At 38.1% G+C, this 288,358-nt stretch overlaps 9 protein-coding genes across 27 annotated transcripts; 5 read left to right on the top strand and 4 right to left on the bottom strand.

Annotated features, from left to right (window-relative positions):
* Window positions 1–29,944: 29,944 nt before the first annotated feature.
* cul9 (cullin 9) lies at window positions 29,945–74,506 on the top strand. Of its 9 annotated transcripts, none has more exons than XM_079854627.1 (43): window positions 29,945–30,139; window positions 30,922–30,958; window positions 32,053–32,715; window positions 37,400–37,554; window positions 39,388–39,984; window positions 41,296–41,437; window positions 41,555–41,745; window positions 42,658–43,057; window positions 46,788–46,980; window positions 47,848–48,049; window positions 49,453–49,643; window positions 49,729–49,928; window positions 50,114–50,351; window positions 50,937–51,042; window positions 51,120–51,347; window positions 51,645–51,735; window positions 52,511–52,682; window positions 53,256–53,361; window positions 53,447–53,542; window positions 53,652–53,827; window positions 53,919–54,052; window positions 55,019–55,204; window positions 55,411–55,437; window positions 56,566–56,696; window positions 57,000–57,182; window positions 58,280–58,437; window positions 58,685–58,883; window positions 60,200–60,371; window positions 61,126–61,271; window positions 61,363–61,492; window positions 62,074–62,276; window positions 63,419–63,678; window positions 65,631–66,003; window positions 67,166–67,306; window positions 67,545–67,709; window positions 68,825–68,988; window positions 69,674–69,767; window positions 71,502–71,576; window positions 71,667–71,777; window positions 71,880–71,997; window positions 73,260–73,393; window positions 73,504–73,595; window positions 73,669–74,506. In XM_079854627.1, exons 1-43 carry the CDS (start codon window positions 29,975–29,977, stop codon window positions 73,880–73,882), a joined length of 7,959 nt encoding a protein of 2,652 aa, XP_079710753.1. In that variant the 5' UTR covers window positions 29,945–29,974; the 3' UTR covers window positions 73,883–74,506. The 9 variants fall into 9 exon arrangements, with proteins under 9 accessions (XP_079710753.1, XP_079710751.1, XP_079710750.1 ...); XM_079854625.1 differs by having other exon boundaries at window positions 55,408–55,437; XM_079854626.1 differs by having other exon boundaries at window positions 29,946–30,139; window positions 49,732–49,928; window positions 55,408–55,437.
* Window positions 74,507–78,621: 4,115 nt separating this feature from the next.
* LOC307149799 (tubulin alpha-1B chain-like) lies at window positions 78,622–81,396 on the bottom strand. Its single transcript, XM_079856366.1, has 4 exons — window positions 81,371–81,396; window positions 81,058–81,277; window positions 80,802–80,950; window positions 78,622–79,633 (listed from the first exon to the last, which is right to left on the bottom strand). Exons 1-4 carry the CDS (start codon window positions 81,371–81,373, stop codon window positions 78,656–78,658), a joined length of 1,350 nt encoding a protein of 449 aa, XP_079712492.1. The 5' UTR covers window positions 81,374–81,396; the 3' UTR covers window positions 78,622–78,655.
* A 5,397-nt stretch (window positions 81,397–86,793) lies between these two features.
* LOC307149417 (tubulin alpha-1B chain-like) lies at window positions 86,794–89,254 on the bottom strand. The gene is made up of 4 exons (XM_079855718.1): window positions 89,178–89,254; window positions 88,865–89,084; window positions 88,601–88,749; window positions 86,794–87,791 (listed from the first exon to the last, which is right to left on the bottom strand). The coding sequence occupies exons 1-4, from the start codon at window positions 89,178–89,180 to the stop codon at window positions 86,814–86,816; spliced, it is 1,350 nt and encodes a 449-aa protein (XP_079711844.1). The 5' UTR covers window positions 89,181–89,254; the 3' UTR covers window positions 86,794–86,813.
* Window positions 89,255–92,324: 3,070 nt separating this feature from the next.
* LOC307149573 (uncharacterized protein) lies at window positions 92,325–130,562 on the top strand. 2 transcript variants are annotated; one of them, XM_079855947.1, is made up of 19 exons: window positions 92,325–93,290; window positions 104,426–104,527; window positions 104,623–104,759; window positions 104,854–104,896; window positions 105,483–105,608; window positions 105,716–105,814; window positions 109,650–109,871; window positions 112,542–112,679; window positions 112,790–112,879; window positions 112,999–113,121; window positions 114,929–115,156; window positions 118,702–118,839; window positions 119,062–119,166; window positions 121,326–121,420; window positions 123,151–123,877; window positions 123,958–124,404; window positions 125,029–127,131; window positions 127,396–127,486; window positions 129,189–130,562. In XM_079855947.1, the coding sequence occupies exons 1-19, from the start codon at window positions 92,628–92,630 to the stop codon at window positions 129,806–129,808; spliced, it is 6,297 nt and encodes a 2,098-aa protein (XP_079712073.1). In that variant the 5' UTR covers window positions 92,325–92,627; the 3' UTR covers window positions 129,809–130,562. The 2 variants fall into 2 exon arrangements, with proteins under 2 accessions (XP_079712073.1, XP_079712072.1); XM_079855946.1 differs by having other exon boundaries at window positions 114,926–115,156.
* Window positions 130,563–140,530: 9,968 nt separating this feature from the next.
* Window positions 140,531–165,792, top strand: znf318 (zinc finger protein 318). Of its 4 annotated transcripts, XR_013819577.1 has the most exons (13): window positions 140,531–140,956; window positions 141,436–141,551; window positions 145,963–146,608; window positions 148,034–149,315; window positions 155,768–155,865; window positions 156,058–156,157; window positions 156,247–156,539; window positions 161,099–161,290; window positions 161,404–161,491; window positions 161,807–161,925; window positions 162,042–165,079; window positions 165,195–165,400; window positions 165,504–165,792. XR_013819577.1 is itself a non-coding variant. In XM_079855865.1 (12 exons), exons 1-11 carry the CDS (start codon window positions 140,738–140,740, stop codon window positions 165,063–165,065), a joined length of 6,177 nt encoding a protein of 2,058 aa, XP_079711991.1. In that variant the 5' UTR covers window positions 140,531–140,737; the 3' UTR covers window positions 165,066–165,079; window positions 165,195–165,792. The 4 variants fall into 4 exon arrangements, 2 of the variants coding, with proteins under 2 accessions (XP_079711991.1, XP_079711990.1); XR_013819578.1 differs by having other exon boundaries at window positions 162,042–165,400; XM_079855865.1 differs by having other exon boundaries at window positions 165,195–165,792.
* A 1,890-nt stretch (window positions 165,793–167,682) lies between these two features.
* On the top strand, window positions 167,683–221,639 carry ppp2r5d (protein phosphatase 2, regulatory subunit B', delta). Of its 2 annotated transcripts, XM_079855851.1 has the most exons (18): window positions 167,683–167,834; window positions 168,626–168,709; window positions 172,888–173,059; window positions 196,886–197,085; window positions 200,973–201,083; window positions 202,526–202,618; window positions 207,421–207,551; window positions 207,717–207,776; window positions 207,891–207,999; window positions 210,985–211,038; window positions 211,197–211,367; window positions 214,024–214,151; window positions 214,296–214,397; window positions 214,529–214,588; window positions 214,766–214,838; window positions 216,100–216,141; window positions 217,661–217,771; window positions 218,963–221,639. In XM_079855851.1, the coding sequence occupies exons 1-18, from the start codon at window positions 167,808–167,810 to the stop codon at window positions 219,098–219,100; spliced, it is 1,866 nt and encodes a 621-aa protein (XP_079711977.1). In that variant the 5' UTR covers window positions 167,683–167,807; the 3' UTR covers window positions 219,101–221,639. The 2 variants fall into 2 exon arrangements, with proteins under 2 accessions (XP_079711977.1, XP_079711976.1); XM_079855850.1 differs by lacking the exon at window positions 214,529–214,588 and having other exon boundaries at window positions 167,688–167,834.
* On the bottom strand, window positions 221,281–223,740 carry mea1 (male-enhanced antigen 1). Of its 4 annotated transcripts, none has more exons than XM_079855862.1 (4): window positions 223,614–223,740; window positions 223,139–223,424; window positions 222,910–223,015; window positions 221,281–222,005 (listed from the first exon to the last, which is right to left on the bottom strand). In XM_079855862.1, the coding sequence occupies exons 2-4, from the start codon at window positions 223,415–223,417 to the stop codon at window positions 221,842–221,844; spliced, it is 549 nt and encodes a 182-aa protein (XP_079711988.1). In that variant the 5' UTR covers window positions 223,418–223,424; window positions 223,614–223,740; the 3' UTR covers window positions 221,281–221,841. The 4 variants fall into 4 exon arrangements, with proteins under 4 accessions (XP_079711988.1, XP_079711987.1, XP_079711986.1 ...); XM_079855861.1 differs by having other exon boundaries at window positions 223,139–223,427; window positions 223,542–223,726; XM_079855860.1 differs by having other exon boundaries at window positions 223,542–223,726.
* Window positions 223,741–224,960: 1,220 nt separating this feature from the next.
* Window positions 224,961–232,122, top strand: dnph1 (2'-deoxynucleoside 5'-phosphate N-hydrolase 1). Its single transcript, XM_079855863.1, has 4 exons — window positions 224,961–225,260; window positions 226,953–227,024; window positions 227,961–228,071; window positions 231,987–232,122. Exons 1-4 carry the CDS (start codon window positions 225,125–225,127, stop codon window positions 232,103–232,105), a joined length of 438 nt encoding a protein of 145 aa, XP_079711989.1. The 5' UTR covers window positions 224,961–225,124; the 3' UTR covers window positions 232,106–232,122.
* A 3,335-nt stretch (window positions 232,123–235,457) lies between these two features.
* dlk2 (delta-like 2 homolog) lies at window positions 235,458–273,623 on the bottom strand. 3 transcript variants are annotated; one of them, XM_079855855.1, is made up of 6 exons: window positions 273,502–273,623; window positions 258,797–258,879; window positions 241,500–241,596; window positions 241,048–241,178; window positions 240,829–240,973; window positions 235,458–236,801 (listed from the first exon to the last, which is right to left on the bottom strand). In XM_079855855.1, the coding sequence occupies exons 2-6, from the start codon at window positions 258,864–258,866 to the stop codon at window positions 236,069–236,071; spliced, it is 1,176 nt and encodes a 391-aa protein (XP_079711981.1). In that variant the 5' UTR covers window positions 258,867–258,879; window positions 273,502–273,623; the 3' UTR covers window positions 235,458–236,068. The 3 variants fall into 3 exon arrangements, with proteins under 3 accessions (XP_079711981.1, XP_079711979.1, XP_079711980.1); XM_079855853.1 differs by lacking the exon at window positions 273,502–273,623 and adding an exon at window positions 264,282–264,504; XM_079855854.1 differs by lacking the exon at window positions 273,502–273,623 and adding an exon at window positions 264,303–264,504.
* Between the last annotated feature and the right edge of the window lie 14,735 nt (window positions 273,624–288,358).

Raw genomic sequence — 288,358 nt, 5'->3', positions numbered from 1 at the left:
CGAGGAGGGCGGGCTTTAGCATATCATTAACTGCTGTGAAGCAGGGGAGTCTCAAGAGAAGCTAGGTTATTCTGGTATATTTTTCTGTTGATATGAAAAATCGGGTACATTCAGCAATATAGAAATTCATTACATGGCTTGGTTGAATTCTAATGTAGAATGCGGTCTGTTATTTCTTGATAACAGACCGCTTCTAAGGATTACTGTTGTGGCAAACATTCTCATTAAACAATCATCACTGCGTAAGAGACACTCTGAATCAAATGATCATTCAAAAAGTATTTTATTCTTGCAAGAATAGGCCCAGTTGCCGCACAGCAGTGACACAAGGTACTCTGTGAAGCAAGTGCAACAGGGAAGGATGGACAGACCAGTCTTTTATATCTCTTTCTCAAGGTTTCTGCTTACAGGCTTTCTTATCCATAGATGGGAAGGTTTCTTAGCTAGTAATCTGATTTTATGCTGAGTTTATGCTGAGCTTACGCTTACAGCTCCCTGGTCCTAAATCGGACCACCTCTGACATTAGGGGTCAGAGGTCCTATGTCCAGCTGCCCCCTGCATGTCTCACTTACTTCACTCAGTGTAGGACACACATAGATAGTTCAGCAAAATATCATTTCAATGTCTTACTGCAAATTAATGAAAATCAATACTATAAATCAATGAAAATCAAGATTTTCCATTACAATTACACACCGTTGCCATGAAAAACAGAGCGTTGCTATGGACGCAGGATTCTAACCGTAGAGACGGAACAGACTATTAGGACTATTAGACTATTACTATTACGGACTATTTTCTTTAGCGGAAGCAATACAATCGTTTTTAAATCAATAAACTCCTTTTTAAATCAATATTTTGTGTCAAATTATTTATTTATTTGGTAGGTAGCCATGTAATAAGCGGGATGATGTAAAAAAAATCATATACCCATTAAAGAAATAATCAGTAGCCTACCGGTATCGTTAAAATTGTAACAAAAAGTATCTGTATCTTATCGAATTTTAAAAAGTTTGGTATCACACATCTTCTCGAATTGAACGGTATGTTGACCAATCAGAGGTCATGGGACCAGAAATGAAAAAAAAAATCATTACACATTGAGATCAAATTATGTGCAAACCAGTAAATAAAAGGAATAAAAATAAAAATAAAAGATTATAGGGATGATGTTATATAAAATATAAAATAATATTAAATCATATGGAGTTGGAGTGGTTTTTAAAAAATCTGTTTATAACAGATTTATTTTCCCTTTAAATTTGTCCAGTTATTTGCTTTGTCGAGTTGTGTGCCTCAATCCTAAAAGGCTGAGACAAATGAAAATGTAATTGTTTAATGCTTTCTACATCAATGCTTTGCATATTTGGCACGTGTTTAAACAACATTAACCCTCATAAGGTCTTCGTTTCCGGTTTACAAATCTGGTCTTTGGGGTCTATATGACCCCAACAATTGATAGAGAAATTGGACAAAAAATATACATTTTTAATTATACAAATAATATATGTTTTTTTTTTTGTTTACTTCTCATCTATTCATTAATGCTGTGTTTTGGGGGATATGAAGTACTTTTTTACCTATTTATTGCAAAATTCCTCAACTACACCATTAGCATACATATGAAATATAGTTTTTTTATGAAAAAAAACACATTAATGATGATCAAATTTAACTATGAGTTGTTTCTGGATATTGATCTAGGTGTTAGATGCATAATTCTGCCATCTGCTGGTTAGATGTTTTTTTGTAGCTAATATAGTTTTAGCCACAAAGTGTAATTACCATATACTTCCAGCAGAGGCCCCATAGAGATCCATTCATTTTTCTGGATGTGACTTGACTTAATGCTCTTATAATAGCTTTTTTATGAATTACATATTTAAACATTGACAAAATACTGATTTAATGTATTTTAAAAAGTTTAGAATTTTTTTTGTTGTTGTTTGAGGTCTTTTGAAGTGTCTTATTATTGCAATAATGCTATATAAATTTGCAATAATATCTTTATTGTTTGTCTCTCTGTGTGTATTTGATCTGTGTGTAGTCATGTTCTTTCCACGTTGCATTTGTGCTCTCATACCATACCTTCATTTATGTGTGAAATTTTTTAGATTTATGCAGAAATTATTGATTTTATTTCACAATTTCAGTAAAAATGCTCTCTATTGCAGTCACACCCTTTCTCTGTCTATGTGTGTATTTGTGTCTGTGTCTGTGTGGGCGCATATGTGTCTGTGATAATGTTCATTCCACATTACATTAGTGCTCTAGTACCAGGCCTTCATTTATGTGTGAGAATTTTCAGATTTATGCTGGAATTATTGATTTTATTTGTCAATTTCTATAAAAATGCTTTCTTTTGGAGTCAGACCTGTGTGTGTGTTTGTGTGCGCGAACATGTGTGTGTGCAAGTGGTCATGTTTGTTCCACATTTCATTTGTGCTCTAGTACCAGGACTTCATTGTGGTATTGAAATTTTCAGATTTATTCTGGATTTATATATTTTTTTTGACAAATGAAAAATAAAAAACATTTTTTCTTCGATTTTCCCATTCATTTCAATGTGGGGTCATATTGACCCCAAGGGACAGATTTGTGACTTTTTTTTTTACATACCTTTAGAACGACCGAATCAAGCCCAGTTTTTTTCTGTGTGTATAGATAGATAATGTAGGAAAAGTCACCAAATTTTATTCCACTGAGATGAAGGGAACCATTTTTTTTTATTAAAGAAAAGTCGCTTGGGGTCATATAGACCCCAAGGACCAATTGACTTAGTATAGTATAGTTTTAGTGTTTTTGTTTTAGGGGTAGAGAATGAAAAGATACAGTATATGTACTCCTGATTTCACATACTGGTTTTCTAATATAGTACTGAAGAATGTAAGCTCTCCTCATATGCCTTTGATTTATAAAGCATAAATAGTCTAATATAAGGCCATATAGGTTATCTTTGTGAAGTTTAGTCTTTTTTATAAATATAAAATCGGTAACTGCTTTAATTGACATTAAATAGATTGCTGAAAAACAGAACGGGTCTGTATTAGCAATAGAAATGGATTGTTTATCTGAAGTGAGGGGTAATTGCTTGTGCAAAAATCACTGCACTGATGCTGGATGTTAGGGGTTGCTCATAATCTTTTTCCAAATTTTTTGTAGGAGCAATACAATAGTAATAAACACACGTCTTATCAAACACAACTAATGAAAATGATTTTGAAGGAAAAGTTGATTCAGCATAAAGTTGGAATTTAGATCCCCTGTAGAAAATAGTTTTGCAAATTTGTTTAAAGCAAATATTTAAAACCTTTCTAAATTTGAGATAAATACAGAGCTGAGGCTCTGAACTGTATAGCTGCAATTTTAGTAGCACAGTATTAAGCAAGATAGGTTTCAGCTCTTGAGTCTCTGACAGTTAATAAAACTGAACTGATCTGCTCTAAAATGGACCACTGCAGGTTTGGCGTTGTTTTGGCTAACTTTAGTCACTGTCAATTGCAACAGTGCCATCTAGTGTTTAAAAATTAGAAGACAAATTGATATGTAGATGCAACTTAATTCAATATTAAAACGCATTGTAGGGTCAATCACTGTTTATGACTCTTTTTGGCATTGTGGCACTTATGTGATAGTATGACAAAAAAAAAATTTAATTCAATGCCATGAGAACAAGAGGTATTACATATTCACATTTTCACATTGGCATTAGCTGCCAGGAAATTAAATTAAATAAATAAATAAACAAAATAGAAAAACAAAATATCCAGTGCTTTCAAAGCATTACATGTTTTCAGCGCTTTTTTGTTTGTTCCAAAAGATTTACAGATAATTTAAAGTCATTTTTAAATTGTGAAAAATTTGTTTTGCATTGAGCCCACTTCTTTTTATGTAAAATAAATAACTGTATATTTATATTGCTCTAATACTCTATGCTCTTTATATTCCAAAATTTAATTCTCAGTATAAAAAAGCACATCAAATACAAAAATGTATATCAAACACTTCAGTTTTCTACTAATAAAGGTTTCTAAATCTTTCCAAAATAATCTTGAGTAGATAGAGTGAAAAAAACAGATGCAAAATTGTTTATTATTTATAGTGCACAAAATTCACAGGTATATGAAATATTAAGCTTAAATCTTTCCAAAACATGCTTAGCCGGATTAAATATGTGAAGTTTTTGTAAGACACTTCCTTGATTTTGTTATTAACACTATTTCCATGCATTGACCCAAGATATATTACCAAATAAAAAAGACCAAAAGAAACTTGCTGCAGGAAAAGACAGAACAAAGAGCATTTCTAATATCCTTATTGCTACATTTTTGTTTTAAAACATTAACATTATCAATGAAAATGTTACCACAAAGATCATCCATGTTGACTTTAAGAGTAACATCACACTCTTTGGAATCGCATCAAGAACAATAGCAAACTCTCTTGGTTTAACTGGTAATTGAAATTTTAATATGATTACAAATATCCATTGGAATTAACAAATTGTTTTACTAATATAATCCCTTCATTGAACCAAGTATGTGTAGGATTACAAATTTATTAAGTGTTTAATTTAGGTTTCAACATTAAAAGTTAAGACTTTGATTTTAGTAGGGTCAGTTTCTAGCTAGAGACTCCGGCCAGTCCTGTTTTCTCTATTGTGTTTTAAATGAGTCAGATCACTGAGATTCTCACCTTTCGGAGCCCAAATGGCTTTCGGAGCCCCTGGCCCAGACGTTGAATCGTTTGGTTGATTGGATTAGCTGTAGGGGAGACTTTCACCTTTTGTCTTTAATGGCTCTGGGATGGCTCTTGGAACCGGAGTTCCTGGCCAGTATCAGCATTTGAATAGTTTCGCTGATTCAGTTGGACTGGTAGTGCTCTCAGAGTAGGTACATGTGTTCCTACTTCATTTGCATTTCTCTTTGTTCAGAGTCTCCGCCTCTATGTAATCCCTCCCCCTTGGAATGTATATAACTACAATGCATACTGTATTAGATTTAGACTGTTGGAAGAACTGCAGCAACGCAACGCGAAGTTCTCAATAAAGAATAACTTCTGTTTGAACGCGATCCCAACGTCTCCTGGTCTTGCTTCGATGAAGGAAAAAGTTCCCTACATATGATTTCCATGCTAGCATGGCTTGTCTGTGAAAATTTAACAGGAAATTTGTCAACAAAAAAATTGCATTTCAACAAAAAGTCTATGCCTCCAAGAGTATTAAATATATCATTAGGAAATACGTTTCAAAGACTTTCTCTATTCTTCAAAAACTCAATCAACCATTTAATTTTGAAGGTATCATTAAGTGTACTATAATCTAATACCTCAACTACCCCCTATTAAAAAAATATATATATATATATATATTTTTTCCCTCCATATAAAGTCATAAAAAAATCTTGTCTAAGTCCTTAATATATTATATGACAATAGACTCTATGCACAAACGCTGCTTACATGTTTCCGGTAGAATCTCAGCCAGCAACTTCACTATATCGTAATTGTACTAGCGGCAAAGCTCTTTAACGTATTGCAATCAAAAAATAATTATGCAAGTCTAGATAAGTATTGTTATAAATATAAAAATATATAACATGTCATTCTAGCTATTGCTACCTGAAATTTTATATATTAACAGTGGAAGACGGTAGTTTCACCAAACATTACTGTCTCGTTATGCGAAAGGGGCTATTACTCACCTTATTCTAGTAGAATATCTACTTCGTATCAGCACAATGACCTTAATAAAAGCATGGGCAAAGTATTGAAGAGTAAATACTACTAGTGACAGAATTCATTTATCCCTGTACGTTTTATACCCTTGGCTATTCCTCAGTGCATTCACACTCTTTATGGATCTTCCTTGGGTTCCACCTTGGCTCCTCCCTCCCTCGGCTCCACCTGGGGCCATCGTCCTTACAGCCTCGCCTTGGTCAGTTGTGGCTCTGCCTGCACCATGGACTTCTGGTTTACACCCTCCACCCATTCAGCTCCACCGGGCTCTACCTTCCCACTGGCTCCGCATCAGTCCTCTGGCACCCTTATTTACAGTAGTTTAATGTAGTACTGACACTAAAACTCTGAAAACTTGAATTTTTTTCTCACACAGCAAATTTTATTTGGGTGAACTATACACAATAAATGTTGTCACTATCCACAATATTGTTGCATTTTTGTATTGCAATATATTGTGACATGAGATTGTTACACCCCTACTCACTGGTCATGTGACACTGTCGAATGCGCTGGTCATGTGACACTGGTCACATGGTCATGGGACACTGGTCATGTGACACTGGTCGAATGCACATGCTTCGCGTCTGAACGAGTTGTTGTCTTTGGAGCTCCATCGATTTGATTTATAATTCTTGATTTTCTTTTTAAACTCACTTACAACGAACATTTTCTACTTTTCCTCACCTCATAGCTACAACGCGGACTGTTGAGCAGACGCGTCTCAAGCCTATTAGTGATCTAACATCGGATACTCTTATAGGTTACTCCTGTGGATCACGGCTGAACGCGTCTTCTCAACACTCATTTACAAACAAACATTTTTTCGCCTATCATGCGTCTACTCTACACCCGTACCACTAAAAAGACGGATTATATCCAAGACTTCAGTCATAAATTAGTATTAATATTGATAGCATCACTGGTAGTGTCATTGCTAACTTACTGTCCATCTGTTAAAATGGCAAATATATCAGATGTAAGTAGTCTACCTTTTGGTGCAGGTGAGGACACATTTGAGCTGCACGCGGTGCAGTCTGAGCTGGAAGCTGTTGAGAAACAGATCCACGACCTTTTAGTGAGGCAAGCCGAGCTAAGAGACCGGCGTTTAGCTCTTGAAACATCACACGACGATGCACACAAATCAGTGATTAACGTTACTAACCCGCTGACTCCGACCTCGTCTACTCCGTGCGTTTCTCAGCATCGGTCCCGAGCGCCGAGGTCACGATCAGCCATGGTCTCGTTTACTCCGGCTCCAACACGCCACCACGAAGCCTGGATGTTTCCGCAGCGGAAGACGCGAGTCAGGTCTAGACCAAGACTCTCTCCGACCCTCCCCGTTTTCGAGATATCCACCCAAAACCGCTTCTCCCCTCTTCGCGAAACGGAACGTGATGCTGTGATCATCGGCGATTCCATCGTTCGGCACGTACACACTACGTTAGGTAAAAGTAAGGTGCACAGTCACTGCTTTCCTGGTGCTCCTGTTTCTGAAATCGCTGCTCGCGTTCCCGAGATTCTGAACGGTGACGAGCGCGTCGGAACTGTGGTCCTGCACGCGGGAGTGAACGACATCAGGCTGCGCCAGACGGAGGTTCTGAAGAAAGACTTCAGGAATCTGATCGATACGGTACGCAGCACATCGCCTGAAACAACGATCATTGTGTCAGGACCGCTTCCCACGTACCGACTAGGACATGAAAAGTTTAGTAGACTATTCGCGCTAAATGAATGGTTAATGTCATGGTGCAATGAGCAGAAACTGCTCTTTGTAAATAATTGGAATCTGTTTTAGGAGCGTCCTAGGCTTTTCCGTGCTGATGGCTTACACACCCAAGCAGATTCGGAGCGGATCTTCTGTCGGATAACATCTCCAAAATGTTAAATACCTTTTGACTAGTAACCAAAAGTCCAATTCATAGTCTCTGCTGCACCAATTTAACTGATATAAATACTAGTGTAGAACATTGCATTGAAACTGTGTCTATTCCTCGTTTAGTGAGATCAAATAATAAATCTACTGCAGGATCTAGGAAAAATCTAATTGTTATTAAAACAGAAAATGTTGCTATTAGTAAACAAAAACAATTTCTAAAGCTAGGTATTCTAAACATTAGATCACTCACACCTAAGGCAGTTATTGTAAATGAAATAGTCACAGATAATAGCTTCGATGTACTTTGCCTTACTGAAACCTGGCTTAAACCAAATGATTATTTCGGTCTAAATGAGTCTACTCCATCTGGATACTCCTATAAGCATGAGCCCCGTCTGATTGGTCGTGGCGGCGGTGTTGCAACAATCTATAGAGATATTCTTAATGTTACTCAGAAAACGGGTTATAAGTTTATTTCATTTGAAGTACTTGTACTAAATGTTACGCTCTTAGATGTTAGAAAAACATCCCTATTATCTCTAGCCTTGGCTACCGTATATAGACCGCCTGGGCCTTACGCTGATTTCCTAAAAGAGTTTGCAGATTTTTCTCTCAGACCTATTAGTCAATGTCGATAAAGCATTAATTGTTGGAGATTTTAACATACACGTAGATAATCCAAATGATGCGTTAGGGGCTGCGTTTACAGATTTATTAAACTCCTTTGGGGTCAAGCAAAACGTTACCGGACCAACTCATCGTTTTAATCATACACTCGATTTAATTATATCACATGGAACCGATCCAACCGATATAGATATCATTCCACAAAGTGATGATGTCACTGACCATTACATGGTAACTTGCATATTACGTACTCCTGTAATATGTCATGCTGCGCCGCGTTATCGATTAGGCAGAACAATCCTTCCATCCACCATAGATAATTTTTCAAATAGCTTATTTGATCTGTCTTAGCTGCTCAGTGAATCCAAACAAACAGATGAACTAGAGGAATTAACTAGCACTATGAGCACCATTCTCTCTGGAAAATTGGATATTGTTGCACCCATTAGATTAAAAAAGGTCAGAGAGAAAATTAAAGCACCATGGTACAACAATACTACGCATGTTCTAAAGAGAGAAACCCGTAATTTAGAGTGTAAATGGAAACAAACTAATTTAGAGGTCTTTAGAATCGCATTGAAAGACAGTATGTCACGTTATAAAAAGGCCCTAAAAGCAGCCAGGGCTGAGCACCTCCGCAAACTAATAGAAAACAACCAAAACAATCCTAGGTTTTTATTTAACACCGTGGCTAGACTAACAAATAAACAGATGTCACCTGAACAAAATATTTCGTTACAGTTTAGTAGTAATGATTTCATGAAGTTCTTCACTGAGAAAATAGAAAATATCAGAACCACAATTGTAAACGTTCAATCCTCAATCGCGCCTTATAATTCAGCCTCAATTATCACCCCGCAAGAACAATTACAGTGCTTTACAACTATAGAACAAAAAGAGTTAAATAAACTTATCACTTCATCTAAAACAACAACATGTTTATTAGATCCTATACCCACTAAACTACTGAAAGAAGTGTTACCTATAGTGGAAGAGCCTCTCCTCAATATTATTAACTCATCTTTATCTTTAGGTCATGTTCCAAGAACATTTAAACTGGCAGTTATAAAACCTCTCATTAAGAAACCACAATTAGATCATAATAACCTAGCAAATTATAGACCCATTTCAAATCTTCCTTTTATGTCTAAAATACTAGAAAAAGTTGTATCCGCCCAACTGGGCTCTTTCTTGAAAGAAAATGACATCTATTAAAAGTTTCAGTCTGGATTCAGACCGCATCATGGCACTGAAACTGCGCTCGTTAAAATCACAAATGATTTACTATTAGCTTCTGACCAAGGCTGTATCTCAATACTAGTTTTACTTGATCTTAGTGCTGCGTTCGATACTATAGATCACACAATACTCTTAGATCGACTACAAAATTATACTGGTGTTCAAGGACAAGCATTAAGCTGGTTCAGATCATACTTATCTGACCGCTACCATTTTGTGTATTTAAATGGTGAAAAATCGATCATAACTCCAGTAAAATATGGAGTGCCGCAGGGATCTGTGTTAGGTCCTCTATTATTCTCAATATATATGATGCCACTTGGAAATATTATAAGGAAACATGGAATTAGTTTCCATTGTTAATTACAAGGTATTGCTACTGACTTATAAAGCCCTAAACGGCTTAGCTCCAGTCTATTTAACGGATCTTCTATCGCCCTATAATCCATCGCGCTCTTTAAGATCACTAAATTCGAGGCTTTTGGTCATACCTAGGATATCCAGATCCACCAAAGGAGGGAGAGCATTTTCACATTTAGCTCCAAAACTCTGGAATAGCCTTCCTGATACTGTTCGTTGCTCAGACTCGCTCTCCCAGTTTAAAACTAGATTAAAGACGCATCTCTTCAGCCAGGCATTCATATAATATTCTTAATCTTACAGTTTAAACTACAATCCGGCCTCTAGTTCATGAACGCCAGAGGAGAACTGGCCCCCGACTGAGCCTGGGTTCTCCCAAGGTTTTTTTTTTTTCTCCATTTGGTCACCTGATGGAGTTTTTTCGGTTCCTTGCCACTGTTGCCTTTGGCTTGCTCAGTTGGGGATAATTTGGGAATATTTAATTTAATTTTATCAATCAATAAATCTCACTAGAAACAAACCTTGTTGTATTATTTTAATTTAATACTGTGAAGCTGCTTTGATACAATCTGGATATCACTTGTGTTTTGAACTGTATGCTGCGTGTGTGCAAAGTGAATTGGATGAGAATGGCACCACTAGCACTAGCATGGCTAATCCTGTTTGGCCAAGTCGTCCAGAGCTCCGCGGACGGGTTAACCAGCGGCAGTGGCCTCCTAATGTATAGCCGGACCGAGCTACTGGGACTGCGGGACAGCGGAGTGCTACTGCCGCCTGATCTGCTACACGAGGTGCCTGGGGAGCTACGACAACATCATGGACCGGGCCTCCGTCGAGGCAGGAAGGCCAGGAAACGGGGTAGGAGAGGCGGCCTTAGACAGCGCATCCGAAGAGCTGCCAAGCTGCCGCTACCACCAATGCTTCTCTGCAATCCACAATCCTTAAAAAAGGATGATCTGCGTCAACAGGTTGGAGCCTGCTATGAATATCGTGAGTCTGGTTTAATGGCTTTCACAGAAACCTGGTTCAGCGACAAAGTGCCAGACAATTTTATTCAAATTGAGGGTTTCTCCAACCCTACGGTTAGACAGAGATGCGAACTCGGGCAAGACACGCGGGGGTGGGGTGTGTATGTATATTAAGGACAGTTGGTGTCGTAACTTTGCAGTGAGAGACAAAATATGCAACCCCAACCTGGAGCTGTTATGTGTTACCTTGCGGCCACATTATCTGCCTAGAGAATTTACCAACATATTTGTGTGCGTTGTGTACGTTCCACCAAGTGGAAACGCCAGCATGGCAGCTAAGGCAATTACAGACTGTGTCCATCGCCATCTACAGAACAAACCTGATGCCCCTATGCTGATACTTGCCGATTTTAATCATTGCAGCTTGGATAAAACTTTACCCGGATTTCATCAATATGTTGAATGTAACACTAGAAACAACAATATACTTGATAAATGCTATGGCAACATCAAGAACGCTTACACAGCCAGAGCCAGACCCCCCCTGAATAACTCTGATCATAATGTTATTCAGCTGCTACCCACATATCGCTCAGTTTTTAAGTCCAGCAAACCGCAAATCCAGTCTGTGAAAGTATGGTCTAGTGATAAAAAGGAGGAGCTGAAGGGATGCTTTCTCTGCACAGACTGGAATATCTTTTTTAAGGATGCAGATATTGACAGTGCTACGGAATCAATTACAGCCTATATTTCTTTCTGTATCGACTCTGTCATACCTCAGAAAACGGTTAAACGGTATCCTAATAACAAACCCTATATCAAAAAAGGTATTAAGGATTGTATTAACAGGAAGAAATTAGCTTTCAGATCTGTGAACAAAGCAGAAGTCCGAGCTGCTCAAAAAGACCTTAATTTGCAAATGAGAGCAGCCCGGCAGCAGTACAAGGAGCGGGCAGAGCAAGAGCTGTCAGACTCAAACACAAAGTCACTTTGGGACTCTATCAGAAAAATGACTAATATGGACACTAAGAAGAAGTCCCTGTTTGCCCATAATGAAATTGCAAAGGCAAATGAATTGAATACTTTTTATATGCGTTTTAATTCAGATAATACCAGGGAATGTGTTGCGGTGCTAGAAAATGTATTTTGTAATGTTGATTTGGATAGAATTGTAATTGAACCACACACTCTTATTAAGGTGTTTAAAAATATACAAACAACTAAAGCAACAGGCCCGGACAACCTGTATGCTTTTCTTTTAAAAACTTTTGCAGAAGAACTGTCACCAGCCTGGCATAAATTATTTCAGCTTTCTATAGATACATGCACAGTACCAAAACTCTGGAAAAAATCTATCATTATTCCAGTACCCAAAAAAGCATGCCCCCAGGAGAATAATGACTATCGGCCAGTGGCCATTACTTCCAATGTTTTTAAATCTTTAGAGAGGCTAATGATAGAGAAACTCCACACAGATGTGGAAAAAAACTTAGATAAATACCAATTCGCTTATACAAAAAAAACGTAGCACAAGTGATGCTATATCAACAATAATGCACCTGACTTTGAAGCACCTTGAAAGTCCTGTTGCATATGCTAGACTGCTTTTTGTTGATTTTAGCTCTGCCTTTAACTCAATCCAGCCAGACATCATCCTTAGGAAATTAGCTCAGTTAAAAGTAAATCCTTTTTTAATCAGATGTTATCACTCCTTTTTGTCGAACAGGCCACAGCAGGTGAAGTTTAATTCCTCGCTGTCTGATACAGTGATGTGTAGCACTGGCACCCCCCAAGGGTGTGTCAGTTCTCCTCTCCTGTTTACACTGTACACCAATGATTTTATCAGCTCTGAGCCAAACCAATATATAATAAAATTCTCGGATGATACTGTCCTTCTCAGTTTGCTTACTAAAGAAAGCAACACAAACATTCACCAATTTGCTGTGGACAAGTTTGTCAATTGGTGTGATTCACACCAACTTCATATCAACACAAGCAAAACTGTGGAAATGTTGGTAGACCCCAAATCAGTTGGAGATCAGAGCCCTGTGGCCATTCATGGTCATGACATCAGGCAGGTGACATCCTTTAAATATCTAGGAGTGTTTATTGATAATGACCTGAGTTGGCGCACACATGTTACAAATGTCTGTGCCAGAATCCATCAGCGCCTCTATTAAAATATTATGTTAATCTTCTATAGAGCAACAATAGAGTCCATTCTTCGGTATGGTATCACCAGCTGGTTTGGAAATTTGACAGTTAAATCAAAAACTCAGATTTTTAATCTGGTCAAGACGGCAGGCAAAATTATGGGTACTCCAGCACCCCTCAACCCGCAGGAGCTTTTTGACCAGACAACAATCAGACAGGCTAAGACCATTACATCTGATAACTTTCATGTGTTGTTTTTGAACAAAACATTTTTGTTGAGCTTTTGAACTCAGGATTGAGGTATAGGGTTCCTCTGTGTAAATACAACAGGTATAAGCGCTCATTTGTTCCTCTCCCAATTAAGCTTATAAATGATAAGCGATGAACGTGTGATCATGAATTTATTAATGTACTGTATATCTGTGATTAAATGTTATGTATAGACATGACATGATATTACTTTTCCACAAGCAGTTTTTAGTAATGGTGATTTGCAATTTGCACAGCTCTTTGAGTAGCCTTAATGTTTTATTTATTTTTTGTACTGTATATCTGTGATGGAATGTTATGTTTGGACATGATATGATATTACCTTTGCACAAGGCAGATTTTTTGAAAATGGTGATTTGCAATTTGCACAGCTCTTTGAGTAGCCTTTAATGACTTTTTTGTCTACAATACAAACCTGTATCTGTTTTTGTCTTTGTTGTAAAACTTTTTGTAGCAATTTCCCTATATCCAAAACGAATTTCTCCTTGGGGAGACAAATAAAGATACTTTGACTTTGACTTTGAATCTGTATTGTGAAAAGCGCTATATAAATCAACTTGACTTGACTTGACTTGACTGTCAAAAGTGAAACTATTTCAACAGACTCCATTTTGTTACAGGAGGATTGTGAACAACGATAGGAGAGAAAATGTGAATAATGTGAATCAGTTTGAGAACATCAGATCAGTTTAATCTTGCTGTCCAGAGACTGAATGGATTTATGAACTGAATGAAGTTTGTGTCTGATGTTCTTCATTGTTGAGACAGACGTAGGTTTGAACCAATTCATTTCTGGATTCATTCTCATGCATTATTTAAAGGGGTCATGAACTGCATTGTTTTATGGTTTCATAATGTTTCCTGGGGTGCACTTATAATGGTAGTATGATTTTTACATCAAAATTGTCATTTACAAATAAAAGGCATTTTTCCTATCCTGATTTTAGCCTCTGATTTGATCGCTCTGTTTTAAAGGGATAGTTCGGAGTAAAATCAACCTAGGGTCCTTTGCACCATGACCTCGAGCCAAATACCCCCCCCCCCCCCCCCCCCCATTTTTTCAGGAGTGTTAACAACTTAGTGTTGCAAGCTGGTACTATCAACAAAATATTAGTGCATTCCTGGAACTGGGCGTTGTTACACTACATCCTTATGCATCGCTTTCTGCCAGGACTTTTACATGCTTTTCCCAAACCCCTGAAGTGACGTCAACGTCCGGGTTAGCAGTAGCATGAGCCGTCAGGCAAGTGTTATTTAAATAAACTCCTGATGTACTTACAAACTATCCAATGCCTCGTTTTATGAGTAATTGTACTACTGTATAAGTTTGGTACCATTCTGGGCATTATTAGTGGGGTAATTTACGAGATACATACTTGGATCCGTTAGCGCCTGCACTAAGCCATCCGGCTGATTTCGCTAAATAAGCTCTAACATTAATAATGTTCAACCAAGGGAAAAAAGGCTTCTGGGGGGGCGTTTGGCTCGAGGTCATGGTGCAAAGGACCCTAGGTTGATTTTACTCCGAACCATCCCTTTAAGGGGCATGTCTGCTGTGAGACTTCTGTGATTGACTAACATCTTTGCAGATGAAATTGCTAGTATTACACGTGGAGCTCTTAAAACTTTAAGCACGTTTTTACTATTACAGCTCTCAAGGTTTACTAATCGTGAAAAGTGTTGATAATAGCATTATATTTCGATCTATAGCATTATATTCCAACGCTATCTCACGACCAATTCGTACGAATTCGTACGAGTGATAAAAGGTGGCTAATTCGTACGAATTCGTACGACCTCACTCTTACGAATTGCCTTGAGATCAGGCTGTATATTCAGGTCGTGGCATGAAAGGCTGCAGTGGATGAGCATTGTAGCCGATCACAGACATGTTGGGCCCTACTTTAACGATCTAAGCACATGGTCTAAAGAGTACGGTGCAAGAGCACTTAGGGTGTGTCCGAATCCACTTTTGCTAGTTTAACTATGGGAAAAATGGTCAGCGTGTCCGGCACATGGTCTAAAAGGGTTGTCCCTATTCTCTTAATGAGTAATGGCTGTGTTTTGGATGTAACATGCAAAAAACAATCAGAGTGTAATTTCCCAATACCTTTAAAAGCCAGTTGCGCAATTTAAATGGCGGAATTTACAAGTGGAAAGACTGAGCGCGTCTCCAGAGAGCAAATGGATCTGCTTGTGCGTGAGGTTAAAGCGCAAGCAAACCATCTACGGGACAAGCCGGATTCCACCATATCTGTATGTACACCATATTAATCTTTTACATTGTAATCCTTTTATTTTTAATATTTGGCTAGTTTGTGTGATGCTGCTTACTGTCTTCCCTGTGTGTATAATAAGCAGAATGTACGCGCGTTGTGGACCCGCCTATAGGCGCATATTACTAACGAGCTCTTTAAATAACAAAAAAAATACTGCGCCATTGACTTTAGACCAGGTTTCAGATGGTCAATGGCGCAGTCTATTTCAGTTGCCTCAAAATAGCAACACGCCAACAATACGCCTGAACACACCTCGTTTTCAGATCAGACGCCTATGGTCGCACAAATGGGCGCAAATGCATTTGCTATTTAAACAATGTGGCACAGGACGTGAAAATGATAACTGCGTTGGGCTGAAACTAGCAAAAAACACTTGTCGCGCCTGGCGCTGCATTGCACCGGGTGTATGATAGGGCCCGTTGAGTGCATGAATGCAGTGATCTCCTCATGCAACTTGATTTCTGCACACTAACGAATGCTTTCATCATAACTAACAGTGCAAACACAATGTAAATAAGAGATTAGTTTATTATAACGGAAGTTTTGGTGAGACTCCAGAACTCAGTCACAGATAAACTTGCACTGTTTGATTGACAGCTTCTCCAGCGATTGTAAAGGGAGCGTTCTTTGATCGCTTTCTATAAATAATTAGGGGCCAAAGTTGCAACGATGAAGAGGCTATATCTTTCACCTAACTATGATGTCATAAATAGGTCCATTCCAAAAGCTGTTTTTAGACTAACAATGAAGTTTTCAGTTCTGAAGCTTACAGGATATTTTTATAGTATGATGACCTCTTATATGTCAAAATCTGATTTCTCAGTTCATGACCCCTTTAATATTCAATTGCATGAGTAAATATCCTTCACAATCTATTGCAATGTCAGTCTGTTTTGATGTTTTATTCTCTGTAGTTAGTTTTTTGGCTGCTGGCTTTTTTATTTGTGTAGTCATAAATAGAATCATACACTCAGGATTCCTTGATTAGCAGTTTCTTAAAACTTTGAACAGTGAGTTGAACTGACAAAAGCATCTTTGTTGTATTTCACTCAGTAAATGAATGATAGTTTCTGTTAATAATTTTAGTCTTCTGTAGATTAGAGAAGAATTCACAATCATGCTGAAACTGGTAAAGCATACTGAAGGCATACATATTTTTATTGAATGTTTAGTTTTGTATCTATAATGTTGTTGTGAGACATTTCAAGAGGACATCAAGATCTTGAATTTTGAATTTAAAAAATTGTGAATCTTCAATTAGTGAGTACTGTCAAAGAAAACAAATGTGTTCGAATTTTAAAGACTCTGTGTGCGGCCCTTATGCTTTGTTTTGCTAATGTTTCAGGCTCCTTTTAGGGAATGGTTCTGAAAGCAATGCCATGGAAAAAGTGACACTGTGGCATGGCATGATTTTTTACAAACAAACGTGTTTGAATTTTAAAGACTCTCTGTGTACGACCCTCATTACGCTTTGTTTGCTAATGTTTCAGGCTCCTTTTAGGGAAAGGTTCTAAAAGCAATGCCTTTGAACAGTGAGTGTTTGATTTTCACTTGGTAAATTATAGTTTCTGTTAATAATTTTAGTTTTCTGTAGATTAGTGTATTTAGCAAAGAATTCACAGTCATGCTGAAAATGATAAAGCATACTGAAGTACGATGAGAGAAATCCAGAGAAGCTCCTGAAGTCCAATAGAGACGTGATTATGAAACTTGCTGAACTGGTGTTCAAACAGCTGATGAAGGGCAATGTGATATTCTATGAGGAGGACCTGATTGAAAGTGGCATAGATGTCACTGATGCCTCAGTGTATTCTGGGATTTACACTGAGATCTTTAAGGAGGAATCTGTGATTCATCAGAGGAAAGTCTACTGCTTCATTCATCTGAGCTTTCAGGAGTTTCTAGCTGCTTTATATCTGTTTTACTGCCATTTTTTCAAGAACAAGAAATCACTGCAGTTCTTTCTGAAGAAAAGATATCAGCGCTACAGTCGGAAAAAACTCTTTGTATGAGTTATTAAAAGCAGCAGTTTCTGAATCCTTACAGAGTGAAAATGGACACCTGGATATTTTCCTGCGATTCCTGCTGGGCATCTCATTGGAGTCCAATCAGAGACGAAGAAGATCTTCTGACACACACAGTGCACAAATCGGAGACCATCATGAAAATCACACATTACATTAATAACAAAATTAAGGATGATGATTGTCTCTCAGCGGACAGAAGCATCAATATGTTCCTCTGTCTGCTGGAAATGAACGATCAGTCTCTGTACAGAGAGATTCAGCAGTTTATGAATTCAGAATATCACTCAGTGAATCGACTCTCTCCGTCTCACTGCTCCACATTAGCCTACATGCTTCAGATATCAGAGCAGGTGCTGGATGAGTTTGATCTGAAGAAATACAACACATCAGATGAGGGTAGAAGGAGACTGATACCAGCTGTGCTGAACTTCAGAAAAGCTCTGTGAGTATTAATTTATGTGATTGGAGATTAAACTGAATGTGTCTGTTTTGTAATAATACAGTACAATTCCTCTGTCAAATCATATTTCTCACCTCTCTCTTGTTTTGATTTAAAAAAAAAAAGATTTTTCATACCTTGTACTTTGAAAATCAGTGTTGCAATCCATTACAGGCCTTGGGTGCTTTTCACGCAGCGGAAAGATTTGAACAGAAAACAAATATTTTAAACAACCATCTCCTCTATATTGAACCGTTTTTATTTCTGGTTTATAGTCTTGCTGACTGTAATCTCACTGATCAGTGCTGTGAAAGTTTGTCTTCATCTCTACAATCATCAAACTCACTGAGAGAACTGGACCTAAGTAACAATGACCTGCAGGATTCAGGAGTGAAGCTGCTCTCTGATGGACTGAAGAGTTCACATTGTCAACTTCACATACTGAGGTAAGAAAAACAGTTACAAGAATCTGATCACTCCTGTGTGTTGTTGGAAACTTTCTTTATTCCTCCATCGAAGCATAAACCAGGAGATGTTGGGATCACGTTCAAACAGAAGTTATTCTTTATTGAGAACTTCGCTGTACATTGCTGCAGTCATCCAACAAATCTGACTCAGGGAACGTTCTCTTACAATTTATATATATTTAGGGGCAGGGACCAAAACTTTGTGATGAGACAGGTTTAGGAACCTGTTCTAGACTGAGAGTGTTGCCACTCCTAATCCACTCAACATATCTATTCAAATGCTGAGACTCGAGTACAGGACTGGCAGTACTCTCTTGCTAAAACACAAGCTCCAAGAGTTTCAGTAAAACAGGACTGGCCGGAGTCTTTTGCTAGAAACTCTGATAGTCATCACCTTAATATGCTAAATTCAATGTAAATCTAAATTAAACATTTAATAAATTTGTTATTCCACAATGTGAATCAGTTTTAGATGATCTCCAGTGCCAGAAAATGTGATGTGTGTGTGTGTGTGTGTGTGTGTGTGTGTGTGTGTGTGTGTGTGTGTGTGTGTGTGTGTGTGTTTTGTAGATTATCTGGCTGTATGGTGACAGAGGAAGGCTGTTGTTTTCTGGCTTCATCTCTGAGTTCAAACCCTTCACACCTGAGAGAGCTGGATCTGAGCTACAATCACCCAGGACAATCATTGGTCAAGCTGCTCTCTGATCCAAACTATAGACTGGATAAACTCAAGTATGTTTAATTCTTCCAGTCATCCCGTCCTGTGATTGGACGTGTGTGCTATAGATCTTATGTGCCAGAGAAACAAGCACGCAAACATCTTTAAAATTGTGTTTTCTAAACTTTCTAAATCAAAAGAAATGATGTTTGACCTCATGATACTGAATAAAGCAGATCAGCTCAACAGGAAGAAATTTCCTGCAGTTAGTAGACGAATATCAGTTATTGATTAAAACACTTGCACAAATTAAATGAAAGGATGTAGTGAAGCTGTGGCTAAAAGTCATCATTCACATGTTCATTTTAAACCAAAATATTTAGTTTTCACGTTTTTAATTAAAAATTTCACATTTTTATTTTATTTTTTTATTTTATTTTATATTTATTTATAATAAAATGTAACATGAGTATTTAGTGATTAAAATCTTCATTCTCCTCTTTTTTTATAGTGTGGATCATGGAGGACAGTTTAGGATTACAAAAGGACAACGGAAATGTAACACACACACACACACACACACACACCTTAATTGCTGGGGTTTTTTGTATTATAAATGTTATAATCTCTCCTTGTTTTCAGATGCATGTCATCTCACACTGGATTTAAACACTGTAAACACTCATCTCGCTCTGTCTGAGAGGAACAGGAAAGTGACACATGTGGAAGAGAAGCAGTTGTATCCTGATCATCCAGAGAGATTTAATAAGTGTAATCAGGTTCTGTGTAGAGAGGGTCTGTCTGGACGCTGTTACTGGGAGTCTGAATGGAGCGGGAGGGAGGTTTATGTATCAGTGACATATAAAGGAATCAACAGGAAAGGATTGACCAATGGCTGTGTGTTTGGATACAATGAAAAGTCCTGGAGTCTGAACTGTGCTGAAACTAATGATGGTTTCACTGTCAAACACAATGATAAGATCACAGTAATATCTGTCCCTTCACGTCATTCTAACAGAGTAGGAGTGTATCTGAACTGGTCGGCCGGCACTCTGTCCTTCTACAGCGTCTCTGACACACACACACTCTCGCACATACACAGTTTTAACAGCACATTCACTGAACCCCTCTATGCTGGATTTGGGGTTTATTCTGGTAGTTCAGTGTCTCTGTGTGAATTTAAACAGCTTTCTGTGAGAAACAACTGAGACACAGTTGAGTGAAAGAAACACACTCGCATTATCTCACACTGCTGTAAACTCTTTCTCTTTTGTAATCATAATTTTGGTGTGTGTATATAGAAACACACACATGTTGACTTGTCAAAATGAGACACACCATAGACTTCTCTTGTGTTTCTATAAAGACATTTGAATGCGGCTAAAAGTAGTTTTGTCTTTCTGAGTCTCTAAGCACCACCTGGAGGAAAATTTAGTTTCTCGCTCACAGGAAACTGTTCTTAGCAACCAATTTTCTAGCTCTTCTGGCCTCGTTCGACCTCACAAGAAAACAAACCCTGCGAGATCAAACCTTGCTCTGCCTTGATAATATATGTCCTCTCATCTCCAGTCCAGTATGTGCAACACCTTCCAGCCCCTCGTTCACAGATGCTCTTCACAACATTAGAGCCAAAGTCAGAGCTGCTGAGATGAAATAGCTCAAGACAAAAGACCAAACTGACCTGAGCAAGTATCAGTATTTCTCCTCTAGTGTTTCTGTTGCCAAGGTCTCTTACTACCAGAACAAAATCAGCTCCTGAGACACTGGGAAACTATTCACATCATTCTCTCTACTCTATCATCCTCCACCGTTACAGCTGTTACAGCACTTACCCACAGCCAACCTCCCCCCGTACACTTTCCACTCTTCTCTTCCTTCTCTCCCCTCATGGATAACGGTGTCTCCTACAACCTGTCCCTTAGAACCAATCGCTGTCCCACCTACTACATGAGATCTCAACAACACTGTTATACTCTACGGCTGTACGCACTGTGCGTACCATGAGAGGGTGCTAATTAATGGCGTTTGTATTTCTTTTTTACATAATTTTTCAAATGATTATTAATCTATGTGTACACTCATGACATTGTGAAAACAAGAGAAAGTGAGAATAAATAAAGATGTGCATTTGTGTGTTGTAAAGTCGAATGTGTGCATGTGAGTGCATGGGCAGGGGATGGGTGAAAAGAAATCTGATTGGCTAGTGTGGGGATATAATTTTAATAGACACTGTAATTACAATTAACCATTTGTGTTTTTTCTCTTCTAACCAAGTTAAAAGATAAGTAATGTAAGTCAGCTGCCTAATATATTTAAACAGTCAGGGGTAATTCCCTGTATTGTCTTTAAATGATTTGTTTTAGTGGTCACCTCTAAGGCTGTGTAAGATCAAACACTTTTAAGGACTGTCAGCACCTTTAAGGACTGCCCACTGAATGCCTATAAGATACCATGTAAAGTTTCCTTAGTCAGACTTGATGACTGCGGCTACCGACAGCTCGTGTTCTCAATAAAGAATTCTGCTGAGGATACAACCGAGTCTCCTGGTCTTCACTTCAGAGTTTCCTACACTAGTTTGGTTTTGCCGCTTTTTGTACACACAAAAAATGACATTAGAGATAGTTTATCTTTAAAACCAGGCTCAAAATGAGTAAACACTCTCTAAAGCAGCTTCACTTAATTGTAACATTTACAAAAAGGCATAAAACTATGGAGTAGGGATGGAGAAATGAAGCCTCTTAAATCTTTGAAGCTTTCCTCTGATTGTTTCGGGCAAAGATTCGAAGGATAAAGAGTGTCAAAAACAGTGCCATCTTATGGCAGGTAAAATTTACAGCAGGCATGATTTTATAATCAATATGTTATGATAAATTGCATCATGATATTTTTACCATACTTTTGTGTAAAGACTGCACAAATTCTCCATGCCACGCATTACCACATGCAAATGGAGATAAGATGGAACAAAGACTTTCTCCAGGTCATCTTTGATTAGTCACCTCAACAAATGGGTATGAACTGATAGGACCTTTAATAGTGTCTGATTAGTTCAGATCTTTGCTCAATCTCATTGAGACAACATTCTCCTGTCTCCTTCCGGCAACTACATCTTCATGTTAATTTCTTTGGATTCAATGTGGACCACACCAAGAACCCAAACGAACGCTTCAGCGCACTCCAGGCAAAATCATCAAGAATCTCCTGCATCTGGACTTTTTCAGCAACCGAAGTCAATGCAAGTACCTGTTCACAGCCTTTAGATGCGTTTGTAAGTTATTGTGCCCCTTTAAGGTGACCCTGATTCTCTGATGTTTCTCGTAGGTTGTGGTTAACTGAGTGTAATCTTGCCATTCTCTTTTCTTCTCTCTCTCTTTCTTCACTTTTCTTTACTTTCTTGATTCTGTACAATCTCTGTTTAGTTGTGTGTGTAGCCTACTCTAGTTTCATTTATTAAACCATTATATCGCCGCTTTATTGTCTCTGTGTTTGCCACATATCGAAGTCACTTAAACATCTTGATGTAGCGATACATATGCTATTACCCTGCTAGAACTTTATTTACTTTAGTTGGAAAAAGTTATTCTTTCTTGGCCAGGAAGATAATAATATAGATTATAATATAGATAATATATTTCCTAGAATTAAAGGTGCTCTAAGCGATGTCACACGTTTTTTAGGCCAAAACATTTTTTGTCACATACAGCCAGTGTTGGGCAAGTTACTTTAAAAATGTAATTAGTTATAGTTACTAGTTACTTCTCACAAAATGTAACTGAGTTAGTAACTGAGTTACATCATTACAAAAGTAACTAATTACCAGGGAAAGTAACTATTGCGTTACTTAAAAAAAAAAAGTTAAATGAATTAAATGGACACTAAATAGAATAAATTATTATTATAAAATATTGTACACTAATTCACACTATTTTAATGTTAATTTGGTGTGGGACATTGTCAGAGACACCTATTACCTTAAATATTAAAATGTTATCTTTACTATGGAACAACAAAACAATAGAAGGTTTAGAACTTTTAATATTTATTGCACAGTCAACAACTGGCCAAGAAATAAGTCTAAAAATAAATGATGCTTCTTAAGAAATGTACCAAAAATAAATAAACAGTAATAAAAAATATACATACACATACACTCTTTGTAGTGCAAATTAAAATGATCAAACTCACACACCTTCACAACTAGCCTACTTGAAGTATTTTCTTCCTCACGAAAGTAAGCAGTTTAACAAAATGTGCTCTCAATATAATACTGAACAATGTACCAAAATAAACAATAATAATAAAATATAATTTTGGGGGGGTTTATTTCTATAACCTACAGAGAACTTCACCATCAGAGTCAGAGGTTATTTAAGCCAAATTCTAGTCGTGTTTGCCGCACGTGTTCACAACTGGTCATGTGTTCTGGGAACGTTCTCTGCAGGTTATTTTGGAGTTTTGTTTCATATGTAAACTAATTAAAACTTTGCAGATGATACCAATATGCTACAGATATTATTCAAATGCTGAAGTGTGTAATTTATTTATAAACAAACTATATTATGCTCGAACACATTCGGTCTCTGTCGCGCACTTCCGAGCGCGCTCTCCAACATACACACCGGTCTCTCTCGGACACATCGGTCTCTCGCGCGCACTTTCGAGCGCGCTCTCCAACGGTCTCTCTCGCGCACTTTCAAGGGCGCTCGCGGCGTTCGCCTCGCTTTTGTTCGCCTTGCTCTCGCCTTGACTCGCCATGACTGCCGGTCTGCCGCACATAATTAATTTTAAAAAGTAACGGACAACGCACCATATGGTACCGGTAACGGAGTTCATTTATTTAAAAAGTAATGCGTTACAGTATTAGTTACTGTCAAAAGTATCTGAGTTACAGTAACGCGTTACTGCCCAACACTGCATACAGCAAACATCTCCTCTAGCTGCCTGTCCCCTGAACGTCTCTGTAGGCAGCCCAGGCTCCACAAACAGCAACAAAAACTGAGCTAACCCGCACCACAAAACATAACAAACTGTTCCAGCCAATAACCGACAAGAAGGATTTGGGGGGTTAGTGCGCAGATGAGGAGGAGGGAGGGTCTAGCTAGCCTCCGTTTTGTTTGACAATACTTCGAAACGTCAATAAGAAGTGAGGTCACCCAACATCACTTAGAGCACCTTTAACCCTCTGGGCTTCTTCATAATTGGGTCACACTTATAGCTTCCTCCCGCCCGAAAACGGGCGAAGCCTTAAAATTGTACTTAACTTTGTCCTAGGATAACCAATCAAATATTGTTTTGTTCTATAATGTTTTCTGATTATTATATATAATTTTTAGAATTTTTTATGATACTTTGCATTAATTATTTAATTTTTATGAGCTATTTTTTCCATTAGAATTAATATATATATTTTTATTTTATTTATTTTATTTTATTTTTCAATAAATGCAACATTTCACATCAAATTAGAGTGCAGGCCTAAAAAAAAAAAATATTTCAAGTGAGAAGAGCGCCACCTAGTGGCTTCAAAATTTATTAATTTGTGTCATGTCCTATAACCGCCCATAGGCGGCCTATAGCTTTTTTATTTATTTATTTATTTGATTTATTCCCATTCGGAAAGAAAACAATTTATTACTAATCAACCACTGAATGGAACACACATTATATATCATTTTAAAGCTTAGAATCTCAGCTTTTTAATGCTTCTAATTAAATGTATTAATTCCTAACGAGTGCTGAGTAATCCCTCTAAAACCAAGTGTACCGCCAGCAGGCGCCACCTAGCTGCGAAAATATTTATTACCATATTTTTCAAAAATCTTGCCTTGATAAACACAAAGTTGATGTCATTTGAAAGCTTAGAGTCTGAACTTTACAGTGAATGTATCCACTTTGAAAAACTCTTAAGTATTGCTGAGTTATTTGCTGATACATAGAATTTCTCTTTTTTTCATAATCTATAAAATAATGTACTGCAATGTGTCAAAAACATCATACAGCTCATGAAACATTCTCAGATAATTGAAAATGGCACTTCATTTTTTACAGCATATTATTACAATTAAAATGAGCCCAAAATTAACATAATCTATTGCTTTTATGACAAGATATTCTTCATGGAGAAAAAATTGCCCATGAGGGGGTGTGAAAGACTGTACAAAAAGGCTATCTCTTTTCAAAATGCTGTAATTTTGGATTCCTTTATCCAAAAATTATTATTATTTTATCCAGATGCAGCTAACATGTAGGGGGACTTCACTAAAAAAGAATTTTCCTCCTACCTTATTTCCTTCCTGAGTTATTCCATGACAAATATGAAAGATATGCAAAATCATAATAAAAATTATATATATATATTGTCTTTTATCCACCGTTTCTTGGCGGGACAATGTCCAAATGTAATGTAATTTATATGTTCAAAAAATTTAAAAAGAGTTCTTTCAAACGATACCTACCTTTTGACTCTCCTTGCTATAGTTTTGGAGTTATTATGATTATATAATTTTTATATAGTTTGGGGCAAAATTTGCTGTTTCAGTCTTACCAGTTCATTTCTCTGTGTGTGTTTGTGTGTGTGGGTGTGTGTGTGGGGGGGGGGAGGGTGTCTTTTTTGCACTCTTGATGTTTTAGAGTGTCACCCCTTCATTGCTGTACACTTTTTTTCAGCACAGTGGCTGATCTGTAGCTTGTACCACCAAAAGTTTCTCTGAGTTTTCCTATTTTTTCGTATTTCCCATTCATTTCCTATGTCGCCCGTTTTCGGGCGGGAGGAAGCTAAGTGTGACTTTTTTTTTTACGACCCTTTAACATATCAGAATCATCTCCTTGATTTTTTTGTGTGTTCATATAGGTAATAAAAGAAAAGTCACCAAGTTTCACCCCCATCCGATGAAGCAAAAAAATTAAACAATTCGAAACGTTCAAGTTTTCGCCCGTTTTCGGGCGAAGAAGCCCAGAGGGTTAATAATCGATCATGCTTTCTGTTCATTGGATGAACTGATTAAATAATTGTACTATTAATTCTGCTACAGTCAATTCTAAAAATAATTAAAATATTTATAATTAGTTAAAATCCGTTAAAATTAATTATATATATATAATTATATATATATTGAGCTAATTTGCTACAAGTTCTTACCAGAAACAGGAAGTATGAACACATCAGCCCAGTTTTTTTCAAAACTGCACTGGCTCCCTATTAAACATCGTATACATTTTTAAATATTACTGATTACATACAAAGCACTAAATGGTTTAGCTCCGCAGTACTTGAGCGAGCTCTTAACGCATTATAGTCCTTCACGTCTATTGCGATCTCAAAGTTCCGGCCAGTTGATAATACCTAGAATATCAAAATCGACTGCTGGCGGTAGATCCTTCTTCTATTTAGCACCAAAACTTTGGAACAGTCTTCCTAACATTGTCCGGGAAGCAGACACACTCTGTCAGTTTAAATCTAGACTAAAAACACATCTCTTTGACCTACATAACACATTATAAACTTCTATAATTCAGTGTTAAGATGCATAGATGAGGGTCAGCTGGAGTCCCATAAATCCTGATGTACTCGTTACATCATAAGAAGGATGGCGTCTACGCTAATATTAGTCTCTCTGCTTATCTTGAGTTTTACCGCAGTCCGCCGGATACAGGCCGTATCCTGATCTGATGAAGGACCTGTGCCTGGACACGACGACAACGCAGTCCTGAAGTGCCAACTAGTCTCTCCCCTGTGAAGGCCTCCCTTCCCTTTACCTCTGTACAGATAAAACGTTGTCAAAATAATTACAGTTCACATGGCTAGTGCGGAAGCGATAAATAATTATGTATTATACATTTTTAAGGTCAGACAAGTAATTTGTTGAGGTCAATTTGAAAAGAAAGACTACACGCCTGCGCACATACAGTATATATTCAAACGCGCATAGACTAAACACGTAATACGTATGTAATATGCGTCAGCGTTTTCACAGGTCTGCATTTTTGAAGTGTGCACAGAGATAACCTTTTTTTTTTTTTATCAAGGCTTGCACCTTGGAACCTATTTCAAGGTTTGCGTTCTCGAGCCACAAGGCACTGTTTTGTGCAAATGAGTGGGCCAGAGTATGTGTGGGCCAGAGTATACAGACGGTGTCGTGTAAGCGGCCCTTAAGTTAATAACTAATGATCTTTGCAAAGGAAGTGAATCAATCAAAACTAACTTTAGCTGGACAATAACTTTATCCTAGAGCTGCTGTAAAGCCAAACAATCTCTGTTACTTTAATTTCCTATTATCACTGTAAAGCTGCTTTGAAACAATCTATATTGTTAAAAGTGCTATATAAATGAAGGTGACTTGACTTGACTTGACTTGGGTTCAAACATTCCGACACGCAAAGTGAAGCATCAACGTGACTGGAAAGAATAGGCTCGTATGAGAGATGCGGGGAGGAATGAAAAAAGCCCAGACAACACGGACAGTTCTCTCTTCTCGTAGTGGATCAGACTATAGCGAGATCAAAGGCGGATATCTCGGGATTCACACTCGTGCACAGTGTTGCTAACAAACTGGTTGTAATTTAAGTTCTGTTGCTTTTATATGAAAATAAATGTGATGAACAAGACACCAAAAGTACTTGTTGTTTCATTTTTATAAATATGACAACAATCACATATCCTATAGAGAGATAGCACTCTCAGACAGATTAGGAATATTCACACATAATTTATACACATAAAAACATGATATTAGATATAAAATATGAAATCAGATATGATATATGATATAAAAATTAAAATTAGCCCTATGATTTACTCACCCTCAAGTCATCCTAAGTGTATATGACATTCTTCTTTCAGACGAATACAATCGGACTTATATTAAAAAATGTAAATGCCCTGGCTCTTCCAAGCTTTATAATGGCAGTGAATGGTTGTTTCTGTTTTGAAGTCCATAAAAGTGCATCTATCCATGATAAAAGTGCTCCACACTGCTCCGGGGGGTTAATAAAGGCCTTCTGAAGCGAAGCGATGAGTTTGTGTAAGAAATATATTCATATTTAACACGTTACAAAGTAAAATTCTAGCTTCCGGCCAAACGAACATACCTTCGCCTAAAGCGCAACTTACGCAACTAATGACGTCAGAATTAGCGTAGTGCGTCATGGCATAGTACGTAAATATCAGCCGTACGTCGCATTTCTCGCATAAGTTGCTTTAGGCTTAAGTCGAATTCGTATGTTCGTTTGGCCGGAAGCTAGTTATTTTACTTTATAAAGTTTAAATAAGAATATTTGTCTTACACAAACTCATCGCTTTGCTTCAGAAGGCCTTTATTAACCCCCCGGAGCAGTGTGGAGCACTTTTATGATGGATAAATGCACTTTTATGGACTTTAAAACAGAAACAACCATTCACTGCCATGATAAAGCTTGGAAGAGCCAGGACATTTTTTAATATACCTCCAATTGTATTCGTCTGAAAGAAGTATGTTATATACACCTAGGATGATTTGAGGGTGATCATAGTCCAGTCATTTTAAGCCAAAATGGGGGTCAACCTTGAACAAATTGCAACAGAAACAAACTCAACTGATTTTGTATCCTCAATATGTCCTGAGTAAGGGAAAAAAAGCCCCGGAGAATCCCATTAGGGGAAAGTTTCGAAAAAGACCCAAATATAGCCTATTCATACGCCTTATTATTTTTCTCATGTGAATATAGGGTACAAATTTTAACCTTTAGATATCACTATGAAAATGACTGAGTTGATTACTTGCATCAAGACAAACAAAAAATGTATTACAAGTTTTTTTTAATTGTTTGTTAACATGGACAAACGGTGCATAATCTAATTACGTTTGTGCTAATTTGCATAAATACCACAACAGATCTAAACATTGGGTCTAGCCAGGAGAAAATGTCTTGTTGAATCTTGTTGACACACAACAGTAAAATACTTAATGTTAAGGTCTGAATGGAACTCATTTAGGCTACCCATGAGCATTAATACATAAAGGAAGGAAGAAGTACTTTAGAAACCAGCATTTATTCATTATTATTGCAGAGATGGGGTCCGTGGGACTGTTTCTGGGGGACGAGTCTGAGGGAAGAACAGGAGACAATGGTAAGAAGAATGCAGAAGACAAAAGGTTGGCAAAATAAAAAGTGAACCCCCAGAAACTGTCCCACGGACCCCATCCCTGCAACAATAATTAATAAAGGCTGGTTTCTAAAGTATTTCTTCCTTCCTTTATGTATTAATGCTCATGGGTAGCCTAAATAGGTTCCATTCAGACCTTCACATTAAGTCTTTTACTGTTATGTGTCAACAAGATTCAACAAGACATTTTCACCTGGCTTTATCCAATGTTTAGATCTGTTGTGGTATTTATGCAATTAGCACATACGTAATTAGACTATGCACCGTTTGTCCATGTTAACAAACAATTAAAAAAAAAAATGTAATACATTTTTTGTTTGTCTTGATGCAAGTAATCAACTCAGTAATTTTCATGGTGATATCTAAAGGTTAAAAATTTTACCCTATATTCACGTAAGAAAAATAATAAGGCGTATGAGTAGCCTATATTTGGGTCTTTTTTGAAACTTTCCCAAAATGGGATTCTTCGGGGCTTTTTTTTCCCCTTACTCAGGACATATTGAGGATACAAAATCAGTTGAGTTTGCTGCTGTTGCAATGTGTTCAACCTTTTTTCATAAAATGACTGGACTATTAATCATGGGCTAATTTTCATTTTTGAGTGAACTATGCCTTTAACACATATAAAGTCTTTGGTATTTCCTCTGCGGCCACTCCTGTAGTTCCTCCGTGCCGGCAGGTGGCAGTAACGCGTTGCGGCACTCAAACGTTGGCGCATACGCGAGCTGAATGCATACGTTCCACAGGAAGCAGCGCTGGACTGGACTACACTTAACTATACAACAGGCAGCAAAAACGACTTCAGGCTGGGCAACGATACGCTACCACGGAGAAGAAAACTCCATCCACCCAGGGGGAAAGTCGAGAAGGAGAGGAGGCCCTGCAACACCGGAGGTGAGCCAAAGCGCAGTTTTGGCGCTCAATGAGGGCTTTTTATGTCTTTTTAACCCAGAGGCCGCACTGACAGCTAGTTGAAGCATATGTATCCTGCTAGCGACGCGACGCAACTAACCAGAACGCTCTAATTATAACGCACGGAGCTAATTCGTGCTTCTTACACACTATACAGCTTAGTTGTTAACACGCGTTTCAGTTTGACGCGTCACGTTTCGGTTTGACGCGCCGCGTCACGTTGCCTACTTTGCCATGTTGACGTTAGCGCTAATGCGCACTTGTTCGGCGCAGCTCGTTGGTTTTACCGCATCACAGAAGAAAAAGCAGCGCGGCTTGAAGGGTTTAAACTCCTTTAGATGAACACAAAGCACTTTGTGTGTTAGTAAAACCTCCGGGGACAAACACACATGAAGACATCAGGCCCGTGTGACGCTATTTAGCAACATCGCTAGCGCACTGACAGCAGCTGTGAGAGGTAATGTGACGTTGTGTAGATAAATATGTGTTTCTTCTGAAACTTTGAACTTTGTTTGCGCAGAACAATGGTTGATGCTTTGTTAACGTTAGCGAATTTTAGGGTGACATATCCCTTGCCTTTAATATAACGCTTCTGGTTATGGAATCTGGACGTATTGAAAGTGAAACATCCCAACCTTTTAGCTCTGTCCTGTGTAACTTACTGTAGCTTGAAATCTTCAGGTCTAAAAGGGATAGTTCACCCAAAAGTGAGTGTATGATGAAACATGTCTTTCAATTAAAATATCTTTATTTGTGTTTCGAAGATGAACGAAACTCTTATGGGTTTGGCAAGATATGAGGGTGAGTAAATGATTATAGAAATTTCAATTTAGAGAGAAATATTCCTTTAATATGACACTGGATCATGGATGATGTATTACAGAAACATCCCAACGCCTTAGTCCCGTCTCATCTACCTTGAAAATGTTGCGTTAGTTCATCTAAAAATAAGTAGATCATCATTTACTGACCCTCATGTCGTTCCAAACTCTTTGGGAAAACAAATGAAGATATTCAATGAAACCTGAGAGATTTTTGTCCCTCCATTTTGAAGTCCATTCCACTAAAATTTCAAAACGTTTATAAAGTAATAGAGAACACTCGCATGTCAAGCAATTGCGAGCTTCTGTTTTCCATATTTGATGTGCTCTATGTATGTGCATGCATAGATCAATGTTTATATTGGAATAAAAGCCTAAAATAAATCTTTTTCATCACATAAAGGAAGTGAGACTTTGATTAAATCGATCTATTCGCTTCTTTTACAATCTGTTTTTGAAGCGTCAACGTTTTGGGTAAATGGACAGAAATCTCTCAGATTTCACTAAAAATACCTTTATTTGTGGTTCAAAGATGAACAAAAGTCTCATAATTAATGACAGAATTTTCATTTTTGGGTGAACTAACCCTTTAAAGGATCACCCAGAAATGAAACTATAAAATAAAAGCTTAAATTCAATCTGTTCCTCATATAAATCGATCGTGTCTCTTCAGAAATTTCGCCTAAACTGCTCAATTCATATGGGTTAGTTTTACGAAAGTTCTCTTTATGAACTTTTTGAAGCGTCAGAGTGGTAGTTGCGTAGCTGTCAATGGAGGGTCAGAAATCTCTCAGATTTCATTAAAAAGATCTTCATTTGTGTTCTGAAGATGAACGAAAGTCTTACAGGTTTGGAACGACACGAGGGTCAGTGATGAATCTCAGAATTCTCATTTTTAGATGAACTAACCCTTTAACTTATAGGATCGGATGTTTATGTAATACAACGATTTTACTTATTTAAAATTTATTTCTAAAGTGCTCTTCATCATTAAGGTTGGACATGACAATAATAACTATACATATTAAATCGCTGTTATTAATTTTTTTTTTTTTTTTTTTTTTCAATTCTCAGCTACCATGGTGGGTGAGCGCCGCAACGGCAACCTTCTGATCCAGCTGGGCCCGAAGCTGCAGGCTTACCCAGAGGAGCTGATCCGCCAGAGGAGGACTCAAGACGGGCAGACGGAGTATCTGATTCGCTGGAGTCTCCTGGCCGTGGAGGACAGCAGCGGTTCAGGCGGCAGCAATGAGGCTAGCGGCGGCGGCAGCAGTAGTTCAGGCGTCGGCGGCTCCAATGGCTCCACTTCAGGAGAAAGCAAGACTGAGAGCATCCTCATGTGGATGTCCACTGAAGACGTGTACGCCAACTGCCCCACTCTGCTAGGCAAGCGCAAGGCCGACTCCCAGAGGCCTTTGCTGGAGGAAGAGGAGCGGCCCAGTGGCCAGTTCCCCACAGATGTCACCTTTGATGAGGGAGAACTGTCGGACATGAAAGACGACGTGAAGAATCTCGTCCGCCGAGCCCGGAAGCAAATGGCCAAGAACAGCGACTTCGGGATAAGCATCACGCACACCATCCACGTGTTGAGCGCGTACGCTAGTATCGGCTCTCTGGTGGGAGTCTTCAAGGAGACCGGTGCTCTCGACCTGCTCATGGAACTGCTCTGCAACAAGGAGCGACAGACCAGACGCAGCGCCGGCAAGATGTTGCGAGCCCTGGCTTCTCACGATGCGGGTGAGTCCCACGTTCTGTGGTCTGGTTTCTGTATTTAACTCTATATTACATTTGGCAGTCTCTAAATGATCTCATCTCTATTGGCTATCACCTTTTGCTGCGCCTGAGGAACCATTTTGGAGTTGCTGTTTCCAGCGGTTTAAAGTAAAACTCTCACTTCCTATGGTATTTCCCCTTGAATGAAAAGTAACACTTTCCTTAAACTACTGGTGAAACTTACTATTGTACTCGATTAAGTTTAATCGATTTTATTTTAAATAGCCTTGGAATTAGGAATAACTTTTTCTTAATATTGTATTTGTCTAATATTGCATTGTTTGCTTAATTTTTGCATTACACCCATCACATTTTTCAGTAAACAAACTTTCAATATTTTTTTACATTTTATTTTACAGTTGTGTGTATGTTATAAACAAAGCAAGTGTGCATTTGTTCAATATTGACTTGAAGCAAACTCTATTCCAAACAAAGACGGTTGTTTGCGAAAAAGCAGCGTTTCCTTGTCTAGTTTAATTTATTCAGGAAATTTGTTTACATTGCAGTTTATGTGCATGTCTTCTTTCTCAAATGCTCAATATGGATTATACAATGGAAATAGATCTCTGTAATCACATTTATAAATTAGCATCTCTAAATTATGCAAAAACGTTTTGAAACGGACTAATAATAAAAAGTGCTTATGAATTTTTATGATGTAAATAATTAGTCTGTGCAATAATACCTGTTATTCTTGTAGCATTTAAGATCAAATAGTTAGTAACACTGGATTTTAAGCATGTAAAATAAACATATACAAATATTTTTGATTTAAATGAAGATAACAAAAACAGGATATGAGGTCTTGCTCCTTGGTTTGAATAAATAATATAAGTATAAAATAAAAATATTACCACGGAGTAAAATCGTAAGTACGTTCATAGTCAGTGTTAAATAAACTTTATTTAATTGAATTCATTTGACTTACATTCTTTTTTTTCTTTCTTGTATTGATGCAAAACTGCCAAAACAAGGAGTGTCCCCCATGTTTGATTCCAAGCCAAGAGGTCAATATGTCTTTTCGCTCTACGGGTTTGAAACATTTGCATGTGTTGCTCTCCCGCACTCATGTGCATATGGATTGTATTGAATGTTGCGCAAAGCCTAAGGTGAACCCTTAAGTAAAGACTCTGTATTGACTTTAGACCACAGCAGAAGTGATGAAGCCACAGATTGCCGTCAGTGTGTGAGATATTGGGTATTGTGAGTCATCAGTGAAGGGCAGAGACAGTTGGCTGTGTCACAGCGCTCTCTGCATTCCCTGTCGGCAGTGTCTAAAAGGACCCTACAGGGCTAGATGAGATGAATCTGTATTTTTCTGCATGGGTTCGATTGAACTCTTTTGTCATGCTCAAACATTTTGAGAAAGCTTCTGTTTTAGAGCTATGTCTAAAAGTAGAACCCAAAACTAGTGATGTTAATAAATTAGGCTATACAACTTAGAGTGGCAAAGTCTGATGTTGTTTTTACTATGATTTTTTTAATAATTCCTTTTTTGAAAGGGGAAATGTTGTAATGGACCCCTTGTGAAAGGGGGCTTTCCAGTTCCTCCTCTCATTCCGTTCACTCTTATTCACAGGATATACTTATTCATCTCTAGTTCCTCTGAATAGGGTGAGGCATTTGTGTGATTCACTGCTCCACAAGGAGGAGACCACAGGCATGTGGCTCTGGCTCATGTTAAGCCGGGTTCTCCCTGTACATGTGATCAGTAACACAATATTCATGAGATATTAGCCATATTTGTATATGTATAGGTTCCTCTGTATATGTGTGTGTGTATTCCCTAGTATATTTCCTGTCTGTCATTGATTGGAAAAAAGGTTGTCCCACCCCAGAATCCAGGATAGTGGTTGAGCAAGAATTTGGATTGCCAGACCCGTCAAATAAACAGAGCAATGTTTAGATAGCGCTGTTTTTTACACACTACAGTTTCCTAATGATAGGATATAGTACTAGTTACTATAGTAGTACTATGCTATTAGTACTATACTATACTATATACTATATTACTATGACTAGTGGCCCACATTATTTCTTGTACAGAGTAGAATTTTAAGGCAGTAGCGGTAATACAGTGCTCTGTTTTATACACTACTGAAGCTTTGCAGACTTAAGCAGAACTTACATGAAGGTGCTTTGACTCTGTTTTTGCAGAAAGGGGTTTCTGAGAAGAGTGAATCAGCACAATAGTTGCTGCTCAGTTGTTTTGCTGTGGGTGAGATGTGGATGTTTTTCTGTTATTTGTCTGACTAATATGTTTTGCGTATAATACCTATCTTTTATCCAGTTACTTAACACCAGTCAAACCTCTTGAAGAAATGTTAATATTTAGTATTAGAAAAGACTATATTTACTATTTACTTGGGGTGTGACGAGACATTTATCTCACGAGACAAGACGAGACACGAGATTGAGTTCACGAGAACGAGACGAGATTTTGCACTATTTTATTGAAATCCCCGATGACAAAATTCATGACTGGAAAAATATTTTGCAGGTGCATTTTGAAATGTTTTAACTAACCATCTTGTGATGAATGTCATTTCGGTATGAATTATCAAATGCATTGAAAAACGACAATATACAAGCACTGTAAAAGCTTTTGCCGCAAACTCAACTGACTGGCTTTTCTTCTGAATGATTTCTGTATGTTTGTCTAAATAAGTCTCTCAGAAAGTCTTAAAATGACTGGTTTGATGTTATAATCTGTGTGTATTCATTTTCTCAAACATTTATTCACTTTAGCATGTAAGTTGTATGTGGGATTGTCCCGCATTATAAGTGTGAGACCTGTGGGAATGATTAAAATTATGCGCAATAACCGCGCCGAAATTCGAGCCCTGACACACTGCACAACAGTGGTAAAAAAAAAAAAAAGTAAGGCCTTTTTTCAAGTTCACCCATCAGATGAAACAGCCGGGGGTGGGCGATATACGAACGGACATGATTAAATAGTAGAAATTTGTTAACCGGTAGAGATTTTGGAATTTGGACTATCGTCTCTATCACGGTTACGCTCATGTGACATTGAAATGCTGCACGATCACGAAAGCTTAACGTTTACAAGTGATTTTTAAACCATTGAAGCGCAATTAGCTGTGAAAGAGAACTTATTTCACTATGTGTGTGTGTGCTGTCAGAGATGCTGTTTCTCAGCGCTGTCTGAGAGACGTGCACATGAAGCCGCTGCTCAAAGCGCGAGAGAACTGAACTGAGTGCTTTTTGCCGTCTAATTGGGCTTGAACGGTTAAATTCACATACCTATGTGTCAAAATGACCATGTATTTGCAAGTAAACAGTCATTTAGGCTATGTCTTACGTAATTAGTTGAGAAAGAACTGAGAAATTGATAGAGAACAACGCACAAGTATATTGGATCCGTGCTGCTGAACTTAAAGTGACAGTGTCCAAATTTACCTGCTGTCATTATTAATGCTAATCAAACAACAAAAAAGAAAGTTTCTCACTGCTCTTAACAATCACTTTGGTTAATTGTAATAAGAATAAATGTATATTTAATTTACACAGTTAAGAGACTATGCATTGTTTTTTATACATTTGATTAGGCTACTTTATAGTCTACATTTTATGTAGCCTAGCCCTAGTATTTCTTATTGTAAGGGCTTGAGTTTTTTTAGGTAGGTCTATTTAATTTAGCTCTGTTTACTTGTCTTCAATAAGATTGAGAGTTTTTTAGGCTAGTATTGTTTTTCTTTAAATTATATTGAAAATGGTGATAAGAATTATGAAATTTCAATGGTATAAAAATTTTGATATCATAACCTTAAAGTAAAAAAATATATACGATTTGGTCATATCGCCCACCCCTAAGCCCGACCATGTGTAAATCAAATATTCAAGCTTTATCCTTTTTTTCCATGAAAATATGAAAGATCTCTTTTTTTGCCTCTTTGTTTTTAAATGGAGAAAACAATGGTTAAAAATGACTCAGTGTCCCAGACTAAAGTGTCACACACATTTTGTTTTTCTTCAAACACACTGAAATTGCTTTCTTTTGTTTTTGGCACTTTATTCTCTTGATGTGCATTTTTAGATTTGCAAAAAAGTTTCTGTGAATTGCCTCTGATTGTTACAGGCTTATGATTGTTCCATTTGGCATATGGTGCTTTAAACTCCATTGCTTTTGATATGTTGTTGATTATTAATGAGATCACTTACACTATAACAATAAGAATGAAAGTTCAGTAGTTAGTTTGAGACCTTCTTTAAGAAACTCGGTTGCCAAATTAAAACCGGATTACTATCATTGTGATGTTTCATATACTACATAAAGTAGGAGAGAGGCCGCACTATGCATAAATAATTATTCGCAAATAAAAGTATATTTATGCATAGTGCGGCCTCTCTCCTACTTTATGCATTCTAATTATCCAGGCCAGCACTCTTAAAGTTTAATAATATATGCATTGAGTGAAGCCTTCTCCTATCCTCACTTACTTGATATTTCATATACTCTAATGGGTATTCAGGGATTTGATTCCCAGAGAATGATTGCATTTATAAAATGTATACTTGTTATGCAGTGTTAGTCGCTTTGGATAAAAGTGTCTGCCAAATGTGTAATAAGTAAATAAAGACATTGTTGTGTGCATTGTTGATAAGGATGCTATTGTTTGACTTTCAGGGAGTCGTGCCTATGTGCTCCTGTCCCTCAGCCAGCAGGATGGCATCGAGCAGCACATGGACTTTGATAACCGCTACACCCTGCTGGAGCTTTTTGCAGAAACCACCTCCTCTGAGGAGCATGGCATCTCCTTTGAGGGCATCCATCTTCCCCAGGTGCTCATCTTCCTTTCCACTCTCGTCTGAAATATTTCCAAAACCCAGTCAGGTATCTCGTTGTCTGCTGTCTACGTGGACAACTTCCTTGTCAGGCAGCATCCTAACCGAAATTGATTCATCATTGGCAGCAACTCGTGCGACATGAAATAGCGCTACTTCCATAAAGTGCACGGGATGCAACACACAATTGATTGCAATGGATGCTTTGAGGGAACCTTGCATTTTCCATCAAAGTAAAAGTTTGATCGTTTAACATTTGAGAATTAAGAAATGAACATTAGTATTGTAACTTTACAGTTGTAATGTAAAATGAAATTACTATTATACAAATTCTCTAAATACTATATTATATTTTATTTAAATATTTTTTCAGAAGGGGTGTAAAGGTTCAAATTACTCACGGTTTTAGGGTCACGGTTTCGGTACGGTTCAGTATCCTTACTTGTGGGTCATTGACATTTTTTTTCCCTTTTTTTTTCTGGGTCTATATATTAATTTAAAAATACATAAAAAAATAGCAATTCATGCATACATTGATTACAAACATGAGGTGTATTTTTGAAAATGATACAATTTACTAGGGATGCAACAATACAGTTAGCCCACGGTTCAATACATACCTCGGTTTTTTAACCACGGTTTTCGGTTCGGTTCGGTTCTGACACATAATAGTGTTTTTTTGTTATTCTGTGCTTAGGCAATAGGAACAGTAAGAGGTTAAGGAGAAAAAAATAAAAACGATTTATTGCAATACTCCTTTATTTTACTTAAAAGCTAAGCAAAGTCCACTAGTTCTTAGTGTATTGTATAATATACAATTAACACTGACATCTCTTTACCTCAGAGCGTCCGTTAACTGAATGTCACCTGAAAATCCGATAACATCAGCAATTTTCATTCAAGCAGCTGATTTCTGTGAATGAATGTAAAACTAAATGTATATTGCAGCACAGGGTGAAGTCAGTATATACATTAACGACGATTTGAGACAAATAAATGTACATTTAATGTAAAACTATATAGATGGCATTCTGTGGCGCGGCAGGATTTTGAACACGGTCCTGAGCCGAAAGGCGCCGACGGTGTGTGTAGCGCTACGTACACTCATAGAGAATAATGTTTTCGAATTTAAAAGACGTGGCGCTGCGCGTCCGGTGTGCGACCCCTTTAAATTGACCATTTCAAATAAACATATTTGTGCCTTCAGACAGTGATATTGGGTGATGGCGCCGCAGATGTGCAGTCATGTTGGAAGTGTCTCCGTTTGAGTAGGCTACACGTGTAAAACAATGCTTGCACACAGTTATTTTTATTGTTTACCGTTTTTTTTTCCTCGGCACTATACTCAACGGCAAAACCGAAATGTCCCCACACCACGGATTTGAAAGACGCCGGCGCTTCCTCGTACTGTAGCCTCACTTCACCGCCGCTCGCCATGTTAAAGTGTGGAATGATGGTTAAGCGCCCCCTAAATTTAGAGCATATTGAATATTTACTCGCGGGGAATTTCCTTATCAGCTTGTAGACTTACAGGCACACACAAACAGTCAATTCGGAGAGAAATAAAACGCACATAAATTATTTAAACGTAAAACCGAAAAAACCGCAATTCACAAGCGCGTATTGAACCGTGGATGTCGTACCGAACGGTTCAATATTATATTGAGAATTGTGGCATCCCTACAATTTACTGATATTATAATGAGGGAAAAGGCCTCAGTGGAATCAAATTAAAAGGAAAAATCTGTATCTTGGAAACTCGTTAGTTCTCATTGACCCTGTACCAATGTTTGTGTGTAACAATGTAACACTTGGGTTTGTCTATTTTAGATTCCTGGCAAGCTGCTCTTCTCTCTGGTGAAGCGTTACTTGTGCGTCACATCATTGATGGACAAGCTCAACACTGCAGGGGTGGATTCCTCCTCTGAGCGCCAGGAGGTCGGCCCCTCCTCCTCCTCATCTTCCTCCTCCACGGCAGCCTACCAATCAGAGCATGCGCGTGTGCAGCGGGAGTTCGAGTTCACCATGGCCATGGCCAACCTCATCTCAGAGCTGGTGCGTGTCATGGGCTGGGACCGCAACCGGCAGCTGCCCTTCACCTCCATGAGCTCAAGCCGAGGGCTGGAGGAAATCAGTAATGAAATCCAGAAACACCCCATCCGCTCCATCTTTCAGCCACGCTTCTCCGCTTCGCCCTCCATCATGGTCACTACAGCAATGGCTGCGGTCACGCCACCAAAGAAGAAGAAAACCACAAATGGTTTCAAGACACGTTCTGACTTCACTTCACGTTCAGCATACGTGGAGTATGTGCAGGACAATCTGAAGAGTGGCATGATGGTCCGTATGCTGGAGGACTATGAGGAGGTCAGTGCCGGGGATGAAGGAGAGTTTCGCTACAGTAATGACGGCTCACCGCCGGTCCAGGTTAGTGCTGTGTGAAAGCATGAAGCTCAATATCAGACACTTCATGTTTAACTCTTGTTTTCCTTTATATAGTTTAATGTTGAAAATGGTTCTATGAGTTTCACTAAAATTAGAACTGTGCATTATTAGGAGCTGTTCACACAGAACATGTTTTTGCATTTCACTATGGTACTTTTCCGTTGTTTTTATCATTTGCATTAAGACCGGTGGTTCTCAACCAGTTTGAACCAGCGTCCTATTCATAATTTTAGGTCCACCATCAAATAAAATGTGGGCTATCTGTATTCCTCGGATACCAATGTTGATTATTATTCTGTTTATAATAATTATAATTAATAATAATTATAATTAAATATATATAATATGATAAAAAAGCATGACTGGACAGATGGAATATCATTATCATTTGTCTCCCATGTATTATCATATTGTTTCCCCAATAGAAATTATATTTATGCATGTTAAACAAATAAAGCCATAAAATTTAAGTCAAACTTTAATTAGATTGCCTATCACACACAGCAGACAATCAGCAAACAGTATGCATTATTATGAATGATTCCTATAGAAAACAAAAGCAAGATAAATAAGAGAAGGATTTACCTTAAATCTCTGGTTTGTTTAATCTGGACGCCAAGATGCATTTGCAAGTCCAGTTCAAACTGGCAGGTTTTACACCCCTCTGTGTCTCATTTCCAAGGCCTCTCCCCCTGGAGGCCACATTTGTCAGCCGCATATGTTTTCGAGGTTGTCTTATTTCACAAAACAAACCATTATAAAAATCACTCTTCTTCCTTGTGAGTCGTAACGAAGTTCGAGTCGTTTTCTTTTTTAGTTTGAAATGTAAAGGCCCTTTCATACTGAGCGCGATTAAACGGCGCGACTTTAAGGCAACAACTCTCATAAAAAAATTTCTAAACACTCAAATAATGACAAAAAAATATAGTTTTCAGGCTGGACCAGCGAATGTGCGTGTGCAGTCCTAAGCGCATGCTCTCAGTCAATATCTAATCAACCCTGTATTAATGCTTGAACTTCCACATTCATGAAGCTCAAGTTCAACCATTCAACCCTGGTACCGAAGTTAACGTAACTTGCGCAAAAAATAGAGCAAGGCATGAGTTGCAAAAACTGCAAACCTCATAAAATTTATAGAAAATAAAAACGCTCATATAATATTTACCTTTTAGTCTGCCATCAGCATTATCTGATGTTGAAGCACCTCCTTTTACTGTCCATTTGCTTAGGCTAAAAAGGGCCTGAATTGCTTTTTTATTTTGTTTGAATCCTGTCATGTTTTGGCTTTTGCAGGTGTACTGGAACTCCCTCTCCAGGACCTACTGGGTTCACTGGCATATGATTGAAATTCTGGGTAACGGCAGTGGAGGACCGGCTGAGAAAGAGACGCAGGAAAAGGCCTCCTCCCTCACGGAGACACTCAAACTCACTACAGGTAAGACAGAAGTCAAGGACTCTCACACTCCGCCACATGTTTGTGTTTGCTTTATATGTGTATCCATCTCTTTATACGAGACCATAGTGTTCTCTTCTGTGTTTCTGAACGTGGCAGTGAGTCAGACGTTCTTCTCAAAGCCCCCCGGTGGACTGTACTCATTGCCTTACCTGATGGAGGGCTCTCAGAACGACACCAGCACCCTGAGCCGTGCTGAATGGTGGGAAGTGCTCTTTTTCATCAAGAAGCTGGAACCCAAGCAGCAGCAAGAGATCAACAGCATCCTGCGACAGAGCCTTGATGAACCGGTACTCACTCCCTCTCCTCTGCTCTGCTCTTCACACAGGGTAGAATAGGCTAGTTTTAAGGAGCTGTGAGTGTGTTTACTTGTACTCTGGGTCTAAAATTAAAGTAAATTTACCAGCCATGCTGTTCATAGTCTTTGTAAAAATAAATACAGTACCCTGAGCGTCCCCCTACAAAGGTTTAGGATTTAGAAAATGTTAAAACAAAGACAAATCATCCAAAATGTGAATTTCATGAAGCCTCTCAAAATAATGTCTGGGTCATATTTACCCTTAAATCAAAAGATATAATACATCTATTTTTTTGTGTGTTGTGGTATCTATAATGAAAATTGTCATAAAGCAGCAGTTCTCATTACTGTAATGCAAGCCAACCTCATTTGATTTTTTTAAAAAACAAAGTTTTATTCTAATATGTATTTAGCAAGGACATATTCAATTAATCATAAGTGAAAGACATTTATAATGTTACAAAAATTTAAATTTCAAATAAATGCTGTTCTATTGAACTTTAAAAAAAGTATGCTTTACACAAAAAATAGTGCAACTGTCTTCAACATGGATAATAAGAGATGTTTCCTAAGCAGAAAATCATCATAGAAAAGTTATTTTGAATTATAATATTTACATTGAGTGTTTTTACTATATTTTTGATTAAACAAATGCAGCCTTGGAGAGCGTAAGACTTTTCAGAACATTACAAAATCTTGCCAACCCTAAACGTTTGAACATTACTGTATATTGCATAAATTAATTGTATTATGCATCTGTGTTATCCTTATTTTGTAATTTGGCCATTGGCCACTACCTAGATATCACTATTGGCTATATATAAAATGTTTAAAATTAATTAGGCAATGACTCTAATTCCCTTGTTTCATGCTTTCTCTTCGGCTTGTTCTTGGTATCTGTTAGATGGTAGAGCTTGATGATTCGACTCTCATCCAGCTGTCCCTCACGGGTGAGGTGGCGAGGAAGGTCCTCCACTACCTGAAACAGAGTTTGCAGGCCTCCTGTCTGGGTGACCTGCTCTGCTCCCACACTTTCATCAAGCACTACCTGAGCTGTGGAGGTGCCGGCCTTGAGGATGAGGAAATGCTGATGGACGGCTCGCTTGGAGGACAAGGAGCTTCGTCATCTTCATCGTTATCTTCGGCCACATTATCCTCCTCTTCAGCTTCTTCCTGCATCATGGGCTCTGTGTCCAAGAAAGCTAAGAAAGAGATCCCAGCAGACACAGGCAGTGAGACAGAGAGTGAACTTCCCAGTGAAGATGACACAAAGTATCCCGATGACCTGGAGGAGAAGATGAAAGGCAAGTCTTTGTTTCAAGCCTTTTGGTGTTGCTTTGTTATGGATGTGACTGTTAGTGGAACCTCTCTTTTTTTTTTCATGATGATGAATGTCTGTGAATAGAATATTTGAATATGACAGTATAAACGTGTCCTACTATGGAAATATACCGTTTATGCTGTAGTAGATAGATTTGCCTAAGGCAAACTAAGACTTGCATGGCTCAATGCTTAGGATTTTTATCTATTGGCCAAGTCGAACCAGTGGTTCATATTTTTACTTGCCCTGCCAAAAAAAACATTTATATAAAATTATTTTCATTGTTTTTGACACATGTAACTGTACTCTAATAAATTACGATGGCAAAAGTTAGATGCCAGTGAAATTTCACAATTCTTTGATTCCAGTTTCAATAATGCAACAAAAAATACTAGCCTAACTAAATAAAGTTCAAACATTATTAAACACTCAGTAATAAAATTAGAACAAAAAACAAACAAATTATAACTAATAGTACAAGTAAGGACAATAGAACAAAGATACAAATGAAAAATGTTGCTTAAATCTTTTCAGATTGGTCTAACAGTAGTAGTAAGAAATGCTACAGAAGAAATGCTTTAGGTAAGAAATTGTACAGAAATTGAATAAAGTAATAAAATAGTTTTCACTGTATAAATCAAATATACAATAATCATTATTAAAACTACAAAAGTTATTTAGTCAAGAGTAGTAAGTGACTTTTCTCTGTCTTTTGTTGTTTGATTAAAAGGGACCTATTATGCCCCTTTTTTACCAAATGTAATAAGTCTCAGGTGTCTCCAGAATGTTTCTGTGAAGTTTCAGCTCTAAATACCCACAGCTCATTTATTATAACTATTATAACATCTTGTAAAAGCACTCATTTTTGAGTGGAAGTAAAAACATGCTTGTTTCATCCATGTATCTTTAAATGCAAATGAGCTGCTGCTTCCCGCCCCGGGTCTCCAGAAGCCTTTACATCTCGTGCCTCAGATACTCAATCAAAACCAAACAGACGTTTTAGTTTTTGGCAATCATCTCTAAGTTCTCTTTCACGTGTTATTGCGCTTAAACTGTCAAAAACACACAAAGTTCACATAAACAGTCGGTTATGTCTGTGAATGTAAACAACAAGTAAAGAAATCACATGTGTATATTAGATCTGTGTATTAAAGTGACAGTAGAGTAATATGCAGTACCTACTGCTGTATATGCTCTTAATATGAATATGAAACAAAACAAAATCACTCACTGCTCTTGATTGAATCACTTTAATAGCTTTAATAAGAATACATTTCTTACTTGAATGCTGCTGTTAAATGCTCTGGCGAGGAGATAAACATGGTGGACTGTGTACAGCTCACTGAGGGGTGTATGCTAATAGGAAAGAGTCCGTCAGCAGTCGTGAGCCTAAGCATTTGTGTCGTCACATTGCATAGAAACTGCAAGCGGCTTATTCTGAGACATTGCTTATTATTTATGGGGATGTAAAAAAAGGAGTGGGTGAATTTTGCATGATAGGTCCCCTTTAACGTTGATGACAGAGACAGCAGCAGGTTTATTAGGCTGCTGTCACTTTAAGACCTAATGCACGGATCCAAAATATTGAAGCGCAACCCATTTTATCCCAGCTGTTTATATTCCAATAAGACAAACTGTGTTCACAAGGATACTCGCCAAGACGTTCATTTTGACAATTTTGTGAGTTATATGCATATGATGCAAAAGATGACTCAATTCGTCCTCGTGCTGCCTGATAGATGGTTTTCCCAATCGGGCCAGTGACCATTCCATCTGTTACACCAAACTGTGATCCATCGAATTATGTGACCGCACTGTTGTCACCCTTGCCCTAATCCCAACACTAACCCTAATCCTACCATCACAACATGACGTGCTCTGAAGGCCAAGTATGGTAACCTATACTCTGAATTTGACTTCTTCGTTTAACCCATCCAAGTTAAGAGCATTAGGAGCAGGGAGTAGTGAACACACACACAAACTGTGGACACACACCCAGAGCCCATGGAGCGATTGGGGGTTCGGTGTCTTGCTTAAGGGCACCTCGGTCGTGGGTATTGAGGGTGAAAGAGAGCACTGTTCATTCTGACCTTCGGATTACAAGTCTGACTCTCTATCCATTGCCCCATGACTACAGTGCCTGTTATACGTATACGGTCACATAATTCGTACGTCCTTATTATTGGGCCCTGATTTGTCATTTAGACGCATGCATCTTGATCAATGCTTAAATTAGCACATGCTGTGTAACAATTCCTAAAAATTCAAATTCAGCAGAGGATATTTTTTAAGAATTGACACATCTTAACGAATAGGAGAATTATGTAGGTCCAATGTACCTGACCAATTCATCATCTTGCTCTTGAACGGACAAATTCACACACATTTAATTTAGGTTTTGTTTTAAGTGATCAAACAGTTGAGAAAGAAAACACAGTATGTGTCAGTAAATTGGATCCATGCATTGTCTTAAAGTGGCAGCAGCCTAACACTGTGTCCAACCATACGCGATGCGATAAGATTCCAGCGACAAATAATTTGTCTGTCCACACTAGATGCGACGCGACTGCGAGATGCGTCAAAATCATTCAAAACCCACAGCCAATCAGAACAGCGTGTGGGCGGAGTCTCGCTGCAAGTGCACAGCACCAGAGAATCTTGACGGCAATCACAAGAAAATGATTAAGTAGGCTACATAATCAAATTCACAAATATTACACCATTTAAACATACTAAAAATACTTAAGCTACTGAATTACTAAAACAATCTTTGTCAAAGAATACACTTGTTTGTTCACAGTTTGAACATTCCTTTTTCCATTTGTTTAATTTCAAGATCTGAGGTGAATTATCCATTGTTGCTTTTACAGCTACAAAGCTCGAGCACTAAATGATATTCAAAGTCACATTACACGCTTTTAACATTAAATAAAGCACATAAACAATACCTGAGATTATCATTGCCACACTTTGTGTTTGTTGTTCCAGCGCGACGTCGCAGAAAAATAGAAACCGTTTTTTAAATAGAATCATCTAAAATAGTCGCCGTCGCGGCTGGTTAGGGCAAAAACTCTGATTAACATGGAAAAGATACATTTTATCGTGCGTTGTGCCGCCGCGTCGTGTGTAGTTAGGACACGGTGTAATAATCCGTGCTGTTGTTTTCGTTTTTAATGTTAATCAAACAACAAAGGACAAAGAAGAAATAATTTACTGCTCTTGACTGAATAACTTTTGTAACTTTAATAAGGATTAATCTTTAATTAATTTATACAATGAAGACATGTTGTCTTATTTCACATTTGATTACTTTACCTAAAAACGACTGTTAGACCTACTTGAAAAACATTCCTGAATAGCAATGTTTATTATTTCATTTGTAAATTGTGCTTTTGCTTGTAATTTGATTGTTTGTTCTTATTTTATTACTGATTGTTTACTTGTCTTTAATAATGTTTTATAGGCCTATTTATTTTTGTTAGGCTAGTAATTTTAGCTGTGGCATTGAAATTGGAAAAGAGAATTGTGAATTTTCAGTGGTATCTTAAATGTTGGTGGCATTACTGCCTGATTTTGCAAAAACAGCTTCATAGCTTCTTATCCAGCTCATCTAAGTTTCTTTGTCAAATAATTAATTGGGTAAAAATAGTGCTCAGTATATGTACATTTCTCCCTCTAAACAAGTATTTTTGTTGTGTTGCTGTTCACTGCAGTGTTCAACAGTCCAAAGGTGCAGGGTAAGAAGAGCTGTCTGGAGAAGATGGGGGAGGTGGTGGACATCATGAAGAAGAGCAGCTCTGACTCTGGACTGCAGCTGGCGGGCATGAAATTCATCATTAAGACACTCGAGGAGGAGGGACCTCAGGAGAGAAGCACCCTCAGATCAGACTCGGCACAAACTATCCGGTGGGACTTACAAACCAGAAATACCACTACTCTCAGATCTGTTTTTTTAAATGTATTTTTATTTAATGACTTTAAACTCTTTCTCACAGCACCTTGTATAATATTACAACATAATCCTATACATATTATATTAAATTTTACCATTCATCAAAATTCTTTTTGAGGATAGCACAGCATTACCTAATGAGCTCATGTTTGGAAAGTAATGAGTAGTTTTACTATTGCATTGTAACCGACCACTCGTAGATCACTCCATTTGTTATCCATGAACTGGACCCTTTTCACATTTCCAGGGTTCTCAGAAGCAGAAGTCGTCATAGTTGGGTGAACTTCTATAGCATTGAACAGGAAGCTATACAAATACAATTTTACGTTCCCATTTGCTCCAGTAGCAAAAGGAAAAAATCCATAATAATGATTCCACCTTTACAAATACCATTGTGGTATTGTTAATTTTTTTTCATTGTATTTTAATGCGTAATATAACACTTTTTATTTTATTTTATTTTTTAAAGGTTACACTTTATTTTCAGCTGTCCTCCTTATTACAGTGTAATTATACATTTAAGTACTGAGTATTATTCATTAAGTACATGTACTTACTATAGGGTGAGAAGTAGGGTTCGGTTTAGAGCTAGTTTCATGTATAATTTACGTGTGTGTAATTTACTGTTATTGCTACAGTAACAACATATAACGTGTGACAAGGACACTGTAAAATAAAGCGTTATAATTTTTTTTGGAAAAGGGTAGATTGTCTACATGCAATGCGTAATAAATTACGTTCCATAAACCGTAATGAAAGTTACATTTATTATTAGTTTAGATCACAAAAAGTTTTAAAATAGCTACTTTTTCTTTTTCCAGTGACAAAGTCTTAAAGATGTTGGTAGAGATGATTGGCAGTCAGCCCAAGCAGAACGCTGTGATTGCGCTGCTGCTGACCCGCAGTCTGATGCTGAAATACGAGTGGAGGGTCTCCTTCGCCACAGAGGGCGGTGTGAAAGCCATCCTGTGCTGCATGCAGGAGTATCCGGCCTGTATACACGTGCAGCAGATCGCACTGGCGGTGAGTGGGGATTCTTGTGACGTGTTTATGGCTTTAAGGACATGAGTTATGTTCTTGCTGTGAGAATTTCTTTGTTCATGCAGGCTTTTAGAACTGTGTGTTGACAATAATGAATTATTAATAATGCGCCTCAATGTTTTTGAAAAAGAAACATCTGAAGGAATATGATTGGTTCAAATCATTAATGTTTTAAATCAAATCATTGCTGTTGGAGCTGATGCTGAAAACTCAGGTAAACTGAAAAACTCTGGTAAAGTGAAGCGCTTTGCTAGTGGGTTAATAAACTAGATGCATCTTATATGAGATTATTAAGATATAAAGTAAAAGTAATATTACAACTTAATATTACAACTGCAAAAAAGTACGCAGATGCGCATGTGAACTTGACGTGCTAAGCGTGTAACTCCCGTTGTGGATGTGCTCTTCCCGTGACAGGCAACTAAAGCACAAAGAATTTAAAACATTCTATTACAATAGTGTTCTCATTATAGTGTTATTCATATGGCAGATTTGTCTTGCACTTCTTGCACTTAACTATTTACATGATAAAAAGTGTTTGCCTGTGTTTTATATTTGTTTTCTTTTAATGTTTTTTTTTTTTTTTTTTTTTTTTTTTTTTTCTCCAATTAAAAAATCTGATTCTGAATAAGAAGACTGGTCAACCCCTCACCCCTAGGAAAAAAAAAAAACTTCTTTCTGGAATATAAGTTGCAGTTTTTTAATCATCTGAAACATGCTGCTATAATGCATTTAATGTCGTGCACACATTTGAATTTGTTAAAAAATGTGAGCGGTAGTTTTAGTTTCACTTTAAAGGAATAGTTCACTCAAAAATGGAAAATTAATCCATCCTAGGTGTACACACATTCATGAGAGTTGAGTTCCAGCAGAAGGGTGACCTCTCTGACCTGACGTGTGATGTACATGTAGCGTAAACTTGGGTGAGGATTGACGAACGCGTAAGCACAGAGGATGGAGCAAAACAAAATGTCTGTTACGAATTAGAAATCTTAAAAGAGAACTTTTAAAGAAAAATGTCGGCAGATTTCTATATAATTGAAGATGAGCTACATCATAGGCCACCCTTCCACTGGAACTCGACTCTCTCGATAGTGCTTATAATGTTTGTAAATGCTTCATTTTTATTTCTGAATGTAATAATAAAATGTGACTTATGCACCTATGCTACTTAACTTTTTTTGGGGAAATATTAATAACGGATTTCTTAAGGAACCAGAACCGTTGAGTGGAATCGGAGCCAGAATAATTACTTTCCTTACAATCCTCTTATCTATTTAGCAGAGTCTTTTTGAGGCACATACAGTACACTGCAAATATACCTTTATGGATACAGAAGTATTGAAACTTCGGAGTGATGACGAATATACATTTTTCTCTCCCAGACTCTGAAGGTCATCACAGGTGCCAGTAAACATGACCCCCGCAGTGTGGGTGCATGTCTACCCCTTTCTGAGTCTGGCACTCAGATGATGCTGGAGATTTTTGCAAGCATAGGCTCTGCTACACCGGAAGGTTCCAAAGGTCTCCTGTGTGCCATCCCTTCTGCCATTGACCTCATGCTCGGCACAACGGGGTAAGAGGTTTGAAATTCTGTTTTAGATGTAGCATGACTGACTGAATTGACTGAATTCACGTTAATTTTTCTACTGTGATTTAAGCAGCTGTGGTTTGTCTGTGCGGAATGGGCTGCTGGTCATCATCATGCTGATTTCCAGCCACAAGAGTCTGGCGGAGCAACTAGTCGCCTGCAATGTCAGTGCCACGCTGAAGAAGTGCCTTTCTGCTCAGAATCATCACAGCATGCTAGCCATCATCGCCCTCAACCACATCTCCATGGTCCACAAACTGGAGAAAAAAGGTATCATCATGCATTATTGCAACTGCTTGCTAAATTTAATTGCTTTTGAAAAATCCCAAACCCTGTGATTACCACGGCCGTGTAATAAGCAGTATGTTAATAAAACAAAAACATTGCCTCTTGACTTGGGATACAAATGTTTGTACCTCGTTTTGAATAACATGCAGCATTGTTTGCCTCTGTAGAGTCTCAAGAAGAGCATGACTTTAAAGATACAGAGCTAAAGATGTTGGTGGTGAGTCTGAAGGAAATGCCGGCCACCAAAGAGGTAATACTGACCCTGGAGCAGCTGCTCTGCGACGACGCCTCCCAGCTGGAGGAAGAGAGAAATGAGGTAACTCGCAGCAGAGACACCTTCCAGGACCTCATCCGCCTCCTGGACCAGCACAGAGCGGATCGGGCGGTTCAGCTTTCCATCCTTAGGTGAGCTTTAAAGGTCTTAAACATAAGTAGGTTATAAATAACAGATATTTCAAGCTACTTTGAGGTGGTTGCACTCACAAAAAAACTTGTCTCGGTCATATTTGACCCTAAAATCAAAGATTTTTTATTAAAAATAATTTTTAAAATAAATATATTTTAAATATTTTGCAAAATATCCTAAATAGTGTTTGTCCAATGTGAACGTAAACAGTTGAGAAAGAAAACACGTGTAACAGTATACTGGATCTGTGCTTAGATCTTAAAGTGACAGCAGCCTAATAAACCTACTGACGTCTGTGTGCTTAATGTTAATCAAACAACTGCAAAGGACAAAGAAAATCACTCATTGATCTTGACTGAGTAACTTTTGTAACTTTAAGGATTAATCTATATTTTATAAAAACAATGCAGTGTTTTTGTACATTTGATTACATTATATTTCGATTTCTGTTCATCTGTTATTTCTGCTATTGTTTATATGTTCTTATTTTATTACTGACTGTTTACTTGTCTTTGTATTGTTCTTGATTGTAGTAGTGATATTGCTTTATTTGCCAGTGATAGTAACTCTTTTATATTTCACAGGATTTTGAACAAGTTCTTGGATAACTACCAGGAGGATCTGTTGCCGTGGCATGAGAGTATTGAGCCTTGCCTGTCATCTATGACCGCCTTTGTCAGTGACAGAGAGGTACTTTTCTTACTTAAGCTTTATAAGATCATGATTTCATAATGCTAGTATTTCATTGCGCTTTTTTCCGCATTCAGGTCGTACAGCAGTTCATCCGCTTCTTGTATCGACTTGCCTCTTTGAATAAAGACTATGCTGTTGTGATGTGTCGGCTGGGCACCAAAGAGGCTCTTCTCAAAGCCCTGGACAAACACAGCACCAGCCTCCTCATGGTCACAGAGCTGCGAGACCTGATCACTGACTGTGAGAAGTATGCCAGCCTCTACAAGAAAATGACCACCAGTGTGTTGGCGGGGTGCATACAGGTATAAAGTAGGCCTATTCAAAATTTGATTTTTGCAAAATGTACTAGTTAGTGAATTGCCTGAACAACCAGTCTACCGATTAGACTAAGGAATCCCTATATAATTCCGCTGGTTTACCTGACCTCAAACAGACTTGTTCCTTATGTTAGAAGGCATTTACATAAACAGCATGTTATTACATGGTCAATTCCTAAAACATAATGATGACATGTTTAATGGTTTGTTAGACTATCAGTGTAAATAATAGACATTTGTCTGAGGTTCCTTTAATTACATACTCCATATCTGCATCTTTAGATGGTCCTTGGTCAGATTGAAGAGCATCGTCGCAGCCATCAGCCCATCAATATTCCCTTCTTTGATGTGTTCCTGCGGAACTTGTGCCAAGGTTTGTTCATAAAACATTTGCTGATGTAAAGTGTAGTCATTAAAGGAACCAATAGTTCACCAAAAATGAAAATCATTTATTCACTCATTTACTCACTCTCATGTCTTTCTGAACTTACCTTTTTTTTTTTTTGTCTCCATGAAACACAAGTTAGGCAGAAAGTCAGAGCTGTGTTTTTTTTTATACATGTGACCTGTTTTTATAGTAAGAAAAAAGTGGGCATTAATTTTGTAAAAGCATATTATAGATCTTATTGAAAGATTAATCCATCCAATCTTTTTTTTTTAATAAACATTTTTTTTAAACTCGATTGTCCGGTAAAAAAAAAAAAGACTGCTCTCTTATGTCGGACTTCAATCATCAATCAATCTCAAAGCCTAATCAACAACCAATGGGTAGAACCAAGCCTACTTTTTTTTCTGTAATCTGTTACACACTGATGTATGTCATAATATAGGAGAAAACATCTGTTGATATTTCCGTTTTATCATGAATTACAAGTTTTCTAAAAATCTGAATGTAACTTTGTGTGAGAAATCACATCCACATTGTTGTATAGAAAAGAAATGATCTGACATTTTGCCTAAAATCTGTTTTTGGACATAAATTTTGATATTGTGGAAACAATGATTTTCTTCTTGGCTGATTATATTGATTTAAAAAAAAATAGTCAGTTGCTTAAGAAAAACCATGCTATGTTATTAGTTCCAGTTTAGGTATAACTATCACAGTTCCCTAGGATTTAGTTGAGTTGGTGTGATGTTTTTTTTTTCAGGCTCCAGTGTGGAACTGAAAGAGGACAAATGCTGGGAGAAGGTGGAGGTCTCCTCTAATCACCATCGGGCTAACAAGCTGACAGACAAAAACCCCAAAACCTACTGGGAATCTAACGGCTGTACTGGCTCCCACTTTATCAACATTTACATGCATAAAGGGGTGGTCATCAGGTATGCTGGCTTAGCTTCTCTTCATTTCAGTGTCATTTTCATGCAAAAATGCCACCAAAATTAATAAAATGCCCCAAATTTAAGATAAAGTGGCAACAAAATTTCCCTATGTGATTTTTATGAATTAATTTATATATTATAATGTTATATATTAATAGTATATGATTTAGCTAAGCAGTAATCACACAAGAGTAATGTTTTTCCTAAATATCAAGCAACATGTAATATTGATTTTATACAACAGTTCAATAAACAAGAAGTTGATATTAATTGACATTTTTTTAATGTATTGGTTGAATGAGTGATTTAGATTTTTATTATTCAAAATATTATATTTAAAACCTTTATCTCACAACATTATTTATAACAGCTCCGTAGTGTCTTATACTAATTGAATGTATTGATTAAATTGAAAGTGACACGTTTAATATGGTGAGACAATTTTGCCCTTACAGAGATTCAAATAAATTGCATCTGTAAATCAGTTTAAGGGGGCAAGAATTGCCCCTAAATGGAAACATTAATTTCTGTCACTGGAACTGATAAAAAAAATTAAATTTTCTTCATTCACAGGCAATTGACCGTGCTTGTAGCCAGTGAGGACTCGAGTTACATGCCAGCTCGTATTGTAGTTCTAGGAGGAGATGATCCCACAAACATCAATACTGAACTCAACACTGTGAGAAAGCCCTTCTCATTCATCTTACAGCTGATGATTGCACACTGCACATTAAGATGATACTTTTTTTGTGTGTGTTAAACAGGTAAACGTGGCACCCTCCGCCAGCCATGTGGTTTTGCTGGAGAATATGACTCGTTTCTGGCCCATCATTCAGATCAGAGTCAAAAGATGTCAACAGGTCAGACATATTGAGTGAATTGTGACAGAACTTGCCTGAAATTAAACATAAAGCCTGAGATACTCTTTATTCCACCTCTCTTACAAATTGTTTTCCTTCATGTCAACAGGGTGGCATTGATACACGAGTGCATGGGTTTGAGGTTCTGGGACCAAAGCCCACTTTCTGGCCGGTGTTTAAGGAGCAGCTGTGCTGTCGCACTTATCTCTTCTATACTACAAAAGCTCACACCTGGTGCCAGGAGATCCTGGAGGACAAGAACCAGCTGCTGCAGCTCTTTAACAAGTAAGATCTGCTGCCATAGTTATTTCATTTATAGAGCAGAACGTTATATGAAAACCTCTGATATTTATGTGCATCTCTCTCTGGGCTTCAGGTTAAACAGTGCCCTGAAACATGAGCAGATGTTTGCTGACCGCTTCCTTCCTGACGCTGAGGCCGCAGAGGCTTTAGGCCGAACCTGCTGGGAAGCTCTCATAACCCCCATCGTACAGAGCATCACCATCTCAGGTAAACGGCAGTTACCTGACCAATGTCTGCTGCTATTTTCTTCTGGCCAAGTGCTGCCCACTAATGGATATATAAAAAAGCGACAAACCACTGTTTTTGTTTTGTTTTTCCAGGGAAGGGTTATTGTGAAATATATCATACCACAATAATATATTGACACTGAAAAAAAGTTTCATTTTCAAATGTGCTTGATCAATCTGGTATCTCCAGATATGTGTAATATAAACTGTAGGTGGTCCATGTTATTTTCAAGTGTGATTTGGGTTAAAGGGGACCTCTTATGGCATTTTACAAAGTCTTGATTTTATTTTTAGGGTCTACTAGAATAGGTTTTCATAGGCTATGAAAGTAGTCTATGAAGTTCGTCTACTAGAATAGGCTTGAATGTTAAAAAAATACATTTTTTCACCATATTTTACATTGTTGCAGCATTGTTGTCTTTATGAAGCCCTTTTTCCGAAAAGAGTAATGTGCTATGATTGGTCGGCTGTTAGCGTGTCATTGGTCAACCATTTTGAGCATGTTTCGGAAATGTCTCTTCAGGGTTCATACAAAGTGCTTGAAGTACTTGAATTTGAGTTTTTGAAATTTAAGTCCTGGAAAACCCTTGAAAACAGCCATATAAATGAAAAGGTACTTGAAAAGTGCTTGAATTATTGAAAGACAAAATATGTGAAATTACTCAACCGGGCCTCATCGCTTTTTTTGGCATATCCCTTGGGTGGGAATTATTCTAATGAGTAATATTGTGACGTGTTTGTTCCCAGAAGAAAGTTCAATGCTACAATGGATGCGTTTCAGGGAGTTCAGGAACTGTGACAATCATATAGAGAATAATTTGTACTTTTGTAACTTTCCAGACCTTTTTCCATGCTCAAACAGTACCCTTACACTCTAAAGAAAGTTGATAATGTAAAAAAGTATAATAGGACCCCTTTAAACTTCTTATATTCTTCTTTATAACAGAGACTTCTACTCTCAGCCCTCTGTCTTGGTTGATGAATGAGTATTTAGAGAACGCTGAATCCTCCAAGAGGTGTAAGAGCTCAGCCTCCATCTTCAACTCTCGTGTGCGGCGTCTCACTCATTTGCTTGTTCATGTGGACACCAGCACAGTTGATACAGAAGAGCTCAAACCTCCCATCAAATCCAGTGAGTGGCTTCAAAACTACAATAGTTCCTTCTAGAGACTGGAGTGCCACTACTGTGGGTTACTTTTATGTGTGTGAGACATATTTGTATATTCGGTGGTCCTGTTTTGTAAGTCTTTTCTGGTAATCCAGAATTTAAACCACCTTCTGTAGATTGTGTTGAATGAAAGCTTCTCTATTTCAAGGTATTTTTCTTGTTTTCAGAAGGTATCAACAGAAGCCGAGATTTAAAGAGTAAGTAATAGTGTAGGAGCTAATGTTATTTCTTTTTTTCTTTGACTTCATTTTATGTATTTTGCAGCACCCCATCCATCTGCTCAGCTCAACTTAAAACTAACCATGATGAAATGCCTTTTATTTATTTATTTCTATTTAGTTCTGCTTTCTTTTTTATTTGTTTTGTTTTTTAATTCCTCTGGCTTCTTAAATTTGCTGCACAATTTGCTAACGATAATCCACTCAAAATTGTAACAAATATTGTGATTCTCAGTTTGAACTGCAATATGAAAAACATCTCATGTATTTGTTGCTTGGATTTCAAGATATGAAGGGAAAAAAGCATGAACTATATTGAAACTTTTCATGGTCACGTGTTGTCAAATACTGCAAATGACCAATTTCCGTTGATCTCCAAAATGAGTCATGTTTTCCCCACATTCTGCTGCCAGTCTTGTTACAAGAACCAAACTCAGACCTCAAAATTCAACCCAGTGAAAATTTACAATGCAAAACACTTTTACTGAAATCCTTTTTCTATTTTTATGTTCCCGTTATTCCAAATCAATGACATGCAGTCAACTCCTCCTTTTCTGTGGTCCAGTAACATTAGATTTGTAGTTTGTAAAGCAAAACAAACTTTCCACCTCCCCAGCTAGATAAGAAGCGAGCAGATTTGAGAGCTGCTTTGAGACAACGTAGCCTATCATCATTCTTTGAAAATGTGTATTAGACAAAAAAATGCTGCACGTTCACTTTGAAGTGTGCAGCACATGCAAACTAAAGGTTTAATTAAACATCAGTCTTTTGCATTTTGTAAAATCACACACCCATATTACATGACTCATTTTGGAGATAAACTGGAATTGGTCATTTGCAGTATTTGAACACACGTGACCATGAAAAGCTGCGGTTTCAATATAGTTCATGCTTTAATTCGTCTTGATATCCAAGCAACAAATACATGAGATGTTTTTCATATTGCAGTTCAAATTGAGAATCACAATATCTGTGATTGTGCAACCCGAATTGCTGGCAGATTGCATTTGCTGATGTTTGGTTGGTAGCCATTTTATATGAGTGAACATTCTTTTGACATTTGCAGTAACTTGTCAAGAGTATTTATGTGCTTTTATTGTGTTACAGATGGTAAAGAGGGAAAGAATAAGGAAACAAATGTTGTAAGCACAACTTCATCCACTACCAAACCAAAAGTGAAGAATACTAGCAGCATCGCAGGCATTGCTCTGTGCTGGCAGGGTGTCGTTCAGCGACAGGTTAGACATTTATTTTAACTTTGGCAAAATGTGTTAAAAGGAGCTACTGCCATTTTAGTTGGTAGATGAAAGAATAATGAAAGTAGTCAGAAAACCTGAACAAGCAAGTGATTAATCCTGCAAAAATGTGTGGAATTTACTGCCGAGGCCTACGGCACAAACTACACGTACATGTTTCGGGTTACTTGAATAAAAAGATGTTGATGATTATCTGCGTATCTAAACCTAAAATGAACTGTACAAATGCAAATCATGCCTATCAATTCCTATAATTCTGGTGGACTTTTGTTTGGCTCTTTCCAGGTAAAGTGTTTCCTAGATTCGACATGCAGCCTCTCTGACTTCGTAGAGCGCTACAGGGGAATGTTCCTCCGGCTGAAGAATGCGATGGAGGAACTGTTTGGCCAGCACACGGCCTTTGTGCTTGCTCTCCGCCAGGGCTTTTCTGCTGCCTTGCTCCAGCTCTCCATTCTCACCGCTATGCATGTGAGTCAACAAGGGAATACTTGATGAATACTAAAAAAAATTGTTTATAAATTTTGTTTATGTTAATCTTATTTAAAATGTATCTAAATGTATTATTTTAAATGTAAATGTATTTTTTTTTATATTCATATTTTATACAGTACTGGTCAAAAGTTTAAGTACTATTTGTAATGTTTTTGAAAGAAGTCTCTTATGCTCATCAGGCTTCCATTTATTTGATCAAAAATACTGAAAAAATGGTTATTGTGAAATATTATTACTAATGTAATAAAACATAAAATAATGGTTTACTATTTTAATACACTAAAATATAATTTATTTCTTTGATGAAAAGCTGATTTTTCAGCAGCTTTACTCCAGTCTTCAGTGTCGTATGATCCTTCAGAAATCATTATAATATGCTGATTTATCATCAATGTTGGAAACAGTTGTGCTACTTTGAACTTTTTATTCAAAGAATCCTGAAAAAAATACTATTTTTTGTAACAATATACACTACCGTTCAAAAGTTTGGGGTCAGTGATTTCTTTTTCTTTTTTTTAAAGAAATTTATATTTTTATTCAGCAAGGATGTTAAATTAGTAGAAAAGTGATATTTTGTTTCTATTTTGAATTAATTCTGTTCTTTTGAACTTTTTATTCATCAATGAATCCTGACAAAAGTATCTCAGTTTCCAAAAAATATATTAAGCAGCACAACTGTTTCCAACATTGATAATAACCGACTATCAAATCAGCATATTAGAAAAGTTTTTTTGGTGTATCATGTGACACTGAAGTAATGGCTGATGAATATTCAGCTTTGCATCTCAGAAATAAATTATATTTTAAAGTTCATTAAAATAGTATATTTCACAATTTTACTTTTTTTTTTTTTTTTTCTCTCTATTTTTGATCAAATAAATGCAGGCGTGATGAACATAAGAACTTATTTCAGAAACATTAAAATAGAAATGTTTCCAAGCTTTTGGCCTGTACTGTAATACATTTAATATTTTTATGTTAGACTATTTTTGGACCATTTAAGATGTTTTTCATTGTAATGAGAGTTTGAATTTCTTGTCATTTAATTTATTTATTCAATAACTTCCTTGAAGGTAAGTGAACGGTTTGCGCAGTACATCGACAAGATGATCCAGGAAAGTGGAGGGGACTCTGGGAATGTGGACACCTTGAACCAGCTTCAGCAGTTTATGGAGCCCATGCTGTTCCTTTCCGGTCTGGAGCTGGCCAACACCTTCGAGCATTTTTACAGGTGTGAGAACAGCTGCTGCTAACTAGGGCTGAGCGGTATTGTTTTAACAATAATCTAATATTCTTCTACATTTTTATAATATTTGCTATATTAATTGTTTTACCCCCCAGTCAGCTGAATTATTTTATCTTCCAAACAGCCATTGTTGACCAGTAGATTAAATATCAAGGCTCAAGAAAATTTCTCTGGGAAAATGCAGGTTCTGTTCACTACGTTTTTTGATCGACATTTGTTCCTCTGTGTTCAGGTACTATCTGGGTGATCGGTTGTTGGGTCAGGGGAAGGTGTGGTTGGAGACCGCCGTGGTTGAGCATATCGGTACCTGCTTTCCAAACCGGTTTCCACAGCAGATGCTGACCAACCTCAGTGAATCTGAGGAGCTTCAACAGGAGTTTCATCTTTACCGTCTACAGCAGCTGGACAAAAACCTGGAGGACTTTGAGGAGGTGACTTATAAAACAATCTTATGCAAGAGCGAGAAAATGGCAAAAATGTATCGCTGGCTAAGGATATATATATATATATATATATATAAAAAAAATTTTTTTTTGGCTCGCATGTGACTCTGATCTGTTTTTCTCATGACAGTGTGAACAGCACAAACCACATGGAATCTGATATTTTCAATTCCGATTTGTGCCACTTTCCACATATGTGGTCCTGAATCTGATATAAGTCGGATGTTTTGCAATGCGACCGCAGTGTGAAGAGTCATATCAAAATTAATGCTACTTTTATGTCACTCCAGATCACACAGATCACAGTCACAATTCTGTGCTCATGGGAGTCACTTTAAAGATTTTACATACCTTACATCATCAGTGAAGGACAGTAATGTGTCAGAGCTCATAAGTATTACAGTGACAGCTCTATAAAACACGAGGGCTTGTATCATAAATCTTTAAACTATTTTTTGCATCCTCGTCTTAGTTTTTTTTATATTGCCTGCGCTAAAATTCGCTGGCAACATAAATTTTAGCATGAGGCCAAGAGACTTTCTTATAGTATGTTTCCACCACAAAATAAAAAAAGGCAACTGCGACTTTTTAATCTCACAATTCTGAACATTTTTCCAGTAGTTGCAAGTTTATATACCGCAGTTCTGACTTTTCTGTCAGACTTGGGAGATATAAAGTCACAATCGTGAGGAAAAAAGTCATAATTGTGGCTGCTTTTTTTGTATTTATTCCATTGTGGAAACAAGCTACCATGCTTTTCACTCCTGTCCTGAAGACCCCCCCCCACCACTGAACACCCAATTCACATCTTGCAGTCTCTACTAATGAGTTGAATCAGACATGTTAAGGCCAATTCACACTGAACCGACAGACGCAGATCAACACTGGATTACAGCACGTCACTTCTCAGATATTTTCAAATTCTGATTCACCATGATCAATCAGCAAAAACAAGCTCCAAAAGACCCCAACAGGGGGTGATCAGACACGCTGATCTGGCAAAACCCGGCGTAGTGTCTGTTGCCATCTGACGGTGCAGTGTGAATTGGCCTTTAGATGAGGTAGACATCCATAATGTGAAGTGGTGGGGGGGTGAGATTTTATTCAATCCTGATAAAAGTTCACCTGCCTGTAGCTTTCTAGTACATCCTGAAGACGTTATCTTGTTAAGGTGTGTTTGATTAGCGTTGGAGCTAAACAGGAGAGTGGCCCTCGGGGACTGGAGATGCCCATCCCTGTTGTAGAATCACTTGGTCCTTTTAAATGATAATAGTGCTTTTTGTTGTTCATCATGTTTTGATCAGATGATGGATGAAGACGTGTCTGAACCCGAGGAAGAGAGTGACGTGAAAGTGTTGGTGTTGTCCCCACGTTGCTGGGTTGTGTCAGCTCCTTGCTACCTCGAGGACCCCAGCAAACACTTCCCTGCTCAACTCTGCAATTACCTGGCTGAGTTCACAGAGTTTTACTCCAACGGTTAGTTGAAATTCCACTGTACTGATACGCAGGGTTTGAAATTAACACCCGCCAACCTGACAAATGCGGGTAAAAATCAACTGTGGCGGGTAACGCTGTCAAATCACTAGCCAATTTGGCGTGTTATTATGTTTACTCACTTTTCTGGGGAAGTTCGTGTAAGCCAAATCTGTGCAGATTTAGCGCAAATACTCAACTCGTGAGTCATGATATATTATACAGCGTATTGCGCAGAATCTGTGCCTATCTGGATTACTTAAACATGCCCGTCACTACTCAACAAATAACGGCACGCTTGTTCATTTGCATTGAAGCAATAGCGTAGATTAAAAAGCATTTGGTTAACAGAAAGAAATGGCTATTTTCCAACATCCTACTTGTACTGTATTGATCTGTTCACCTTTTTAGTGAAAAGGATGAGAATGAAAGAGGAAGGGAGGAAATTGCTGGATGACAGGATTTTGTTTGAACAAGAAATGAATGTATGAAACCTATATTATTTATTTATTATTTATTATAATTCAGAACTTTTACCATTACAAATATTTATTTATTTATTTATTTATTTATTCAATTTGTAATGGTAAAAGTTCTGAATGGCCGGTAACTTAAACATTTAGTAGCCAAATTGGCCGGTGGGTGAAAAAGTTCATTTCAAACCCTGCTGATATGTAATCTCTTGCAATTCAGGCATTTAATCTGGTGATTTTGTTGTAGTTTGAATGTTCATCTGTATGCGTTCTCTCTCCTGCAGGTCAGCGCATGTACAGCTTGACCCACAGTAAGCCCCGCCGGCTGCAGTGGACGTGGCTCGGTCATGCTGAGCTTCAGTTCGGCTCCTGCACTCTCTACGTCTCAACACTGCAGATGTACATCCTGCTACAGTTCAACCAACATGAGGTATTCTTTCAAGATCAATGCATACCTGGGTGTGATATGAATCTTAATATGAGCTTGCTTCAGAAGTGTTCACTTCTTTGCTGTTCTGCAGGATGTGAGTGTGGAGATGCTGCAACAGGCCACGGGTCTCTCACCCGCTATGCTGAGCCATGCCCTCAAACCTCTCACTGCAGAGGAGGGTGTTCTCACGCACACCGACTGCAGCGAGGACCCCATGAAAGGTGAGGAGAACTCATAATAACAAAATGAGAAGACACATCCAATAAAAATCCTCCTTGATTTTGAAATACGATTCTTAAATAAGTTTCTTCTTCTCACTTAGGATACAATAGGGGAAGTATTTTAAGAATCATATTCACTACTGGTCTAAATTTTAGAATAATTAAGTTTTTTTTTTTTTTTATCAAAAATATTTATTGTGAAATATTGTTTAAAAGTATTGTGAAATACTTTTAAAAATAACTTTTCTATTTGAATTAATTTTCAAATGTAACTTATTCCTGTGATGGCAAATTCAATTTGAAGCTCAAAATTATAAATAATCAATAATAGTTAGTCTTCAAATCAGCATAATGATTTCTGAAGCCTCATGTGACACTGAAGACTGGAGTGATGATGCTGAAAATTCAACTGACTATATTAAAATAGAAAACAGTAATTTTAAATTGCAATTGTACGTAATCATAATAATATTGCGGTTTTACTGTATTTTTGATCGCTGAATTGAGTCACTGTTTTGAATTCTGAATGAACAAAAACACTTTTGAATTGAATTGAAAAAGCGCTGTGATGGTCTTTTCAGGGGTCCTGAGATTGAACAAGAAGTCCCTCTCGCAGAACTCAGACAAACACGGTTACCATTACCTGCTTCCCAGGCAGACCTACCTGAATGTGGATGAAGATGCTGCGCTCACACTAGAGAGGAAGAGGAACTACGTCTACTGTCTCATTGTGCAGATCATGAAGAATGAGAAGGAGATGCATATTGACAATTTGGTGTTTAAGGTAAAGTATGGATCTTCAAAAGAGTGCATGACCTATAGGCTGCCCTTTGGTTAATAAAAAACAATACTCACAAACCTGTTAAGATCATGTCCAGATCATAGTTCATGGCAAAATCAATAGAGATTGTTTAGCTTGAGACCTATTTTAGTACTCGTGGAATCCAGTCATAAAAACTGAATTGACTGTACAACCTGGAATTTGTCAAATGTTGCTGAACAAATAAAAAGCATGTCAGTACACTTAATCAAATCGCGATATGGAGTGTCTATAGTTCTGCGGCTCTGTATGAATGAATGGTGCAGACGCGCGGTTTATTTTACAACACAACACACACACACACTGAAGCACGTGTGACGCTCGCTGTGTTTTCAGCCTCCGCCGCCTTACTATATGAAAACATGAATGCATGAACTTCATCTCCAGAGCCACTCTGAGAATCACTTTTTTACCATTTCATTTGAGAAAAAATCATATCATAAACTAAGAAACTCAAAGGTCTTCACCGCAACCCATCAAAATAAAGGTTTAGTTTAACTTGCCAGAAATATATTACTGTTGTACAGTAAATCCAATAAAAAAAAAAAAAAAATGAATCCAAAAAAAATTTAAACGTATACTCTAAAAAATGCTGGGTTGTTTTAACCCAAATTTGGGTCAAATATGGACAGACCCAGCTGTTTAACCCAATGTTTGGTCCATATTTAACCTTCAATTGGGTTAAAACAACCCAGCATTTTTTAGTGTAATTTGGAAGAAAATTAAACATTTCATAGGGACCTAATTTTGGTTTGTATTATTATTATTATTATTATTATTATTATTACTGTAATGTAAAAAAATAATCTCATTACTATAATGCAAGAAGAAAAGAAAATATTCAAATAGAAAAGTATTTACATAATGATAGCATTTGTTGTAGAGCTTTTGATGCTGATTTAACTGATTTTTACACAAAAAAGTAATTTTCACGAAAATTGTCAATTTAGATCTATATTCTTATATCAATATTCTTGAAAGCAGACTGTTGTTTTTAATATAATCTTTTGATTTAACAATTATGAACAAATATGATCATTGAAACACCTGACACATGTAACTGAAGATGAGAGTGTGCTCTTTGCGTGTCCCTTGTGCTGTTGCAGGTGTTGGACAGGTGTCAGAAGCAGGAGGCGGATCGCACTCGCTCCTCGGTTCGCTTCAGCTGCAGCACGACTGACGTGCTGTCCTGCATCATGCATGTCCTCAACAAAGGCTACCTTCGACGCAACGAGGAAAGCCCACACATCGTGGAGTTCTTGATGGAGGACCCGACCACACCTAGAAAGGGCCAGGCGCAGTTCTCCTTTAAGATCGACGGGAAAAAAAGCTCTGCAACCAGCGGCGGCAGCAATGCCGACACCAGGTGTGCTGATGACCCTTAACCCTTGAACCCTAGACCCGCGTGCAAGAAAGGAGGCGAAGAACGTGGCTTTCATTGAAGTTTTTCCCCTCCCTTCTCAGGGCTTTTCTTTTTCTGAAACGAGAGATGCACTGATGCCAAACAGTTGCTCTCGTCGGGCGAGTAGCTTGTCTGTCCGGTTACTTTTGTTTGTTTTTGTAAGCTCTTCAAATTTCCTGTGTGTGCTGCTCCATTCCAAAACCTAGTGAGCTGCCTACCTAGACGCACGTGCTCATGATGCTATTTAGGAAGATGTGCAGCATGAATAACAATGTTTTGTCGTTAACTAACATCAAACACTGTTGGAATCAGTTGTGTGTTGAGTGTCTCATGCAGAGAGCTATTTGTGGGGTATGTGGAGCCGCTGCCCATGTAGAGCATTCAAATCATTCAAGAGGTTATATGTGCCATAGATGGTAGACAGCAAGGCAGCTCACTAGTTCTCAGATCAGTCTGTGTGAGGCAGGATTTTCACGTTGGCACAGGAAGTGTTTTGCTGCTTGTCTTTACTTTAACTGTTTTGATCTGATTTAACTTCTGCAGTTGCACTAACTATGACCTACGCAAGGACAGATCTAGTCCATTCCTCATGGGTCAGTGCGAATGTTGGCGACGGCCAATGGAATGCCTTAAGAGATGCTCTTTTTCTTATTTTAAATAGCACTAACATTTGTGATCATCAGTGGATTGAAGGCAGCTCATTTCCTGCCTGTGCCGTAGTTGAAGGGTTAGTGCATTCAGTCATTTACCCATTAGACTTTCCTTTGTCTTCGGAACACAAATGAAGATTTTTTTTTTTTTACATTATATTATATTTTAATCTCCCTCCATTGAAAGTCCATGTAACTAAAACTTTCATGTATTCAGTAAAAGTTCAGAATAACATAATAAAAGGAAGTGATATTAATTGAGTGGTTTAATCCAAATCTTCTGAAGATTTAGGCGTTTATTCACATATAAACATTGATCAATGCACATCAACTATGGTCAATTGCAGCTGAACTGTACTTGAGTGACGATATACAAACCTCATTGGTTGTTGCGTGTCAAACGAGCGTTTGAGCACATGTATAAAGGACTAAATTAAATCTGTGTTTTGAAGATGAACAAAAGTCTTATGGCTTTGGAATAACATCCGAGTAAATGATGACAGAACTTTCTTTTTGGAAAACGTTTTGGGTAAACTAAACCTAAAGAATTTGTTCTTTCTTTTTGTCCACTTTTTTTTTAAATAACAATCAAATACTTATGTTTCAGCACAGAATTTTAGCATAGGTATGCTAGATATGTTGAAAAAGGTGATTTAAGGCATTTATGTTTAATACATAAAAAAAATAAAGATATTTTAAATTTTCAATCATGTTTGTTGCTCATTTATTCTATGTAAAAAAAATAATGAATCATTTTATTTAGCTGTATGAATCAGTATTTTGTAATTCACACATTCATACTTGTCTAAAAGAGGTTTTTATCCCTAAATTTATTCAGGATGTGTCAGTTTGACACATTTTAAAGCTGATATTTCATACAAATTTTATGATTTTATATCAATACAGAGAAATCATTCTGTTGGTACCTTATTAAAAACTGATGAACATCAGGAAGTTCAAATCTATATTTGATGAGGATAAATGTTGTAGCTTTTATGTGGTAATAAATGTTAATGAGCAAGTCCACATGGAACAGCACTGCAGCTTTCCACAGACTTGGAAAACTAGTAATTCTTTCAGCTACCAATGAAAGTGTAGTGCTATTAATGTTTCCATGTGTAAATGTGGAAAGGTCTGCAGATTCTGTCTGGGCCTGCTGTTAAGAATCAGAATGCTCTTCCCTGAGAAGCTCATGTGTCTCAAGTCCATATAATGACGTTTTATGTGTGTGTGTGTGTGTGTGTGTGTGTGTATCTCCCTCTGCAGCCTGGGAGGCCTCATAGTTCCCCCGCAGCACCCGGAGGACGGCGTGCTGGAGGCGGTGCTGTTCTCCATGGGTCGCACGATGACTCAGGACGAGGTGAAGCAGCTGATGCAGCGCACCGTCCAGCAGGTGGCCGGAACCCTGAGCCTGGATTTGGACCGGGCCGAGCATCTTCTCATACATTGCAAATGGAACGTGGACTTGTTGATCCAGCGCTACACTGACGATCCAGACGCCCTGGTCCTGGCTGCCGGCCTCAAGATCCGCAACCCCCAGCCGGCCCCGGGCCCTGTGGCCCAATGCCCCGTGTGCCTTTCCCAGTCCAAAGAGAGTGACCCCCCTCCCATGCTCTGCTGCATGCATTACTGCTGCAGGGTGAGTGTGCGGTTCTTCTCAGAATACACTACCATACAAAAGTTTGGGAGCAGTATGATATTTTTTTTTTCAAATAAATGCTGCTTTAATAATTTTCTTTTCATGAAAAAAAAACAATTTAAAGAATCAAAATAGCAAAATAGCATGTTAGAATGATTTCTGAAGGATCATGTGACTGAAGACTGCTGAAAATTCAGCTTTGTATCACAGGTATAAATTGCATTTTAAAATATATTCAAAATAAAAAAAAGCTGTAAAAAAAAAGCCATTTTAAATAGTGGTGCTAGTATGACATCAGAACCCGGAAGTCTAATTCACTGCTGGTTCCGTTGAGATTTTCCTATCGGTTTTATAGTGTTTATTTATGTCTAAAATAAAGCCTGAGGTAAACAGAACTTGATACTTTGACATTTTGTTATACAACGTACACTGCATACACTCGCACCCCAAGTCTTATCAAGTTACTTATTAAAAACGTATGTTTTTAAAAATTAACATAACTGCTTCTAAATTCGCATTTTCGCTATGTTGTGCGTGCGATATATGTTGTAGAACAAAACGTCATAGTATAGTCAACTTGTGTTTACCACAGGCTTTATTTTAGACATAAATCAAAAAAACCCATAGGAAAATCTTGAAGGAACCAGCGACTAATTAGTCTGGGTTCTGATGTCATACCTGCACCACTCTATTGTAATAATATTTTAGAATATTTTGGTTTAACCCCTATTTTTAATCAAATAAATGCAGTCTTGGTAAGCATAAGAGACGACTTTCAAAAACCATTCAGTTCTTACCAACCCCAAACTTTTGAATGATTTCCAGTGCCTATATTTTACGTAAAGCTATGATTTTCTAGATGCGATTGCTAGTCAGATGCAGGGAGTGTTAGAGGGAGGAATATTCTCATTTTCTGAAGCATTTAGTTTTGTGGATCACAAATACTTTAGTCAGTTTTCATGGAAGAAAAAGACATGTTCATGTGAATAAATTCAATTTAGTCATTTTTGGGGAGATAGACCATATTCAGTAGATGACGTTCATTAATATGTCAGCATAGCTCATGTGTATTGGTCAATACCCTAATATCTTTTGCTACATGTGACACTATGCTGAACTGCGTTTACAGTTGTGTTGTCATGCCATCTCTGTTTCCCATCAGTCGTGCTGGCAGGAGTACCTCAGTGCTCGCATCGAACAGAATCTGGTCATGAACTGCGACTGTCCCATCACAGACTGTCGGGCTCAGCCGACCTCCAAGTTCTTCAACAACATCCTCACTGATAAGGACACCATTGCCAAAGTATGTGCAGGGTCAACAGACACACACCACACACACAGACACAGACACAATTCTCTCTCACACACACCACACTCTCTCACACACACACACAGACACACACACACACACACACACACACACACACACACACACACACACACACACACACACACACACACACACACACTCACACAGACACACACACACTCAGTGTGTTGAGAGACCTGAGAATGAGTTTGTCTCGTGTGTTCTCCTGCAGTACGACAGTGCTCTTCTGCGAGGCTTCGTGGAGAGCTGCTCCAACCTGACCTGGTGCACCAACCCTCAGGGCTGTGACCAGATCCTGTGCAAGGAGAACATCGGTGGCGTGGGAACCTGCTCCAAGTGCTGCTGGTCTTCCTGTTTCAGCTGTAACTTCCCAGAGGTGATCTGCCTAACTCCTGCTACAGTCTTTCATGAGTACTGTCAAAAAGTGACTGATGTAGAGAAATGTGCTGAGAACATGTGCTGGTCATATTTCAACTGAAAATAAATAAATGCATTTTGAGTAATTATATAAATTCAGCTTTAGATCAATAAATTACATTTTAAAATATATTAAAATAGAAAACCTTAAATTCCAATACTAGTTCACAGTATTACAGTTTTTACCTTATTTTTGATCAAATAAATGCCTTTGTGAGCATAAAAGTTGAATTGTTCCAAACTTTTGACTAGTAATATTTTAGGACCATTAAGATGGTTTGCATTGCATTGCGACAATGAAGCTTAATTACAAATTGTTTTTAGATCATGGTAGTATTTGTTTTTTGCCTTTTAAGTTATGCTGATTTAAATAAGAAAACTAAATATTGTATCGTTGTTTTGTACGCTTTTTGCAGTAATTATTTTACTGTAATACAGTAAAAAAAAAAAATGTTATGGCTTTTGCTGCCTCTGTAAAAGATCACTCTCCAAATCTTTGGTTTTGATCCCTGAAGATAGACTATTATCAGAGATATAAAGCTGAGTTATATATAACTGAGAGTTATATAATTATTATATAGCTGAGAGTACTCTAATCCAAGTCAATAAATGTTATGTACTCCCAATATTGTTTATCAACATTTGGCCCCAACCTATATTGTGAAAACAAGAGACCTCAGTTCATCACGTTTACTCATATGATGGTAGCACAAAGCGGAGAGCACAGTTCATCATCACGTGTCAGCACGAGATTATCTCATGGTTTTTCTTAATGGCAACTCAACTTATGTGAGAACATCCCATTCTCTTATAGGCCTCTACACACACATTTGACTATAATAGTAGAATAACTTGTTAACGTAAATGGCTATATTCACATTGATCATATGATTAATTTTATATTCGGTTTAATAAAAAATCTTCCACAGTTAATAATGGAAATGATGAGGAGGTTACATGGGTATTGTGAGAAACACCCAATAAGCTTTAAAAGTAAGCCCTGGTTTTATGAAATGAGTGAGATTAACACCTGTGCTTGTGCTCACGCCTCAATCTCTCTTGTTCAACCATCAGGCGCACTACCCAGCCAGCTGCAGTCACATGTCCCAATGGATGGATGATGGAGGCTATTATGAGGGAATGAGTATGGAAGCACAGAGTAAACATCTGGCCAAACTTATATCCAAGCGATGCCCCAGCTGCCAGGCTCAGATTGAGAAGAATGAGGGTTGCCTACAGTAAGTGTGCATCACTACTGCTATAGAATGCTTAAAGATGTCTAATTGCTTTGTTCACTTTTTTGAACTAAACTGTTTTTTGTTATACCTTTGTTTTGTTTATAATGAAATCGTCATATCAGAGAATTAGGAATGCACCGATATTCAGATTTGGGTCGATACCGATAAATCTTAATATTTAAAAGCCAATAACCGATATATTGGCCGATAAATCTAAACCCAAATTTTTATATCATTTTTGAGAGCCTGATTACAAAAGCAAAAGCCTCACCATTAATATCCATGTCCCAAGTACATAATTATAATGATGTTCTCACTATAATTTTATGTAGCCTATATGACAGATTTGTGATGCACTAAACTGTATTTTCCTCTTTTTTTTTTTTTAAGTGATTCCAATCATATTTCAAGCAATTCAAAACCATCATGTTGAACAGTGCAAGTCTCTCAGCAAAAGGAAAAATCCAATTATTTATCGGCTTTAATATATTGCCCAAATTTTCTTATCGGGCCGATTAACGATAACATTAAAATTGAACATATATCGCCTGATACCGATATGGTGGCCGATATATTGTGCATCCCTACAGAGAATGTGTATTATCTAGTGTTTGTTTTAAATTGAAGAACTATGCAACAGTTAACTTTAATACTGAATTTCTACTTTATATTTATCTCCATGTAGTATGACATGTGCCAAATGTAATCATGGATTTTGCTGGAGATGTCTGAAGCCATGGAAGCCAACACATAAAGATTATTATAACTGCTCAGCCATGGTAAGTATCTTCAAAAGACGGATTGCAATATGATCTTGTAGATGTACCTGTGAAATGAGGTTGCAGATAAACCAGTCTTGTCCCTCTGAGTTAAGTTAAAATACTTACGGCCAGGTGAAACATTATGTAAGGGATAATGTACGTCCGGTGGTTCTCTCAAAATAACCCCCGACAGGGTGATGAGGAGTTAATCAGCCTGAAGAGGGCTATTTTGAGGGAACAACCGGCTGGATGTACATTATCCCGCTTATTACACGGGTACTCGCCACATAAGTAAATAATTAGACACGAAATATTGATCTGAGTTGAAATATTCTATTAGGTCCTTAAACGCAAAGCTTCCGCGGAGAGAGCAGTTGCAGCGGCAAGTTCAAACTAGACAGACATTTAAGTGATACGGTATACAGTCATACCACTTATTACACAGCATTTCCCCACATAAATAATTATGGGGATAAGATAGATTGATTTCAGATTAAACTGTTTTAAATTCATACCTGTTTGTATCTCATAATCCAACAGTGTACAAAACAATAGTCACAAAATGGCAGCCTCTGCGTTTGTATGAAACGAGAGAGCGAGTCCACGATACTGGATGTCATAATTAAATAACTGTACACAAAATATTGATTAGACTGAGTTTTAATACTTTATTTACTCACCAAATACAAAACTTCCACAAAGAAACTGTTCCTAGCAGGCGTATGGCACTGCTGACTTCAGTAACCCAGATGAGCCCGCATTATGGCGCGATTGACCAATCAGAATCAAGTATTCTACAGAGCCATGTAAAAATTATATATATACACTTGAAACATTAAAATTTATTTTGAAGAATTTTGGTAAATAAAACTGTTTTTGTTGCCATTGACTTCCATTGTATGAACAAAAAAATACTGAGACGTTTCTCAAATTATCTTAAATCATACAGTAAATCATACAGGTTTGAAACAATATGAGGGTGAGGAAATGATGATGGAATATTCATTTTGGGGTGAACTAACTCTTTAATACCCATTTAAAAGCCACTAATCTCATGGCATTATTTATGTAATTGTAATTGCAGTGTAGATGCATTCACGCCAGCTCTGAGCTGCAATAAACAGTCTGTAAATACCAATGCAGATGCAACTTCAAAACAATCATGGCCATTGTGCAGTCTGACAACATCTCATCTGACAGCAGATACTGAATCAGGACAACTCTAAACTGCGTCTGACCAAAGTCAACCGCTTTCGCACACGTCTTTCAAAATAAGTCTTGCATCAGAAAAGCATTTACAATTACCGTACGTTTTTTGTTGTTGTTTCTTTTTTGGCTACACAACTTACTTGCAACGATTGAGAAACACTGTTTTAAAGCAAGGAGTAAATTAGTTAAAATAATCAAGTAGTTTCCCACAATTGTATTCACTAAATGAACACAAGAATGATGTGTTGTGCAACATAAATGCATAGTAAAAAAAGAAAACAGCAATATTTATCCACCTATATTTATTTAAAATGAAGCCATGCAAAAGGCCACACAAGACTTCTATAAACATTTAGATTTCTGTAAGAGTTTTGTGCAGATTTATTGAAGACAGCTTAAAATGATTTTCAAAAAACACTAATCAAACTTACCAACCCTAACAGTCATTTAACATCAGAGGCACTGATTTGAGATATTTGCATATTGTAAATATTCAGACTTCTTGCCTAAACGTTCTCTATACCTCTTAATGTGCAATCACAGGTGAGTAAAGCTGCAAGGCAAGAGAAGAAGTTCCAAGACTACAACGAGAGATGCACATTTCATAACCAAGCCAAGGTTTGTTTGAGCCATTCGTCACATTCATTACGGACTTCTGAAATTCTATACAAGTTGAGTTTGTAAGTATCTGTCTGTTGCTTTCTGCAGGACTTTGCAATCAACCTGGAGAACAAGGTGTTTTCTATAAATGAAGCTTTACAGATGAAGTCTTTGACGTTTGTGATAGACGCCTGTAAGATTCTTGCTCAAGCTCGAAAGGTGGGAATCTTAATGGCTTTCATGGTTTTTTTTTTTTTTTTTTCAATCTTTTCAGTTGTTTTCTTTATGCTTATGGTTGTATTTGTGTAATTTGTCTGGTAGGTGCTGGCGTACTCGTGTGTGTACAGCTATTACAACCAGGACACTGAGAAGATGGATGTGATGGAGCAGCAGACAGAAGCTCTGGACCTTCATACTAACGCCCTGCAGATCCTGCTGGGTGAGTGTTACTCTAACAATCAGGCAGTCTGTATTGGTTTTGAATAATGATGGGAATTTTTGGGAAAGACAATTGTTAAAAAAACAAACACTTTCAAAACATTAGAATTAGTGCTGGGCAACGATTAATCGTAATTAATCGCATCCAAAATAAAAGTTTGTGTTTTCATAAAAAATATTTATACACAGTACACACATGTATATATTTAAGAAATATTTGAATGTATATACTGTGTATTTGTATTTGTGTGTGTGTGTGTGTATGTGTATATATATGTACACACACACACACACACATACATATACATAATGTATATAAATAACACATTTTTCTTAAATATATACATGCATATGTGTGTAGTTATATATGCTAAATAATTATACACAGTACACACACATATATTATGTAAACACAAACTTTTATTTTGGATGCGATTAATCGTTGCCCAGCACTAATTGGTTATGGAAGTGTTTTTCCCATTCATATTCTTCAAATACCTCATGAGATTAAGTTAATATTTCAATAATTTAATGACACATTGGCATGTTCACGGTTCTCCGTCAGTTAATGGTGACATGATATGCAAGTAAATAGTTAAAATATCGGTGACACCTTATTTTAAGGTGATATGTCGTTACTGCATGTTCTTGCTATAGTAATAACAGTAAATTATGCATAATTACAAGTAACCTAACCATAACTCTATAGTAAGTACAAGTAGTTAATTAATATTGCTCAGTACTTAAGTACAATGTAACTGCGTCACCATTCAGTCTTTTTTGATTTTGTAGCTTGACTTTAAAATGGACTCAAACCTCTTTTTAGTCGTGATCGTGTCTCTCCACATTAATTCACCAAATCAAATTTAATAACAATTATTATTATTTAAATTCTAATTATGAAAATGAAGACAGAAATAGATGACTGTTTGTAGTAATTGTATTGTACTGTAAAATGTATATTTTATCATTTTATTTACACAAGTTACAATACTAATATTCATGTTTATTTGTGCTTCACTTTCACACGTTCAAATCCTTGAGTTGTAAATATTCAAAATGCTTTTATTTTGCCGAAACACTTATGAAATGCTGTAAACTTCTGTCCACAAAAAAATGTTGGAAATGATACTCATGTGTAAATTAAGTAAACTCAAAGCCATGCATATGCTGCGAACCGAGATCCCTGCGAACCCTGCTCTAATTCAGTTATGTTTCATGATTCTGATGCATTGATAAAAGTGTTTGTGGTTTTGTTTTCAGAGGAGACCCTGCTGCAATGCACCGATCTTGCATCCTGTGTCCGACTCCTGAAACCGGAACACCTTAACACTGGCCTAGAGCTGATCCGCCGAATTCAGGAACGTCTAGTGGCCATCCTCCAGCACTCCACTCAGGTAAATCTACTCCTGCAGAATTCTCACTTGCGCACTTTTTATAGGCTTAAACATGAACTTGTTTATTAAAAGCCTTCAAAGCAACACATTTGACCATCTCCGATTGGCAGGACTTCCGTGTGGGGTATCAGTCCAAGACCGGGTCAGACCAGGAGACGGCACAGGCCTCTAATCTGGCTAACAACACAGATGCCAACAAAGAGTGAGCCACCACACATTTACAGAGAAGCGCCACTGACGCATGCAGATTTCTTTACACTTGTTTATTATTTCAGGTCCAAATCTGAAGGAGGCTCTGAGTCCGCTGACTCCGACAACAACAACAACGAAGACCCCGGCGACGAGGCCGAGGAGGATGACGAGTATGACGATGAATACGTTCCAGAATGGCACGAGGATTACGACGAGGAAGACATAGACGACGACGACTTCTTTTCTGATGACGATGAATCTGAAAACTTAGAGAGGGACTTCAGCCCTTTTGACTAAATGAGAGTGACACACAATGCTTACATAATGCCTACTAATATAAAAGTAGACACTACAAATACCACACCCATGTAAGAAAGAAAAAAGCGACTATTTGTTATGGGAATCCAGAGTTTTGAGTATGTTCCTCTGTAGCATGGTCTTTGCTTCGCATTTAGCACCTACTTTGAGCCCTAGCATAAATTGGTTGTTACACCAAAAGTGGTATATCACGTTTATTTAGGTTTATGCTACAGTTTCTTTATCTTCTGAAATTGTAACGTCGTTCATGGCTGATGAGGGTACTCCACTAAGTTCATTGAAGGATCTTAACTATTGATGTTATATTGTAGAGGTGATAATTTTTTGAAACTGTTCATAGTTTTGTTAACAAATTCAATTTTTTCGGTAAAAAAAAATGAAAAAGAAGGGATTAAGAAAGCAGGTTTTTTTTTTTTTTTTTTATCTGGTCAAAGGTGTCGGCATTGTGTATTTAGTTTGAATACCAAAAGTTCTTGCCTTTATTCTATTTTAAATTTCTTTTTGAATGCCTTCATATTTGACATTAAGTTGGTTGATCACCATTTGAATGATTGTAAGCATTTGAATTTGATAATATTTGCAAAGATTTTGAGAAGAGAAAAACATCAGCATCCGTGTTTAAGGGCTGCATGAAAAATGACTAGTTTCTCAGACGAGAGTCCATGAACAAGGATGGTGCTTTAACTACCTGCTGATTGTGTCGAGCACCGGAGCCCTACAAACTCGAAAAGTTCCTTCAGCCTGTCTCATTAAGATGCAGTAATGGCAATAAATATTTAAAAGTATTGTAGCTCGTCGCATTATTTGCTAAGCAAAACATACCTTAATCGCTTTCAGTTTTTCATCAAAAAAAAAAAAAAAAAAGTTTTAATTCTTTGGACATGTTTATGTTCACTTGTATAGAGATGGAGATATAAAATATCTTCCGAAGTCCAATTTTGAATTGAGATAGACCTATATATTCATATACTGTCCATCTTCTGAAATGTTTTCTCTGTTAAACTTAAAGTTACTCAACTTCAGCTCACAAAATAAATGCTTTTCTTCAAATTGAGTGTAGTGGGTTTTTTATTTTTTATTTTTTATTTTTTTCATTGTTTTTTGCATGCAATACAGTGTGTAAAGAAAAGCTCCCAAACATCTTTAAGTTGAGAGGATGGGATCTTGGAAAAAACTGACCTTAGTTTTGTTGCACTCCATTAAATTGTCTTTAGGCCAGAAAGCATGCTTGGTGAAAGTCCCCTACAACTAGCTCAGTTTTGAAACCATCTCAAGTCCCCTGCATTTTGATCCGGGGGCATTAGCGCAGGATCTGTACCAGCACTGAAACTAAGATGGAGCAAGAGGTCTGTAATACCTGGAGAAAGCTGTCCTTCAGTTTCCATTCTTCTCGATGCCCGTTGTTCTGCTGCCGCAGGGCCCTCAGAAGTGCAAGATTTAGGCTACAAAGAAGTCCAACATATTTGCCATATGTACTCCTTTCTGCTGCAAAGTAGTTTTGAGCCAATTACCCAAACTGTAAATGTCATGTGACTAATCACTGTGAAATGTATGTGTGTCCTAGTTTGTGTACTTATGCACTTTTCTATGCTGTTTTGTAGTATAAATAGTGCGAGTAGTGTGTTGTTCACATTGAGAATTCCCAAATCCACTTCAGTTTTCAAATGATGCACTTAATTTATTAGACAACTCAATGGCAAAATGTGCCCCAATTTACCTGAATAAAAAAAAAAAACAAGGGCCTGTCCCAGTACCCACACTTGTGGTTTTTGCACTTGAGCACTTTTCTACTTGAATGACATATTTCCTGTATTTGACCCAAGTATTCAAGTGGACACTCCTTAAATTAAACTTTAAAATGTCTGTTCAGTCCTTAGTATCAAACGCAGTTTAATTGTGGTGATTCTAATTTAGTAAAAAATCAAAAAATTTCCAACACAAGTTATATAGGCCTAATATATAATTAATTTAACCTACACAGGAAAGTTTTCCTACATATGTCGCCAAAACGGGGCACATAAGTTCCTGAACGTAATGAATTATGGGATATGACATACCGCTCTGAAGTAGGGTGACCACCCGTCCCGCGTAGCGCGTGCGCGCACAGCGTTTGAAGCCCAATTCATGCGTCCCGCAAATTGAGACCGTGTCACGCATAATCTATGCTTGCTCAAAAAAAAGTTGGTCGCTCTATATCCTCGAGCCCCAAGCAGACAAACGAACATTACTTGACATTTCAGCACGCTATTGTTGCCACACCCACCCTCAGTTGAACTGCTGACTAGGTTGTTGTCAACTTTTTCGTTGTTGTCATGACAGCGCACGCACGCGCATACCAGACACACTGGGAAGGAAGGAACTTTTAGATGCGCGCTTTCCAATTCGAAAAATTCGAGAAAGAGACTGAGAGGCACCGTCATCATCAATTAAAAAGAGAAGGTGTGGGTACAAGAAAGACTGGGAAAATGAATATTTGTGGCTGAAAGGTGTTGAGGAGGATACCGAGAGGGCTTTTTGTGACCTTTGCAAAACGTCCTTCTCAATCGGACATGGAGGGGAATACAATGTCAATCGTATTTTTTTTAAATACTTTTTTTTTTTTACTGTTCCTGTGGTGTTGAGCAACTACAATTCCTGTTAATCCTATAATTTTATATTATAATTTATTTAAAGTGAATAAATTGTAATGAAAAATAAATCAAATTAAATAGTAAATCTTAAGTGGAAGTACATCTGTCAATTCATTGAATGTTCAAAATATTATGAATCTTTATTTAGAAAAAAAATACACATTGGTTGGCCTATTCATGAGCATACATCAGCAATTAGGCTACTCATGTTTAGGGGAATAGGGCATTATTACCATGTAAGGTGGTATGTGCTAGAAATGGGTAAACCACTATCAGTGAGTCTGCCCGTGGGGTGGGGGCACCGCCGCGCCAGGCAGTGTCCCACATTGTCCCTCAGAAACATACCCCTTGTCCCCCCTTGGGCTTATTAGCAGGTGGTCACCCTACTCTGAAGTAGGGATGGGTGATGATGTGATACCAATACTTTTTGTTAAGATTTTACCGATACTGATTGTGATTTTCCAAAATAATGTCCATTTTTAGAAAAAAATAAAAAATAAAATCATTACACTTAAAGGCAAATCACTACATACTGGCCATTAATTAAGATTCATCACAAAAGCATATCGGGCTATGAAGACAGGCAGCAGATATAGATGAATTGTCACTCACCTGTAATGAAACCAATTAATGTCATCGTTTCAAAGTGGGACCCGCCTTCTGAATGAGTCTGAAGAGATATGGTACAAAACTGCAGCTGACTGACTGTATTGACTAGTCATCATTGAGTTATGGTGGCGCCGAAACGAAAACACATTCTCTGGGCGCTGCTAAGCTAAAGCTTCCTAGGTGTGTGAGTTATCTATTTTAGAGTGATTTATTGTATTCTAAAAAATAAAATAAACTTCTGTCATTCAGCGTCACAATGAATGACACTGCATCGGGAACGTTTGAATTTAAAGTCAAAGGGCAATGTTTCAAAAAATGTTTACTGTCTGTGTATCTTCTATAATCTGCTGATGTTTACATTACTGCTCTAACATTTCATTTCAGTTTTCAAATCATACTGTTATATTTACTGAATAAATGAGCAAATAAATTGATGAATACATTTTATGAAGACATTAACTTTTCTTTCTACATAGTCTTTTCCCCTTACACTAGCAGTTTATTTGTGCATATAGTGCATATATCATTTGCATTTTCTTATAACACTTCTTACAAAATGTCTACATCACGACATTTTGAGATACAATATATAAGAATATTTCTCGAATTAAAAATATGTTCAAAATGTCTTTTACATAAATTTACAGGGAGGCATCTGGGATGGCCAAGCTAAAAGACAATACATGTCCTTTAGATGGAGATGTTTTCCCAAATAAGGACTGAGTCCACAAGTCAAGTTTGTGAATGACATGAATATAAGATGTTATGACTGAGAAGCAATAACAGTGTATGCATGTTGCATAAGAAGAGTGATCAATAAATCCATGCCCTGTCTGTGAAATCAGGCTTAGACTTACTAAAGAGGTAATGAAATGGTGACTTGTAATGGAGTCAATTTCACTGGAAGGCATCTGTACTGTTACTTATGTTTTCAGGTACCCTTACACAGGGGTTAAATTGGGATTGCACACCCCTGTAAACACTTAATATGAAGCAGATTTACTCAGTGAGATGAAGAGATTCAAACACTTGGCCTCTTGCAATTTGTGGAATGGACTAAATGTTTCAAGATGGCACCTGGCCCTGACAATGATACTGCAGCACTTGAGCCATTTAATGTTCTTTGCCCCCATACTATAGTATCCAGCAAGCTTCACTGATCCAAGTTACCCTTTCCCCCCCCTCTTCCAGCATTGGAAATTTAAGGTAGATAAACTTTAAATTTGAACATTTTTTGGAATGGGTTCACAAAGGCTTTTTTTTTTTTAAGTGGTTAGAAACCATAAGTAACTGACTATTACATTTAATCAAACCCAATAATTTGGCATGCATGAACCCCATGCCACTGAAATGTGACTTCAGCTGAACTGTGGCTCCATTATGTTTCCAAAATGCCCAAGGACACAAACAACCACATGTAAACGAGGTCATGAAGGCAAAACTAGTCATAGAAGCAACAAGTTTTCTAATGCTCTCAAGTTTATTTACTCCATTACAAATACATTTATCATCTTCAATATTCTTCATCCTCCTCTCCACAATCCTCCGTGGAATCGGCACCAACCTCCTCATAGTCTTTCTCCAGGGCAGCCATGTCTTCCCGAGCCTCCGAGAACTCGCCTTCCTCCATCCCTTCACCCACGTACCAGTGAACAAAAGCCCTCTTTGCATACATAAGGTCAAACTTGTGGTCCAGGCGTCCCCATGCCTCTGCGATGGCGGTGGTGTTGCTTAGCATGCACACGGCTCTCTGCACTTTGGACAGATCCCCTCCTGGCACAACGGTGGGCGGCTGGTAGTTGATGCCCACCTTAAACCCTGTAGGACACCAGTCTACAAACTGGATGGAGCGCCGAGTCTTGATGTTGGCTATGGCGGCGTTGACATCTTTCGGAACCACGTCACCACGGTACAGCAAACAGCAGGCCATGTATTTTCCACGGCGAGGGTCACACTTCACCATCTGGTTTGCTGGCTCGAAGCAGGCATTGGTGATCTCCGGTACGGAGAGTTGCTCATGATAGGCCTTTTCGGCTGAAATGATAGGGGCGTAGGTGACCAGTGGAAAGTGAATGCGAGGGTACGGGACCAAGTTGGTCTGGAACTCCGTGAGGTCAACATTTAGGGCACCGTCAAAGCGCAGTGACGCAGTAATGGAGGACACAATCTGGGCGATGAGCCGGTTCAGGTTAGTGTATGAGGGACGCTCGATATCGAGGTTTCGCTTGCAGATGTCGAAGATGGCTTCGTTATCCACCATGAAAGAACAGTCCGAGTGTTCGAGAGTGGTGTGGGTCGTAAGAATCGAGTTGTAGGGCTCGACCACAGCCGTGCTGACTTGCGGGGCAGGATATACAGAAAACTCCAACTTTGACTTTTTACCGTAATCGACAGATAGTCGCTCCATTAGCAGAGAAGTGAAACCAGAGCCGGTTCCACCACCAAAACTGTGGAAGATCAGGAACCCTTGCAGACCGGTGCACTGGTCCGCCTAGAGAGGAATCAGAGGGAAAAGAGGTGGGTATTCAAATACAGTAATCTTTCAGAGGTCTTTAAGGGTCACCACACACACTTAACTGTTTCAAAAGAGGGGTGTTCAAAATAAATGCCAGAGAACTTCTCAGTGAACCGTTCTTAAAACATGCATTTTCCTAAGAGTGAAGAACATTAAAGGGTAACTAACAAAAAGACCCTAGGTTGCATTTTGGTGAATCTACTCGAGGCAAACTTTCGTTTAAAAGCATAATTGGAATGGAAACGCCACTTAAGTTTGACCATATTTTCGTTTTAGGTTAAATGCCTTGTGAATGGGGCACTTATGATAGCATCAAAAATTGCCATTTTTAAAACACTAAGGTTCGACACATGAAACTTTGCTCGAAGTATCACTAAGGGCTCTACACATGAACTCGAGCATTGAGAACATGGTGTACAAAGAGTTTACTAAAAAAGAACAACTCCTGTGTTCTGGAGTTTCCAACAAACTGTGTTTCCGTCCGCCAGCATTTTGTCAGTCAAAAATAGTCGATCTCCGTAACAGGGAGGAGAGTAAAGATGGAAAGCTCCTAAAGCTTACTTCAATATAAATTCACAAATAGTTTGTTGTTTTCTCATTAGTGAATCAATATTGACCTTGTATTTGAAAGAGGACCCTCATAAGAGGCAATACTAAAATTCAGAGTTAGTTCATTCGCATTCGGAAATCGACTATTTTTGACTGTCAAAATCCCGGTGGACACAGCTACAGTGAGTTCTTCAAAATCTCTCTTTTTAGTAAACCGTGTAAACAATGTCCTCAATGCTCGAGTTCATGTGTAGAGTGATACTTTGAGCAAAGTTTCATGTTGTATCGAGCCTCCTTAGTGTTTTAAAAATAGTGATTTGATGCCATCATAAGTGCCCCATTCACAAGGCATTTAACCTAAAAAGATGATATGGTCAAACTTAAGTGACCATTCTAAGTGACCACTCCCTTCCATTCTAATTATGCTTTTAAACGAAAGTTTGCCTCGGGTAGATTAACAAAGAACCTTGGTTGCATTTTGGCAAGAGTTACCCTTTAAAAGAAACTTTTGTGCAATGGCAATACACAGACATTAGTATCTGCAGTTCCATGAACAACCTTTAAAGAACCTCAAAACTGAAGAGTGAAAACTCACCATTTTGCGCATCCGGTCCAGCACAGAGTCTACGATCTCCTTGCCAATGGTATAGTGACCACGAGCATAATTATTGGCGGCATCCTCCTTGCCACTGATGAGCTGCTCAGGGTGGTACAGCTGTCGATAGTGTCCGTTGCGGATCTCATCTGCATTTCAAACAAAAGAGATAAGGATATAAGCTACACTGGATGTACAGCAACAAGAGTTTTGAAAAGAAATAAGATTAAGAAGCCTGAATGGAGTTCAGTCTCACCAACAACTGTCGGCTCCAGGTCAATGAACACTGCACGAGGAACATGCTTCCCAGCACCCGTTTCACTGAAGAAAGTGCCAAAAGAGGAGTCTGCCAATATGCTGCCATCTCCAACAATGGTCCCATCTGGCTGGAAGCCGTGCTCCAAGCAATACAACTCCCAGCAAGAGTTACCCATCTGGATACCTGCTTGACCAATGTGTATGGAAATGCACTCCCTCTGGTTTGCCCAAAACAAGCAAACACACAACATTCAGACAGTGAAGAGGTTAAGCAGTAACAATAAAGTGAAGGTAACAAGCAATAATCTCACCATTATGCTCGAGTATCACAGCAAGTAAGAATTAATTCTGAGCCTTTAAACCCTGGAAATATAAAACACACTCTTAATACAAACTAAGCTACAAGAAGTTATTAACCGTCCCCTTTCTAAAAGAAACCTCCTCACCTTCACAGTTACACCAAACCACCCACCTGATCTTCATTTATATTCGTCTCAAATTAGGGCGTGGCTCTTAATGAACCCTACCTGAGATAATGCTAACAAGGTCATTCCCAGCAAACACATTTACCTGGCAACTTCTGTGGCACGTTGCATTTCTGCTATGGTAATGTCGCTGTCTACATTTTCGCAACATTTAACAACATATACTTTACGTATCTTTTTTTAATGCTAGATAGGCCTATAGATATGGAGTGGAGGTGGACATTTTAAAGGCAGACTAACAGGTCTTTGAGGGTCAGAATTCTAGCTGATAGACAGGTGTTCAAATACTTATTTGCAGCTGTATCATACAAATAAATAGTTAAAAAATCATATATTGTGATTTCTGGATTTTTTTTTTTTAGATTATGTCTCTCACAGTGGACATGCACCTACGATGACAATTTCAGACCCCTCCATGATTTCCAAGTGGGAGAACTTGCAAAATAGCAGGGTGTTCAAATACTTATTTTCCTCACTGTAAGCTTTTTTTTTTTCCTTTACTCCTACCACAATAAAACTTTACATAGTAAAAGTATACATGAAAAGTAACTTTTTTTGTATTACAAGTTTCTTTTGAAATGAATTTGAATATGCACATGAGCGCCACACTTATTGAATATGTCCTAATTTGCATAGGCAGAAACACCATTCATATGTATGACAAATACATCGGCCCAATCTTCATCCAATCATCCTACTACCAATGGGTGATGGCAATGCTGCTTTTAGACTGGCCTCTAACCTGAAAACTGCCTGGCTTGGTAGTACCTGCCATGGGTATAACCCCCGCCGGTATAGTCTTCAGGGCCACGGAGGCACACAAGCCTCCCCACCACAACAATAGCAACAACAGGGGAGGTTTCTTTTTGGTGTTTTTTAGGTTTTTTTTTAGTTTTTTTTTTTAGTTTTTCTTTAACTAACCTAGATATTGCTGTTGCTAGCTTCTCATAACACTGCAAAGCTACTTTACAAACGGTGGAAGTCTGATGTGTGGCCCGCCTGGTCTGAAATACTTGCTAACTACAAAAAGAGAAGCAGTTGTGGTGTCTGGCTAAATTATTTTAAAGAGCTGGAATGTCTGGAAAGTGTGTCTATCTGGTTTTTCATCTGTCTTCTGTGTGAGAGTGAATCGTTTAGTTGGTAAGAATGACTTCTGCCTGTAATCTCGTAATCTTACCAACAATACCAATCATTTGTAAATCCACCAGCCCAAAATTTAATCTCACCACGTTACTAATGACTAAGATGGCTATTCTTTCTTCTGATGTTATCTGTGGGGGAATGTCATTAGGTAAGGCTTGCTCGCAAAAAAAAAAAAAAAAGAATTTAAAAAGCAACTGGAGGCAAGATTGTGCAATCGATTCTTAAGGTCAATATAAGTCTTTTTGTGGCAAGTAACCCAGGTAAGTGTGGCAAGTGACTGTTTATGCATAGGTTAACTTACTGAATGGACATGAATGTGTTAGTTATTTGGCCCCTGTATTTTCTACTTGTGACTTTATGGTTTCTTGGCCATAAGTCAATTAGGCCTAGTGTTGAGCTCATTTACATATTTAAAATAGATTTTTTAAAGAAACTTGTAAAACAAAAATGTTACTTTTCACGTACACTTTCACTGTGTGAGGTTTGATTGTGATAGGAGTAAAGGAAAAAATAAGTCCATTAGTGTATTTTGGGCATATTCGATAAGTATATTGCTCATTTGCATATTCAAATTCATTTTCAAAGAAACTTCTAATACAAAATGTTTTACTTTTCTTGTAGACTTTCATTGTGTAAAGTTTTATTGTGGTAGGAGTAAAGGAAGAAATTAAGCCTATTAAGCCTATTTTGGGTAGCCTATATTCGATTAGTGTATAGCTCATTTGCATATTAAAATTCATTTTCAAAGAAACTTGTAATACAAAATTTTTTACTTTTCATGGGTACTTTCATTGTGTAAAGTTTCATTTTGATAGGAGTAAAGGAAAAAAATAGCTCCATTGGGATATATTGTTGCCTGGCCTTATTGGCACACATCTCGGATTGATGAGAATTTAACATATTTCCTCAACTAGGATTTCTTAGGACTTTTAGTATGTTGTTCTGGACACCTCATAGAAATGATCTAAGCTGAAAAAAAATATTTTACAATTAGTTCTATTTTTGGCTCCAAAATGAGTTACTTTGCCTGGGCTACTAGGTGTGAGTTGTCATCTATTTTAGAGTGATTGTATTGTATTCTAAAAAATTAAATAAACTTGTTCTGTCATTCAGCGTCACAATGAATGACACTGCATCGGGAGCTGACTTGAATAATACTAAAGTAAAAGTAAAAGACATTTGAATTTAAAGTCAAAGGGCAATGTTTCAAAAAATGTTTACTGTCTGTGTATCTTCTATAATCTGCTGATGTTTACATTACTGCTCTAACATTTCATTTCAGTTTTCAAATCATACTGTTATATTTACTGAATAAATTAGCATATTTTATGAAGACATTAACTTTTCTTTCTACAGTCTTTTTAATTTCCACTAGCAGTTGATTTGTACATAGGCCTATAGGGCACATTTCATTTGCATTTTCTTATAACACTTACAAAATGCCTACAGTAAGACATTGTGATACTATATATATATATATATAAAGAATATTTCTCAAATTAAAAATATTTGTTCAAAATGTCTTATAAATGTACAGGGAGGCATCTGGGATGGCCAAGCTAAAAGATAATATATGTCCTTTAGATGGAGGTGGTTTCGCAAATAAGGACCGAGTCCACAAGTCAAGTTTGTGCATAACATTAATATAAGATGTTATGACTGAGAGGCAATAACAGTGTATGCATGTTACATCATAAGAAAAATTATCAATAAATCCAAGCCCTGTCTGTGAAATCAGGCTTAGACTTACTAAAGAGGTAATGAAATGGTGACTTGTAATGGAGTCAATTGCACTGGGAGGCATCTGTACTGTTACAGTTTTCAGGTACCCTTACACAGGGGTTAAATTGGGATTTAACCCCTTACACCCCTGTAAACACTTAATATGAAGCAGATTTACTCAGTGAGATCATAGACTGTAAAAAAAGATGGACGACGCCCCTTTGCTCTCTTCCATTGATGAGAACTGAAGCCGCCAGTGTCCCGATATGGCGCTGACATATTGGAACTTGAGTCTGCGCAGTAGCGATCTCGGGACCAGACCTGCGCAGTAGTGAGCAGGAAGTAAAGCCGCGAAATCAACGCTCCGCCCTCACTCTCGCCGAATGCACTCAGGGAGAGTGGATTCTGCACACTTTTTTAAAAATTGATTGCAGTACGACGAGAAGCTTATTAAAACAAAGTAAATACAATCTCCTCAGTCTTCTGAAGATCCCGAAAAAATGTCCGTTGGTGCTTCAGTGACTACTTCGCTCAGAGAACCTGTCAATCACAGCTGTCAATCATGACGTTACACCACCGCATCACGTAACTAATAGGGGTGTAAATATTAATCGATTTGTATCGATGCATCGATTATACAGCCGACGATTCGATGCATCGATGCGTCCGCGAGAGTATCGATTAATGTGTTTATTTTGCCGCCCGTCTATTTTCAGCATTTGCTCCGACATATGCGTACAACCTACTAAGCTGCGGGTGGCGCTAACCTCATTATTGTCTTCTTCACACCGCTTCACACGCGTTACTTACGTTTCACAGTCTATCTATGTTCACACACATTGTTGAGTCTGACATGGATCCGTCAGAGCGAGCTGGAAATGACAGTGAAATGTTACACACTCCAGTCGGCGTCAAGTCATGGGTGTGGATGTATTTTGGCTTCAGGAAAACAGATGGAGCGTTTGTCTGATTGCGCCCGTTTCACACATACTCCGTTTGCGTATGCGGTGCATATTTTTTTCAGTACCCATGTTAACAGGTCAGAGCTTTCACACTGCACGCGGTTGCGGTCCGTTTATCCGTTCCAGTTGCGGTGCACAGCAGTGCAGAGATCGTTTCCGCACCGAGTCTATTTCTGCTGTGCTGCACGCGCTGAATTAAAGTGACAGCACATGTTTCGTGGTCAAAATGAACACAGATTGACATGAAAATGTAGTAATTTCACCATAAATGCGTTTAATTAAATAAATTGTAGTAATGTCACCATAAATGTATTTAATTTAATTCTACTATTTTTCACAGTCATCTTTTTTACTGTAAGACCGGGGTAAAGCAAGGAAAACTACAATTTACCTCAACAAGGTGACATAATGAACAACACTCATTCGTGGAGGTGGAAAAACAATTTCTTTGTTACATGCAATTGTATTCTGTATTCTCAATAAAAGGCAAATTATTTATTATTTTTGTTGATTTATTTGAAACTTAATAGATAATGTAAAAATCTAGTATTGAATCGTATTGAATCGAATCGAATCGTATCGCAGGGAATTCTGAAGTATCGAAAATAATCGAATCGTTGGCTTAAGAAATCGGTATCGTATCGAATCGTCATGTAGGCTCCGATTTACACCCCTAGTAACTAACTAAAAACCAACTTATTTTTGAAACAGACACTTGAACTTACATCAGCGTGATAAAAACGACAGCAAATAAAAGAAACTACCTTTGGAAAAAAGATATTTTAAGTGTATTTTAATTGTTTAGTTGGTCTCACGTTGCGTTGAATAACACGGGGAGGCGGGGCTTATGACCTATAATAGGACCAGTCACCGGGGGGCGATCGAGACATTTTGGCTTCACTTTTCAGGGCTTGTGCGGCATGCTTGATTGAGATGAAGAGATTCAAACACTTGGCCTCTTGCAATTTGTGGAATGGACTAAATGTTTCAAGATGGCACCTGGCCCTGACAATGATACTGCAGCACTTGAGCCATTTAATGTTCTTTGCCCCCATACTATAGTATCCAGCAAGCGTCGCTGATCCAAGTTACATACCCTTTTCCCCCCTCTTCCAGCATTGGAAATTTAAGGTAGATAAACTTTAAATTGAGCATTTTTTTTTCTTTTTTTTCGAATGGGTTCACAAAGGCTTTTTTTAAGTGGTTAGAAACCATAAAGAAGCTGATGGTTACATTTAATCAAACCCGATAATTTGGCATGCATGAACCCCACGCCATTATGAAATGTGACTTCAACTCAACTGTGGCTCAATTGTTCCCTAAATGCCCAAGGACACAAACAACCACATGTAAACGAGGTCATGAAGGCAAAACTAGTCATAGAAGCAACAAGTTTTCTAATGCTCTCAAAATTTACTCAGTTACAAATACATTTATCATCTTCAATATTCTTCATCCTCCTCTCCACAATCCTCCGTGGAATCGGCACCAACCTCCTCATAGTCTTTTTCCAGGGCAGCCATGTCTTCCCGAGCCTCCGAGAACTCGCCTTCCTCCATCCCTTCACCCACGTACCAGTGAACAAAAGCCCTCTTTGCGTACATCAGGTCAAACTTGTGGTCCAGGCGTCCCCATGCCTCTGCGATGGCGGTGGTGTTGCTTAGCATGCACACAGCTCTCTGCACTTTGGACAGATCCCCTCCTGGCACAACGGTGGGCGGCTGGTAGTTGATGCCCACCTTAAACCCTGTAGGACACCAGTCTACAAACTGGATGGAGCGCCGAGTCTTGATGTTGGCTATTGCGGCGTTGACATCTTTCGGAACCACGTCACCACGGTACAGCAAACAGCAGGCCATGTATTTTCCACGGCGAGGGTCACACTTCACCATCTGGTTTGCTGGCTCGAAGCAGGCATTGGTGATCTCCGGTACGGAGAGTTGCTCATGGTAGGCCTTCTCAGCTGAAATGATAGGGGCGTAGGTGACCAGTGGAAAGTGAATGCGAGGGTACGGGACCAGGTTGGTCTGGAACTCCGTGAGGTCAACGTTTAGGGCGCCGTCAAAGCGCAGTGACGCAGTAATGGAGGACACAATCTGGGCGATGAGCCGGTTCAGGTTAGTGTATGAGGGACGCTCGATATCGAGGTTTCGCTTGCAGATGTCGAAGATGGCTTCGTTATCCACCATGAAAGAACAGTCCGAGTGCTCGAGAGTGGTGTGGGTCGTAAGAATCGAGTTGTAGGGCTCAACCACAGCCGTGCTGACTTGCGGGGCAGGATATACAGAAAACTCCAACTTTGACTTTTTACCGTAATCGACAGATAGTCGCTCCATTAGCAGAGAAGTGAAACCAGAGCCGGTTCCACCACCAAAACTGTGGAAGATCAGGAACCCTTGCAGACCGGTGCACTGGTCCGCCTAGAGAGGAATCAGAGGGAAAAGAGGTGGGTATTCAAATACAGTAATCTTGCAGAGGTCTTTAAGGGTCACCAGACACTGAAGCGTTTCAAAAGAGGGGTGTTCAAAATAAAAATGCCAAAGAACCACCATTTTGGGTTCCCAAAGAACTTTTCAGTGAAAAGTTTTTCTGAAGTGGGATCCAATCAGAGAAGTCAGCGTTAAGATCAAGAGCAGCGCTCATCGTGAATGGTCACTTATCGCATGTTTTGCCTTTGGATTTATTAAATTAATATTATAGTTTAAGCAATTTTATTGCACTAAAGTATAGCAAGAGTAGGAAAAGTCTCATGCCGTTTGGATGAAAGAAACTTCATGAATAAAGCCCAGATTTTACAGTGGGAAACCGTGTTGAATTGCTACGGCATTATATTATGTAAACTGCATTTATGACAAACAAAGAACTACACAGATGCATGTATATCATAATCAATAAATGCACACGTTGTCCTCTGCTTCTGTTCTGACGCTGAGGAAATAGTGGGAGGAGTCGGGTTGATATGACTTTTAATCAATGACATATGAGGCGATCACGAATTAGTGTAGTTAATAGCAAATTTTTAGGGGGGCTGGGTGGAAATTTAGGGGGGGTTAAAGCCCTACTAAAGTTAACAAGCATCATCATTAGCTGATGTTTTATCTAAACTCTGACTGCTAGGGTATGGCAACTGCCATACGCAAACACCGCCCCAGTGTGATGGCAATACACAGACATTAGTATCTGCAGTTCCATGAACAACTTTTAAAGAACCTCAAAACTGAAAACTCACCATTTTGCGCATCCGGTCGAGCACAGAGTCTACGATCTCCTTGCCAATGGTATAGTGACCACGAGCATAATTATTGGCGGCATCCTCCTTGCCACTGATGAGCTGCTCAGGGTGGTACAGCTGTCGATAGTGTCCGTTGCGGATCTCATCTGCATTTCAAACAAAAGAGATAAGGATATAAGCTACACTGGATGTACAGCAACACTGGATGTACAGTTTTTAAAAGAAATAAGATTAAGAAGCCTGAATGGAGTTCAGTCTCACCAACAACTGTCGGCTCCAGGTCAATGAACACTGCACGAGGAACGTGCTTCCCAGCACCCGTTTCACTGAAGAAAGTGCCAAAAGAGGAGTCTGCCAATATGCTGCCATCTCCAACAATGGTCCCATCTGGCTGGAAGCCGTGCTCCAAGCAATACAACTCCCAGCAAGAGTTACCCATCTGGATACCTGCTTGACCAATGTGTATGGAAATGCACTCCCTCTGGTTTGCCCAAAACAAGCAAACACACAACATTCAGACAGTAAAGAGGTTAAGTAGTAACAATAAAGTGAAGGTAACAAGCAATAATCTCACCATTATGCTCGAGTATCACAGCAAGTAGGAATTAATTCTGAGCCTTTAAACCCTGGAAATATAAAACACACTCTTAATACAAACTAAGCTACAAGAAGTTATTAACCGTCCCCTTTCTAAAAGAAACTTCCTCACCTTCACAGCTACACCAAACCACCCACCTGATCTTCATTTATATTCGTCTCACATTAGGGCGTGGCTCTTAATGAACCCTACCTGAGATAATGCTAACAAGGTCATTCCCAGCAAACACATTTACCTGGCAACTTCTGTGGCATGCTGGTAATGTCGCTGTCTACATGCTCTCAACATTTAACAACGTATACTTTACGTATATATTTTTTTAATGCTATAGATATAGGCCTATAGATATGCCCCATTTAGCATTTTATGTTTTAAGTTAATTTTTAATTAGTCAGATATTAGATAATTATATACTTTTTAAATATTGTTTATCCTTATTATTTAACGTAATGGGGCTATCTGTAAATCATTACATTGTAAAAAAAAAAACATTATAATAAAATATAAATAGAATAAAATATATATATATATAATCAACACCTGCAAGTGTACACTTTGAAGAGTAAAAATGACAGAAGGTTACGTTAATTCAACTATATTATATGGTAATCAAATTGTGCTTCCAAACGTCATACATTTGTGGATGAAGAAAAAAACTAAATAAACGAATATACAAATTTATTTTAAGTATAATAAATAAAACTTAAAAGATGCTAGGGCCTAGAACTACTTCATTATATTTAAACTTAATTTTTTAAGGTTGGAGATACTATCACCCCATATATGGTATCATTTTAAATCTTAAAATCTCATCTTTACACAGAACATAATGACATTTGTGTATATGGAACACAAAGTATATAAAGCTTAAAAATACAATTGTCACAAAATCGCTCCTCCCCCAAATAGCGATGCAGAAATATAAATATGAATATGTGTTTATTATGTATTTCACAAAACAGAAAAGTCATATATCAAAAGAAAGCTCTCATTCTCAGGAATGTGACTGTGTAGTTTGTTTTATTGATTTAACATCATTCAAATTATCTTCAAAATAATCGCGCAGTGAAATATGATTTCTGTGAAAAAAAACAAAAAACGTCTCATTTCTACATCGATTACAGGTGCTCTAAGCTAAAAGCAGCCACAAACTCTAAAAGAAATGTATCATAGAAAATAATCATTAGATCATAATGATGACACTTAATATATACGATGCTACCCGATAGTCAGCACATGTACCATGGCATTTACATGCAGGACTACGCATCACTGATTTAAATATAAATATCACTATACTTATCAGGGTCCAAGCACCATACGGTGACACAGTGGCCTTGTCTCTCAAAAATTATACAAGTCTTATAAATACACATCTCTTTAGCTAAGCATTCACATAATACATCTCATAACCTTGTTACTGTTTATCAATCTAATTACATCTGTCTTTTGCCTTACCCTTATAAAAAGGCTTAAATGTAACAAACTTTTGTCAATCATGTAACTTAGTGTAATTATCGATTTTCTCTGAAACAATATGAGTCTTTTAGCTATAGCTATAATTTTTAAGTAACTTGGCCAAAATAGGTCTTCTTGTTTCAAAGGACAAGCCATATCACTTCCAAACCTTCCTTTAATTATTCCAAGTTTGTCCCACTCACTTGCCAGACCAGAGTTGCTTGTCTGCTAGTGCTAGTAATACATTTACTGATTGGGACACTTTTTGCCATTGAGATGAATTGGAAAAAGTGTCCCAATCAACCTGAATTCAACCTACACATTGCATTCTTTTTAATTATTTGTCCTTATGACTAAATGTTTCCTTTCCCTTGTATAATAGATAGATATATATAGCGCAGGTAAGTGTGTCACTTACAGTATATATGAGCTAGTCTCAATCTCCTGGTATATCTAAACCTATTAGCCTACAAAAAACTGAAGAAGACACTGATTTCATAGAGTCATTTTGGTGGATTCTGCATGTCACCATATGGAGTTCTGGAGGAGAACATTTTAAAGAAAAAATATTTAAACTATATTTAAAATGAATATTCGTAATTAATTCTTAATATTAAACTAAATTAAATTTTTTAAAGCTTATTTAAACCATATAAATATATGATTGCAAATTTCCCACCGAGTTGAAAATCGTTAAAATACGACAGATGTTTTCTTTAGTAGACGGTTATGTCTTAAGTCTGAACATAGTTTATGCCAATATGCTTTTTTTTTTTTGCTGCTTCCATTCTCCTGATTGCTATTATTTAATTTCTTCGTTAAAAATACATCCAGGGAAGATTGAATAGGCCCGTTTCTCTTCATTTTTACTCAGTATCTGATAGCTAATCAAAAAGACCATAGACTGAGATGTCTCAATTTCTAAGTGTTAAAATGAACTGCAACCTAGTCTTAAATTTGTCATCTCTTACTTCATACAAATGAATTTGACTTTTCTAAAAGGAAAATGTATGTTATCGATTTGTTTCTATTATTAGGAAAATTTAATATTCATCAAACTAAATGGAGTAAATCAAAACCCAACTTTGCTCATTTTAAAGCAGCCTTTAAAATGTATTTTGAGTCTGTAAAGTTTTTAAAAAATCGAAAAGCCCAAAGATCTGTATCTCTGCTAAATTAATTTAATTATATTTGTGATGCCCTTTATCTTTTGTTTGTTTCTTTTCTTCTTTTTTTCTAAATTATTGTTGTTTCAAGTTATACTTACCAAATGTGAAAATGTGTAAAAGAACTTGATATCAAATTCTGTAATTTTGAAAATTCAATAAAAAAATAAAAAAGACCATAGACTGAAAAAGAAGACGCGCACACTCTCCACACAATTATTTTTATAAAAATACTTTTGCAAGAATGTATACATGCATGTATTCATTTAAAATCTGCCATTGTGTTTTCGACGTTAAAATGATGCAACCTCAAAACGTTAAAATGATGTTTCCTCATGCAACCGTCAAGTATTTATAAATAACATTCATTTGATTAATCCATTGATTCAAAATCGACAGATCCGATGAGCTGCGTCAGAAGATCCTTTTTGTGTGTGTACTTTTTTTATTTTACGCCATCTTTTGTGCGCTCTTATTTTGAATCCGTTGCGTCACATCCGCCGGCCATTTGTATCGTTTCTATGCGTGTGTTGTGTTTTTGGAGAAGTGAGTCCGTGCGTGCAGTCAGTGGACCGTTGAGCGTTAGTTTACGTCAGAGTGAGCTGCTCATAGCTGAAGTCAAATGTATTAAAACAGTTTTATTATTTTAATTTTGTTGCGCTGATGCGACGTGAACAGTATTACATCTGCATGGTTGTGTGCGCGAACTAACGTGTTAGTGACACGGTTCGTCTTGCCCGCTAGCGGCTCACCGAGCAACTTGTGGCTGTTGTGTACATCACTAGCCGCCAACCGTTGGAAAATGGGGAAAAACCGCAAGCGTTTGAAAGGAAAGGGGAATGTTCCGGCTATGGGACCTCGACCACAGCACGGCATGGCAGCGCCAGCACCTCCTCCACCCAGACCACCTCCTCCTCACGGCGGGTTTCGCGGTCCTGCTCCTGTCCGCCCGATGGGCCCACCTGGACAGAGGTTCCCTGGGCCACATCGCGACTTCGGGCCCCAAAACCCCAGAATGATGATGATGGACAACATGGAAGGGGACAGACGGTTTATGCATGAAACACAGGGATTCATGATGCACGATGAGCCTTTCCACCCGATGGACTTTCCCGACAGGCATGAGTTCCACCACCAGGCTTTTGACGGTCCTGATCCGCGTTTCCAGCATCACTCAGAGTTTGGGAACCGACCACCAGGACCGCGGTTCTACCGTCCAGAGCTTGACTGTGCACCGCGGTTCCGTTCCCCGGAGTTCTGCGAACGACCTCCGGACTTCTGCCCGCCTGAGTTTGATGATCGACGTCCTGATTTCTGCCCGCCTGAGTTTATGGGAAGACCCTCGAACTTCCACCCGTCTGAATATGAAGGCGGACCAGGTTTCCACGGGATGAACCCTGGATTCGACCAAATGGAGCAGTATGGTCCAAGAGACCCTCATTTTGTGCCACAGATGGATGTACATGTAAGTTTTTGGGGTCCTCATTTGTCATCTGATGTTTTGTACTGTCACGCTGACCAGTCACTTCGCAATAACGTTAACCAAGTGTTTGGATTTAGGCATGGAATAGTAGTCCAGTCATTTTATGAAAAAAGGTTGAACAAATTGCAACAGAAGCAAACTCAACTGATTTTGTATCCTCAAAGGGGGAAAAAAGCCCCAAAGAATCCCATTAGGGGAAAGTTTCGAAAAAGACCCAAATATAGTCTACTCATACGCCTATTCATACTTTTTCTCACGTGAATATAGGGCACATTTTTTAACCTTTAGATCACCATGAAAATTACTGAGTTGATTACTTGCATCAAGACAAACAAAAAATGTATTACAAGTTTTTTTTAATTGTTTGTTAACATGGACAAACGGTGCATAATCTAATTATGTATGTGCCAATTTGCATAAATACCACAACAGATCTAAACATTGGGTCTAGCCAGGTGAAAATGTCTTGTTGACACATAACAGTAAAAGACTTAATGTTTCTGAGGGAAGAACAGGAGACAATGGTAAGGAGAATGCAGAAGACAAAAGGTAGGTAAAATAAAAAGTGAACCCCCAGAAACAGTCCCACGGACCCCATCCCTGCAATAATAATTAATAAATGCTGGTTTCTAAAGTACTTCTTCCTTCCTTAATGTATTAATGCTCATGGGTAGCCTAAATAGGTTCCATTCAGATTTTAACATTTGTATTTTACTGTTATGTGTCAACAAGATTCAACAAGACATTTTCACCTGGCTATATCCAATGTTTAGATCTGTTGTGGTATTTATGCAAATTAGCACATACGTAATTAGGTTTGTCCATGTTAACAAACAATTAAACAAAAACTTGTAATACATTTTTTGTTTGTTTTGATGTAAGTAATCAGCTCAGTAATTTTCATGGTGATATCTAAAGGTTAAAAATCTTAACCTATTCACGTGAGAAAAATAATGAATCGGCGTATGAGTAGGCTATATTTGGGTCTTTTTCGAAACTTTCCCCTAATGGGATTCTTCAGGACTTTTTTTTCCCTTACTCAGGACATATTGAGGATACAAAATCAGTTGAGTTTGCTTCCGTTGCAATTTGTTCAACGTTGACCCCCATTTGGGTTTAAAATGACTGGACTATAGGATTCGGATTGTGATCGAATCTTAAAGGACAATTCCGGTATTTAACACCTTGAGTCTATTTTGTAGTTTGTTTTGGATGAACAAGAGTGGTGGACAAAGAAATTTTGACAATGGTTCACCAAAAAATGTAAATGTCGTCATCATTTACTAACCCTCAATTCTTCTGAACACAAAAGAAGATATTTTGAAGAATATGGGGAACCAAACAGTTGGCGGGCCCCATTGACTTTCATAGTTTGGAAAAAAAAATACTTTGAAAGTCAAGGGGATCCGTGACATTCTTCAAAATATCATCTTTTGTGTTCAGAAGAAATAAATTCATACAGGTTTGGGACAACTTGAGGGTGAGTAAATGACAATTTTCATTTTTGCGTGAACTAACCCTTAAACGATTACGTTTTTCATCGATTCCCACAAAGCTACTGAATGACTTTAGAAAGAGTTTTACATAATAGTTATATAGACCAGGGCAGGGGTTTTCAATCTTTTTTTTATGCCACGACCCCCAAATATGATCATCCTCATGCAATGGACTCTCAATCTATAATTTAAAATGCAGCAGCTAGCCTATAATCAAGTATAGAAAAGTCAATATTATAAATACGTTGATTAGCCTACATTACATTGTATTTGTATGTTACTTACAATGTATTATTACAGTGATGAAATGTTTTCTATGTTGACACAAATCTTGGATGTCCATGTCCTAACTGCTGGGATAATCACACAACACGCACGACACGTCCAATTCGCGAACTAATGACTCCTTTGAACCGATTCATTTTAATGAATGGTTAAAACAACTGATCTTTCCAACACTGAACTCAGGAGACGTCTGAATCGGTGTATAACTAATCAGTAACACTTTACAATAAGGTTCTATTTATTACATAAATTATATAAAAAGTACAGTTTGCTTACTCAAGCTTAAGCTTTAAAATAAATAAAACCACTTGTTTTGTTTTTTTAAAAGCATATGACTACATTTTTCCACACAGTGCTATCAAGAATCGGTTAGAGAATCGTTAAAGAATTGGATCAATAATCAGAATCGTCAGTGGCATTATTATTGATAAAATCTTATCAATTCCCATCCCTATGTGAAGACAGTAAAATTATAATCAAACATTAAAGAACATACATGTTTTTTTAATAGATTTTTTTTAAGAGTTAAAAGATTAAAACATTTTGCTAACATTAGCCTAGGTCTTATTGTGTCACTGTCAGTCTTTTTACATCAGTGCAAAACTAGGGTATGCAGATTAATTATTATTATTATACATCATTCATCAGCATGCATTGATTAATCCCATGGCATGTAGTAAAAAAAAAAGTTAGTCTGCACCCCCAAGCGCCCTAATGAAACCCCTTGATATAGACTATTGATGAAGAAAAATTATAGTCAAGTTGGATCAGAGAGTGTAAAAGTATGAAGAAGTAGGATTTTTTTAATTAAAAAGTTTGGAGATGAAGAATGGAACTTTCTGCTAATAATGTCATGTGCTTTTGGGTCCATTATGATTGGTAGAGCTGGATAAGATGAGCTGCCTGCTTTGAACTATCACAGTATGATATTTGAAAAAGAGAGCTTAAATTTGGGATGAAGTTGAGGCCCTGTTTACACCTAGTATTAAGATGCGTTTCGGTCGATCGGATCACAAGTGGACGACACTAAATACAGGTATAAATGTGGTCTGAAACATTTTGAGCTTGTCCACTTTCGACCGGATTGCTTTTGTTGTGTAAACGCTAGGGGTGGAACGGTACACAGAAGTCACGGTTCGGTTCGTACCTCGGTTCACGGTTCGGTACGAGTTTGGTACAATGGAGGAAAAAGCAAAACAAAAATGCAGAAGGCAATTTTTTTTTTTATTGTGCATGTCTCAGGCTGTACCACCAAAGGAAAATAAATCTCTTAAGCCTTGTATTTTTTAAATAGGTTTTATTAATAAAGTAAAGGCATAGAACCTGTTTATTTGTAGTGCATTGACAATTGTTTTATATAATTAGTTTATTCATTAAATTAATAAAAAGACCATGATATGTTTGGTAATTGTACCTGAATGAATTTAAAATTAATTTGCTACATTTCAGATCAATATATTTGTTTTCCTTAAAATTTTAATTAACACTAACTTTATTCTCATCTTAATTATAAATCATTTATTTCTGTATAAAATAATACTTCCATTAAAAACACATTTGATTTTCTTTCAATGTAGAATGAGTAACTTAAAAATAAACAGATTTGTGCTCTGTTTGAGGACAAGAAATGAAAACCAATGCAATATGATGAATGTCTAAAAGATGGCACCAACAGACTGTTTTTGAATGGGGTTGGATAAATATTTTTTGCTTTTTAACAGTGTGTGTGTGTGTGTGTGTGTGAGAGAGAGAGAGATTTTGGTTGGGTGACAGTTGTAGGTTACAGTTTGACGAGTTTACAGTTTGACAAAAGCACAATGTTGTTTTATATTGCGAGTGTACACAATTATAAGTAAACACTTTGCAGTTTGAATGATGTCCTGTATGAACAAAATGACTGAGTATGTTTATGTTTCCACTGTTCGATCGCGCCCGTGCCTCTCCCTTTCACACACACACACACACACATAGGCCTGTCGCGATAGTCGATAAGTCAATTAATCGCACGATAAAAAAAAAATGAGCTCGATAATTTTTACGGCCACGATAATTCCATTTGCATGCTTGTTTGTTTTCCTCGTCTCTCTCTCTCTACCAAAGAGACTGGATGACCACTCTCGCACGGTCCTGAAGGGGGTCGCACACCGGACGCGCAGCGCAGCTCAGCGCCGTGCCGCGCAGCGCCACGTCTTTTAAATTCGAACACATATGAGTGTACACACACCGGCGGCGCCTTTCGGCGTCTGTCCGCGGCGCCCAGCAACGGCTCAGGACCGTGTTCAAAATCCTGCCGCGCCACAGAGCGCCATTTAAATAGTTTTATATTAAATTTACATTTATGTGTCTCAAATCGTAGTTAATGTACATATGGACTTAACCCTGTGCTGCAATATACATTTAGTTTTATATTTATTTACAGAAATCAGAAAATTGCTGATGTTATAGGATTTTCAGGTGACAGTTGTCCTAGACGTGGCGCGGCGCGGCGCTGAGCTGCGCGTCCGGTGTGCGACCCACTTAAGAGTCCATTGTTTTCATTGTTTTTGGTTGTTTTGTTAATTTTTTTGGATATTTAAAATGTTTTCCGTTTTCAATGTTTAATATTCTTTAGAAATAAAAGTTTATAGATCGTTGAAAAGGTGTACCTGCATTATTATGCCATTATAATTATATTAAATGAAAATGGTCTCAGAACGACAATATTATCGTTTATCGCGATAATTTCTTGGACAATTTATCGTCCAGCAAAATTTGTTATCGTGACAGGCCTACACACACACGTTCGATCGCGCCCGCACCTCTCCCTGTCTCTCTCTCTCACACACACACATAGGCCTGTCACGATAACAAATTTTGCTGGACGATAAATTGTCCAAGAAATTATTGCGATAATGATAATATTGTCGTTCGAGACCATTTTCATCGAATATAATGATAATGGCATAATAATGCAGGTACACCTTTTCAAAGATCTATAAACTTTTATTTCTTAAGAATATTAAACATTGAAAACGGAAAACATTTTAAATATCCACAAAAAAAATGAACAAAACAACCAAAAACTATAAAAGCAATGGACTCTCAGTGTCTGTTAACAAAAAAAATCACTTGAATAAATACCAAGAACAAAAAATAAAATGGATGTAAACAAAATTGCACTTCAAAAAATATTAAACATTAGGCTCAGACATAAATAGTGATACATTCTTTGTAAACAATTTAAACAATTTTGTAAACAATTAAAAAAAAAACAAAAAAAACCTCAACAGGCCATATCACACCATTTTGCACTGTCCTCCTGTTACTTTGTCGACTAAACAAACGCCCGAGTGATTGTGTACTGTCGGGAAGACTGAGACGCACTTTATTGCGTGTATATGCTACACACTGAAAATACTTGGTTGGGATTAGGGGCATGCGTATTACACGCCATAAAGTGCGTCTCATATGCACGCAAAAACTATTTTTGGCGTATAAATGGCACGAGAAATAACATTCGTGGTATAGATACGCATTTTCATGAGATCGGGCTCGCTTTCGCGTTTGGCTTTGAAACCAATTCCATCTTTTTCTTTTTTTTCCCCTCCAACTCACAACTAGCGTCTTTTCACTCTCCCGGCAGTCGCCGCAAGCAGTCCCGCCGGCGCTTTCCCATACAAAGACCATGTGACTGACAAGCGTCGCGGCGCCGCCTCCCCACACAAAGACCATGCAACTGACGAGGGTTAAGGAACAGAGAGTGGTCATCCAGTCTATTTGGTAGAGCGAGAGAGAGACGCGGAAAACAAACAAGCATGCAAATGGAATTATCGCGGCCGGAAAAATTATCGAGCTCATTTTTTTTATCGTGCGATTAATTGATTTATTGACTATCGCGACAGGCCTACACACACACACACACATAACATAATCCAGCATTGCAATCTTGACATCGCAGTCTGTTCATTATAGCCACAGAGCTAACAGAAAATGGGCAAAGAGGCAGGGCATGAGTGGAGCTGAGGAGCCTGGCTATCTGACGTGATCGAGTTAGCTCAGGCTGGGGAGGTAATGCTATAACGTTATGCTACTGACAGTACCAAGTCTGCAACTGCACAGGGCCTCGCGCTAAAGTGACAGTTGATGATGTAAAGCCAATTAAAAGTTCCTATTTTTGCCCAGGGCAAACAGTTTTGGATATGTATGACACATGGGCTGCTTTTGTTGGAAAGCTGACAATTTTTTCAAGCGACATTGCCACCTCCACTTTCCGCTACTTCAGACACTTAAGGGAGCTGTCCACGGAGCACAGCATCATCTTCATATGTGAGAATATCTGCTCACAGATATATGTTGATCCGAAGACTGTCAGCAAAGCCAATGCAATCTTCCTGAGACAGCAAAACTTATCTGGTACAGATATCCAGCAGGTGAAGATGCAAGTCCCGTGATCATGCCTTGCGGCTGTTTCCAGCTGTTTCCGTAGCTCTGCAAACTTCGTCACCCACAGTGTTGAAGTCTTCAGCTCAATCAGCTCCATTTCCACGTTCTGTATATCCAGCCAATCCATCAGAGCTAAATCCAGTTCATGTCCATCAAAGCTATTGGGTTTAATCAAGAATGAGAACATGGGCTCATACTTCTGAAATTCCCGAAATCTTGTTGTAAACTCCGACTCAAGCCCGCTGATGTATTTGCATATTTCAACGGTGCTGGTGCGCTGATGCTGTGCTCCGTGGACAGCTCCCTTAAATGTCTGAAGTAGCGGAAAGTGGAGGTGGCAATGTCGCTTGAAAAAATTGTCAGCTTTCCAACTAAAGCAGCCCATGTGTCATACATGTCCAAAACTGTTTGCCCTGCACCTTGCAGGTGGAGATTTAGCTCGTTGAGGTGTCCCGTAATGTCCGTGAGAAACATAAGTTTCACAACCAGTGAACTACACTAACCTTTTCCACTGGTGGCACTTGCGCTACGAACTTTTTCAGTTACTGGCGCAAAACATGATTTGGTCACACAAATTATTTATAGTAAAATGTACTTTTTATTTTACTTGCCATCTTTTAAACCACATGCCTTCTTGTTTTCTTTAACATTGGTTGGGATAGATTTACTGCAATAGAAAATACAGTACACAACTGTCTCTACACTTCGCGTGCTTCATACTGTCATTGTGAAGCTTCAATGATTCGTGTTTGAATTGTTTTGACGCAGTTACAAATTTGGACAGTCCTGCAATTGAAGGCCCACAGAATTTACAGTACACACAGTGCATTGCTCCATCTTGGTACCTTAACCACTGGTATTCTTCGAGCCACTGGTGTCAAAATTCATATGTCCGTATAGGGGTGTAACGGTTCACAAAATTCATGGTTCGGTTAGATACGATACACTTGTGTCACGGTTCGGTACGTTTTTGATACAGCAAAAAGAAAGAAATGCCAGAGAAATTTCCGCCTTGAAAAAGTCTTGGCCTTTTTCAGCCAGGAAGGCCTTTATAGCATCAAAGCACCTTACAAACCGCTCCAAAACTTTCCCGCAGCTTAGCCACCTGACTGCTGTGTGGAGAGGGATATCTTTGTATGCGCAGTTAATTTCCTCGAGCAGAGATGTGAACTGTCGATAACTGAGATGTGAACTGTTAGAGCAGATCGCTTAACTATGAAGTTAACAACTTTCACCACTGTAGCCATGACCTCATTAAGATCTGAATTTGACATTTTTGCACAAAGATTTTCTTGGTGTATTATGCAGTGAAGTTTCATGATGGGGTGACCAACTTGATCCTCGATTAATGTGACTGCTCCCCGCTGTTTCCCGACCATGGCGGGGGCACCATCTGTTGTCACTGCAAAAATCTTGCTAATGTCAATCCCTCGCTCCTCAAAATGATCCAGAAAAACTCTGGCTATGTCCTCACCTTTTGTTGTTTCAGGCATTGGCTTTAAGCAACATAGTTCCTCTCTTACAGTCACATCACCGTATCTTGCCACGACTGCCAAACGTGGTATGTCATTTACATCCACACTCTCATCAAGTGCAATGCTAAATACCATGGCTTCTTTCAAACCGCCTGTCTGCTGCGCTCTTACGTTTTCTGCCATTTCTTCGGTTCGTCGTTCAACACTTCTGGCAGATATGGGAATGCCTTTTATTCTTGATTTTATTGTCTCTTTGTTTGGTAAGCCATAAAACAAAACATCTGAGCTACAGATGAAAGCCTCCTTTATATATTCGCCATCAGTGAATGGCTTTCCCCGTTTTGCAATGCAATTAGCAATGTGATAGCTTGCTTCGGTAGCATGAGCTTTGGCCGTGGCGAAGACTTAAAGTGTGTTAGCTTGCTTCCCATACCTGGACACGGCACGTTTGATCGATTCAACCTTGTCTGCCACATCCTTGAATGTTTTCTCTTGCTTGGTCTCAAAGTGGCGTTTAACACGCGATGTTCGGCAAACAACATTTTCAAGACATAATGTGCACACAGCACGGTCCTTCTGAAACACAAAACCCCACTCGTCTGTCCATGAGGGCTGGAATGCCCGAACATTAACTTTAATTTTCTTAGCTAGCGGGCCTGCCATTGCCGACATACCGCTATCAAGCCCGCTCTGCCAGCAGCGTTACTATAGTAACGCGTCAGCCTACTAGCCAATCAGAGCAGAGGCAGAGTAGGGTGGGACTCATAGATATACACAGGTTGCGCAACTGTGAACGTTGTCATTTGGCATGCGGATGAGAGAGTGCTTCAGCGTTTCAACCATGATTTCAACCCATTAATAACTCTTGAACACATATTGCCATCGTGCCATTGGTTAAGGTACCACGTGCCCAAGGTTGCTGACGCTTGGGTTAAACCATAGATATATTGCCTATGAAGTTCAAGTAAATGCGCTAGAAAATCCACGCTCATTCAAGGATGTGCATTTATTGCATGACGGAGAAAGCGCCGACACCTGCAGGATTTCATCTGACGGTACATAAGCATATTATAATCTATCTGTTCCGTGAGAGCAGAACGAATGAGCCTTTATTGACGTTTTTAAATCTGAAAACTCCAAAAAGCAACGAAATTGTCAGACATCCATTAGTGCATGTTCACAGAGGAAAACAACTGAAATACAGCGCTGGTTGTTCTCTCGAATGATACTCAACGACAACGACGGAATCCTAAGACGTGGGCGAAGTAATGGGTGTATTAAATTGTATGAAATAATCCCGAAAAAAAGCACAAAACTCTGCAGAGATGGCAAGTTCAGCAGCTAACATTTGCTGAGGTGAAGTGACGGCAAACGGCTAGCATTGACATCAGCGGCAATCCACCTGTCACTCAAGTGGCCACACCCTTAATTATGCAGAACTTTAAATATTAATCAACTAAACGGATGAGTTATAAAAAAATTCACCCCCCTCACAGTTGTTATGAAGGGCAAATTTAGCTGTATAGACCAAAGCCACATAGAGATCCAGGCTGTAAACATGTTTTTTTCTGCTGTAAAGTTGGTAATTTTAACATGGGGGAGATGCAGATTTGACTCACTTGTGCAGCCAGCCTCAAGCGGCCAGTCAATGAGTTGCAGTTTAACTCACTTCCGTGTTGGTTTCAAGAGAGAGACGGGGAGGTTGCCGCTTGGTCTAAACTTTATGGGAAGCGCGATAGCCAGACGGGATTTAAACTTTTGCCCTGTCCAAATATCCAAGTTTGTGGTCTTTGCACTTGACCACTTGTCTTCTTAGGCTGGCCCAGACACTTGAAGAAAAAAAAAATGCAAGTGTTTTTTTTCCCAATACTTTGCATTTTAAAATAAACTTCTAAATGTCTGTTCAGTAGTCGCTATGTAACATTTAAAATTGTGATGCTTCTTATTAAGTGATAGAAAGCAGTTGCAAATGTTGTACAAAATACACACACCCTTCTCATATTTGCACCAATAAAATGTGCAACACTTTGTTTTACTACCAAATTATATGTAATATCTAATTATGATTAAATTTACAGTGAAATGTTTTCTTCGCGATTTTGGGGCACGCGAGTTCCCGAACATAATGCATGATGGGATACGCTTAGCCGAAGCGGTATTCGAGAGAGTGTGGGTTTAGTGTGCATTAAGGGCACTGCACTTCGTACATGAATTTGTTCTTAACATTGTTCTGATGTTAGTGAATTTGGAGTAGTCTAAATGAGCGGCCGTGTGCATGAGGTTAGTCATTTGCATAAAACACACCCAAACCATCTCCACATAAGGGCTTTCTGCACTGCTGCTGCTGTTTGCAGACCAGTTCTCACAATAAACTCCTTTTATACAGACCTCTACCTATCCAGCTGTACACATGCGTATATCTGCGTTATTCAGAGAAACCTCGCAGCTGAAGCTATAGCGCAGCTTTAACTTTATATGATGGAAATGGAATGTATTTAATTGTATTATGATATAATCTTATATATGGATTATATAATACAATTAATGCAACATACTTCAATTCAATATAATTATAGTCGTGTTAGGATGAAAGATAACAACGCCATTAGAAGGCCGTGGCGTACAGAGTAGGCTAAGTGCTTTTTGTGTACGTGTGGTTTCAGTTGTTCCTATATTTCTTCGTACATTTAGAATACATTTTATCACAAAATTTTTGATGAATCGTGATTTGTTCTTAAAATCGACTGTACGCACATTTCATGCTCAAATGTGTGCGTATGCATGCTTGGTGAATGAGACCGAATGTTCTCTCACAATTCCTGATTTCTAACACACACTCACAGTGTTCGGCTGGTCTTAGATATTGTTCATATGCAAATTGCGTGAGCTTATTTCATCCAGTAGATTAAAGATCTGAAAAGGCCCATAGACCCTGCCCTCGAAGAAATCAGGACAGAAGTGTTTGAAAGTGGACAAAAGAGTCGGATTAAAACACCAGATGTAAATGGGAATGTCTCCCTCGTCTACTTGTGATCAGATCGACCAAAACGCATCTTAAACACCAGGTGTAAACAGGGCCTGAAGTTGCAATAGTCTTTTCTTCCCTATTGTGTGACGTATATCAGAATGAAACAAACAGAAAAAACATAGGGCGGGACTTTATTTTGTCCATCAGGATTTGATTGGATTATTGGTGGTTGTTTGCTATCGCTGTGATGTCAAATGATTGACAGGTTGCCCCGGCCCGTGCCAGTATGCAAGTGGGAAGGGAAGTTATTTTGATTAAAGCTTATGCAGGACACATTAATTTTTAAGATATAATGCTGGCCATGGATTAATCATTTTTAATAAATACGGCAATATTTCATTAAAAACAGTTGTCAATTTTATTTTAATGTAAAATGAAGCAAATATTATTATTTTTTTTCATGTAATTAAGGGCAATCATGCATTTGGAGAGAGAGGAGGGTTTGCTGGACCTCCACTAGATTTCCGAGGCCCAGGTCCAGTTCAGCCACAACCTGAGGCGTTCAATGCCACTGTAAGTTCACAATTGTATTTAATTCAGTACTAAATGTTTGCTCTTCTATAAGCTTGTAGATCTGCAGCGCAATGTCTGATGTGCTTTTAATTTAGAGCATACCTCTCCCTGGAAATGCCTGTCCACCCCAACCTCCGAAGAAAAAAGATCAGCCGGCACCAAAAGACACAAAGACAGAACCTTCCAAATCGATGGCATCAAAGATATCAGCATTCAAGAATATCTCTGCAAAGTAATTTATAGCCATGCTTTTTTTTTGCTGGAAAATCAATAGTGGTTCTGAGAAAGGAGAGGTTGTTGAAGTAAACTCTGTGTTTTCATTTCAGCACTCCTCGTGGACGCTCATTGGGAATCATTTCATTTATTGGTGTAAGTATTAAAAATATTGTAAATTATATTAGTAGATTATTAATAATGAATAATGTGTTGAACATGTCAGTGTGTGCTAAACAAATGTGATGCTAAACCGTGACGTAATAAAAGATTTCTCTGTTCATCATCAGTTTTTGACCTAACCAACTATGACAGACATATGCAACATAAAACACTTTTTGTATTATAGTAGAGTGGTTTAATTTTAGTTAGAATATCATTGTGCATGATGTTAATAGCCATAATGGAAGCAATGCATAATTTACCTATAAGTTAAGGGAAACAAGAACATTCAAACTATTAACTCTGTAACTAAAAAAGTGTATTCCATGACAAAGATTGTATCTGATTGGTAAATTGCTTGTCGCTGGAATCTTTGCTGACCAATCAAAAGCCAGGACTGGAATTAACTATTTTAGAAATTTTTTTTCAATCCAATATTTTCCGAGTTAACATTTAAAACCATATTACCATTTGTGCTACATTTTTATTTAAATGAGTGATTTTTTTTTCTTTGCTTGAAAATCTGAATGCTTTCTGAGTATCAAACATTTTGATAACACTGTTTTTGATTTCTCCTCAGAATAATTGTGGTTTCATTGAACGGGAGGATTTGAAGAAATTTTCTTTTGTATTTGATGCCTTTTTTGGAAACCGAGCTAACTTGGTGCCTGGGGTTAAAGTGCATTTCACAGTAGTGAAAAATCTGGTATGTGTTTATATATGTGCTAAAATCCCAGAATTCTTTTAAATCATTTTTACGTATTGAAGATGGTTTTGTACTAATTGTTGTGCTTTAACTTCTTGTTATGTCAGGGAAAAGAATGTGCTGTTGACGTGAAAGTGGCACCAGGAGGAACAGATGACATTGACAGTACGGTGTATGAAGGCGTAGTTCTCACAGTCCTTCCTGATGTGAGTAAAAGTCAAATTAGTACGTTTTTGAGTGGAAGGAAAAACATGCTGTTTTCGCGCATGTATCTTTAAATGCAAATGAGCTGCTGCTCCCCACACCCCCGTATCCAGAAGAGGGCGGAGCCTTTACAGCTCGTGCCTCAGATACTCTGACAAAGACTAACAAAACATCTGTATGGTTTTGATTATCATTTCTATCGCGGAGACGCTCACGTGACATTGCAGTTCTTCATCATCATGAAAGTTTATTATCTGCATGTGTTTTAAAGCCACATCAGTCTAAACTTCTGATATATGGTTTTCTGAGCACGCACATCCGAAGCATCCGCACAGAAAGCTGGATGTCAGACGGAGCGTCCCTTGAATATTAAACCAAGTTCTCTTTCACATGTTATTGTGCTTAAACTGTCAAAAACACGCAAAGTTCACATAAACAGTTGGTTATATCTGTGAACTTAAACAGCAAATGAAGAAATCGCATGTGTACATTAGATCTGTGAATTAAAGTGACAGCGTACTGCAACCTACTGCTATACATGCTGTTAATTAAGAATCAAACAACTAAAGAAAAACAGAAAATCACTCACTGCTCTTGATTTAATAACTTTAGTTGCTGGTAACACTTTACAATAAGGTTCATTAGTTAACTACCTTAGTTAACATGAACTAAGAATGAACAATTCTTCAGCATTTATTAACCTTTGTTAATATTAATTTCAACATTTACTTATACATTATTAAAATCAAAGTTTGGATTTATTAACATTAATCCAGTGTGAACTAACATGCACAAACAATGAACAGCTGTATTTTTATTAACTAATGTTAACAAAGATTAATAAATACTGTAGCAAATGTATTTCTCATTGTTAGTTCATATTAGTTAAAGGTGCCATAGAATGCATTAAATTGTTCTCTGATATCTACATAGAAGGTATGTGGCTTTGGTAAGGGCAAAAATTCTCTAGATACGGTTTTACATGTCCATTTAAAACCCTAGGATTTGTCCGTAGAATGAAATGGGCTGTTATTACCTTATATGGAAGGGTAATGAATAATAATGTTGAGCTCTGCTCGGCTGTTTCACAGATTTGTACGCAGGAGCTGTGATGTACTCTGAAATACAAACGTGCAAAATAATCATACTTCAGTTCTCAAACAAAAAAACATTTAACAAATTGACTAGATGCATTGTCAAATGACAATAGTTTCAACTTAAGTGGTGGAGAAGGTCACGTTAGCTAGAAGGAGCGAGTGAGCTATTTGTAAGCAACCAAACTAACTAGTTAGCTCCTGAGTTTGTGTTGTTGATGAAATATAGGCTATATTATAATACTATCTGACAAAAGGGATTGACATAGATGTATCCATAGTTGTTTTTTGTAGATTTATTTGACAAGACAGGCCGGAAATAATATTAACCTCCGTGTAAATTGGTCATCACACTATTGTTATATATATGCTCTGCTTTAAACTGAAGCCTGATCCCGGCCTGTAGTACCCGAGATCGTTTGACCTGACCTGAAGCCGAAATCCGTTGCTGTTGAGATGTACCTGTAGGCTATTCTTGCTGCCATAAGCCAACACAGCTTTGTAAGACCTACACTGCACATTCCTGCTGAGCTATTTATTGGTTGAAACTACAAGATCATATCGTACAAGGTTTAAAACATTTAAATACACACATCGAGTGGTGTAGGATTCAGACAGATGTACAATTTAGTTGCACCCTTCCCCCTGCTTAATATTCAACAAGTTAATGATTAATTGATTGTTCATTTTAACAGCCATCGATTATGGGAATTTGTAAATTGACATCGCTAGTACAGGTAGATCTGTCAAATTAAAGTTTTTTTTCTGATGCTCTCTAGAGTGAGTATGTCCCTCTTAACGTTCAGTTAAGGTAGGAAAGAACAACTACTTGTCAAGCTATTTGACATGGGGTTTTAATCTCACTATTCAATATTAATCCACTTGTGTACAGAGAATAGAAATATGAGAGCTTTTCAGGGGGGGGGGGAGAGAGAGTGCTGAGCGTTGAGGGAGTTCTGCAGGTGTGTGTGTGTGTGTGTGTGTGTGTGTGTGTGTGTGTGTGTGTGTGTGTGTGTGTGTGTGTGTGTGTGAATAGAAATATGATAGTTTTTCAGGGGAGGAAGTGATAGAGTGCTGAGCGTTGAGGGAGATCTGCAGGTGTGTGTGTGTGTGTGTGTGTGTGTGTGTCGGCCTTGAGTGATAAGCAGAAACAGTGAGTGGGAACACTGAGCTGCCTCCACACACTATCACAACAACTTCAGGGACAAAATGACTTTTGCAAATACATTCATCAATGCACATATTCAAGTATTCCTCATATCAACTCTCATCACCTCATATACAATCTTTTTTAATCATGTATTAACATAATTATGTATTAAACATAAATGAACGTGTTTTTGTTTTCCGCTTGTGCGTGGGTGGGTGACTGCTGCTGTCCTTGGTGAGTTGGATAAGAAAAGGATTGAGAATGTCTGAAGGTCTCAATTCTTGAACATGCACTGGAGGTCCATCAAGGCCAGATAGTCGCGTGCACACTAGGGTTGTTATAGTTTTAGAAATGTCACTAGTTTAAATGTAATTTTATTTATCATATACATCTGTCCATGACGACATACACTATACTTAAAGGTCCCATATTGTACACCTTTCTGGAGTTTTATTTTAGGTTTTGATGTCCTTAAGAATACATATTTGCAGTATAAGTACCAAAAACCATCTCAATATATTTTTACAGCTCCTTTCTCAGGACCTCTTCCAAGAACAGATCAATTTTTAAGACTTTTGTTCATCTTCGAAACACAAATGAGGATATCTTCATATATAGTTTGTCCCTCCATTGAAAGTCTATTCACCCAAAACGCCAAACGAGATTGGAAGATAAATCCATATCAATTGAGCAGTCCATATCAATTTGTCTGAAGAGACAGATTTAATTTAGGCTTTTATTCACTTTCAGTGGAGTGACAGAAATCTCTCAGATTTCATTAAAAATATCTTCTTTTGGGTTTCGTAGATCAACACAAGTCTCAATAGGCTTTAAATGACATGGGTGAGTAATTGATGACAGAAATTTAATTTTTGAGTGAACAAACCCTTTAAATAGCATAACAATTAAATTACAGAAACACATTTGTGATTCCGAGGCATGGTCTTTAAGCTTCAGATAGTCAGCTCTGGAAAACTAGTCACTAATCATTATTATTTTGATATCATCAATTTCATGTTTACCTGCACCTAAACATCACAAACTGGTGGGTGGCTTCACTTGCGAATCTGATCACCCCTATCTTTCTAATGGGGCAGATGTACAGTAGTCAGAAGTCAGGCTTGGGAGATCTCTTTCTCTATTTTTGTATGTAATGTAGCACATTGAGTCTGTGGTGGAGATTATCTTTTAATGCAGTGGTTCTCAAACGTTTTTGGACACGTCCCCCTTTAAACCTTTCAAAAAATCTGGTGCCCCCCAAGCCCCACCCCATCTGTGAGTGACTACCAAATCATTTCACATAAAATTGTAAAAACTGAAAGACTTTTTTTTAAACAAAAAATGAAAATATTTCAGTGATGCTTTGGATGAACAGGATAATCAGTGGCTGCATTGAGCTTTTTTGACAGCATCCAACCACTATTCATGCATTCAAACCCTGTTTTAATGTGTTTTCTGTTCTTCTGCAGTACCTGTGCACCCACCTCACACTTTGAGAACCACTACTTTAATGTGTCTTGGTAACAATATCCTGTTGTATAGAGTTGTACTAAGTGAAGCATTAAAAATCTCTTTGTTTATGTATTTAATCAGGGCAATGTCAAGGAGGCTAATCCTGGCCGCATCAGGACCATTATCTCTACGGATCCCATTAAACTGCCCTTCGGCAAAGCGGACACCGATATAACTCTGCTACTCTATGATCGTGTGGAGTTCCAGTTGCTGACAAATGTTATTACCAATGAACAAAGAGCCACAAACATCAAACCAAAAACACCAGACACTTTTCAGCTCACCAAAGAAATCAGGGAGACTGTAAGTATCCCATCATCCACCGACCTTTTTTCTTGGTTTGTCTTTGAAAGTTTAGAACTGTTGAAGTATATGCTCGTCGTACGCTTGTAACTGCTCATTCCTTTTATTTATTTATTTTTTTTATATATATTTTTTATTGAAGGAAGAACAAAGTGATGTATCACATACATAAAGAGTTTAACAATACTCCTTGTTTTTTTACAATTTTTCCCCTTTCCCACAACCCACCCACTGAACAGAGAGAAATAAATAAATAAAATAATATAATAATACAACATATAAACAATATAAAAAATATATATATAAAAAAAAAAAATCCTAAGTTCTTATATTACAAACAGTGAGAAAATAATTGACAACATTGTTAGCCAACTGTGTCGGATTACGTCATCCGATCCAATGTGCACAAGCCTTTTAATAATAATTGGTTTTAGTTTGGGGGGAGAGTTGCATCCTTTTCAAAATAAGAAATCATTGGGGTCCATACTGAATAAAAACGTTTGGTGGATCCTCGAAGAGAATATTTAATTTTCTCCAGTTTCAAAAACAGCATCACATCACTAAGCCAGAGTGAAACTAAGGGTGGTTTACTTGACTTCCAATCAAGTAATATTCTTCTACGAGCCAAAAGACATGCAAAAGCGCATGCGTCCTGACACTTTTTGGACATGACCACATCTTGTTCAGGTACTCCAAAGACAGCCATCTCAAAACTAGGCCTGATATCCTTAACATATGCCTCAGACAAAATTTTAAATATAGCTGTCCAGTAATCCAGCTGTCTGGGACAAGTCCAAAACATATGAGCAAGGTCTGCTTTAGCAGAGCGACAACGTTCACATGTATCAGCCACATTTGCGTATATCTTAGACAGCCTAACCTTGCTGTAATGAAGTCTGTGGAGGACCTTGAACTGGATTAAACCCAAGCGAGTACAGGAGGTTGTTCCATTCACTCTAGATAATGCATTATTCCAGGTTTCCTCTGAAATATCCTCTGCCAAATCTTTTGTCCACTCTGCACGGATTTTATCTAGATTAATATTTTTTATTGACATTAGAATATTATATATATTAGAAATTATACCTTTCAAATGTAAGGGAATGTTTAAAATTGCATCCAATTCTGTACTGGGAGGAATGGATGGATCATTCCTTTTATTTTATTCAGAAAAATCCGTATTGAATTAAATGAGCATTGTATCTGTAAGATTCTTAAAAATGTTCGACTTAACTACTGAACCTGCAGCGCCGGCAGCCCCAGATTATTGTTTACATTCACTGCACGTTCAATCATCACACTCTTACTTTATCTGGACTAACTGTGTATCAGAAAGATATAATACTCCAGCTTCCATATTTGACCACTGTTTATTTGGTTGCAGTGACATTCATTTCTTAATTAATGTCAGGAGTGCAAAATAATCAATCGGTAACATGATATTTTTAATAGAATAAAAACATGCACTCATATTCAGTCACGTCTGCTGCGGTTTCTGTTTATTTGTTTATTTGTTCATGCAGCTGCACTGAACGGCAGCTATTAGGGCTCTTAGTCCAAAGTGCGCATATTTGGAGAAATATTGATTTATTCTCATGTTAACCAAAAATATTTTGTCTCACAGAATATAATTTCTATCAATTTCCCACTGTGTTTTGCAACCTGAAGAGCTGAAAGAGCATTCAAAGCATGCTCTGTCTCTCTTGTTTCGGGTTTTGTGTGAGTTATAACTCAGTGAGCGCTCGTTCGGTCTAGAGTTGTCAATCATATTACGTGACCATAATTCCTGTCCTTCTGAATGATGATGTCCTGTACACTTGTGTGTGATTTTTATGCCATTCGGGGTATTTTTATGTCAATAAAGGATGTTTACATTATGAGTAGATGTAGTGCTTAGCTTCTTCATATTCGTCTTCTCATGGGAACATAGCAGAATAAATGCTGTTCTTTTGAACTTTCTATTCACAAAGAATCCTGGAAAAATTTATAACAGTTTCCAAATTATTAAGCAGTAAAAATAGTTTTAACATGCGTTTATGGTACCCCCCCCCCCCCCCAGTAGTCTGAGAACAGCAGTCTGAGAACGGCCACCCACAAGCTTGACTTACCAAAAATAAAATTATAATTCATAATAAATTGACACCAAATCAGCATATTAGAATGATTTCTGAAGGATCATGTGACACTGAAGACTGGCGTAATGATGCTGAAAATTCAACTTTGCGCCATTTCACCTTATGTATGAATAAATAAATGCATTGGACTTTTTTTTTCTTCAAAAAACATTAAAAAAGCTTATACTATAAAGGAATTTTAAGGCCTATACCATATATTCCAAACCCTTTGTCCAACAGGACAAGTATCATCCTGCACCTTTGTGCTAGACATGAATGATCCTAAATCATGCGGCTTGAGGACGTGTCGTGTGTGTGATTTTACTTTTTTAAATGGGTCAGGCTTAACATTTTAGCCTAGCAGAGAATGGGCAAAATGTGATTTAATGTATTTTTACTTTGAAGGAGAGAACCAAGACATATCTAGAAGTCACAGTATTAAAGAGACTTTGGTGTCAGCCTGGTTAACACCTAGAACACCCTACCCTGGATTTTGCACAGACAAGCACTACTTTTCTTCTGAGAACATAATATATTTATTATTATTTTATCACAGGGTGTGGTCATGAGCAAGAGCGAAGGAACCCTGACCATCATGACAGAGAAACATGATAACCTGACGGCTTCTGCGGCTGACCATTTATCAGATGATGAGTTGAATGTCATGGATGAAGTGGAGCTCACTGTTTTGACTGTGAGTAAAATTATTAGGCTCTTTTATTTTCACCAGTACAACTCTGTATCTTTGGCTTTGTTGTTGACTGATTGTATTCGATGCTTCATAACAAATGCTGTGTGTTGAAGGTGAATGACACCAAGAAGGCCACCAGACTCAAAAAGCTGCCTGAGGGCTCTGTGACCTTTAATCAACAAGCAAAAGGCAATGAAGACAAGGTAGTTTAGACTAACAAAAGGACTTGTTCATTCATAGTTGTCCTGTTGTAGATAACTTTATAAATGTTTTGTGCTCATTAAAACTTCCAGTTTCTTCTAAATCACATCTCTATCTGCAGTGGAAGCCTGTGACCATGGAGGCTGGTTCTAAAGAGTCAGGCTCCTTCGATGTAAGCAGTGAGAGATACGAGGGGACGATTGCCAAAATCGCCCCAAAGAAAAGCCCAACCCAAGAAAATGAGGTAGGCTTTTCACAATCCCACAACCTGAACACAAGAAACTGCAGTAGTATCTTGATATGTTTAAACTTGTTCTGGAGTATGAATTGGATAAGGAATAACTTAAGACTGTAATGTTATTTAATCACATTTTAAACGTTAAATCTCTAAAGATCCATGAATAGGTGATAGATTTGTGTTTCTGTTTGTAATGTAAGGTTGACATTTGTACTGTAGCCCCACATTCACAAATAGATCTAGTTGTTGTTTGAGAACATCTGATTGGAGATTGGAGTAAACTTCTGCTCTACGTCTACATATTGTGGTGGAAATTCACCTGTAAATTAAAATCAGGCCATTCAAAGGTAAAAAAAAAAAAAAAAAACAGTTGCGCTCGCACACACACTTTCCTGACACAGAGCCTTAAAATTCCTTTATTTAACAACATGATTTTAGTGTGACTGTCCAAATGAATCAAATTTAGCGATGACATTACCTTGACTTGATGAGTAGCTAGCTGTCAACATTGTTACCTAGCTGTTGCTGATACCTAAGTACCTGCAGAGTGAAAAGTCACGAAACACAACCGTGGTCGAATAATTTGTCAGAATTAAATAAATGAGAAAGAAGGTATTCTTTAATGAATTAATCTCTTTATAATGTTCGGGTAGTGGCGCTACATGCACACGATCATCGTCTTAAAAGTGCTTGGACAGGAGAGTTAGATATTAGAGATAAGAACAATACATACAATAAATACACTCATTGATGTGTTTATTCTTGATGTGAGTTTTTAATGAATTATAGTTCTATAGTTATTAAAACCATGTATATTTATATAATGTATATTTATTGTATCAATATAACATCAATTAAACTACAAAGCTGTCACAGAGGTATGCATTACAAAATAAATGTACTATGGCTGCTGTCTATTTCTAAAGAGCTTTATGTGGGATAAATGTACAGTATGTGACAAAGTTGTTTGTGTTTAGAGTCGACTCCCCATCATAAGTTTACAAGATTTATTCAAACATACATATTGAAGAACAGGTTTGGTAAAAATACAATTTAGCAAAATGCTCCTCTCTAGAGTTCATTTGTCTAGCTGACTAACGAGTTTATAGACATTTAATGGCTTTTCTGAGGTAAATGAAAGATTACGTGCCATTGTTTACAAGCTATTTTATTGACTTCTCTCCGCTGTTGAAACAATGATTGACCGATTATATGAGACATACGGATCTTTCAACATACCTTCTGTTGTTCATTCATATTTATTTCCTGCTGTAACTAGTAGTAAAGCGCTGGTGCTTCGCTTGGCAGCGATCTGTCGCGCCACATTAAAGAGTGCCAGAATGGTATTTATTGTTTGAAATTGACAGAATTTGAAAGCTGAGACTTTGTTTCATATCAGAAGTAATAAAGCACAAAGCTCATTGCAATTTAGGATGTGTGCTACAAAGCTGTAATCTCTTTACCTAATGCAAAGTTAACAGAATAATCATGCTTATAATAATGTAAAATCAGTGGTATTGATTGAATACACAAAGAAAAATAATATTTACTGTACAATAAGCTGTAGAGTTTTATTTCATTTTTTTTGGCTTCCAGAAATGCATGGAAAAAAAAAACATGCTGTTTGTCACCCTAGTGAGAACATAAGAGGGTTTTTTGGAAAGTCCCCTTGTGCTCTGCAGGTTGCATTGAAAAGATGCATGGATCATAATTATTTATAGAACCAGTGTGGAAGGGTTTTAATGTCATCTTTTAGTTTTTTTTTTTTTATAGCCGTTGTGTTCCAATTATTTCCTTTCTTTTTTTTTAGCAGATGGACAAGCAAGAGCCCACTTTGGGTCTTCTGGTCTCCACAGTGGAGGGCACTGAGAAACGGTTATCTTTTAGATCAGGTGACGTGATCACAAAGGCCACCATGATGATCGGTGACAAGGTCCAGTTCAACATTTCCACCAACAGCTTAACCAAGGAGGAGTGGGCTATCAATGTAGAGATCCTGCCAGAAACTTTCCAGACAGACTCTGAAGAGCAACGAAAGATAGTGAGTGTTTTTCTGTTGTTTTCATGGTGATTTGGCCCGCTCACGTAAGATGTTGAGTCTATACAATATTTAGGTAGTTGTTTTGAAGTAGGCACAAGAGTTCGATTCGCAGCTGCACCATATCTTGGCCTTATATGCATGGTGCATCTAGCTGTCAAAGATGAAAGTAGCACCGTTGCACCATTGGTCATAATAATAGGACATTATAGTTATAGGCAAAGACATGTCAGTGATTGATAGCAAACAAGAGTGTAGGGAATGCACCAAAATTAAGATCATAATAACTTTTTTAACTAAGCTTTGCTTGGAGTAAATATCAGTTCTACGAAAGATACAATTATTTTCCAAGCTATTATAGCAGTGGTTCTCAAACTTTTTGACTTGAAAGCCCCACATTGTCCAACATGACATTCAAAGGCTTCCCAATATTAGGTTATATATTTCTGCTGACCTCCTGTAAGTTTGCTGATGCTCCCTGGTTAAGAACCACTGCATTATAGTAAAGCTGAAAGTACACTTCGGTTTTTATGTGTGCGATAGGGTGTGCATACAGTGTTCCTTCTGTGCACAGCCCGATTTTTTTGAACAGCTTGCACATGTACATTTAATTTTTTTGGTGCTAATTAGTATGTCCACAAGGTGGCAACACTGGCCCGGGCTGTTGCTTCATGAACGAAAAAAAAAAAAAAAACCGTTGAAGATGGAATAACAAAGTACAGAGCCTCGCACATAACATGCGCGACATTGAGAATTCATTCCCATGATTCATTAATTTGTTCACTTGTTATAGTTAAATCGTGGCCTTGTTGAACTAATTTGTTCCCTCGTTTTTGATTTAATTAAAACAAGGGAACAAATTATTACAAGGTAACCACGGTTTAGCAAAGCGATAGCACAAATTATTATATTGTAAGCATGATTTACCTAACGAGGGAAAGAATTAGTAAAATATGCTGACATATTGGTAAGTCGTAGGAGCGAATTCTTAATCCATGTTCACGATATAATTTTTATCCCCCGCTTGTCATTTGCGGGGCTCCGTATAAAAGTACTCAAGGCTGCAACAATAGACGCCCGCCTTAGCGAGTGCTTGGTATGGCTTGGCTATTACGAAGATACCAGTCTCAATGTGAACATGGTTAATAATAATTAGTTATATGTATATAGCGCTGTACTTGCACACAAAGCACTTTTCAGAGAGAGGGAATCTGAGTTATAATACACAGACTGATGAAGCTAATCATAGTTATTAGGACATCGTTGATTATAGAGGTCCATAATAGAATTTGACCTGGGATACACCTCTACCCACCTCAAAAAACACCCTGGGATTATTTTTTTAAAATGATTGTAGAGTCTTTGTTTGCTTTAACATCTCAGGCATATCAGGGTACGTTTACACGACAACGGTATGCTTAAAACGGAGACGTTTTCCGTGGACATCAGTGTGTTTTTACAATGTTTTGATATGAGCAATGTCATGTCACCTTTATTTCTATAGCGCTTTATCCAATACAGATTGTTTCAAAGCAGCTTTACTGTGATAACAGGAAAATCATTCAATGATGCAAACAGTTCATTTCGTCTGTACAGCAGCTCTAAAAGAAAATAGTGTCATTGTTCAGCTGAAGTCAGATCAGTGTTGATTCAGTTCTGCTGTCAAGATCAATTATTAAATTAATTTAATCTACAAAGCAGTTCTGCAGAAATCAGTGATCTCATTGTCCAGCTTATTTCAGTTCTCATCCAATAGAGTCTGTACAGGCAGATCAATAATATTGTTTATTAAGTGTCCCCAACTAAGCTAGCCAGAGGCGACAGTGGGAGAGAACCCAAACTCCATCAGGTCACAGAATGTAAACATGAGCTCTTTTTCAGGAAAAATCAGCTGGCATTTACACTACATCCAATGAAACCTGGATAATTTCTTGTGCACGTTACTCATCTCTCCATGTCATCTGTGAAAGTAATGATTAGTGTTCATTAGGGCTGAACGATGTTCTGTTTTAACATCGACATCGCGATGTGCTAATGAGCGATAGTCACATCGCCGGAACATGCGATGTGAAGGGTAGTAGCACCCATGGTGTATTAAGAGAACGGTAGCACACAGTAAACACAAGTTTGTTGTATGGCTTTTTGCTGGGGTGACTTGCACATTCCGCGTGCTTGCACAGTGATTGGTTCGCTGTGCCGCAGCTCACCGCGCTCACAGCCAACATTCACTGGCATCCTATAGCTAAAAATGGGTGACGAAGAGGATCCGCCGCAAAAAAAAAAAGATTTTCGTACCAAAAAGAAAGTCAAAATCAGCTATTTGGGACTATTTTGTCTACAAAAAGGAGGATGTTGACCAAAAAGAGGTACTTTGCTGGAGTGTTATAAAGTTGTGGATGGTTGTCTTTTTTAAAAAGTATTTTATTTTTCGTGGTCGCATTTATGAGGAAAAAACAATGTTACGTGACAGTTCTCCATTATGGACGCGACCGTTATGAGAGCGACACTAAAAGACTGCTTTAAAACTTTCACAGAGACCTCAAACAGAAAGCACAAAGCCTTTCTTTAAAGCGAATTTCGTTTTGTATTAATTGTATCTTAATTTTAATCAGTGTTTCATTATCAAATTTCCTGGATTTAATAAATAAAAAGTAAATATAGCAGACATAATCACGACATGGAGGCGCCAGCGCCTGAATCCGTGAACCGAAACTCAGCGTATAAGGTAGCCTACTCGCCTCACACACCTAAAAAATATATATAAATATATCTATTATCTACAGAAATCACTACTTTTAAACAGAACCATTCAAAACAAAATAAAACTATGTAATCCATATGAAAAGTGCATTTCTCTCCCACGCGATCACTACTGCGAAGATGAAGATCGTCAACTTCATCTTTACAGAAAACACTTGTTTATTAATAAACAATTCAAATGTCTCATTGTAATATTTTACATATTCATAATCATTACTTTTGCTGGTTCTTTGTGACAGCTTTTAAGTGCCGTTTACATGAACGCGTCACTGCATCAGCACCGAAAACATAGAGACACAGAGAGAGAATACGATTTTTTGACAGAAATATTTTTTTCGAATTCTGACAGAAATATGTTCTAATTTTGGAATAAAATATTAAGTGGCCTTTTTGTCACTTGTAATGAAGCTTACTTAGTGAAATTATTAATATCATGGAATGGTAGGCTAATTATTATTATTAAATTATTAATTATTGACTTTAGCCTGGATTGATGGCACGCAATATCGCAATATATATCGTTGGGAGAAAAATATTGCAATGTAATTTTTTTTCCAATATCGTGCAGCCCTAGTGTTCATATTTTTGGCGAATATTTTGGCCCTTTTTCACCAGAAAACCAAAAATGGCAGGTTTATGGCATTTTTGTTTTTTAATTTTGGTGCATCCCTACATTTTAGCATTTGCAGAAGAACCAGAACCAGTGAGGAACAGGTGCTGTGTTTTGCCAGTGCTAATCTTTAAAATATGATCTTTATTTTTGATTATGCCATGCTTCCATCTAATAGGGGCTTGTTGTCAAGATGGATAATAATTTTGGGTACATCAAGACACAACAGGACCCGCAGCTATTTTTTGACATAAGTGAGGTTATGGAGGACACCAAACTCACTTTGGCTGAGAAGGTTGAATTTACGTTAGTACCGGTAAGTTCTCAGCCGATGAAACATCACGATCTCTGTTGCATTACATTATTACCTTGTTACTACAGTATCAAATTTTGTTCATAACCTTTTGTAACTGCTAAATTTTTTCCTGCCCAGTATTTTGTTACTGTAGTTCTGGTTTTTGCTGGAAAAGTAAAGGATATATTTTGGATACTGATCTGTCAATCCAGCTTTTTGATGTAATTACTATACTATTTGAAGAATGAAGCAGCTGAAGGGGGAAATCACGCTGTTAGAATCAGAAGGCTGAATGAAAGCGTCTTCACATCAGCACCAAAATTAGAGGCCTTTGGAGTAAAAGAGAAGGTGCAGTACATCAGTTTTTTTGTTGTAAGATTTATATACTAGGGCTTGCACGACTACTCGATTTACTAGTCATCCAAAAAATTTGATAGTGGGTCAATACCTAATGAATCCCAATACACTGTGCAGCATCAGTGGATCCTCTTGCTTAGTCTATTAGCCTCTGTGTAACATTTGATTAACTTCAGTGTAGGGCTGGGTACCGAGTTTCGATACTTTTTAGGTACCGATCAAATTGCCTCGATACTATCGAGTATCGAAAAATGACATATTGTTTGGTACCAGATTTCGATACCTAAGGGGTTAACTCGTCAACGTCAGTGCTCAAACAAATACATATGAAATGCACAACGACACACATAAAGTCGCTCACGCACATACATGTGTAGAGTTTGCGTAAAGGCTGATTTATACTTCTGCGTCGGACCTACGCCGGAGCCTCTATGCTGTAGGCAACGCGTTGGTTTTCATTTATACTTCTGCGTCGTTGTCCGCGTTGACGCGCGCAGAGGGAGCATGTGAAACCCGAGGGAGCGGTCCTAGCAGACCAATCACAGCGCTTGCGTCCGCGTAGAGTTGACGCGTTGTTACATTTTTGGAGAGGTGCACGTCAGGGTACGCCGAAGGGTACGCGTGCTACACACCGCCTACGACGTAGCTACGGCGTAAGTTCGACGCAGAAGTATAAATTGGGCTTAACTCTACACACACGAGAAGCACTCATATGAGACGCGCGCGCACGCACGCACGCACGCACAAACTCTCCACGCGCATACGAGACGCGAGCACACACACAAAACTCGCGCACATACTCAATGAGATGCGAGCACACACACATAATACCTTAAATATGTGGAAAAGTCGATCAAAAGTGTGGGTACATTTCTCCAGGCTCGATGCCAACAGCGCGCGATGCAGTATTTGCGGTAAAACAATTGCTGCAAAGACCGGTACCACGACAGATATGATGAAGACCTTGACGGTGCACGGCCACGGAGTAAACATAATAGCAGAAAGTTGCTTCGCCTTCGACTGGTAAATGAAGAGATACCTTGTTGATCACTCTGACAGTGTTTATATTGCAATAATGACCTACTGAGTGTACACAGCCGTTCAAAAATGTGTTTGTTAGTCAGAATTTTTTTTTTAGTAAGGATGCATTAAAGTTATCAAAAGTGACATTAAAACATGTGTAATGTTACAAAATATTTAGTTTTTAAATAAATGCTGTTCTTTTGACATTTTTATTCATCAAAGAATCATGAAAAAAATGTATCATAGTTTCCAAAATATTAAGCAGCAAACTGTTTTCATATTTCTGAAGGATCATGTGACACTGAAGTAATGATTTTGAAAATTCAGCTTTGACATCACAGGAATAAATTACATTTTGAAATATATTCAAATAAGATTTAAAATTGTAATACTATTTCACAATATTAAAAGTTTTACTGTATTTTTTATATAAAAAAAAAAATCAGCTTTGGTGAGCATGAGCTCTTTATAAAACATGTTTTGTTCCTTTGTGCTTTTTTTGTTCCTTTTGTGCACTGGCTAAGGAGCATGAGTCAAACTGAAAAAATAAAACCAAAATTTTCTGAGGTAATGTGTTATGTAATCTTGTTAAAATGGATTTCATAAAATTGGTATCGAAAAAAGTATCGTTAGGAACCGGTATCGAAACTGAGGTATCGAAAATGGCACCGGATTGAAAGATTTTGAACGATACCCAGCCCTACTTCAGTGTCAGTGTTTGCAAGAATTTGGGCTTTTAAATGAACAAAGACCATTTCATATGTTTGGTTCTTTGGTGCTTTATGAATGATCAGGGTTCAGTGTTTTCATCTTTTGCTTGATTCTGAATATATCTGTCCGTGACAGGTTACTGTACCACATGAATGATATGCAACAACACTGGGACAAAGTTTGAGGAAAGGGGAATATTCCTCTTGCTGTCACCATGTATGAAATAAGCTAAACTCAAGTGATAGATCCACTTTTAGTTGGCAAAGATCCATATGCATGCTACTTGTATCAGACCTAATCGACTAGTCAGTGCAACCCCTTGTTTATACAATAAAGAGTTTATCAGTTAAGTAATTTTACGTGGTTTAGTTGATCCCTAAATGTGAGTTCTACCGCATTTGCTTGGCTGCCTGCAGAAGAAAATGACCATCAAATTGCTGAAGGATCCAAAAGAATATATCAAGGAAGAGGTCAAAACAGAGGACAAAAGCAGTGAATCAATGGATGTAGAGTAAGTAAATCATGAGTAAGTAGGTCGGTTTAGCCCATTAGTGTGTAAATGTTCTGAAGTAGTACTTCATTGGAACGTAATGACATTTACTGTTTTACTGTCAGACTAAAGCCGCTTTTCCACCGAAATTACCCGGAACAATTTGTCCCAGGAACTTTTTTCCCAGGAACCTTTTTTGCCCCAGACCGGTTGCTTTCTGCGTTTACACCGCGGTCTAAAGTACCGGGAAGGTAAACTGCGCGCAACTGCTCCTCCCAGTCTGCGACGGACAGTAATCAGTTTTGAGCGCCACATTTATAAGTATGGAGGAGATTCAAACTGTGCTGCAGTTATTGGTTTACTAACGAGGTAATTAACATAACAAAATAGACGAGCACTGATACTAAAGCGTGTTCAGAAAGCTCGTATGCGTATAAAATTAGACAAGGTATGTTGTGAGATGACTGGGACGAACGCGCAAAAATTTCCTTTCGCGCAAATACGCTTAAAAAAAGCCTGAACCCCGTCTATCAATCATAAATAGTGACAGTCTTGTAAATAGTTGTTTGTTACCAACCTCAAAGCGCTATTTCAATCCTGTTATAGTAAATTTGTAACATGGTTTGCCTTGCAATAGATGACAATGTGTAAACATAATGACTTAATATTAAAAGCTGTGGCAGAAAAGAGACGAGCACTGATAAAGCGTGTTCAGAGCTCGTAATGCTAACGTTAGATATAAAATTGTATGTTATCAGCTATTGCGGACATTGGCCGTGAGATGGCTGTGACGAACGCGCAGAAAGTTTCCTCTTCCACAAATACCCAAATAATAAAGCCTGAAACTCGTCGCCAGTCCCCCAGTTTTTTTTATTAAATTCCATATTTGCAGACAGACAACTTTACTGCATGAAGCCACTTTTTAAAAGGGAGGTTAAAAATAAAGAAAATGCTGCGTGGAGTCATCCAACCAAAATGCGGCGTGAACACAACCAATCAGCTTGTGCAGCGCACAAGTCCCACCCCTGAAAGTTCCTGAACTTTGAAAAAGTACTACCTCGTGAGCAGGGACTATCGGAGGGGGAAATATTTACCCGGAACTTCATTTAGACCCTGGTTCCTGCGGTGTAAACACATCGAGTACCAGCCCAAAGTTCCTAGTTCCTGGGGAAAGTTCCTGCGGTGGAAACGCGGCTTTACTGTTAATCTCCTTTTTGTCATAGATGGGTGGAAGTGAAATGTTTGGTCACAATGCAAAAAAATGTGCTCCAAAAAAGAAGTCTTTTATCTTCATTTGTTTGCTTTCTTGAATACAAAATACAGCATGTCTAACAGAAAATAATTAATTAGTTTAAAAAAAATTAGCTAAAATTGAATGTGTTGTCAAGCGCATGGAACGGACATCAAATGTGATAATATAGATATTTCACATAATGATAATAATAGTTACTTATGTATATGTAGTTTACATCTTAGTGAGTCTTTCCAATGAAAAAATGTTATAAACATTTGATTCAAAGGCTTGTCATTGCAAAAAATCATACTCGTTTTGAATACTTGTGTATTGTAATTATTATTGTGTATAGTAATAATTATTCAAATTAATTTTGCTACTTATTCATATAGTATGTATATTTAAGGTTTTCCATTGTAGATCTTCCACTTTTCACGGGTTTTTTTTTTTTTTAAACATTGTTGTAACATTTAATACATTTTAATGCGATGTGTGTTGACAATTTCTTGATCTTTAGCAAGCCAAACAAGGGAAAAGACAAGGCACCACCATCTTTGTCATCTGTAAAAGATCTGAAGAAGGAAAGTGAAATTAAACAAGAGAGAACCACAGCTAAAGTTGATAGAGTGCGGAGCAGAAGCAGGGAAAATAGTCGACGTAGGTATAGTCGAAGCAGGAGCAGAAGCAGAGAAAGTGGCAGACGCAGATGTAGTCGCAGCAGAAGCCGGAGCCGAGACCGAAGCAGGAGCTACTACAACAGATACCGAAGTTCCAGCCATGAAAGGAGGGACAGTCGATACAGACACAAACGTAGTCGTAGCAAAGAGCGCCGACGGAGTTGCAGTCGCAGCAGAAGCAGAGAAAGAGAAAGAGGCACTCAAAGTTCCAGGAAGAGAAGCCGCAGCCCTGCCGACAGATACGATCGCTATGCAAAACAAACCAGTAGTAAGGATTCAAGCAACAAAAACAGAGCTAAAAGCCCTAATAATGTAGATGATGAATTATTGAGAAAAAAGAGAGAGCTAATGGAACTCAACGAAATGATTGCACGTAAGAAAGCTATTGTTGCTATGGAGCAAAATGCAAAAAAAATTGAACCTGAGCTTGAGATAGATGGAAAAACTGGAGTTACAACATTTGATTATCAACATGTGCATCGTGAAAACGTGTGGATGCCTGACCTAAAACCAGTGAAGTCCATCTTGAAGAAACAGTCTGAACCTCAGTCTGATCATCAATCTCAGGTTTGTTTTTACTTGGGCTCCTGGCTTTCGTTTTGTATCTTATTTTCTATTGCATATCTCACTGTCTCTTATTCTTTAAGGCTTCTGCAAGCAAGGAAACTACTGCTCCATTTTTAAAGAGTGAGAGTCAAGAGATGCAAATGGGATACCATCAACAGACTAGTGCTTTTGGCTCAAATACACCTGGCTGCTCTACATTTAAAAGTAATTCTGAGAGGACTTTGACCAGTGCGTGGCCTGAGAAGATATCTTTACCTCAGGTTGAGGATCCAGAATTGGTGAGAAAAAAGAAGCAATTGGATGAACTCAGTGAGTCAATAGCACGCAAAAGAGCGATATATGCCTTGGAACAGAAGGTCAAGGTTGGTCGGGAAGTGCCTGAAATGGAAGCAGAATATGAGTTTGAATCACACACAGATGACACATTTGTAATGTCTAAAGGGAACTTGTGGAGCTCTGAAATGAAACCTGATGTTCAACCGAAAAAGTCAATTTTGAAGAAACGCTCAGAGATTCTCAGCTCTCAGGTTTGTTCTTTGTAAAGGATATATAAAGATTAGCCCTCCTTGGTGGAAAAAACAGCTTACGATGGTGAAGGTTTTTTAAAACAGTTGTAGCTGAGTATTTACTGGTTGTTATGCGCCCCACCAGCTATGGTGGTCTATCAGGCCTGATTTTGGCCAAGATGGTATTTTATGTTGTGACCATTTTACAGTCCCATCTGATTGATCATAAAATGACTGGTTTTGACCATCTAGAAACCATATCAAACCAACTACCATCTGAAGCTGGTTTTAGCTGGATGTCCCAGCAGTGCTATGAAAAATACTTATGAAGCGCTTTTCCACCATCTGGCTGAACAGTTCTGAGCATGATGAGTTGGGTACCAGCAGCATTTCCACACCTTTAGCCAACTGCACTCTTTACAGGAAAACAGTGTTGGTGGAAAAGCATTAGTGATGTGCAAAACCACGACAGGCCACGTACTCCACAATGGAAACTGGTGTGATTCATCAACAGTAACCCTTTGGCTCAATGGTGGAAAAGCGCTATTGGAAGCCAAAATGAGCACAATGTTTTAAGGAAAAGCTACCTGATACTACAGTGTAATTTGTGAAACAATTATTATTGTTTTATTTGTATCTTTGCAGAGTGATGCAACCTCAGTTGATGAATATGGTCAACCATGTCAGGATGATTCTACTTTTACAAAGATGCTTTCTCAGACGACAGCAGCTTCGCCATTCAACAGGCCCTCAAATCCACAGCCCATTCATCCTGGTACTTTTGGCTTTTTCAAGCAGATCATAAACGAGTCTTCAGCAGCCACACAAGTCAGTGAATCGCCTCCTTTTAACAAGCTAGCAGTCCCACAGCCACTCACGCAAGCCTCCAGTTCAAGGTCTTTGCATGACCAGAAATCTTCCAACGTGTCCAAAGGTAACAATTCTCATGATGACCAACAGAGGGCAACATCTCACCAGCCTCCTGACCATCCTCATAGCAGTAACCCTTCAACAAGTCAGTCTTCACCATCAGGTCAAAAGCGCAATCTAACAACTCAAATGGAACGCTTCCTTAGTGCTCTCAACAAGGCTGACACCAGTGTTGTTAACTCATTGTTTCAAGAGGCAAGAAAGGATCTGACTTCAATGAATACACAGAAACCCCCTCAACCACATTTAGATAGAAACATACCCTTCATGGATGAGATATATGATCCTTTTAAGGAAGATGAAGACAGCGATCAGCCTTCCGTTATGGGTAAACATTCTGGCCAAGAACGAGGTAAAAACCCTATGAAGATTGAAACCCGTTTGAATGACCCTAGGAAAGATGACCTTTTGCCTCATGAAAGAGCTGTTCAGGATGGTAGTGGCTTTTCTCAACTTGTTGGAATGAAGTATGGTGTAGATCCTACTGCAAAATCAGAAAAGAAAAGTCCATATGAGCATCCGATGGTTTCAGAAAATTGGAGCATGCATAAAGATCCAAATCAGTTTTCTGAGCAATGGAATCAGTATGAAGAGGGCACTGATCCGTATGCAACACAGCACGAACATTACACTGATGATCACAGTCGGTATAGGGAGCGTAGTCAGTCTGTTGAATACCAGAAAGTCAATCAAAATGTCCTGCTTTCTTGCGTAGAGGACAGAGAGACGCCTGATAGTAATTTTGACAAAAGCTTAGCTCGTCAGCAGTCCGAAGAAAGCAATGAAGATAAAGACAGAAAGTCAGAGAACTTTGAAAAAATTCAGAGTCTTCTGCAGACAATAGGACTTCATCTAGACACAGCAGAGGTTAGCAAATTAGCAGACAGGACACAGGAGCGGTTGTATGGCAAAATGAGAAAACCTTACAGTGCTGCATCTCACTCCTTTGATCAAAAAAGGGAGCGATCAGTGAGCCAATCTAAGCAAAGGGGTAGTAGTAGTAGGGCAGATTCCTCAGACTCTGAAGGTGTCCGATCTGTTTCCCCAGCTCAGTCCTCGAACCGTAAGGTTTACATGAGCTATAAGGACACTGTAAAATACAAAGACCAGCACAAAGGGGAAGATGTAGACCTAACTAGCATTAAGAGAACCGTAGTTAATTTGAAACCAACAACAGACAAGCAAGAACCGTACGAAACTTCATCTGAGCAGTCCGCTGTTTCTCAAGTTTCGTTCCAACCAGTGACCGGTTTAACCACAGTTCAACCTGATAGTTCCCAGTATGCCCAAAATCCCAATGTTCCCACCTATTCCGCTTCCCAGTATTCCCAATACCAAAGCAGTGACCAACAGTTTTGGGGTGTGGCTCCTGGTATGTACCCTTATGCCACTGTGCCTCCATCCCCTAATTTAGGTTATGCTAGTGGTCTCCAAGCAATGGCTCCACATATGATGGCTTCTTATAGTTCGTACACTGCACAAATGGCCAATCCATATTGTGTGCCGCCTACTCACTCCATGCCATATCCTTATGGTCCTCCACCTACTCACAACCCTCTCCACCTCTCCTCAATGGACGCTTCCTACAATAGCCAAGCGGCTATTCAAATCCCAACAAAGCCTGTTAGGTGCCTCAAAACAATAGAAACAGTCCCAACAATCCAAACAGTTCCAACCGTTAAAGCGGGGCCTGTCAGCGCACTTGTTAGCATACAGCCTACAGAAGACAATCAAGCAAAAAGTACATCGGAGGAAGCCAAGAATAAACAAGTTGCTACCATAACAGAAGACGACATCAAGGCTAAGCAGAAGAAACGGGTATGACATCTTTCTTCAAACTTCTCACATGTGGAATCCTCTGTTGGGTGATCCATAATATACATGTTATACTTAATTTATACTCATGTCATACTTTGTAATTCTGTGATATGGCAAATATTGGAAGCTATTTAAGGACAATGTTGCATTGAGCTAATTGTCTTCAGCTTGTAACATTTGGAACCTGTGATAAATCTACTGATTGTTTTAGCACAATTTTGTCAGTGAGAGTGTTTTGTTCTTATATAATTGTACTCTGGGCAGCTTGAACAGTTTAACCAGAGAATGAAGCTGAAGAAAGAGCAGCAAATGGAAGCCCAGCGAGCACGTGGACAAAATCGGAATTCGTCTACAGGTATTAGTATTTCCAGAGTCTTTAGGTTCAGGCATTTATTGACTACTTTATTTATTGAGCTTCAGATGTAATTACCTGCATAGTCTTTTTTAAATTATTATTATTCTTTTGTCTTGCAAGAACCTTAGTCATCCAGACCAGTACTTTCATTCCCAAGAAAGTTCAGGTAGTTCTTAGGTCATAACAGGGACAATATGAGATTATGGTGTAGCTTACTTAGTCCTAACCTAGTCCTTTGTCATGCGATCAGAAAACATTATTTTGCAGTGTGGAGATCATGGATCATGGAATGTATCAAAAGGGGGGGAATGCAAATAGATGAACTGTATCATCAAAAGTCAGGGGTTAGCAGAGTTGTTAGTGTCTTATTCTTAATCATAAAGTGGATGATGTCTCTCATTATCATTCACACTATATAATGGCTTGAAGCATTCTGGACAAAACACAGACGCTGATTGGTGGTTCTTAAATCAGCGTGGGCTAAATTAACCAATGACGGTTTACTTAGTATTGATATTTGTTGACATACCTTTTAATATTACAAATACTGCTAATTTGAGTGTTTAATGTCAGATATATTAGATGCTTTATTTGTCATATAAACATTTATTTAAAAGCCAAATTTGTACCAGACTTCAAGCAGACCCCTGCTTCCACAATCCATGGTGGAGATTAATGGGTTATTTATTTAATAGCCGACCTTGAAATTAGAATCTTGATTAAATTGTGAAAACATTGGTAATAGTTTTTTAAATGCTGATTTTATGTTTAAAAGTATTAGATTTTTTCAGACAGCAAGCTGGAAACACTGTCTACACTGGATGTGCGTATTAGAAGTAGATTGTTTGCAATATATTCAGTGGCGCTGTCTACACCGGAAGTCTCCGTTACAGCATGTTGGGATGCACTTTCTGTTGACAAAAAGTTTGGTTTCTCTCTTCTTTTTTTCACTTTTTAGATCCGTTTCTTACACTATTTTTCATATTTAAAATCATAAAATGTCTAAATGCTTTGCAGCGCATTTACCATTGCCCTGAGAATATTTGCCATCGAAATCCAGTCATTTCAATAGGAATACACGTGATCAGGTCAGGGTGAAATATTTCCTCAAATTTCACAAAGTGTTCAGTTGGTCACGCAAATTCGCCACATTGACCAACAGAAAGCTTCTTGAGTTTTGAAGTGATTTCTGCGTGAGCTGCGAATTTGCAACCGCACCTTTACTTCAAAGCTGTGGTTTGGTGATTTATTTCCATATGGAAATGCAGTTGTATCAAAAGTAGCATAAATGCTATTCTTAAATAGCTCATGCTAAGTCACTTTTTACATCACTGGATTTTTGTTGAAAATAAATTAGGATTTACCCATGATTTAGGGCGTAGTTGGGACATTAGCTTCAATGCTTCTAGTACCGACTCAACGCCAGTCGCTTCCAGTGTAGACACGTGTTCTCGCAGTAGATGCAGATCAGATGGTAGATGAGAGAAATTGTACCTTAAATCTTTTATCATTTGTCTACTCATTTTCCCAAATTAGATGGAGATTAGATAGGATTAGGAACAGGTCTTCTGCTATAAATATCACTTGGTAGGTCTTGAAATGATGTTAGATTATGGACCACCATTTAAAAAAAAAAAAGAAATGTTCACTTGGTCAAGCCTGTTGAGGTTAATGTACACCCTATATTGTAACATATTTACAGGTAAAATTACCCCCAGTGAGATAAAGAATGTGTGGATATGTGGCCACTCTCTTGTGTTTTGGGCTGAGAAGAGGGCCACTTCCCCAGAGTTTGGAGTGCAGTTGGGCATGCACCCGAACTGTGTGCGCGTTTACTGGAAGGGCATGCAGGGCATGACGTGGCAACAGCTTGTACCTTTGCTGCTCCAGCTCAAAGACAACTGGCCCAAACCTGATGTGCTTATAATCCACTTGGGTGGAAATGACATTACCACAACTGCTCCAGAAGCCTTTATTTCGACTGTGAAGAAAGATATGACCTCACTGAAGAGCATATTCCCCCAGTGCCTGCTAGTGTGGTCCAGCATCCTTTCACGACAGTCCTGGAGGGGTACAGAAGATAGCAAAGAAATGGACATCATTCGCATGGCCATTAATGACAGCATACAAGAAATGATGCCGGGACTGAGTGGCACTGCTTTGAGCCATAGCAACATACAGCCCTATTTGGGACACTACAGACCAGATGGGGTTCACCTCTCTGGGAAGGGCATTGATATCTTCAATCTCAACCTTCAGGCTTTTCTGGAGAAATGGGAGCGTGAGACGAATAAGACAGAGACATCTGACCCGTCAGTTTGAGATGATGAAATTCCTGAAGCGGTCATTTGTTTTGTTCAACTTGTACAGTGCCATGTCTGTTGTTGTTTTTTTGTTTTTTGTCACTTCAAAATTGATTGTTATACAGCTTATGTAGAATGAAAGCATTTCTTTTCTATACATGCATATTACAAAAATATTTTGAAAGAATGTTAGACTTGAGTTTTTACTTGTTCTGTTTTATACATTTAGTTTAATGACAAATAAAGACAAGACAATTTAATCACATAACCTTACTGTTGTCTTTTGATTAGAAATAAACTTTGCTTTGTGTCATACACATGGGTTTTAAAATATAAAGAAATCTATCTATAACTTCCCTTGAATTATTTATTTTATTTTAGTAAATTTAGCTGTCAGGAAGCGTCCGCTCCATTTAACACATTTTACAAGGATTAAATGCGTTCCACAAATCAGCTCAAGGAAATTATATTTAAAAAAAGTATTTGAATGCAATCGGGGTCTGTTAGAAAAGTAGCCTCTTAATTATGCCAATGATTTCTAATGCTATAGATCAGTGAATTCCAAACGGTTCCACCGGGGGTAGTTTTTAATTTTGTGCTAAAAACTACCAGTGATTGGTTTCACTCATTGTTGATGTTTCAAACTTGTTGAGCTTCTATTATTTGCGTTCCACCATAAAGATTGTAAATACCTTTAAACGATAAATCATACTTTATTGGAGAAACTATCGAGAGTCTGCTGAGTCATGGAAACAAAGCGACTTGAACAGAAAAATGCGAACAAAAAAAAAAACATCTTAAATTTGATTGGTTAAACTCATCTCGGAAGATCATTTCCCATCGTTAATCATTAAATGTCTATAGACTGCTTAATCATAAGAGAGGTTTAGTTATAGCATTGTTCCATTTACTTATATGGCTGTTGTTGTTTATTTTTTTCATTTTTTTTTTTACCTCCATAGAGCTACATTTCAACATTTAAGATTTAAATAGGACGAAATAGGAACTGAGCAAAATAACAAAATGATCATAAGATTTCCCATCGCCCATAAACCCAAAGACACTTTCACCAAGAGAAAATTTGACATTTTTCTCCATCAAAATTTCCATCACAAACTGTATGAGATGATCCACACACATCAAGACCTTTACTCCACTAGACTAGAGAGAGAAGTTCACACAGGACAGTGCCTGCTTATTTTCTCTTGATGTTATAGGTAAAATCTTAGTTTGTAGTTAGGGCCTGTTTTCACAGGGCTTAGATTAAGCCAGGATTAGGTCAGTTCGGTTAGGACATTTCAGTAGCCTTTATAAGTGTGCCTTAGGAAATAACATGGTGGTCTGCATCTTGAGACAAAACTATGGCACTGACTTAGTTTAAGATGTATCGGTGCAAGTTGCTTTCAGTTAAAACAGCTCAAAAATGCAGTTTAGTCTGGGACTAGTTTAAGCATTGTCTGTGAAACCAGGGGTAGATGTCCCTTCTAACATTATAATGTAATCACATTCATGTTAACCTTTCTTGGTATGTCCCTCTGTTGTCTCTGTTTCTTCCTCCATCCATTTGCACATGTAATCATCTTGGTGTCTGTGTCTCCTGGAATCTGAATCCGTTAGGAAAACTCTCACTGGGAACTCTCCAGGTAAGTGGTGGTTCTCGCTTGATGAACGTCAAATGATTTGGTAGATGTTTCACATAAGTGTAGTATAATAATAATAATGGAAATATTTACTTTTAAAGCACCCATAAATTGGATAATGTTTTGAACTAAGGTTAAATGTCTATGGCTGTGCCATTGTTGTAAATCAATAAGCGAGTTAAAACATGAAGCAAGGAAATTAACAAAATCTCTGTAGTACGTACTAAATATATATATTTCTGTACTGTGTGTGTGTATATATATATATACATATATATATGCACACACACTTTTAATTGGAAAAGTAATGTAAATGTGTTAGTCAATATGTGTAGGAACCCTGGATATTTTCCTCTGAATCCTGCTTATTTAAATAATGTCATTACAAGAATAAACCAGGAGCACCTGAAGTTGAAACATAAGCAGAGAACAACATAAGAGATGGTGAGATGACTACATTAGATCATTACATGAAGGCAAGTATTTGCTGAGATATATATATATATATATATACACACACACACACCAGAAATCACGTACATGCCCTAAAACACAGTCTGGTTAAGGGAGCAGGAACAGTATGGACTGCATGGGCGATGACCAGTGTGAAAAAACACACCTCATAGACTTTGCAGATGTGATTCAAATAGAAGATATGTCTGTTTGGTTCCCATTCATTCAAGCTATACATTTCCATGGGTTTTATTATCCTACAAATGGAATTTCCTGATCAGATGAAGCAAGTAATGGCGAGAAGCTCCTCACTGATGTGAAGTACTTCTTCTCCAGACCGGGGTTCATCAGACATGCTTTGTGACCAAGAGCTGTTCTTTTATTTGGTGGCTAGATTTACTTTGATGTACTGTATGGTAGCAAAATATGCATTTCTTCTCTTCTTTTGCTGGTTTCCTAATCTAGTTATCTAATAAAACTGCCATTGTGTACTACAACGATTGTTGGCTCTTTGATGAATGCTTTGTTCTTTTGTTAGTTGCTTTGGATAAAAGCTAAATGCATACATGTAAATGTTTTCCTCCCTATTTAGAGAAAAAATGCTTTGGTTTTGTTGGTAAAATGTAAAGTTATAAATAATAAAGAAGTGGATCTCTAAATAAGCTATGCAACTTGTTTCAGACTCATTCAAGGTGTTTTTAAATCTCACTTTTATCAACCACCCAGACATGAGGACAAGAACGTGAAGTCATTATGTGTCTTGTTTTCTATATTATAAGTTGAGTTAGTATTTCAGGAAATGGCACCAAACTCTCAAAAAGAGATTATGCTTCTGTCTCACTGCAAACTTTTCCATTTTAAAAGCATGTTGAAAGTCAAAATCCCATTGGCGATAGCCAATAGGTAGGGGGAACCGCTGACTTCCAGTTCATGAGAATGAGTCTATGGGTTTGGGTCCATTGGTAAAGAGAAGTTAAAACACCTGAACACTCCCCAAGAAGTACAATTTTGGGCACGGCCAAAAAAAGTGCAGTGAAGTTGCTGGTTCAGTTGCACGATGAAGGCAAAATCTGGAAATATTTTGTTAAGTTTAGTTATGGACCAGTGAGTTCTGTGCACTACCCTGAATTGAAGATGAATGTGTTCAGGCAAGGACTGAGTCCCAAACATTTTCCTCAAGTACTGTAGTTTAGCTCCTCCTCACAAAGCATCCTCAACTGAGCCATTGAGGGGGTTTGATTTGTATTAATAGTATAGATTTAGATAGGATTAGTAATGTGCTAATATATCCTCAAGAATATTTTGAGGGGAAATTAGGAAACTGCTTATGAATTAAGTTCTGTATCTGAAAATGTCTAAATAAGTGAGAGCTGGGTAAATCAAATTTCTCTTGAAGTTGAATAAAGGATGCAAAAGTATTATCTATATTGGCCAACTGTAACTAAGCCATGATCCCTCCAAATTTTGAAGTCCCCAGCAGCAAAAAGGAAATCTGATGCAAAAACAGGTGCTGTAAAACAAAGGCCTACTGCGAGATGAAACGGAGACCAGATCTTTAGAGAATGTTTAACAGCAAGGTTTTCAACTAAAGTGGTGTGCTTGAAGGGAGTGGGCGCACGAGGATGTTAAGTTGCAGGTGAGCAAGAGCTTCCATCAGAACCCACTGGAATTTCTGAAGTTGCAAGTCATGCTGTTCCCACAATAGCATATTTCTTGTGTTTGCTGCTCTGTAATAAGTTTAAAAATATGGTAGGGAACTTTGGTTTCATGAGATGATTTGACTAGTTCATTTCAACTTATTCTATATAAAAAATAAATATTCTGCTGCAAAGCGATTAAAAAAAGATTTTGGGATAGTAAGGCACAGAAATTTAGGAAGAACGTTCATTTTGATAACATTCACCCTTCCTATTAAAGAGAGAGGGAGACATCTCCAAGATATGAATAGAGACTTAATTAACAGAATGGCTAATGTTGGCTTTAAACAAGTCAGGATGTTTATAGTTCACCTGTCCTGGACTAATTAAAACCATTGCTAACCTTGAATGGAAAGTTTGATTATGACATCTGAGGGAAAGAAGCATTCAATGGGAACAACTCACTTTCATAAAAGTGCACTTTGTATCCAGTGAAACAACTAAAGGATTGTAGAATTGAAAGGGTTTGAGGAATTGAAGTATAAAAGTAAAAGATTGTCTGCATTTAGGGAAACCTGCACGGATTATGCCAGTGACCTGAGCTCTGGAGCGTAGGGCGATAACGAGGGGCTCGATGGCTATCACAAGTTATAGTGGAGAGAGGATTTTTGAATTTGGCACAAATTGATGATCCATGCCACATCTGTGCTTGCAAAGACTCATTTAACTCTCCATCACGACAACCTCAACTATTACCAGTTCACCTACTTACAATGAACTGTATCAAAGGAGTTTAACTTGTATATTCTATAACCTTTTCAAAATCAAAAATCTGTTTATAGTTACAAAATACACTCAAGTTGGTCAGTGAAAACATTGGAAATCTTTTCTCTGTACTTTTGTCAGTTAAATAAAGTTTAAAGAATGAACAAATCACAGATTCTTGATTTCCCAACTTTTTTGGAAATGGGGTTATACATAATGAACAGCCATGTGGGAATGGTCAAGAATGAAATGGGTAATTAAAAAATAAGTTTGATGGACATGAGAAAAAAAGGAGTATTTCCTTTCTATTTCAATATATGTAATGTATTCCTGTGATCAAAGCTGAATTTTCAGCATCATTACTCCAGTCTTCAGTGTCACGTGATCCTTCAGAAATCATTATATAACTGTGATATATTTCCCGGGATTCTTTTTTAAATAGAAAGCTTGAACAGCATATCTTTGAAATAGAAATTATTTGTAAATTATTTGAACTTATTTACACTTTTGATTGAATGCATTATGAAATATTACTGACCTCAGACTTTTTTATTCTCCACACTAGAGGTGTTAAATTTAAAAACAGTTAGTTTTCGTAGTCTATGTACGTGTTTGTGTTGTCAGTGAGAAGACAAATCTGACACGATTTTTTTCCCCTGCTTGCCACCACAACACATTGCGCCCCCAGTGGCCTAAAGCTGACACTACATGAGGTTTCCACATGTTACCCGTCCAGACCATAATAACCTCCAGGGCATCTTAGCATGTTGCATCTTGCATGTGATGTTGGGTAAGGGGGCTTGACTGTCAGTTGGTGTGTTTTAAATGATCCTGAATGTGTTCAGGTCTGGGTTTTGTGCAGGCCAGTCAAGATCTTCCACACAGATTATCAAAATCATTTCTGTATGGACTATATCTTATTATTACACTGAAGGAGTGGATTCTGGAATGCACTGCTGCTTCAATGTATATGTAAAGAGTGATTATAATCAAGGTATTAATCAATATGTTTCCTTCTAAATATCAAATGAGCTGAATGACTTCTCTGGAGATTTTACTTTGTTATAGATGTTACCAGTGTGATTACTGAAATGTTATTTTCGTGTATTCTTTAATGGCTGTATTTGATTTCTGAATGCAGTAACAGTGCTTGCTCATTTAGCTGAGTTTCCAGAAATGAAATATGGATTTGAGAATATGTTTGAGAAAGGTCTTCAACGTGTTAAAACATATAGAGGTCATTGAAGCCAATAGTTTAAAGGAGAACTCCGGTCAATTTTAACATAGAGCTCATTTTTTGTACATTTGGAGTGCTGTCAATACAGAGAACAACGACAAAAATCGGTGTTGCCTACACCGTGTTATCCTCTTTTTAAAATTTGCACCCTGTTGACTTCAATGGGGCAAGTTTTAAACCTGCTTTTAGCCTCTTAACATCCTTGATGTGTCATTACAAGTGCACAGGTCATGTGAGTGATTCCTTCAGAGTGAACACGGTGAGTCTGACTGCAGTAGATGTGAAAGATATTAATAAAAGTGATGTTATTTCAGCCAGCGCACATACCTGTATTTACATCCCGTTTTCGGTTGAAGTCCATAGTAATAGAAATAGAAGAGGAATTATCTCAATTGGAACCCTCCTATAGAATCTCCTCTAGCCCCTCCACTTTGCAGAATATTCTTAAATTAAAATATGAATACAATACTATTATATCAGGACAGGTATGGGATCAATTGTTGAGGATAAGACAAAAATATTTTGAGTTGGGGGATAAGCCCCATAAATTGCTGGCGTGACAGCTGAGGGGTTTACAAGCAAATAAAGTCATACACAAAATCAAATCAAAAGCAGGAGACATGCTTGTGGATCCTAAAAGTATAAATGATCGCTTTAGAGAATATTATGAACATTTATATACGTCAAAAGCAAAAGGGGACATTTCTAATTGGCTAGGACACTTGAATCTTCCTAAATTAAGTGATGTTGCTCGTGAGGCTTTAAACTCTGAAATTACTATTTCAGAGATTGTTGATTCTATAAAATCTTTCCCTAACGGCAAGGTGGCGGGGCCAGACGGTTTCGGCATTGAATTATATAAACAATATTCTGGAAAGCTGGCTCCCCTTTTACTGAGGATGTTCACTCATTCTCTTGAAACTCAAAAATTCCCTGACACATTATACGATGCTAATATCTCACTAATATTAAGACTGAGCCCTCATCTTATCGCCCTATTGCATTACTAAATTCTGACATGAAAATTTTTACAAAATTATTAGCTAATAGGTTAAATAAATACATTTCCTCCATTATACATATGGATCAAACTGGTTTTGTTCCCTTATAGATTTTCATTTTTTAATGTTAGAAGATTAATAAACATAATATACCATAAATATAAAAAAGGCTCTAAAGTGGCTGCTTTGTGCTTAGATGCAGAAAAGGCTTTTGATCAGGTGGAGTGGCCCTATATGGTGAAAGTTATGGAGGAATGTGGGTTTGGTAGTCGTTTTGTGTCATGGATTAAAACATTATATGCTCACCCAACCTCGTCCGTACTCACAAATCAAGAAAAGTCAAAATCCTTTTTATTACATCGAGGAACACGTCAGGGGTGTCCCCTCAGCCCTTTACTCTTTGCAATTGCGATAGAACCCCTTGCGATCAGTATTAGAAACCATCCATCTATTGAGCCTATAAAACTGGGAAATGTAGATCATCAAATCTCCTTATATGCAGATGATGTTGTTCTCTTTCTGTCAAATCCTGAGCAGTCTGTCCCTTTGCTGTTAGATCTTATAGAATCTTTTGGTAAAGTCTCTGGATATACCATTAATTGGCAGAAGAGTGAATTCATGTCTTTAAATGCTGATCTTGCTACTGAATTCCTACAAAATCTCCCATTCAAAATTACAGACAGACTTAAGTATCTCGGAGTCGTTTTGCCCAAAAACCCCAAATTCATTTTTAAGTTGAATTTTCTTCAGAAATTAGAGGATTTAAAGATAAACATTAGCAAATGGAGAACTCTTCCTCTTTCTATGATAGGCCGTATAAACGCTGTTAAAATGGTCTCTCTGCCTAGATTCTTGTATCTTTTTCAAAACATTCCTATTTTTCTGACAAAGTCTTTTTTTAAAACATTAGATTCAATAATCTTGCCTTTTATCTGGGGTTTTAAAGCTCACAGAATATCAAAAACACATTTACAGAAACCAAGGATTAAAGGTGGGCTAGGGTTGCCTTGCTTTTTGCATTATTATTGGGCAGCGAATGCAAGGGCGCTTGTTTATTGGCAGGGGGATTATAAAACAGAGATTTCTATTGACACTCCCCCCTGGGTAGCCATTGAAAAAAATGGTGTTAAAAATAGTTCACTTCCAGCACTTCTCTTTTCCAACCCTGTATTACCCACATCTGTTAAGGTGGATAATTTCATTGTTTCAAACTGTTTGAAAATATGGCGCCAAATTAAAAAGGTATGCCTGACACTGCTATTTTTGCCCCAGTATATCGAAATCATGCATTTACCCCCTCTCTATCAGATGCAACATTCAACATATGGAGGCTGAATGGTATTGTTACTTTGGAGGATTTATATATTAACAAACATTTTGCTTCTTTTTCGCAATTAAAAGATAAATTTTCACTACCCACAACACACTTTTTTCGACACTTACAGATTAGGAATTATGTGCGCCATGCAATGCCTAATTTTGAATCTCTGCCTGAGGAAAGGAGGATTTATATACTGCTGTTGGGCTCCCCTGATTCCAAACATTTGATTTCAGATTTTGTTTCTGTGTTTTCTGAAGAAATGAGTTATTCTACACGCTCTTTAAAAATGCTTAGGAGGAGGAATTGGGTATACAGATTGGAGCTGAAGAGTGGGAGGAGAGCCTTAGCAGGGTCCGGTCTTGTTCTATTAATTCCAGACATCAGTTAATTCAATTTAAGGTGATGCATAGATTGCACTATTCAAAATCAAAATTACATAGAATTTTTCCCACTGTTTCTCCTACATGTGACCGGTGTAAATCTGCAGAGGGCACTCTTACCCATCTCTTTTGGACATGCCCGAAGCTTTACGAGTTTTGGTGTAGCATTTTTAAGTGGTTCTCTGACATGTATGGTTTTGTGTTTAACCCTGATCCAGAGATTGCATTATTTGGATATTCTGTTTCTTTGTCAGTCCATACTGTCTCCGTACAAAGCACTATTATTTATGGAATGATTATTGCTAAAAGCATCATTCTAAGACTCTGGAAAGTGGATACTGTTCCTCAGTTTAAGACCTGGTTGGCTTGCCTCACTGGAGTGCTCCACATGGAGAGAGTGCGGTATGGTGTTATTGGTAACCTTGATAAATTTTACAATATATGGCAACCATTTCTGGATCATCTTGCCCAACTTAACGCTAAACCTGACCAGTAATGTAGGACATTGTATGCTGTCTGTTCTGCCCTCTACTGAATTCTTGCTTGTTTTCTTACTGAAACGATATACGCCCTGATTGCCTTATTATTATTTTTGTATTATTTATTTATTTTTTATTTATCATTATATATATATTGTCATTATTAATAGTGGATGATATTAATAATTATATATGTTGTTTCTGCTAATATCATCATTCATTGAGTTGTATACATCTTAATGTATTTTGTTTTCTTTTTTGTAAAATGTAAAATCTTAATAAAAATACTTAAAAAAAAAAAAAAAAAAGAAGTCCATAGTAATCGATTGTCGAGTTCACGCGCATTGGTTTAGTACCTATGATCATGCGCGTGAACTCGACAATCGATTACTATGGACTTTGACCGAAAACAGGATGTAAATACAGGTATGTGCGCTGGCTGAAATAACATCACTTTTATTAATATCTTTCACATCTACTGCAGTCAGATTCACCCGTGATCACTCTGAAGGAATCACTCACATGACCTGTGCACTTGTAATGACACATCAAGGATGTTAAGAGGCTAAAAGCAGGTTTAAAACTTGCCCCATTGAAGTCAACAGGGTGCAAATTTTAAAAAGAGGATAACACGGTGTAGGCAACACCGATTTTTGTCGTTGTTCTCTGTATTGACAGCACTCCAAATGTACAAAAAAATGAGCTGAATGTTAAAATTGACCGGAGTTCTCCTTTAAGGGACCATTTCTTTGTTAAAGCCTTACTTTCCAGTTAGACTAAAGTGTCGCTCTCCTTCAGAGAAAGAACGCATTATCTTGATGTTTTGAGACGACTCTCCTGTTTATAGTTAGAGCATGGCCAAATCCAACCTGGGAAAAGCTGTGTGTTGGTGTGTGTGTGTGTGTTGGTGTGTGTGTGTTAGTCTTCTTGGTTGCAGGTTAAGGAACCACTGGTATTATTGGAGATTTACTGAGTTGTTGTTCTGGACATGTTGGCACCCAGAAACACAAATCTGCGATCCGGAAGGTCACGACGCGCCTAACTTCAGGGTCCGAGTGTCAGCGGCATAATCGATGGAGATATGCCTCAGTCTATCTGTATATGTGTGGAAAATTACTATGTTTATCTATTTCTTAGCCAATCAGAAACTGCAACCTGAAGCAATGACGTAGCTTAGACCTTGGTGTAGGGTATAACTCCTGTGTGTGTGTGTGTGTGTGTGTGTGTGTATGTGTGTGTGTGGTGAAGGGTATAACTGCTGTGATCTTTGTAACTGTAGTAAGCAGGGCGGCCTACAAACTCCTGTGTGAGTCTTGAAGCTGAACTTCTGCTGATGAAACTGCAAACTATGTTCAGTAAAACTTTTCTTCAATTTATTGTAATTCTGACTCCGGGTCTTCTTTCAAACATCTGGTCCTTGGGTCCTGTTACCCTCTGACAACCACACACACACACACGCACGCACGCACGCACGCACGCACACACACACACACACACACACACACTCACACTCAGGATTCATTAATGAATAAAAAGTTGAAAAGAACAGCATTTATTCAAAATAGAAATCTTTTCTGATAATTTAAATCCTTACTATCACTTTTTATTAATTTAACACATCCCTGCGGAATAAAAGTATTAATTTCTTTTTTTTTTTAAAAGCACTTTTTTATCACTGGTACTGTATATTGTTACAAAATATTTCTCTTTTATATCATTTCTTTAATAAATATTTGTGCTTTTGATTTTTACAATTTTATTTAGGAGACTCAATAAACAAAACGATGCTGTATCGCCGCGTTTGATTGGTTGATCTTGGCTTGACGTCAGATCCTGTGAATGCGGGCCAATGGCGGCACAGGAAGCGACCACAGAGAGCGTTGTTCGACTGTAATGAATACGCTCTCATTCATATTTTTCTCAGCAGGGAGATTTTTGTTGAATGCACATTTACTGTTTGCAGGGATAACCGCTATCCCGCAACCGGGATAATAAGGTATCGACTCCGACGCGGAAACAGCGGTTAAGCGTCGTTATGTATCGCGGTTCTAGGCCGCAAAGAGGCGGCTATCATCCTCCGCCGTCTCGCGGATTCGGGCCTCGTCCCGGACCCGGACCAGGCCATCCTTCAGACCGGGGACACCACGCTCCTGCGGACCCGTACCGGCGCTCTTCCCCGCGGAGGAGATACTCCCCTGGAGCAAGAGATCCGCCCGATGAATATAGAGGAGCGCGACCACAAAGAGGCTATGGGGTATGAAGAGAAACTAAACTGTGGTAGTGCCTTGTTTTACACCAACAACACACTATAAAGTGGCCGTTTTTCTACATCATGTGGTTCTGTGGAGTACCACGTTTACGTAAATAGCATGTAAAAATGGAAATAAAGTAGTATCGTAGTGCCTTCGCATTCCGTTATGTAACGTTGCTTGTCGTGTACCAATAACGTAAGTACGTTGGTGCCATGCGTTTATAGACCGAATGCAATGATGATATCTTTTGAAGTGTCATATAAACACTATGGTATTATTATACCACCATGATATTGACATCTGATATCAGTAGTGTACCATGGTAAAACTGTGCATGTGTGCCTTGCTTCTCGAGAGCAGTCAGAGCCTACCATTTATTTAATGATTATGTCCAGTAAAGTGAAAAGTCCAGTAAAAATGTTTTTGTTTATTTGATTTATTCCATGTGTGAGTTAGGTATGTTATCTTTTTTCCTAAACAGAGGTACAGTCCATCGCCTCCTCGTGGTCTCCCTGCTGATCACAGTCTGGTCATAACTGTGGGCAATGAGCTGAACCATCCATCGGGCTATAAAGGGGCAGAGGCTCCTTATGTGCGGTAAGAGATGCAACCTAGTGATCGAACTATATGTTGACTGCTAAGGCTGGAAGACACTACATGTACACTGCATGCACAAAAATCCTAAATCGATTTTAAAACACAAGGCTCATTCCGTGTCAAATCTTCCCCAGCTCAAATTTTTTATTTTATTAATATTTTTTTCCCAAAGAAAGATTCAAACGTGTCGTGAAATAATCTCATGCAAATTAAGTCATATATTCCAAGTGAGAAACAAACCGAAAAAATAATTTATTAAGCGAAAATCTTAACCTCGCCGTTGCAGGCCTGTACACACTCGCGAGTGCGCAGCAGTTCACGCCAGTGCGCCCAGGAAAAGTGTTTTTTTAGTTTTTTTTTTTTTTACATAGATAGGATTTCAGCTATGATACATTTTAATAACACAAGGCCGACAGTATAAACCTCATCTCTGTTGTGCTCCGGTCATCAGACAGTCTGAATGAACACTAAGAGCAAATAATGTAGGCTATAGGCCTATATACCAAAGTCAATGTATAATTCTTTTCTTTTTGTATTAGCATTTAAAGAGATTTAATTTACAGCTAAGTTAAATATTAATGCATTTTATTTATAATTAATCTTTTAAGCACTTGGGTATGGCAAGGTATGGCTGCCCGTGCGGCACAAACGCCCTTGACTTACATTTATTTATTTATTTTGTGGAGGGCGAGCGCTGTGTCTATAACGAGCTGGGGTTTGTGTCACCCTGTGCTCACCTGGAATTTGAAGTCCCGCTGTGGATGCCGTTTGTAGCATGTCATCCACCTCTGCATCATCCCGATGACCTCCATGCACCTTCCCAGCAGTTCGGCACACTCAAACGCTGGCTTTGGTGTGCTGCAAACTCCAGGTCACGACTCGCACGGCTCGAGTGTTGCTTCACAACAGAGGAGGCCATTGTAGGTTTTAGCTTTCGTTGCTTGCTTGAGCGGCCTCAGACCTTAGATCTTGTCTCTCCTCTCACACTTTTCTCATCCTTGAGCTGCTCCAGTGTTTTGGCGATTTCTCTGTAGGCTCTACACACACGTTTGATAGCTATTGTTCGTATGAACCATCTTGTTGGACATATGGCCAGTAAGGTAACTATCTCATCGCAGCCAAACATGAACTCATAGAGATCCTTGAGCTTTGCTGATTGACGGATTACCACAGCTACACCTTGAACAAAATCAATTGAAACTGTGATGAGACCCACCTCAGCGCAGTCTCCTGAAGAACTAGGTGAAGAGAATGGTTAGCACAGTGAATGAAGAGGGACTCTCGGGCATGTTTTTCTAAGCCGCGAACAACCGAAAACCGTCCTGACATGCTAGAAGATCCATTGAAACGATATCCATGGAGACGTTCAGTCTGAGAAAAACATCTTTGATGCACTTGAACAGGAGTCGGGAGCACTGTAAAATCCAAGGAATTCAGAGTGAATATCCAAGTTCTCGTCCACATACTGCAGCGTCAGTGCGAACTGCTCGATTGTACTGGAGTCTGTGTTTCCATCAGCCGTGAGTCCATAGTACGGACTGTTTGTGGCACGGGATACAATCTCGCGTTGAATAGCGCAGACATGCTGTTGAATGCCTTCACTCTGGATTGTGTCCGAGAGCCAGTTATCTCTCCTCTGAATCCGCTCTCTCTCTCTTGGGTGTTTGTTGGTACGTTCAAGCATCAGGTCATTCAAAATGCCATCACGGTTGCTGTCACCCCGAAAAGACACCCGCTTCTTTCCGAGGAAGGACGCTTACCTGAACATTAGCTTCAAAACATGCCTTGCTGTGTCTTGAGTTTGGCAGGCGTCAGATAAAATGCCAGTAACTGGGGGTGTTTTGTAGAGCAGCGTTGTTGTATTTTATTTATTTTTTTGAATGGCATCACAATGAAGTTTAGACTTTTCATGCTCGTGTGGCTTTCCGTCAGTTTGTAAAACCTCCCTTGACAAAACTGCTGTCAAACCTTACACTGTGTTCATTGATGAGACGTTTCTCCACTGCTTTCACAGACTGAAACATACAACGCGATCTCTTTCCTCCTCAATATAATGCAACCACTTCCATTTTTTTTAAAAACCAGTTTGCATTGAATGAACTAGAAAGCATCTCTTTTCCAAACTGCCTTCCAGGAAAAATGAAGTTGGTGTGGAGGGATTGCCTTGACCAAAACTACGTTAACGCTAGCATTTGTCGTGGACGCAATTGAATTGACGCAAGTCTGCATCCTCTGCCGACAGATCCGCCAGCTCGAGGCTCGGTCTGTTTTTTACTTTGTTTGGGCTTCCCAAAAAAAGTCAGAAATGCAATTTTGCGACATTTGGACTTCTGTTATTGTGTTAACGGTTGACCTTCACTGACGAGTGCAAGCTGTGACACCAGGAGACAATTGCCGCTTGTTTTCATTGTGGCTTAGGCTACTTACTTTTACGTTTGATTAATTTGAATGAATAGACAAATTAACATGAATTTAACTTTTTTTTTGCTAAAATATTTTGTATTTTATTTTGTAGCCCCTCCATTTTTTTCTGGGGCTCCACACATGGCAGCATCATTATTTAAATTTTATAAGGATATTGGTAGGTCAGTGACTGTTCAAAAATGGGGAAAAGCTCTTCTTGTATTGTTTGCCCTAAGTTTGCTTGCCTGTAACTCAAGAAGAATTAAAGATATCTTAATATTCTTTTATAATTTGTTTTTAACAAAGAGTTCTTTTGGGATCTTCATTTTAAAAGGGAATTCAGTGTGGTTCAATCCCAGAGATATGGAGATCTTAATGTGGCTCCATGACTAAATTGGTAAAATGTACACATGTTCAGTGGCCAAAAACAAATGTGGTTCACTTTGCATACAGCTGATATTTTTTTTTCTTTTAAAGAGAAATATCTGAACAAATATTTTTGAAACTAGAAATCTTTTTTTTTTCTATCAACACAATTGCATAGAACATACTTGTGTGCCATAAATATTGTTTTTCTGCATGACTGTCACTTAAAAAGTAATAGATATCTCAGTATGATTTTTAGATTCTGGTTCTTAAACTTTCCTTGTGAAATCTTCATTTTTAAACAAAAAAAGTACAAAATAAAAGCTGTTTGAAAAGTTACCTACATTTGTTTTGTTTTTTGACCATTAAAAACTGTCGTCAAATTTAACAATTTGAACATGGAGTCGCATTGGGATCCCCATATATGGTCTTATACCATATAGGACTTTAAAAATTAAGATTCCAAAAGAAAAGTTTATTAATGAGTCTCTACTAGAAGGATATTAAGGTATCTTTAATACTATGAGTTACAGTCATGCAAACTTTTGGAAAAGAATATTAAATCTGGGCATTGTACACGAAATGACAGTACACTAAAAGGATCACATACTAAAATACTTTCAAAGTCATTCCGAACACACACAACTCGCACAGAAACATGCACTGACAAATGTAAACTATGTATTCTAACATCAGCTCAAAATACCACAAAATCAGAGTTTGTGCTCTTCATACTCTATACTCAGGCTGGCCATTTTCTGCACAGCAAATAGGTAAAAAAAAAATAAACCTGGGCAAAGGTCATGTAGTGTATTCCAACCTTTCTTTGCCTGTTTTGAGAATGAAAACTGTAAATTAATAGAGGTGTTTGAAAATCTTCCAACAGTCTTTTCAATGGATATTGCACAATTTGTGTTGTCATATTTGTAAATAATATTTTAAGAAAATGTAATTTCAGCAGGGTTTTCTCTCTTAGCAATTAAATTGTATGTTGTATTTAGAGCCCTACTCTCCAAGTATTGGCATCGCCATCGGGCGTACACATTTTTTGATGCAAGTCTTTTTGTTCACATCATGCTAGAATGTGATGGAGGTGTAAATCCATTTGGTCTTAAAAAAAATAAATAATAATGCAACAAATTGAATTTCAGAAACAACTGGCCTTCCTGCCTATTTCAAAAAATGTTCTCAAATTTTGCTTACATGGAGCAGCACTTGCTCAAACTCTTTTATTTTTCCTCTACATCCTATTCAGAGTCAGTATAGGCAGCATTCTCTGATGCAGCGTAAACTCTATTGCAGGGGTTCTCAACTCTGGCCCTCGAGATCCATTTTCCTGCAGAGTTTAGCTCCAAAAACCCTAATAAAACACACCTGAACAAGCTAATCAAGGTCTTCAGGTTCTGCTAGAAAGCTACAGGCCGGTGAGTTTGATCAGGGTTGGAGCTAAACTCTGCAGGAAAGTGGATCTCGAGAGCCAGAGGTGCCCACCCCTGCCTGGAATATTCAATACTGCAGCGCTTGAAGCAATCATGTGTAATTATGGAAATATGTTTACTTGAGCCCAAAGACTCAGTAGATATGGAATTGTTTGCTTTGCACTTCAGTTGCATTTTTATGATGTGGTGATTTCTGTTGACAGGGATTATGGTGCTGGAGAATCACACTATAATAAGCCCTATTACTCTCCACGGAGGTCAAGCCATGATGGACACAGCGATAGGGGTTCGAGGAGGCGCAGTGTTAGTCGCGGCCGGAGCAGGGGCAGGAGTCGCAGTCCTGGCTACGTGCGCAGCAAAAGTCGACCGCGCAGCCGGAGTCGGAGCTACAGTCGCGGCAGGAGTCCCGAACGAGCGAAGAGCCGTGCGCGTAGCAAGAGCAGAACCCGTGCTAGGAGCTACAGTAGAAGTAGAAGCAGAAGCAGAAGCGGAAGTCGTGGTCGCAATAAGAGTAGAGCCAGGAGCAGGGCAAGGAGCAAGAGCCGGCCACGAAGCCGCAGCCGAGAAAGGAGTCGAAGCAGGGCGAGAAGCAGAGCAAGGAGTCATGCTAGGAGCCGCAGTGTCAGTCGTAGTGGTAGCAGTAGCAGCAGCGGCTCCAGCAGGAGTCGTCACAGCAGCGTCAACAAGAGAGTCAAGTCAGGTAATTTTAGGGAGCAAGAGGAGGACTTTACTGAGCTTGAGAAGGCTCGGAGACGCAAGGAAATTCAGGATATGCTTGTGAAGCCGGCAAAGTCAATTTTGAAGAAAAGAATGGATTCCTCCGAGACTGATTCTCCCATGCTAGTGCAGGTAACTACCTCTCATTATGTCTTGGGAAATTATTATTTGACTGAAAATGTACAGGTCACATTTAAATCAAAAGCTATTATTGTTTAATACTAATTCTTCACATCAGGTATTGCAGTCTTAATTTAAGAGACTTAAGCCAGAAACATACTTCACACAAGACGTGCATGATTCGAAGGGATGAACTGATGATAATTGTTTTCTTGTTATGGCTGATAATAAAATTAATCTAAATAAAGTAAAAATTAAATAAAAAAAACTAAAAGAAGCAGGGCTCGTACAAGGTGCTTAAAGAAGTACTTGAATTTTACTTTTTGACATTCAAGTCATGAAAAACCCTTGAAAACAGCCATATTTATGAAGAGATACTAAAAAAAAGTGCTTTACTTAAAATACAATATATTTTTTCAAAAATTAAAACAAAAAATACAGTATTTTCACGCAAAATTAACACTGCAGCCTCTCTGATAATACGAAGTACGGCGACATTATAATATAAAATATTATTTATTGAACAATAATAGCCATTATAAACGTTGTATTTAATATGTATTATTAAATACGTTGTAAGTTGTATTTTGGATACCTTATAGCTATAATTTGAGTTTTAAAAATCAAATATAATCCGATATCTTGGATTGTAGTCCTTGAAAACCTGTTATAATTTCTATTTACAGTATCTGTACGAACCCTGAAGAAGTAATTATAAATGCTTCAAGTAAATCATGGGGTCACAACATTAACAATGCAGTATGAAAAATGGACATTCATTGGAGAATTGTTTTTAATTATTTAAGTGAGTATTAAATGATGGAATGGATAATCTAAATGTTAAAACATGAATGAGTATGAATGATTGAAAGTCGTCTGAAAACCGATATGTACCGATATATTGTGGAGCATCTCTGCTGGAGAATCATAGTGGCGATAGTTACCTTCAAATATCTGGTTGACCTGAAAGAGGAAACAATTTATGCTAATGGAGGCAATTGCAAGTGTGCACTGCATTTTAATTTGTAGTTTGACACGTTTTGTTGTTGTGGTGTGCAGAATTAAGAGGCGGTCATCCTACACCTTCATTGTATTCACTTGTATGTGAATGTGGGAGGCAGGAAACCAAGTTTGGTGAAATCTGCCCTGCAAATTTGTGTTGCATGAAGACACGTGACCAATAGAAGATTGATGTATCATAGCTTGACTTCTTAGCTGAATTAAAAGAAAGCAAACTGTAAAGCGGAGTACATTGCTTATAATACATCCCAAACATAAAAATAAAATGTTTTTTAAACTGTGGCATGTGTCTGTAGAAAATTTCCGTGTTTCAAAGTCTAGTGTGACCATGGCTTTAGTTTAGTTGACATTAAGTTGGCTTTACTCTTTGAAAGTAAAGAAATATTTAATGATGATGCTTTAACCAATGTATTTCAGAATAGTGATTCTCCTCGAAGAAATCCAGACGGTGGTCTTTCACATGAGGCAGAACAGCTTCTCTGTGCACTTTCCAAAACCATGGATCCAGACTTGTTTGCATCCATGCTGGGGAAAACGTCTGATGGTAATGTTCTTGAAGAGCTGATTGGCAAGCTCCAGCCAGGCGGAGAGGGTGGAAGTGACTTGCTCTACCCTCACGAGAAAGGAAGACAGAAGTCAGAACTCACAGAGTTGCTTGGAATGATAGCAGGGGCAGCCCATTCTCAGAAAAAGAGTCTAACAGATATTGAAGATGAAGAGAAATTTCTCTATGGAGATGAAGAGGGTGACGAGGTGAAACCTGCTAAGGAGGTTCCAGTAGATTCCAGCTTTCCAGACACAAGTTTTCCACAGTCTTGTGATCTTCAGAGAAGAGAACATGGCTCTGCACCCTACACTTTTGGCCATACTGCAGAAAATGTGACGAGCCATTCACAGAGAGACAACAGGCATCGTTCCTCGGCCACACCTGAGATACACGCCAAGGAAGAGCCTGAGGACTTCCCACCTGGAGTTGGGCCACAGGATGTCAAGGTGAGGAAGGAGGTAGAGGAATATGAAAAGATACAAGATTTGCTGAAAACAATTGGCTTAGACCTGGGTGTGGCCGAAATAAGCAAGATGGCCGCCAGGACGCAAGAGCGCCTCCACGGTGCCGCCCCTGTAAAGAAGACACCAGCTGCCCGGCAGTCGGATAGAAAGCACCGGAGCCGTAGTAGGAGTTACAGCAGCAGCAGTGGAAGCAGCAGGAGCTCCAGTCGCAGTCGGAGTAGCAGCCGAAGCAGAAGCAGGGGAAGCCGAAGCCGAAGTAGCAGTTTCAATCGCACTTCAAAACAGAGCCGGAAAAAGCAAGTTTCCCCAGAACAGAGATCTCCACGCTCACATAGTCAGAACAAGAAAGAGGCTCAACCTGCTGTCACAGAAAGCAGATGGCCTACGACACCCACTGTGGCTCCTGCGACACAGGCATATCCTTCCCAACCCAGCCTCCCGGCACATCAAGTGCCCCCATACCCACCCCCACGGGGAGTAATGCCACCTGACTTCCCTCCACACGGTTACGATGCATATGGCAATTATGTTCCATATATGCCCCCGGGATGGCCGATGTACCCACCTCCAGGTATGCCAGTACCTCCTCCCAGTCCAATGGATCCCTACAGCCTACCTACCTTTGAGCGACCCTTTCTTAAAGTGATTAAAGCTGGGACAAGTGAGAGTAAAAACGACAATAAAAAAGGTAAGTGACCTTCAAAATTAGACACCTTCATTTTTATATATAGCGCTTTTAACAATACAGATTGTACTCGGCCTCTTCACAAGAAGTTGCTTGAATGAGTAGTTCATAGTAAAATTCTAATTCTGCCATTATGTACTCACCTTCATGCAGGGGCGTCAGTTTGTGTTGAAAAGTGGTGGGGACAAAAGATCAGATGAAAAAACATTACAGCAGGACGGGAAAAATATTGAATAACGGCGCATCAAAAATGGGCATAGCGTAGGCCAGACAAATACTGTCATTATGTATGCCACAAAAAAAAAAAAAACCCACACTAAAATCCAAACTATGTTAAAAACTATAAGATGGCACGCAGGCCCTCTCTCTCGCACACACACACACACACACACGAAGCCAATTTTTTTTTATTGATCTGAAAATTACTTAATCGGCTACAATTAACTACATCAATCACAGTGCAAATATATGCTATATAAAAACTCCCCTACCTGCACTGTTGATCAACATCTTCTCTTAAAGTTGAAAAATGTTACAACTTCAAGAAGAACTAACGATGTTAGCTAGCTAATACATGGATAAATGAAACCTCCTCCCCAACACTTCGAGGTTTGAACGTAGCGCATCATGTCCATCCATTCCTGCTCAGGCCAGAGCGCAAATCCATGAAGCTGGAAAGGAGCGGTAGTCCCATGGAATTTCTAACACGTTCTTTCTAACAATGTAGAGTTCAATATAAGACTAACATTGGTCAGTAGCCAATCTGCGTGTTCGGGGCGTGGTTTTGCGAAGGGTCAATTCTAACCGTGCACGGTGACCGTTGACGTTCGAACTTGTGTGTGGGCCAGTACTTCCGGTGAAAACTTCCGGTGATCTGAGTCTGAGAGCGAGAGACAACAGCGACCGAGTTCCATTACCACAGAGATATTTTTTCACAATGAGTGTTTTTAGGATTCAAGAGAGGCGACTTGACTTTCAGAGGGTGACAGCCTCAGCACTTCATCGTTGTGTGCCGTTATGTACCGTTTCGTCACGTTACAACAGAGAAGTCAGCGTTCATGCATTCCCCGTTGACGCTGCGGTACGGGCTGCAGGCACGTGCACAGGTAGGGCTCAACCTGTGCAGAGCACACATGCCCTTTTTGCCCTTACACCTTCCAAAGTGCCCTTTTTTAGTGGTGTTTTTTTTTTAATCAATGCTATTGGTCACCCTTTACGTCTGTCTGTCTGTTTTACGAATATTTAGCCAATGAAAGTTCTTAAAACGAGCTTGTGTAAATCTTATTCGATCCTCAAGCTGTCAGTAAGCTGATAACTCCGCCCCCTCTATATTCACTGAATCAACTGAAGTTCCACAGCAGCCGCACAGTAGACAGCAGCTGAACGAAGTTTTGCGAAGGGTAAATACATATCTTGTTGTTTGAATAAGTACTACTAAACACTGTGTCTATAAAGGCTCATATTTTATTTATTTGATGTCTGACTCACTGACTGAGACATGTTGGACGTCGCCTGAGAGAGAGGTCTAGGCTAGCATTTGCCATCTAGTCATAGTCATAGCCAATACATAGCCTACACTTAAAAAGCCTGTGCATACAGTAGCATTTCATCTTTTATAAAATGCAATTTTGGACAAATGTATTTTACAACAGGAAAAACTGAGCGTCCGGCCTATATAGCTACAACAAACTAGTTTGAAACCTGTTGATGAAAATGTAATGTTACAAACATGGTTTTACTACAGTAATGTTGTAGTAGTAACTAAAAAAAATCATTACAGGAGATCACTGTGAAATATTTATATTTTATCATGCAGAATGTAATTCCTGATTTAATTCATTCCCAGGCTTCATTTATTTGATCCAAAATACAGCAAAAACAGTAATATTGTGAAATATTTTTACAAAATAAAAATAACTGTTTTCTATTTGAATATATTTTAAAATGTAATTTATTTCTGTGATCAAAGCTGCATTTTCAGCATCATTACTCCAGTTCAGTACTCTTCAGTGTCACGTGATCCTTCAGAAATGCTTTTCACTGCAACTGTACTTTTCACACTATATATATTTTTTTTTTTCATTGCTGGCTTATTTTAGGGAAAGTGTAGTGAATAAGAGACCTTCAAGAGACTAACATCCCTGGCTCACAGAAGGTTGCTGTTGTAATTAGGTTTAAAGAAGCCCTTAAAACCCTGTTTATCTATATTATCTATATTATTATTATTATTATGGTTTTTATTAATTGTGAATAAATCTAAAGCTTTTGAGACTATGATTTTGTGTTATTGAATTTGTCATGAAGATGTGACCATTTCTTCTTTTTATGTAGGCTTACTAAATAATCTTGATATAAAAAAAAGGGAGGGGGGTGCCCTTTTTCAATTTTAGCACATGCCCCTCAAATATTAGCCTGACTACGTCAGACTTCCTACTTCCGCTAATTTCATTTCGCTCCTGTAGTCAGTCTGAGATAGCACCGTATCTTTCAGTTTTCCACCGGCCTGAAAACAGCCGGGCCAATCAACGAACAGAGGGCGGGCTGAGAGCCGTGACGTAGGCGCTGATTGTACCGTGGATGCGTAGATTTACTTCACATAATCTGCAAAAGTCGTTCACAGCCATGTTCACCCCGGTATTTCGCTCGATGGTTTTGTTTTCGCATCATACATGTGTTTACAGTGGAAGTTAGATGCGGCTGAGCATGCGCATAACACACGCCATAACCAAACGTTATGTGATTGGCTTACGGGTAACCAATGATTTTAAACTTCAGACAAGCGCCCCCCCGCGAGAGAGAAAACACATCTCTATTATGCTATTCCAGACTCTCTCTACGAAGCAAAGTGAAGTAGCAGAGTCTGGTATTACCAGGCTACTCAAATATGCCCCTGCATATCATTTTCAGTGCGTTTCTATGCTTTCTATTACTGCATTTATTTTGTGCAAGTGAGATGAGTATAGATCTGTTTCATAAATCATTATCTGGCTGGTGTTTAAAAGCAGCACATAGTATTGAACTACGTGTAAAATATACACAAACTAACCTATATTAAATTGTTTACAGGTACCTACAGTAAAAAATGTAAATAAAATATGTGATGATAATATTGATCGAGCAATTGATGTAAGTAAAAATATATGCGCAGAATTGAGAAAATAGTATTTATGGAGATAAATTGTAGCCTATCACAGGGCAAACATGTGAATGTTCACGGTGCATTTTATGCAAACAACTCTAATCATAGTTGTAACTCTATATTTACAGTAGGCATAATTGCCATTGCGTATGTGTATGCAGCATGAGTCAAATACAATCTTCTGTTCGTGAACAGTTGTATTTCATTCATTAATCTGACTATGCATCCGTGCATTTAATTGCCATTGGCTCGTGTGATAGTAATATGGATCTTAGTAGTATTTTAAGTGATAATTGATAAATAAATCTTTAACATTTCTTGGTTCGCTTGATTTTTCAGAACATTTTAACCAAATGCTTTCAAAAAGTGGTGGGGACAAAATCAGCCATTTCAAAAAGTGGTGGGGACATGTCCCCAGCGTCCCCAGTGTAAATGACACCTATGCCTTCATGCCATTCCAAACCGTATGCTGTTCAGGGCTCAAGACTGTGACCAAATGGTCGCATTTTGTGGGCTTTTTTTTTTTGCCGGTGCGAGTCAATTTTGTTAGAGGTTGCACTGGTGCAACCAACACATTGCCCAACTAATAAGAACTGCCTTTTATGTTGCATATGAAATAGATCAAATGGCAAACAAAACAAAAGCGGAACGAAACCTCACTACTTGTTTGAGTTGCGCAGTGCGGGCAGTTTATCAGCTCAGACCAATAATAGACAGTGCAGTGCAGTACCTGCGAGCTCAGGACAGGTACTCTCGGGATGATCTCGATCTTGCGACACTGTTTCTACACAGCGCTGGGAGATCCAGTGAGGAAGCATTTGAATTTGACCAAGAATTGTCTGTTATAAACCATATCAGATCAAACAGTGCTGACCAGGAGAAACATTGTGCCATGAACAAACAAGTTATAGAAGTCTTTTCAGTCCACAAATCACCAACATTCATCATGGATTTAACGAAGCAATGCTAACTGCAACCATGGTATTGTGGCAGAAATTGTCTTATGTATACATTATTCATTTTCAAGTCCTTTTCAATGACTTTCAAGTGCTTCACATTTTTCCCAGCACTTAAAAGCTCCAAATATTACCTAATTTAAATGTTATTTTTAATGAGATGACCAAAAATAAAAAAAAATGTTCTCTATAAAAATGTTTTTTACATGTTACTGTTGTTAAGTTAATCTGCATCCCAACTCAAGCTCAGTGCTTTACTTTCAAATGTGCATTTCCAAGAAATAAACGTAATATTAGTTACTGCACTTATTAATGCAAAACAATTGTCATTTTATGATTAAATTACCTTCATGATTAAACCCCCCCCAGAGCTACCAAATCAGGTGCTGGCGCCACCATCTGTAGAACTTAGTGGCGTCGGTGCTACTGCTCTCAAATCTTAAGCACCCTACACACCGGGACGAATATAGGCGCGCGTTATTCGCCAGCGTTTTTCAACGCGTTTTTTGTGTTCACACCCAAGCGATTTTCGCTAACGATGAGCAGAGTGAACATGCAAATTCATTCCCTGACATTAGATGGCGCTTAATGTAAAACAGAAATACCCCGGTACACAAGGTGCAATACCACTCCATAACAGTTATCTTTTATCAAGATTTTTGTAGGTCATATAGTTCTTTATGTTCCGACACCAACGAGACCAGCAGCTCTACATTCATCTTGCCTTGCATCTTCCTCGTCTTATTTCTTCCCGGCAGTGTAGACCATAGACAGTATAACAGTGTAGAGACCATAGATATTATATGATGTCTATGGTAGAGACGCTACTCAGCGTATATCTTCTTCTCCGTTTCGTATGTGTGCTCGGCAAGACCGTTTTGTGTTTGAGCGCCCCCAAGTTGTGTTTTACTGTAACTTCAGAAGCTCCAGACACGTGAGCAAAAGCGCCAATCTCATTGGTCGGATAGTTTTTGACGCGGCGTGTCAAACCAAAAAAACGAACCCGAGGCGTTTTTTAAAAAAATGACGTTTTTACGCGGGCGTTTTTCGCGCCGGTGTGCACACTCACATTGGCGCCCTTTGTTTAGTCACGAGGCGTTAAACGTCGGCGAATATTGCGTGCGAAATTCGTCCCAGTGTGAACAGGCCTTTAGTCTGGAGCCCTTTTGTTGGTTCAGTGGATCTGTTTTTGAAGAATCGTCTCACAGGTCTATTCTGTACAATGACTGTGCATAGTGACCATGTCTGTCAAGCTAATAAATGATCACAAATGCACCATAACATGTTACCAACACTAAAACATAACCTGAAACTGTTATAATGTCTATCTAACTTAATAAAAACATTTGTATTCTGCCTTTCAGCTGATAAGTTCTTTGTTCTTTAGTCCCTTGCCTTCCAGAAAACACCATTAGCCTACATCACAATGTAACATAACATGTCTTTATTTTACATTTCATTTAAATTCAACATCACTGAGCCCGAAGGCAGCAGGCATCATGCTGATAACTATTTTTGAAACATTTCTGACCAAGTCCAACTAATATCCAACAAAATAAACAATGAATGAAATAAAGTATAAAACAACATGAAATTAGATAATTGACAGTCTTATATATTAAGAATATATTAAACCAAAAACTCATATTTTTAGAAAGGATGTGAGTTAAAACAACCACAGCAGGGCAACAAGTTGATAAATTCTGTTAAATTAAAATTTTAATTGACTGAATTATCCATTTGTTTTCTGACAGGGAACGCATGGAACGAATCACTGGTCCACATTTTGATTGACAGACGTCACAACCTAGTGACCGTGTTTGCTCCTTTCTTTTCAAACATTGGATAGGATTTAAAAAACGGCTGTTGTATTTGTACTTCTGACGAAGCGCTGTTAAATATAGGTGAAAAACTACGCCGCAAAAATAAAAAATAAAATGCTTTCTTAAAAAGGCAAAAGAACGCATGCACGTTTTCTTAAAGGGTAACTCTCTCCAAAATGCAACCTAGGGTCTTTTTGTTAATGCAGACTATGCAGTGTTACTTTACATTGAAGTATTATGGGTTAAAAAACAATGAAAACAATATTTATGGGGTCAGTGAAAATTTTTGGCAGGACAAGTAGAAACGTGAACCACTGATCCGACCGGGCCAGAAGAAAAAATCCTTAGCATTTTAGCCCTAGTTATGGGAAAAAGCGAAGTGAAAAATCTTCAAAAATGTCTCCTTTTTTTGTGTTGCATAGAAGACGTAAGTCATGGTTTCAGAATGACATGTTGGTGAGCAAATGATGAGAGATTTTTTAGGTGATTTAGACTTGGGACATTAGTTAAACTAACATGATTTGATGATCCTTTCAGCACCTACTAAATTGGATCCTGTGGCCTCTAAAGCGATCACCACTGACATTAAGATGAAAGAAATGGAAGATAAGAATACCGCCAGCGAAAAACAAAAGGTAATTCCCATGAAATTTGAAGGAACTATTGCATTTGCAGGGTTGGGAATCAAGAACTGTTTCTTTTTTTTTCTTTTTTTTTGACTTTCTTTGATCAGAAGCAAAATTGTTAAATACCTCATGATTCACATCTCTGTTTTTTTTTTTTTTGCTGATGAATAAATTTAAGGTCTAAATAAAATTCTATCTTAGGTCATGGAAGAACTTGAAAAACTAAAAAAGGAAAGAATATTCCGACACAAGAGAAAAGAAAATCTTTTAAAGGATGTGGAGACATTGAGAAAGCAGCAAGGTATTTCCCTCTAAGTCCAAATTGAAAGTGTTTTCTTTATAATATTTAAGGGCTCATTGTATTATGCAGTGTTTGTTTTGATCCTTTAGGGGAGCTTCTTCGTAAGAAGCGAAGGGAGAAGGATGGACACAAGGACCCTCTTCTTAAAGAGCTCGGTCAGCTCCAAGAGGATGCGATGGCCCAAATCTCTAAGTTGCGTGGTGAACAGAGAGAGGCAGATCAAAAACATGAAGAGCTGGTCAAAGTTGCACTTATTCTCGGTATAGACTACAAAGACTCGAAGATCTCTGGGGACTATGTGCAGCAGCCCCCTCAGAGTAAGAAGGATTCGACCAGAAGCCCAGAGAAATCAGGGGCCAAAACCAGCACCCCATACTCTAAGGTAGAGTTGCTAATTCTGTTATAGGACTCGATTGGCTTTTTCATAGTGAAGTCTTGTGGTGTGTTCAAATCATGTCGGAAAGATCGTATTTGATTGCACATGAATGCCACCACAAAGTCGTAAATACAAGTGGGAAGCTTTGGATTTTGAGTCCCGGGGTCTGTTCTTTGTACCTCGCTTAATACATCTGAGATGATTTGACAGATGCCAGATCTTCTAATCGTGATAACTGATCTCTGGCTAAGTCTGAGATTACTGCGTGTTCTTGTGTTCATTAGATATATCGATACTCAAAACCATCAGTAATGCAGTGATTGGCTGGCGGCAGCAACGTAATGACATCATACTAAAACAGAACATCACACACCTGATGAAAAACTTGCCAAATTTCTAGACCTTTTTAAGGAAACAGCCAAGCCACCAAATTACATAAAAGTTATAATAGATAAATGAGTGTGTTCTGTTTGTTACATGATTTCCAATTATTTACATTATTTCATGATTTCTAGTATTTGTACAGGCTTTACATTTTTGTTGTACATGCATTGTTGTAATTAGCAATTCATTTAATTTTACCTGTGAAGCAGATTTGTTATGTGACTGCAGTAATGAGTCTAAGGGTCAAGAACATTTTGCAAGTTGAAAAAGTTAACGGCATCAAGCCACTCCCATAATACCCGTCACCGTTCAAATTAATGCACAGCATAGACTAACTGTACATTATGAGATTATGAGTAAAACTGCCTGTCTCTATATTATGATACACAAAATTATAATATTATTTGCAAATTAATTTTTATATTATTAGGCTATTTTAAATTATTATAGTCCCTGGTTCGTAAAGGGTACTCTTGTAAGAAAGTAGCAGTGGCTGGGGCAGACTTTAAGTATCCCCTCTGCTTAAAGATGCGATCTAATCCTGTTTACATTAAATAAGCCTGTTCCCGAGCAGGTTTGAGCTTATGGACCTGATGCTAGGACAGCAACTCCAGGATGAGCTTCGAAGAATCTAATAATCCTGGATCATGTCAAATCGTCAACAATGAAATCCAGCTAATTGAGTAATCCACGTACGAAGAACAGGCCCCTGGTCTTAACGAGCTGGGGGGGGGGGGGGGGGGTCAAGAAACCAGGTGGATGACCACAATACAGACTCAATACAGTTTACAGTAGCTTCTTAGATAAATTTAAAACAAAAAAGCAAAACACACCTGATGCACATTCTTTGTTCTTTACTTTCTAGAAGTAGAGTTTAAAAACCTTGCTGTATTTTTGTGTAGTTAATTAAGAGAAAGTACACCGCCACCTTGCTCCAATGAAAGTGACTCGAACGCACCTGATTTCATAAACATGACTTCCAAACTCATAAATACAGACTTCCCAGAAGCAGTTGAATGCACCATTAGGCTGCCAATTCAAAAATGATCTCAAGTGGCATTTAATTCTTGACAGTGATTCCACAAAACATTTAAGCAATTTTTAATCATATTTCCAGTCAGTACATTTTTCCTCAAGTTTTAGCGTTAAAGAAGTGGTTCCCATCCCTGGTCCTAGCACTGCACATTTTTAATGTCTCTCTATTTGAGGTCTTTGAGTCTTTACTCCAGGACCAGGATTGGAAAACACTGCCCAAAAGAAATAATTTAAAAGAAAAAATAAAATATTTAAAATAATTAAACTAAAGAAAGTATTTAAAATAATGTTCAGATGAGATGAAGGCTCCTGTCATATCAGTAGCCTGTTCAAGGCCTTTTTACTTTACATAGACCAGAGGTCTTCAATCCTGCTCCTGGAGGGTCACTGTCCTGCAGAGTTTAGTGCCAACCCTAATCAAACACACCTGAATCAGCTCATCAAGCTCTTCAGGATCACATGAAAATACAAACGCATGTGTGCTGAAGCAGGTTGAAACTAAACTCTGCAGGACAGTGGCCTGATTGAAGTCCTCTGACATAGAGGGTCGGCTCATGAGGCCGAAATGTGTTTGGTAATTGTTTTCACAGATGCTTTTTAGTCCAGTGGTTCTCAAACTTTTCTGGACAAGTACCAACTTTGATCAAATCAAACCATCCAAATAGCACATAGTCACTGGGCAAATATTTTTGAGTGCTAGGTTAAGGACTAGATAATGCCATATTTTGATTAAGATAGGCCTATTCCTGATTAATCATGCTGCATGCCTTTACAGATCTGTGAAAGGAACATTTAAAAACATGCATACACCACAATAGCAACCTTTAGAAAGGATTACAATATGCATACACTGACATGTAACATTGGTATCAAAGCTTGCCTTTACTTTTAGCATATAAATGCTTGCTTTGAGAATAAACAGAACAACATGCTGCCTTTTTATTGCTCTTTATAGCACATATAATAAAATGTGCAGCCTGAGAGTGGTCAACACCACACCAATTTGCATACCGCCTATGCATTGGAGTCCTAGATGCACAAAGCTATGTTCAAATTATATATGACTAAATGACTAAGAGGATGATGTCTAGGATTTTGTGCAGAAATAATCCTGAGCGTCATTTGGCAAAAATCATATCTTCTAAAATGTGTAGTCAGTACCACCGTTCCCTATACACAAGAGTATGTGCGAGCGTACACTTAAAAGCTATTTCAATACCCAGCATATTGATAGTAGCTCCCTGATCCCTGCAAAGTATATAATTGCAAGAGAACGCAAAAGCATTGAAATGTATTTTTTTACTCCCAACTCGTTTTTTTTTTTTTCATTACCATGTCCCTTTAGAGCAGGCATGGGCAAACTCTGTTCTGGAGGGCCGCTTTCCTGCAGAGTTTAGCTCCAAACCTAATGAAACGCCTGAAACAGCTAATCAATGTTTTCAGGATTACTAGAAGTCTACAGTCAGGTGAGTTTTATCAGGGTTGGAGCTAAACTCTGCAGGACAGTGGCCCTCCAGGGCCGAGTTTGCCCATCCCTGCTTTAGAGGCTCAGTAGAAAGCATAATTTCCTTTCCGAACATAATATTCGGTTTTGGGCACATCCCTGGTTTAAGTATATTAACTTTCCAGATTTGTGTACCACCCGAGGTACTTTGTGAAAACCACAATTTGAAAACCACTGTTTTACTCCTTACAGTGTAATTTACCTGGAATCATATCTGTGAGACTTTCTTGTATTTATGTTGCAAGCATTTTAATGTGGGGGGGGAAATCATCTATTTGTCTGATATTGACTAAGTTAATGATGTTAACTTCTATTTCTGTTTTGAGGGGTTACTACAAGGTAGAGACAATGTTTTTAACTCCTGCTAAATAATTACACTGGTCTAAAACATAACTGTTTGGAGATAAGCGCTGCTGAATTATTGTAATTCTGACACAGGACATCAACATCTTCTGTAATATTGGAATGCATCAATTTGAGGGATGTTATTTCTATAGCATAGGCTTGTCTACTCATAGCTGGTAGATAATTATTTCTTTAATTTGCATGCAACCAGTTATAACTACTCCCTATACCTATTAGGGCTGTCACTTTTGTGAAAAAATCCTGTTCGATTTGAGACATAAGTGTTCATTGAATCGATTGTAAAATCATTTTTCCATGTCTAAAGACGTTTCCACTTTAAACGCCAAATATGGGCAAATCCACAGACAACTAACAGGCATTAGGACAAATGTAAAGAGGGCGCTTGAGACGCGCACAAGTCATGATGATTTATTGGCGTGAAGTTTCGTGCACAATGACAAACAGGAGTGCAACATTCTCGAAAAACAATAAGCCATAACATAAATGAAAAACATTACTGCATTCTTCAACATGGCTGTGTTTACGATTAGAAATGTCAAACTGTAGACCGAATCTGTATCTGCATGCACGAGACTGTCTGAATACCGGCAGAATTCACAGTTTTGTTGTAAAAAGCAGTTGCTGTGACGCGCTGCGGGCGTATCATGACGAGCTGGACGCGCTATGAGAGAAGGCCGTTAAAATCGATTCCCTATTTTCGTTTTCGAAACTTGCGTTAGTTGGTCCGATCAATCGATTTTCGAACGTAAAGTGACAGCCCTAATACCTATACTATATAATGGTGATCAGAAAAATTGATTTTAAGGTAAATGGTTTCCTTATCTTTGTTTTTCTGCTACAGCAAATATATTCATTTATTTCTCAAAAATCGAAAGATGTTCACTGCAAAAGTGTATTGAAATCTTGAAATTTCTTGTCCGTTTTTTGCATTGGTGATTTTTGACTAATTTAATTTGTTATATAATATAAAATCCATTTCGATGGCTTTTTAAAACCATTTATTTTACAATAGTCAATTAATTTCAAGTAGTAAACCCATTGGGTGACTTCTCCCCGACTGGAAACAGATGGCCTATTTTGCAAAGGTAAGTGTCTTACGACAAACTTTAATGATTGACAATTAGGATTTGAAGTGTTATATTCATTTCTTTGAAAAAGCTTCTGCTCATTCTTTTAAACTTGGGTTCCTCGAGTATTTGATTCATTTTTTTTCTTCTTTATTTTATTGCTTGCTTAGTGACTTATGCATTTTTTTGTACTGCCTAAAATAATTTAGGTAGCCTCCTCAAAAGCAAGAGCCTCTCCTGAAAAACCCAAGTCATCTCCTCAGTTGAGCAGCCATTCCCTGGACGCTGCTGAGCAGTTTGAGTACTACGATGCGGGAAACCACTGGTGTAAAAACTGCAATGTAACCAGTGGTTCAATGTTTGATTATTTCATGCATTTGCACTGCAAAACCCATAGGAAGGTATGTGTGCTCATATATATGTAATGATTTCTGTTGTTTGTTTGATTTGTGAATGGGGTTTATTTCTGCCAGTTGCATCTGCTTCAGTCATCCATTGTTTTGCTCTCCTATAGACTCTAGATCCTTATGACAGACCTTGGGCAAAATCAGAGAGTGAAAAGAAACACCCATCTGGAAAAAGGACTTCAAAGCCAGCCAAAGGTAACGCCTTTATAAGATGGCATTGTTTGTCATAAAACACATTACGTTAAAGATTAAGTGATGCATTTGGTTCAACACATACAACTATAAGGAACTGGAATCATTAAGTGGAATCTGAGGATCAGTGAACCAGAATCGTTAAATTCTTCGTGATTCCTTTTCCTAATGGGTGCCATGTTGATTGCAGTGATAGAAACTGTAGTTTTCTTGCAGTGTGCCTCATCATTGGAACAGAGAAAGGGTAAATTACCAGCCATCAAAAATCATTACACACTATTGGTAGATATTTAATGCTTGTTGCATTCCCTCTTCTAGGCTCTGAGTTCTTGATCCCTGTGAGGGGATTCTTCTGCCAGCTATGTGAAGAGTTTGTTGGTGATCCCATTTGTGCTGAGGCCCATGTCACCTGCCATACTCACAATGAGAGATACAAGGTAACCATCACATATGATATTCATAATAGCTTTGATTAGGGTTGGGATATGACTGCAATTTATTCATTTGTTTGACCAGATGTGATTGCCTCATATGTGTTTGATTTTGTCAACAGACAAAAATGTATGAAAATCCCCTCTATGAACAAAGGAGGAACCTGGACCGTCAGGCTGGCTTAGAGAGCCAAAAGAGTTCAGAGCACAAACGAAAACGTGAAGACGACGATCAGGAAATGAAGAAATCCAAACACACCAAAGGAGGAAAAATGTCAAGTAATGAAGTGGAGACAAAACCACAGTACAGCAAGGAAGAGGAGTACAAGAACCTCAAAGAGAATGAGAATAAACTTAAGGAGAAATACAAGAAAGAGGATGATGAGAGATTCAAGATGAAAGAGGAAGAGAGAGCGAAGTATAAAAAAGATGACGATGAACGAAACCGGTTCAAGAAAGAAGATGAATACACATATAGGTACAGGAAGGAAGAAGGGGAGAGATCCAGGTATGAAGGGGACAGATTTAGAAACAGAGATGATGATGAACATGGTCGGTATAGAGAAGAGGACGACAGATATAGATTTAGAAAAGATGACGAGAGGGGCCGATATGGTAAAGAAGAGGAGAAGGCCAAGTATGGCAGAGAAGAGGATAAGAGATACAAATACACTCGGGAGGCTGAGGATAAGAAGTCAAAATTTAAAGATGAGGACCTGGGGAAGTGGCCGAAATCAAAGTGGGACGGGGATGAAGAAAGTAATGGCAAATATGATAAAAAGGAAGATAAAACACTGCACCAGAAGGGCAAGGGTGGTTATTTCAAAGACGACCAGGAGAGCACAGGGAAGTTCAATGCTAAAGATGTCAAAGCAGAGCCAGAGAAAACCAGCGAGCCTCCTAAAGTCTTATGTGGTCCGAGCCCTGCCTTGCTTGCTAAACTTCGCAAGAAAAATGAGGATGCTGCTGGTCGGCCTGGCTTTGGGAAGTTCGGTCGGAAAAAGCCACAGAAGACAGCACTGGAGAAGGAGGCAGAGAGGATGGCGGCACAATTTTTAAAGGAAGATGAAGAGGCGCCAAATGAAAACGCAGATACTGAGCTAGATCCTTTTACCAAGTCTATAGCTGCTGCAAAATCCATTGCTATGAAATTGTCAGGAAAGGTTGTGCTTCCCCCCTCTTGTGAATGGCTAGCGTACAACGAAAATGCAACTAATCCTAATCTACCACCTCCCATATCTCCTATGGTTATTAGGAAGTCTTTTACAGGTGTGCAAAATAAACCAACACCACCTGCTGGTTGTGACAAATCTGCTGGTCCTGTAACAGGAACTCAGACGGGCCCAGCGTTGTCAGCAGACCTCATCTCCAAGGCATTCAGTGGAGAAGAGGTGCAATTAAAACACGCAAAGCCCTCTGTCAGCCCTGTAGATATTTTCAACGTATCCGCACCACTTCCATCTCCAACTGCAGCGCCAAAAGTGGTAAATGCTGCCCAGATGACACCTGTTACTCCCAGTGAATGTGTTGTTACTCTTGAGTCCGATGTGGCTGCTCCTGGAGTGCCTGAGGATGAGCAGAAGCTCACCATAATCCTTCGTCCTCCTCCTCAGCTTCCTTCTAATGCCAGAGACCCGTCCCCCAAAATTGTAAAGCCAAAGACCACTCTTGCTGCAGGAAAAGCAAAAGATTTGTATGACATTTTTTACAGTAGTAGCTCTGCTGTTAAAACTTGTGTCAGTGCCAATGTTGGTGACAAACAAGACTCTGGATTTACACCTCCAGACAGTGGCTCCAGCTTTAAAGAGTCCAACAATAAAGACCAAAGCGCTAGTGATGTTGTTAAGAGCGAAGAACCCCCCAAGAACAAGGACTCAGAAGTTGGCCAGAAAGTGGAATACCCCATGAATGTTGATTCAAGAATTGCAGAGAGAGAAGAACACCCCAAGAATGAGGACTCAGAAGTTGGCCAGAAAGTGGAATACCCCATGAATGTTGATTCAAGAATTGCAGAGAGAGAAGAACACCCCAAGAATGAGGACTCAGAAGTTGGCCAGAAAGTGGAATACCCCATGTATGTTGATTCAAGAATTGCAGAGAGAGAAGAACACCCCAAGAATGAGGACTCAGAAGTTGGCCAGAAAGTGGAATACCCCATGTATGTTGATTCAAGAATTGCAGAGAGAGAAGAACACCCCAAGAATGAGGACTCAGAAGTTGGCCAGAAAGTGGAATACCCCATGTATGTTGATTCAAGAATTGCAGAGAGAGAAGAACACCCCAAGAATGAGGACTCAAGAGTTGTCCAAAAAGATAAACCCCCCAAGAACGAGGACTCAGAAGTTGCCCAGAGCAAAGAACCCACCAAGAATGAAGACTCTGAAGTTGCCCAGAGCGAAGAACCCCCCAACAAGTCCTTAAGAGTTGCCCACAGCGAAGAGCCCACCAAGAACAAGGACTCAGAAGTTGCCCAGAAAGTGGAATCCCCCATGTATGTTGATTCAAGAATTGCAGAGAGAGAACACCCCAAGAATGAGGACTCAAGAGTTGCTCAGAAAGATGAGTCAGACAGTGACTCAAGCTGTAAAGAGTCTAACAATAAAGACAAAAGCGCTAGTGATGTTGCCCAAAGTGAAGAACCCCCCAAAAATGAGGACTCAGAAGTTGCCCAAAGCAAAGAATCCCCCAACAGTCCCTCAAGAGTTGCCCAGAGAGAAGAACCATCTGAGAACGAGGACTCAGAAGTTGCCCAGAGTGAAGAACACCCCAACAGGTCCTCAAGAGTTGCCCAGAGCGAAGTATCTCCCAAGAGCGAAGACTCGAAGGTTGGACAGAGCGAAGAATCTCCCAACACTGTGGACTCAAAATTTGAACAAGCATTTGAGGATGCATTCTTAAAACCTGAGATTCAAAAAGACGACAACTCAAAAGAGGAAGATGTTGATCAACAAGTGCTTAAATCTATTGAAATCTCTTTGGGGGACGTAACCGTGATGGACGTTCATAGTGTGGACACAATACAGATAAATAATGAAGAGGAAAACCCTCTGGAATCTGAGGAACCCATGTCATTCTCCCCCCTTCCTGGTTCTTTTACTGAGCAACTGAACTTGGACACATTTGAATTCAGTTTTGAGCCTTTGTAAAGGACCTTCCAAGAGTAGGTTTAGGGATGTATATGTTACCTCTGAATGTAAATAAGTGATTTTCAAGTATTCTTTGTAATTGCTTGATCCAGTTAGAATGTTTCATGTCTATTCTTAACCTTTTGGCAGGTAATGCCTGTGAAAGCGTGGACTGAAAAGCATTCATTCTGAAGTGGGTGCTGGGGAAGGAATCCCTCTAAGAGAATGAAAACTTACATCAAGTAATGAACCCTAAATATGTGTAAAAGTTTCGCTATCTTGTCAAAAGCACCTGGTGTTGAGCTACATGTTTCCATATTTTGTTTCCAGCAGAAATCATTCCTTTTTCCCCAAAGGTAATGTAAAACATAACGAATATGATGTGTATTAAAAATTTCAGACTCTAAATCCATATCTTCTGTTCGTTCCATTTAAATCAATGAAGATATTTTAATGCAGGAGCCACAAAGATCCAGGCTCAGAGAAGAGAAATGGTGTGGAGTTCATGCTTCAAGGACATGCATTCACAACTTTGGCCAGAAAATGTCAAGGCTTGGCCTCCGTAGTTTTATTACCCTGTGCTGTGTATTGATGGCTTTTCCTTCCGGTTTCAGTCTTGTTTTTTGTTTTTTACAACCAAATGTGTTGTCATAATGTTCACATTGCTACCATGATACTTTAGCATCTACAAATAGTTGGTGTAATTGCACAAGTTCTGTGCTAGCTCAAATAAATCACAGCAACCTTTTCTGTCTTTGCTTCTTATTAATATGCTTATTGCTGCTGTTAGACTTGTGCATTCTTATTTTTTTTTTTTTTTTAACCTTGTGCACACATTGGGCCTCATTCATGAAACTGGAGAGAATGCATGTGTAAATGGTTCATAAAACTATTCTAAGGTAATTTTCCACATTGAATTAAACCGTTTGCATAAAGCACTGTTTTATGAACATTATGCACAGAAAGCCATTCTGCTATTGATTTATGAATGGAGCACATTGTGCTCTGTATTAAGTTATTTGCATGTGCACCAAATTTAAGTGTACATATAAATGCTAGTTTTTATTACAAATTTAACACTTGTATGCTGCAACTGCTTTCGTTGAACATGAGATTACTGAACTTGTATTGCTTGTTTATATAATTGTGCAGGGTTTGCATACAAATCGTTTTCCACAGGAGTAAATACTGAAAGGAATAATTAAACCTGAAGATTAAGAAGGTATTAGGAATATCACTGTTGAGAGAGGGATTTTCTAGAGATATAGGTTGACTTGTTTACATTGTGTTTTAATGACAGTAATATTACAGTTGACATCTGCATCCAGGGAGGAACTATAACATCAGCAAAAATGAAGCTGCTGCTTACTACGGAGGTAAGTGTTTTGCCTCGACTGGTTTTGGTCATTTAACGTGCATTAATCAATATAATTCATGTACATTGGGGGAACTTATTATACGAGCTAGAATAGCCTATTTAAAAGGATAGTTCACCCCAAAATGAAAATTAGTCACCATACTACAGGTCTGCATCTCTAACTTTTTTGTGTATAAGAAGTTTTTTTTTTTTTTTTTTAAATAGACATACAATGATTGCACATGGAGTCCAGTGTGGACCTAGCTTTCAACATATATTTTGTGTTCCGTAGAGTAAAATCATACAGGTTTGGAAAGACCTCTTTTTTTCTTATTTTGGCTGTGAACTATCTTTTAAATCAACTAGCTATTTATTCACTTACGAATAGTAATATTTGAAAAATTAGTTAACAGTTACAACACTTGAGTTTGGGACCCCGAAAATTATGTTTTCTGTTTCAAATAAATGCTTGTGAATGAAATCGTGTTTCTGTTTTTTTTTCTCTAAATTGAATGTGTAGTCGTTTCGAAATCGATAGAGAAATAGGCTATATCACCAATAGATGGCACTAGATGCTTCTGTATGGATATTTTTGATGAAATCTTTAGAAAAATATTGTTTTATTTTGAATGTATAATATGCATTATATATATATATGAATAATGTTTTATATATGAACAAGATTTATGTAGGCCTAGTTTAAATATAAAGACTGAAACCGTGTCTATAAGCCATTATATAATGGATTTAGATGTGTAACACTTTTTCTGTGCCGAAGAGTGCGTTATATTTCTTTAGAGAAGAAGACCCAAATGATTTAGTGAAGTGAACTATGAGTCTAACCCTGTGTGAATAAGAAAATGCCAGTGGAATCCTCTATGCAGTTAACGGATTTTAAATGAATAAAACAATAAATAATACCCTTAATATAGTACAGCCTATCTGATGACATAGTTATTCTCAAGCTGAACCAGATGACTTCAACTGCATCAACATTCACAATTAAAAATATTTAAGCGGTTCAGCACTTCTGCCCTATACAACCTAAACACCCCCTGGAAGACCCTATTCTGACATGTTCACGGTCAATGTCACCAGCTAAAGCATCCCTCCCACGATCAATTCCTCTTGTGACAAAATGACAATCTGCACCTTTAGATAAGTCGTCAACAACAGCTGTAGTCGCAGCCAGGACCCCGTTCGGGAACCTCAAGACCGTCTGGTTCGAGCAGCGGCCAATAGAAAAATTCCGCTATGCTGTTGCTAGCTAGTTTCGTGCTTTGTTGACCAATCAGGTTGTTGCTGGTGAAGGGAGGGCGCGTGAGCTGGAGGTAACAGTGTGCGCGAGAGCCCGAGTGCAAGGGAAGCCTTATCACGGAGGCACGGCTAAAGACAACATTTCCAAAATGCCGAATAAAACTAAAAAAGAGAAGGTAAAGTACAGATTATAATCATAACACATGTCTAATTAATGCGTACGAGAATTTGATTTACAACAATTATTCTGCAGCATTTGCTGGCGTTGTTTTTTTGTGAGTGAAGGCCGCGCTAGCCCGCTAAAAGGGCGCATTTGTGCCTGCATATCTTAAGTCAAAACACTGACAGTTACATGTCCAAAGAATTTTTTAATAACAAGAAAGCGTTTTCTTTAGCTCATCATGACGTGTATTTAAAATATAAATCATATACGTTTAAGGGAATGCTCTTCGCTTGCTGTTTTACCCGGTGTTTGTTTTACAGATCAGTTTTCCATAGTGAGATTATGATCGGCCGTTAATATGTGAATACAGACGTATTAGTTGACAGATTGCAGCATAAGCTGGACACGCAAACATGTCTCCTGTATGAGTCAATGTTTCAGTGGACAGGCTGTGGATGGGCTGTGGGCATCGTTATATAAACGCTCGATATATGAGTGGACAAGTTTGTCACTGTGTATATATGATGCTGGAGGGACTTGTGTGAACTAAAATCATTTATCATTACCAGAATGACAGTCAATGTTTTGTTTATGTCATTGCCTGATTCAAAATGTAGTTCAAATTGGATCTTTTGGTTGTCACCACCTGTCATATCAACCCTGCAGCAAGACCTGCCCGTGATTTGACTTGCATATTGCAGACCATCCCCTTTTAGATATAATAAAATGGGCTTTAAGATTGAACAAAATCAAGAGGAGCTGCATTTATGACTCATTTATTGGTTCTTTTTGTGGTCATTACAGGAACCAAGCAAATCTGCAAAAAGCAGCACGAAAAACAGTAATGCCGGTGGTGGAAAGGATGCTGGAACTGACAATTCAGAAGAGGTAAAGATGACAGTATTAAAAACAAATCAAGTCTAAAAAAAAAATACTATTTCTCATAATGTGTTTGACCGTAGGGCTGCCTAGTGGATGTCTTGGCACAAATACTAGCTTGCTAAGTGTTGTAGCTGGGCTTTTTCACTTTCTCTTGGGCTTTCTCTTTCACTTTTTCACAAAAATTCAATTTCATTGACTTCTACAAGGCAGTGTACATTTTGTGTTGTAATATGTGAAGTAATCCTGTTGATTCTGCTTGTTTTTTGCAGCTGTTTGTTCTGTTACATACAGACAGGTTTTTTTTTTTTTTACTTGTTACTGGCATAGGTTTGCAGTGCATACTGTTATGCTGAGGTTAGGTAAAGCCCTTGCTATCTACCTTGCCTCCAGACATCCCCCATTTCTATTTCTGCTTTATTAACCAGTAAGATTGAAGTGTCTCTTTAAGTGGTGTTTTATTCTTCTATAAAAAAACAATGCGAGTCCATCCATCCAATGCAAGTCCCCTCTTAAAATGAGCCTAGACTGTAGGCCTGTCTGTATGTTATTAAATCTAATAGCAGTAGCTTAAAATATATTTTTCAGATCAACTTAAGTAAATGGCAAGATACTGTATTGCTTCAACTGAACATTGCACAAAATTTGCACATTCAGTCGCGCCAAAAAAAAAAAAATTAAATTATATAAATACTGTCTACATTAATGTATCTTCATGATGTGCCTCCATGTTCATAAAAAGAAGTTTATTTCTTCAGGCGACTGATTAGTGTCCTCCACAGTTAACATTTAGATATAAGGCAAATAGACTTGCAAACTCTTTTTACTGTAGAGTTGTCTTTTGAATTTTATTGAATCATTGGTTCTGTGGACCCACTTGTTTTTTAGACCCTAGTTAAGAAGCATTCAGTGTGATGAAGGAAAGTTTGTTTCATCTTTTATATTTTTTGCATCTTTAGTGATTTGCTAGATAATTACATTTGTATGCATTTAGGTATTGAGTTGTATCCCTCCCAGTGTGTGGTTGTATTGACATAATTGCTTGTCTCTGTAAACCCTGTTAGAACTGAAATATATCACTGTTGTTCAAAGTGATACAGACAGACTCGACTGGCCGAGAGTGACGTAGCAGCGGGTGAAATTCATTGATTTGGTCTATTTTAAGTCAGGCTCAGTCATGCAACCCCTGTGACTGAGGGCAGCTCTGCAATGCTGTGGGCAGGCCTCAACATGTGTTTCACAGCGGCAGTCGTTTCACACACACATACCGCTTGTTGCTTGGACAGCGAGTGTCGCTTTTTTTCTTCATTAAAATCGTTCAATGCATAAAGGATTTTTCCATGAGGGCGCACACACACAGTCGTTTCGGAAACGTCACATGCATCTCATTTAGCAATTTTCTACAGCGATCTGAACTGCTTCAGCCATGGTGCTAGAAATACATTGCGGTTTAGCATCGATTCTGTGTTCCTATAAATAAGAGATTAGCTTTGATATTTAATCAATGTCCTTCTGATCAAAAGCCGTGTGCACACTGTGTGATTTATTTATTTTTTTGCCTCAGTTTTGCTGCCTGAGACTAATTTTGAGGATTGTGAAATATTTATTTCGTTGTAGGGCAAAATTGGCAGTCTTGGACAGCTTAGTGAGACATTCTCACTGGCGGCCGATTAATTGCCTTTGCAATTAAACTTAGCCTCACATGAAGCTCAGGCAGTGTCAAAAATATTGTTTTAGGCTACGTCTACATTAATCCGGATACATTTGAAAGATGCTTCAAAATGCTCTCCATCCATACTAGGGTTTTAAAGCGTTTTCCAAAAGTTTCTCATCCAAACTGAAATGTCAAAAAAGGCTAAATTCACTTCACAGCGCATGCGTAAAACCTAAAAGCTCACTGAGATGATACAGATGTAACAGACATTATAAAGTTCTCATGCTATTCTTCTGATCATTTTATTTAGCAAAATATCTCACCATTTTTACTGATGCGTCCAGATCGCACTAAGTCATTATATGTTTGGTCTAAAACGCAACTGCTCTCGTGTTTTTCCACAGGACAGCAATTGCAAGTAAATTTTCTGTCATCTTTGATGGACTAAGATATTAAGAGAGTATAAAGTAACATATTTTAGCAACTGTGTGGAAGTGAATAGCACATAACATGCACAATAGCGGTAAAACATGCATATCTATAGGTTCAATATGCATCACATGACTAAACATGCGTCATCGTGTTCAAATACTTCACTTTTCACGGTCCACACTACTATGCAAAAACAGCGTTTTTGATTTTATCAGCTTGGGAAAGCATTTTTCGCAGGACAAAAACACCATCTCAGTGTGGACGAAAGGCCAGAGCGGAGAGAAAAAGATGCGTTTTCAAAAGAAACCGTATTGGTGTGGACAAGGCCTTAGCTAATATTTTTATCACATAGTCATTAAAGACGGTTGTTGTCGCACAGTCTGCCTTGGCTTTTGCACAAAATCTCACTGGGTTCATATCGTACAGCTTGACAAGCAACGTTCATAAAGGACAGTCCCACTGTGGTAATACTGTAATTAAACACCTATGGTTTTAAATGGTTTCTGTGATGCTCATCTTGCATTGAAGACATATTTATTTGATGGGTAGCTCAGGCTACTCATGAATGTTTAACGCAGGCTGAATCTAGAAATGGTAATAAGGAGGTATGTAGGTTAGGTTAGTTGTGGACTTCAACTCCCATGGGTTAGGGAGGCCGTTTGCTTGCAGATTGTTGACTGATGTGGTGCGTTGCTTTGTGTTACAGCAGTGGTTGCATAGGTGTTATACAATGTTTTCCATTGGAAAATACTTGTTTATTGTTGTATGTATGTGTGTATATTGTAAAAGTGGATAAAAACTACCGTCAGTTACTTTAAACATCTATACTAGACATCATCAGTCAACAGAGGCTCACTGTAGATGTCAAAATAAATGTTCCTTTATTGTTTTACAGGGTCGTATATGTTATTGCCTAATTAATGTGTCCAATATGAGAAAAGGGAACAATGCCAAGGTTGAATTGTTAATGACTGTGTTTCTGCTCTCATTTCTGGTTTTGTTTTTTGCCAATTTAAAAAAAAAAACTTTTTTTACAAAAACAAATTAGTTGCTGTTCCTTATTACAATTAGGCCCTGAAATTCATTTCTCATAATGGGGAGTGATTTTCACCCTGCTTTTCTCAATTATTCCAGTAAATATAATCAGATGGAGCTCAATATTACATCCGAGTTAGTTGCTTCCCAGTGAGGTGTGTGACGCAGTTAGTATTCGTATTGTTTGGCAGATACTTTCTATCAATATGGTAAATCAGTTATGATGTATAATGCGGATATGGATAAATAAGTTGCAATATGTATATAAAGTGTAAACAAAACTGTAATTCAAGGCATACTTGAGGAATACTTGTTGATCTAGTGAAATAGAAAGAGAGATGTAACTTAACAGGTACACTTTCTTGATGAAGTCAGCTGTTTTAAAGAAATCTAAAGGTTACACTTTATTTTAAGGTGTCATTATATATTTAAGTACTTAGTAATATTTTGTCAGACGCTTTAAAAGCGACTTACATTGCATTTCAAGGTACACTTTTACATTCTTATCAGTTCTTGCTTTCCCTGGGAATCGAACCCATGACCTTGGTGTTGTAAGCGGCAACGCTCTACTGTTTGAGCTACAGGAAAGCTTAGTAAGTTGCATGTAATTATGCATAATTTACTTGTATTACTATGGTAAGTACATGTAACAAGGACACTAAAATAAAGTGTAACCAATCAAAATAGAGTTGCAAGTGTGTTATCTTTGAGGCCATTTATATGCTAGTGTACTCATAAAGTCGACGTTCACTTTTAGAAGATGCGCACATTTAAAATTCAAAGTCTTTCTCTTCCGAGGAAGCAGACCAAAAATATTGATGACTCTTCTCACCCTGATGGGTGTATCCAAATGTTTCTCCAATAAAATGCTCTCCAGAATGAGTGTTTCCCCTGCCTCTGACTAGCAGGATTGCCTTTTTCTTATCTGTTGCATTATTTTGTTTCTTGGATTGTGTTTTCCATGAGAAGGCACTGGAGGCTGACCTTCTGCGACCAAAAGTGGTGAAATTGCATAGAATGGGATAATGTGCCCATTTTGTTTCTGAACATTGTGTTTTTTCCCCAGGCCCAGCAGACAGCCAGCAAGCGTCCGAGCAACAGCACTCCACCTCCCACTCAGCTCAACAAAATTAAGTACTCAGGTGGGCCACAGATTGTAAAGAAGGAGCGTCGACAGAGTTCATCACGATTCAACCTCAGCAAGAACCGGGAACTGCAGAAGCTTCCCACCATCAAAGGTAGAAACGACTCCTAACAGAACATAGCCAAACACAGTTCTTCTTCATTGTTGAAGATTTCTTGGAAATGATCAAATGATCTGTTGTTGCGTATATATCACAGTGAATGGTGCTAATTGTGGTAACTGTTAGAGGGTAGCCTTGCTTGACCCCGGAATTATTTTTAAGTCTATTATTGTGCCAGATGGAGCTGTTTTTGAAGTGCGACTTGGATTGTTTATTGCAGACTCCAGTCATATCTAAATTATTTTATTCCTGCAAATTTGGTAATAGATTTTGGAATTTATATGGAGATGATGATTATTGTTTCTCATCTTTAGATCTTAATCTTTCTCTCATTTATTCTCCTGTTCATGTTATCCTGTCATAGTCTCAGTCAGGAAGAGTCCTTTCTGTCTGGCCACGCAGGGAGTTTAAGCACATGACAACTCGTAGACTGTAATTGGATCAGCAGTGCAAGTGTCTCTCTAAGTAGGACAGTGAAACCTTGCCACAGCTCACAATTTAGAGAGTTACGCTCTAATCTTCAATCTAATTAAGCCTGTTACTTGCAGTTCATTTCTTAGAATCTGGTGTGGATTATACCTAAAAAGCTTATGGTTTAATTTATTCAGCACTACGTCGTCAGCTAATGTGATGTTTTCATTATATTAGGTACTGTTTACACCTGAATATATCTATCTCAGATGGTCATCTGATCACAAGTGGTCAGCTGAGAGAGAGTCATTTAAAATCCATTTCAAATGCCTCTTGTGACCGCATACATAATTTACTGCGTCATTGTGTTACTGCATGTTGGAAGATGACCGGTTAACGCTTAGAAATGTAGCAACTTCTGTTGTGAATGAATGACAGGCAGGGCTTCATGCTTCCTTTTTTACCCAATGAGCACATGTGCTCGTAAGTTGAAAAATTTAACTTAAAAACTTTAGGGGCGCAATGAAAATGTCAAATAATGTAATTTTCCTTAATGAAGGGTTGCAAGGAGAGGAGACCAAACTATTTCATTTATTAGAATACAAAAAGTATGTGTATACAGTATACACACACACACACACACACACACACACACACTCACCGGCCACTTTATTAGGTTTACCTGTTCAACTGCTTGTTAACTCAAATATCTAATCAGCCAATCACATGGGAACTCAATGCATTTAGGAATGTACACAATCAAGACGATCTACTGAAGTTCAAACTGAGCATCAGAATGCGGAAGAAAGGTGATTTAAGTGACTTTGAGCGTGGTTTGGTTGTTGGTACCAGATGGGCAGGTGTGAGAATTTTGGAAAAGTATTTTGTGAGTATCTACTGGGATTTTCACACACAACCATCTCTAGAGTTTACAGAGAATGATCCGTAAAAGAGAAAATATCCAGTTCTGTGGGTGAAAATGCCTTGATGTCAGAGGTCAGAGGAGAATGACCAGACTGGTTCAGCTGATAGAGAGGCAACATTAACTCAAATAACCACTTGTTAAAATCACTGAACACACAACATGTCGAACCTTGAAGCAGAAGAGCTACAGCAGCAGAAAACACACTGGTGTCACTCCTGTCAGATGAGAACAGGAAACTTCAGCTACTATTTCCACAGACTCACCAAAATTGGACTATAGAAGATTGGAGAAATGTTGCCTGGTCTGATGAGTCTCGGTTTCGGCTGCAACATTCAGATGGTCGTAATTTGGCGTAAACAACATGAAAGCATGGATCCATCCTGCGGTTCAGGCTGTGGCTGGTGGTGTAATGGTTTAATGGTATTCTCTTGGCACACTTTTGGCCCCTTAGTACCAATTGAGCTTCATTTAAACACCACAGCACACCTGAGGATTGTTGCTGATCATGTCCATCTCTTTATAACCACAGTGTACAGTCTTCTAATGGCTACTTCCAGCAGGAAAACGCACATGGTCACAAAGCTTGAATCATCTCAAACTGGTGTCTTGAACATGTTCACTAAACTCAAATGGCCTCCACAGTCACCAGATCTCAATCCACTAGAACAGCTTTGGGATGTTGAGGAACAGGATATTCACATCATGAATGTGCAGCGATAAATCTACAGCAACTGTGTGATGCGATCATGACAATATGTAGCAAAACCTCTGAGGAATGTTTCCTGCACCTTGTTGAATCTGTGCCATGGAGAATTACGGCAGTTATGAAGGCAACACGGTACTAGCAAGGTGTACCTAATAAAGTGGCCGGTGTGTATGTATGTGTTTATATACACTAGTCAACATTTAAAGTGGATCAAAAAAGTTCAAAGTTGTTCTAAGACATGAATGGGTATTGTTCAAAATTAAAGGTTTTGATCCACTTAAAATGTTGACTACTATATACAACTGCTGGAGATAAAATATGCACTCCTACAACCATCTACAACATATAACAATATAAACACCAAAGCACTTTGTCATAATTCATCTGTGATGCACATCAGTGGTTTTGAGCTGTGGTGGCAGAAGTCTGAGTCCCCATTGTGTGACCTCTCGACCTGCGCCTAAACTTTCAGGAATACCCTGAGGAAGGCAGTTCCTCAAGACTGTTGTTAGTGCCTGTGTTTTCATAAATTATGCTCTGTTTTGAGAAGAGTTGCTCTTTACAGTTGTTGTTATTATTACTGTAATGTGAAATACCAGTTTGGTTCGAAATGTTTTCTCTTGTGGTAAAAGCAATTACTGCAGTGATTATTGCAGTGTGTTTTAGTTTTAGAGTTGTGCATCTGCATGCTACAACAATGGTCTCGATTAACCACGCTGTATCTAAAAATACTCTGGGTTGAATAATGCGTCATGCGCATTCTTGTGGAGCCTTGACCAATACACGTATTATTCACCTTTCTATACGGGGTGCCAAACATAAGTACGCATCAGAACAATGTCTGTGTGTTTGTTTCTGGCCCAGGCAACACTGATTCTGGTGGTCTGGCACTGTCTCTGGATGTCCACATGGCAAACAAACAGAGGAAGCATGGAGATCTCCCTTTTCCTGTCTTTGTGTGAGAACTAAGCCAAACTAGCTCAGTGTTTGTCTAGGAATTCCGTTAAAGAGAGTGATTTTACTTCAGTATCTGCTAGGGCTGCACGATATTGGGAAAAACTGACATTGCGATATTTTATTTTTCTGCGATATATATTGCGATATGAAATCGAATCTAATTTTTTCTTACAAACAAAAATGGGGTGAGCACACTTACATTCTCATTTTAAATGATTTAAACATCAGAGTATTATTTAAATTAGAGTAAATTATTTGTTTGTAACTTTAGGATATGGTTTGAATTGGTAACATATTAACTAACATGAACTTACCATGAGCAATACTTTTGTTACTATATTTATTAATCTTTTTTTATCTTAGTTTATAAAAACACAGCTGTTCATTGTTTGGTAATGTTACTTCACAGTGCATTAACTATGTTAACAAATACTGTACAACTTTTGATTTCAATAATGTAGGCTATAGCCTAAATGTTGAAATTAACAATGTTGTAGAAGTGCAGTTTAGTAATAGTAAATGTTAACTAATGTAGTTAAATAGTTTAATAAATAAAACATTATTGTAAAGTGTTACAGATTTTTTTATACACCAATTCAGACGTCTCGTGAGTTCAGTGTTGGACAGGTCAGTTGTTTAAACCATTCATTAAATTGAATCGGTTCAAAGGAATCATTAGTTCGCGAATCGGACGTGTACGGCACGCGTTGTGTAATTATCTCGGCAGTTTAGGATATCGCACAAGATTTGACAATGTAGAAAACATTTCATCACTGGATAGTTTATTTTTTCTTTTGTTGGACACCATCGTGTCAATTTATTTTGATTAATGTGCGCGAGGGAGAGAGAGCAAGACAGCGCTCGTGTTGTTTGAAGACGGTGAAGGTGAGCGCGCGCGCGACCGGGGCGCTCTCTCTCTCTCTCTCTCTCTCTCTCTCTCTCTCTCTCTCTCTCTCTCTCTCTCTCTCTCTCTCTCTCTCTCTCTCTCTCTCTCTCTCTCTCTCTCTCTGCTCGTTCTTATATGCACCCTGTTAAACTGACAGGACTTAAAAACACATGCAAATGATAAACTTTCACTCTATGATGGTTAAGCTGTGCAATTAATCCGCGAATCACATTAGTCAAGGGCCGGGGAGCAGCTGGCCCGTACGATTAATGAATAACGGATCAACTACGACAGCCTACATCGCACATCCTGCGATGTGACTATCGTGGATTCGTACATCGCGATATCGATGCTTAAACAACACATCGTGCAACCTTAGTATCTGCCATGATGCCAGTTTGGATGGCAAAAATCTGTGTGTACCAGTGCAATTTAATGTTTTTCTTAATTTAATTTCATGATGGCAGCAGAAGAAATATACTAATTTAACACTATGCTACATTTCAAAATAAGCATTTTATCAAATTAGGCTGGTCTTTTTATCCCTTTAGTTTTTAATTATACTGAATGTATACTCAAAGTACCAGCACTGTTAAGGTTACTAGTGTTTTGAATAGGCATGTAGGCAGAAGTAATATTCATTATGAATTAGAATGAAAGACTTAATGATTGGAATGGACTAAAAGTTGACACAGGAAGAGACAGAATGCAGACGACACCATGCATACATGTATAATTGATTTGTGCATGCATTGTGGCAGTGTGTGCAAGTAGATCATTTCTTGGTTATCTCTGTTCTATTTTTTCACCATAAGTGGATTACGTAAGTTTCGAGATGACATATTTGAACAGGCTTTCGAATGAGTGCTTGCATACATTTTCACAGTTTAGTGAAGAACATTGTGCATCACGCGGTGGTTGCCTGCAGCAGCATGATCTCAGTGTACCATACAGATGTGCAGGCAGGAGAAACACTGCTCATTGTGTGAGGCATACAACACTGTCACTGAACCATCATTCTGACGGCTGAAGATTTTAAACTTACAATTGTCCTAAGATATTGCTTGGGGAAATAAGAAACGCACAGTATTTATCAAATGCTTATTGCAGTTTTGGTGTGCAGAGGTCAAACTGCATTTCAACCCCTTTATTTCAGCTGCATACCTTTTTAAATATAATAGTTTATTTAATTATGAATGCATTAGGTTAATATTCACTATGTAGTTAATGCATTTTTGAGACAGAACATTTTAAAATTTGTTTTTGCATTTAGTAAAATGTGGTTTAAGTAATGGATAATCCAGGGCTAGCTGTGCATTACATGATTTTAATGAGAGAGCGAGAGATTGATTCATACCTGCATCTGTTTCTCTCTCTATTAACAATGATGCTGTGAGTTTGATTACTTCAAAATAGCGATGTAACCCCCTCGTTGCCGAGAAATATAATGTAGCGATTCAGTAGCAAAGCTATTTTATTACTAAAAGTGATGGGGCAGCGTTGATAAGTTTCTATGCTCCTGAATGTTTCTGTGTGTGTCCAGCGTGATCTCCGCTCTGTGTGGGAGTGACATATGGGTATGTGTGCTTCAATGAAAACAGCGCATTAATATAGAACGATGATTCAGTTGACTTGCAACTACCTGTGCATTAAACGGTTTTATTGCACACTAGGGCTGCAACAAATTATTTACAGCGATTATTTTGATGATCGATTAATCTAACGATTATTAGAACGATTAATCGACTAATCATCGATCATTTCACCGACTAATCAGTAAGTTTGGAACGATTATTCAGCTTTTTCAATTAGTTAAAACACTGAGTTATACATATTCTAACTATAATATAAAAAAAAGAAAATCACTTCAGCTTTTGAAATGGTTGTTTTAATGAACTTTGAGCCAACTAAACAGGTCATTCTCTTTAAGTTTTCAGATTTCTGTCCAACTCAAATCACACACAAATGCTCTCTAAGCATTGGTTAAATATTCTGTTCTCTTTCAATAGAATAAAATAAACAAGAATTAATCAGCTGCATTACAGACAAACTTTATCTGCAAACAATTATTATAAGTATAACATTTTAAAAAATTGACATGACAATTGAGCTGACAGAGACATTCTCATTCACCTTTTAATTTACAGTATGAAAAAGTAACTGACATGATGTTCTTCATAACATCTCCTTTTCTAAGTCTTCGTGAATATGGAACAAAATACAGGCAAGTGATAAGACTAATACCTAATAGTGTTATAATAATAAAAACAGCTCTGACTTCTAATCTCGATCAAGCTTTATTCTATGCAAAAATAAATCATCACATTACTGTAATTATATTATTATTGTTAATATTATTACTATTATTAGTTGTATTGCATTCTCTAATAAAGAGATTTACTGCTAGTTATTTAGCTCCAGCTGGAGAACATTCACCTCTCACCGGCTCCTGTTTCCTCTGTAAGTGCTTTAACATGCATGTTGTGCCCCTGTGAAAAGCAAGTTTCGCCTTGCATGTATTGCACACGACAGCATTCTTGGTTTGAAGTTTTGTGAAACTTTCACAGGCCTAGCTAGTTCGGATTCGTTTGCACTCCTTCATATTTTGCGCTGTGTTTTCTTCTACCGCAATAGCATTTGTAACGGCTGCATTAGACTCTAGCGCTACAGCGCCGTAGTGGTCAAATCGCGATATTGCAGGCCCTTACATTAGGTCACGTGAGCTCAAACGACTACTCGACAACAAGATATTTTGTCGACAATTTTTTATTGTCGACTAATCGTTTCAGCCCTATTGCACACCTTCCAGCCAATCAGAATCGAATATTCAGACAGACCATGGTATAACAGTATTTGTTGGTAAATTTACTGTAACATACAGCCTCGCTTAGCTTGTTGCTTTTATAAAATGGTAGTAGGTTGGCAGTAGAGGTCTACACTGGTCAAAAAATTAAGAGAGAAAGAGGCCCGTAATGTGCTACACTGAACAGACCCTGACCCATCTCTCATTTCAAAAGCTGGACCCGGACCCATGCAGATCCTAGAAATGCCATAAATGTACTACCAGGAACCGACCTGGACCCGTCTATTATTTGAAAGCTGGACCCGAACCCGGCGGGAAGACACAGACCCTATTGTCACATATTCCACCCTACAAGTACAAATACACCCTTTTTTTTGTAACTAATTTTAGTAGCCGTCGTCTTTTTTTTTAACCTTATTTCCCAGCTCACACTTTTCTAATCCTACTTTTGCAAGTTACAAAAAACAAACAAGCAGTGCTGACTGACTCTGATCACGGCCGGGTGTTCTCCGAGTCCGATCGACGGATATTACACACAATGTTAAACAGACCCGGGACCCGAAGTAATAGATTGGGACCCCGACCCAGACCCGGCTGACCATTTGAAAATATAGACCCGGGATAGTCGGATCCCGGGTCGAATCACGGGTCCGAGGGTCTCGGGTGGTCCATGTAGACCTTGAGTTGGCAGCACTATGATAATACACCAGTGTTCAATAAATGTATACATTTATCAAAACCGTATTATTGTATTAATTTTACAATGGCTTCAAATGTAGTGCATCCAATCAGAGTCAACTTTTTGTGCTCTGAAATGGTGTACTATTCAAATAGAATGTATAACAAAAAGAATTTGTAATAAAAATCCATGTTGGCCTGGCTGTGGTCTAGTGTGACTGAAAGAACAGGGAGATAAAGATGTCCTGCTCTAGGGTCAGTGATTAGCCTGCGGAGGTTAATTCCCAGTCTTATGACTGTCTGTTTGTGCTAAAAACAGGGCCATTTTTATAAATTCAGCTATTTATTTTTTTTGTCTTGTGGACTATATGCAAACATCGTTTATGTAAAATATCTTATTCAGGACAATACTAAATAATAAATAAAAAAACACATGCATTTTGTATGATTCCCCCCCCCCACAGGAGTAAATTTTACTCAAATTTACTGACTTATCTCCCGGATATGATGTCAGTAGTCTATTGCTTGGAAATGTCTTGTCGTTATAGGTCTTCCTTACCTCATGCTGCCATACATGTCATCCATCTCCATCTAATCATTCTTTTTGTTTTTGCTCTTCTGATGGTTTTCAGCTTTCTCTTTTTGCAAATTGTATAGTTGTATGGTGTATAGCGATAAGATTCAGCACCCAAAATACTATCAAAACACTCCAACGCATCCTCCATTGTTTGCCAAAGATGGATAAAAAGGTGCGCGGGAAACAAAAACCTATTATCACAGGACCTCGGTGTTCGGTGAAATATGGTCCGTGAAATTTTTACTTAACAAATCACAGACATGGCCGATTCGCACGGGATTAAGATCACAGACAACCTCTGCAATTATTACAAATGATTAGAGGTCACCAGGTAATACTAATCCAGTGCGAATAGGGTTAATGACTACTAGAGTCTAGACGATACCAATGTGATTAAACGATAACTGCGACTATATCAACATGATATCATTGATGAAAAAGACAATAAAAAAATAATAAAAAAAACTTGACCAAAACCACTCTTTGTGAAAAAACATTACAGACTGTATTTAACAAGCCGCTAAGAGCTTTCATGCTTGGAGTTGCCAGAAATCAAGAATTTAAATCCCCAAACCAGAGCTTTTCTGTTAAAGAACACGTTTTCTGCCCTGAGTTTTAATTAATATTAGCAGTTTGGCAACCATGAGTGTGTGCTCTCTCTACTCTGTGAAAGAAGCTTGCACTTGCGCTGTTTGCTATAACTAAATCTGCGATCAAACCTTCTCAGTGATGACCTGTAATAAATCCGCTAAAATGGATCTCTCAACTGTATTTGCGATTATGGTTGCTGAATAAATGCACTTGTGCAACCTCTGTGTGACAATACAGTCTTTTTTGCTGTTGTTTTAATAGAAAAACATTAATGTAATTTAGAATTATTGGATTACTAGGAATGTTTAATATTTGAGAGAAGTTACTTGTTTTACTAGTTGGCCTGTATGATAAATAGCCTATAATAAATCAGGAAACTAGAACAACAACATGCGTATGTGTTGACATTCTCTTGATTTGTGCTTATAGGTGAAAGTGCAATAGTTCTGATGACATGTACAAATACATTTCTATTTATTTGAATTGATTATAATTTTGAGCAAAATAATCGGGATTATCAGTTTAACCATTATGTAGCATGACAAAAATGTGAAAACTTTAATTGGCTAAAACTAGACTAAAATGCTCAGACATTTAGTCGACAAACAAAAACAGGACAAGGTTGACTTAAATATGATGAAAACTAAAAGTCAATTGAAAAATAGCTGACAAAATTAACACTAACACACACACACATTGTATAAAGACATTGATAGATGTAAACGTTATAATGGTAGACATATAAAAACAGACCGTGTAGTCACAATTTTGAATATGGGACTACTGATATAAACTTCTTGTACTTTATGTACAGTAAGCAAAATAATTGCAGCTAGGCCTGTCGCGATAATTAAATAACCGTCTGATCGCGATTATTTGATCTAACCGCGATTGTTTCAGACAACCGCGATTATTGCGCTCTTTTATAGACCTACGGCACAAGGGGGAGTCATGAACCAAAATAAATAGACAAGCACTAATTACGTTTTCTAGCAATATATTCAAAGTCATCTGAAGCCATTCCATAGCTTAATGTGAGGGACAGTAGTATATTTACATTGTTAAATTAAAGTTCACAAACTCGTCTGCAGCTGTCAATCATTCCGTTCAGCATTCAAACTCTGCAGCTGTCAATCATTCCGTTCAGCATTCAAACAACGCGCGTCGTCCGGTTACGACAGGATACACGGTAAAACTTTCTCCAATGTGACATTGACGTTATAATGCTTGATCTGTAGATAAAGGGCTGTGGATTTGCATAAAATGACTTTATTTTGCTGGAGTTTTTTGCTGTTTCTAAATGACTCGCTCGCTACCGTGTGCCTACACAGCACAAGGACTATGAATTGGCATCAGACGCACAATAACTGGAGTTTAAAACTGTGAAGAAACAAATGATCAATAAACTGTTGGACTGATATACACTAGGATTTGTGCCCTCGACATTTCTTCGCTTTGTGCCGTGAACTTTTAAATGCGCACTTGTGCAGCGCTGCGCACTGTGACTCCATGTTGCATTAAGCACATCATTCTGCACCCGCGATGCGCATACGCGCTTTGTTCCGCTCTGTTTTGAAGCGTATCATATTATCATGGTTTGTGCACATTTGTTTTTATTAACACTTAAATTACTGTGCAGATGTTTTCAAAAATTACTTTTTGCTGCTGATTTATACACTCACTAAGTTTAATAAACAAATTGTCATAGCTATTGAATATATTTATTTAATATTTAAAGGTGTTAACTGTAATCTTACACTGCAAAATGATAACTTACAAAGGATTAAATTCATCACAATTATTTAATGAATGAAGCACAAAGCCCTAAAACAGACAATTAATCAGCATAATCGCCAAAGCCCTAACACAGACAATTAATCGTCAAAGCCCTAAAACTGACAATTAATCGGCATAACCGCAATTATTTTTTAGACAATTAATCGTCAGCCAAATTTCATAATCGTGACAGGCCTAATTGCAGCAACAAAAAAAGTTGATTTAAGGTTAGAAAGCATGAAGCTCACATTGTCAGTCAAGTCCGAAACAAGACAACCCATAGCAACGCGTTATGGCAAACAGACAGCAGCAAGCATATTAGGCTGCTGTCACTTTAAGATCTAATGTACAGATCCAATATACTCATTCACATGCGTTTTATTTCTCAACTGTTTACGTTAGAACATAACCGACTATGTTTACTGGGATACTCGCCAAAATGGGCATTTTAACATAATTTTGTGTGAATTTGTCCATTCAAGCGCAAGAAGATGTGAAAGAGCACAATTCAGTATTTGCACACTGTCTGAGACGCGGCTTTCTGTGCACTTCCAATGTTTGTGCACACAACTTCTCACACGAGTACTGAATTGAGCAATGCCATATTCTCTTTCGCATCTTTTTGCACTGGAATATTTCAATTGGCAAGGCTTAAAAGTGTGTAACTGATAAACTTTCGTGGCGATGCAGCACTGGCCCGATCAGGACAGTGACCGTTCCGTCATCTGTCCCGAGCGTCTTTCATGCTCTGCTCGAGCCCTGCAGTATCATATGTGAAATAGGAGCTTTACCTCCTGACCTTATGCCCTGACTAAAGACCGCTCAGTCAGTCCTGTTTGGTTTACCGGCACATGCAGGTCATTGGGCCGTAATTTGGATGATTAGCCTGGGCTAACACTGAACGCAGCTCAGAATCTTGTTTGAGTGTTTCGGGCCTTGATGTGTCTGTCCTGTGTAGTGGTTACTGTAGGTGCAGCTATAGAGCATGTGTCAGGACATAGATTGCCTTGGTTGTGAGAGTGTACGATCATCACAGCACACAACTATGTGACCACTTATCATTTTAATAGACTATTTTAATACGCTTGCCCTAAGAACCATGCACAATGCTTTAAAACCCTCTTTCTTGTCATCTGTTTAGGAGCCTCGAGGTTATTGCATGTGCTCTTCAAAAGCGCTGGGTGTTTTCTGTGGATTGCCCACAATAGTCACATTATAATCTTGCTATGGAGATGCCTCAGGAGACGTTTGTTGCTATTTTTGAATATTGTTTGTACTTATTGACCTAGTTCATCTGTTTCATGTTGGCTGAAGACATGTAGATTTCTTGTGCCATTACAGTAATGTGTTTGTTAAAATAAATGTTTTGGCCATGTGATGAGGTCTTTATAATACAAAAAAAAGACACAATATGTAGTCTGTTAATTGCTGTCATTTATAAGTGTTGGGCAACTATCATTATACATTTTAGAAGAAAAAATAAAAACTCTCGGATTACCTGAATAAAATCAGGTACAGTTTGTTTCCTCTTTTTTTAAGACTACAGTTCCTGTAAGAGGTCAAACAATAGTGGATTTTACCATTATCAAAAACTAGTTTGGTCTGGCACTGGCCGATAACCGATTACCCGACCGATGGTTTTTAACATGGATTCTGAATGAAAACAAACAAAATACTCCAAGAAAACTAGTGCATTATTACAAAAATAAAAAAGTGCTGAACCATGAAAGTGTGCTGTACTTATTAAATTAAATATAAACAATATAAATGTTAATATTAAGTATTAATATATTAATTATACCTTGATCATTCATGTTAGTTCATAGTGCATTAACTAATGGTAACATAAACTAAAAATGTATTAGTAGGCTAAATGTTGAATAATGAACAATACTTAACCTTAATGTTACAGATGGACTCTTATTGTAGTATTACCATTTCATATAAGTCCTGTCATGCTTAAAGATGGTCATTTTTAACTATCTATTCATGCACACTCTATGTACAGTGAAGATAAAAAAAGAACTGAAATCGGATGCATTTCTGATATGTTTGTCGGCTGCTTTTCTCACGTCACTAGCTTTAAATATGCAACTTTCCTTACAAACGAATGCATAAAAATGCCCAGCTGGATATAAACTAATGCAAACAGATGGTATCAATCGTGACATTAAACATTTGAGTCGGCCTTGCTTGTGTATATTCTTTTCACACTGTTTTTAATTGTTTGAGTTTCTGCTAATGTTAGAGTCCTCTCAGCCTTGATGGCAAACATGCTGTTCTTTCTCTAATGCAGCATCTAGTCAACAAATTAATTACTTTATAAATATATGAAAACATGTACTGTTTACACACTGTTTCTTTGTCTGTTTTGAACAGTTCTGCACATCTGAAGTGTCCTGCTCTCACTTGTCAAAACAAACACCACAAGGCCTCTACGGGCCGCTCTCATGTTGTATAATGACAGACAGCAGACACCTCTCAGTAGGGCTGCACGATACTGAAGAAAAGTGCGATATGCGATAACTCATTAAATAATGCGATACGATAATGCTTAAAGTGTGTAAAATTTAAATTATCTTTAAAATATATTTAAAATGATATAACCTACATACGTGTTTCACATTCTTTTTGTGACAAGAAAACATCCCTACAGCTTCTGAAAGTGAACAGCAGTGTTTTACCATAGGATAAGAAGTGTTATTTTAACATCAGTGTAAACCACAGGGTTTAGGGTTTCAGGAAAGCCTACATTAGGGTTGTTTAACAACAGAAAATGAATAATCAAATGTAAAAATAAAACTGCTTAGTTTTGACTGGTTGAATTAAATATATACTGATTCTTATTAAAGCTACAAAGGTTATTCAGCCAAGAACAGTGAGTGATTTTCTCTTTGTCTTTTGTTCATGACCCTAATTATTGCAAGCTGTTGTGATATGCATAACGCGATATTTCGATAATTTCGATATATTGTGCAGCCCTACTTCTCAGCATCTTCAACAATGGACTCGACCCGGAAAAAATATTGATATGGATGATTGCCGATTAATCAGCAAAACCGATCAATCGGTCAACCTCTAGTCATTTTATTATTTAACTTTTTCTAAGTGCTGGATCGATATTATTTTCCAAATTTCCGGGCTAAAAATAAGTAATTATACCCATTCAACTTAATAATTGAAAGCAAGTCATTAACAGCAAATATTATATAGTTTATTCTTCGTTTATTAATGCTTACAGAATAGTAAAAATGTAAATGAACTTAAGTTTAAGTGAAAACTATGTTCACATAAACCCATTATAATAAATTTATTTTATAATATACTTTTTCTGAAATGTCTTACACAGCAAATATTTTTTACAGAAATCAATTGTGAATTGTGAATCAATCAGAGAATTGTGATTCTAGCGATAGGCAACTCATGTTCCTGCCAGAGGTCTAGTAATCCCACATTCATAAGGGCTTTTCTTCCAGCGCTCAGCCCTGTTTTCCATCTGCAGGACTCGAGGAAAGGCACGGCTCATTATGCAATAATTACTGCGGACTAAATGGCAAGTGTTCTGTGTCATTTGTATTGTATGTATGTGCATAAGAGACCAAGAGAGAGAGAGAAATGCTTCCCTGTGGGTTCTGCAGCTCCAGTGTCTGTCACATACCGGTTTGATTTGCAGGAGTTGAGACAACTTTGAGATTGAGATAATCGAATAGGTCCTCCGTGAGACATTTGACAGTGTGCTGCTAAAGTTTGTGTGGGCAGTGGCAGTATCTTGTGGTAGGGCTGGGCGGTATATAGCGACTTTGTACAGTAAATCTATATATGTTTTTATAAAACGGTAAAGGACGAGGCAATGCCGTTTATATCGATATACTGTAGTTTGATATTAGGGCACAGGATGAGTTGCTGTGTGCATAATTCAATTCTTCCAAAACATGAGACATGCTTTATATTAAGGGCTTCAAAATAACTTGTACGATATAGTTAGCGCGTATAGGTTAACGCGGCTTGCCCCGTCAGATGCTCTGACAGATACGGTTGAATGCATTTGAGATGTGGGGTTTTCCTCACTGTATAACTTGCGCTTCACAGGTAGATTCTCCATCCGTAAATGTTAGAAAGTCATGTAAATATCTCCATTTTGCTGTCAGGAGTGGATAAGCCTTATGTAAGCGAGTTTCCGCTAAACTTCACACACTTCAGTGAATGAGCGCCACTGCGCACATGCGTGCCAAACAGACAAAGTGCAATAGAATTGGAGCGCCATAATTCTGACTAAAATATATCTACATTTTTCCAAAATATTTGTTGTTGGAGATTAAATGTGCCATTTGTAGAATTTTAAACCTACAAGTATGTTTTTGGGATAGCAGCATCTGTAAAGTGACTATTGTAATGGTGTAATCAAATGTAGGCTAATATAATGAGTAAATGTGTTCCTCTTACTGGTTTACATTTTAATCTGTGCTTTTGTTTTTAATTAAATTTTTAATTTAGTGATTCTAATTTTTTCTTTAAAACACATTATTTTTGTTGTTAGATTGTAATGTTGTTACAATATAATGTAATGTTATTTTAACCCTTTTTTTGCACATATAGCACAGCCTAGATATACACTCACCTAAAGGATTATTAGGAACACCATACTAATACTGTGTTTGACCCCCTTTCGCCTTCAGAACTGCCTTAATTCTACGTGGCATTGATTCAACAAGGTGCTGAAAGCATTCTTTAGAAATGTTGGCCCATATTGATAGGATAGCATCTTGCAGTTGATGGAGATTTGTGGGATGCACATCCAGGGCACGAAGCTCCCGTTCCACCACATCCCAAAGATGCTCTATTGGGTTGAGATCTGGTGACTGTGGGGGCCATTTTAGTACAGTGAACTCATTGTCATGTTCAAGAAACCAATTTGAAATGATTCGAGCTTTGTGACATGGTGCATTATCCTGCTGGAAGTAGCCATCAGAGGATGGGTACATGGTGGTCATAAAGGGATGGACATGGTCAGAAACAATGCTCAGGTAGGCCGTGGCATTTAAACGATGCCCAATTGGCACTAAGGGGCCTAAAGTGTGCAAAGAAAACATCCCCCACACCATTACACCACCACCTCCAGCCTGCACAGTGGTAACAAGGCATGATGGATCCATGTTCTCATTCTGTTTACGCCAAATTCTGACTCTACCATCTGAATGTCTCAACAGAAATCGAGACTCATCAGATCAGGCAACATTTTTCCAGTCTTCAACTGTACAATTTTGGTGAGCTCGTGCAAATTGTAGCCTCTTTTTCCTATTTGTAGTGGAGATGAGTGGTACCCTGTGGGGTCTTCTGTTGTAGCCCATCCACCTCAAGGTTGTGCGTGTTGTGGCTTCACAAATGCTTTGCTGCATACCTCGGTTGTAACGAGTGGTTATTTTAGTCAAAGTTGCTCTTCTATCAGCTTGAATCAGTCGGCCCATTCTCCTCTGACCTCTAGCATCAACAAGGCATTTTTGCCCACAGGACTGCCGCATACTGGATGTTTTTCCCTTTTCACACCATTCTTTGTAAACCCTATAAATGGTTGTGCGTGAAAATCCCAGTAACTGAGCAGATTGTGAAATACTCAGACCGGCCCGTCTGGCACCAACAACCATGCCACGCTCAAAATTGCTTAAATCACCTTTCTTTCCCATTCTGACATTCAGTTTGGAGTTCAGGAGATTGTCTTGACCAGGACCACACCCCTAAATGCATTGAAGCAATTGCCATGTGATTGGTTGATTAGATAATTGCATTAATGAGAAATTGAACAGGTGTTCCTAATAATCCTTTAGGTGAGTGTATATATACATTCTCTATATTTGTTTTCATAGCCTTCAATATGAACATTGTTTGTCGGACCATTTTGTGCAGGATGTTTTTTTTAAATAAGTGCAGATCTTTTTTTTTTATCCAAATAGAAAAAGTATAAAATACAGAGATATGCACTGTATATCGCCATTTAGCCAAAAATACTAAGCCGTATCACCCAGCCCTATCATGTTGTAGTCCTTTTTATGCTGTTCTCATGTTTTCTTGCTCTCTGTTTTTTACCATCCATTCAACCTTTATCATTTTTGTCCACCCGTCATTATCGACAAATAACAATATTTGTCTTAAACCTGTGATCGCAGACTGGCCCATCATGCTTTAGGCTTAATTCAGGGCAGACATTTCGGTCACACTTAAAGTTTAGGGTCCAATTATCACTATTAACTATGACTTGTTCCTCAATAAACTGCTAATTACTGCTTATTAATAGTTAGGAAGGTAGTTGTTAAGTTTAGGTACTGGAATGTAGAATATGTTCATGCAGAATAAGGCATTAATATGTGCTTTATAAGTACTAATAATATCCTGGTATGTGCATGCTAATAAGCAACAAGTTAATAGTGAGAATTTTTCAGCATGAGCGTAGGGGTGCAAATCTTTGGCTTGTTGCTAGATTTAGTGTAAAGGTTCTGCATATGTACAATCTGCATATGTACAACAAAACTGAATTTTACAATTCAGAGGGAACATACTGTAATACACGTTTATGCTGGGTGGTTTTGAGAAAAATAAAATATAAAATGTATGATTTTTCAAGCATCATTACAGTCATTTTGCAATTTGACAAATGAAATAGCGCCTAGACAAATCTGAGAATACTTGACATAAAGAGTGCCGGCAGTCTTGCACCAGTACTGAGTCTCTCAGGTGTCACTCATCACAGCGCTAGTCTGTGACAAATCCAATTCAAACGCTCACCAGAGAAACAGTGTGTTCCCTGTGATAATAGTAATAACAGTTTAGCTTGCAATTATCTTAATGGCTCAGAGATGCTTAATTATTAGTGATTTGCATCACTTAAGCTAAACACAGTCATAAAGAGAGTCACAATAGTGCGCTCCTAATAGTACTGGAGCTGTTTTGGTGCTGCTAGTGGACATTTCTCTACTCTTCAGAAATTTGGGGTCAGTAAGGTTTTTGTAGTGCTTCTTTAATGAGTCTCTTCTGCTCACCAAGGCTGCAATCATTTCATCAAAAATACAGTACAAAAGTAATATTGTGAAATATTATTACAATCAAAATAATTACAAAGGATTGATACTTTTTTTTGGGAATCTAGGAATAGAAATCTTTTTGTAACAAGAAATTGATAGAACTCTTTTTTTTTTTTGTAACAATGTAAGTCTTTACTGTCACTTTTTATCAATTGAATGCATCGTTGCTGAATAAAAGTAGAAAATGTCTTTAAAAAAAAAATCTCACCCATGGAGTAATATGTCAAAACACAATATTCTTATTTTTGGTTAGGGCTGTGCAATTAATTGAATTTCGATTTCGATTTCGATTTTGGCTCCCAACGATCACCAAAATAGTACAATCGAGTAAAAACGATTATTTTGCGCTAATTTTGTCTTGTGTTCTGAATGACACGCGCACATCCGCCCCTCCCGAAGCCGTAAACTCTCTTAGCTTGAACGTTTAAACTGGTAAGATTTAAAAAGAAGTGAAAATGATAACCTTTAGTTACGATGCAATGCTGGCCTGATTGTGTAAGTGACAATTCTCTCATGTCCCGACTCCTAAACGCGAAAGTGTAGTTTCGACGCTTGCTTTGTCCAACCCATTTTGAGAGACAGAGAGAGAGAAGACGCAGCGCCGCGAACACTCAAGCGGTTTGTGAAATTGCGTCTTGGAGAAAGTTTTAAAATTATTGATTTGATTTTATAATCTGTGTGGATTCATTTAGGCTACTCGTACAATCTACATGCTAAAGTGAATCAATGTTTGTGGGGGAAAAGTGGTAGACCTGCGGGAATTATTAAAATACTCATTGAAGTATTATCTGTTATATTATTTATTTTAGTTCAAAAAGACTATGTTCAAATTTCGATTTTTTTTTTAAGAATTGTTGAAAGGTGTCTTTGGTAACACTTTACAATAAGGTTCATTAATTAGCATTAGTTAACTACCTTAGTTAACATTAACTAATAATGAACAATACTTCTACAGCATTTATTAATCTTAGTTAATATTAATTTCACCATTTACTAATATGTTATTAAAATGAAAGGTTGAATTTTTTAACATTAGTTAATGCACTGTGAACTAACATGAACAATGAACAGCTGTATTTTTATTAACTAACATTAAAAAAGATTAATAAATACTGTAACAAATGTATTTCTCATTGTTAGTTCATGTTAGTTAATACATTAAAGGGATACTTCACCTCTGGGAAGATGAATGTGTATTTAAAATAGGTCATTTAAGTAGAAGAAATGTGAAGAAATTTTTTAATTTGGAGCTTTCTAGACTGAGAAAACCCAGAAAATGTATTTTTGGCTTATGTGGATGAAAGACAACAACTCCCAGAATGCACTTGCTTCGCTGCCTTAGGAGGCCACGCCTACCGGTAAGAGTGCGCAGTTGAAAACAAACAACAAGGCTAGCCTACGTGATGAGTTTGCCAGGGATTTAGAGATCGCCCAAAATGTCCGGGATTCGGCTTTTGCGTTCTACAGTCGCCATTCATTCATTATGTTTACTGTGGCGAGCAGGACGAGGATGATGGCCGCGGGAGAACGGCGCGAGGCTGGTGGCGTCATTACTGAGACGCGCCGGGTCTCGCATCTCTCACGGAGGAGCGGGAATTTTCTTAGCAATGGTAAAACGCACATCAACTGATCACTTGTTTAGCGTTCATGTAAACACTACATTCAGATTCACCAATCGGAATGAATTCGGTTAGATTGAAACAAAAGGTGTGCATGTAAACAAAGAATGGCGACCGCAGAACGCAAAAGCCGAATCCCGGACATTTTGAACGATCTCGACGGCCGGACAAGTCCGGGAAAAGGAGGATGGTAACCCCTACTTACTCAGCTTTCTCCTACTATTCAGCTTTCTCCACAGAAAGAGACTGCTAGCTTAGCTTCCAAAGAAAGACGACTGACACTGTGTACAGTGAGATCCAACCCTCTATGGGCGGGCTGAAAACATGCGGAACAAAGCCATCTACTGGCTGTAGTCTTTAGCCTCTGGCCAGAAAATCCTCCGATGACGCAAAATGACGATTTTTGCGTCATCGGAGGATTTTTTCCAGACAAAAAATACATAAATATCTTGTATCAGGGGGATATGAGGGTGGAAAGTAGGGTAATTCGAAAATACTACAGGTTTTCTACTAATACAAAGCTTAATGCTAAATCCTGAAGTATCCCTTTAACTAATGTTAACTAATTAACCTTATTGTAAAGTGTTACCGTGTCTTTTTAATAAATGCAACACGTTCCCAAAGTCATGTGAAATAATCGTGTTACATAATCGTGATTTCAATACTGACCAAAATAATCGTGATTATGATTTTTTCCATAATCGAGCAGCCCTATTTTTGGTCCATAACCAAATATATATAACACTGTACACATTTTTAAGCATTAACGAAATACATTAATATCTAATGCATTACACATTTGAATTCATTTGGAACAGTTGACAAATTTATACCACTATATCATTAAAATCAGTTGTATTCCCCACCTCTGTAGTTTCAGCCGGTATATTGCTAACCCCTAATACATAAGAGTGGTAAAATAAATGATTAGCCATCAGTGTCTGCCTCAAGTTTCATAATGGGTGCACCCCCACCATTTAGCATTGTCTTCTGACTCTGATTATTTTGTGTCATGTACTAGACTAGTGCAAATTTGATTTGATTATATGAATGTGAAAGGCATCCTGTGCATTCATCAGCAGAAAACCTGCTGGCAACAGGCCATCCTCCTCTTCCTCCATCCCTCCTCTCATCACTTTCTGAGCTTCTCCTCTGGCATTGCATAAGATCTCCAGATCACACACTCCTACTTCATCTTAGAGTCAAAAATAAGATTGTAATGTTTGTATACAAGTCTCTAAATAATCAGGCCCCTGTGTACCTTGCAAAACTTTTGATTCCTTATAATCCTCCTAGAGCATTGCGTTCAGAAAATCAAATACTTACAGTGAGGAAAATAAGTATTTGAACACCCTGCTATTTTGCAAGTTCTCCCACTTGGAAATCATGGAGGGGTCTGAAATTGTCATCGTAGGTGCATGTCCACTGTGAGAGACATAATCTAAAAAAAAAATCCAGAAATCACAATATATGATTTTTTAACTATTTATTTGTATGATACAGCTGCAAATAAGTATTTGAACACCTGTCTATCAGCTAGAATTCTGACCCTCAAAGACCTGTTAGTCTGCCTTTAAAATGTCCACCTCCACTCCATTTATTATCCTAAATTAGATGCACCTGTTTGAGGTCAGTAGCTGCATAAAGACACCTGTCCACCCCATACAATCAGTAAGAATCCAACTACTAACATGGCCAAGACCAAAGAGCTGTCCAAAGACACTAGAGACAAAATTGTACACCTCCACAAGGCTGGAAAGGGCTACGGGGAAATTGCCAAGCAGCTTGGTGAAAAAAGGTCCACTGTTGGAGCAATCATTAGAAAATGGAAGAAGCTAAACATGACTGTCAATCTCCCTCGGACTGGGGCTTCATGCAAGATCTCACCTCGTGGGGTCTCAATGATCCTAAGAAAGGTGAGAAATCAGCCCAGAACTACACGGCAGGAGCTGGTCAAGGATCTTAAAAGAGCTGGGACCACCGTTTCCAAGGTTACTGTTGGTAATACACTAAGACGTCATGGTTTGACATCATGCATGGCACGGAAGGTTCCCCTGCTTAAACCAGCACATGTCAAGGCCTGTCTTAAGTTTGCCAATGACCATTTGGATGATCCAGAGGAGTCATGGGAGAAAGTCATGTGGTCAGATGAGACCAAAATAGAACTTTTTGGTCATAATTCCACTAAACGTGTTTGGAGGAAGAAGAATGATGAGTACCATCCCAAGAACACCATCCCTACTGTGAAGCATGGGGGTGGTAGCATCATGCTTTGGGGGTGTTTTTCTGCACATGGGACAGGGCGACTGCACTGTATTAAGGAGAGGATGACCGGGGCCATGTATTGCGAGATTTTGGGGAACAACCTCCTTCCCTCAGTTAGAGCATTGAAGATGGGTCGAGGCTGGGTCTTCCAACATGACAATGACCCGAAGCACACAGCAGGATAACCAAGGAGTGGCTCTGTAAGAAGCATATCAAGGTTCTGGCGTGGCCTAGCCAGTCTCGAGACCTAAACCCAATAGAGAATCTTTGGAGGGAGCTCAAACTCTGTGTTTCTCAGTGACAGCCCAGACACCTGACTGATCTAGAGAAGATCTGTGTGGAGGAGTGGGCCAAAATCCCTCCTGCAGTGTGTGCAAACCTGGTGAAAAACTACAGGAAACGTTTGACCTCTGTAATTGCAAACAAAGGCTACTGTACCAAATATTAACATTGATTTTCTCAGGTGTTCAAATACTTATTTGCAGCTGTATCATACAAATAAATAGTTAAAAAATCATACATTGTGATTTCTGGATTTTTTCTTTTAGATTATGTCTCTCACAGTGGACATGCACCTACGATGACAATTTCAGACCCCTCCATGATTTCTAAGTGGGAGAACTTGCAAAATAGCAGGGTGTTCAAATACTTATTTTCCTCACTGTATACTCGTACCAGGGACTAAACGCCTTCATAAAGGTGATCGCGCTTTCGCTGGTATGGGACCGATTTCAGATTTCAGGAACTTGCTCAAGGCACATTTATCATTGACCGCTTATAACAGGTAATCTCAATATATATATATTTATTATTTTAATGCAAAGCACTTTGGGCAACCTCGGTTGCATTTAGCAGTGCTATATAAATAAATAAAGAAAGAAAGAAAGAAAGAAAGAAAGAAAGAAAGAGGTTCATGGCCTGCAGCAATTCTGGAAATCCTGCTATCCTCCGCCAGCATAAAGCATTGTTGAAAGAATTCACTTGTGTCAGCAGGGTTAAAGATATGGCACACAAATTTCGTACATGCACACAATCGAGATGCAGGACACCATCAAAGAGATAAATAATCAAAAAATCATGCAAATCACACAATAATAGCTGTTTGTTTGAGATCTCTTCTGCAATTACATGTCAGGCATTGTGCCATTTGTGTTTGGTGTCATGTGAAACGGGATGTGATAACGTTCTGATGGAGCTGCTGCAGTGCAGATCTCTGTGGATCCCGTTTAATATAGATTCATTGAAGCTGTCATCTGTGCCCCAGATTTTAGTCCTGCGTTTTTATTCCGTCCCCTACGCTGTCCAAAAATGGATCAATCCCCCATCCTCTCCCCGTTACCGTGCCGTCCACCTCCATGGACAGGGTCTGTTTAACAAAAAACACTGTCAGATTCAATACCTCTTCTGTGTGATTTTAAAATGACAAATTAGCCTGATGCATGTTCAAATTACATAACATTTGCTTACTGAATATTTTTTTTGTTTTTCCTTGCGCTAATAGTGAAACATACTTGTAGTACTTTGTATAATAATTAATTTTACATTCTCTTATATCATCTCTTTATACATTTCCCTTTTTATATATTTAGTCTGAAATTGCTCGTTGAAAGAAAAACAAAAAAAACACAATAGCCATTTGTTGCGAATATTCAAAACTAAATGTAAAATGCATTGTGAATTGTGAATCGAGGCATGTTTTTCACGGTATTTTCCATTAAATGAACACAAGAAAATGGAACTATTTATATGTGACAAAATAACAATACATAGTAATAAAATGTATTTAGTTATTTCCATGTATACTTGCATATATCTTTTCTAAAACATTTTAATATGTGAAGAAAGCCACATGGGGACTTTATGATGCAATTTAATCACTGAATCAAAGTTTTATATGCAAGGACAGAGATTTTTCAAAAGTGGCATTAAAGACTTTTCCATTGTTACAACGAATTCTGTTTCAAATAAATGCTGTTCTTTTGAATTATTCTATTAAATAACTTTCTATTCATCAAGAAATCCTGAAAAATCTACAATAATATTAAGCAGCACAATAGTTTTCAACAATAATAAGAAATGTTTCTTAAGGAACCATATCAGCATCATGTGACACTGAAGACTGGAATAATGATGCTGAAAATTCAGCTTTGATCACAGGAATAAATTACATTTTAAAATATATTATTATAATATTATATTACCCATCCCTAGTACTTGTTCATCTGCTTCCAGTTCAGCCATTATGGTCTTATAATTGCAGACTGCCTTGGCAGAACAGTGTTATTTTCTACAAGCTCATGCAGGGACACACAGTTCACAACACTTGGACAGACGTGAGGTTCATGGGCAAGGTGAGAGGAGGGTGTAAATGAGACTCCGGTGGACCCGAGAGCCTCCTAAATGGGAACTCTGCTTAAATGGTGTGTTGGTGTGAAACTGCACAGTAAGAGGTATTAGAAATCTTCCCTGTGAGGTTTGCAGGTTGGTTTGATTGACAGTTCTGCCGGACAGGTGTCACTCAGCCTGTTTTGTTTATTGTGTCTTCTATTCCAGATGCCCCACCCTTGGATCGAGAAGAACTGTTTGTCCAGAAACTGCGGCAGTGCTGTGTGCTTTTTGACTTTGTGACTGATCCACTAAGTGATCTGAAGTACAAGGAGGTGAAGAGAGCCGGCCTTAATGAAATGGTGGAGTACATCACACACAACCGTGACGTGGTCACAGAATCCATCTACCCCGAAGCTGTCATCATGGTGAGAGAGCACAAATATCACCTAAGCAGACATACATCAGTGAATCCCATTTAGGGGATGCGATTATGCTTGATTATGGCAAAAATCATATCATAAAATCAATTCTATCACCGTTACTTTGGTCAGTATTATAATCACGATAAATTAAGACGATAGGCATGGGCAATATTACCAAAGTCTAATGAGTTTTTTTTTGTTTGTTTGTTTTTACTTAGATTCTTATTAAAGCTCCTCTTTGTCTTTTGTTGTTTGATTAAAGTGCCCCGTTATGGTTTTCCGAATATTCCCTCTCATGCAGTGTGAAATACAGCTGTTTGTGAATATAAACGCTCTGCAAAGTTGTAGAGTCGAAAGTGCACGATAAATAAAGTTATTGTCTCCCAAAAGAACGAATCGACTCTGAACCGCCTATATGAGTCGTTTGTGTTTCAAATGCCCACCTTAATTGTACGTTGTCCACCCGTGAACAACTTGATCAGTCCTCAAACACGTCATTTTATTGTTGTTCAACACGGGATTCGCAAAACGCTTGCTTTTGAAAGATGGGTCAGTACCCAGTTTATTTGTCACAACCTGTAAGCATGAATATTATTGATGTATATATTTTCTACCTGGTTTTCAAAATACGTAGTTTTGTGTTTTATATTGTGTAGGCCTTCGGCTAACCAGCTAACTCATGTTATTACTGTCTTACAGAAATACTTCTGCTAAGCAGCGGTGGGACACTATTACCTAAAACTGTCTATTAATGCTAGAGCTGGGTATTGTTAAAAAAAATTCAATACCGATACAGATACCTTGACTTCGATACCGGTTTTTGAACGATACTTGTTTCGATTCCAATTACATATTATTATGTATTTTATTATTTATAAATGTAATTTTGGTGATCAAAGTTCAGTTTTGAGGGATCAAATTATTGACTACAGGGGGACTTTAATATCAAGCATGTCGCACAGCTAAATCCAGGGTTCATACAAGGTGCTTAAAGTACTTGAATTTGACTTTTTGACATTTAAGTCATGGAAAACCCTTGAAAACAGCCATATTTATGAAGAGATACTTAAAGTGCTTTACTTAAAATAACAATATATTTTTTTGAAAAAAACCAAAAAAAACCCCAATATTTTCACGCAAAATTAACACTGCAGCCTGTCTGATAATACGAAGTACGGCAACATTATAATATCAAATATTATTTATTATTATATTATATATTATTAAATACATTGTAAGTTGTGTTTTGGATACCTTATATCTGTAATCTGTAAAAATCCTTAAAAAATACTAAAGATATTGCTTGATAAGTGAGATCTCAGATTGTAGTCCTTGTCCTTGAAAAGTCCTTGAAAGTCCTGGAATTTCTTTTTACAGTATATGTACGAACCCTCTATATCACCATTACCTATATACATGGTCCCCGTGCATATAAGAAATGTGTGGCCTAGTTCACACCACCCTACCTCTCTTGAATGCTCGCAACTGAAGCTAAATAAAGTACTGCATTTCAAAAATCAAATGTAGTAATCTTTTTTTAAAATGGAAAATTGCCCCTCTAATTCAGTTTCCATGGCAACATTAATCCTCTCCTACCATTCTGAGATCCCTCAACACACTAAGGTGGAAACACACTGAGGTTGATGCCTCAGCTGCACTGTATCGTGTGACTCACCCTTCACGTGAGTCACAAGAACTCATTACAAGTGACTAGTGGCATGGAGGATTTAGAGATATTGTATGTTAAACCTATAATCTAAAAAACATTTCATAAATCTTCATTTGAGACCTAAATGTGTCAAGTCATTTTGCCTCACCGATTGCTTGACATTTTGTTTTTGTACCGCATACACATTTATTTTGTAAATTTGTTGGTCTATATACACATGCATGTTAAACATTATCTTCCACTTCTTTTTTTTCTTAGTATTTCTTTCCTTCTCTTACTCGCATATATGTTTGCTAGCTGATTCTCATCGGGCCAGAAGATAATAGGACAAAACATGTTGAAAGTGCACACCTCTCCCTATCATGTGACCAATTGACAGAAATGGCCTTTGCCTGACCAGTGCAAGGGTGATTACTAGCCAGGCCAAGGGTAAATCTGCTCAAGTGTAAATGTACGCCAGGGAATTGTGGGTAATTACCCGTCATAAATCAAGGCCCAGACACCTGCGTTTCCTTTCAGCCATTCATAATTCGGAAAAGAGATCTGCTGTGTCCTAAATAGGGCTCTGCAATACAAAACTATATTTTTCATCAATTTAATATACAAATATTCATGTACTTGCTCTGAAATAACAGAAAATGGTTTAAAAGGTTGATTTCTTTTATATAAAATAGTTTCCCACAGAGTTTTAACTAAATGCAACAATGCAAAGAGTTACATATTAATACACAGCGATATCTACATACATGAACATGCACGGGAAAAACTACTAGCACAGCCTTTAGGAAACGTAATGCCAAATAAAAGTGCATTAAAGTCATTGTGATATAAAAAAAATTATCTGGTGCATTTTGTGAACATTTAGATCAGCAAGCCCCATTTCTAATCATAAATCCTGTGGCTCTATTGTAAGACAATCGCAACCATATAACTAAAACCTCTTAGCTTCCAGATGCACATTGTCCTCTCACGTCCCTCATTAGTCTCTCACGTCCCGCTCTCCCATCTCAGTTCGAGGTGTCAGTGATAATGTCTCGCCTCTCTCTCTCCTGTCTGGAGGTCTGAGTCGACTCTAGTTTGAGGCTGTGGTCGAAACATTGCGTCATCTTGACAGAGAAAGCTGTGCCGCCCCTCTGCAGTAGTAACACTCCTTTCCTTCCTCTCAGCCATTTTGGGACACACTGATAAGCAGTATCTCACGACTTGTCACTTCAGAGGGAGTTGATATTTGAGGTCATCCATATTTAATGCCTTTGATTCATAATTAGAGCTAAAGAAGGATGATATTTCAGTGTTGTAGTTTGTTCACAGCTGTGTGAGGTGATGGTTATAGAGCTGAATTTTTTTTAGTGCAAACATTATGGCGAAGTGTACAGATGGTTTCAAGATAATATCAGAAAATACCAAATGCATTCTTATTAAATTAATAGTTCTGACTCTAAACTCTGATTGGACAGGTATTGTTCAAAAACACTGTAAAATGCTTGTACCTGTCACCATATATTCTATATTATTGCACCAAATTGCTTTCCAATTGTTTGGCTAGAGTTATACAAACTATATATTACTTTGTGAATGAATTTATTATTCTGATTATTAATTAGCATAAGTAAATGTAACTATTTTTTTTTTTTTTTGAACTTGTGGCTCAATCTTATTTCTGGTGACGTTCACACAGAATGCAAGACGAAACGCTTTAAAACGAAACGCAACACAGGAATTCAAAGGAGAACTTTTAAGAGTGTCCTATCAAGCGAAAACTGACATTTTGGGCCAAAATTGTCCATCTGACACATCTCTACATAAGCCAAGCCAACACTTAATAATGGTGCATGTGGAATATAACATTAAAAGCAACAGCACAAGTGCCTTCCATGATGAGTTTGGTGGACTTTAGAGAGGTTTGGGAACATTTATAATGCTTATTGAAAACACAATTATAAATTAAACTTCAAAATGTAAGTTTGGCTTTACAAGTCAGTTTTCTGTGTGAAGAAATTTAAAACCAATTCAAAAATATAATTTGTATAACAATATTCCAGTGTAGCAATAATAATAATATTTTGTGAACTGTAAATCTGTAATAATTGCTTGGTACTAATACTACTTGGTGCCGTGATACTTTCACAAAAAAAATTTATTGCGACAAAAAGGTGGTAGTACTTTTAGTATATTCTCAAAATGGACATGTAATGACAGATAATGTGTTTCTTTTTTCCAGTTTTCTGTAAACTTGTTCAGGACTCTTCCGCCCTCTTCCAATCCTACGGGAGCAGAGTTTGACCCTGAAGAGGATGAACCCACTCTGGAGGCCGCTTGGCCCCACCTGCAGGTGTGTGTGAAGCTTCATATTATCATAACACTAGTCGTCTACCCGGTCCATCGTGAAGTTTGCAATATCAGCGTTCTAAATTCGGCTCTAAAAGCCCTGTCATATTTCTAAAAATCTTTAGTGTATTAGTGCTGCACAATAATGGGTAAATTGATAATGATGATTATTTTGCTGAAAAACTGTAATCATGATTAATATACAGATATTCCAGAGAAAGAGGAAGATGAGTTAACACACACACACATATTAATATATATATATATATAATAATTATCAAAAGGGGTAAAGTAATAAAGGCCATTTCACTTCACCTAATAGGCCTGTAGATGGCACATGGACTTCATTTAACCAACTATGACAGCTTCATTAAAACAGAAAATCAATACAAAAAACGATGTCTCCTAATCTTAATTCCAATAATTACAAATGTTACATTTTTACTTTCTATTGTATCACAGAGGTTTCATTTTTGGAATGAAATTTGAAATTCATGTTTGGATTTATTACAGTTTGACACAGAGAAGGTTCACTTGCAGATTTAGTAGCTGTAAATCACACACCCGGCTTGGCTGTATGACACTTTCCTTCTAGCAGAATTTCACAATGGACATCACTAAACTTACACGTATATGTTTGTCGGTGTTGTCAGATCATCAGCACTCTTGCAGCCCTGAGAAAGCGTGTGTGCATGGTTGCCAGGTAGAGAAGATTAAGTAGAACATTGGACATAAAACGTATCTTTTTAAGATAAAAGCTCAGTTTGAGTGATTGATGCTCTTGACATCTGGCAACCTCAAGCAGGAAAGATAGTGGAGGCTCCTTACCAATGCAAGATATCGACAGAAGCAGATATCATTATCACGATTAAAACACGATTAATCGTGCAGCCCTATAGTGCATGTTAAAGTTTGGTAGTGGTTCTTGGTGGTTGCCCCTTCATGTGCATTTTTTACATTATGTAAATTCAAAGACAGCATCACATGTGTCCTTTGCGATTAATCTCATATTTAATCTCATATATAATCTAATATCCAAGATAGATTAAGCAAGAGGATGTGGAATATAAAAATATCATTTAGTACAAAATAGTGTGGATAAAAATAGTTTAGTCAAATTAAAATTGACTTTATATTAGTGTTATAATTTGAAGTATGAAGTTGTTCGATTTATCACTATGCTAAAGTCAAAATCAAAAGAGTCACAGAGTTGCTGCCTATGTAGTGCATTGCATTCCAGTCACTTCTGTGGTTCCCCGCCGGCTTGATTGCAGCAAGACAGCTCATTGGGTTTTGGTGTGTGTCTCAAATGATTAAAAAATCAATTTTTGCAAGAACTGACAGCATTTATTGTTTTGGTGGCAAAGAGAACCTGACAGATGCATTCATCATATATTAATCTTTATTATATCTCTTATTCTCTCCCCCTCTTTCTCCCTTCTTCAGCTGGTTTATGAATTCTTCTTAAGATTCCTAGAGTCACCTGACTTCCAGCCCAATGTTGCCAAAAAATACATCGACCAAAAGTTTGTAATGTCGGTGAGTGTCCTTTCTTCTGTTCTACATCTGCATCATGGTTTGTCCTCATCAGCACACAATCAGATGAATATAAACACTCCCTCTGTTGTGAGGGTCAGTAAGGAAACTGAGGCCAGCTGCAGCTAAAGGTAGTGTTAAGCACTTGCCGGTGTAGAATACTAAGTCAAGTTTAAAGCAAGGGTAGATCATCATGTTAATATCTATTTGTGCTAGTGATATCTATATCTATAATATCTATTTGTGCTAGCCAATCAAGTTTTTTGGGCCCCCCGATCCGAGTCATTGAATACAGAGTATCTACTGAGTCCCGATCCAATACTTGTGTTTTCCAAGTGCTTGGTGCACACTTCAAGTACATTTAAAGTTATTAAAGTCAATTCAATATACAGAACCATGCAAGGAGTTTCTCAAGGGGCAGGGGCTCAACTGTAAAAATGGGGCATCCATCACTACGTACATATATATACATACAGTACAAGTGAGTACACCCCTCACATTTTTGTAAATATTTTATTACTTCTTTTCATGGGACAACAGTGAAGAAATGACACTTTGCGACAATGTAAAGTAGTGAGTGTACAGCTTGTGTAACAGTGTAAATTTGCTGTCCCCTCAAAAGAACTCAACACACAGCCATTAATGTCTAAACCACTGGCAACAAAAGTGAGTACACTCTTAAGTGAAAATGTCCAAATTGGGCCCAAATTGTCAATATTTTGTGTGACCACCATTATTTTCCAGCACTGCCTTAAGCCTAGGGCTGGGCGATATGGCCAAAAAAAAAAATCACGATATTTTTTTTTATATCAGTCGATATCGATAATTATCACGATAAAAGTCAAATCTTTATTTCTTTCAAGTTTAAAGGCAGATTTTTGCTCCTAAGTGAAAGTTGTAGAAACCAGAGCGTTAACTGTGGTTTTAAACTACTCTTTATTGTCAGATCATATCAGGACAAACACTTGCCAAACTGGTGAACATTTCACAAATCTGAGGTAGAGCATTCAAACATTTGTCATTTTTCCTTAACAAAATAAATATATTTATTGGACAATTAATTTCTTAGTTTCTGCATGTGCTAATTTTTATTTGGTAAAATGTAATATTCTGACTGTTTGAGTTTTATTAAACTTAACCACATTGGTCATCCAGTATCATGCATTTAAATCATGATAACCTCACTATCATGGCAAAATGTAACGTTATGGTTTCTATGGTATTTGTATGAAAAACAGTAGCCTAAATACTGTAATTATATTCCATCAGTCCTTTAATACATCGTCTACATTAATAATATAATACAATTCAATATGTATATCCCACATTTCATGGTGCAGTTAATATTACTATGCTAACGTTACAGTAAATCCATGGTAAATGATGGGAATTTGTAGACGGAAAAGCCTTCTGACTGTATCGTTGCGCACAGTGTTTCTCCTGTTTGTCAGCGCTGTTTCATCTGCCTTTAAACTGGTTTAAATCACGGAGACATTGTGTTCTTCGCTGAATTCAAGCGCTTCTCACTGGATCTCGTGACCGAGAGCGATCAGCGTAAACGCCTCAGCTCTAGTGAGCTCCATGGTGAGCTCGCGCTGCGCTGCCGTTTGGACTTTGAGCCGAGCGGATAAAAGGTCCGTGTGGCGCGCGGTTCAAATTAGTTTCGTTCCGCTTTTGGCGCATAAACATTATCGAACATTTATCGAGCTCTTGATATCGTTTTATCGAGAAAAATTATATCGCGATAATTATCGTTATCGTTTTATCGCCCAGCCCTACTTAAGCCTCTTGAGCATGGAGTTCACCAGAGCTGCACAGGTTGCCACTGGAGTCCTCTTCCATGACGACATCACGGAGCTGGTGGATGTTAGAGACCTTGCGCTCCTCCACCTTCCGCTTGAGGACGCCCCACAGATGCTCAATAGGGTTTAGGTCTGGAGACATGCTTGGCCAGTCCATCACCTTCACCCTCAGCTTCTTTAGCAAGGCGGTGGTCGTCTTGGAGGTGTGTTTGGGGTCGTTATCATGTTGGAATACTGCCATGCGGCCCAGTTTCCAAAGGGAGGGGGTCATGCTCTGCTTCAGAATGTCACAGTACATGTTGGCATTCATGGTTCCCTCAATGAACTGTAGCTCCCCAATGCCAGCAGCACTCATGCAGCCCCAGACCATGACACTCCCACCACCATGCTCGACTGCAGGCAAGACACACTTCTCTTTGTCCTCCTCACCCGGTTGCCGCCACACACGCTTGACACCATCTGAACCAAATAAGCTTATCTTGCTCTCATCAGACCACAGGACATGGTTCCAGTAATCCATGTCTTTAGTCTGCTTGTCTTCAGCAAATTGTTTGCGGGCTTTCTTGTGCATCATCTTTAGAAGAGGCTTCATTCTGGGACGACAGCCATGCAGACCAATTTGATGCAGTGTGCGGCGTATGGCTTCGACCTCTGCAGCAATGCTGGCAGCACTCATACGTCTATTTTGCAAAGCCAACCTCTGAGTTCTTTGCCGTGAGGTGCCATGTTGAACTTCCAGTGACCAGTGTGAGAGAGTATGAGAGTGATAACACCAAACTTAACACACCTGCTCCCCATTCACACCTGAGACCATGTAACACTAACGAGTCACATGACACCCGGGAGGGAAAATGGCTCATTGGACCCAATTTGGACATTTTCACTTAGGGGTGTACTCACTTTTGTTGCCAGTGGTTTAGACATTAATGGCTATGTGTTGAGTTCTTTTGAGGGGACAGCAAATTTACACTGTTATACAAGCTGTACACTCACTACTTTACATTGTAGCAAAGTGTCATTTCTTCAGTGTTGTCTCATGAAAAGATATAATAAAATATTTTCAAAATGTGAGGGGTGTACTCACTTTTGTGAGATACTGTGTATGTATGTACAGGTGCTGGTCATATAATTAGAATATCATCAAAAAGTTGATTTATTTCAGTAATTCCGTTAAAAAAGTGAAACTTGTATATTATATAGACTCATTACATGCAAAGTGAGATATCTCAAGCCTTTATTTGTTATAATTTTGATGATTATGGCTTACAGCTTGTGAAAACCACAAAATCAAAATCTCAGAAAATTAGAATATTACATGAAATCACACAGTAATTACACAGTGATACCATGGTCATTGAAGCAGGTTTTGGTTCTTTTGGCAGTGTGGGCAGGTGCAAATCCTGCTGGAAAATGAAGGAAGCATGAAGTGCTCTGAAAATGTCCTGGTAGACGACTGCGTTGACTCTGGATTTAATAAAGCACAGTGGACCAAAGTCCTCTTTTCTGATGAGAGCAAATTTTGCATCTCATTTGGAAACCAAGGTCCCAGAGTCTGGAGGAAGAATGGAGAGGCACACAATCCAAGATGCTTGAAGTCCAGTGTGAAGTTTCCACAGTCTGTGTTGGTTTGGGGAGCCATGTCATCGGCTGGTGTTGGTCCACTGTGCTGTCCACTCAACACAGCCGTCTACCAGGACATGTTCAGAGCACTTCATGCTTCCTTCAGCAGACAAGCTTTATGGAGATGCTGACTTCATTTTCCAGCAGGATTTGCACCGGCCCACACTGCCAAAATAACCAAAACCTGGTTCAATGACCATGGTATCACTGTGTAATTACTGTGTGATTTCATGTAATATTCTAATTTTCTGAGATTTTGATTTTGTGGTTTTCACAAGCTGTAAGCTATAATCATCAAAATTATAACAAATAAAGGCTTGAGATATCTCACTTTGCATGTAATGAGTCTATATAATATACAAGTTTAACTTTTTTAATGGAATTACTGAAATAAATCAACTTTTTGATGATATTCTAATTATATGACCAGCACCTGTATATAATGAAGTTTGACTCGCCATTGGGTAGTAAATTTTCTATTTTACTCACCAAACAAAGCAAATTAATAAATTCTATAGAAACATAATATAATTGTAAATTATTAATAGAAGTAAACAGTCTAATAAAATAAGAACAGATGATGAAACTTCAAGAAATAGCACAAATAAAAACAGAACAAAGACAATGCGTAATTGCAACAACTTCTCATATAGTCTTAGACCAGATAAAAATAAACCGTAAACAAATGACTTTTGAGGGATTTGTTTAAAAAGTGTGCATCAAATATGCTTAACAGAAGCTTGAACGTGTGTGACACGCTAGAACAGAGCTCATTGGTTCTTGCACGCCACGCAAGTTGATGTTAAATAAAGGATCAGGCTTAGGATAGCCGATACCGATCAGTTAAAAACAAATCTTAATCGGCCCGATACCAATCCTTGAGATAAGCTCGGGACGTTCCTGCTTTGTGCACTTTGGTGGACAGATTTTTTTTAAATGATTATTATTGAAGATGATACTGGTATCTGGAGAGATATCTGGCTTGATGACGTACCTAAAAGGAAAGCTGAGATTTAGGTCACAAGAGCTTTTTTAGTAAATATTTAGTCTCATCCAATGACCAGCTTGTAAAATGTGAGACGTAAATAAACATATGCAAGTTTGTATGACATAAAACATTCCGCATTACAACAGCAAGATATTTTTGAATCCTATTGAGAAAATAGTCGATTCAGGCGTTTACATGCTTTATTTTTTCCTTTTGAACAGATTATATAAGGTCTACACTAACTGTTTACAGGAAGGCTCTTCAGTCTGATTGAGCTGTCAGTCTGATTATAAATGGATTTATTTGGATGCATGTAAACGTAGCTACTGGGATTGGGTCTCAGAACCCATCTAATGATTGAGCTAATGGATTCAGTTCACCTTATTTCTTTTCAGCTGCTGGAGCTTTTTGACAGTGAAGACCCCAGAGAGCGGGACTTCCTGAAAACCATCCTGCACAGGATCTATGGAAAGTTCCTGGGGCTGAGAGCCTACGTCCGTCGGCAGATCAACAATATATTCTACAGGCAAGCTGTCCTTTGCATATGGTTCTTTCGGCTATCAAAATGTTCTCATTCATAAACTTTTAAGAGTAGATGCAGAAAGTGTGAGCTCTTGGATTTGGAAGTGTGAGTGTTTGTCTTTGTCCAGAATTCATCCATTGAGTCGATGTCCTTGATCTCGCTCTGTAGGTTTATATACGAGACGGAGCATCACAATGGGATTGCAGAGCTCTTAGAAATCTTAGGAAGGTGAGCGTGACCACTATCAGTGTTGCCATGACAAATCTGAAGGGAGGTCTTTCTCTCTTTGCTGAACTGAAAGAACCTGTCCGTCACATGACCGATCTCATGTTCTTCCCACAGCATAATTAATGGCTTTGCCCTGCCACTGAAAGAGGAGCACAAAATGTTCCTCATCAGAGTGCTTCTGCCTTTACACAAAGTCAAGTCTCTCAGCGTCTATCACCCACAGGTACGCTTAAGGAAATCTCTTCTGAAGGTATTTCTTCTGAGGGGGGGGGGGGATTATATGAAAAAATTCTAATGTAAAAATTCTCAAAAATGTCAGTAATTGCTAGTGCTGTCAAAGTTAGCGCCTTAATAACGTGTTAATGCAAAATCATATTAACGGCACTAATTTTTTTAACGCGCGATTAACGCAGCGCGTATTTTCTGTTTGACCCGTGGCCCAACCCCTAGTTGGAGAAATGGAGATACACAGTGTTGCCAACTTAGCGACATTGCAGACCCCTTTAGTGATTTTTTTTTTTCCTTCAAAAAAGCGCCCAAACCTTATTTAGTTTCTGAGAATCTCCGGTACTGCTCTCCCAGCACGCGCACGCACCTCTCTCTCTCTCTCTCTCTCTCTCTCTCTCTCTCTCTCTCTCTCTCTCTCTCTCTCTCTCACTCTCTCTCTCTCTCTCTCTCTCTCTCTCTCTCTCTCTCTCTGCGTCTCGCGCTGCAGACAGGAGCAGCGCTTTAATTCAGTTAAACACAGATATTATGTTGCTTCTCTAATTTTACATGCAAGTATAGCCGAAATCACAGCACAGATATTGTATTTATCTTATGTGTATTTGATTTCATCAGACGACGGCTCGATTATCAGGATTTTTGTGCAGATTAACATCTTGGAAGGGAGAGCTGGTTATGTCTTAATGGGTCGCGTTTCAGCCACTATTTCATATTCATTCCGTTGTTTGACAACAGAAAAAGTCAAATATACCAATGAAAACAGTTTTATTGAGAATTTAGCTTCATCAAAATGGGCACAGAGGGAGACAAACTAATGTAATAATAAATAATAAATGTATATTTAGCATTTTCAGAAGAGCTGCCCTGTCATGCAAAAATCTAAACATGTTTGTGTTAGTAAATTGCTCAGTGCAAAGAAAGAGAAGTAATGGGAACCTGGTATTTCTTTGTTCTTTCTACGTGTGTCTAATAGACATGAACAAGTTCTTTGAAAAACATCTATGACCTTTGAAACATGTCTCTTCTTCATGCTCTATGTTGACTATGGTTTCAATAATAAACATACATTTGCATGAAGTATCCATATTTATCCATGCCCATGTTGATTAGAGTATTACAAACTTGAAAAGTATTAATTTAAGGTACATTTAGAACAAACAAAAAAAAGTGTGATTAATCGCGAGTTAACTCATGACAATCATGCGATTAATCGCGATTACCGGTACATTTTTTAATCGATTGACAGCCCTAGTAATTGCATTAACTACTGTTAGTTCAAGTCCTAAAATGTGATTGGCTCACTGACGTTAATCATTTTGTATAACACTGGGATGTTTCTGTTTTTCTCAGTCCACTTATCATCTTAAGGCGAGACACGGCAGGCAAAAACATCGATTTTCATGCAGTGGTCAATTTTGAGATTTTGGGCTAGTTTACTCCTTCAATATGTGTTCTTTCAAGCTGCTATAAAGAAAACGTTGAAAATATACATTAAGATGTTTATTTTATTACATTTTGTTTACTTGCGGCTGTAAGTTTCTCCCGAATTTACCAGGAAGTTAGCATTACAACGCGACACGCCGAGCTCCGTCTGTTTACTGAAGTCTGTCATGACCGGTATCACTGTGAAGCTCTGAGTCTCCTGCACAACGCTATGTAACCCAAATATGGGCATTTCCTTTCTATCAGTAACCAATCGTGAATGTCCAAAGGGGGATTTAAAGCTACGACGATTTCTCATTTAGAGCTATTTAAATCTTTAACTGCCGTTTTCTCAAAATGAGTTTTTGTCATTCTCCAGTAGAAACATCTCAGCCTATGTAGCACCTGTGTACACCAAACTTTCCAGTTATACACTTAGCAGTATTCTGAAGATATTTTCAGAGGGATTTGTTAATAAATCATTCCTAGCCTGATTTATGTGATATTTTAATAAAAAAAATATGGTGAAAATCTATTTTTTATGGCTATGGACAGTATATTTTGATTCCCTAGGTAATGAAAGCATATATCCTGAAATCCCTCTGAGTTTTTATTTTCATCTTGTGTGTAAACAAAATGAAAAAATAATTTTTCACCTGGCTTTATCATATGTTCAGATCTATCTACCGAAAATATATGCAAAATCGTGCATATTTAATGAGATAATGCCTAATTTGCATAATTAAACATCCAAATTTCTAAAACTTGTAATACATTTTTTTTATATACTTGTGAAAGTAATCAACTGAGGAAGTTTCATGGTGATATCTATTATTTTAAAATTTTACCCTATTCACCTGTAGTGTCTCGCCTTAAGCTTCTATTGGGGAGGAAGAAAAATATGCAAACTCAAAATTATGCTTTAGTACTGAATACTGAATGCAAGACTCTGATTACCTGTGGCTGAACAGCACTCTTGCTTGCATGATTTAAAAATAAAGAAATAATATTAAAACATTTTATTTGATTGCATTTGAGAAAAATTCTGAACCAAAAAAATCAAGCTTCTGTATTTTTAAGGTCACCTTGAGTGCTGTTACTTTACAGCATATTGGAGACCTTTTTGGCAGCTAATGGTTATTTCAGATCTTATTTAACAATTTGAGGTAATGCGTTCAGTTCAATCATTTCTCTTCATGTTTGACATTAGAACAAGGGCAAGTAGGAAAGCTTTACAGCAACTAAGGGGTTTGGTTTAGTTCCACACCATGAGGATGCACCTTTTCATTTCCTCCTTCACAGTGATATTTGAAAGTGAAACACCTATGAATTTTGCATAACCACATGTGAAAATATTCATATTTACCAGTTTAGTGCTTCATCCAGCGTATCGCCCTCCCCCGCCTCACTGTATCCATAGTTTATAAGTATTAGAGGTTAAGATGGTTTGCATGGTAGGTGTTGCACAATGTATTAATAGAATTAGGAATAGCAGTGGCTCAATGTTAGTCATCCTATTATGTTCTTTTTGGGGGAAAAAAGTAATTTCCTGTGCTTTCAGCTGGCCTACTGCGTGGTGCAGTTTTTGGAAAAGGACAGCAGCCTCACTGAACCTGTAAGATTTACAGCATTGGCAACTGCACTGTTTTCTGTCACTATTATTAACATTTCTTTCAAGTATTTTTCTGTATGAATTCTTTATTCATGGTGAACTTGAACTTAACTGGTGCAAAGATGACTTTCTCAGCCATTTGTCTTCCTCTTCTGCATCAGGTGATTATGGGCCTGCTGAAGTTCTGGCCTAAGACCCACAGTCCTAAGGAGGTGATGTTTCTGAATGAACTGGAGGAAATCTTGGATGTCATTGAGCCCTCAGAGTTTGTTAAAGTCATGGAGCCTCTGTTTAGACAGCTGGCCAAGTGTGTATCAAGTCCACACTTCCAGGTATGAAAGCACAGATCTCGTTCTATCACTGAACATTGGGCATCAATTAACATAATCTTTTTCACATCGTCGATGTTGGGCAGAAACCTTGTATCTCCTTATTTCATCTCTTTTTTTATTTTATTTTTCATAATTCATTACTATTGGTAACCCTTTACGTCTGTCTGTGGGTTTTGCAAGTATTTAACTCTTGTGCATCCTTAAGGAATTTTTTGTCTTTTTCAGTTTAGTTTTTTTGATCACTTTGCCTGTGTTAAGGCTAACTGCATAAAATTTGGCACAGGAGTGTATTTTTAGTGGAATTTCACTATTTCACCCCTATTTCCTTTAAAAAATCTATTTTGCACTAGGTACACAAAATAGTTCCTCTCAGCGCATTTTGGACAAAAATGTCCGTATTGAAACCCATTAAAACTGCAATTTTTAATTCCAGGGCCATTTAACTATAAAATGATGCAATATTTAAGAGGCTTTCATTCTGTTGGCAAGGCTTCAAAATTTTTATTTGTACAATTTTTTCCAGATGGTGCCCCTTTTTTCAGGTTTGGTCTATAAAGCAAATACTCGCTTTATTCCTGTTTTCTGCTTCGGCATATTATAGAGCCAATTGGATCAATTATGCAGCGATAATTGTGTGGGTGTGTTGGTATGGATGTCTGAGTGTGGTTTTTATGTGTAAAAAAAAATGTGTGTGTGTGTGCTTATAATATTTGAGATAGAAAAACTCAACTGCAAATCTAAACTCCAACCACTGTGTGCACCAGTGGAGTTTTGCTGGCATCTAATGGGGAAAATCTGTTACAGCCCCCAAACAATATCTTACCGAAAGCTCATTTTTTGCGATAACATCCTCAAATTTGGAACACAACTTGCTTAGATTTATGGCTTTGGATTTCTCCGTTTTAGAGTTCAATATGTTTCATAAAATATAAATGTTATATAAAATAATGTTCATAAATCATTTTCATAAACTTAAACCTATATAACTTTATTATTTTTTTTAGTTCAGCAATAATCTGCCAAGGGTCTTCTTTAAAATGAGACCAAACTTAAGTCTTTGCTCCGAAGCTTCAAATATTTATGACAGGTTTTTGACATGAACATTTTTGTCCACTGTCCATAGTGGACAAAAATGTTTGTGTCAAAAAACTGTCATAAAAATTTTAAGCTTCAGAGCAAAGACTTAAGTTTGGTTTCATTTATGTGTAATGTGTGTCAATTTTTTTTTAATTGATTCACAAGGGTTACAAATATTTGGAGCTTGTGACTAAACCTCGTCACTCCATTGGATCCTCAAACTGTCAGTCAAACCTCATAACTCCGTCCGCCTCTATAGAGCTGGTAAGTCCCGCCCATCCGTAAAACCCCAAGTGGACCTCTAGGTTGAAAAATCGTCAATGCAAGTGAATGGGAGAAAATAATTATTTTCTGGTCCCGTTTGAATTGTGTCATAAATGTGAACATATGTTGTCTGTGAATTTTTTATATAACTTTTCATGTTACGAGTTTGACAGTATATGGTATGATTCTTCGGCTAGCAGTTGTGGAAAAGACATAACGAGAAAGACTACATGTCGCCTATGTGACGTCACCCCATAAAGTTGACTTACCCGTGGTTTTCCCCAACCTCAGCGATTTTGTCCTCTCCCTGAAAGAAGGCGGTGAAGTGCACCAAAGACACAGCCATGTTTAGCGGGATCCGTGAGCTAGTGTCCGTGTGTGAGTGGTGTTGACGTTTCAAACGCGTCGAAAGCAGCGAAGGGTTGTAGTCCACAAAGTGCTCTCACACAAAGTCTACCCGTATCAAACTTCTACCCGCTAAATTGTAGCATTCTTTACACGAAAAGTTATATAAAAAATTCACAGACAACTTATGTTCACATTCATGGCAAAATTCAAACGGGACCAGAAAATAATTATTTTCTCCCATTCACTTGCATTGACGATTTTTCAACCTAGAGGTCCAGTGGGGCTAGCGGAAGGGGCGGGACTTACCAGCTCTATGGTGAATGAAGAGCCGCACACAGTTTGGAGCGTTTCTGCTTGTTTGCAATGCAAGAGTAAATAAAGACCTGGTTCTTTGTGTTTGTATTATTCAAGAAACACTATATATAAAGGCTAATGTTTTATGTATTTGAGGAGTGGTGAAGAGAATCTTAGAATTTGTCATCGAGTCACAGCCAATACTGTCTGAAATATCCTATGCAAAGCACTTTGTCTTTAGTAACATGAGATTTTGGCCAAATGACCGAAAAAACTAAGCGCCCACATAGCCACAGTAAACTTTCTGTATCTGTAAGTTGATGGAAATGCACTGCGATGCACTTACTGCCTCAGATGCGCCCGTTCTAATGACGGACAAAACACGTATGTACGAATTTCGCCGGTCAAAAACGTTGCAATTCCATTTGAGCTTGATTTTGATTAAATGTTCATAACAATGACCCATGCAAGTGTCTGAAACCCATAATAAAGACGCAATATCAACATTAACATGTTTTATGATGTCAAAATGATGTTTTATTATTTAAAAAAGTAGCGTTTTTGGAGATACAAGGTTTCCACCCGACAGCGACGATATGCAGTAACACAAAAAGAGCATTGTAGCATGTTTGAGTGTGATAGCCATTGATCTGTAATGTCATGTGTGTTCCAGGTTGCTGAAAGAGCATTGTATTACTGGAACAATGAGTACATCATGAGCCTGATCAGTGACAATGCTGCCAAGATCCTCCCCATCATGTTTCCCGCTCTCTACAAGAACTCCAAGAGCCACTGGAACAAGTACAGCCACACTTTGACAGATTGTGTTCAGTCACAATCTGTTTTTTCCATCAAGACACATCTTTCTTATGATGAATGAACACCTGAAGGAAAGAACGTTCTGTTCAAATGGCTGGAGTAATAATGTGGTGTTTTCTCCTGCAGGACAATCCACGGGCTTATCTACAATGCCCTTAAGCTCTTTATGGAGATGAACCAGAAGCTGTTTGATGATTGCACTCAGCAGTACAAGGCTGAGAAGCAGAAGTAAGTGAATGAGGCAAGAAAGAGAGAATATGAGGCGAAAAAAAGGTGTACAGATTGTAAAAGGCTTGTTCTGACACAAATTGTTTGAGAAGGTCTTGTCAGCAGTTGTCATTTACTGTCTCAAATCCTAGTGAACTACAAAGAGAGAGACAGCATTTTGGGCATCGAACATGCCCAGAGATGATGTCTAGGTAGGCAGTTCTCTAGATTTTGAGACTCAGTGACTGTCTTTGTTCTCTAAGCAGAATTACTAAGCAAGCTGGTTTTGTTGAGCTAAGCTTGTGGCAGCCATATGTATCCACATATGCATACGAGTTATTTTCTCTGACATATCCTAAACTCTGTGTTGTTTTCCTGTTCTTCCCTAGAGAGAAGTACAAACTTAAGGAACGGGAAGAAATGTGGCATAAAATTGAAGAACTGGCTAAACAGAACCCTCAGGTAAACACCCTCCGCTGCACTCACACTTTTTTAATAGAATTTTATAATGACTTCTCGAGTAACACTGACGACTTGAGTAATGACTGCTGAGAATTCAGCTTTGCCAACACAGGAACACATTACAAAAATATTTATTTAGATAAGTTATTAAGATAAGTTATTTTTACTGCATATTTGATCAAACTATAATGCAGCCTTGGTGAGCACAAGAGAAAATACTGACTGACCCAAAACTTAAGAATGGTAGTGTATAGGACACAGTCAAACTGTCAGTAGCTATGTTTCCACCCAAAGTTGCGAATTAAACTTATGTGCAAAATTTAAACATCGCATAAAACATTTGCAAGTAAAGCACTGTTTCCTTCCAGCGAGCCGAAGAGAACAGAATCGTCACTTCCTGATAAACTGGTGCTAAGTCAATAAGACCATCTCTGGCTAAATATCATTACGAAAAATGGAAGTAATTATATATGCAGCAACTTTCACATTTTTTTTAATGATATTTAGCCAGAGATGATCTTATTGACTTAGTGCCAGTTTATCCGGAAGTGACGATTTTGTTCTCTTCGGCTCGCTGGAAGGAAACGGTGCAGGCGAAACACAATAAACGCAGTCATGTTATCATGCTTTCTGAGGCGAATGCTGCTGTTTGGGAGCGCAGTCGTGTAAGACACTTCTGGGAGGGAATTATACTGAACCACTTTGAAGACAGACTTTGCTAAGCATTTCAGAATGATCACAACAGCATTCATGCTGTGCAACGATTAGTCCAGTTATGCCGCCCCATCGCGGAAATTCACATGACTTTTTTGATGCACATTATGGAATATATTCGGTAAATGTGTTTCCATCAGTTTATGCATTGGTTTTGTCTTGTTATCGGATGAAAAAATGTATCCGACTCAATTGAGTGCATGGGTTTTAAGAATTTATGCGCTTCCAACAGTTTTTTTTAATGCGATATCTCAAAATGCACATAAAAATAGGTGGATGGAAACATAGCTAGTGAAGTCATATGTTATAGGTTAAAATTGAGAAGTTCTTTTATGATCAGATGCACAAGCTTTGAGTGCAGCTAATTTTGTACGTATCCTAATTAAAATTAATCAACTCCAAACTACTCCTGACGAGTTTAATTATCACCACTCATCTCTCTCTGTGCTCTGAGGGCAAACACAAAAAGAACCCACCATTTAATCAGGATGTGATGAGGAATCCTGTGAATGTGTGTTTATCAACCACAAGTTTTGGATTTTCACAGAGTACAAAGGTTCAGCTGCGGCCCGGTCTGGCTCAGGAGGAGGTGAGTCATTTATTTCTGTAACGGAATCGTTATTATGCATTCATCTTACTCTTTGGGTTACTTTCATCTTCCCTACCAAGTTCTGTTTAGATGTGGGGTGGGTGGTATGACGAAAAATCCTATATGACTAATTCAGTATCACAGTCTTTGCTGGAAACTCAACAAAAATGGTTCATATTTTAATAACCATGCAGTTATGTCTATTTTTGCTGATGCTTACTGCAGAACCAAATGATGTCAAGTGACAGCTCCTCCTCTCTGCACTTAATGGGTGGAGCTTAACCTAATTAAGTTTAGGAATAGGGTGTGGCTCGACTTTCAAGCTCCACCCATTCACTCTGCAGTGAGCAGCCTCTCATAATTACAATTTGTAAAAGGTGCTTGGTCTCATCGAATCACGATTTTTTTTTTAAACGTTAAAACTAAGATAGTTCACGCTCTGAATTCTGAGCCATATACAAAGTAAACTAGCTGATAATCACACCTTTGAGCGCACATCATTTGAATTCTGTTAATGCTGCAAGTTGCAGGAAACAAAACACTGTGACAGCATCCCTTAATAATATATATTCGGTAACACTTTATTTTACAGTGTCCTTGTTACATTTGCTACATGTACTTACCATAGTAATAATAGTAAATGATGCATAATTACATGCAACTAACCAAAACCTAATCCTACCCTAACCCTATAGTAAGTACATGTAGTTGCTTAATATTACTCGGTACTTAACCCTGAAGAACCTGAAGCTAAAATAGGTGTTTTTCACATATTTTGATTTTTTGACTAAAATTCTAAAACAATGTGCTATCTTCATGTGCAAGGTGTCATCTTTTTCAGAAAAAGATTAGCTTTCAACAAATTACAGTTATTGACCATTATTGTGTGTGGTGAGTTTGTAAATAGAATTTAAATAGACAAAAAAAAAAAAAATAACGAGAACAAATTTACTGATTTTTATTTAGAAAAAAACCCCCAGAAAAACTAAAGAAACTAACACTTATAAGTTTATATATATATATATATATGCCTTTTTGTGATATTGTGTTGCACAGTTTTCATTTAGGACACTTTTTTTCATACTCGCACACATACAAATACATGCATTCATACTAGGCACGCACACATGCACACACCACATGCTAAGATACTGAAAGAGTAACGGCCATCCGCCTCCCAAGTTTCATTAAAAATCATCCCAATCCCCTGTTCTGCTGTCTACCACTTCTTTCTCAATGTATTTGTTCGTTTCTTTTATTATTTTATGCAATCCAAAACACTCTAACCTGCTGCGCTTCGTATCTCTCTGTTCAAATCCTTCCTTCCCGCTCTGCCAGAAAGCTGCTGTCATTTGCTGACGGATATTGTCGAAAAATAACTGTATAAAATAAAGTGCAACCTATCTTGTTCTCCCATATAAATAACGTAAAGCAGTCCTGCCCAGCCGACCACATGTATGTTTAGGTGTGAACTAGCTTCATTAATGTGTAAATGGCATGTGTTTGTGTGCATGTGCAGTATATGATGTATAATGAAGGAGGGATGCCATTGTACTCGATGGAGACCGAGACCCCCACAGCCGAGGACATCCAGCTGCTGAAGAAGACTGTGGAAACAGAAGCCTCACAGGTACAGTCAAACACTTGTACATCTTCACAGCAACAAAAAATGCCTGTACAGTGGATTGGTGGGTATCGACATGCGAGTTTGTTCTAGAGCATGAGTGCCAAACTCTTTGCTAGCTAGAGCGCAATACATGCTCTTTTGGAGCTAATACGGTACACAATTTTGACAACGTGATGCTATATTTATGCATTTATATTTATATTTATGCATTTGGCAGACGCTTTTATCCAAAGCGACTTGCATAGCATTTCAAGGAACACATTTACATTCTTATCAGTTCTTGCTTTAATAAATAATATTGGGTAAAAACATGCTTTTTGCTGGATACATTTTTAGCTTTAATACAAGCCAACTGAAACTAAACATTAACATAAATGTCTGGCCTAAATGAAAGAAACTACAGTTAATTTAGATTACAGATTTAGATTACAATTTAGATTGCATCAAATAAGTGTAAATGTATTATATTTAAAGGGTTAGTTCACCCAAAAATGAAAAAAATTGTCATAATTTACTCACCCTCATGTCGTTCCAAACTTTTGCTCATCTTCAGAACACAAATGAAGATCTATTTGATGAAATCTGAGAGCTTTCTGTCCCTCCATTGACAGCTACACAACTGACACTCTGATGCTTCATAAAGAGATCGTAAAAATAATCCATATGAATTAAGCGGTTTAGTCTACATTTTTTGAAGAGACACGATCGCTTTATATGATGAACAGATTGAATTTAGGCTTTTATTCACATATTAACATTCATCGGCGAACATAAACAAATCACAAGAATAAACATCATTGGCTCAAACGTGCTGTGTAAAACGAGAATGAACCTCATTGGTTCTCATACATGCTTGAGCTTCCGTTTACTACAACTGATGTGTGAATTGATAAATGTTTATATGTGAATAAAAGCCTAAATTCAATCTGTTAATCAAAAAAGCGATCGTGTCTCTTCAGAAAATTTGGACTAAACCGCTCGATTCATATGGATTAGTTTTACGATCTCTTTATGAACTTTTTAAAGTGTCAAAGTGGTAGTTGTGTAGCTGTTAATGGAGGGACATAAATCTCTCAGATTTCATCAAAAATATCTTCATTTGTGTTCCCAAGATGAACGGGTTTGGAACGAACTTATGTATACTTTGGGCATTAGTCTGGCACTGCCTCAGGAATGCAACCGTTTTCTTTTCAGGGGATGAAAGAAATCAAGAAAGACAAGGTTTTGATGAGGCGAAAGTCTGAGCTGCCGCAGGACGTCTACACTATAAAAGCCCTGGAATCTCACAAGCGAGCGGAGGAGTACCTGACGGCCAACCAAGAAGCCCTCTGACGCGGGAGCCCCGGCACCCTCCACCGCGCCTAAACTGTTCCTCTCGTCTTGGTCCAAAATTGTCGCCTGCTGTAACCCACCTCTCTATTCCTCTGCCTATATCCACACTCCCTCCTCCCTCACTGTTGGAAAGCCCCGTCTGCAAAAGTCCAGTCCACAGAGCAGTGGAGAGCTCCCATGCACTCTTCCTCATCTCCCCAACTCTTTCCCCCATCCATAGATGCTGATCCGCACACCGAACAGAAGCGACCGCTGGGTTGGTAGAAAGCAAGTGTGGGTTACAAATAATCAAAGTATGCTCTTGTTGTGGTTGCGTTGTTTTTCTCTCCACACTTTATGTTGCCCACTTTATGCTGTCTCCATTTGTCCGCATGTTCCCTATCCCTTTTTTACCGCTGCTTGAGAGCTTCTCCTGTTTTCCCATCACCGCCTCTGCGAATCTGTCGTGTCTGCAATGAAGGGGGCCACACTTAACTAAATGAATCATGTTACTGGAGATATGGAGATGGAAACCCTGTCCTGGATTTTAGATGGTGTGGATGGTCGCCAAACGGGAGTGAATCAGGGTAACTCTTGATGTCAATCAAAGAACTAACTAGTGAAACGTGTTTCTTACAAAACAAGCTTTATGAATTAAACATGCAAGTTTGAGATTTCAACTCGCATGGGATTGTGAATCTGTTTCAGATGCTTTCCTAGACAGGTCTGCGCGAACATCTGAGATGGGACTTTTGTTTCTCCATCGAGACCTGGTGCTGTAAATGTTTCAGGTAGTCATCTGAAGCCGTTTTTTTAGATCTAAGACCATGACCACACATTTTGAAGAGATTGACCTAGTGATTGTCTTAATGATCATGAACAACAACAACAACAACAACAAATAAGTAAGGGAGCTTTGTGGAAGCAATCACCTCTATATCCAGCACCAGCAGAGCGCTTGATGAAAATGCTGTAAAAGTAGTATACAGTCCGTTTACAGTCGCATAAAAGAATGTGATCTAAACGCATGCACCAATGGCCTATTGGTCCACACTCCACTTATCTTTGTATGCATCTATTTTAGTTTCATTTTAAGACTTGTACCTCTTCAACAGATTCCCATGAAATCGCAATGTGCTTTTTTCACCTCCTAGCTTTTGTAAGTTGACTTGTTTCGCTTCATAGGTTTCTGTGATTTATAAAAAAAACTAGACGAGAACGAAAAACAAACTCCCGTTGAACCTTTAAAACGGAAACCGTTCAAGATCGGGAACTACCGTCCTGTCCAAGATTCTCATTTCGTTGCCGTTTTCACTTTAAAGCAATATTTTTTCCAGGTGTTAGAACGGTAAAGAAAAACATCCACTGATCTAGTGTACGATCAAGCGCTATACAATCCTCCTTATAGGACTATATACTTAAAGAGAAAAGATACTCGCTTACCTGTCCAGGCTTAATATACGGAAAAGCGACAGCTTGCGATTGCGACTACTTGTGTACTGTATATTGTCATGTATATTGCTTACGATTGTACCCTTGCCCTTCAGTATTCCCTCTTTCTGCCCCAACTTCATCTTTTCTTTAGTTCTGTTTGCTTGAATGACTTCATTCTGATGCATGATGTCCCCTCTCTGTTGTAAAGGTCTGTCCCGTGAAGTGTCACTTTGATCATTCCAATAGTGAGGGAACATTTCCTCCTCCTACAAGCTGCTGGACAACGCAACACTTTATTGCTATCCAGTGTGCAGCTCAAGCTCCCGCCGTAATTCGCTCCTTGTGAATTCAAGCTGCTACACTTTTTCCATCGTTCCAAACGTGTGCGTATGTTTCGACTCATGCTGTTACAGCCTATAGTATGCAGTGCAGAGGTGAAGTCTTTAAATCATTAGCTGTTTGAAGTGTCGTTACATCACCTCAGCCTATCAGTGTACGGGAATGACTCGTCCATGCAATCAAGAGCATGAATTGCCAACCTAGCTGCCTCTAAATAGACCAAAACATTCCAGAAACAATCAGAGGCAACTTCGCTCTTGAACGCAGCATGATTCCTGCCTCAATGCAGTTTGCCCGGCGAATGGGGCCCGTGTTCAGCTTGTCCGGCAGCAACAACAAAACCGAGGGAAATTAAGAAAGTATGGGTCTCTCCACACTCACCCTTTCCCTCCTCTCCCAGCCCTCCTAATCTTAAGCTGCTTTCCAGGTCATATGTACATATGTTGTACTTTAATTAGGTTGAGCATTACATAGTATGAAAGTCATATTTTGTACAGATGTTCATGTATGTACAGAACAACAATAAAGAAACACAAAAGACGTGACGGCCAGTTGTGTTGCTCAAGCCATGTGAAATACATAAAGGATTAGTCACTCATTGCACATCTTCAATCAGATTAATGGATTTTTTTGTGACTTGAACGGCACATAACTGAGATGCACCATTACATGTTTATACTGTCATACAAAAGCAACCACTAAATCTCACCAAACTTCACTTTACAAAAAAATAATCAAGCAAACGAACATACTGCATAATTAACACAACTGCCTTTGGGAAAAGCCTGAGTGTTTTCAGGACAATTTTTGCCAACTCTGTAACTGAATAATCAAAAAGTTCAAAGCAATTAAAAGGTAAACTATTACATTTCCTCTTTAAGAATTCCACAGTTAGGGTGATAAATGTGCCTTTTGGGTTGACTGAGCAAATGTCAGAAGGTCCTCTAGCGTTTATGCAGTATGAGAAGTGTCGAGGCCGAGGCGAGGCTTCACTTGCGCTCCAGTCTCAGGCCTGCAGAGCTCTGTCTGGTCTGGAGCGTCTGCTGGACCATGTCCTTCCACTGGTCGTCTGAGATCTCCTGGGCCCAGGCAGGGATTCCCAGTGTCGGAAGATTGATGGCCGCCATGGTCCTTTTCACCAGCTCCACGTGATCTGTGAACACAAACAAGAACATTTCAAATATGTCGGTACCACGTTGGTTAATTGGTTGATATTAGCACTTTTTAAATGCATCTATATTAGTATAAGGTAATGGATATTTTAAAGTACTCATTTATTTAGATTACCTTTGCCGTCATTCAATTATGTCTTCTAAAACACTAACTATTAAATAACTCAAATAATATAATTTATGGGCAAAAACTTGCTGCACATTATACATTATAATGGTGTGATGGCTAAATTCACTTGAAGTATTACATTTTAGTATTTTATTTAAGGAAAATAGTGTAGAATTTAAATATCGGATATTTATAGGGCATAACATGAAAGCAATCTGTATGTTAGACTAATAACATGCATGCTTTAGCCAAGGTTTAATCCTCATTCCACCTGTTAATTCCAGAATTGCACTTGTGTATATTTTCTTTTTTAAATAATACTAAGTTAAATCAACCGTTTTGTGTACTTCTAGTATTAATCTGTATTATTTATAACGTCCATTTATTTTATTTGAATAGTGATTTTCACAATACTCATTGTTTCAAAGCAGCTTTACAGAAAATCCTGATGTTAATGTTCTATAATAATCTCATTTGGCAGATTAGAGCTGTGCAATAATGTAGTTTACATTTTGTGATTATAAAAGCAATCAAGCAGTTGAGATTTACTAAATGATATATACTGCGTTATGTGAGTGTACTGATAAAGTTGGATATATTCAACTTTATAACCATAATGGATGACTTCATTCATATCCAAACTTTATTTTTTAAGGCCAATAGCATTGATTAAGGTGATGAGATTTTAGTCCAACACACTGACAGAGGAGTAATGAAACAATAAGTGACATGATGACAGTATATCAGTGTTGTGTAAAGTCAGTTCTCATGCTTACCTGCATCCATGGGAATGGACACTTGACTTCTACAGGCAGCAGCTCCTTCAGGATCCTCCTCTTCGTCGCTGTCAGGAGGAGGCTGGGGAAGGAACAGACCCATGGCCTGCAAAATGTGGATGAAGATCAGATTTCAGCAAGACAATTCAAATGTAATGAAACCAAGCAATTAGAGGGTAAAACCACACTTGCTGACCAGAAAGATGAGGATACAACAGGCACCCTGTACCTCTATTCTCTCCTGGACCTCCTGGAGCTGCTCTGCGGCGCTCGCCTCGTCGGCTGGCTCTGTGTGTGCGCTGTTCATCCCGTCTGGGTCTTGGTTCAGAGGCTGGTAATAATACCCAGCACTGTCCTCGTCTCCAGCATTGTCCTCGTCCTCCTCCATGTCCTCCCCGCTCCACTCCTCCGGCACTGCGGTGTCTAAAGGCCGGTCCTGCACCACATCCTCCTCGGAGTTCGGTAAGATTCTCTCGGGACCCATCTCTCGGGCCCTCGCCACTTCCATTCACTGGCTGCTAACACACACACAGACGCGGGTGAGAGAAAATAGTGTGTGTTGTATGGGGTAAAACATCCAACTGTCAATGTAAGCTTAGGCTATGAAATCATGCTAGGTCATATACACTTACAATTCCAGGGTATTAACTAATGAATGCGACTGTTCACCATGCAGAAAATGATCTCAGGTCATTTTCTGTTACCTGTTTTCTTCTGTCGAGCTCTTTTATCCAAATGTTTTGAGCAGATGTATGTGTATCTGGAGAGCTGTTATTTGCTTCCGGTCCTGCGCAGAAGCAGAACTGCGCATTGATTGCGTCATGATACATCGACGAGCTAGCTAAGCGATTAAATGTGTACATAAAAATAAATAAATAAAGGTGTACATGAAAATACCAGATTTTTATATTTTTTTTCATTTTGATGCTTCATAATTTATTTACGTTATTAATCCATGTGTTTATTATATACTTTGTTCTAATGTCGAGATATGAATGTTGTCTCTGTTGCTGTATCTATTCTGAAATAAAAATGAATATGTAAATGTATAAAGTAATAGAAATTAAATCTTTTGAGTAAAAAAGATTGAGTAAAACCCTGTCAGACCGAGTTTTTTTCTTTTTTATATTATTCCCACTCAGTGCTGTTTGTTTAATATGTAGTAAATAAATAAAAAGTAAATAAATAAATAAAAACAATTAAATGCAACTAATTCAATTTGACTCATTAGAATAATTTTTTTTTATTTTGACTCGCAAAATTTTAACCTTATTTTATTAGGATATATATATATATATATTAGGGCTGTCAAAAGATTAATCACGATTAATCGCATCCAAAATAAAAGTTTGTGTTTACATAATATATGTGTGTGTACTCTGTATAATTATTTTGTATATATAAATACACACACATGCATGTATATATTTAAGAAATATTTGCATACATATACTGTATATATTTATATATAATTTATATTATATATAAATATAATTTTTTTTTATATAAATTACACATTTTTCTTAAATATATACAAGCATGTGTGTGTATTTATATATACAAATTAAATTATACACAGTACACACACATATATTATTTAAACACAAACTTTTATTTTGGATGCGATTAATCGCGATTAATCTTTTGACAGCCCTAATATATATATATATATATATATATATATATATATATATATATATTGGCCTATATTACATCAGATTTGGAAAATTACAAACTAACGTGTTATAAATCCTAAAGATTAACAATTTATTTGTGTATTGTTTATTTTCGTTTCGGAAATTTTCTTTATAAATTATTATAATTGTATCTTGGTGTACATGTTTATTATTGTTTAATAGATAAACAAGTAAATATATACATCTATGAGGAGGACGAATAATTGTAAAAGAAATTAAAACATTTAGGTAATAATGGTAAATAATTGCATCATGAAGTACTGCGTTGATATGGAAGCACTGCTGCACATAAACCTATGACATAAACATAATAAATACATGTATTTATCATGTATTTATGAGTGGATATGACCACCGGGTGGCGCGCGCCTCTCCGTCACGTGTGAGTTTGAGCGGGAAACGAATGACCTGCTGCAGTCTGTCTGAACTTCCCGTCGAAGTTGTAAAGCGCTTTTAGCTGTTAATATCGAGAAAATCACACTTGTGTTATTGTCGAGGGACGAGGACGTTTGCTCAGTATGAACATATACTTTTGTGGAAGTATCCGAGGAGGGAGACAGGACTTGCACATTTACCAGAGAATAGTGAAGAAATTACAGCAGTATGGCAAGGTTTTAACAGAGCATGTCAGCTATGACAGTCTGTCTGAAAAGGGTGATTCACTTTTACTCTCTTTCTCTCATAGTTGCGCTGTTTATCCATTTCATATTGTTTGGTGTTAGTAAGTTAAATCATATGTGTGTGAACAACTGCAAATAATCGCATAGTCGTAGATGCAGTAAACATGTCAAGATTCAAGATTTTATTTGTCACATACACAATTATACAGAGTAAGTTACACCCAGCAGTGAAATATAAGTCAGGTCCACTCCAATAACAGTGCAATTGACCTTTCGCCGGCCCCTCCCCCAAAACGGCCATTGTCCAATCACACATCATAGCAACCGTTACTATGTGAGCAGGTCCGACAAACATTAGCAAGATGGTGAAGCGTGCGCCCATGGCGTTTGTAAATCGGACACTACATACCCCGAGAGATTGTCTGGAGGAGTTGTGGTCTTTCCATTCCCAAAGCCGAAAACACAACGTGAGCGGTGCCTACAATAGATAAAACAGTGTGGACGGCCCCACTCCCAGTTAAATGTGTCGAACATTACGAAGCATACGTTAAATACGTCTGCTGGCTGTGGTATCGATGGCTACTTAAAGTTTTTCTTTTTTTTTTCTGATCTGAAAAACTATCCTATCTGTAACTCAAAAAACATAATATTGTCTGAACCGCGAGTTTTATGATCCGTTGCCCCACTAATAAATATTATGGTCTCAACCGCGATTTTTGTGATCTGTTGTCCCCCTAATAAATATTATGGTAACTTAAGTGCATTATGAAAGACAATCAATGAAAGTTATTTAGATGCAAATTAAGGCTATGTCTGGTTAAACAGTTATTGTGTGATTTCGTTTATTGTGCTTTGTCAACTTGAAGCATGAATTTGAGAAAGAAAATCATTTTTGGAAGAAAATGCACCACATACTTTTGTCAATGATATAACGTTAGGCCTAAGTTATAGCTAAAATATTGTAAAAGCTTTCAGTTCACCCTGCCTAATTGTAGTTGAAAAGTCAAATTAAGCTTGATTAATGATATACTGTGACTGATCAAATAAACTACAGCATCGGGAATATAACTCCCATGTGTTTTGCAGCATTTAAAATTTTAGTCATAGTGTTATGCGAAAAAACACACATAAGAAATTATTGCTGACAGCACTTTTATTTTCAGAGACAGTTTTTTCTTTCACACAAAAACACAACAGTAAGTGTCTTACAATGCTTTTAAACACTTGTTTCCTTGTTCTTTGCCATAATCACAAATGATGTGTATGAACACCGGTAAGCATTAGCCTCGATAGAGACGTAGATAGTAGTCGTGTCTCCTTCATTGCGTATTTTTATATTATAATATATCCCTCCACTGCATACTGTAACCCTTTTTGCCTCAATCTGGAGGATATCGCGGAGGTATTGCTCCAAAAAAGGTCACTGACACGCACGGGTATACCTTTTTCCGTCATGGCAATCTGTCGCGCTGGTCGTGTTTGACCATTTGTTTGTCGGACGTAGCAACAGTAACTAAGGGGGGCGGGGCTCGGCGAAAGGTCAATTGTATAGAATACAAAAAAAAAGAATATACATAAATATTAAGAAAAAGAAAAGTAGAAAAAATATAAGAATAAAATCAAATAAAGGATAAGATTTAAAAAATGTATATATAAATATAAATGTACAGGTCAGTATGTTTGTTGACTTAAATAATACTATTATATACATGTGTCCGTGACCCAGGTGAAGATGCAGCGCTGGATGGAGATAAAGCCATTCATGATCGAGATGTGGAGTGGCTGAGGATGTCTGATGGTGAGAGATCACAGTGACATGCTCATATTTCGACATTCCTCATTGTATTTATTAAAAGTGTTGTTCATACATACATAATGTAGTCAACAGTGGCCCGAAAAACTATCCAAGTGGCATTTACTTTCACAATATGAAAATTCAGGTGATAAAATGAAATGAATGTGATTCTCTACACATGTTGTTACTCTGCTAAGGTGATCTTAGAAAATCAAACTCTATCATACACTAAAAATCACTAAAACACCAACTGAAAGTTTGAATATGTTGTTATCTGATGCAGATATAATTTTTTAATTGTGATTGTTGTGTTCAATATTTGATGACATATGAAATAATATTATAGTTTATTGAATGTTTAGACAAAATATTAACATTTTTTAAAAGCTTGCATATGTGGCTCATATAGTGTAATGAAGGAGAATATGGAGGTCATACTTGAGGAAATGACACCTTAATTTTATTCAGAGGCCCAAACTGAGCAGAAATATGCAGTTTGGTGCAGTTGCAGACATTTATATGGCCAAATCTTATCAGTCCTGCAGAAACTTACACAAGAGGTTAATAAATATCAGTCATCACTCTATATCTCCCTTTATATGTCTTAGTAAGATTATATTTAAATGCTTAGTTTTATGACTAAAGCTCTGTAGGTTTAAAACATATAATACAATGATGATTGACAGATGAACAAATTTAAACCATCCTCAAAAGCCTGATGGATTATATTCGGTACACGCATTATAACAGGACTTTTCTAAAATAATATATGGATAATCAAGTAAAACCTATAATTACTCTCAACAGCAGCAGCATAGCAGATCTATCCCGCCAAGATCAAATACATTAACATTGTCATATCCGCTAAACTCTTCTGAGATTTTCATAATATCCACAGTTATTCAGGACTCTGATTACAGTGTGCTCTCTCTGTACCAGTGATCGTGGCTGAGGTGACACAGCCGTCATTAGGAGTCGGTTATGAACTTGGCCGCGCTGTGGAAATGAACAAGAGGGTTCTCTGTCTCTTCAGACCTTCATCTGGAAAAGGTATTTAGACATTCTCCCAGCTTTCCTTGGGAAATAGATTACACGGTTATTATATTACATATACACTCACCTAAAGGAGTATTAGGAACACCTGTTCAATTTCTCATTAATGCAATTATCTAATCAACCAATCACATGGCAGTTGCTTCAATGCATTTAGGGGTGTGGTCCTGGTCAAGACAATCTCCTGAGCTCCAAACTGAATGTCAGAATGGGAAAGAAAGGTGATTTAAGCAATTTTGAGCGTGACATGGTTGTTGGTGCCAGACGGGCCGGTCTGAGTATTTCACAATCTGCTCAGTTACTGGGATTTTCACGCACAACCATTTCTAGGGTTTACAAAGAATGGTGTGAAAAGGGAAAAACATCCAGTATGCGGCAGTCCTGTGGGCGAAAATGCCTTGTTGATGCTAGAGGTCAGAGGAGAATGGGCCGACTGATTCAAGCTGATAGAAGAGCAACTTTGACTGAAATAACCACTCGTTACAACCGAGGTATGCAGCAAAGCATTTGTGAAGCCACAACACACACAACCTTGAGGCGGATGGGCTACAACAGCAGAAGACCCCACCGGGTACCACTCATCTCCACTACAAATAGGAAAAAGAGGCTACAATTTGCACGAGCTCACCAAAATTGTACAGTTGAAGACTGGAAAAATGTTGCCTGGTCTGATGAGTCTCGATTTCTGTTGAGACATTCAGATGGTAGAGTCAGAATTTGGCGTAAACAGAATGAGAACATGGATCCATCATGCCTTGTTACCACTGTGCAGGCTGGTGGTGGTGGTGTAATGGTGTGGGGGATGTTTTCTTGGCACACTTTAGGCCCCTTAGTGCCAATTGGGCATCGTTTAAATGCCACGGCCTACCTGAGCATTGTTTCTGACCATGTCCATCCCTTTATGACCACCATGTACCCATCCTCTGATGGCTACTTCCAGCAGGATAATGCACCATGTCACAAAGCTCGAATCATTTCAAATTGGTTTCTTGAACATGACAATGAGTTCACTGTACTAAAATGGCCCCCACAGTCACCAGATCTCAACCCAATAGAGCATCTTTGGGATGTGGTGGAACGGGAGCTTCGTGCCCTGGATGTGCATCCCACAAATCTCCATCAACTGCAAGATGCTATCCTATCAATATAGGCCAACATTTCTAAAGAATGCTTTCAGCACCTTGTTGAATCAATGCCACGTAGAATTAAGGCAGTTCTGAAGGCGAAAGGGGGTCAAACACAGTATTAGTATGGTGTTCCTAATAATCCTTTAGGTGAGTGTATGTGACTCTGGACCACAAAACCAGTCACATGTGTACATTTTTTGAAATTGAGATTTATACATCCTCAGAAAGCTGAATAAATAAGCTTTCCACTGATGTATGGTTTGTTAGGACAATATTTGGCCGAGATACAATTATTAGAAAATCTGGAATCTGAGGGTGCAAAAAAATCGAAACATTGAGAAAATCACCTTTAAAGTTGTCCATTTATGTTCGCGATTGTGCTGCATTCACTCACAAAAATAAATGTTTTATATATTTACGGTAGGAAATTTACAAAATATCTTCATGGAACATGATTTTTATTTAATATCTTAATGATTTTTGGCATAAAAGAAAAATTTATCATTTTGACCCATACAATGTATTATTGGCTATTGCCACAAATATACCCGTGCGACATGTGACTGGTTTTGTGATCCAGGGTCACATATATACACTGCCCGGCCAAAAAAAAAAGTCGCTGTTTGGATTTAAATACACAAAATGCTGAAGAGTCTATGACTGGATCATTATTGCAGTGATTATTATGTTTCTAGCATGTTATATGTTTGGCAACAGTTCTTCTAACCATAATTGATGGAGTGTGTGGCTTTTCATTTCTTAAAGGTGCCCTAAAATTTGAAATTGAATTTATCTTGGTATAGTTAAATAACAAGAGTTCAGTACATGGACATGACATACAGTGAGTCTCAAACACCATTGTTTTCTCCTTCTTATTTAAATCTCGTTTTTGAAAAACACCCCTGAAAAATATCTCCACATAACATAACGAATCTCCACATAACACTGACTGTGACGCAACAGTCTGGATCATTAATATGTACGCCTCCAAAAATTTGCATATGCCAGCCCATGTTCAAGGCCAGGCGGAACTCAAGCCGAATCATCGTCCGAATCATTTTTCCTCGAGAGACATCATGGCTTGCAAACGAGCGAAGCATGGCAGTTGCTCAGTATTTGGATGTACAAATGAACACAAAGGTATTTTTTTAGTTCCTTCATCCGAGCCTCTGAAGAACCAGTGGGTTATGTGAATGTCTGATGTGTAATTGTTCAAGTTCAGACAGATAATCTTTCTCTCAAAGTCGTTCAATACTGTTTATGCATCAGTAAATCAAGCCAGTGACTAAACGATCAACTTCACGTCGTTTCTCTTGGTAGGATGAATATAATCTTATTTAAACTGTGATTAATATACAGATAGCGATCAAAGAACAATCCCTTTCCAGTCGCCCAAGCTGTCAATCACACAGCGCGAGTTTATCTGGACACTTGCCAAAACTCGTTATGAAATCAATGACGCTGTTACACTGCACAACGAAGCTCTTACTGTACGTACATCATGTTTGCATTGGTGAAATCATTAATAGTGAGAGTGCAGAAACTGCGTTGCAATGATAAGATCTTCATTCACGTGATCAACAGGCTTACACTGAAGTCTCACAGCAGCCAATCACAGCAGTGGGCATTTACACTGAAGTCTCACAGCAGTGGGCGTTTACACTGAAGTCTCACAGCAGCCAATCACAGCAGTGGGCGTTTACACTGAAGTCTCACAGCAGCCAATCACAGCAGTGGGCGTTTACACTGAAGTCTCACAGCAGCCAATCACAGCAGTGGGCGTTTACACTGAAGTCTCACAGCAGCCAATCACAGCAGTGGGCGTTTACACTGAAGTCTCACAGCAGCCAATCACAGCAGTGGGTGTTTACACTGAAGACTCACAGCAGCCAATCACAGCAGTGGGCGTTTACACTGAAGTCTCACAGCAGCCAATCACAGCAGTGGGCGTTTACACTGAAGTCTCACAGCAGCCAATCACAGCAGTGGGTGTTTACACTGAAGTCTCACAGCAGCCAATCACAGCAGTGGGTGTTTACACTGAAGTCTCACAGCAGCCAATCACAGCAGTGGGCGTTTACACTGAAGTCTCACAGCAGCCAATCACAGCAGTGGGTGTTTACACTGAAGTCTCACAGCAGCCAATCACAGCAGTGGGCGTTTACGCTGAAGTCTCACAGCAGACACGCCCCTTCAAACAGAGTGTTCAAATCAGAGGCTAAAATCAGGCTAGGAAAAATGCTTTTTATTTCTAAATTATAACACATTTTGATTTAAAAAACATACTAACATTATAAGGGCACCCCAGGAAACATTCTAAAATAATCAAATAATCCATGCAATGGCACCTTTAAACAACCATGTATGAAGAAACATCATGGCCATATTCCAGGATGACAATGCCCAGATTCATCAGGTTTAAACTGTGAAAGAATGGTTGTGAGGAGCAAGAAGAATCATTTTCACACATGAATCGGCTCCTACCTTCACTGAAAGTGTTTGGGATGTGCTGGAGGAGGCTTTACTGGACTCATTGACAATACAAGATCTTGAGCAAACACTCTTGATGGAAATAACATCACAACCTTTGTTTCCATCAAGAGGTGTATACATTTTTGTTTGCCTATTTAAATCGAATATTTGCCTAAATTCAAACAGTGACACGGTGTGAGTGGGTGTTTGTGTGTGTGTGTATAATTTCTTATTCATTTCTGTTGATTTTTGGTGGAGTGTGACCCTGGCTTTGACAGATTGTACGTGCCTCTTTTCATCTCTCACCCTCCAGTGCTGTCTGCCATGATCAGAGGAGCGTCGACAAACTCGCTCTTCCAGGTACAGGACTACACGGAGGATGAAGTCGAGAGTTTTTTGGGGAAATATTTTGATAGTATCAACAAGAACTGATGATGAGCATATTTCAACGAATCATAACAGATAAGCACAACTCTTATATGATGCTCCTCTCCTTTTAGAAAGCAAAGTTTCCCTTTGGTGGCCATAAGCATTTACATCACATTGTAAAATGTAAATGACCCTGTGTTGTTACGTACATGTGAATAAATCTGTCCCATCTGAACACTGGTGTTACATAGGATCATAGAAATAAATGTTTTGTTGTAATTTCTAGTATCGTCATTTCTGATGACGAACATTAAATAACTGAGATAACCACACAGATTCATTAGAAGGTGATTTCCACATACTTTTGGTCATATTGTGTAGTGCAGGGCTATTCAATTGGCGGCCCGCGGGCCAAATGCGGCCCGCCAATCATCTCCATGTGGCCCGACGGCACCAACCTCCCTCCTCCTCTTTTCCTGGCGGTGCGGCTAATTCAGTTTGATACTCGCTCCGATTGACCTGAGAAACGTTTTACGTGCGAATATTTCAGCAGTTATTATATGCGTCCCGAATTTATGTCGACTGAACCAGCGATAGGCTACCAATTATTCGTGAATGAATCAATCTTTTGGTTCGATTCTAAACGCGCTTGCATAACGGTCTAAAACTATTCGGATTCATTCGGACCGCTCAGTCACTGAATCATCTGAAGCGGTTTCTCGTTCAGTACAGTAACAACAAATAGCGATGTTTTCAGTTGTTTCACTAGTTTCAACACGGCCCAGCGCGGAGTTGCGTTTACTCCCGGTCCCGGACACTAAACAGCGTTGCGACAACCAGTGGGAAGCGTTTCAGTTCGACAGAAACCTCTCTGTTACAAACTACAATTCACTCGATGATTTAATTAGTATTAAATCGGATGAAACAGCCTCAACATTCCCAACAAGACTGACGAGGAAAGCAGGAGAAACATTGTGGCATGAACGAAATTAGAAGACTTTAAATCCCCTAATCACCCTTACAAACATTTACCATGAATGTACTGTAGTAATTTACCATGGTTGGGCAGAAATGTGCAATATTTATATTGAATACTATGTAGTAATAAATAATAGTAAATATATATACTATAATATTATATAGTATAATAGTAAATATAGTGATTTATATTGCATTAGTTTTATTAGGTGGGTAGAGGAATATATAATTAATGCTTGTTATGAAATTATGTTTCTTTGTAAAGGTGCGTATAGTTTTTAACTTGGGTTTAGTCATTTTTTTATACAGTGGGAGCGAGTAGCCAGTGGTTAACAAGTCTCACTGTCAGAATGTTTTAATTATAAATAAAATTATTATTATTTCTCACCAACAGCTATAAGTTTGTATAAATAATTTATTTGTTCCAAGGAAAATAGTTGTACACAGCTGTAAATTATCAAGTTTTTTATTTATTATGGTTTTATATATTTGTATAGGCTACTGTTGGGTACCACATTTCCAAGTAAATACCACACTTTTTTAGGGTTACTTTAACTTATTTATTGAAACTGTTATGTTTCAATAAATAAGCTAAACCCCCAAACCAACCCACCGGCCCACCTCAACTTTTCGATTTGATAATGCGGCCCTCGAATGAAACTAATTGAATAGCCCTGGTGTAGTGCATTTATCAGTTTTTGATATGTCCACCAGGGGTCACTTGTTGTCTTTTTTTAGGACATTAGCAAAGATTAATAAATGAATAACCAAGATTAATAAGTTAATTACCAGGCTTGTGACATAACTCATTAATGACCTAAAAAAAAAAATATATATATGAAGACTTCCGATGCAAAAGCCTCTAAGTGCCATCTGAAATTTTCTTCTAAAATGAGCGTTTTTATCAAGCTCGTATATTTAGGTTCAGTTATTTCACTTTAATGACAATTAATAGGGAATTTTCATTACCATTAAAGTGAAATAACTGAACATAAACATACAAGCTTGATAAAAACAATCATTCTAGAGGAAAATTTCAGAACTCTATTATATAATAAATATATATTTAATTTTATATATATAATTATTAACTATAAGGACTATTACTGAAATAATAGTCATTTTTAGCTTGGATATGGATAAGAAAATTGCATAGATAAGATAATTTATTCATGACACCTGCTTTTTAAAGACAGTTTTTATAGAGTGATTTAGACATGGAGTTACACAGTTAAAATCTTTAATACACACAGTTCTGTATAAAAATGCACATTACAATAAAAAAAACAAATATACATTTCACCAATAAATTACATAAATAAATTATATTTGCACTTAAGAATACTGTTGTTTATGTATCATTTTATATCACAAAAATCATTCCCATAAAACTAATATTACTATCTAAACCGCTTAAAATAGCATCACAATAATGTTAAAGGGAACTTACACTTTCATTTAAAAAAAAAAAAGTATGTTCATAAAACAAACATATTCTCAAAAAAATAAAAAGTAGCATATACTCACTCTTACGATTTGAACACTTGGCAAAAATGTGTACACGTACATCTGAAATTAAAAGAGCTTCTCGAGAGATGTGGCTAGATATTACACATACAGCACTACTATACACACAGTTTTGATGTATTTGAGTGGTTTAGTGCTTCCCTTGATGTGACATGCAGCTCGTTAGTGCTACCGTATACTCTTTGAGTACAGACCTCATATCAACTAACAGTTCCCAGGATGTGTGTACCTTAAAGTCAACATGAAACAGCATCTGCATCCACCTGACCTTCATAATGTGACGTACAGTATATTCAATGAGAAAAGTATATGGTGAGATTCAGTTTTGATTCAGATTGGATTTTGAAAATGGTCTGAAAATTACGAAAGCCCCAAAACAAGATAAATATCTTTTTTTTTTTTCTTAAATTTTTTCTAACACTTTACAATAAGGTCCCATTACTCAACATTAGTTAATGCAGTAACTAACAAACAATGAGCAATACATTTGTTACAATATTTATTCATCTTTTCTAACGTTAGTTGATAAAAATACAACTGTTCATTGTAAGTTCATGTTAGCTCAGATCCATTAAATAATATTAACAGACACAACTTTTGATTTTAATAATGTATTAGTAATTGTTGAAATGAATATTAAGATTAATGCTTTTTTTTATATATATATAATAAATGCTTTTTTTTTTAAAAGAAGAAGAATTTTCATGTTAACTAACCTTATTGTAAAATGTTAAGTAAAATAAATCTGCTTCTGGTTGCCAAGGTTTGTACCGCATGCTGTTAGCTAGCAAGCAATTTTGTTGCTTTTATTAAGGGAAAAAATTAAGACCAAAAAAATACAGAGAAATAATTTTGGGAGAGGAAATATAGACTCAGAATGGCACTAAGACTCTCGGTCCATCGAAAATAGTGCCTGGATCAGCCAAAACGTTTTCAGAGGAAGTTAATACATTTATGGATTATTACATTACATGTGTTACATTACATTTGTTATTACATGTATATAACATTTCTACGGAGAAGAAAAAATGAGGAAAAATGATTATTTATTCCCCGAGAAACTTTGCATTCGCTCTCACAAACACAAACGTTTTTTTTTTGCGGGGGAATGCAAAGGTTTTGCGAGCGAACGCAAAGTTTCTCGGGGGAACGCAAACATTTTTGCAAGAGAATGCAAAAGCATTTCATTATTTTTCGTCCCATCTCATATTTTTTTTGCCACCACCACGTCCCATCAGGGCCTCCGTACATGATCTTATCTTGGGAATAATATCCCAAGACCAGGTAAGAGCATTACTGATTTCATGTTGACTCTAACTGACCTAATGTTCCCTCATCAGTACATGCCCTCACTTGTGGCATTGATAATTAAAATACAACTACTAATTGGTTCTTTACATCTGTGTAATGGCTCTGTATAATAACCACCTGCATTCAGCCAACTCTCAGATTCATCTTTATCCTGTGAGTGGTCAGAAGTGGTCGTTTACTTCAGCGAGAGCAGCTGCGCGATCTCCGTGTCTAAATGACGTCGGTGTTCAGCCTCTTCTTCTCGAGCTCGGCTGGAGGCTGGAGGAAACTGATCTTGCACTCCTGTTGCACAGGAGAGTGAGTTCGACACCGGTGGAACGGGCGATGCTGAGTGGGAGCCGGTCTACACTGGCAGCGAGCCGATCGGTCCTGGCACTGTCCGCGCAGCACCAGACCAGCTGTTACTGCCACCACGGCTAAAGTCATGCCGCCCAGCACCAGCAGGAGGACGAGCTGCGACTCCGACAGCCCGTCCGCCCCACGCTGGGTCACCACTGAGATTTTAAACGAGCGTTTCTCATTCCCGTTGGGAGTCGTCCAATGTGAGTGGTTTCCCAGAACAGATTTGCTCTTGAACGGAGACACCGCTTGAGATCCCGACTCCCAGACGGGAATCTCGCATGTTCTTCCGGTGTGACCTGGAGGGCAGAGGCACTGGAAGGCCGAGACCCGATCTATGCAGCGTCCTCCGTTGAGGCAGGGCCGGCCGGCGCAGTCGTCCAAGTTGATGGTGCAGAAACGCCCGGTGAAACCCACAGGGCACAGGCAGGAAAAACGGTTCACGCCGTCCACACAGGTGGCGCCATTGGCACAGGGGCGCATCAGGCAGTCGTCCATGTTGGTCTCGCAGCGCGGCCCGGTGAAGCCGGCCAGGCACCGGCACGACAGCTCTGGAGCGAAACCACCCAGATCCTCGCAGAGACCGCCATTCTTGCAGGGGGACCTGAAGTGAGAAACATCGGAGAAAATATCTGTCACTTACGCTTGTGATTTATTTATTTTTGTGCTGCTGTCACAATGTTTTAAAGGTCAAAGTTGGGATTTCTGAACTCATATTGTCACCAATTGTTTTCTGAGAACTGATATATATTCAAAACATTTGTAAAAATATTTTTCATACATTAAAAAAAAAAAAAAAAAAAAAAAAGAGCGCCGTGGACATTTATAAGTTGAATGTGTCTGGCTTCTGATGTCATACGCTTCCAGTTATTATCAGCTGTACAAAACAGCCCTACATGCTGCTTGATTTTACAAATCTGGTATTTCTCACCATATTATTATAATGAATTATCATAATTAATAAACACACTGGTTTGTAGCACAAATAGTTTTACCGTGATATTCTTCTAGTTATTTTCCTATAGCAGCTAATTATTCGGAAATCTCGCAAAATCACAGAAAGCTTACGTTGCAAAATATGGTGGATATAACAGCGCTACTATAACATAACATAACGAACATAACAGCAACCAGTGAAGTCCACTTCCTGAGAGAATGACATTTATGAGCCGGTTCTTATTTGTCAATTAAGGGTGTGTTCACACTTGTAGTTTGGTTCGCTTGGTTTGTTTGGTCTGGACAAAAGAAAACATTTAGTCCTGGTCCGCTTAGCGTTCACATTGGCATTTTAACACTGAACCTAAAGGCATAGGGATATGTTCACAACCAGATTGGTCGGCTTTTATTACGTATATATTGCGACGGAACATCCCAAACGATGCTGTATTCTGGGATATGTGCGAAGCTCCATATGATGGTATTTTGAGCAGCTGAGAACTCGTGAAGAGCTTATAAAATGTGTAAAAGTGTCAAAACAGCACACACACACACACGAAGATCTGCTGCGAGGAGACGCGGTTCTGATGCCTGTACTGAACTGTGATGAGCAACATCACGACTATGGTGAGAAAAAACATGCTTGAGCATTCGGTCCTTTTTAGAGTCGCATCTTGTGACATCATGCCCAATTTTTGGTTCGTTTACATGTCTTTGGTCCGTGTTGCGTTCATATTTAATTCAAAACGCACCAGAGTTCGCTTGGAAGTGGCCTGAGACCCATCTCTCCGCACACCAGGTGGACCAAGACCCATTATTGTTTGGTGTCATCAATTTCCAAGCAATGCATGATTTGATCAAATGGACACCTTTAATGCAATGTAAGTTGCTTCTGTCAAAAACATAAATGTAAATAAAAAGTGTGAGCCAGTTCTTTTTAGTGAATCAAAAGCACTTATGATTCAGCAGCAGTGGTCAAAAAGACTCGCTTACTGAGCTGCAAATGTGTTGATACTGCTTAAGAGTCACAGGATTTATACTTTCAGGGGAATCGGTCAATGCATGTATTACTTACAGTTATCTCTGCATATTACACTTTAACAAGGTGACATCAAAAACATTGCACACGTGTTGCCCACAACATCATTCATGTGCACAATCGAAACACAATTAAACATTTCTTTTTAAATACATTTATAAAACATGCATATGCACAGATTTTACCTAAATGTGCGCACGATAAAATCAACGCCAACGTTCATATTTATAAAATCGGTCTTTGACGTGGAGAAGTGCTCAGCGCCACGTCAGGGTCTGGGCAGACGTACACACTTTCCTTGTGCAGAGAGTCTGAGAACTGCAGGTATTTGGAAATCTAAGCAATTCTTGCCACTCGCAATTCTCAAGTAAAACCTTTAGAAATGATCGTAAGATCAAATGTAGGACGGTTTCTATGCAACATTGTATAAATTAGGCCCTTTGGTGTCTCTAGAACAGCAACTGGTCCAGTCCTGCTGCATCATTTCCCAGGAACACACTCAGTCGGTTTGTGTTGCTCGTCCTGGGAGGAACAGTCGGGCCGATCTGCAGTGTGTCGGTGTTACAGACTCTCACTGGGCCAGTAATGATGAGCCCACTGAATTACATGATTGCACTCTGGAGGCTGCAGATTGACCAGGCTGTTGTTCTGTCTGTGCCAGTGCTTCTGGACTTGTGTGCTAATAGATTAAGGATCACAGCTTAACGAAACATTTATTCAGAGGGGTCATATCATGAGCAATTCACTGATCTCACGTAAAAGAGTTCATTGTAATTGAAAGTCCTACTAAAAACGACTTGTTCTGTTCTTCTGCAACTTTTTGATGTCAAACAGGTGAGTATCTGAAAACACGAGCATTATTATAAACCAAATATTATTCAGACACCAGATTTAATTATTGGTTATTTTTTACTAGTGGGTGCAGGACACTGTAGTTAATTTATGTAAGTGAGGATAGCAAAATAAAGTAAACCGTGACATTTTATACCCAAAAATTCTTCATACAGTGACCAGTAAAATGGGTAAAAATTTGGAAACAAAAATTATTCAGACACTTGTGCATGTTTTGCTTAAGTGTTTTTTCTTTAATTGCTAATGCAACCTTTTTCCACTAGCCTGACAAGCCAGACCCACATCAAGATGTTGGGTCTGGGAACCCACCATTGGCAGGGCTCAATCCGAGGGGCGGGATAAACGGTTGTCTTTCAAATTCCCTCTGCATGCAATAGGATAGCGCTATAACCAACCACAGCGTCTTCCCACCAGCGGAGCTAGTTGATAGATTAAACTTTTGCCGTATCCGGTCGGCAAAACACATCTTCCTTTTTTAAGAATGACTTAAGTGCCATTCTCTGCTTAAAAAAAAGCTTAACACCAAGTTTTCCTGAGTCGCGGCCAAAGCCGATTGGAAAGACCACTGTTCGCCAGCAGCAGCTCTTCTTTGTTTTCAAGTAGCAGGGAACCGTCGCAACTCTGTCGTCATTATGTTAACCCGCCCACCGACTCTATACACGATGTGATTGGCCTGACTAGAGTTTGGTTTTTCCACTTCGCAAGCCAACGGAGAGTTGCTAGACCACCCTGGCTGCAAATTACATTTGCTGCTAGGGTGCGTCTATATTTCTAGGCTACTTTTACACCACAGACTGAACAAAATTAAGCATTGCTTGGTAATTGGTTGATGTTAACTGGTCTGGTTTTAACCAGGCTAATAATACCATTCTCAGTAGTAACTGAGTTATGGTCTGGCAAAGCTCCATATACAAATCATTTCCAAAGAGGCGTCACCAACGGACGTCACTCAAATGCCTCTGGGCGCAGTTGGATAGACCTAAAACCAATCAGAGTGATCGTCATCGTGTAAAGCTGCGTCCCAATTCGCCTAAGTTACACTACGCCATAAAAGTATGTACTCTTTTTGTGAAGAAAAGGTATTTACTTTTGAATGTGTAGCAAAAAAGTAGGCAAGCTTTGGGACATACTACTTCGTCATCTTTATCGGACGGATCTGTCGCGTGCATCCTGTCACGTAAACTGCCCTGTCAATCATCGTGTCACAGTTAAAATCCTCTATTAAATCTAATTTAATTTCCTACCGTTTCGGAGAGAAATGTAGAAGCACGTTCATCTGCCAGTGGGTCTTTCATGGAGACTGTCCTCATGTGTTTGCAATTAGAATATAATAATGCATTTAAAAGTTGAACGGACGTCGCTCAAATGCCTCTGGGCGCAATTGGATAGACCTAAAACCAATCAGAGCGATCGTCATTGTGTAAAGCCCGCCTCAACGTTTCTGATTGGTGCCGCGATTTCTAGGCCATGGAAATGGGCTTGAATGAGCTCTTTGCCAGACTACTTCTCGAGCAAATCTGAATTTGCCGGAAGTTGTCTGGGTTTTCCCAGGCTATGGTATTATCTAATTGTGTACTTAAATTTAACAGCTGGCAGATATTCAACATAATTCATTTGTGAGACGGTCTAACAGAAGGATGGACAAAACCAGTGAAATATGAGAGTTCTTGTCATATTTTATTACCATTTTCCTAAACTATAGCAAATAAACTGTGATAATGTTGAAGGCGTCTGAATACATTTTGGTTTGACTGTATATATATATATATATATATACATATAAAAAAATAAAAAAAACACTCACTTTGTCTTTTGGCAAGGCCCAGTTTTCAGTTCGCAGTCCCGCCCATGAAAGCCTTCAGGACATAAGCAGTTATAATCCCCCGACTCACTCAAGACGCATGTCGCCCCGTTCTGACACGGCTGCTCTCTAGAGCACACGTAAATATCTGCGAGACAAGAAGGTGTTGTCATGTCAGTCTGTTAATGCATTTAACTCTTACACTCATGAATAATGAATCACCTTTGTCACAGAATCTCCCCCCCCACCCGTCCATGCAGGTGCACTGCCAGGGCTGATGACAGGAGCCGTGAACACAGCCGGGCATTCGCACGCAGTCGTCACAGCGCGGGCCACCCCAGCCCGGGTCACACCTGACACACAGAGACAACAGGTAAATACTGTTCATCTGTTTACAGCAGGGGCGCCCAATCGACTGTCCTGCACAGGTCATCTCCAACCCTAATCAAACACACCTAAAGCAACCAATTAAGGTCTTCAGGATCACTTGAAAACTAAAGGCAGGTGTGTTTGACCAGGGTTGGAGATGAACTGTGCAGGACAGGATTGGGCACCCTTGGTTTACAGTCTTCTAAAGCAAGCTGTGAGCGGGAACAAGCTTGCACAGGTCAAATATACTTTACCAGCATGACACCTGAAAGTCACACAAACTTCCCCCTCATGAGTCGACTCACCTGCAGTCTCCATTTTCAGCACACTTTCCGTGGCCAAGTTCACACGTGCAGTTACTGGCTGAGGGCGTTGGAGATGTTTCCACTGAGGGAAATGAAACTGAAGAGAAGCATACATGTTTATTGATCTTACTATGCAGCAGTGTCTGTTGGCTAAAATTATTAAGAAATGTTTTTTATTTACATTTAATCATTAAGCAGACGCTTTTATCCGAAGCGACTTACAAACGAGGAGAGCAATAGACGCAATTAAACTAACAACAGGACAACAATATGAGAGTGCTGTGACCCTTCCCAGTGTAGTTTAACGCAGTATGTGTCTTTTTTTTTTAAAGATAGATACAGAGTAGGAGAGAAAACAAAGTGTTAGTGTTAATGGATCAAGTGTTGCCATTAATACTAACTTTATTTTCTCACTCTATGGGCCCTATCTTGAACCCAGCGCAATTGACTTTGTATTACAGACGCATGTATCATTCCTATTTTGCACCTGCGCACAGCGGACTTTCCCTCCACAGACGCATGTCAGTAAAGTAGGGAATGAACTTGCGCTCCCGGGGGCGGTTCAGCGAAAAGAGGCGGCGTGTTCCGGCGCAAACGTTCCCTGGTGCTATTTTGCAGGTTTAGAAAACAATTCCGCCACTGACCAGGAAAAACCTAGTCTAAAGTCGTGTTGCGCATGTTATTCAGATGCTATTTTAAGGGCGCATGCTTGGCCATAATCAATGTAGCGTGTGGTACAACGCGCATACACTTTGCTTCACTCATCTACACAGAAGCAGCAGTTCACATTTTTAGAAAATCATACATTATTACAAGGAAAAATATTAACACACGAGGGAAATCATTGTTGTGTCCATGAAGATGAGAAAAAATAGGCATAAATTATCATACGCCTGTTTAACCGAAGCTAATTTGGGTGGGTTTCTCCATCCCCGTTAATTAAATGTCACTTCTCTGTGTTTTACGGCCCTGACGAGAACGCCGGTCTCCTCGGCTGTGAACCGCTCCTGGCAAATCCGCCGTTATAATAGCAATCCGCCATGGAACAAGCGCGCCTGCTCTTAAAGGGAATGTGAGATGACGCTCTGATTGGTTTATTTCACGTTACGCCCAAACCACACCTATGAGTAATGAAGCTACTTCAGACCAACACATTTTAGATTTGCGTCGGGCGCAAGAGTCATTTATCCCGCCAGTATAATAGCAACAGCGCCCGAGATCCGCCCACAAAGTTACTTGCGTTTCGCATTTGATACTTGCGTTTCAGATCGTTAAAATAGGGCCCTTTTTTTATTTTTATTATTACGTATACCGTGTTAGACTAAACTGGAAATGGAATGGAATGGGAATGGAAACTGGGTTTAACTGGAATTAAGCTGAAATAAAATATTAGATTTAAAAACAAAACAACAATTACAAATGTTGCCTTGGCAGCTAAAATACTGTATACATATAAAATGAAGTTCTAAACTAAACCTGAAATGAAAATATATAAAAGCTAAACAAATTATTTAAAAAAATTACAAGTACAAAAACAAAACAAAATTACAAAAATATGCATTTTGGTGCAGTTTCTTATATTCATATTGTCAAAAAGTGAGATGAAATTCTGAGAGCTTGTAATGTAAATCAGTGAGATCTTTAAAACAGTCCAGCGGACACTTACATAAACTGCATATGAATGTCAGTTGTCACTCTATGTCTCCCAATAATATGCCTTAGTAAGATTAAGTGCTAAATGCTTATTTTTATTATCAAAGCTCTGTAGTTTTTATCATGGGGGGAAACATAATGCAATCCAATACAATGGTGATTGCGAGATGGACAAATAAACGTTCCTCAAAAGCATGATAGATCATATTTGAGACTCACATTTTAGCTTAATTAAAAAAAAAAAAAATTTTTTAAATCCATTAAGTGTTCAACGTGAAATATTACTAACAATATGAAAGTTACTTTTTTTTTTGTTTTCCGATATAAAAAAGTAATTCAAGATCTCACAGCAAAAAGACGTGACCCACAACCTGAAAGGGGTGTTTTCACAATTATACTAAAAGACCTTTTACTTGCTAAAAATAAGTATAAAATATCGATCGTAGGGCAGAAGGCATGTAGTAGATTGTGTACAACATGTTTTTTCAGAAAGTTTTGATCATGTTGATAATTTAGAGGCCTAAGAAGTTTGTGTATCAAATATGACACAGTAGAATTTATAGGGTTAATAATCTGCATGTACTTTTATATGAAAAGTGTTTTGATCTGGTACAGGAAGTGATCCACCCCTGATCTCCATCATCACCATCTCGACTGAGTGATTTAGCATTCTTGGCTGTGCTAATCCAGGATTGGGCTTTGCACTACGGTGGATGTTAGTGCAGGGTGTGTGTGTGTGTTGGGGGACGGCCAGCAAGCGCGTGTGTCTGTGGTGATGGGCACGAGGGGAGCGTGTGCGGTGGGAGGAGAGGAATGTGCTCATGTCTCCGCCCGTATGAGCTTTGCCCGAACATCACAAGAATTCACCATCGCCCAGAGCCCAACCCCTACATGCCTTCAAACCACCTCTGACATCACATGTCCTGAGAGAGGGATAGTCCTTTCACTAAACATGCTGAATTATTCCCTACAGCCTGGAAGTTTTTAACAATTATTAATATGCAAATCACATGCACACTTATGAGAACTTCATTTTCCCCCATCTGACATACTCACTTAATCGTGTGACTATTTCGGATAAGAGCTGGTATGTCAGACACAATACATGTGTAAGCTCATATTCATTGACTGCTGCTGGAATGGGAAGCATTTTCCATGTAATCTGGCCAAGACCTATATTCCTGGAAACACAGAGCTTTGAACAATGCGTGCCTGGCTTTCCTGTGCTATCAGTGCAACAGCTGAAAAGTACAACCTGATAACAGAGCAGTCCAAACAACAATATGAAGTGTAATCTCTTAAACATAGACAGCTGAAGGATTAGTTTAACATTTAAAATTCTCAAAATAATTCTTGTTCTACAGCTTTATGTGAAGTGAATGGTAATTTTGTCCCTCTTGCTTGCAAAAAGACTTCCTGAGAGCTGAGAGCACATTAAAAATTATGATTTATTATTATTTAAAGTCCCCCTGTGGTGAAAATCCAGCTTTTAATGTTGTTTATATGTCTATGTGGTGTTTTTAATATGCTTTAAGACAAACCATGTGCAAATTCATAAGTCGACGGCATTGCTGAGTATTTTCTCCTTAAAACTGCAGTGAACCAAAGACAGTCTCAAGAACACGGTTTGAAATCGCTGGTGTTTCTGACATCACAAACTACCTTGTAACCAATCACGTCAACGTGTGATCGAGTGGATCTCTGAGCTGGTGCTAGTGAGTGGAGGCGGGGCTCATTTGCATATTCATGGTCCGCGTAAACTAAATGAGGTGTTGGTGTGGAAAGGAAGCAGATTTGCATGATTTTGCCAACAAGATTACACGGAAAAAAACTTAACTATTTTACAAGGGGGCAATTTTTTATACATTTATTTGAATCATTCAAAAACGAAAGATTTTTAGAAAAAGGTCACCATGAAGGATCACCCTTTAACATAACCTCTAATATGAACCTCATACTCTGATATCTCTTCATTATGGTTGTAACAGTATTGTAAAGGCCTAATGTTAAGGCTAATGTTACAAGTAGTGTTAATTAAAAAAAATATATATATATCTTGTGGGCAACACTCATGATATTAAAAACCAAACATATTGAAAGAACAACTGAACACAAATTTTGCTATGGAGTGGGTTCCCTGTCTAATTGCTGACGCTATGGGGACACGTCCTCGGGGAACCCGGTGTCTGAGAACCGTGTAACTACACACTGATATCATTGGCCAACGCAGTATAAATAGTATAAACACAGAGTGCCCGAGAGTATGCATAAGGCGCCTGCAAACTTTTTTTGTGTGCCCATAAAGTCTTGTGTTTTTTGGTCTCCATGATTTAGACAGCTCTTACGAAAAAGAAGTTTATTCAAGTGTTCTATTAGTATACTTCTTTTAATCTAAAAATAAGAAAGTATAGGATACTTTCACTCTACTTTTTATGTACTTTTCAGAAATATACTTTTTAGAATTATACTTAAAATTGCACTTTAATATACTTGACTTATACTGACAGATATGTATATTTAGCCTATACTTGTACTCAATCTTTTGATCGAGATAAACTTAAAAAAAGTATAATTAAGTATTCCAAGTATACTTGGCTGGTAATTGTTTTTATGTTTTTGATTGAGTAGCCTATTAAATACTTTTTTTACATACTGTCTTATAAACTTACATTGTTTGAAAATATAAATTTATAAAGAAAACAGATGTTCCTAATTCTGAGTGTCTGAATTTTTGTGTAGGCTAGACCACTGGTAGTGCACACAGGAATTGACTTCAAATCTACACTTTCCCCACCATTGTCTGAAATGTCAGGCTATCCATGTTTTCACTGTTATACGGTAGGGGGAGCTATTACGCGTCTTTTGAAATAGTACAGAATCTTTGGATCAAAACACGGGTGAAGAAGAAGCAGGAGCAAGTGATAGAAGATTGCTTATGCAAATGTAAAATTACGCGATCATCAAACATTAATCAGCATATAAAACTGCCTAACGTTACCGAATGTAAGATATTTCATACAGGAGCAACATTTCTGTTTGAATATTTAGTTCTAACCCTATCCCTACCCACAACTTGTTCCAAAAATCAGAGAGGAATAGATAGTTGAATAACAATGATGTAGCAGCACCAAACCCTGGTTATAAGACTAAACTTGACATAAACTGTAAACTTGTCCCTCAAATCTGATTGTTTGATTGGAATGTTGTTTCAGAATCAACAAAGATGTTGATCCAGAAACATGTTGTACTTGATGAAATCAGGTTCACACTGTTGCTTATCAGGAGCTCATTCAGGCAGGAGAAAATTTGTCTTTGTGTTAAATGAGTGAAGAAAAAATGGCGAGCAAACAATTTAAGAGATGTGTCCCCCCGTGTCCATGTTTTATTACTCCTGGCAATGAACAAAAGCGCTGTGTTATTTGCTTAGGAGCGAGTTCAGACTTCAAGGGGGATAGATGGGCTCACTGTGATCCTTTCTCTCCGAGAAAGTTCTGCTCCCACTTGGCCCTCTAATAATGATGTTTTATTAACAAAGTTTGGGAGGAGCATGTTCAAACTGCCCATCCAATCAGTACGAGAGGAGCCTATATATATACGTAGCCGACTCACCTATGTTCCTCAACAGTTTTCTGCATCCCTCCACATCCCCGTCTCCTCACACTCTCCTGATTACTATCCTAACCAGAGATATGGGTCAGTACTCTGGGTTCGGGCCATATTCCAAGCTCCGAACCCTCCCTCTAGACAACACGCCAAATACACATACTTTTTACATTGATTATTTGTAAGTGTGAACTCGTGAAATGATTGATGGGAGTCAGGCCTCTGAGCCCCACGGTTCTGGCCCTGCATCAGCGTGGGGATCTCAGATGGAGCTAGTGCTAGCTAAGGAGCTTAAAGTGGTTTCCCTCGCTTCTCCGGCTAGCTCTGCAGCTCTCGCCGGCCCAGAAGCCCGTGTAGCAGCTTCTTCTGGGTTGAAAGAGAGCAGTTTGCTTGCTTTGGTTCAGAGGAGCTAGAAATGGAGTCAGTGTCAGAATAACAACCAAGTCTGACACACTCCCCACATATGAAAGCCCTGCATATGATGTTTTGCCATCCAAGCCGTCCCAGACAACATCTAGGCTGGTTGGCAAGTCATATGTGGTGGCAGGTCAGGCTGGTGAACCTGGACCAGAATGAGGGTCTATTTCCTGAGGCAGTTGCAGAACTGCACATAGTCACATCTGGCCCTCAGCGCCACTAAACAGGCAGCCCGTTCAATCAGCCGATCCATGGTGGTGATTGAGAGGCATTTGTGGCTCAATCTGTCAGGCATCAGGGAGAGTGATAACCTTCGGGTCCATTTCCGGGAATGAGTTCCTGGAGAGGGGGAGTAGGGGGAAGAGACTCCGCACTGGAAGGAAAACAGGCAATTGAGCCAGATAAAAATTTAACTCTCACCCCTCTATCTTTCCCTTCCCAGGAGGGTGTTGAAGCACTAGAGGTTGTTTAAAAAAATGAGGGAAGGAAGGTGTTAGGAGGTTGAGATTTATCATGTTACTGTCCAATAAAAAAAAGATAGAAAGAAACTGACTGGACAAGAGTGATGCACGCTCCCTGTGAGACTGGGTGAGTGGATGGAAAGTTAAAATGCTGAAAAAATGCGTCTAGTGCTCTGTTCTCCTCTCTGGGGTGAGATACTTGATGCATATGTATTTGGGTTTTAGAGTGGGATTAATCGTTTTTAGTATCCCAGTTATTTCTGACCCGCAACAAGCTAAGCTGCAGCTGATGTGCGGAAGATTCAAGTTTGACTCTTCGAAAGAAACAAAAAAAGGACTTCTCCTTTTTCTTCGACTTCTCTGACTCTCCCCTGTGGGGGCTTATAAGGTAGAGCCAGTTATTATTACCCACTCTCTCAGTTATGTTGGTGGCCTAAATAGGGCTATGCTCTCTTATGCACATCAGGAGCTTACTATACGGTGAGTATTAAGTGGACTATTTTGGAAAAATGCGTCCAGCTCTCTCATCAGCTGCCCTCTCCAATCCTTCGGTTGGGTTTGTAAGAAGAGCTATGCACCTCATGAATATTTGTTGAGTTGAGCTTGACACTCAAGGCCTTTCCTCTCCAGTCCTCTCAGGACTTGAGATGGACCAGGCATGTTGATGTGGTCCAGACTGTGGTTTGGCCCATTTTTCCACCCTGTTAACCCTTCAGCGGGTATCAAAGCAGAGTAAAAAGAAGTAGACCTCTTTATTAGACCTGAGGAATCTGTCACCCTCTCCATTGTATTGTAAAAAGATGTACGCAGGGCTGTGCTCTCCGACAGATATCCAGTGAGTGGAGCTGACAGGTGAACAGATATTGTCACACGTCTCCCTCCACCCATTCCAAGGAATAGGGGTTATGTTAGGGCTTATGCTCCCTTTCTAATGGGTAGAACAATATATTTGTCAGGTGCATGTTCAGTTCTGTTTGTGTTTTAGTTTTGTTTTCCCTGTGGGCTTGCCCGTCTGTGTTCCTAGTTAGTCTCCATTGTTTGGTAATTTTAGTACCATTTACATTTACAATAAATCATTCCGCAGACGCTTTTATCCAAAGCGACTTACAAATGAGGAGAGCAATAGAAGCAATCAAAGCAGCAACAGGGCAGCAATTTGCAAGTGCTGTGACCTGTCCCAGTTAGTCAAGCACAGTACATGTAACAAGGTGTTATATATATAGAGAGAGAATAGTATGTGCTAGTATTAATGGGTCAAGTGTTTGCCTGGAGAAATAAATAAAATAGGATGGTAGATGTGGTGCTATGGACTTAGCTGAGGCTACCCCTATAGTCTCCCCTTATATCTCTGCTTTTTGGGGCTTCGGGCTGTCCAGTAGCTGGGCTCGGACTTGTCTAGTGGATGAGTCCCCGTTTCAGAAACGGTTGAGCATGGAGTTTGGGGTTTTATTTAACACCTGTAGCACTGAGCTAGTTGCGAACAACAATGTGAGGTCACGGAATATAACCGCTTGGTCTCTGTTGAACCCTTCAATGCCCAGGAAAATGACAGGATCGTGCTTGTGTAAGAGCTTTTTCATTGGTCAGCGTGGCGTAGTGGGTATTAACGTCTCAATAGTGTCAGCAACTGACATGGTGTAGAGTTCTTTTGAAGGAATGTCTTAGGGTTACGTATATAACGGTTCCCTGAAAAGGGAACAAGACGCCACATCACGTCGCCATGTTTCAGGCATGCCTGCGTGTCTTCCTTCAGACAAATCGAATCTGATGATCTGAATTAAAGTGTTGTCGTAAAAGATGCATCTTCAGCAGTTTCTTGAAAATGGCTAGAGACTCATCAACTCGGCAGGTCATTCCACCTGCAGGGAACAGTCCAGGCAAAGGTCTGTGAAAGAGATTTTGTGCCTCTTTGAGATGGCAACACATGGCACCGTTCACTTGCAGAATGCACGCTTCTGGATGGCACGTAGGTCTGGAGTAGTGAGTTTAGGTATCAGGGTCCAGAACCAGTGGTTGTTCTGTAGGCAAGCATCAGTGCCTTTAATTTGATGCGAGTGGCAATTGGCAACCAGTGCAAGTTTTTGAGTAACACACCTGTTCTGTTTTCCCTTGATTGCTCCTTTATGTATATAAGCATTTAGTTCATTCAGGTCCTTGTTCGATATCATTTATGTTGTAGTGGTTGTTCTGTTTAATGAGTTTGATTCCTATATGTTTCCAAGTAAAGACTTTGTTATTGAATTTTATGTTGCCGTGTGATTATTGCAGCCACTCAAGTGTGACAATATAACATTTTTAAAAAAGTAGAGCTGTATAGTTGAAGGTTGAGATGGTTAAGTCGTGAAGCGACCCACTCCCTAATGTCACCTTCTCCAGAATGGATGTTAAAGTAAGGCTATGCTCCTTTTTAGATCTGTAAGGTAGAGCCTACCCAGACAGCAACATAGTGTCGGCCCAGATCCAGCCCAAATCTGGTACACGGCCCAGATGTGGGTCGGATCTGCAGCGACACTATGTTGCTGTCTGGGTAGCAGACATAGTCTGTTGCACCCCCACCCCCCGAAAGGAATCCATTGGGGGATGTTGCCCCCTGGCAGGCACCTTGGCATGATTACGCTCTTTGGTTGAATAGGAAATGCTAGTGCTGACAGATGGAGCTATGATAAAACATCACCCTCGTCTGTCACCCTCCCTAGTTCATCACTGGATGTTGAAGTAGGATGGAGCTCCCTGGTGGCCCAGCTTCTTATCTCACCTTCCCCATCCTCTTTGGCGGGGTAATTAACCAAGGATAGAGACATCCACCTTAGGTTGTGCCTGACAGATATTCTGTCGCCCTCCCCAGTTCATCAACTGGGAGTTAAAGTATGTTGGAGCTCCCTGGCAGCGACTGGCATGAGTTGAATCTTGGTGGTGGGACAAAAAAAAAAAAAAAAAAAAACATTATCTCGCTTGTCATCCTCCCCAGTTGTCAATCTGGGTAGTGAAGCAGGATAATGCTCCTTGTGTACAGATTTGCCCCATCATAACAGACTACGCAAAGGTTGGATGGGTGCTCCAGGGTACCCGTTGAGCCCTCCATTGCCCAGGAAAATGACAGGATTGTGATTGTGTAAGAGCTTTTTCAGCACATAACCAGGCATTGGTCAGCATGGCGTAGTGTGTATTAACGTCCCCATAGTGTCAGCAACTGATGTGGTGTGGAGTTTCCTTGAAAGGGAACGTCTTAGGGTTACGTATGTAACCCGGTTCCCTGAGGAGGAAACAAGACACGCGTCACGTTGCCATGCTTTAGGGCATGGCTGCATGCCTTCCTTCAGACAAACTGAATCTGATGACGTGTTTGTGTATTTATACGCAGCAGAAACTTACGCGCCGTCACGTTCCCTTCTCAGGGACACACGTAACCCTAAGACGATTTCTCTCACTAGTGAGCTAGGGAGAAAGTGAGGAGCGGTAAGCTTCGAGATGGAAGATATGCAACATCAAAAGCGGAATGTTTGCTGTGCATAATTCAATATTCGCACTTAAAGCAATTTTCTTATCATCTTTCCTTCCTGTATGTTGTGCGTTTGCTCTCTGCATTTACTACCCAGCTAACAGGGAACGTTCCCACAACTTTCACTAATGTTATGTAAAGTTGTAACGTAAATGTTAAGATAAAACATTCTTTAAATAACATTTATAGAACATTCTTATAACATTATTAATGATTGATATGTGTTCACATGATGTTGAGAGAAATTAAATGTTCTTAGAAAAACGTTTTAGAACATCTTTATTTTATGTTATTTGTACTTGACGAATGTTAAGCTCTTGGAATATTACAAATAAACGTTAAAAATATTATATTGAGAGTGAAAGTAAGGTTAGGAAAATGCTGTACAAACAACATTCTAATCATGACAAGAAAACTGGACATTTTAATGTTTTAGAAACATTGTAAATTACTGGTCCCATGCACAATGTTTTTAAAGCATAAAGGTGTTAGCTGGGTAGTGTGTTCAAAACGTGCAACGAATAACAAGGACTGGGAGTTGTTTGAATTCAGGATGGACACAGTGAATACTGGACACATCATACACAATAAACAGTTTTAAAGAGAGAATGAGTATGGGTGTGACAGCAAACAGAAGTCAGATGATCTCAGAGTGCTGACAGACAGATGTGGTGCAAACAACCTTCTCTTACATGCTGTGCAAATTCCAGGAGCCTATTCTAGAAAAACATCCGGGTCTGTAGCGTGTGTAAATATTTGTGATCACAATGATTTCAAAATGATGTGATGCATCAATAAATCTGAAATTTGCTCACGATTCAGTTCAATTAGATTTTCCTATGATTTAAAAAAAAAAAGTAAGTGCATGTCACAGCTGGAGGCTATTTTTCCAAAAAACTGTGGCATCTAATATTTACAACTAAAAGAAGAGATACTACTAACTATCATTATTCAGTAGTGTGACAGTAGTTCAGCTGTTTTAACAAAAAAATTCCATTAAGTCGTGGTGCAGTGTAACAAAATCACTGTCACACATGCATTAAATCTGCAGCTGTACAGATAAGAGAATTGAGGCAATAAACAAACACCATCTCCTAGAATATCCTCTCTTATTGGAAAATCTGAATTATTTTAGTGAGTTGATTTGGTGAATTTTAACAACTGTACAAAAAAGAAAGAAAGAAAGGCCACGGACACATATATCAGATACGAGCGCGGAATCAAAACCCAAAAATAGTAGGAAAAAATGTATCAATAAAGTCCTACTAAAGTCCTACAAGAACTTTTTAGATGTGTGGATCTTTTGGGTTTTCACCACTGACATTAGGTATTTTGCATAAGAAATTAATGCATAATACTTTATAAACTATTAGAGTAATTAAGACCAGCTGAATTATATAGTTCTTCTGTATTGCTTGCTCTGTAATGGTTAAAAAAAAATCAAGGTAAAATTCACCCCAAAATCAGTGGAAAAAAGTATACAGTTAAAAAGTTTTTCTATTTTTATTTTTTTAGTTCAAAGAAAATGAAGCCTACTTTAGGGCCCTTGAGATATGTTTGGCATTGTGACATTTTATTTTATTATTTTACCCACAAAATTCGTTTGGAGTGCGTTTTGGGAGTTTGAAAAAGTTCGCTTCTGCTGGTAAACACCTTTGTGCTACCATTGGTCCGTGGCGATTACGTAATATGTAGGTGTGCGGCGGAGGCTCCGCCTTCTTTCACGTGGAAATCTTTTACAGTTCATTTCTTCTCGCGAGTCTGTTGCGATCAGACGTCCATGAGTGAAAACATGAACACACTGGAGGAGCTGATTTATAGTAGAAAATGAAGTTGTACTTGATGAAACGAGACACTGACACTTTTCATGTTTAATACAGTAAAGCTGCTTGATTTTAAGCAATCTATTGTATAACGTGCTATATGAATAAATGTGGCGTGACTTTACTAGGGTGCCTGAATTGCAGAGCTCATGCAAACATATCCAATAGTGCATAGTCCAATAGTGCCAGTAGTAGGAGCTCGTTCCGCATGTGTTCAACCCGCCCATAGGGGGATCTCACGATAAAACAGCGTCGAGTCAACTAGTAGCCTAGTTGTATCATTTCTTCCGACACTGCCCTCTGTAACCGGTAGGCGTGGCTTGGGAGTGGCCTCGTAGGGCAGCGAAGCAAGTGCATTCTGGGAGTTTGTTGTCTTTCATCCACATGTGCCAAAAATACATTTTCTGGCTTTTCTCAGTCTAGAAGGCACCAACTTCTAAAATAATTTCACATTTCTACTACATAAATGACCCAATTTAAATACACATTCAACTTTCCAGCGGTGAAATATCCCTTTAACTGTCTTGAAATTAATATCACAATGCAAGAACAATTGTAATCTATTGTCCTCTTGATTTGGGGGTGAATTATGACCTGGACATGTTCTTGACAGGTTTCATGAGATCCACTCAGACACCTGCTGATTTGATCTGTGTTGTTCTGATTCAGCGGGGATTGATTTAGGCTGAAGACGGAGGTATGATCTGCCAATGGGCCATAGTGATCATTTAAGTTGTTAACAATGAGGTTGAGTGCTTTATAATAGTAGTGCGACAGGTGTTGTGACTGTCTCCATCCTCCGGTCTCTGTGGCTCACCTCATGGGTCCTCAAACAGAAACCACAGTGAGTGGGATCACTGAATGCCAAAACCACAGTGATCTAAATTTATTCCTACCATGAAACCCTATATTCCCTCTCCAGAACCCCTGTGGCTATGCGCAGCGCCCTGGTGCCAGTGAAACATGCAGGTATGGGTTTCCCTTTGGTTTTAAACCCCAGACGGGCCACATATACACTCCTCAAGCGTACGCATGTGTGACTAAGATCTCATTGGGAAGCAGGTGGAGTGAAATAGAAAGCTGGTCGGACAGTGTCTGAACGAGCTGAGGAATAGGTAACTAGATCCATGTGAACCTAACGATCATTCAGACTCAGTATCTACTCACCCGTTTGCACTGCTAGAAAAACATTTTGCCAGGACAGACAAGCGAGGATGGATTATTAGAGAGCCTCTGGAGCACCAGTGTTATTCAACACAGGCTCATTGGAAAAACATGCCTCTACCTCTACCTTTTGCAAAACTTGCAAAAACGTACCTATACAGGGACATGCAATTCACTGCAGTTTCCAGCTACAGTAATAAAAAACTCACTAACACTACTGGCAGTAAAACACAAAACAACTTGATAAACATCTTGAACTGATTGCAGGGCATATCGATTAATAAAGACTTATTTTCTTGAATTTCCTTGCAAAAATACTATAATATGACCTAACCCTAACACAAACTAGTACCTTTTGAAGTTTTGCATCACATATTCAGCTCCATATGTTTGGCTTTTCTGATGTATTAGATGTATTATTTATTGATGTATTATTTCACCTGGTACACTTGCGATGCGGCGCGCCTGAATATGAGTTCTGTCAGACACGAGTCACGAAAGAGCTCAAATACTGGAAGAAGCAGCTACAATGTCACGGCTGCTTCAGAAAATGCGTTTTTATCTCACATTTGCTTTTGTTAACAGTTCGGTTAATGGTAGGCTTAGTGCATGTGGTATGTTATTTAGAGCATTAATCTGAGCACCGTAATATAATTTTGCAGAAATGTTGCCACAGGCACGCTTTTGTTGTGTGATGTAATGTCCAGTAATCATGTTTAATCCAGTAATCATGTCTGGTTTTAATGGATCTGATTTTAATGAAATAATAAATGCTGGGCTCTAGTCATTCTCAGTGAATTTTCCGCTATGCATTTAAAAGGAATAGTTTAGAATAGAAAATAGTGAGAAAATGCTGTCATCTTGTTTTTTCACCTTCATGTCATTCCAAATCTGTAAGACTTTTTCTCTTTTGTGAAGCAAAAAGAATATATTTTGAAAAAAGCTTCTTTTTTTCTTCCTCGAAGTCTAGTGTTGATGTTTTTGGAAAGTTAGTGTTGTCACAAAAGAAAGTCATACAGGTTTGGAAATGACATGAGGGTAAGTAAAGGATGATAGAATTCATATTTTTGGGTCAGTGAATTATTTATATACTATTATAGTTTTTTTTTTCCAACTGGGGATTATTCAAAGATTATTCAAAGTGATCCAAGTGTATGTGTGAGTTTTCCAGAAGCCTCCAATTGTGAAATACAAAACAAATACAAATTTTTTACTTATTTATAATAAGATAAGTTGTATATATACAGTTGTGGTCAGGATTAATGGCACCCCTGGTAAATATCAAAAATGGCTGTAAAAAATAAATCTGCATTGTTTATCCTTTTGATCTTTCATTCAAAGAATTAGCAAAAATCTAGCCATTCATTGAAGTAAAAGAATTGAAAGTGCAGGGGAAAATCACATTATGAAATAAATGTTTTTCTCCAAGGCCACAATTATTGGCACCCCTAGAATTTTGTACGAGTAAAATATCTCTGAAGTATATTCCCATTAATATTTACCTTTTTTAGCACACCAGGGTGACTAGGAACATGAAATTGTCCAGCCATGACTTCTTGTTTGACAGGAGTTTATATATGAGGAAACACAAAGGCCAAATTCCCTTGCTCATCCATCACAATGAGGAAAACCAAAGAATATAGTTCTGATGCGCAGCAAAAGATTGTTGAGCATTACAAAATAGAGAGTGGCTGTAAGACAATAGCTAAAGAATTGAAAATCCCCATTTTGACGATCAGGGCAATAATTAAGAAGTTATAATCAACTAAAGATGTTACGAATCTGCCAGGAAGAGGACGTGTGTCTATATTGTCTTAATGCACGGCGAGGAGGAAAGTTTGAGTGGCCAAAGACTCTTCAATAATCACAGATGGAGAATTGCAGAGATTACTTGAGTCTTGGGGTCAGAAAGCCTATTAAAAAAAAATCAAACCCCTACATCCCCACATGTTGTTTGGGAAGGTTTCAAGAAAAATCCTCCTCGCTCCAAAAACAAACTCCAGCATATTCAGTGGTCAGACACGACTGGATCTTCAGACGGCACAGGGATCTGTGGTCAGATGAAACTAAAAAAGAGCTTTTTGGCAGCAAACACACTAGATGGGTTTGGTGAACACAAGGATAAAAAGTACCCCATGTGTACAATTTAATATACCGTTGGATCTTTAATGTTGTGGGCATATTTTTCTGCTGGAGGTCCTGGACTTCTTGTTCAGATACATGGCATCATGGATTCTATCAAATATCAACAGATAAAAAATCTAAACCTGACACCTTCTGCTAGAAATCTTATAATGGGCCATGGTTGGATCTTCCATCAGGACAACGATCCAAAACAAACATCAAAATCAACACAAAAATGTGTTACCGAGAGATTCTGTATGGAGGAATGGTCTCTGATCTCTCGTCAGGTGTTCTCCAAACTCATCAGGCGACAAAACTCAGAGCTGTTATCTTAGCGAAAGGAGATTGCAAAAAGTATTTAATAAAAGGGTGCCAATATTTGTGGCCAACGTGTTTTGGAGCAGAACATTTATTGTTAAACATTAATGTGATTTCCCCCCCACTTTCAATTCTTTTACTTCAATGAAAGGTTAGATTTTTGCACATTTTTTGAATGAAAGATCAAAAGGATAAACTATGCAGATTTATTTTTTACAGCCATTTTTACCAGGGGTGCCATTAATCCTGACCACAACTGTATATATCCTGTGACCAGCCAAAACAATAATACAGGCCTTTTAACATTTGGTTAAGTGCCTTGGACCTTCTGAATAAAGGTTTTATTCTTAATATTTTCATGTTAAGTCATTTTGTTGTGTGCTTTAGTCATTATTTGTTATTAGTTGTTGTTCATTGTCAGTTATCAGTTTTTATTTCATGTAATATTTATATTTTATGTTATATCAGCTGTATATCAATTAACACAATTTGTTTTTAAATTCATGGTAATAATAACCCTGTAATAATACCAATAACTATTCCTTTAATAATACCAATGTACCATAATGTAAAACATCAAAGCTGCTATAAAATGTTCAGCAGGCACGACTGATATTGTTGAGCATGGGCCAGGAACTGATATGATTTCCCATTTCTTATTTCACGTCGTGGCAATAGTCACTGGCACACATTCAAGCGACGTCGGTCGGCCTGTATCAGTTTTGCATTGCAGTGGCTTGTTTCCAGGTTTGAGCCTCTCAGCTGAAAGCCCCTGACAGTCACAGGCCTCGGGGTCCCATTGGCCCCACTGGCCCGCTCTATAATTCGTCTTCACAGACATGCACAGATCAGATTTCCCCCCAATCTTCAACTGCAGGCCAATGGGCACAAGTGACATTTCCTCTGGAAGGACTGTGGGCATTGCCCTTTGCCCCCAACACGTGCATAAGACACAAACTCTTGCGCCCAACAACTGAGACACAGATTTGTCACATTCTCTAACCAGACAGGAATTTCACAGCTGAATACTCATGAGACGGGTCGGGCCACAAAGGAACCATCAAAGGCCTCGGACACTGAGTTTTATGTAATCTACTCGCCAGGATCCTGTTGCATGTTTCACCGTTTGCAGGAACTGACTGAGGAAATGAACAGCCTATATGGACAATTCTTTATGTGCATTTGGCAAATTAACTTGCTCCGACATTATCTTTTGTAATTGCTCATGTTGGATGTGTGCTTTGGTCTTAACTTATCATTGGTCATATATTTTGCCAGTGTCATATAACTAGTTTCATTGTTGTACATACTAAATGGATATTTTAAAGTATTATATATTATATATAGTTTATGTATATAATTACCTTATAATTACACTATAAAATATTGTAAATACAACAAATCTCAACTGCTTAATTGATTTTATCATTGCATATAACTTATCACCCAGCTAAATACTGTACATAAAGTTGGATATATAAGAACAACATCCAACTTTATATGCATATACACACAATACAGATGTAAAGCAATAAATATTATAGACCAAATCTCTACATTTTGCAATGATATACACAATCGAACAGTTAAGTATATTATCGTACAGCTCTAGTCTGCTAAATGCAATGCAAATAAGGCAAGAATATAAAGACTATTAAGATATTTTAAACATTAACATCAGGATTTTCTGTAAAGCTGATTTGAAACATTGTGTATTGCGAAACACACTTCATTTAAAAAATTGACTTAATTGATTTAAAAATTTAAAAATTGATTTAACTTGGCAAACAAGCAGATTGTGCTACATTGTCGATATCAATATCTAGTGAGCATACATGCTGAACTCAAAAGGAAACTTTCAATACACATTCACTCAAATTTAATAAAAAAAAATTAACAAATTGTTTACTATGCATTGACAAAAATCTAAAAATGGCTGAAATGTCAGTGAACAATGTATGCTTGTGCAGTGCATGTGTAGTATTAATAAATGATTTAGCCTATAGTATTGTTGATGTTGTTTTAATTGGGAACTTTGATGTTATTTAATGACATTAATTCTCACAGCCGTTTTAACAGTTATAAAATAATACTTATTTTGTTAGTGAGGAAAAGCTGTCATTATTTGTATTACTGTAAAAATAACTGTCAATGTGCAGCAATCAAGAATAGACAGTGAAATGACATTTTTACAGTGTATGTAATGTATTTTGGTGGTGGAATAAACAGATTTACCTTGAGCTTCACAGTTGTGTTTAAACAGCACACAGCAAGCGGAGAGGAGGAGAACTACAGTGAGTTTCATGGTGCAGGACAATCTGAAACGGTGAGAATCAACACATTAACATGAATGAAATAAGCATGCATTAATTCAATGACAAGCGTTCATGTATTATGAATATATAGCTACTAAATATAAGTAGAAGGAGATAAAGCATTAAAACTAGGGATGCTTGGGTGTTGGCCAACTATAACACCCATAACCTCAGACATGAGGCCCAACAGAAGAGCTCAGAGCGCTTTCACTCTCCAAACACCAGACTGATCAACACCTGACCATGGACCAGCCAACAGACACGCTTAATTATTCATCCTAATGCTTAATTATTAAAACCACGTTGTGAATCTTTTATGGTGGACATTTATAACAATACTGCACCACTCCTTTGTCTATTTGTGTTCACAACTAAGCTGCTATGTTGTGTCTGTTTGTTGCTCTTGTGTCTATGTGGGCCTGCATTATGTTTCACACCTCCTTAAGCAGCGCTGTTTAACATTAACAAGCATGTAATGGATAATGTTCTGGTGGTTTCATTGCATTATTGAATATTAAAGGGTTATCTAAACACCCATAATGCACTGGACATGTTGTCATCCAAGGCCACTCCCACCAGGCTGCTATGGATACACTTGACCAGAGTCAAATACTTTAGTAGGAAATACTTCTGAGCAAACTTTTAGTCATAATGGCGACTTGTATTGTTCCCGAGACCAAGAATTCAAAGATTAAACGTTGTTTTTTGGGTGGACTGATAACCATTTGTATAACCACAGTTTTACTACAAATACCATGGTTGAACTTTAGCAAAACCACACTGAAAAAAACAATAAGTAAAATTTACATATTTTTTCTTTTGCATGCCTTTGCACTAAATTTCACATGCATGGAATTAAGTCAAATCTACTTAACTAAGTTGTTTAAAATGAACAAACAAAGAGAATAAGTAAATTTAGCTTGACCAGTTAGAGTTTATTGAGTAATTTCTAGTAAGTTTACTTTAAGTTTACTTTAAAAATGCAATAGTCAGTTTCAAGTACATTTTACTCACTCTTTGTTCTTTGTATAACTCAATACTTGGTACACAACACACAATAATGGTAACAATCAGTGGACAGTTTTTGAGTTGGTCATTTTGAGTAGAAAATTAATTCCATACGGTTAAAAAAAAACAAGTTAATAAACCTAACATCAAAAGCAATGATAAAACAGTGTAAATACAACTGGAAAACAGTGAAACATGCAACCCTATTAGTTATTCACGGCCCAGTGCATGATGGGAACACCAGTATCAGAAAGTTGATTTTATAACTTTATAATATATAACTGTGGTTTATAACTTACTCAAAGAATCATTGTAAAAAAAAACAATTCCAAGTAAAAATACTTAGAAGTTCAAGCTTTAATTTCTACAAGTTTGAATTGAGTGCTAATATAGAATTATTTAAATTCTTGCCTAAACTTACTTACTCGACGCAGAAAGTACATTTATTTTTTCTGTATTTACTTCACCACAGAATGATTTTTATCAGAGCTTGATTCATTTGTGGTTACCATGGTTTAACCATGTTTTTGTTTTTATTTGAAGTAAAGTCATGGTTAATTTTGGTTAAAGGGAAAGAATGCGTTCGAAAATGCCCTGTGTTTGTACATTTCAAACTCGATGACCACGAATGCTGTGTTTTAGGCCAAACGTTCTGTCAGTTCCTCCCAACCCCTGATGCAAAACACCGTCACATACAGGCACAGGTAAGAAAACTGTTTTTACCATAATGCTGTTTAAAGGTAGACATAGTACAATACAATTTTCACTGATAAACCTCCTCTGGTCACATTTTAGATTAAGGTCCAATTCTCACTATTAACTACGACTTTTGCTCCAATAAACTCCTAATTACTGCTTATTAATAGTTAGTTAGGTAGTTGTTAAGTTTAGGTATTGAGTAGGATTAGGGATGAAGAATATGATCATGCAGAATAAGGCAGGACTAATAAAAAGCCAATATCCTAGTAATATGCATGCTAATAAACTAGTTAATAGTGAGAATTGGAGGCTTAACTAGTGTTACCCCTACTCTTACAATAACTGTTCTGCTAATAACCCTCTGTCGATCCAACTGTTCGTGGGTGGAGATACAAAAAATGCGGGAGTATAATACGTAGCTTTGACGAAAGCCCTGGAGCTGTCAAAAGTCTCGGTCCAGATATCACGGAGAACGAGCAAACATTGTTAATTAACAAATCCTACCAACATCATAACCATAGAAAGTGGGTTATAAATCAGTGAAGTTACGCTTTAAGTGTAAGTGGTCTTAGAAAGCCAAGAGTTTTCTCCATCGGTAGATGTGCAACTGGTGGCTTCTGCCGTCTCTCTGCACAGTTTTTGTTGTTTCCCATTGTAGATTAATGGAGCGCTAATGGGAATGAATTTGGGAAATGCTTTGATTGTGAAAGCTGAGAATAGGTCCGTGTCCATGATCGGAGGCTCTCCAGCATGGCACAATAGGAAGCCTCCATCTATAGTCCTTGATGCTGGGGATTCCATGTCAATTATCGCTCTCGCTTTCTGCCGGTCTCATGTGCAGACACCTGGCTGTGAAAGCAAGCTATATTTGAACATGACTTTATTTCCTGAGCACCTCACTCTGTGAAGGTGGAAGCTGCTATTTCCAGCCGTGTTTAATTAATATGTGTCACATCAGATGTGTAAAATACAGTCAGAAGCCTTTTGTGCCATTTGACACATTGCCCATTATCCTAGAGGGATATTGTCATCAATTTTAAGGTCCATCTTTCACAAATGATCAAAATGGAATGAATCATCCAGAGCAATTAATTATAAATGATATAGATTTAGATGTAGCCTACAACTGAAGGCCCTTTCACACTGAATGTGATGTGAAGAATCTTCATAATAAGAACATCTTTGGAGAAACATGTTCAACATTTGAATTTCAGTAATACAAATTATACTAGGATGTGATTTTATATTTGAAGTTTGAAGGGTATTTGAAGTTAACAGCAATGACACTGGTAAATAAAGTGAGGTTAAATGCATAAAGTGCATTTGTATTATTTAGCATATTTAATTATTGCATGTTTGCATAATATTCAATTTTGAGGAATATTTGATATGCTTTTTATGGCAAAGCTCTTATTAACATTTTGACAGCATTTGTTATTAACAGAAACATCTACTAAAATGACATCTACTAAATAATAAGTATGAGCAATCACAATACAACACCCACTAATAAACAAAGGCATCAGACAACAACCGAGGTGTGACCAGTGTGTTCCTCTGATAAGAAGGTGTTTTCACTTTCTGATTGATGTTAATTATAGCAATAAGCCACGTGTGGCCTTGAGTCACTGTGATTAAATTAAGTGATGTTCTTTAACATGGTGCACAATGCAAAACTGCTTTAAAAAAAAAAAAAAAAAAAAAAAAAAATTCCATTATTTACTCAACCTCATGACTTTCTTTCTTAGATGAAATTGTTTTGTTTTTTTTTAAGAATCTTTTAGTGCCACTTTTTCACACTCCAAAATTCCATAAACAGTAACAGCAATAATAGACAATACAAGTATCAAAAAAGTAGTCCATATAACTTGTATGTAATATTCCAAGTCTTCTGAGGTCAAATGGCAGATTTGTTTGAGGAACAGACCGACATTTAACTCATCATTATTCACTTCCACCCCAACAAAGCTTTTACATTTTAGACTTCAAAACCGGCCAGATTTGACATCATTGCTCCTAATATTTCTCATGTGTGTTGTAACCTAACACAACATAAAATTTAAAGTAAATGGCATGCTATTGGGAATATATGGAGAATGAGACTTGAGACCTGCAGGGAGGGTCTGATCCGGTCTACAGTTTGGTCTGTTGTCAGACATGGTCACAATAAATGTTTGCTGAATAGAAATATGAGAGAGTATTTGAAAATATCCATTATGAAAATTGAGAATATCTATTATGAGAATATCCATGAGTGTTTGATGGAAATAATAACGGCATACACATTTGACATGACATGGGCTAAGTAGATAATTGCAGAGATTTATTTTGAGTCAACTATTCCTTTAAATTTATTATCGATAATAATCAGAATGAACAATTCTTCCTCCAAGTACTTCAACCGTAGGCTGTTCACTGCTGCCAAGCAAGCAACATATTCAATTAGTTTAATATAGGATGTGCGCTCACAGGTGTGAATTTAACAGCACTTTATATTGTGGCTCAAGTCATAATTTAGTCAAGTATATCGTCCTGATTTTGCCGAGTTAGACGCGTTCCGTCAACATATTTTGTTGATCCTGGAGCAACATTCTGGTCTGAAAATGTAGTCCTAACCCTATCCCTACCCATAACATTGAGAAATGACAGGTGAATAGCACTGATGTAGAAGCACCTAACCCTGGTAATAAGACTAAACCTGACATAAACTGAAAACTCGTCCCTCAAATCTGATTGGCTGATTGTAATGTTGTTCCAGGATCAACAAAGATGTTGATCCAGAAACAAGTTGCACTTGGTGAAATCAAGTTGTGTGTATCCAACAGGTCTTTTCCTCCGAGGAACGCACACACATTTACCTGGAGTGAAACTATGGCAACGCTATTAAAAATAAAGCTTCTTTCTATGTGCCATCTGTGGTTCAATGAAGAAACTTTAACATCCATGCGAACTGCATTACACAACAGGTTATTTTAGTGGAAAAGGCTTTTTTAGCTTATTAAAATGTTCATTACTCTATAAGAACTGCTCAAAAATGTTTTTTCTATGGCATCCGCTATTTTAAAGAGTGAAAGCTACTTAGAAATTTGAGGGTCTCAGATACTGTACATTAATAAAGCACATTTTAGATGTGTATATATGCCCTTCTAGATTTTGTGCCTATAAAGCACACTTCTTTGAGAAAAGTTGTAAGCAATAAAGAATTAGTGGCAGACTTGTTTTTTCCAGGTTACTTGGATATACCCTAGAGCACAAAATACACTCACATACAAAATACACACAAAAATCTCTCTCTTTTTTATGTGAATCTCAAAGTAATCTGAGCAAATGTAATTTAAAACTCATTATTTACTAGGAAGCAGCTATGGAAACTTAATAGGCACGTGGTTCCTTCCTTTAACCAGCATCAACCTCAGAATAACAGCCTATTCCTACACCGTTTCCATCTCGAATGATGTGTGAACACAAACACTCCCTTGCCCCTGTGTAAACAGTCTGGTTATAATTCACAACTTTAAGTGCCTGAGCTCCTGAAGTCTGGTATAGCCTTTTACAGAAACACCTCCTTAATTACAACACAAGGATATTCATTTTTAAAAAGTTCAAAAGGTACTGCATAACCCAGATCTTTCATTTTACATGCTGCATAACAAGTCAAATATATTTAATGATAAAAAGAAAAAGAGAAACACACTTACTGGCAAATAGCCGTCACACACCTGAGCTGTTGGTGGCCCTCCAGCCGAGTGTTGCAAGCCTCAGGTGCTGATGAAACGGGACTCGCATGCACACATACACCTTGAGGAAGTCATGTAAAAGAAAATCATGCACAGCCTACGCGATCAGCCCGCCACTGAGACACGTTTTGTTGATAGAAATGCTTGTTTAGAAGCAGACAAGGTTCCACCTCCCCACTCAACAAGCCTAAGGACTGGCTCTTAAAGAGACAGGCTCCCCTTCATCTCACACAGCTCAAAGTACAACACATCACGCTTGAGTGATTCAAAGATGTACACTGTAGACATCACATGTTAATCGTTTTTGTTTTTCAAACCCTCAGCCTCTTTTTGGTATTGTAAGTTTCACGGACGCATGACAAGTCTTGTTGTTTCATGCCGTCCATGCATGTAAACATTCTTCTGCACACTGATAGAGAGGAGATTGTGAGCATTTTCCCGGCTTGTTTACAGTTTATCAGAAAGGCATTCTGGCAGAAACTCTTGCGAATGCCGTGGCGGTAATGCAAGGCTTTTTAGCTGTTGCTGTAGCGACAGACGAGACTCCTGATGTTGGGGGCTGATGTGCCCACACGTTCCTCTGCAGGCGATAGTGTGGAGAGGATCGGTTTTCAGCAGATTATCTCAACAATATCAGGCCTGTGGAGCATTTGAAAACAGGCATCTACATGTCCTCACTACTGTGATGGGAGACACACGCACGCACCCACTGTATTCGCACACACTCACTCGCCGCCGTACTAATATATTACTATAAATGAGGGCGTACGTAAAGGCAGACATGTGGCGACTGTCTCACTACTATTGAAAGCAGAATGGTAGACGGGTTTATCGGGCTCCTGAGGGCTTATCCTGATGGTCTGTGAGGAACAGATGAATAGGAAAGCACTCAAAGCTCATTTGTTTTGGTTGCTCGCCTTGTGTTTATATTGAGATAATGGCATGATTGCAGCCATTCATCTTCTGGGTTTAAGCACACATTTGTACGTCTGTCCTGCTGTGGCCTCATTATGATGTTTGTGCTGAAAATGGTAGTACAATTATTAGGATGATTTCACATGCTGTCTCTGTTTTAGCGTGTGATCTTGCACTTTTAGAAATAAAGGATTTTTTTGCAGCGATGCCATAGAATGATTTTTTTGGTGTGAAGAACATTGTAATAATCTAAAGAACTTTTTTTTTTCTTTACACCACTATGAAGAACTTTCTGTGCAATGGAAAGATTCTACACGCTTAAAAATATAGGTTATTTATTGGCATCTATGGTTCCATGAAGAAACCTTTAACATTCATTGAACCTTTTCATTGCACAAAAGGTTCTTTACAGTGGAAAAGTTTCTTCTGATTATTAATGCAAGAGACATCCAGCTCAGGTGAATAGGGTAAAAAAAAAATATATAATAATAACTATATAGACATCACCATTCTTCCCCAGTTGATTGATTACATTAAGAATTGCAAACAAAAATTCTATTGCAAGATTTCTGAAGTGTTATGTTTAAATATGCAAATGAGGCATAATCTAATTAAATATGCACACATTTGCATACATTTCTAGAAAAAAATCTGAACATTAGATAAAGCTAGGTTAAAAATGCGAGATATATATATATATATATATATATATATATATATATATATATATATATATTTTTTTTTTTTTTTTTTTTCATTTTTTTTTTTTTTTACTTAAAAGTCAGGTTTTTACAGAGGGGATTTGGGTATATTTTTATCACAGCCAGAAAGAAAAAAAAATTAACCATTTTTTAGGAATAAAATCAGGCAAATTATATATGAACAAACCCCTCAGTAAAAACCTTGAGAATATAGATAGGAATAAAACTGTAAGGTTCGGTGAATGTTAGTGCTGCCGAAGTGGAGATTTCTGACTCAAAAACCCATTTTGAGAAAACGGCTTTTAAAGATACTGCAATTGAAATCTACAGACACAAATAAATAAAGTGCTATAAAAGATACACTTAGGAGTGTATTTTGGATGTTTCCTTTCCATTAGTCTGAAAAAACACTATTTTCCAAATATGAAAATATGAATATATTTCCACATATCCAGTAATACCATTTAGAATATAATCATAGTTCAAGGTTTCAGGCCTTTATATTTCTCAGAACGGCTTCTCCTGATTTGTGCTCTTGTTGTTATTCTGGATTTTCCATGTCATGTTCTCATCTTACTGTAAAACTTCCATTTACAATGAAGAAACACACCTCCACTCCAAATAAAGTACTCCAGAAATACAAGCTGTACTTTTTCCTAGTTTTTCCAGAGTAATCCTATCACTGCTAGATGGGAACTTTGATAGTCACAGTATTTGTTTCACATAAGAGCAAAGAATGTAAATATCCGCAGTTGCTCAACAATTCATATCTGCTTTTTCTAGTCAATTGATTTCTCATAATAACAGTAATATGTCATTACAATTCAATCCATTACGAATGGCATCATTAGACAAAACACCAGTTTGTGAAACTATAACAATGTGCCTTGGAAATCAATGTGTTTGTGCCAACAAACAACTATACCGAATCCCATTCTCTGACTCACACACGAGGAAGGCATGAATAGAGAAGTGGGTGTTTAACAGTCAGAGCTTAAAGCAGAGCAGCTTGGATGATAGATACATTTGTCTTTCCGAGAAAATGGACTTACACGCTGAGCCAATGTAAATGCTACACCTTTGATATCTGTGCTTTTCGTATGAGGATTGGATCCACTTTAAAATACTAGTATGAAGTGGAGGATAAAAGCATCTTCAAAGGACCATGTTAGATGGGCTTTAAATAACTCATCCCTTTTACACAGCATCTACCATAGACCACTCACATTTCAAGCAAAGTGGATGAATATCACAGTATAACCCTGGTTCGTGTGTCCGTGGTGGTCACTGTTACTATAGCAACAGAGAGAAGATGCCTTCTGTATGTAGACAGCAGAGTGAGATTAACTAGTGCAATAGATTGCTTGCTGGAGCTCTTTCCTATTATTTACAACATATGGGTTTAGCGCTCTGCATATGCCGTGAATCTATCTATCTATCTATCTATCTATCTATCTATCTATCTATCTATCTATCTATCTATCTATCTGTCTATCTATCTATCTATCCATCTATCTATCTATCTATCTATCTATATCTATAATTGCTCTTACTACTCTGCACTTGAACCTTCCACTGAACTTAAGGTGACACTATTTTCTTCTAGATCTGCTGTACAGCAGAAACAAACTTTGATGCATAATTTTCCTGTTATCACTGTAAAGCTGCTTTGAAACAATCTGTATTGTAAAAAGCGCTGTATAAATAAAGGTGACTTGACTTGTGTTTGATCAGGCTTTGCTTTTGCTCTTATGCTAGACATCTCTGCAAGTGCCAGAGAAAGTAGATTATGGAGTCAGAGTTTTATTAGGAAGTGACGGTATTTATGAACTCTATTTACAACCCAATGATCTTTCCCATGCCATATGGCCCAGTAATATATACGCCTGCAGATTAGATCCTTACAGTGAGTAGTGAGCAATACAAAGCCACATGTGAAAAACAAATTAAAAACAACAAACTAAAAACTTTCACTGTGACTGGCACTGGACTTTAATTATTCTGATCAGCAAAACTAATTCATTTAGAAATTAACCCAGGGCAAGTAACATCACAAACAAAATAAGAATTGACTCAAGAATGACAAAAGCGTACACGTTTAAGATTGAACAAGTCTCAGTAATTCCTATATAGTATCTTCAGGGATTTAGAGTAATAATAGTAATCACATTCCCAAATAAATGTTTTTCACCTACCCTTTCTTATAGCCTGAGCCTGGTGCCTCTTCTTATGCTAAGATCCAGTGAAGGGCTCTCTGTGTTGATCTTTTCTGCCTGTGAGACTTGTCCCCCTGTCCTCATCTAGTGTATGCTGGGCGTCTGTCTTTGAAGTTATTTCGGCATGTGTCTAAGTTGCAGACAGCATGAAGAAGGGGCTGCTTGACCTTCCCTTCACCCTAAACCTCCCTCTCGGCTGGAGAACAAGGCGGCGCACGCGTCCGCGCTCTTCACAGCCTCTCACCCCGACTCACGGGGCGGCTCACACCCCAGAGGACTTCACTTAAAGCCGAGCCACAGGCACACGTTCGTACTCTGTCACCAAGCACGTTGTCTGGTTGTCGGATTGAAGCAGTGTTAAATGAACCCCTTGATAAGATAGCCTCTTCTCCACTCAGGCAAACTAGAAGGCTATTTTTTGCTCTTGAGAGTTACATGAGAATTACATGAGAATTTGAAAGATAAGGTCCCTAATCCTTGTTGTAGATGTAGAGAACCTCGTGCACATCCTTCCTTGTCATCCTGCACAGGTCAAATTCAATCTATCTTGGTTGTTTCCTGACCAATTTAATGTTATTCCTGAAGTCCGTATGTTGAAAAATCGATTTTCCGCTGTACGGGTGCTGTAGTTGTTTTATAGCAGCCAGAGTCCAACTCAATCTTCTACAGTCCCTTGACGCTGCAAGGTATTTCCAGCACCGGCTTCGTGGTAAAGTGTTCAAAGATTCAATTTATGAAATGGAGGTGAGCTTGGCAATTCATTTCAATCTCTAAGGCTCCTTTGTGAGGCGAGAGCAGTCCACTGTGAGAGCTAAACTGGTTCCCTGGTCTTGACATACGGGATCATTTTTTATGATGAAGACCCAAGGTCTCAGAGCCCTCCTAATCCGCTTGACATCTGACTGTGTGTTAAGACCCAATCCCTTTGTAAGCTCTCCTTGATAGGTGGAAGCACTAAAGCTACACTGGTCGAAACCCGACACAGAATGTTAGAGCAGCTGGACCCTGGACAACTGGACACCCAGTTGACTCAAAAATCCCAGTTACAGAAGTAGTCAGAAAAAGTAGCAATTCATTTTACAGTCTTGTTTGCATAAAGTGCAATCAAATAGACTTAAAGGAAAGTACAGTGATATAAAACATCCTGGATCGTGAAAGTTAGAGCTGCTAAAGTTTTGCTCTAGCAGAGTATCAGGTGTGTTTGCGCCATGTCGCAATTATCGTAATTACGAGATTTCAGCTTGAAAAAAAAGCATTCACATCCTCGTATAGAGCTTGTGATGACAACTTGTAAGATGGGAATGTTCTGAGAGCTCCTACTTGTACCACCTGACCGCTGTGATGTATTTAGGCATTGATAATGTTGTGATAGAAGCGCATAATTCCCAGCCCAAGGACGTAAACAGCTCCGAGTGAAACGTCACAAAATTACGGTAATTATGACAAGACGCTCTATCGCTAATTAAACACACCTGAACCAGCTAATCAAGGTCTTCAGGATCTCTAGCCACTTCCAGGCAGGTGTGTTGGAAACAGGACTGTGCTAAAGTAATGAACGGTTTAAAGTTTTTCTTCGGACTTTAAAGATATTTGTTTTGTAAGAAGATCCCACTCATCTCATTATCACCCTTCCTCCACTGTGCAACACTCTTGCGGTGAGAATTAACGTTCCATAGTTGGGATGCCCTACTCTTCTCACGCATTTCTGGATAGTGATTGGTGCACATATTGCAACATGGTTAAAGCCATCAGACTTCTTCTTCACATGTCTGCATTGCGATTGGACCACGGCCCAAGGGATGTGGCCCCATTGTTGTAACCTAATCTTAGAGCTCATTGTTACATTAACTGGTGACAGATAGGCAAGTTGGGAGATTGTGTGGTCTGGAAAGAGGGTGGCTTGGGCTAATTTTGACCAGGATGGGTGGTGACTCTGAAATAGTTGGCGGTTGAGGGGTTGAGAGGTTACACATTTAGATGTATAGTGCAGCTGTGGGATGCCTTCTTCTCTAACTGCTAGTAATCTGTACACAATGCACGGTTGAGAGTGATCCATCAGGAGGCTAAGACCTTGATGGCTTTAGTATTGAATGACTCTCAGAAATGTGGTACGGAGGTGCTTCTCCAGCCACCTGGCACAAAATGCATGCCTGTTTATGCTAGGATGAGAATGGAGATGCACGGAGAACAACACTCATTCCTCACTAGCGGCAGCCTTGACCCACGAGCAGCTGAGGCTAGAGAAGAATACAAAGGCCAGTGGGCATTTGAAACCTTGAAGTCCATGGATGACAAGAATACACACACCCTTTTTTTTTGCAGCCTGTTATGTTTCAGCCCGGCCTTCGTGTGATGCTTGCCCTGAGTTCAGATGGCCTCCAAACATTCAAAGCATTGTAGTTGGGCATGTGATGCTCTTCTAAAAGGTGTTTTTCTTATTTAACCATTGGTAAATGAAGAGCAAGACAAACACCTGGTATCAAGATCACAAGTGGTCAGTCTAGAAGCATTACGGCTTCTACCTAGTATTGACATGCGTTTTAAATGCATCTCCTGTGACAACTTGCATTCGGATTACGTCGAGACACTCCCCTATTGTTTCATCACACTCTGCGTGACTTGCAGGAACACCAATGTGTGCTCAATTCAATACTATTGAATGAACAAGGCAAGAACGATAAGCCAAGCAGGAAAGGAAGCTCATGAGAAGAGTAGACGGGGGAATCTGCGATAATCCACAATCTCTAGAATACCAAAGTATACTTTCGACTTTATGCCATCACACTCTATATCATTCACTTTTGCGGGAAAATGCCAAATGTTGCACACATATATGACTGAATGAACGAACCCATCTTCAATTAATGATTCGTTGAAATTAATCAATTTTTTTATCGTAAGTGGTTGCATTCAATTGATTTTATCTACATTTAAAAAAATGCATTAAGTTGAACTAAAATGTATTAAGTTCAACTTAATGCATTTGTTTAAATGTAGATAAAATCAATTGAATGCAACCACTTGCGATACAAAAATTGATTAATTTCAACAAATATTTTTTTCAGTGTGGTTATTTTATCTATCTGGTAACTTTGTATTTATTTGTGTGAATTTATGAATTTATGGTTATCGAATGATTTAAAATATATCATATCAATACATTGAATCATATCAAAATGTAATTTATATGTCTTTGTAATAGCATCACTTGCTCAATATTGACAACTAAATTACATTTACTTGGTTGTGTGATGTGCGCTTGGATATAGTTGAGTGACAAGCAAAACAGCCTACTCTGTAACTTGAGCTATCTTTCCTTGGAAACATCAGTGTTTTTGATTTATGATTACTATGTACTTGACCTTTCCACCCCAACCAGTGTCTCCGAGGGCAAACAGTTGCATGATGCAGCGCATGAACTTCGACAGTTGAACTAACAAACCTTAAGCGAGGGTATAATAATGTTGACGTTAACAATTCAATGGACTTGGAATTGACAATTCAAGCCCCATTGTGTCTCAGTCACAACAGATTAATGTAAAAACTGCTGAGGTTCAATAGAGGACTGAACAAGACTGTATAGAGAAACATACACTGTTTTATAGATTTTTTTGGTTTTTTCGATTTTGTTTGAGTACTCTTGAAGCTCATTTTCCAAGATAGTGCAGTGTGCTTAAAGCTTACATATCAGTTTTAATATAATCATCAAGAGTGCTCTTTAAAAGATCAATTGAACCCTTTCAGAAGCAATCCAGTGAGGAGACATTGACCAATCCTTACTAACCATGTGAGCATTTAAGTGTATTGACTGATGTCCTCTTCCCTTCTTAGGCTAAACGATGCTGAAGAGTGAATAACACAGGCTTTCAAGGCTGTCTTGAGTCACTATCAAATATGAATGAATGCTGTGTGTCTGAAAGCCAAGTAGCATGTTGACTAAGTACCGCATATAAGACGGCCTACATCTATGGAGCCTTTGACATCTGATCTTTACCGTCCAAAGTGATGGACTACATTTTTCATTCTTGTACAGTAGGAACATATGGAGTTTCTATGTTTATAATCAGAATAATCTTGTACAATTCTGCAAACTCAAAACTCAAAAACCTGTATTACTTAAAAAAAAAGAAAAAAAAAAGTCATTTTGCATAAAATATCTCAGCTTAAAACACCTCTTCCGACCACAGGGAGCTGTTATTTCTGTCGGCTTTAATTGAATATTGTGACACCGCTGAAAATGCAAGAAAATGGGTTCTTGAATAAAATGCAAATATGCTGTAGCTAAGAAATGTCTGTGAAAGGTAAAAAATGAAGTGTAAAGTCTATTCCTTCTGTGTGACATAAAACCTTTCACACTGTCAAAAAGCTTGATTTGAGATCAATCCAGCTAACCTGGGGTGCATTTCCCAAAGCCAACTATGGTCGCAAGTTTCGTCGTTACCAACACAACTCAATGGGACTTGCTATAGTTGGCTTTGGGAAACGCACCCCAGGGGCCACCAAGTTAAGACTGGGTCTTAAGAACTAGTCTGATTAACTAGCAATTAGTTAGGGCTAATCAGTCTTACTTTTTGGATTTGGACCTTTTTATGCAACAAAAGTTATGACCCACCTCTAAGAAAAAAAAAAATAGATGATTAACTTAGTAAGACTAGTAGTAGTTTATTTCAGGAATACATGGCCTCTCGGCCCATAGTTCCAAAGTTACAATAGACTAGTCAGTTTATGCAACTGGCCACTGGTTTGTTAAAGAGTCAGCTTAGCCTCAAATCACATGACCACAGCAATTTGTTAGCATTCCCATTCATCTCAATGGTAGTTGCTCGGCTGACGCATACAGCCCCAGTAGTACACCAACAAAAAATATGCTTTTTCATAATGGTGTAGTTACAGTATAGCAGCAGAGGCTAACTAGAACATTATAAAAAGCCAAACTTTGACCCTATCAGGTATTCCAGAAAGACTCCTTAAACAGCACATCAAAACAAAATGATTTTCCAAACAAATGATTTTCCAAATTTTGTCACAAGTTTGGCTTTGTGAAACTAGTTAAAGGGAGCTCTGTAAAGCTTAGCACATGTTCATATCATTTGCCTGCATCTCAGAGTTTGTCTTTTAGCTTATGTTAAACACTGTTTTTTTGTTTTTGTTTCAATGGATCAAACAGTTCATCGCATTTAATCACTTATAAGAAAACATCTGATGAATCCATTCCTAAAATTGTGTGATTTACTTTCTTCTCATCATATGCCAAACAGTTTTGCTTTCCCTCGGCACACATGTCTGCTCTTGCTTTAAAGTGTTCAATTATGTTTAAATGCCACAAGCTCAAAAAGCGAAAACATTTACCTGCGCTCGAGTGTAAAATGAGGGAAACCTTAAACTGACAGTCCCAAATAATCCTCTTTTTCTTCTTTTTCCTCCAGATCACCATCACACTCCTCTATGACAGCAACACAAACTCTCTGAGGCTGTTTATTGCCCACTGTAATATATCAGCTTATTCACTCAGACCTCGAGTGCAACTGTATGCTCAGAACCACCTGTCTGTTGGGCGATCCTCTTCCAAACGTCACACTGATATTAAATGATAATGCAGATGTGACATTGCCAATGTGTGAGTGTAAATGTGTGTGTAAAGGCCAACTAAACATTTATAGATCTCAGAGTGCATGACAAATGTGTTTTGAGCTGAACAATATTATTCTTACACACTGAACGCAGTCGCGATTTAGGCAGTTCATCATCATATAAGGGAAAGTGTAAGGAGATATATTGGCTATCAGATCTCTGATTTCACACACTATTAAGTGACAGCCACTGTAAATGAAGGGGGAGATACGGATCTGAAATGCATCTGTGAATGAAATCAGGTAGTGATAAAACAGGCTAGAGTTAATAATCCCACCAGTCAAATGTGGTTGTTCTACCGTATTTTACATGGATAATGTAAATCATCACATGGCCAGAGCTGTTTAAATCTAGTTTGAATTTAATTTAAAGGCCACGCTGTTCTCAGTGTAATCTCAAATTATTATTTTGCTAATATTGCTAGTTTTAAATAATTTGCCATTTCAATGTAAACCCTAAAGTTAATCTATTTATATTTCTAGTAATTTATTTATGAATTTAACTAACTATTCCCTAACTATAACTATTTCCTCTGATGATCTTGGGATCTGTTCAATTCAAGCCATTTATCACCATACAAAAGTGAGGTTTTATGGACTATTGTTTTAAGCAGAATCAAGTGTTGTCCTATTATCCAGTTGTAATTTGCCTTATGGTGTGCTCACATTAGCGATATTTCACAGGCAAAAAGGATCCATTATCAGTGTTTAAAAGTTACTTTAAAAAGTAATGTGTTACATTATTGCATGCAAGTAACTAATTACATTACCTAGTTACATTTTATGGAAAGTAATCTATTAAGTTACTTTTGCATTGCTTTTTCTCATCTGGGCTGGGCTTGCTTGATTGTTTTTAATAACAAAACTAGTTATAGCTATATTTGGCAAATGTAAAGGCCCTTTCACATCAAAAGTGAACTGAATAAGCCTCATGCTGAAGGAAATGCAAATTCACGCTTGTAAAGTAGAGGGCACAACTCAAACAAATCTTTCAGCTGCACTGCCGTTCTGGATTGTGGAAGAATTGGACATAAAAAAAATATTTGAAAAAGTAATTCAGATACTTTGCTGTAAATTTAAAAGTAATGCATTACTTGTTACTTGAAAGTAAAAGTAATCTGATTACATACCTCACGTGACTTGTAATACGTTACCCCAAACTCTCTCCATTATCGATGTAGCATAGCGATCTATGAAGCGCCGCACATACAAAAGTCACTTTCAAACCAAGCTGTTTTCTGCTGGTCCTGTGCGGCAAATTCGCAACACGCAACAATCCTGATCATGCGGAGTCTTATTGAAATGGATGACATGAAAAAATGTGCAGAGCAATGGTAAATGTGACTGCATTTTTAGGCTTTAATGTAACAATTTAAAATGATTTTGTTCTAATTCAAATTATTTTGTTCTAATTTTTACTAATTTAAATAATGTAGTAAAAACAATAACACTATAATCACAAAAGTAAGTACTTGAAAAAGATAACTTACTGTAATGGTTAAGGTAACTCTTTGAGAAAACCACATTATGTGAACTGCATGACATTTAATAGTTCAAATTAACTTTTTACATTTTACTGAGCAAGTTTATATAAACTGCAATTTTCTTTAAGTTTGCATGCATGATTTTGTATTGTTACATTAGATCAAACAAAACAAAACAAAATATTCTTGTTATTTGTGTATCATTCCCTTTCCCCCCACAATTGCCTGTTAGCACAACATAAAAAAGTTGTTTGCAACTTTCTATTGGGTCTGTTTTGATTCCCCACTTGCTGTTTCCCACGGTTATTTTCCATATTTGGCAGTGAATAGAGGGAGCTTAGATAGATTTAGTGTTATAGTGTTAAATGAAACTGTTGATATAGGTACAGATAATGTATGCACACACCATCTGTCTGCCTTAAATCATTTGAAGTCTGATTCCAAGAAGGAGTCTTCAGCGTGTAGAGGACTAGATACTGAGCACCACCATCATGTACAAGCCCTGACTATTACCTCATACCTCTGTCTCAGACCATTTCTCACAGAGATGCAGTTGTCAGCGAGTTCACGCGTCCAGGCCTCTGAAGTACACCGGTATAAATATATACGCCCTCAAGCTATTTTGGAAAAGAGCGAGATTTGAACTCAAAGGAGAGAGGAAAGTCTCACATGTGTGTTTCCCCCAGTGACGCCCAAAGCAGTCTGCGTCACCATTAGACGCTTATAATAACTGGACACCTGATCCCTGACTACTGAAGATGGGGGTGAAGATGCCTCGTAAGACATTGTGAATCAATCATACAGACAGAAAAGGTGACAACTAAGGGCAGGACGAAAGGAGGGAGCTTGTCATGTGAAGACAGATGCTGCTGAGACAGTGTGAACAAAAGGACTCGAAACCATCTGTAGATTTCATGTTACAGCTTAATATATATATATATATATATTTCCCTACCAAGATGACCAATATTGGGATATTGGAAAAAAGCTGTAGTAAACAATATACTCATTTCTGTAATGCAACAATTCTCATTACCATAATGTAGTACATTTTGCTGTAACGGAAATGTGTGCAATTGCCATGAAAATTATGTCTCAGTGCATTATATATAAATATCTGTATCTAAAAATGCATTATTCCAAACTATAAAGTCAGGGCTGGTTTGAATACTAGTCGGTTACTGATTCCAAATTGCATGACAACAATTGTAGTTAGTAACGTAATCCATTACATTACACATTTAAGGTAATAAAATCAGACTACTTATTGATTAATTTTAGATTACATTTGACCTAACTCATTTGTCTCATTGATCAGAATAGGATAATCTTGTACCACATTGATAGAAAATACAAAAATAAAGAAACATTTTTACATTTGTTATCAACAACATGAACTGCATTAAATATTACATTATGTCAGGGTTTCAGAGTTTAATGAAAAGCTATCAAGTAATCAAATTTAGAAAATGTAAACAAAATATTTGATTACCTGCAGGTCATGTGACCATTAACCGAAAGAGAACCTTGAACTTAATTTGATTATTTATTATTATTATTATTATTATTATTATTATTATTATTATTACTACTATTATTATTATTGACTTAAATTTATTATTGACCTAACTTATTAACTTAAATCTCAGGGGGTACTTCAAATATGTTAGGTCAAAGAGGTTCAGCTGACAGAAAAGGTGCATTTGAATATGAAATTAAATGAATTTGCTTGAATTTGAATGTGTTTGAAAGACAATAGCCTTCCAAAGACAGGAATACATGGCTAAATGATTTACTGAGTGATAATTCAAATAATAATTTATGTGTTTGTCGGGAGTAGATTAGATATGCAATGTTAAGTAACTAGTCTGATTAAAATGTAATATAATCAAATTATTTATAGTCTAATATAATCTAATCCAAGTGCTTTAATTTTTTAACCTCTTAACTGTCACCGTCCCACAGGTGGGACGTTTGCCCATATATATTTAAAACAATAATATCTTAGTAAAAACCTAAAGTAATATTGACAAACTATATATCATTTGAAAGCTTACAATCTCTAGTTTTCATATTTGGTGGCTGTTTTTTAAAATAAATTACAGAGGAGCAGTAATTTATCAATTTGCAACAAGAATATTTCATATTCATTAGGCGTGTTTAGGCCTTTATTTTGAAATAGAAATAAACATGAAAAATCATGAAAGATTGGTAGAAACCTCAGTTTGTTTTGATGCCAAGAGTTCAAAAGATAACACCAATTAAATTTTATGAGAAAAAAAGGTCTGAAAATGTTTATAATATAAAGAAAAATATTATGGATTCTCGATTTGTGATGCGGCACGCAGCGGCAGCGAGCTATAACGCACATATGTGCTCTTTTTATGTTTATTAGAGGTTGAAATCAAATCAAATACTGCCAAAACACCCATACTATTTCTGAATAGGATGTATACTTCATAAATTGTATGAAATTATGTAAATACATGGTTCAGATCACTCAAAACATATATGAAAATGGAGGCGCCCTTATATGGTCAGTAAGGAAGCTGGCTGTCCATCTAGTGAAAAAGTTTGGTACTGCGCCCAAATAAAATCTTACTGAAAGCTCATTTTTTGAGATATCAACCTAAAATTTGGAACACAACTTGTTTAGATTTTTGGCTTTAATTTTCTAGCAGTTTTAGAGTAAAATATATTTTGTAATATATATATTTTATATAAAATATAAATAATTATATTTTTACATTCTATATTTTCATAAACTCAAACTTATATAACTTTTTTTCTTTTTCACTTTAATCATTTATTTAACTTCTACAATAATCTGGCAAATGTCTTCTTAAAAACAAGACCAACCATATGTCTATATTCCATAGCATTCTTGAATTACAACCATTTAAGTTTGTATAGTGATTTTTTTGTCTATGCGAAAAAAGGGGGGGTGACAGTTAAAGGGTTAATCTGTTAACGTAACGTCTTATGTACGTGTGCATCCAATGGACATTTACTATCCCATGAGGCCTCGGGAGAGAGGGTTACACAACTGACACTGTAGTTCACATGACAATAACATGATGAATGTAGTATGTAAGGAATAATTGACGACAGGCCGTTGAATTATTAGAAAAATAATGCACACCCGAGGTGGTAATGCGGTCACGACGCGAAGCGGAGTGGCCGTTACACCTCGGGTGTGCATTATTTTTCTAATAATTCAACGGCCTGAAGTCAATTATTCCTCTTATACTACAGTTACCACACCTCGAAACATTGTTCAGATTATGTATTTCAAGACGTTTGTAAAGTTTTTGTCATTAAAACGCTCTTGTATGTAGGACTAATTTCTTACGAATCTAATCCCATGCCTCCGTTGCTAATTCCAAAACGTCATTTTAGAGTTAGTAATGGAGGTTTGAGCCATTGATAGCAGACTAATGCTGGGGACACACGACTAGCTGACACATTCTCTGACTGTTTTCATCGCAGCATATTTTAAACACCGACTTTGAACACAGACTGAAGGCGCTGAACACGCGTTTGGGCATGATCAGTCATCAAATTACATTCATAACCGGCCTTAAAGTGTGTCCTCGGCTCGGCTTTATGCAGTTATTAGAGAGAGATGTTGCAATAATGAGACAGAAAAGCATGTGCGTCAATATTATTATTTATTTATTAATTCAATTCGTTTTAATTAATTCGTTCATTCTTTTTTTTTCTATTATTGACAGATGACAGTAGACTAGCCAAATAAATGGGGAAAAAAAGCCTTTTAACAAGTAGCCTAAGGCCTATCAATAATTATTTATTTGTTATATTATCTGCAATAGAAATCCGTACTGCAGGACTATCCATTTATTTAGCCTATATTCAGTTTAATTTTCTATTGATTATAGATAGGAATATACTTTATTTATTAAAATTAAACTGCATGTTTCTATTGATTGTGAAGCTAGACGTTGAAAATTGCAGATCAAGCGCATGGGGCTAAATGTTTTTTCTTGTTATGAATTGTATCCTATTTTCCGTTATTACGGTTGACTACGCGAAGTGATATGGAACTGTAATGCGGTCAAGACCTGCCTGGAACTACTTTAGCTGTGCATTTCCCTGAAAATAATGCACGCCTTAGAACGTTCGTCAACCAATCAGATTCAAGCATTCAACGGCCCTGTAGTATAAGTCCAGATTACATTCATACTACTTTTTTTTTTTTTTTTTTTGCGGCCTAAAATAACTAAATTTGCTGCGGCTTTTCTCAAAAATTCTTTTTTGATATTTGCAGCATTTTTGTGTTATCTTGCCATGAAAGCCAACCAATAATCATGATGTAGGCTACTTATGTAATTAGTGTTAATGGCAGTACAATTACCTGTACATTTTGTGGATAATTACTGAAATTACCTTCTCCCCCACTCACAAGGCATTAAAAATAATTGACTCATAATTTTGTGGAAAATACAGAATTGTGTTTGATAAATTATGGATGTTAATTAGCTAACATTGTTTCCCGCCCCCTCAGGTTAACATTTTATTGCGGAAAAATTGTGGAAATAAGACAAAAGTGCCCCAAATTCTGTGATCGCAGAATCATGAAATCCTGGAGGGACTGACTGACTGGAGGGACTGTATTCATATATAGAACATCTTTTTTTTTTTTAATAGTCGCAAAGTACTCAAAAAGGTGTTTCGCCTAATCACAGACTGTGTGATTTCGGATGCAGCCCAAGTGACACGAGTCACTAAATCATTCATTCAAGTTATTTGAACAAATGAACTGACAATATTGGTTCTAATATGTTACTTAATATTAAATATTTTATTGAATTGTTGTATAAGAGCAATATCTCACATTCATGCTGCCTTCTCAGAAATAGCCCAAGTTGTCGTTGCTAGTTAATGTGACATGTTTTGAACGAGCTATATGTGGTGTAAGAAAGTATTTTAATGCACAGTTTTTTTGGACACTCCCCATTTTTTCCTTACTTTACACAATTGTCTGTTGTACTGTTGTAGGATATAAAACCAATATTAACTCTCTGTAATCCGGTAGGGTGTGCTATTACGCATCTTCTGAAAGAGTGCAGGATCTCAGAATCAAAACACAGATGAAGAAGATGCAGAAACAAGCGATAGAAGCATTGCTTACACACATGTAATCTAAAGCAATCATCAAACATTAAACAGCATATAAATCAAAACTGCCTAATGTTATCAAATGAAACCCATGAAGAGGTATAGGACTGTAAAGCTTTGGGGAAGTTGACAGACTCGATCTACTCCATCAATGTTTTAAACATCATTCTGAATCCGATCCAGGTGTAGTCTTTCACAAAAACGTGATTTTCTCAGCTTTTTTGTTCAAAATGTTTAAAAGCAGAGGCTCTGTTCTTTCTCTTAATACATTGTATGTTGATATTCATTCAATAAAATGTTCTGGGGTCCATGAAAGAAAAAATGATCAAAATGCTGGCGCTGGCAGGTGATTTTTTTTAAAAAGGTCAACTTGCAAGAATGCGTTATGGCCATATTTCAGCAAGGCAGTGATTAACTGCCTAAATATTATTAAATTAATATTTAAAAGGATAGTTCTCCACAAAATTAAAATTATGTCATTAATTACTCACCCTTATGTCGTTGCAAACCCATAAGACTTTCATTCGTCTTCAAAACACAAATGAAGATATTTTTAATGAGACCTGAAAGATGTCTTCAAAAAGTTTAGAAAGACATCGTGAAAGTAATCCAAATGCATTGAACAGTTTAATCCAAGTCTTCCAAAGGGACACAATCACTTTATACAGTATGATGAACAGATTTAATTAGGCTTTTAATCACATATAAACATGATCGACACACCTACAGTACATATAGAGCACATCAAATATGGTAAATGGAAGCTCAGCTGTACTTGACACACAAACCTCATTGGTTCTTACGGAGGTTCAAACGCGCTTGCTTGACACGCGAGAACAAACCTATTGGTTTTTGAATGTCAAGCAAAGATGATGTAATTTTTTAACTTTTTGAAAAAAATTTTTGGTGGAATTGACTTTTATATGAAGGGACAGAAATCTCTCAGGTTTCATTCAAAGGGCCCTATTTTAACGATCTGAAACGCAAGTATCAAACGCGAAACGCAAGTAACTTTGTGGGCGGGTCTCGGAAATCTAAACTGGGTTGGTCTGAAGTAGCTACATTATTCATAGGTGTGGTTTGGGCGTAACGTGAAAAAATCAGAGTGTCATCTCACATTCCCTTTAAGAGCAGGCGGATTGCTATTATAACGGCGGCTTTGCGGCGGATAACGGCGGATTTGCCAGGCGCACACCAGGAGCGGTTCACAGCCGAGGAGACCGACGTTCTCGTCAGGGACGTAAAACACAGAGAAGTGACATTGTATGGGGATGGGAGAAACACACCCAAATTAGCTTCGGTTAAACAGGCGTATGATAATTTGGGTAAATGTGTAAGCTAGATTTATGCCTATTTTTCACATCTTCATGGACACCACAATGATTTCCCTCGTGTGGAATATTTTTCCTTGTAATTATGTGTGGTTTGCAAAAATATCAACTGCATCTGTGTGTAGATGAGAGAATCAAAGTGTGTGTGCGTTGTGCACACGCTACATTATGGCCAAGCATGCGCCCTTAAAATAGCATCTGAACGCACCACTGACTTTAGACTATGTTTTTCCTGGTCTGTGGCGGAATTGTTTTCTGAAACTGCAAAATAGTACCAGGGAATGTTTGCGCCGGAACACGCCCCCTCTTTTCGCTGAACCGCCCCCGGGAACGCAAGTTCATTCCCTAATTTATCAACGTGCGTCTGTGGAGGGTAAAGTCCGCTGTGCGTCGGGTGCAAAATAGGAATGATACGTGACGGTGTACAAAGTCAATTGCGCTGGGTGCAAGATAGGGCCCTATATATCTTCATTTGTGTTTCGAAGATCAGCTTAAGTCTTAATTCTCCTTATAGGTGAACTAACCCTTTAAGTTATCCTTTGCAATTTCTTTCTTTTGAACTACTTCTGGACTTCTAGGAAGGCCACTACCCGTTGAGTTCAGTTCAAACCTTAATTAAACACATCATAATCAAAAAGATTATGAAACATAATCATCTAAAAAGCGTTAAGTGATTCTAATAGCCAGGTGTGTTTGACTCAATTAAAACTAAACTCTGCTGGTCGTCACCCTCCAGGAACGGAAGTCAATAGCCCTGCTCCAACATATCCGGCCATATTTTGCCATTATTTTGCCATATTTATGCCATATTTCAAATGTAGAATTTTATGTAAACTACACTATCACAAAATTGCTCATAATTTAACTACATGCAGTGAGGGAGCATGTGAAAGGTACACATTTGTGATATTCTACGATAATATCTAGCCACCACAGGTGTCTGGATAATGCAGCATGTTCACTGAACATTATAAGCAAGTTTGTTTCTTCATTCAGCTGCACCTGAGCACCTGTTATGCTCCTTTAGGAGTTCCCATAATGCAGCTGGTCTTTGTGTGCTGCTCAGTGGCGGTGAAGGTGGTGAAATGAGGTCCTATTTCAAGTTTGACATGGGGCTCTTGGCCTTTGAAGTCTGAAGTACAAGAAGATTACTTTTATACCGATGCTGTCATCTGTCAACAACCATATATTGAAAGATGAGCAGCCTATCTCTCAGTCCTGCTGACCTACACAATCTAACTGAGTTTTCCATTAGGGATGGGATCGTTCGACTGTCCAATATCTCAGGCTTTCTAAAATAACACCGATGGCTGCAAGAGGGACTGGGTCAGAGCGGGAATGGCAGCTGCATGTCTCCTGCAAGTGATGGGCATGTTTGCCATTTACGTTCTTCAATGCATTGTTCAAAACAAAACGGCTCATGTGGGTATTGTCTTTCCCAATGACGAATTAAGCTGCACTTGTGCTACAACCCGCTGGAACGCGAGAACGCTGATGCTGAGGGGCCGTCTCCAAGGTCCCTATCGAGATCGACCTGTCTGTCATTGTTGCTTGTAAAAATAACCACATCATTCTTCAGAAAGCAGCTGCCTACACGACTGCAGGGTGGCAATCAAACAGCACAAGGAGGAACAAAATAGATCAGCTCCCTGATTACTGATGGCTCCTGTCTGATAACAGGCAGTTTTATGTAATGAGTGTTAATGAGTGTCTGCCATCTTGTAGCCTAATCAGCAATAGCCCCTGTAAGTACTACGAAGAGCCATTGCACTGATTATTTGTTTGGCAAAATGAGGAGTTATGAGAGGAAACGGATAAGGTGAGGTACTAGCCAAGAGAAATTAAGCTTCTGAAAACTGAAGACTTCTTTGCTTCTGTTTCCCTACTGCAACTTGAATGAATCTTCAGCCACTAACAAAAAAGTACCACAATAATACCACACGTTTAGAATAGAATAATACATGGCAATACAATGGTATTCTTTGAAGAACCTATATGATCCCGAACATGAATCCCAAGTAAATTCAGTACCAAGTCTGAGACCAAATTTCTGAATGTTTTTCATTTAAAACTTTTTTCAGAAAGTTGTACAATGATGTAAATCAGAATGTTTCGCCTTTCACCCCCATCAAAATAGTGTTCCCATATTTTGATATTCTTTTTTTATCCTGTTATGTGTATATGAATATAAATAGTCTTATCTGCAGTACTGAGTCATTCACAAGCTGCATTTTTTATTGCTGACAAAGTCAATTAAGACGTTTGCAAGTTGTGTTTCCAACAGTGTATTGTAGTGCTAGTAGTGACAGCAACGGCAATCCACCTGTCACTCAAGTGGCCACGCCCTTAATTATGCAGAACTTTAAGGCTTAATAGAATTTAAACGGATTAGTTATATATATAAAAAAAATCACCCTCCTCACAGTTGTCATGTAGGGCAAAATTAGCTATATTTTTCTTTTTTACTTTTGTTTTTTGATTCACATTACTGATATAGACCAAAACCACTTTTTGTACCAGGCTGTAAACATATTTTTTTCTGCTGTAAAGTTGGGCATATTAACATGGGGTATATATGGGATTGACTCTCTTTTGGAGCCTGTCTCTAGCGGCCAGTCGCTGAATTGCAGTTTAAGTCACTTCCGTGTTTTAAGAGAGACCGGAAGGTTGCCGCTTGGTTCAACCATGTCTTTTGAAACTATGGCTTACCCGAGGACATCCCATGTTCCCAATTCATCTCAAGGGTTTGGAAATCCTTCTTCCAGCTCTAGGTGTGTCAGTGAGTCTGCTACCACCCTCAGCCCAGTGGGCAGTTGAAGCGCAAGATACAGGAGATCTGACGCTTCCCGAGGTCCGACTGCCACAACCACCAATACAGCTGGAGCCGTTACATCACCTGGGTATGCACAAAACTCCCTCCGTCATGCCACCACTGGACTCATACCCTTTCAGTGCGTACTCCGCTTTCTGCCGCCCCTGTTTCCCTGGTCAGGAGAGCCTTTAGAGCAGGGGTCGGCAAGTAAGTTTGGCATTGGGCCAAAAAACAATTTCTCCATTAGATGGTGGGCCAGAACATAGTCAAAGATAATTTAAGAAATGAATTGATGAAAAATGTAACTAGAATTGCCTATGACAGACTGTCACGGTGTCTTTTGTAACTGGTAGTGAGCTGTTACTCTGTGTTAAATCCTGTAGTAGGGACATATTTGTGTGGTGGGTTTGTCCAGGTTTTACACTGGATAAATTAATAAAGCAGTAGTGACACATAACCTGGCAAGTATCTTCATTCAGCAACTTGCAACACAGACGGCCTTGCTAAAACACACATATGTGGGAGATGCGGAATGAATATAAATAAGCCCATTAATGGCATGTTTTGAGTCATGCTCTTAACGAACTATGTTTTATTTCCTTTTTCCATATTGTGAATAATAAATGTGTGTCATTTTAATTTGCTTGTTACACAATGGAGCCTAACTTATTGTAATAATTATTTGACGTAGCCTACTATTACACTCAGAATTATTCTTTGGCATCCTCACGTACTAAACTGCATTTTTTATTTTTATTTTTATTGCGTGCTGGAGGTACACTATTACGTCGTGTGCAGAGAGATGTTAACATTTAAGCTAGCTGGTGAGAGAAAATGGCACTATCAAAGAGTCTAAAGAGGCAAGTTGACAGCGAAAATAGGGCATAGGCTACAAAGAAGAATGGAAAGACAACTATGCGTTCATCCTACCTAGTTTTGTGAATGCAAAGCCAGTGTGTCTTATCTGCAATGAAGCGATCCACAGACTCTTTTGAATGTCTTTCGGAACTTTTCAAATGAAAAGTTCTCAATTCATTTAAAAAATAAAACATTGCTGCAAAAAAGTTCTCGTACTTTTATTTTGAAAGAGTAATTGTTGCTGTCATGACTGATCTATTTCAGAACCAGCTGCTATCAAAATGATCTGGCTGCGGGCGCAGGCCAGATATTATTGCTGACGGGCCAGTTTTGGCACTGCCTGTTGCCAACCACTTTAGAGGTTCCAGCTGTGGACCAGTGGTTTAAAGAGAGCGAGATGGTCTGGGTCTATCCATCCATGGCCCATATCCATCTACAGGGGCGGTTCTGAGGCACAAGAGCCAGGCCGACGCTCGGAGAGCTGCTACTCCCATTTACACCCTGGGCAGAAGGTCTGGCTCTCCACCAGGGATATCTGCCTTTGACTCCCTTGTCGCAAGCTGATACATCAGTCCCTTCACCGTCCAGTGACAGATCAATGAATTGACTTACCGGCTCAACCTCCCTCCACATTATCATATTGCACCTATCTTTCATGTGTCATTACTCAAACCTTACTGTTCCTCTCTCTACTGTCACAAATCCATCAGTCTCCTCAGTATACTCAGCTCCTTCCACTCATTCCCAATTCCCAGAATACCTTCCACCTGCCATTACCAATTAAGGACTCATTTATATACAAGCTCTCACACTCACCTCATTGTCTGGTCTCGTCGCTCACACATGAGAAGGACTTACTTGACCTGCCTGTTTTCCAGTCATCCGTCAACTGTTATCCGTTCACCAGTTCACCCGGCTCCCGCAGCAGTCCTCTGAATCCTCTCCAGCCCGATTATCTGTGGAAAAGATACAAAGATTTTATATTCAGCTAAATTACCTGTTTGGATTCAAGCATATCCTTACATTCCAGTGTTGTGATTTCCCACTCCTGTTGTGTGTTCTCTTCTGTTTGAGACGCATACAGGTTTGTATGGAAACATATTTTTAAGTATATCCACAGAGTAATATAATAATAAAAGGTAATTGTGACTTTTAATTGTGAGATATAAACTCTATACTATATAAACTATAAAAACAGGGCTCCAGACTGCGACCATTTTTTGATAACGTGCGAGTTCAAATTTGACATGGTCGCATTTGTGCGAGTGCATGGTCACACACTCAGTTGGTGTCTGCCTACTTGCACTGCACTGCACATAAACGCACAAAAGTATGCCAAAATGTTATCTTTGTCGAGTATCCTCGTAAGCACAGTCTTAAATTAGTTAAAAACTGTTAAATGAACGCAAAGAGTTGTGACGACATCTGATGCTTGTAAGATCCAGATCTGCGTCCTTCAGATCTTAAAGTGACCGCAGTCTAATAAACCCACTTCTGTGAGACTGTCAGTAATGTGAATCGAAAAACAAAAGTAAAAAAGAAAATTACTCACTGCTCTCGACTGAACTTTTGTAGCTTTTATAAGGATTAATCTACATTTAATCTATAATTTATGCAGTGACTGTGAAGTGTTTGATAACTTTATTCAATTTCTGTATATTTCCTACCTATTAGATCAAATATTTAAAATATACTGTCTTTATGTTGTTTCTACATTAATCCGGAGATTAAATGTAAAATTATTACAATATAAAAATATATTAAAAACTAATGTTAGGTTTGATTAATCGCAATTAATCCCAGAAATGTGCAATTAGTTAATTGTTTTAATCGATTAACAGCACTAAAAAAAATATAATCAAACATTAAAAAAACATACATGGAGGGTTTTTTTATAGATTTTTTTTATTTTATGGTTTTCATTTCATAGTTAAGATTAAAACTTTTTGCCAACATGAGGTCTCAGTCTTTTTTCGTCAATGCAAAACTTGGGTACACAGATTAAGACAACTATTCATCAGCATGCATTTAATTCCTTGTTGTAAAAAAAAAAGAACAAAAAAAAAGTGCGACCAAATCATGTGCTGGTGACCAACTGAGAAAGACCCAATTACCTTTTTTTATTCTGTGGTGGAAACAAAAAACAGAATTGCGAGATGTAAACTTAGAAATTCGAGAGAGAAAAAAAAATGGGAGAGTCAGAATTATATAAACTCTATAATTATGGAGAAAAATGGCTGAATTGTAAGATATAAATCACAATTGTGAGGGGGAAAAAGTCTGAATTGTGAAATAAAAAGTTGCAATACCTTTTTATTTTTATTTATGGTGGAAATAAGCTTCCACAGGTTTGGAATGACATGAGTGCAAGTATAATACATTTTTGGGTGAACTGTTCCTTTAATAACAGCATATACTAAATATGGACAAACTGCCTCTACAAATAAAAAACAGTGGTTGTTAGTTGAAGCTCACTGACAGACAGAGGTACCTCAGGGATACAATCAGCACATCTCTGCCCTATTTCACCAAAGACAGCAAGTTATGAGCTGCACAAAGCTGGAATTTATGACATGCACCACAGCCATTTGGAAACTGCCTGTTTTCAAGGCTAAGGCATGACAATACCGACAGTAACCTTTTGCAAGCTGTGCTTACCCTGATGCGAGCAGCCCACATAGCCGGTGTCAACAGTAGGAAATCCATAATTGTGTGGGCAGCTACTGTACTGTACAGTATATGGTGGGAGTCATTAGATTGGACCGGGTCATTTTGTAGCGCCAGGTTCATCTTGTTCTATCCTCCAATAATAACTTAATCAGTGTTCAAGCTTGTGGTGCATTTAAACTATGTTTGAAACAAACACAATTTCCACATCAGTTTATTCTTAGAGAAAATCGACTACTCTGAGAATCATAAATAATGAGTGGATGAATATGAGTGTGGTTCTGT

This window comes from Squalius cephalus (assembly GCF_949319135.1).
Source record: "Squalius cephalus genome assembly, chromosome: 21".
In the NCBI taxonomy this organism is placed as follows: Eukaryota; Metazoa; Chordata; class Actinopteri; order Cypriniformes; family Leuciscidae; genus Squalius; species Squalius cephalus.
Note: the sequence above shows the minus strand (reverse complement) of the source record. Positions and strands in the feature narration are given on the sequence as shown.

Excerpts from the sequence above, each read along its gene's own strand:
- cul9 (XM_079854623.1), top strand. The coding sequence starts at position 29,975 with ATGCATACGTTCCACAGGAAGCAGCGCTGGACTGGACTACACTTAACT. Across the intron at positions 53,828-53,918 it reads CTGCTGCAGCTCTTTAACAA|GTTAAACAGTGCCCTGAAAC; the intron begins GTAAGATCTGCT and ends TCTGGGCTTCAG. Across the intron at positions 73,596-73,668 it reads AACACAGATGCCAACAAAGA|GTCCAAATCTGAAGGAGGCT; the intron begins GTGAGCCACCAC and ends TTATTATTTCAG.
- LOC307149799 (XM_079856366.1), bottom strand. Across the intron at positions 80,951-81,057 it reads CCTGGAGCCGACAGTTGTTG|ATGAGATCCGCAACGGACAC; the intron begins GTGAGACTGAAC and ends TTTGAAATGCAG. Across the intron at positions 79,634-80,801 it reads TGGACCGGATGCGCAAAATG|GCGGACCAGTGCACCGGTCT; the intron begins GTGAGTTTTCAC and ends ATTCCTCTCTAG.
- LOC307149417 (XM_079855718.1), bottom strand. Across the intron at positions 88,750-88,864 it reads CCTGGAGCCGACAGTTGTTG|ATGAGATCCGCAACGGACAC; the intron begins GTGAGACTGAAC and ends TTTGAAATGCAG. Across the intron at positions 87,792-88,600 it reads TCGACCGGATGCGCAAAATG|GCGGACCAGTGCACCGGTCT; the intron begins GTGAGTTTTCAG and ends ATTCCTCTCTAG.
- LOC307149573 (XM_079855946.1), top strand. The coding sequence starts at position 92,628 with ATGGGGAAAAACCGCAAGCGTTTGAAAGGAAAGGGGAATGTTCCGGCT. Across the intron at positions 104,897-105,482 it reads GAATCATTTCATTTATTGGT|AATAATTGTGGTTTCATTGA; the intron begins GTAAGTATTAAA and ends ATTTCTCCTCAG. Across the intron at positions 105,815-109,649 it reads TTCTCACAGTCCTTCCTGAT|GGCAATGTCAAGGAGGCTAA; the intron begins GTGAGTAAAAGT and ends GTATTTAATCAG.
- znf318 (XM_079855865.1), top strand. The coding sequence starts at position 140,738 with ATGTATCGCGGTTCTAGGCCGCAAAGAGGCGGCTATCATCCTCCGCCG. Across the intron at positions 156,540-161,098 it reads CCAGCACCCCATACTCTAAG|GTAGCCTCCTCAAAAGCAAG; the intron begins GTAGAGTTGCTA and ends AAAATAATTTAG. Across the intron at positions 161,926-162,041 it reads CTCACAATGAGAGATACAAG|ACAAAAATGTATGAAAATCC; the intron begins GTAACCATCACA and ends TTTTGTCAACAG.
- ppp2r5d (XM_079855851.1), top strand. The coding sequence starts at position 167,808 with ATGCCGAATAAAACTAAAAAAGAGAAG. Across the intron at positions 197,086-200,972 it reads ACCCCGAAGCTGTCATCATG|TTTTCTGTAAACTTGTTCAG; the intron begins GTGAGAGAGCAC and ends TCTTTTTTCCAG. Across the intron at positions 208,000-210,984 it reads TCAGCGTCTATCACCCACAG|CTGGCCTACTGCGTGGTGCA; the intron begins GTACGCTTAAGG and ends CTGTGCTTTCAG.
- mea1 (XM_079855862.1), bottom strand. The coding sequence starts at position 223,417 with ATGGAAGTGGCGAGGGCCCGAGAGATGGGTCCCGAGAGAATCTTACCG. Across the intron at positions 223,016-223,138 it reads AGGTCCAGGAGAGAATAGAG|GCCATGGGTCTGTTCCTTCC; the intron begins GTACAGGGTGCC and ends CACATTTTGCAG. Across the intron at positions 222,006-222,909 it reads GTCCATTCCCATGGATGCAG|ATCACGTGGAGCTGGTGAAA; the intron begins GTAAGCATGAGA and ends TTGTGTTCACAG.
- dnph1 (XM_079855863.1), top strand. The coding sequence starts at position 225,125 with ATGAACATATACTTTTGTGGAAGTATCCGAGGAGGGAGACAGGACTTG. Across the intron at positions 225,261-226,952 it reads TGACAGTCTGTCTGAAAAGG|GTGAAGATGCAGCGCTGGAT; the intron begins GTGATTCACTTT and ends TCCGTGACCCAG. Across the intron at positions 228,072-231,986 it reads CAGACCTTCATCTGGAAAAG|TGCTGTCTGCCATGATCAGA; the intron begins GTATTTAGACAT and ends CTCACCCTCCAG.
- dlk2 (XM_079855855.1), bottom strand. The coding sequence starts at position 258,866 with ATGAAACTCACTGTAGTTCTCCTCCTCTCCGCTTGCTGTGTGCTGTTT. Across the intron at positions 241,179-241,499 it reads GCTGAAAATGGAGACTGCAG|GTGTGACCCGGGCTGGGGTG; the intron begins GTGAGTCGACTC and ends TCTGTGTGTCAG. Across the intron at positions 240,974-241,047 it reads GGGGAGATTCTGTGACAAAG|ATATTTACGTGTGCTCTAGA; the intron begins GTGATTCATTAT and ends CTTGTCTCGCAG.